We start from the raw sequence: 288358 nt of genomic DNA, 5'->3' as shown, positions 1-288358 counted from the left end.
CCCGAACCTAACCCTATGGGATTCGTCCCATTGTTGGAGATTGATATTTTTCCTCGTTAATCTCTAACGTACCACCGGTCTACTTATCGTAAATAGGTTTATCGGATGGTATTTTCTGCCAGAACTCGGTTTTTAAAATGGCGTCTGTGTTCGTCTCTGTGACTCCTAAACCAAAGGTCGAGCCCTTTGTTCCACTTTTGGCAGGCTCTGTACAGAGACCCTCCAAAGTGGTGCCATTCTGTCTGGGTTACCACAGGGGTGTGGGAGGGGGTTTGGGCACCCTGGACCGAGTTGCCTTGCCAACTCCGGTCGCACTCTGGAGTAATTGGCCCAAGTGGTGAGCCTCCCCGCTCACCACTTAGCATGTGTTGATTGACAGCTAGGCTGAATGAATGGGGGTTTTCTGCATAAAAGCAGGGCTTTTGGGACTGGATCTTCAGAAGTCACCACAGGACCCAAGAATCCGACGAGGGTAACGCTGAGCCGACCTGCACGACGACACCTCCGGTGCAGCCCTGCGGAGCCGACTCACCACTTCCCGACGACAGAGGAGATCTCCCTGCCGGAGAGTCTCTTCCCCTGACTGGTGGGAACAACCAGTCCCCTTTGCTTTTTATTCGCCTCAGGACGCAGTGGTCGAATTGCTCATGCAGAGCACCTCGGCAACCGGATAGCCACTACCCCTGTACCGTGACCAAAAGGTGGTGCCTTGTGACGGAGCACTCCGCGGCTGGTCTTCCCTGGTGGTGCACCGGACTTGACTTTTCTTCGACGACGAGACATCTCTACTCTTGGCAAAGACCCGACGTGCATCCACCACCAGGAAAAACTGCCCCCGCCGGAGCTGCCCTCCACAACAAGTTACTGTGTCCGCCTGGCTTCCCTGTCGATCGGTTCGAGTGAGGTGTCTTAATCCTCTCCGTTCCGTTGGGTCGCCTCCAAGCTTGTCTCATTTATTGTTCTGAACTGGTTCAATCTGCCGATAACAATTTGCTACAAAGACTTGAATGCATCTCCACTAGAGACTTTTTGGGACATCGCGCCTTGCCTCTCTCCGAGTGGGCCTGGCCTCTGAACTTTACGATCTATTGTGATTCTTGCCTTCCTGCCTTGCATTTTATCCGCAAAGGATTGAACTGTGTTGATTTCATAACCTGCCTATCTTTTTCTCTCCCGTCCTAACAAATATTAGAGTGTCATCTAGATTGAGGTACACACCTCTGTCTGAAAATAAGTGGTACCGGTAGAACCTAGACTTGTCGAAATATTGCTAGGGGGATTGATTGTTTCTTCTTCGTAGAGTAATTGTGTTTGATTTGTTTTGCCGTGAACTTGCCATAGTGTTTTTCATAGATGTTTCGTTATAAATAAATACCTTAATATCTTAACACTAAGCCTCGTTGCGTGTTTGCTTGTCTTGCTGGGAAGAATTGCCCTATCTTGTATACTCCACATACTGCTCAACTCTTCTTGAGGGAAGTCTGACTGCTCAGCCACAGCTACCAAGTGAATCCGTGTGGTACAGACTGCTACCAAGTGGGTTCACCGCCAAACACCTGTAGTCCTAAATCTTTTGCAGTGGTCCCAGAGGGAACTGCACAGGTTTCCGCCTAACAGGCGGCCTCTGGATCGTCTACCCATGACACCATATATGTTATTTGACTTTTGCTGAAGGATCGGGCATTGTGCTCGCCAATGACCCTCTCGTCTGCAATAAGCACATTGGTTCCCGTGTACAGGATCCAACAACGCATTACTTTGTGGAACAAATTGACCTTAAAACTGTGTACTCCCACCTCTAGGCCTTCTAACCATCTGTTATAATAATACTTTGGTTTTTAGATCTCTTTTCAATCCTTCAAGGGATACTGCAGGGAATCCCTTTTCAATTCAATCCTTTCTTTTTCATTATTGACTTTATTTTCATAAGACTGAGCCATGTGCAATACTTTGGACTGTTATTTAGCTTGCCAAGCACTCTCGGAAGTCATAATTTGTGACTGTCTATCAGGCAACAATCCACGCACAAACTTATCCACAATCTTTTCCCTCAGTCAGTGCTTAAATCCTGTCCGCTAAAATCTGAGAATACTTGTTGGAACCGATTAAAGAATTCGGTAGCACCTTCAGATTTTCCTTGGGTACAAGCAGTGAGTTTGTCCCAACAATCCTTCTCTCGGGAACCAAAGTTTTCAATTTAGTTACTATTCTGTTTGGCAAAGTAAGTTACACTTGCAGTCGTCTCTCACCAGCTTTACTCTCTCCGTCTATCCTCACCAGGTTAACCCACATGTCACCTAACCCTGCAGGATCATCTACAGTCCTAATCTGTTTCCATAAATCAGCAGGTAGGATCATGGTAAACAACAAATCTCTGTCACCCAAAGTGAAAACTGACAAATGCATGACAGGTTCTATTTCTTTGTAAAAACCTGTTTTATTTTTCCTAATGTCTGGAATCGACTGTCTAATAGTATTCAATTCCTATCTGGAGAACAGGACATGAACAAATTGTGATACATAGTGAGCTTCAATATTAACAGCTGCTGTACCTGCTGCAACATTAGCCGGATTCTTAACTTTAGCAACCTCTCTCATAGGCAACTGAGAAGTAGGCAACTCCGAACGTTTACTAAGCAACAGAGCCAAATTGAGCGCTAAATTGGTGGAAGCAGTATCAGATGCAAAAGCTCTCTCATAAATATTTAATAGTTCTGTGGGACAACAAATCTTTTTCTTTATACACTAATCCTGCAGGTATTCTACCATTACCTGTAACACTTTCCTCTGCATTTCTGGAGTATACTGACTATACGTATCATATACTTCTATGGAAGGTATCGACATATCTGAAATCCATCTGAGCGCAACTCTCGTGCAAATTTGCGTCTCTTCACTCGTTCACTTACAAGGAGGATGGAATTGTTTCTGCATGTAAAAAGTGTCCAAATTATCACCATCTAGTTCATCGTTCTGTAACCGTTCCAACTCCCTTCTTAGCTCAAAAACCCTCTCGACATGCTCACATAGTTTCCCTGCAGTATCCCTTGAATAGGCTAAAACATTCAAATCCCTCAACCCTTGTGGGACATCCGTGTCCGTCAAATTATTCCATTTCACAGCCAAGTGTACCCCCATTCCCTCAATAAAGACTTTCTGCTCGCGAATACTTTAGCTAAGACTCGAGATTTTTCACCTTTCTCTATACATTGCTCAGCCCATATATTCAAATCTCTCATCTTATATTTAGAAACTGTGCTCTGAGTCACAACTTTTGGTTCAGCACTCGCCGCTTCACCAGCTACAAGCAGAGCAAAACTGCTTGGGAAAGAAAGAGTGGATAGATCCTGTACAACAGGTAGTGGAGACACTACCGCTGACAACAAAGACGGATTTACTGGAACAGTAACAGTCAGAAAAGGTGGAGGTACAGGTGGAGGAACAACAACAGGAAGAGGAGCAATAACTGGCAGCGGAGGAGCAACAGGAAGAACCGGAATTGCTATGATAGGAGGCGTGACAGTGGGAAAAGGTAAGACAGCAGGAATAGGTACATAAGGAGATGGTGCAGTGGCACCAGGCCTATGTTCATTTAAGAGTTTATCAATTAGTTCATCTGTCCATGAATATCTTTAGAAAGATATATTTTCTGTATACCATGTTGAAAAGCCCTTTCCATATTCCTAACAAACTCTGACTGTTTTTGTTGATCATACAATAATGTCTTTTCTGAATTTGACATATGACAACATGCATGCTTCTCTTTACTCTTAAGTTGCTGCATAGCTTCTTTATTCCAATTTTAAATAACATCAAATGCTGCAGGTGTAGCTTTTTTCTTTAACAATATGGATTCTAAATACTCTATTCGGGCAATCTCAAAACTGCCATTGACTGGCCCCTGAAATTCGGAAGCATGTCTAGTTTGTCTGTGCCAAATATTCTTGAATACTATACTACCAATGCCATACTTACAGTACATAGTACATACTGGCGACCCCTCCTGTGGTGCAGATTGGCTAAATTCCAAATATTGTCTGTCTCTGCAGAATAATCACCTGAAACAGGCAGACAATTTCCCAGGCATGTCAGATTACTGGTGTTACCTGGCGTTGTTTGTGCTCACTAGTACAAATCTACAACCAAATATCAGGATACTTAGGAATCGGGGCACGACTCAACTGATTGAAAGGACTAAGGAGGTCTGATCAGATTACAAAGGACAAAGGACCCTCGTGTTTGGTGATTTCGGCAAAACTGCCCACCTCATCATATGGACCCTCGTCAAGATGCCGTCTCGGTCCGCATGCTCACAGTCCAGGGATCGGATTGTGTAGTACTCTTGAGATATCACGTCTCATCCAAAAAGGGGCCCCCTTTCTCACTGTCAGATCCCGGTCCGAAAGCTGCGTATACTCTTCAACGAGGTGACATCAATCTTGAGGGTCCCTATTCGGGCGCCATCTGAAAGAACAAAGAAATATCAAGGCTGAGTACCACAAATGAAATACACAATCACGGGGTGAAAAGATACAAGTATCTTTTATTACTGAACAGTTTACAAAGGAAAACCAATAGCCATCTGGCTCCCAACACCTCGCAGTGTGTACCAGCCGACACAGAGAGGAGACAGATACTGGACATCTAAACAATAGCATTGTTATACATTTCCTACAATATTGTCCAGCCTCTCTTCACGTTAATTATTTGTGGTCTAGAGTTCGTTCCTAGTTCACATACAGATTTTACAATATTATGTAAAGGATTACATAAGTTTGTACTTCCATGAAGACGCAATAGTGATGTATGTTCTCGGATCCCGCGGTAAGCCTTATTTCAAGAGTCTCTACAATGTAGTTCAGCTAAAGCATATGCTCGAGGTTTGTTCTTCATTGTCCCGATGTTCATGCAAGGATGAGTCTTGTGAGCGCAGACCATGCTTGAATAGCTGTTCATATGAAGCACAAGGTTTCTTTGCTCAGTTTAAACAGTCAGCTCTGGACAACCTAAACATTAACAGAATTCAAAGGTCGGAAGGCTTGGCTGCAAGTCGAAAACATAGTCCACCATTTTAAAATATAGAACACGAGTGAAAATCAAAAAGGCGGATGAATATTAAAATGGTGGCGATGTTAACCCAAAAATCGGAATTTTGCAATGCGGTTTTCCATGTAGCGTGAATGGGCTTAGGCCAATATAAATTATAAGGAGGAACTATATAATTACGGTTTAACAACCTATTGCCATCAAATGGCAAGTACTCACATGAGTCCAGGAGGCAAGTGATCAAGGTCATGCTTATTTCAATACATTCCTCTTCTTTAAGCACTATGAGGGATGTGCGGTTTCCCTGTGACTCCTTCACAATTCCTCTGCCCTGCACTTTTCACCTGCTTTTCTACAAAATAAGAGAGGAGTGAAGGGATCAGTGATATCCTTTGTGGTGCAACCATGCTTCTCCTCTGCACTGACGACTCATCTTGGGACATCGCTAACATACCTAGTGGCTGAACTCCGCACCTCTGGAGGCTCCCATGCCTGATGTAGCAAAACTATTAAAAGATTAGAGTCTAAGTTAGTCAATGAAGATAAAACATGTAAGCAATACTTTTCCTGGAATGCCCGACCATCTGGAACACATGCTTGAAAAGCCCCAACCTTGCTCCAATTCTGCAAAATTCAAAAAACTTGGTTCTTTCGACAATACCTGCCGGATGAATAAAGATCCCTCCCTCCACTCCCTCCACCAACAGTGTTGTACGACAGTATAAAATGCCAAGGCCAATGTTGGCACACTCCAGTTGTCAAGTGTTCAGCTGTCCTCGAGCTAGGTTTGTGCTCTAAGTAATAATATAAAAATGAAATAAAATAGAACTTAACCTGACTCATTTACAGTTGATTGAGTTATCATGCCAACAATACAGCATAGTCTCAATTTAAAAACAATTCTTACGTTTTGGCATGGTATGGAATCAAACCCTGAATGCCCATGGCCATGCAGTATCTCGTCTTTATTTGTTGAGTTTCATCTTTCAGTATAAATAGATGTACTGTAATATAGTTCTCACCAGTGAGCACTTACACATTCGCTGAAATATACAGGATACCAAAAATGGCCCAGTTGTTACTCTATTCATTTCCATTGGCTATCTAATGAGCATGTATCGTTATAGTAATTGTGCAGTCATTTATTGTGATTAATCAGTTTGTTCAAGGGCACAGAAAAAAACATAAGCATGCAAACACATTAACATACAATTCAGAATTCAGATGCCAATTGACCCAACAGTTTCACGCACCGCAACAAGCCTCCCACAGTGTCCAGGGACTGAAGACAAATTGTGCTACCAGAAATGTGTGCTGGTGAGCCATTGATCTGCTTTTGTGCCTTTGTCCCATTCCACTCAACACCTACACGTTATATGCCTGGGAAATGCTCCTGTCTCAGAAGACAATCTGGCTGCAACTGTGGTCTGGTCGCGTTGCTGCAATGTGGGCATTAGCCCCCTCTTACGGTTCCAGCTGACTTTTCTTATGAGGGATACAGTCATTCCTGCCGCAGGATATCAGCCATGTTCACGTAAAAGTCAAGGCTGAACACCCGAACAGCTTGGACTAAATTGTCAGGTGTCCCCACTACAGAAGGTGACTATCCTCCTCACCTCTAGTTGTGCTTTGGAAAAGGGGAGGTCCCCATACTCATTGACCTGAAGTGTTTGGAGGCTTTTGAAGTCTGGAGTCAAAAGGAAAAGAATGAGCGCCCATTTCTCGAATGATTAACACAATGATGTCTGTAGCCTGAAGGCTCACACACAAGTACTGTGTGGTACAGTGAATATCGGCTCCTGCTTCCCAGTGACAGGCCATATACACGCCGATTGTGAACGATGAAATAAGGGGAAGAAAGGTCATGTCCTACTGGAGAACCCTCAGCGGGAGAGCAATCGCCCTTCCAACCCTTCACTATCCCACGTTAACATTCAGCAAGTTATGTAAGAATCACATCCAACCAATCAGAGGTCTCAGAGCCCCCTGACCAGTGGGAAGTCCCCATCTTTCCCCCAGGCCACGTGACTTTCCACCATGCTGGCTGTGCATGTCCACTACCAGCTTCTCATCTCATCCCATTGCACCACCCTGTCCATCCCCTTGTAAAATGTCCACCTTGCCATTTTACAATACATTGATGGACAAAATGTTAGCTGACGCAGATGACACATGCTTGGAGTGTGAGACAAGGACTATCTAGGTCTACAAAGAAGCTCCTGCTCTCATCACTGAAGCAGCTGCGGCCCATCAGCAGATCCACAAGTGCTCCCACCAGTGCCTTACGCAGGTCTATTTCCTTGGTGTGCCAACGCCTCAGACACACATACCTCATTGCACACCAAAACATGCTGATACATCAACAGTTTACCAGCAAATGTAAAAAGCAAATGCCATTCATTACTGCTCACATGCCACCATGACTAAACTCCTATAGTGGCAGTCTTTATTCTTCATACAAATCAACTGCAGCAGGGACAGTAGCACCAATCACTTAACTGCCCTCGCCTCATCACTATTTTCATGCCCCATACAGCTGTCTGCATTCAGACCAATGAAATGGCCTGGAACTGGCAGCAGAACCTGTTCTACCCTTAAGCCCCCTCTCAGAGAAGCAGAAAGAAATAACAACCAGGATGATGGGGTTAAACATTGACAGTGTATGTACATTCACTTGTGATTGCGGTGTTTCGGGGTGTTATGTATTTTATAAACGTTTGCATTTGGACACACTTAGGGTGAGGGTTGGTTTTATAATGTTGCATAAAAATAAGTATTTCCAAATTCAGACATTTTCATAGTGCATTTCGGATGAAATTGCCTTTGCCCGTCACTACCATAACATAATAGGGGAAGCATGTGAAGAATATTGATGCCATCGTTTTCAAGGTTACTCTAGTCTTTCTCTATTGGCATGTGCAAAGAAGTCCAGTTTGCCGTTTTACAGCATGCCAACCAACATGATAATATGTCACATATTGTCATGGTTTTGCAGTGCAAAGGAACCTGTATGATCTTAGTATGAGATATTGCCATCATGTGTTCTGGGTATGTAGCAGGCGTCCACAATAGAACCAGCAGCCAAAGGAGCTGTTGTTAGCAGCGTGTACTGTGAATAGTAAGAAGGATACATATTTTTTTGCATATGCGTGTGGTCTGCATACGTGTACATTTTCCCTTGACATGCATTCTCCCCTGCACCTGAAAGTGACCTTTCATATTACTTGCAAGCCATGCATTTACCATCTCTGTGAAGTATAGGATATTGGATGTGTCAAAGTAAATTGCAATCAGTACCTATTCTATTCTGACCAGAAGCAATACAAGGGTTATCACAATTTCTATCTGCTATGCCCAAACATGTGCCACAACTTGGCTAAGAGGTGTTTGAGTCGTAAAGGTAAACAGAGAAAGGTAGATACCAAAACTCATTTGCCTTAATTTGGGTACATGGCCAAGGGCATGACATGCTCCTAAAAAGAAGCAGATCAGCAGTGGACGCCTGCAAGCAAACAAAAAAAAAACACAGAATGAACAAACACAACACCCTGTGTAGTATAACTGCAAGCATGTATAACCCATCCCTGCAATGAAAAGCACATAGAAAACAGAGGGTGAACACATATCTACTTGGAGGCAGGCTATTTAAATGGGAATTAAGCTGAAGAATGGACAAATAGGCCATTGACTTAAAAAAGGGAAACACAAAATAATATGCTCTTAAAATGTCTTGGGCATAATTAGTTCAGTTGGCCTGTCAAGAGAATGTATAAACAGAAGATTCACACACGTGACAGTGTATGATACTGTTGTATTTTTGGTCACTCCAAGGTGACAAGTGGCAAGGAAAGGGGTGGACATCAAAACGGGGAATGGGTCACTAAGCAAGGCCTAGACCCTAAACCCAAAAAGGGAGATCCATACCCAAGCAGCTACTCTGGTGATGCCTTTAGACAAGTTGGTACAGGGTTCCCCTTGAGAAGAGAAGGGTGGTTTTCAGTTTTTTATGTTCTTGCTGTCAATTTGGCTTGGCGTATATATGACATGCACTTACTCCCAGCTTCTAAAGCATTCCAGGAAGGGAATGTCTAAGGGAAAACAATAGTACCCCTAATTGCTTATGTTGAGTTTTAATTTTGACATGAGGTCCAACAAAAAACACAAGCAAAATGCAGCATTAAGATTATATTAATGAGACAATTTTACATGTGAATAAGCACAACATGTGGCATCATACGGGCCTCCTTGTATAGACGCATTAAAAATAATCCACTGTACCATTTGACCTCGTATATGGAAAATCACCAAATTCGGCAGACAATTAACCAAGCCCGATCAGAACAATCATGCCCATTTTTCCAACTAGATGTTCTCCTACTGGTATACCTGAGGGGCTCGTGTGTGAGACTCATGCTTGCATCATGTTAGTGGGAGAATGTAGCAGAGATTTGGGGAGGTGGGAGACAAGATTCAATGTCAGTGTTTTGAAATGAGTGAACACCACAATAGCCATCACGTGACACTTGGGCAGAGGATCAAGAGGAGCAAAGCATACCTCATGACAGTTTGTGTGAGACCCATGCTCACATGGTTTTGTGGGACAACGTAGAATAAGTTCTGGGAGACAGGTGGTACCATTCAGTGTCCTTCTCCTTGAAGTGAGAGAATGACACTTGTGCCATTGGGTGACACTCACAAGGGGCAGGACGAGCATTGAAACAATGAGTGGTGAGTTTGAGAGCCACATGATTTTTGTGGGGGAAAGTAGCAGATATTTAGGGTGCCAGTAGATACAAGTCATTGAATGAACAACATTTTTGGACAACACCCACATGATCCAGAGGTAGGGGGAGAAGTGCTGATCACATCTTTTCACATCCTTAGTAGGCCTAGCTTTGTACACTGTGGATGCCAGAACTGAATGTCGTCAATTGAATATATCATCACACTTTCAATCCACACTCCACCGCTACAGGTTGCTTTGATGTACATACATAAGTATTGTAACATGATGCTGAATATACACCTACACTAACAGAGACATTAGCACATTTAGTTCCAATGACTGTCTCAGGAATACAAGGGCAATGGTACAGATACGTATCTACAGAAGTTCAGGGGAAAAAGACATGGGGCCTCATTACAAATCAGGCGGCCCGGAAATAACGGTGGCGGTAAACCCGATGCCACCGTTGTTTCCGGACCGCCTGATCCCGACTCCTGCAGGCGGACGAGGAAACACCGGCAGAATTACGAGATGCTACCGGTGTTTCCATGATCCCCATTCCCATTGAGTCCGATAGGACTCAATGGGAATGGGGATTAACACCATTCCGCCTCCGTGATTCCCGGAAAACCGGGATTGTAATGCCCCGGTAATTCCGGGAATCACGGAGGCGGAATGGTAATACGAGTCCGGCGGTAACCAGGTGGTTTAACCGCCTCAGTTACCGCCGGACTCGTAATGAGGCCCATGGTGTTTTTTTAACCGAAGGAGGAAATTGAAAGGTACATGACTCTATCTCTTTCACCCAAATCCATTATAAATCAGACAATAACGATTATGATGATACAATTAAAGATTATGATTATACTGCTGTAAGGCAGTGATACTGAGGAGGGGGGAGGGGGAGAGTGATGCAGATGTTGTAATAAAAATAGAAGTGTGCCCCACCTGCGTGCATTCAATTTGAGAAACAGCCTCACTATCACCGATCAGAATGAAAAATACATTATGTAGAAACTTGAACACCACTAGCACCTGCACTATCACAATCACATAATCCCAGCCTTTATATTTTATCACACATGCAAAAACAGTTATAATTGTCACAGTACTTTACATAGAATACATAGCAACAAAATCTGGCCAATTGAAAATTTAGCTAGAAAATGGTGTGCTGAGGAAAGACAGGAACTATATTGGATAGCATTTCTATGTGGTACTATATGGCGTAGCGACATGCACAGTCATGCAAAGAAGTGAAACTCTTCCCCCTTCTCATACCCTTTAACAAGCAGCTTACTTGCCAACCAAGTTTCTGAACTTAAGGTCCTTAATCAGTAACATGTCAAGCATGGATGGGATTCAGAATAACTATTACACCAAATAATCAGACCGACTCAGGAAGTTGGCAAAAAGTCTCATCCGAGTGTGTTATTATCAATTGTCTAAAACAGGGAGTTACAATGGACATCAACGGACGTTCGCTCGAGCTCTCAATGATAAATTACACTTAGGTGCTGAAAATATGTCATAAGTGATGCATTAATACCTACAGGGTATTGTGGTTGGATTTAGGGGAACATCTAAGTATACTTTCTATATGGGAACGGGTTGTGATTGGGTCTCTACAGTCAGGTGGAAAACGTATGCCCACCCCTAGTGCTAGTCATCTTCAACACTTATTAAGTACCCAGAATTTTATTGATTCTTAAACTATAAGACCCTTTGTTATGTGGCTCTTTAGAATTGTTTGGCATGCTCGTGCCATGTCTGGAACATTTGGCTCAGCACATAAGCTCGTACCCAGGTGCCAGGAGATGGGCATGGCTTTTGCTTCACACCCAATTAGCCCCTCATCTCTCATTGCCCATGCCTTCTGACATGCAGACTGTCTTTGAACTTGGCCTTGCAGTAGATTATCTTCCCTTGGGAATAAAAGGGAGTACAGGCACATGCTTATCACAGTTCTGGTGTGCGTGCCCAACTCCTATTTTCATCTTTGGCTCACATGACAGAAGACTGTATTTTGGCCTGTTTTGCAGCATTTAATTGTCTTTAATTAATAAACTTGGCACTCGTGGTGTTCCTTCTTTGAACCTTAACAGAAGATGATTCAACATCTCAGGGTTTCTGTTTTTCATGGATAGATAACCGGTTCTTGGCTGCTTCAGCTTTGAAATCAGGCCAAACAGCTTCACCCTTCCAGTCTGCAATCTCCAGCTAATTCTTTGCTGTGACAGACACAGCTCTCGGTCGTTCTTTCTCCATGGATTTGAACTTCCTGAAATAGTGGCACCGATGTCCAGACACTATACAATGGCGGCTTTGCCTGCAGTCTATTTGCTACGTATAGCTAGATTGTATGATTTGCATGAACTACTTGCATTGCTGCATCTGTAAAATGATTAAACGGCTTGCATTTTCTGCAATACTTTTATATGTGCAATCTTCATTCTGCATACGGATGTTCACTTGATTCCTTATTTTGTCATCAGTTTCTATAAGATCCATACATTGTCTTCCTCAGCCACTCTTCTCAGTGGCACTCTCTTTTCTTGTGACATCACCAGCTGCTCTTTCTTTTGTCTTTGTATTCCTTCAGAAATCTCCTCCAAGAGATTATCATCTCTTTGAGGATACGTTAGCTATGGCTTTCTTAGTGGATACCTTTTCTTGAACACTTTACGCAGTATGGTAATTACTACTGGTGTCAAACATGGTGCAGTTTTAGCCTTCCAACATACAGGAAGTGTGGGGGGGGACTTCCTGCATAGGCATTCAGCTGCTCCTCCATATTTCCATAATAAACAATCTAATACCCCAGCAATGCATACTAATATTCCGCCATTGTTTCAGGCCAGTCTTGTGGACTTGTTTGCCATTGGACAAAAATGCCACAACTCATACGATGAACAGCACATGCTCAAAGCTCTCCTTGCAATAATGGCAGCGTTATAATGCCTGCCCTTCTCTTCTGGATAACTCAGGATTCAGGGAAATGATGAAAGTAAGCAGATCACTGCTGAGGAGTTCCCAGTTTCCACTCGGTTTCCCTTAAGGCAGTACAGGAATTGTTTAACAATGTTATGGCCAACATGGGGCAGGTATTCGAGCAGTCCATGGGCCAAAACATTCACTTTACAATGCACATACGGTACAACATTCAGAGCATTGACTTCATGACCATCACAGCGCACTGGGTGGCATTACCTTGCCTGACCTACCAAGGGGTGGTCCACTACAAAGTCAGGTGTCATCAGGTATGTTCAGTACAGCAAAGGCAACATTGTGCATGTAATGACTTCAGGCCAGATCTCACAGCAAGTGTGACCCCAGGGAGAAGGGGAAATGTTTAAATTATTTGGCATCAATGGATCATACCATACACTACAAAAAAAGGCAGGATGACAAGGCTCTTACATGTGATTAAGGACACCAAAAAAAACACAGGTTTTACAGAATATTTAACCGAAAAAGATGTTCTCCTTGGTCTGTAGATCCTTGTGATTTACTCCTGTTCAATAAGAACTATGCAAGGTATGATCAAGAAGAATTGGTATTGTCAATCCAAATTTGGGAAACGGAATACACATATTATTTTAAGTACTCAATCTGCCACCATTGGTGGTTCTCCGTTCTATACCATACTGAGTTTCTACATTTATACAGCAGACCCACAGGAACTTTTGATGCAAAATTATAGAACCATTTCTCCATGCAGACGTTCATTTTTTCTTGATGTCCTTTGTAGAGTGTCCTAGTACATCTGCCTGACATGTTTAATTTCTAAAATATCATTCAAGGAACTTCCTCCGGAGGCTTACAATTTGTTAGACTTAGGAGTAATCAGATTTGTTTTAAAAGATCAACATAGAGGTATAAACTATTCCCTACCTTAATCTCAAACATATTGGGCCTCATCACACGGTAGGCGGTAGGGGATTACCAGCACCGGTAAGGGCACCGGTGCTGGTAATCCCCTACCGCCCTACTACGAGGTCCCTCAGCGGGTCCCGTCCTTAACGTGTGGTCAGCGGTACCATTATTAGCTCTTTCCCCATTCCCATTGAGCCCTATGGGGGTTCAAATGGGAATGGGGAATGGCAATTGGCATGGGGACTTACTGGTTCCTCAAGGGTCTGAATGACCCGGTAAGTCCCCATACAGCCTACCCGGACCCAGAAGGCGGTAGGGGGTAGCCATGGCGCTAATTGCACCATGGTTACCTCCTACCGTGTAATGAGGCCCATAGACTTTGTTTATTGTTCCATATGATGAAAGCCATCAATAGTATGACACTTTTGATTGATAAGGGCAACTTTTATTATTGTGAGTGCACCTGCACCTGGAGAGCAAAAAGGGAAAATGTATACTCCTAAGTAAAATACTACCAAGGTACTCTTACTTTAGGTACTATTGTGAACTGACCTCTATTTATCGTGCTTTATATGTCATAATGTGTTCAATTGCTATGTACCTGACTCCTTGGCAAATCTTGATGGCAATTTCTGGGTGCATAATGACAATTACTCTTGCTGTATGATTCAGAATGATGCCTATGTTGCATGAGTACCGGTTTTTATTTTGTGTCTGTAATCATTATTTTAGTATTGCTGCCATGCATTGTTTTCAGTTTTCTTCATGACATCGGGCCACATTACAACCATGGTGGTCTGGGAACTACAGTACCGGTAAGCGGAGCACGTCGGGTGCACCGGCACAACCCTGAATGTGCCGGTGCACCCAACGTCCCCATCCCCATTCATCCCTATGGGGCAGAATGGGATCGGGACGCCCTTGATTCCGGCACCCGAAAATGGGCAATTACTGGGTCTGCCGAACTCGGCATGTCCCGGTTCTTGCCCATTCGCGGGTGCTGGAAAAAGTGCAACTCTGGCGGCAGCCGTGCCCTTAATAAGGGCACCGCTACCGCCAGAGTTGTAATGAGGCCCATCCTTTTCCATGCTGGCAAATGCTTTTCCTTGACAGTGTTTTATATACACTTTTTTATACTCCACAATCTTAGCATATAACTGATGTCATCACATGCAGCATGGGACATCATACACACACCATTACTATACCTGACCTTAGTTTGTAAGAATGTCACACCATAGCATTATATCCGTAAATGCCACTGAATACAGTTAGGCATGTTCGTGTTAATCCATTATGACATGTTTGTGGTATGAAGAGCTCAGAGAGTCGCATGACTTGGCCTCATCATTGGTATCCCCGGCGCTATTACTGCTGGGGCTATTAGCGCTACTGCCAAACCCCCAGCGCTATTAGCACAGGATCAGGGGTTTGGCAGAACGGTTGGTTCCCATTCCCCACCCATTGGGCCCATTTGGGAATTCCTCATTCCCCATTGTGCCCAATGGGGAATTTTCACGCTATCACCGCCGGCGGATTTCCCGTCAGCGGTAATAGCGCCGAAAATCGACAAATTTGCAGCGAATTTGCCCCCAGATCAGAGCTGGGAGCAAATCTGCCAAGCCCATGATCTGGTGGACCCTTAAATGCGGCGGCAATAGCGCTACCACAGCATTTAAGGGTTACTGCCAGACTCGTGATGACGCCCTTGATGCTTGTTTGCTGCCCCTGCTTTATGTTGGTTTGTTAATAAAGCAGGTTTTGCCTATCACTGGGACTATTTCAGTTATTGAGTGTGGGATTTCCCAGCCTCTCATTTTTGCTCTTAACAAAGCCCCACCTCCTTAAGAAGGAGAAACAACAACCTTGCATGTAGGAGATGATTCAGTCAAGGGCAGTGTCCTGCATGCCAAGAGTATTTCAGAGAAAAAGATGATTAACAGTGTCCAAGGAATCCGGGTGATCAAGGAGGGCGAACCTTAGAAGTGTATGGATTGGTAATCAGTGGTGAGGAATGAAGATGGCCCATGCTTAGAGTAATGGACAGTCATGATTCTATTAAAGACGAAGAGGCAAGCATTATGCTTATGTTTCTTTATTACTGCATACACAGCAATTTCAAATGAAAACATTTTAACACTTTTAAATTGGTCAACAAATGTTTTGTTTGCATTGCTCTCGACACTAAAAAGGGGTTGCTAGTTTCTTCAACCTTAAAATGTTTCCTAAGAACTACAAGCTCCCATAACCTCCTGCTCTCTTGTAGTTCAAACTTTCCACCTAGTGACCAATAAGTAGTCCTCTCTTTCATCAAAATCCACTTTCTTTGGAAGCCAATGTCCATTCCATTTTAACATCAACTGTCAACTTTTAACGAACGGAACTGAAACTTCTTCTAAGGATCCTTGTCCATCCAATGGCTCTTTAAATCCGTACTCTTGTCCACGCCCCCTTGCTCCTTTCAAGTCTGCTTCTGGTCTTCTCGTGCAACCAATGGAGACATAATCATGAGGGTGGGCTCTACTTAAAATATGCAACAGAATATTTCATATTAGCATTATTTTACATATCCCTAGGCGGGATATAATGCTCGCCTCTTCGTCTTTAATAGAATCAAGACTGTCCAGCACTCTCAGCATGGGCCATCTTCATTCTATGTCGAGCAGGAGGCGAGCATTATACCTGTTCAAAGCTGTTAATCACTGTACTCGCTATCTGAGAGATAGGTTTGAAATAAAAGGTTTTGAATGTGGACTCATTCGACCAATCAGCAGCCTTCATGATGTCTTGCAATGAGACACCCGCAGAAAAAGCTCTAGAGGCCATTGCGCCTCTTACTGAATGCTCCCCCCAAATCGTGATAAATCAATACCAGCCCAGTGCATCACTTCACGCACCCATCTGTCTATCGTGGCTGTCACTACTGCGTGGAAGGGCTTCCTGCACACAATTAAAAGCTGAGTGACTCCTCTAGGCCTAAGCTGTATCATTGCTGTCTCGTAGACTTTAATGCATTGCGCTACGCATAATTTGCTATTATTGTGAAAATATGGGTACAAAATGACTGTAGAGACTGACTTCGTCCTATTGGCTACATTAAAGGCAACCCCTTCAGGATAAAATATCTTCCTGTCCACTTCTAAGGCTTTCACTTCTGAGACTCTCCTGCAAGCTATGAGGCACAGAAGCATGGGCAGTTTTCCCAACATCTGATACCGGGAAAGATGTATATTCTCCAGCCTGGCTAGAAATAGCCGAAAGACCACTTGGACGTCCCAGAGAGAGGAATATTTGGGTTCCGGCGGCTTTCGTACCTTAATACCTTTCAGCAGCTGTAAAATGGCTGGATGTTCCCCTACCGGTCTATCATCCACTTTCTCGTGACCCGCTGAGATAGCGGACCTATACACCCCTATCGTCCTGTACGCGGCACCTTCTGCAAATTGTTGCACTAGGAAGTTCATTATCTGCACCACAGGGGCTGAAACGGGATCAACACTAACTCCTGTGCAGTATGTGCTCCAGTGTTTCCACGCTGCACCATAGCTCCTGATGGTAGAGGGCGCCCAGGAGTCTCTAATACACTCAGCAGCGCATTGCAAAATGCCTGGCCGCTGCCATCTTTACCTGAAACTCTGTATGCCATCAGGCATAGGGTGCCTGCCACTACTAGGGGGTGGAGTTGACAGTTCGGGCCCCGAAGCATGTTGACTGTGAGAGGAGTCACACTCGGAAAATCCGTCGAAAGTGTTCCATCACTACTGTAAACCACAGCTGCGACTTCCACATCGGAACTACTAGCACTAATTCTGCCTGCTCTCTGCAGACTTTCGCTAGAACCCTTGTCAGCATTACGAACGGGGGAAAGGCATAGTGGACCGCTCCCTTCAACTGCTGCAGAAACACATCTGTCCCTGCTTCAGCTGGGTCTATTCTCTAACTGAAAAACTTGGGGATCTGTGTATTTAGTGTGGGGGCAAACAGGTCGGTGTCCAGGGGACCCCATAACTCCTGGAACTGCTCGGAGACTCTTGAGGGGAGTCTCCAGTCACTGGAGTCTACCAAATATCGCAAATTCCAGTCCGCTATTGTATTCTGAGCCCCGGGCAAGTTTGTTTGTTTGTTTGTTTTATTTATAATGCGCACCAGATCCAGGGGCATCAGGGCGCAGGAGATAAGGATACGTCCAGCTTGGTTACATAGGTACATGAAATACAAAGACATAGATAGGTGCATGAGATACAAAGGTATGAATACAATGTGCATTGCATGAGCGGGTGGGTGTTATTGCAGTACAGCACAACATAGAGATGGTGTGCAGAGGGGACTAACACAAAGTAGGTGAGTCAATGTGCGGAAGGATATGCAGTGATGGATAATGTGGATAGTCGAGGGAGTGTTAGTCAGGAAGTTATTTATCATTTAATTTTAGCCAGTCTGTCAAGTTCTGTCTGAATTTAGGAAAGGATTGGTATTCTCTAAGGCCATAGGGTAGGGAGTTCCACAATTGTGCAGCCTTAACTAGGAAGCTGTGTCCCCCAATAGTGGAGAGTTTGAAGTGTGGCACTTGGAGGCAATTAGAGTTGGCTGTTCTGGTCGGTCTGAGAGAGGTTTTCCTACTGGTTTTGTCAGTGAGGTATGGCGGTGCTCTATTATTGAGGCACTTGTATGTGAGGGAGGCAATTTTAAGTTGGATTTTATCAAAAGTAGATAACCATTTGTATTTTCTTCTAGTGGAAGAAATGTGTTCAATTCTGTGTATCTTAAGTGCTGCTCTCAAGTATTCTGCTGACACTGATATCTGTTGCCGCAGACAGTGTCAGCAGAATCAGAATCTTTCGCATGTTCGGCCAACATCTTGGAAGAGATCCCTCCTAGCTTGTTGATATATCGGACCACCAAAATATTGTCCATTTTGAGCAGCACACAGCATTTGGCTCGGACCTTGGTGACGGCCCGCACACAAAAGACCCTGTTAGAAGTTCTAAGCAGTTAATGTGAAGAGACAATTCCTCTTCAGACCATTTCCCCCCTGTCTCCAAGGATCCGCATCGCGCACCCCAACCAGCTCTGCTCGTGTCTGACTCTATCACAATGTCTGGGGTGTCAGCCACCAGTGAAGTTCGGTGATGGCTTCTCGGTCTAAAGTCACTAATTGATGATATCCTAGACCTCCCTGAGGTGCCTTATTTTCAGCCTCTGAAGAGCTCTGTAATGGAGCGGGCCGGGAAATATGGCTTGTATGGACACTACTAGTAGCCCCACTATTCGTGCTAGACTGCAAAGCGATACTACTTTCTTCTTTACTTCCGCTCTCAGTTCTTTCTTTATGGCTTTTTTCTTTGCTGTTGGGAGCTCTAGCAACACTTTTCTGGTGTCTACCACGAATCCCAGAAATTCCATCCTCTGAGAAGGGTTGAGGTCGGACTTTACTCTGCTTATGACAAAGCCGAGAGAATAAACTAGTTTGCATACCCAAATCGCCTGTGTTGTAGGCCTGTGGCGGTCTGACCTAGGATGAGGATATCGTCCAGATACAAGATAATCCTGGTACCCCTCTCTCGAATGGCAGCCGCCAATGAATGCATGATCTTGGTAAACGCACATTGTGATGGCGCTAGCACGAAAGAGAGGCATGTAAATTTCCAAATTTCTGCCCCGCAAATATCTACAATGTTGTACTGCTATCGAGATCCAACCTTACCAGCTAGTCCCCTGTCCTGAGAAAGTCTCCCAGAAGGTGTATACCTTCCATTTTCAAATGTCGGTATACCACACACTCGTTCAGGTGCTTCAATTTGATCACCGGTCTGACCTTTTCTCCCCTGTGCATTGAAAACATGTTGCTGAGGAAACCTTCACCCTCTTGCCTCTCTCTCTCTATGACTCCCTTGTCTGCTGGACTGCACAGTTTGCTCTGTAGCAGCTGCTGCTCTTCTAGGGGTATGTGCATCACTGCTGGTTCTCACATTTGCGCGGGGTCTCCTACAAATTCTAACTGCATGCCTGAAACCGCTTGCAATAGCCATGCATCGCTGGACAATTCTCACCATGCATTCTAGAACCAGCGCATTCTGCCTCCCACTTTGCCGCCACTGCCCGCTGGGTACTCACTGCTTGGTGTATTCAGCTGCCTGTAGGTGCCTCTACCCCTGCGATTCCTGGGGAAGCAAGCTCTGGTCAGGAAGAAGTTTTCTTGTTGGTGACTCTCCCCGTATTGGGCTCTGTATCCTTGAGGTCTTCAGTAATGGCCAAAGCGACCGGACGCCCGACACAGGAATATTCGCCGAATGGAGCTTTGCGCTTTTTCATGTGCTGAATATGTTCCAACAAATTGGGACATCTCTTTAGCAAAGGTGTCTCCAAATTATAAACCCTTTGCTTCTCCGCCTGCCTCCTAAAAGGCTAGATCTCTCAATTTGTTATCTAATTTGAGCAACACTCCCCTTCTCCTTTCAGCCGAGAGGATGCAGTTAGCATAACCCAATAGACACACCGCCCGTTGGGCCAAGCTCCCTAGGGCTACCACATCTACTGGCTCGCCTGTATCCGTGCCCTTTTCAGCCAGGTCCATTATTTTTGCAAGCGGGCCTGCTGGGTCCAGTACTCTGTCCTGGCACCCTCGCCACGCTCTATCAACCCCTTTTCTGATACACTTTACTGCCTTCATGACAAACGTTACTATTTTCGGGTCAAATTCTGGGGCATCTTTCCCCGGTAGCAGAGATCAAGGACATTCTGCTTTCATCTTCGCTCCAACTTCCCTGTCTAGCGGCTTTCACAAGTGTTGTGCCATGTATTGCGCCACTCTGGGTGATGGCACCCATTCTGAGGACCTTGGATGCGCTATAATCTCAGGGTCAAACATGCCCAGCAGACTTTCCTCTTCGTCTTCCAGAGGCTTCCTTGTCTTCCTGGGTTGAGGAATATCCATATCCTCCCTGCCCTCATCATCTGGCGAGTAGTCCGCATCCTCCTACCCCTCAATATTCACCCCAGGGGCAGGGGTCGAGAGCCCAGCACTGCCACCCTCATCAAAAAGGCTTTCTTTAGCCTGCTTACCGGGTCTGCTGGCTCCTGGGGCCTCAATTCTACCCCTTCTGTCATGCTTAGGGGCGTCAAAGACAAAGACTTCTTCCTAACCTTCTCACAGCCCTGGTCAACCCCAGAATCAGGGTGTCTTGCTGATGTTCCCTCTCCTGTGCTCAGTGCCCTCTTCTTTCTTAACTTCTTACCTTCCGCCTTATGTAGCATGGCCTTCAGGTGGTCTAGCATTTGGGCTAGGGACATCATCCCCTCAGTAACCGCCTGCAACAAGGAGTCCCCTAAAACCCTCTTGAAACTGAGGGAGAGATCTTCCTCTTCTGCAGCAGGCTGGTCTTCCCATTCCTCAACACCCCATTCAGGAAAAGTGCTTTGGGAGATTGTGTGCTCTTTGTAATGTGCCATCATACCATACAGCTATCACTGGCTCCTATAGGGAACTCAGCTCAAGAGCAACACGTTATATTTCCGTTTTCTTCCTTTTTAAATTTTGTATGCTAATCCATTATATTCTTGCCACGTTACCAAGGAAGTGAAATCTGTTAGTGTGAATCCAAGCGCAAACAGAATCTCTGTCAGGAGATTCGTACCACGCTTTGTGAGTCGGGAAGGAAAACTTCTCGCACTCCGGTGTCGGCAGGGTCCTAAAGACCTCAGTGCACTGTGTCACTTCACTGCCTAAGGTGGAGGAAGGCGGGCTGGCTGCCTAACGCGGTTGCATTCGCCCACGGCTCCGGCCCCAGCTTCCCATACGTCTGGTGTGAAACATTGAGGAAAAGAAACAGAAGCTCGCTCGCTAACGCTATGCGCTTAAACCAACTTGTGAAAACTACGCTGCACGTGTAACTACCATCAGTAATGGTATTATACCTTTCCTTTTCGTACGATCACACGCTGTTTAGTCACACACATAAGCAACGTCGCTTAAATCATTCTTTGACAACTATGCTGTGCGTGTGAATCCTATCGGTAACAATATATACATTTCCTGTTCATACGCTGACACTCTGTTTAGTCACACACATGAGCAACATAGCAAGTACTTATCTCTTGCATCCAGCAACAAAGAAAGAGGAGTTGTGGTGAAAGAGAGGACTACATATAACAGGCAACAGAGCCTGATTGGTCACTAGGTGGAAAGTTTGAACTACAAGAGAGCAAGAGGTTATGGGAGCTTGTAGTTCTCAGAATACATTTTAAGGTGGAAGAAACAAGCAACCCCTATTTAGTGTCAAGTGCAAGGCGAACAAAACATGTGTTGACCAGTTTAAAACTGTTAAAATGTTTTAATTTGGAATTGGTGTGTATGCAGTAATAAAGAAAGATAAGCATAATGCTCGCCTCCTGGCTCGACATAGAATCTTAGAAACCTTGATTGGAATGGCACTTTGGTCTCCATGCAAGTAGGAATATGGATAACATAGCAATTGCAAGCATATTATTGTGGTGTGGTGTGAGAGAGAGGCAGAGAAGCTATCACGTGTAAAGGTTATAGGTATGCGCAGATATTTGAATGGGCAGTTTAGCCATATTTCATAGAATATGCAGAGGATTCCAGAGCCAAGAGAGAGAACAGTTAAGATCAAGTGAGAGACTTAAAGTCTCTGATTCTATAAGGGGCATTTAGCTGCACAGTAGCACCACAGAGGCTGTCAGCTGTAAAGATGAATAGCAGCACATTTGGTGTAGTGGGAAAGTATACTAATAGAGAGGAAAGTACAGAGAAAAGATGTGGTGGAGTCAGTAATGAGAGAATTTAGGGTATCTATTATTTTGGAAATGTTGAGAAACAATAGAGAACACGCTATTGTATTATAGAGAGGAGTGTTTCAACTCATTTACATTTTTACATTCCAAGTGTCTTTAAATACATGCATTTAAAGTATTCCTACACTTAATGACCTACCGTCTGGTCTGACTTTGGCGAGTGTTGCTTGTCCATGTGATTTCCGGATGCATGGTTGCATTCTGATTCTGTGTCTTGATTGTGCTGTCTTAGTGGGTGGCACTGGGCAAATCATTTCCACCTAAGGGTCAAGGTATAGCCTCTCAGTCTCTGATTCAACTTGATTTGTTGCTGCCCACTGGGCTTGTAGTACCAATCACCGGAACACATGTGACTTCAAGCCTTTTGGGTCTTCACACATTTTGTCAAGCCAGTAAAGGAAAGGGCACTGTGTTTGCAGTGGCCTTCGTGCCATTTGAAGAGAGACAAGACTACTGATGTGTATGTCGTGCATGAATGGAATTCTTGCAGGCTGGCCTAGGGCTCTTCTATGTGGGGACGTTTGGTTGCACTGCACTGAGTGCACATGCTGTACAACTTGCTTTCCAATTCACACATGTCCAGCCATTGTCAATAATATATGTCAAGATCTGTAGGTTCATTATGTTGATTAATTAGTCCTGCTGCATGGAGTGCTGGCATTAAATTACATGTTTCAATTTCTTAAAATGCTAAATATGGTCAAAGTGTCCATCCAACATTGAATAATTACATCTTGGCACAAGATAGAATAGGAATGCCCAAATAACAGTTGGGAGAATGGACATATGATATGAGCAAGGTGGGTCTGAAACACTGTGACATTCCACCCGGGACGTCCTGTTATCTGTGCGACCAGAGAAGTTGTGAAATGGTACAGTGCTAAGGCTTTGTGGCACGACTTAATATATCATGACAAGACATACAAGGCTATACTCCAGAAGTTTTTCGAGTGGGAGGGTAAACCAGAAATTAACATAAATAGACAAACAGTGCCCTCATCGCCAAAGTCGTCCTCTAGTAACTTGACAAAGTGCAATAGGAATGGCTCCAATCAGATAGAGTAATAATAGGAAAGTAAAGGAACCTTGCAAGAGCATAATGTTGCATTCATTCAAAAATAGAGAAATTGGGAGCATCACAGAGCGAAAAACACCTTAATCAAACATGGATGTATTAGTAAAGATGCATTACATTCATGAAAACGAAAACCATAAACAGAAAACTATACGACATCTATAATTGAAAACTAAACGTCAGGAAGTCACTCAAGGAAAGATGGGCCTCGTTACAAGTAGGGCGCAAAGGGATACCGGGCACCGGTAATGACACCGGTGCCGGTAATCCCTTTGCACCCTACTACGAGTTCCCTTTGCGGGTCCTTCCTTAACGCCTGCTTTTAGCAGACGTTAAGGATGGGACCCACAAAGGAACACCGGGGTCAATAACGGTACCATAATTTACAGTACCGTTATTGCTGCCTTCCCATTGAGCCCTATGGTGGCTCAAATGGGAATGGGGAATGGCCCTGGTGAATGGGGAATTACCGGTCCCTCCGACCTTGGAATGGACCGTTAATTACTCCATTCACCAGGCCAGAGTCGGAACGATTTGGGAGGCAGCCATGCCGCAAATAGTGGCGTGGTTACCTCCAAAGTCGGAATGAGGCCCAATTACAGCATAGTGCATAACACGATGACCCTATTATTACATACAAAATGGCCATACATGTTTCAATCCCATACTCTATTGTGGGATTTTTGTCAGGGGCAGAAACTTTTAAGTTGTTTATTAAAAAAGTTCTACAAAGGTTTTTTCAAAGCAAACCAAATAAAAGAAAGGAGAGGGACATAACCTATTAAAAAGTTCAGGTAACAAAGCTTTATTTTAAAAAGAAAAACGTTGAGAAACCAACTGGAAAAAAAGTAGAGGAATATATCCTAATACAGTTAAAGAAGCTTTAAGTGAGATTTACCCATAAGGGAACCAATTTCATTTGTAAAAATATTGTTGATCGGACGATTAGTAGAACTCAATGGTCATCTCGTAATCGAATACAGTATAGCATAGCTTTGGTGGCAAAAACGGTTGTATCAAACTTTAAAAGTGGATGAAATATATCCCTACACATGTTTTCTTTTTATACTGACTGTGAACAGAGAAAAAGAAAACAAATGTATCTTTTGTTGTAAAACACATTTTAAAAAAGAGGAGAGTTTATTACACTCACCCACACTGGCCAATGTTGTAAACTTGACCCTAAATTGGCAGTTAATTGCCTATAAATTAATGGCTTAATTGCCTCTGTAACTGCCTTACGTGGTATGTAATAAACATGTCGTAAAAGCTGTGCCTATACTCTCTTGATTTACATCTGTTTCCTGCACTAAAGTCCCGTAACTATCATTCAGTGAAAAAGCCAACAGTTTTGCCATAACAGACTAAAAGATGGGAGTGCTGCAAACTTTCTTTTTGTAGCTGGACAAGATATTACCAATTGGATTTGTTTTTTTCACTCGGCCTTTTAACATTAAATGTTTCAGAAATGTGCACTCGCCTGACAGATCTATGGTTTAACATTGTTTCTTAATGAGATAGCCACATAAGGTTTACGATATGCAGTAATCATACATTTCAATTGAAACAGGAATCAAACATGCACTGGTTTAAGGAAAAGAAATGAACAGCATAGAGACTTTGCTGATAACAACATATGGAAGTCGAAAAGTTATACTCTGTTTCAGGTCCTAAATCATATACTTTATAAGTGGGGCCCCTGTGTTCATAAAATGTGTTTCTTTTTCCAAGGGATTAATCTTCAAGCATAGCTGTTTGCACACCTAGGTAGCTTCATGTTCGACACAGTTCTTGAATTCTAGGACACATGCAAGCCTTTCAACACCAAACTGGAAACACAAACAGCTGTGTGGTAAGCATGCAGTGAACACGTTGTTTAAGTATACCAGCAGTGAAAGTTTATAAACCTGTTATCTTCATTTGCTTTTTTTTTTAAATGGGTGTAAAGAACCAAGTTTAGCTCGAGATTTGGGACAATTTTAAAAGACTTGGCTTGTGGCCTACCGTTCATGACTTTGTGTTGTGCCTGTTATAAAAGGTACTAGCGGTGCAGTGGAAAGGTATTGGTGATTCTGCTACTGCCACGTAATGTAATTTCCAACACATCTACCACACTACCACATTTCTAGTTTGGAGGTAAAGTGGGGGATTCACCTACAGTCAAAGGCTAGATGTGAATCTTCCACTTTACCTAACATAATCAGCACATGTAGCATTACTGCTGGTGGTAAATCCATCAAAAATCCTGAGGGAGTCCTATGGACTCTACCCATGAGGATTTACACTGACGTATTACTACTTGCAATTCTGTCGTGATGACACGGAAATGAGCTGTGGGTTAACAGTAAATGATTTTTTCAACTAATTGTCAGATGGACTGCCTAACTCATAATAAGGCTCAATGGGCCTCATTCCGAGTATGGCGGTAAGGGATAGCGGCCACCGGTAACGAGACCGGTGGCGGTGATCCCTTACCGCCATACTCCGAGTTCCCTTTGCGCCCTCACCCTTAACGCCTGCTTTGAGCAGATGTTAAAGTCGAGGGCGCAAGGGGGCCTCCAAGCCAATAACGGTGACCGTAATGAACGGTCATGTTGCCTAGGGATCTAGGCCCAATGAAGGACGCACACACGGAGAGATAGGAGGAACTTCTTTATTCTTTTACAACCAAGCAGGAACTGGCGCTTGCTGCGCACGTGCCCCATCACTCCCTTGCCCAGTCAAAACTCCGCCTTTCCAACGGAGGGGGCTCATGAGCGTTAACCCCTTGAGCCCCGGGTAACACTACCCCCGGACAATATGTCCAAACATCAACTTGACACTCTGTGTCCAAACAATAACTCAGCACTCTTCAACAAGTCTCATCGGCTTCTTTATGAGTCGTCTCGGCCTCTCACCTCGAGTCCCAAGATCTGGCTCCTCTTCAGTCGCTCCACTCTGGCCCATGTCCCCGGGATCTCCTTCCGGGGGAAACCACTCATCTTCCCTCTGCATCCTTGGTTCTGGTGAGAGTGCCCTCTGAGGTCCTTCTGTGTTTTCTCTTCTTGCGTATTGCCTGAACTGCTGACAGTTTCTGGTGACGGTCCTATTCTGGTCTTCAGCCGTCACCATCGTACCTTTCACTGCAACAATCCTCATGGGGCTTGGAGCAAACCGCGGGTCTGTCTTTCTATTTATCGGCTGTTGCACCAAAACTTCATCTCCTACCTGGAACTCCGGCGGCACCGCTCCTCTCCGTGCATCGGTACGGAGCCTCGCGTTTTCCTTTGCCGCCGCGTCTCTCTGGAGCAGATCATGGTCGGCCGGCTCTGCCTGCGCCGTACTTCTCGGGATGCGGGTTCGCACCTCATATCGGAACATGAGCTCGGCGGGCGTCTTATTTGTGACCTCATGAGGAGTGTTCCTGTAGTCTCTTAACAGGCGGCATAGCGCTTGGTGTGTATCGACTGCGTCAAGCCGTGCCCTCTGTATAGTCTTCTTGATCGACGCCATGAAGCGCTCCGCCATTCCGTTTGCCTGGGGGTGGCGCGGTGTGATCTTCATGTGCCTGAACCCCAGGTGCTCTGCCAGTGTCCCAAACTCGTGTCCACAGAATGGTGGTCCGTTGTCGGACTTGACCCACTTGGGGATTCCCCACTCACTAAAGACCTCTTCTATCGTCGCCGCCACTTGAGTGAACGCCGTGGAATTGACCACCTTGGCAATCGGGAACCTTGAGTGCTCATCTATGAAGAGTAAGATGTAGTCACCCGCTTCGGTCGGCCCGTAGAAATCCATGGCTACTCGTTCCCATGGGTGATCAGGTATTTGATTATGTTGGAGTGGGGGCGGACGTTCTGCAGGGGCTGTGCACTGACAGTCGTGGCAGTTCCTTACCCACTCGTCAACGGCTGCATCCAGGAGAGGGAACCACACGTGGCACCTGAGCTGCTTCTTCGTGTTCTCGGCTCCTCTGTGACCTTCGTGCGCTATGCTGACCACCTCGCTCCTGAGTGTGGCGGGGATGACGATCCTGCACCCTCTGAGCAGGATATTATTGTCCTTCACCGCAAGTTCACCATGTACACAGGCTAGCCGTTCGATTTCTTGTTTGTTCACCCCCGGGTGAGCTAGGATGGCTCTGTGGTGATCTTTCCATTTGCTGGCCGTCGTGAGGCTAATCGCCAGGGCTGTCGTCGGGTCGGCTGCCGATGCGGCCGCTACCCTTTCAAGGGACAGCGCCGGAGGCAGCGCCTGGGCTGCCACATACTGCACATATGCGACGTCACCCTTCCGTGCGAGCGGGGCCACTATGGGGTGTCGGGAGAGGTAGTCTGCGGGGTTGAGGTCGCCCCCCGGGCGGTGTACAATGTCATAATCATATTCCTGGAGGCGGATGCCCCACCTCTCAATCCTCGGTGGCATCTTGGTGTGCGGGTTCCCGAACAGTGATAGAAGTGCCTGGTGGTCGGTGATCAGCGTGAACCTTTTGCCGATTATGAAGTTGTGGAAGTGCTCACACGCCCAGACCGCTGCCAAGCTCTCCTTCTCGGCCTGAGAGTAGGCTAGTTCAGGCGTCGACAGCGCTCGGCTCGCGTATGCAACCACGTGTCTGGGGTTAACATCCGCGCCACTGGTTTGGGCCAGGATGGCACCGAGGCCTACGGGGCTGGCATCCACTACCACCTCGGTGTGCCACAGTGGGTTGAAATATGCGAGACGGTGAGCCTCCACAAGGGCTTGCTTGATGTCCGCAAAGGCCTGTTGGCAGGCCGGTGTCCATTCGAACAACGACTCCTTCTGCAGCAGTTTCCTCAGCGGGTCTGTGATGGAGGCGTAGTGGGGGATGTACCTCGCACAGTATCCTGCCATGCCGAGGAACGAGCGGACGTCCGCCACCTGCCGGGGCTCGCCGAGGTTGGTGATCGTCTCGACCTTCTCGGGGTCAGGCATCATGCCATCCTTGGAGAAGATGTGTCCAAAGAACTTGAGTTTCGTTTTACTGAACCGGCACTTCAAGATGTTAAGCGTGAGGCCGGCTCTCTGAAGGGCTTCGCAAGTGTCGTGTAGTGCCCTGTCATGGGCTTCCTTGGACGATCCAAAGACGAGAATGTCGTCGCTGTAGTTGAGAGCCCCTTTTATAGGTGGGATGATCTGGCGTATTGCTTCCTGGAAAATCTCAGCGGCCGATGAGATTCCAAAGTTCAGTCTCCGGTATCTGAAGAGCCCATTGTGTGTCGCAAACGTGGTTATGGGCCGGGAATCAGGGTGGAGCTCCAACTGATGGTATCCCTGATTTAGGTCCAGTTTGGAGAACATTTGGGCACTGTTCAGCAGCACAATCATGTCCTCGATACATGGTCCCGGGTGTCTCTCCCGTTGAATCGCCGTGTTGGCCACCCTCATGTCCACACACAACCGGATCTTTCCCCCTTCCTTGGGTACCACCACAAGGGGGGACACCCACGGCGTCGGCCCCGTCGCCGGTTCGATGATGCCGTCGCGGAGCAGTTGCCGGAGTGCCTCCGAAACTGTCTCCTGAAAATGGAAACCAACCCTTCTGGGATGTTGCGGCACTGGTCGTACGTCGGGGTCGATGTGGAGCCTGATGGGGGGTCCCCAGAGCTTTCCTAGCCCCTCGCATAGCTTGGGGAAGGCACCCACGATGTCTTCTTGTGAGACGAGCGATTGAGTCTGATGAGAAGCTATCGATCCTACAGCGTTCCCCGGGCTGGGGTTGGCCGCTGCGGCGGTGATTACGTCTCCCACATTCACGTGGATCTCGATCAGCCCCAGATGCGACGCCGTGTGGTAGCTGAGGAGGCATCGACTCCTGGCGAGAGACCGTATCACGTGAATGGTCGCATCCACTTGCCGCCCATTCAGGAGAAGGCATTGGGTGAATTGGCCCACCGTCTGTAACGGGGTGGCAGCTCCCTACTGGAAAATTCTGGAACGGGACGGATTAAGCTGTGGTGGGCACGGTATACGGTCATAGTCTTGTTCACCCATGATGTTCACTGTGGCCCCGGAGTCAATCATAAATTGAAATTGGCAGTTCCCCATCTTGAGCGGGATTTGCGGGGCCTCCCTGGCCTCTTTGTTATCGAGTATAAGGTTCACAAACTTGTTGTGGTCGTATTGGTCCTGCGGTGCGTAGTAGGCCATCACCTGGTCTTCTTGGTAGAGGGTCTCAGGCCTGTAGTCTGCAGGAGGGTTGTCATATTCGTCCGTGAAGTGTCTAGGCTGTTCAGCCTGGTCATACGGTGGGGCATATCCTGCCGCTTGGTATTCATCCATCGCTCGAACGTAGCGCCTCTGCCCGAGGCCCTGTTGGTATGGTCTTGGCTGACTGTACTGCAGGGGCTGCGGCCGGAAGAGCATTCTGGGGGCCGCCTGGGGTCGCATCGGGGGAAAAGGTACGCCCTCCCTGCAGACGGAGTGAAAGTGTCCTTCTCTCCCACAGTTGGTACATCGCTGGGACAGGGCTGGGCAGGACCCCGAATGGGGGAAGGACATCCCGCAGCGGTAGCACTGTCTTTGTAGACGTGGGGTGGACGTCGAAGAGGTTGTCGGCGGTCTGTATGGCTGAGGGCCCCTGTCGCCTTGACGGGGGGGCAGTATGGCGGCCACAAGTTCCCCCGTGTCTGCTTTAGGGTTGTTGGAGTGTCCCATGGCTGAGGCCTGTGCATCCACTCTCTCATGGATGCGGGCAAGTTCGCTGACCTCGGGCATGGTGAGCGGTTTTTTGAGTAGCTGTTTCTTGAGTGCGGGGGAGAGGCACCCTTCGATCACCCTCAGCCGAATGGCTTCCTCTAGCGAGAACGCATCAAATTGGCAGTTCGCCCCTTTCACTCGTAGACGTGTGATGAATTCGTCGACAGTCTCTTGCGGGAGTTGGGTGCACTGGTTGAACAAATATCTTTCATAGTCCCGGTTGACCTCGATGATCAGCAGTTTGTTCAAAGCACCAATCAACTTGGGGAACGTATCTTGGTCTGCGGCCGGAATAGCCTTGACAACCGTTTTGATTTCCCCCCCTACCAGGTTGAGGAAAAAGTCTCTCATGTTGGGGGAGTCCCCGTCGCCGGATCCTCTCACGAAATGACGAAAATCATCCATCCAGTCGGTCCACCTGGGGCCTTTGGTGGCTTGAGGAGTCATGGTGAACGGCGGGGGCAGACGTAGTTGTATCGACTTCGCCACCCCCGGCAGTTGAGGAGAGCCCTGGCTGGACCCAGGGTTGGAGGTGCTCATGGCGCCTGGGAGACGAGGCCCGCACGTGCGTAGGCGACGCGTGGGGCGAGGTAGTCGGGCCTAGGACGAGCCTACGTGCACCCGGCGCCCGGCAAAGGGGGTCCGCCGCTTTTGCCGATTCAGGCCTCTTCTACGGCCAGGCGTCGACGGGCAGGATACAGGATGGAGGCGCGGGCGGGATCGCTTCCGCGGAGCTTCGGTGGAGGAGGTCCGGCGAGGCGGATCCGGCGGAGTGCCGTGTTGCGCGGAGGTGGAGCAGGAGGAGGAGGTTCGCTGGGTTGCCCACCACGAGCGGACTGCTGCAGGAGGAGGACTCCAGTGTGCGGGAGAAATCCTCGTCGCCAAATGTTGCCTAGGGATTTAGGCCCAATGAAGGACGCACACACGGAGAGATAGGAGGAACATCTTTATTCTTTTACAACCAAGCAGGAACTGGCGCTTGCTGCGCACGTGCCCCATCACTCCCTTGCCCAGTCAAAACTCCGCCTTTCCAACGGAGGGGGCTCATGAGCGTTAACCCCTTGAGCCCCGGGTAACAGGTCACCGTTATTTGCATCTTCCCCATTCCCATTGAGCCCTATGGGGGCTCATTTGGGAATGGGGAAGAGCCTTGGTGAATGGGGAATTACCGCCCCGCCAACCTTGGAATGGGGCGGTAATTCCGCCATCCACCAAGGCGCTGCCGGTCCGGGTACGGCATCAACCAAGGCGTTAATAGCGCCATTGGTTAGCGCCGTACTCGGAATGAGGCCCAATGACTCTAAAGCTCAGTCGACATGTATGCTATCCACATTAAGTAACACTGCAACAGACATCACAAAATAAACACGAGAAATGCATCTTTTGTTGCTGAATTGTGTCTTTGTAAGTTCCAGCCAGCTGTAGAGTGGAATGAAACAAGGAAATAGAGTATCGTTTTGAGTTTGGTTGTGTGGTTAAAAAGTGGCAGTAATACCATTACTGCTGCTTTTTGGCAGTAATGAAATTACTAAACTAATAGAAGGTGGGCATCACTTCAAATTTCTTATCTGTTACTTATACACTATTAAGTTTTTGTATCATTTACTTGTCTCACATTCTTCGGAACACAATGGTATAAAAGCCCTTGGCCCAAGGGTATAGAATTCAAAGGAAGGTTGCAGGGTTGCCCTTGGAACAACCATGTGCTCTCGCTTGTTTCTATAATTAGCTGTAAAACTGTATATACATCATTCAAATATCAATTTGCTCCAATTGGCACTTTGCTTAAATCATATAGTCCATATCAATATGTATAGAACTGTTCTTTTTAATCCATAATATGAGGCAGTATTAGTATAGAGGTTCTGGGGCTGATTCATGGAATTTGTGCGCCGAAAAAAGGGGATTTGTGTGCCATTTTGCCCACAAATCCTCATTTGTTAAACAGGGATTTGCGGGCAGAATGGCACACAAATCCCCATTTTTCGGCGCACAAATTCCATGAATCAGCCCCTCTGTGTAGCCAATGCATTTGGGACTATGTCCGTCCTCAGGTCCAAACAATACTAAAACAACATAATAAATGAAGAACAACGGAAAGCAATGAAAACATAAATTGCAATTATTACAAAATGAAGACAAAACACAGAAATGGTATTAATGTTATACTTTTTTGTCAGCCTCTGGTTACAAACCACAGTTGCAGGCATGGGTCTGGTGTTAACTTAATGATCTTTCAAATGTGTACTCCCTTATAAGCAAATATGGGTGGTTCTCGGAATAGATGTTCAACCTTAGTATCGCAAGTAAGGGTCCTCCCATTTTTTTTTCGATATGATGGATTCCCCAGTAACCATGTAAACAAAAGGTGTGTGGCAAATACAACATCTGAAACGTCACAACGCTATTGCGGGCGTGACATCACGCCATATGTGAATTGTTAGAATCGAGGTAGGAGGAGGCTGTGCTACACGCACGGTCTCACAGCTCAGAGGATTTGCTCAGTCTTGTTCAAATTTGCAAGGTACGCGTTTATTATATCAGTGGACTTTAAAGGAAGGCATGCACTGTTACGAACTTGGTTTAAGTATAGACTCATAGAATTGAGCAGTGCGGTAAAGGTGATGGGGCCTCATTACGAGTTTGTAGGCAGCCGGCCTCCAAACTCGGGTCCGGGTTCCCTGAATGTGGAATTACCAGGCCATTCTGACCTAGGAGGGCCCGGTATTTCCCCATTCAGGGAACCCGGACCCAGACCATCCCCATTCCCATTCAAGCCCCCATATGGCTCAATGGGAATGGGGATGATGCTACCAACGGGCCCTTTAGTAACGGGCCTGTTGTTAGAATGCTGGTCCCCTCGCCGGACCCACAAAGGACGTCTGGTGTGACCAGACATCCAGAGCAGGTCCCGCGAGGGAACCTCGTAAGGAAGTGGTATGGGTTTAACGGCGCCGGAACCGTTAAACACATACCGCCAGGGTCATAATGAGGCCCATTTAAATGTAATTACTGCCACTTTTTTACAGCGCAGCTGAATTCTTAATGAGGTCCAACGACTGTTGTGTTAGAATAAAAAGAAAAAGAATCAAAAAGAAAGAAGTGAAACAAACACATTATGGTCTATGACACCTATTCTGTTAGCTGGACATGCACATCTTTGATTAAAATATGGATGAACCAATACAAAGACCTCTCACAGCTAAAAAAGTATTGGAAAAGTCAACAGACTTTTTTGTGTAGATATGGGATCTGCATTTTCCATTCATTGCCAAATGGAATTACCTGGCCATACGATGGGCAAAGGAGGGCAATTGGTGTTAGTACGTGTGCATATTATTGTGGTGTCTGGTATATCTAATGCTTACACAAAAGCCAAAACGGTTGGTTTTGCCATTGCCTGTTAAGTAATACCATGGGGTGAGTTTTGGTGTTGCTAAATCCAGCATGAAAGAATTTGTTTCATAGCTGTGGAATGTTTTAAAGAATGTTCGCTTCACTCCTGTGGTGTGTATATGCCACGTGGGAAGTTCTATGTTTGCAGCTCATTTCCGCTGAAGCATTTGCCTCTGTTAGGGAGTTATTATTTCATAGAGAAGAATTGTCAGTAAGTAGGTGGATTAGGTTGAGTTGCCCAGCTTAAAATTCATGACTTTTTGAAATATTTAAGCAGAGAACGCCCACTTCTAAAATGCTGAAGTCATATTTTGTTAAATGGGCCCCATTACAAGGTCGGCGGTAAGGGGCTAACAGCAACGGTAAGGGTGCCGTTGCCGTTAACCCCTTACCGCCGCATTACGAGGTCCCTTAGCGGGTCCCGCTAAGGGTGCCTGGTTTTTCCAGGCGCCCTTAGCTGGAGCCGGTAAGGCACCAGTGATCTAATAACGGGCCCGCTATTAGCCGACCCGTTATTAGCTCCATCCCCATTCCATTGGACCCTATGGGGGCTCGAATGGGAATCGGGAATGGTTCTCAGAATGGGGATTTACCTGGTCCTCCAAGGTTGGAATGACCCAGTAAGTCCCTAGTCCGAGAATCCGGACCTGGAATGCGGTAAGGGGGTAGTCATGGTGCCAATAGCACCAGGGCTACCTCCAACCTAGTAATGTGGCCCATGGTGTTTTATGTGCTGAAACATGTCTGGGGATGCTTGTGGTCTCGTGCAGAAGGGATGTGACCTAGCAGTTCGGGCTGGACTGCCCCTTTTGGGGTGGGACTAAGCCTGATTTGCATATGGTCTTTCCCCTTCTGTAATGGCTTGGCAGGCGAAGATCGATGGTCTGGAGGGTTGCCCAGAGCAACGTCAGTGGTTAAGATTAATTGTAAACCTTCCAGACATCACTTTTTTGTTTTTGTTTTATGTGCATGGAACATGACTTCATTGGTGCTTTTCTTGTGAATGTCGAAGGGATAATCGTAAAAAGGGATATGCATCCTCAATATACATATTTAGAGAATATTTAGATACACATCTACCAATGCTATTAGCTAGGAAATGCAAGGAAATGAAAGGGTTATTGTGGCATACATGCTCAAGCAAAGTGACACTAAGGACCTGATTCATTACATGTTTTTGCAGAGCAAAGGCAAAAATAAAACTTTCTTCTGCAACAAACCTATGTTGCTGATTCATTAATCGGACTTTGTGCTGGCCATTACCTACTTTGCAGTCGTCCTTATCTACTTTGCCCTGTGCTGAACGCTTGTGAGAAACAGCGCAAAGTGTGGGAGTGGGCCAGTGCAAAGAAACAAATGGGGGCGGAACATGCATATTCCTGATTCTTTGCACAAAATGAGGAAGAACAAGGAATAATGTGGGCGTGTTGAGGTATGCACCACCCAAGCACCAAGCACTCCTTATCAAGTGCAAAGATAACCCTATCCATGGATTTCATTGGTAATTGCCGGAGGCCAAAGGAGAAAGCACTTCTCGCAATCTTACCGTCACATGATACATGCCACAAAGTGCAAAGTGCAAATATAGCCTAAGTATAAAAGCATGCAATGAAACCCCATTCAAAACAGGACCACCACTTATGTCGGACACTGCTTTAGTGGCACTGATCATGCATCAAGGAAGAATGAGGAGGAGGATGAAGCGGAGGGCCTGAATCTTTCACATTCAAGCATCTTTATTTGGAATGCCAGATGAGGAGGTGTATGCAAGATACATATTTCCTTCAGCTGTCATCCTTGACCTGGTCAGGGAGTGTGAGAAGGTCTTTGCATCACCCACCATCTACTCTCATGCATTGACAACCCTGTAGGAGATGTTAACAGCCGTACACTTTCTGGCAACAGGCTCTTCAGCATACCACTGCTATTGTTGGGGGCATATGTAAGCCCATGCAATACTGGTGCCTACATCAGGTATTTTGTTGCATAACAGCACACGTGCATAAGCACATATACATGCCTCACACACTGCAGCGAAGGCAGAGAATGTGCCAGGAGTTTTATGACATTGCACAGTTTCCACAGGCATTGGGAGTGATTGAATGTACCCATGTAGTGCTACAGGACCCCCGTGAGAGCGAACATATGTATTGCAAATGGAAACATTGCCATTCTATCAATACACAGGTGACCTCTTATGCCAAGCGAGTCATTATGCAGATGAATGTCAATCACCTAGGAAGCATAAACTGTAGCTTCATTTACTGCTGTTCTCCTCTATACCAGGCCCTGGCATCAGGAACATTTGGCAACACCAGGGGAAAACCTATGCCCCTAGCGGCTATGTGTGCTATATTGTACCTTACATCACCTGGGGTGGCTGGATTGCTGAATGGAGTGAGCAGGAATGGTAGGAGTGAGTAGGCACTGTGCCCTCCAAAGGTTGAAATGGTTATTGTTAACATTAGTTTTCATGGCTTGTTTTTTTGTGTCATGTTACTGCTTGCATGTGCTAGATATTTGATACTGAGCGATGGGTACATTTTTTAATACATTAAGGAGTTCATGAGAGCACTCCCGATCATCCTTGATATGTTGCTACCAACATTGTAAACACAATTCCTTGTAGAGACTTTTCAGCAGAATTAATTTGATATCTGATATCATCAGTGAATTCATCAATTACATTTGTGTTGTTAGTCTTAGCAGTGCACGGTGTTGGTGTGTGTTATAGTGGCTTAGCTTACCATAACTTGCAAATTTATGTTTTTTTTCGGTTTTACAAGTAACCATAATGTCCTTTAACAATGTTTATATATTACCCAGCCCACGGTATTGGGCGTGTAGTTATGGTTAAGTTGCTGAACCCATCGGAAGAGCACTTTTTGGGTGGCTTATTACTTTGCTCACTCTGGACGAATACTCACCAAACTTTGCAAAAAAGGTATATGGCCTGCTGTGAATATTTGGTGAGGTTTCATCAAGGGGGCGCAAAGTTATAGGGGGGTCTCAATTTTTTTTTTCCATAGTCTGAATGGAGAAAAACTTTGCTCACACCTACATCCCAAACCGCTGGATGGATTTTCACCAAATTCATGACAGGAGCAGCGCCTTTTTCTCAAAAGTGTGCTTTTGTATATTTGGTGGAAATCCATCCAGTAGTTTTTTTTAAATGACCAAAAAGTAGGTGCAAAAAAATAGTGATATCTGGGTCTCATTTCCCTTTTCGCTCCGCGGACAGGACTCGGATTGGCTAGAAATGCAGCTTTATGTCCGCGGACACATAATGTGTTCGCTGATTGGTTGGAGTGAAGCATGAGGTGCGTCACATTATCCCGATGCACCCGCCATGTTGAATTTGCAGATATCCACGGACAGCGCAGCAGTGAACAGAGCCAAAATCCAATTTTGGGGAGTGTGTTGGTGTGGAAGAGTGGCTGGAGACGGTGGGGGAGTGAAAGATGGGTCAAATGCTTTATTTGTTTAGGTGGAAGAAGGCTGTGCTGTGATCGCAGTGTCCATGGTCGCTGCTGCATGCTGCAGACATAATAACCATTGGCCAGATTGTTGGGTATTTTACTATTTTATGATGCATTGCTTTTGGGTAGTTAGTAGAGTATTGTGTGAAGAGGGCATGCATTGAAGAGTTTGTGCATTGGCTGCAATTACTGTTTTATTATGTTAAGTGAAGTGAATAGGTCTTGAGGTGGTTGTGTTATGTTTTTGGGTTGTGGTCAGTGGGTAGGTGTTTACTTGCATGGATGTGTTATGCTGCGGTGGTTGTGGCCAGGTCCTAAAGTCTTGGGTGCATGGCCGGAGGCCTTAGAGGCCATGCGCCCAAGATTCTAGGCCCTGGCCACAACCACCGTAGCATAACACACCCATGAAAGCAAACCTTTTGACCGTGGTATGTGGGTTGCATAGGGGGTGTGTTCTCAAGGGTTTGTCAATTGACTGCCAGTAGTGTAATAGTATTTGTATGAAAGTGGACATGGTGTGTGGTAGTTGTTTTTTTGGACTGTGTTCAGAATGTTGGGTGCATGATATTGTATGGGTGGCACACATAAAAACCATTGGCCAGATTGTTGGGTATGTTACTATGTTATGATGTATTGCTTTTGGGTAGTTAGTAGAGTAATGGGTGAAGAGGGCATGCATTGAAGAGTGTGTGCATTGGCTGCAATTACTGTTTTAGTATGTTCAGTGAAGTGGATAGGTCTTGAGGTGGTTATGTTATGTTATTGTGTTGTGGTCAGTTGGCAGTTGTTTGCTTGCATGGGTGTGTTATGCTGCAGTGGTTGTGGCCAGGGCCTAGAGTATTGGGTGCATGGCCGGAGGCAGAACAAACTGCAGCATAACACACCAATGCAAGCAAACATTTTGACAGTGGTATGTGGGTTACATAGGGGGTATGTTCACTGGCTGCCAGTAGTGTAATAGTATTTGTAGGAAAGTGGACATGGTAGTTGGTATGTTGGACTGTGTTCAGAATGATATTGTATGGCTGGCTACACCTATCATAGTATAATACAGGTATGTACTGAATGTTGTGACTCCAATCATTGTATACTTACTGTTTGCATTGTTGAGGCTGTATGCAGTTCTTTGCATGGTATGGGAAAATGTAGCAGAAATGTTTTTTTCATTATCGATGATAAAAGAAAAGATCACATGTTAGGGTAGGTAGTTTGTAATGTGTAGTGTGTTAATTGCATTGCATAGCAGACATTTGTGTACTTTGTGGACCCTCATAGTTAGTACTTAACAAGTATGATGCTTCAAACCAGTACACTGTGCAATGTGCTCAGTTCCAGTGTTTCTTCGTATAATCATTGGGTCTGTGGGAAACAAAAATCCATGCTGTATTAAAAAAAACCCTTTCTGAGTTTATGTGTTGTAATATGATACAGTCTTTTTCAGTGGTCGATTGAAGTAGAAGGAATTGAAAAGGTGTATGGTTTTTGGTTTGGAAGTGGTGGTAAGTGGTGGTACTATTGGTGCAGTTAGATACCAGATGGTGTATTATAATTGTTTATTTCTTGTTGCATTTTAGCAGTATTCACGTATCTGTTTGGTTGTTGATCTTTTGTAAGTACTGTGTGTTATTGCTCAGTAGTGTTGCAGAATTATGGGGCTGTTAGATAGCTGTTGGCGTATTCTAACTGTTGATAGTTTTGAAGTTGTTGAGGGTATTTTTAAATGTAATAAGTGTTGCAGGGTTTCCTCATAAAAACATATATTGCAGTATTCTGGTTGTAGTTAGATACCAGTTGGCATATTCTAACTGTTTACAGTTTTTCACTTCTGCAGGGTATGTTTTCAAGCATGTTTTCTCTTGTTGATGGATGTATATTTTCACTGTTAGATAGCTGTTGCCTTATTGAAGACATTTTGTAGACGCTCATACTCAGATTAGTGAATAAATTGTGGTTTTAAGAATATTAAGTAAGCATTTACAAGATTTGCTGGTGATCTGTGTTTACAGTAATCGAAGTGTCATTACATTTGAACCACCCACATTTATTTTTAATGTATGCAGTATAGTGACCTGCATTGGTTGTGGCTGCTGCGTGATAGATTATGCCTACTGTTGTGACGGTTTTCTTGCCAAGTGATACTTGTCCATGTGTAAATCCAGTCAGCTTGCAATTGTTTTTGGTACCATCTGCATGGGAACACAAAACCTATACTATTCCGTATTCGCTATGTGACTGTATATGTAAGGTGGAACGATTATCGGAATTACAAGTAGTACATAATATGCCATGGTTTGCACTTTGTATAAGCTGCTGAAATGGAATGGATTCACAGTTAGGTATGGCTACATACACAGAGTGTTCATTAGGGACTTGTTCTTGCATTATATGGCTGCAGAGAGTGCATGCATGTTTCCACATGTATGAAATCTGGAAGATTTCATTTATAGGTATGTTTTTGTTTTCCAGTACTTGTAGTAAGTATATTAGACATTCTTGTGGATCTTCTTGTGTTTTTATAGTGAATCCCACCATTCCAGCACAGTAGTTCAATTCCTGCTGTTCCTGCTGCCATGTTGTCAGTATTGTTCATTGCATTTCTGTGAAGGACTAACAGATTTATAGGTGCAGTGTTAGCACTAGTGGTAGCTGCAGTCTTCTTAATAACTTTCTCTTTAGTTTTACGTTTTGAAAGAGGAGTCAAAGTTTCCTTCCTGCAATCTGCTTTAGTTTGCTTAGTGATTGTATTAGCTGTTTTGTTTGAACTTTTTGTATAAATTCTGCTATAGGCGGATGCCTATTTTGTACGCTTTAAGTTTGATTTGCTCTATATCTGTGTTTCTTTTTACACAAGTTGCTTTTTGGTAGGCATTCTTTGGTGTCTGTTGGAGAAAAAAGAAAGCGTGGGTTTGGAGGTTGTGCAATGTATGTGTGCACTGTGCACGAGTGTCTGAGTATGAGGGCAGGCATACATGTAGAGGTGTGTGATTGTGGAATGGGCCGTTACTTTAGGTTGGGAAGGCTTTACTCGTATCTGTGTGTTACTGTACTGATGTTCAGATGCCGATACGAAGTGTGCACCTGCTGAGGTGCAATCAGTAATACTGAATCAAATGCTGTAGGGTTTATACAATTGTTTGTTCTAAAATACAGGAACACTACACTGTTTCAGTAGCAGTCAGAACACTACAACAGTATTGCACTTACTTTGTTGGATGCAAAGAGTAGGTTTCGTCTGGGTTCTGTTCTGTACTTGAGAAGCCACTGGCTTTGAGGCTTTGAAGAGTGTGGTCTTCACTGCAATTCTGAAAGAATGAAGTTGGTACATATGTTTGTTAATGGCACAGTAATTTCACTTGAAGAATAGATCAGTTACATTTGGAGAAGGATTTCTTTCCAGGAAGAGGCACTGCATGTATTAAATTGCACAATTGTGTATATGAATGGGGATTTTGGAGCATCAGCATCATTGCTAAGGGGTTTAGTCGAGTATTTATAAGTGTGTCCTATAAGGTGTACTTTTGAAAGCGTATGTGTTGCTGTTTCACTATTTAGTGTGGAAATGGATTAGTGGAAATTGTAGTAGGGTGAGAAAAAGCTCAGAAAGATGTACAGATTGAAAATGAGAATGTTTTTGTCTGTGGAATTCCATTAATTTGTCTGCGCATAGATCCTTGCTACATGAGTGGAGGAAATAGTTCTGTTTATTCATCCACATTTCTAATGGCACTGTTCTGAATGTACACATGTATTTGTTTGGTTGTGCAAGAATGATAAATGGCAGGCACTCTGTGGAAATGGATGCAATGTATGTACTTGCAATGCTTTGGTAAGATACAAGCTGGTTTCCTGTTCTGTGTGCATTCTAGGAATTCCCCCTTAACACACTATTATTTCATAATAGTGTGTTAAGGGGGAAGTGGTTGTGAAAATGGCAGAAGGAAATAAGAGAATAGCAGTTTGCACATTACAATGAGTGATATGGGTACATTAAAACTTGGAAAGCAGACAGATTTGCAAGTGAACATGACGATAGGAGATGGGAGAAATAACTGTATGCTTTTTTCACAGGTTATGCAGGTTAAGTGGCAGGTACACTGTTCACATGCATTTATAAAAGAGTTGAAAATTTACTGTACACACAATATTCATACCTGTAGTTTGGGTTGATGCAGGTAGATGTGGATGAATCTGGAAGGAGAAATCTTGGAGAGTTTTACAGTTGTTTTTTATGTCTGTGCTTTGCTGTCACAGGAGACTTGTACTCAGACTGATGAACAGTACAGCTAAAGTGCTGAACTGTGATGACAGAGTTAGATGTAGAGTTCTTAGATGTGATATTGGATGCTTGTGTGACTGCTTAACAATAGCCAATGATTCAGTGGGGCAGAGAGTGACATGGAAAGAGAAGAAGGGCTGCCCCCATGTTACTAGGTCCACAGACACAGCGGTAGTCCGCTGACAGGGCGTGTCACATCCAGGGCTCCTTAGCATGTCTGGCATGGAAAGGGGACTGTGGGGATTAGTGAATCAGGTATTCAGGTTGTGCTTGTGCTTTTCAGGAAGAGAGGGTGTGTGTAGTGAAGATGGCTGTGGTTGGAGCTATGGAGAGATTGAGTGTGTGGATGGTGGGAGATTGTTTTATGAGAAATCTGCAGATGTATGCAGAGATATGTGGCATTTCTGCCAATCTTGAATTGGAGGGAGTGGAGGCTATGTGGTGTGATGTGCCTTGTAGAAATGTGCAAGGTGTTCTTACACTTTGTAAACATATGGCTGTTTTCAACACTCCAGATGTCTTGGTGGTCAATTGTGGAGGAACGATTTTGGGGTATGTAAGTGCAATAACTTTGCAGGGTAACCTGAAGCAGTTCATGAAAGCATTTATGCATCTTTTTTTTTCATTTTCCCAAATACCACCTAGGGCTGCATGGATGTGCCGCAGTATCTTCAATCCTCAACAAGACATAGGAAGGTGTCTTCTTAACCAAAGAATATCTTCTATTATGTGTGCTGTTGGGATGTCATCATTTCAAAATGCAAACTTTTTGGAGGATGGCGCAAATTCTTTCTTCTTTTTTTTCTTTTTGTGATGGCATTACTTTGATGGATTGTGGTAATAAAATCTTTCTTAGTAACATTCAAAATTCAATCAGAAGGTTAGTGTAAAGTTATGTAGATTGCAATTAGTAGTTGTAGGCAAACAAATTTGAAAAGGTTCACAAAAAAACAAAAAGAGGATTTTTTTTGAGCCACCACTTAAGAGGAAATGTGCTACTCTGGTTGCAATTTCTGTCCACACCCTCAAACATTGTACGATAAGTCTGCGGACACTGCGGTAGTCACATCCGCGGATTTTGAGGCTGGCAGGCATGGAAATGGGACTGTGCAGGCCAGGGGATTGGTCAATAAGGTTTATTGGTTGTGATGTGTAAGGATAGACTTTGGCAGAAGGTCTGTTTGCTGAGAGGAGAGCAGATGGCTATGGCTGTGTCTTTCAGGAGGCAGAGTGTTTGGATTTTGGGAGACTCGTGGATAAATTGGTTGGAGATGCATGCAGAGTGCTGTGGAGTGGCTGCACATCTTGGATTCTATAATGTGGATGTGCACTTATATGCAGTGCGTGGAATGAAGTGGCTGGATTTGGTTACTCTTTGTGCCACTTTGATGACACACCGTCATACGGACATTATTATTATTCATTGTGGAGGGAACAGTTTAGGACATATGACTGGAATCTCCTTGCAGTTTGCAATGAAAGAAGGACTTGGGAAAGTCATGGACATGTGTTCCAAATTCCCTTGTAATTTTTTCTCGTATTGCACAGAGACAAATGTGGCTATGTTCTTCTTCATTTGGTCCACAAACGGATAAAGTGAGGCACAAAGTCGACAAGGCTGTTTGCACTTTTTTGAGATGTTGGCATGTCCTCTTTCCACAATGAAAATATTATGTTTCGTAGCACAAACATTTTTCGCAGAGATGGAATCCATCTTACTGATGCTGGCAATCAGATTTTTCTGCAAAATATACAAAATGCATTGCAGCCCTTTTTGCAATTATACCAATCATTTTTCCAGTAGGTGTTGGCCACTTTAACTTTTCGAAACACAAAAAACACTACTAAAAGTCTCTTTTCAGAGCCATAACTTCCCAGCCGGACAAGAGTACAATATTTTTGATAGTGCACTACCTCAAAAATGTTGAAAATCTGCAGACTGATTGCTGACTTTTCAGAATGCCCAGGGCCCTGCACCATTTCTATTTTTAAACTGTGAAAGGTGGCTCTGAAAAGAGCCTTTTTGGGAGTGGGGGTTGTTGTTTTGTATTTTGTTTGGTTTTTCAGACATGACACATAAGGAAAGGAAGGGAAGAGAAGGTAGGGGAGCGGCACCAACCACAGGCATAAGAAAGGGCAAATGGAGAGAAGAAGATGGTGGGTGGGCCTCACTTGGGTAGGTGGCACTCTTTCTCATGCGCCCGGAACAAAGCCTCAAAAGCACTCCAAAATTGTTCCCCCCTGCAGAGTACACATCGCAGTAAATACACAGTACGGTGATCCTTGAAAGGTAAGGGTCTTCTGCGTCACGTAACGCCTGCAAGGCTGGTTCAGGGATGCACTGCCCCACAGGAGTGTCTCTTGTGGTGGCAGGAGCAGATTTGAAGGATGTTGTAGAGGAACACAACCTCCTACTTTGTTCAAAGTGGACAACCCTCCGAACTGCCGCCTTGTGGTACGACCTCAGGTGTCACGGCATGGAAGTGGTCCCATAGCTGTACAGACCCGTTTGCCACAACTGAGCACCATGTCGCACTCAGTGCAGCACACTTTGTCTGCATGTGCCTTGGTTACCCTTCCAGTGGTGGTAAAGATCCTCCACACCCAAGACTCATGCTGGCCAGCAGTAGTGGGGACTTCCACTAGCTCATCCTCGTCTACCTCTTCATCCCCCTCTACATCTCCATGCCCGTTCCCCTCTCCAGGCCCTGGGAAGGTGATGGTGGTGGGCGTGGTGCTGAGGCAGAAATAGCACCAGCAGCAGGAGCAGCCAGGGATGACATCTCCAAAGGTGTTAGGTTCCACCATGATGTCAGAAAACTGCAGACAGGAACGAGCAATCCAGCAATGTGGAGCAGTGTTTGTTCAGGAAAGAGCAACCCAGCAATGTGGAGCAATGTCTGTTCTGGAATTCCAAAAACAGAATGAAGAGCAGCTCTGGGGTGTGGCCTTATATAGGGGTGCTGGAGAGCGCTTCCACGCTGTCAGTCGACACTTCGAACACAAAAAAGGGCTCACAAAGTTCCAAAACGTATCCAGATCGGTAGGGGCATAGTCTGGGACCTCTTCACGGGTGAAGTTTCATAGAAAAACATCTTGGGTTGCTCAAAAAAGTGTTTTTCGGTGTCCGGGGGCCTGGACCCGGTCTGCGGTCAAGGGCCTACGCTAAGTGAACACGGACACGTTCATGAATGAGATGGCTGTCCGTAGGACATCTATTGTGTGGCATAGGTTGTACGCATGCGTATGGTGTTCTACATACAGGGTTTCAGCCCGCAAACTAATTAAAGTGTGACACACGTGCAGCAGACAGGTACGGACAGGTGCGATGTTCGTAGGACCGCGAGGTCGGGATGGGCATGCGCCTAAGTGTCCTCCGGACAATGCTAGGGTCCCCAAATTAATTAAAGTTGAGTCACAACTTTGCAGACATGCGGACAGGGCTTGTGTTCTACGGACACCTCGATTTTGATTATGGACAGACCGGACAGGTTAAGTGTCCGTAGGACACCCCCATTTTGATTAATTACCAACATTCCAGACAAACAACTTGTTGGTAGGAGCCTGAAGGTGGAATGCGCATGCGGACAGGTGTCCGCCGGACAGGACTAGGGTACCCAACTAATTAAAGGTGCGTCACAACTATGCCGACATGCGGACAGCATATGTGTTCTATGGACACCTCCATTTTAATTGCAGACAGTACGAACAGGTTAAATATCCATAGGACACCCCTATTTTGGTCAATTGCAGACATACCGGACAGTTGCGCAGTCTGTGGACTCAAAAATGGGCATTAAAAAAAAAGAACACAGATACATACAGCAACAGTATACATATAACTTCATTTATATACAAAAATATACACATTATGAAAGAGAGGGGGGAGCAGAAATGGAAACATATAAAGGGGAATTGGGTTTTCTAGAGGTAGGGTTTTAGGGGAGGAAGAGATTGATGTCTCATCGTAACTTTTTGGTGATGGGGAATTTGTGGGGAGGTTGACTCGGACAGGGAGAAGGGGTACAGGTGCACGTGGGGCAGTGATATTTAATAATCTCCATGATATGTCTTTTTACAAAGTCTTTCAATTCAAGAAATGTGATCAATGTTTTCTTCTAAGTGCATTAGAGGAATTTCTACAGTGTCAGATTGTTTTTCCATATGTTGGTGGAGTTCTACATGATGTACTGTTTTCGGGGCATTTTTGGAATTTTCTGTATGTACTGTTAAAGAAAAAAAATGTGTCAGGCACATGTGCAATAATGTGTATTAATTGGATTACTTTGGAAACTGCAGTGTGTACAAGTAGTATCACTGTCTTCACTCATTTCATCCCGGGGAACATTTTCTTCAAGCCACTCCAGGGTGCTAGCCATTCCTGTGTAAAAAAAGAGAATTTATTTTCAGTGTATCATACTAAACAAAGGGTATTGCTATAGCAATTAATGTAGTGTTTGTTTGTTTGTTTGTGTGTTTGTTTGTTATTTATAATGTGCAGACATACCCTGGGGTAACAGTGCGCAGCAAGTACAAGAATATGCAAGGCTTAGTTACACAAGTTTAAATTTACAAACAGTTATTTAGGTATATCGGGTATACATAGTAAAGTCAACATATGATATCTAACATATGTACAGTAGCACTATCATGGTACAACAAATTTACAATGGCAGAATATGCAGGTTAGAAGGGCAGTAAATGCATTTGGCATTACATTCAGTGAGCATTCGCTTTCAGCCATAGGATAGTGTTGGTTCTGAAGATTTGATAGGGAAGGTCAGTTCTTAATGTGTGGGGTAAGGAGTTCTACAGTTTGGTTGCTTTCACCGGGAAGCTGTTCCATCCTATAGTAGAGCGATTGAAATTAGGGATAGAGAGGCAATCCTTGTAGGCCATTCTGGTAGGTCTCATGTAGTGTTGTCTATGGAATTTGTTGACTAGGTAGGAAGGTGCAGCATTATTGAGGGATTTGTGGGTGAGTGACAGGGTTTTTAGGTAGATTTTATCTGAGGTTGGCAGCCAGTTATTCTGGTGGCTGCTCTCAGTGATATGGTCTCTTCTGGAGATGCCCAAGGCCGCCCTGAGGGCATTGTTTTGTAGGATTTGGAGTTTCCTGATGGTAGCTTTGGTTGCCCCCAGGTAGAGGGCGTTGCAGTAGTCTAGGTGCGAGAGGATAAGGGCTCTGGCCAGGGTGATGCAGCTAAGATCAGATAGGAAAAGTTTGGCAGTGCGGATGAGTTTGCATGTATATGCTGAAGAAGACGCCAGAGAATTAACCTGTTTTGTTAACGAGAGTTTTGAGTCAAGGTAAAAGTCCAGGGTTTTTACTTTGTGACTGACATTAATGCTGATACCATCAATTAGAAATGAAGAGTAGTCAGGTCCAAGTTTTTTTAGGCTGGAGGTAGTGCCAAGGATGATGATTTCGGTTTTATCATCATTCAGGCATAGTCCATGTGTGGCAATCCATGCCTGGATGATGATGTACACTCTATTCACCAAGGCCAAATCCTTTCCATAATCCCCAGAAAGCGGTAGGAGGATCTGGGTGTCATCTGCATAGTTAGTGTAGGTGACACCAAGAAGATCCAGATCATCGAAAAGGGGCCTGCTAAAAATGTTGTACAGCGTAGGCGAGACACAAGAGCCTTGGGGAATGCCGCAGGTGATTGGTATGGGGTCGGCAGCTGCAGTGGGAGAGAAGACCCTCATTGTTCTGCCATTTAAAAAGGATCTAATCCAGATGATAGCCTTATCAGAAAAGTGGGCAGTCGAGTTGAGGTGGTTGCATAGGATGGTATGATCAACCTAGTCGAAGGCGGCTGAAAGGTCAATGAGGAGGAGAAGGGTCCGCTTTGCCGTTATCTCCACACTCGTCAACTTGGGTCTTAAGGTCGATAAGAGCTGTCTCGGTTCCGTGTTGGGGGCGGTAGCCTGATTGTCTAGCTCCTAGTAGATGGTGTAGTTCCAGGTGTTTTTGGATTTGTACATAGGCAACCTTATCTAGAATTTTTAGGAGGAAGGCTGCGGTTGTGATCGGCCGGTAGTTGGTCGGTACAGAAGGGTCGAGAGTAGTTTTTTTTTAGCAAAGGAGGTACCCAAGATTGTTTCAGATTAGTGGGGATGGTGCCGGTGGAGAAGGACGCGTTGATAAGCTTTGTAATGAAGGGAGATAGGTCGCGAGCTGCATCCTTGATAAGTTGTGCGGGGCAGAGGTCACCCTGCCAGTTAGTAGGTTTCAGGGACAGGATGATTCTTTCTACTTCCGGGATCGAGACTTTGGAGAAGTTGACTTGGGTAGATTTGTTAGTTTTCATCTTTTCCGTAGTTACGGGATTAGATGAATTATTTAAGGATGCTTTTTTTTCCAGAGATCTTATGTTGTAGGGTGAGAATTTTGTTCCCTAATGCATTTTGAATCTCTGAGCACCATTTTTTGTCTTTGATACTTGTATCGAGAGGTTCGATGGGGGTCTCTATTTCTTTGAGGATGGAGAAAAGTTCCTTTGTATTAGATTTGGCTTGGGAAATACGTGTGTCAAACGACATGCGTTTTGCTAGACATATTTCTTTTTTGTAAAGAGAGGAAAGTTTGGTGAATTTAAGTTTATTAGCTGCTGAGGGTAGCTTTTTCCAAGCAGCCTTGCAGTTTCTTTTTTGTTGTCTAAGGTTTTTTAGAGCAGTTGTAAACCAGTTATTCAAGTGCGTCTTAGGTTGACTTGGTCTGAGTTTGGCGGGCGCAGTCAGGTCCAGCAAGGTAGTAGTTATTGTATTCTTCAATCAAAATCTTGGGATCTGTGTTATCCGGGAGTGTGTTAAGAGTAGAGAGTAGGGCAGGGATAAGCCTGTCCGTTGTAATGCATTTTTTATTTCTGGTTAGTGTAGGCAGAGCCCTGATGATTGGTTGAGGCAGGGGTCTATTAGTGGACAGCATGAATGACACAAGGTGGGGGTCAGTCCAAGCTAGTGGAGAGATAGCTAGGATATTAGCTTTACAGTTGAAGTCTGCCACCCAATCCAGCATTCTGCCTTTATTATGGGTGGGTGCATTGCTTCTTTGGGTGAATCCTAGTTCAGACAGAGTGTTGAGTGTGGTCAAGTCGAGCTGGTCTAGTGGGTCGTTGAAGCCCATGTTCAAGTCTCCAAATAGGAGTACTTGTGTAGAATTTTTAAGGTTGCTAGACAGGATGGTGTTGATGTCATCTTCAAATGTTCCCGGGGGGCCTGGAGGGCGATAGATCAAGTGGATGTTGAGGGTTTGGGCATTGGAGATTGGGACTTTCACAGAGAGCAATTTGCAGGATGGGACATCAATTGGCGGAGACAGTCTTATGGCGAGGTTACATTTGTAGATGATAGTGATGCCACCTCCTCTGGATTTAGATCTGTTATATCTCAGTATGGAATAGCAGGTCAGGACTGCGAGCATGAGCATGGGGCCTGCTGCAGGGCGTAACCATGTCTCAGTGATGGCTAGGAAATCTAGGTCCTCAATTAGGATAAGGACAGCAATTTCTGTTGCATCTGCTACTAGAGATCTAGAATTGAGTAGGGCACCCTTGATCTGAGGATTCGGGATGATTGTCGGGTGGTGGATTTGCAGTACTTTAGGTTTACTATGTTTAGTTAGGCTATCTATGGGGCTATGGTTGTCATTGGGGCTAAATTGGCAGTAGTGATGGTTTGGCAAGGCTGAAATATTAATTGTCTTGGTCCTACGGTACTAGGAATCGATTTGATGGGGGGGCTCATATATTTTGGCTAGTCTGGCTCTGAGATGCAGGTTTCTGGCCGTGGTTGAACAAGGGTGACTTAGTAACAGGAATTTAGAATCTGTCATGTCATGGAGTGGTCTGGATGTTGTGGTGTTGTGTTGATTAGAAGTATGTAGCATGGCGGGTGTGTGTAGTGACATAGTAAGAAGTATGCTACTTAGTATATAGACTGTGATGCAGACAATGTGGCTTATGACTAGAGCTGTCATACTAGAGAGGTGATGGGGCACCATACAGGTATGATGAGTAGTACAGTAGTAGGTATGGGAAGGAGTCACTGCGGTCCTGGTTAGGGTAGGCGGGGAGTGATTGACTTTTGTAAAGTTGGCTCCAGAGAGGTAGGCAGGCATTCAGTGGAGATAGAACTAGTAGGTCAGTGAGTAGGGAAACGCTGACTTCTTGCTAAGGCAAGATTCAGAGCCAATGGTAGGCAGATAGGTGTGGGCACTATCAAGCAGGGGGTGCCGTTCAGGGCGTTGCTAGTTTGGTTTGTGGTAGACAAACAGCGATGGGGTCTAGGCACTAACTATATAAAGGCAGAGCAGGCAGAGATGCATGAGCTGGCAAGAGATGGTGCACGCTGCATGTGGCGATGCAGGCATTGAGGGCACAGGCTGCAGGCACACTGTAAGCGGAAAAGCATGCTATCTGGCAGTATCTAAGTCAAGGCAGGGCAGACAAATAATACATGATTCAGCAATGCTACTGCAAGCTATTGGTGGCGGGCAGGCATTGAGGGTACAGACTGCAGGCACACAGTAACCAGAAAAATGTGCTATCTGGCAGTATCTAAGTCAAGGCAGGGCAGACAAATAATAGATGATTCGGCAATGCTAGTGCAAGCTATTGGTGGCGGGCAGACATTGAGGGCACAGGCTTCAGGCACACAGTAAGCAGAAAAAAGTGCTATCTGGCAGTATCTAAATCAAGGCTGGGCAGACGAATAATACATGGTTCAGCAATGCTAGTGCAAGCTATTGGTGGCGGGCAGGCATTTAGGGAACAGGCTGCAGGCACACAGTAAGCAGGGTGCGTACTATAGGCAATTATGATATTAGCATGAGGAGCAGGTAGTTAGATCAGGGTGCTAACACAAACAGCACATAGTTATGGCAGGTGATAAGGAGCGCTGATCATGTGGCTGAATAGAGCAAGGTCCTATGGATCCGGGTACAAGTTAAACCTAACTAGCAGTGAACAGTCGCATTCGCTAGAGGGGGTTCAATGGAGCAAGCAAATATATTATAAAACTAGGACTGCTCATATATGAGATATCATATGCGCAAAGATATAAGCAAGGAATGTGAGGAGCGTTCATCTGACGAGTGGCCGTTGGAGGGGCTCTTGTACGCAGGCTTCTGGCTGCGGAGGACAAGAGGCAGCAAAATGTGATTGCGATAGTTCATAATCCAGCAGGCTTTTGCGGCGTGCAGAGTTTGGGCGTATGGGCAGTTTGCCGGGAGGCAGATGATCAATTTAGGCGGCGAGACAGGAGGGGGACATGAAAGCAAACAGTCAGATGTCTCATATGGCAATATGGGCTTAGGGGTTGGATCTCACATTATAATGGTTGGAGTGCGAACTTCGGGTTGCGCAGAGCACTCGAGCACATCCAGGCTCAGTCAGGAGGCAGCCTTTGTCGGTTGCCTTCGTCGGGGCTGGCTTCACCTGCCGGTGCTCCCCGATAGGCTAAGGGGATGCGTGCAGCCAATCACAGGGTAAGGCAGGCTTCTGGCCTTTGAAGCAGTGTAAGTTCAATCGGAATAAGCGGCGGCGGCCATCTTTGAGTGGCAAAAACCTTGTTTTTGCAGTTTCGATTTTAGGTGGTATAGACTTCGTTTTTGTTTCCAGTCAGCACAGATGGGCTACAATAGATTTTAAGGCAACATTTAGACATTACCTTAATTAAGAAATAAAAATACAAGTTTGAAGAATGATGTTGAGACAATGCCTAATAGCAAAGGGTGTAGCCTCCAGACTTACCTTTTGACCAGGCAGTGCTTGTGGATGCATGGTGCTGCTCCTGCAGCTCGAGGGAGAGGGAGCTCCTGCTCCAACCTCAGCAAGCCAAAAGAGGACATCAGGCTTAGTCGGGAGGCAGACTTTGTCGGTTGCCTTCGTCGGTGGCCGGCTTCGCCTGCTGGTGCTCCCCGATAGGCTAAGGGGATGCGGGCAGCCAATCACAGGGCAAGTCATGCTTCAGGCCTTTGAAGCAGTCTACCTTCAATCTGAATAAGCGGTGGCAGCCATCGTTGAGTGGCAAAAAACATGTGTTTTTGCAGTTTCGATTTTAGGTGGTATAGACTTCGTTTTTGTTTCCAGGCAGCACAGATGGGCTACAATAGATTTAAAGCAACGCTTAGACAGTGCCTTAATTAAGAAATAAAAATACAAGTTTGGAGATGACGTTGAGGCATTGCCTAATAGCAAAGGGTGTAGCCTCCAGGCTTACCTTTGACCAGGCAGTGTTTGTGGCTGCATGGGGCTACTCCTGCAGCTCGAGGGAGAGGGAGCTCCTGCTCCAACCTCAGCAAGCCAGTTTGTTTTTCAGTTTTGCTGTTAGTGCTTTGTAGGTGTGCTGTTGATATTTGGTGTGCAGTTTCTGTATAAAACATCAGTGAGGTAATTCTGCTGGAGGCTTAGGTTATTTTTGTTTTTGATATGCTCCATTATGCTGTACATCCTATAGAACTGTATTGCTGTTTTCATAGGTATACACTTTGCACTTCTAGTTTATTTGTGTTTGTAATTCATCTATGTGCTGCTCTTTGAACATGTTTAGTGTGTTTGTTGTATACTACAAGAAGATAAGATAGCCCCTGATATTTTGGACAGTGTGGCTGTGCCAGGTCCACGGAAAGTCTCATAGTCCACGGACCCTATGGCTAATAGCATGGGCTATGGGGTTCAGTATGTGGTATGGTATATCTACATAAAGTAAGTGTATACTTGTAAAAACCTATGAAATTCAGTGAAAAACATTATTAAAGGGATGTTATGGTTAAAAGTGAAACCAAAAAAACCCTGAAATTCACCAGTTATGGTAAGCTAAGCAACCATAACTCGCACCACCACCGTGCACTGCTAAGAATAACACCCATGACATCAAATATGACATCACAAATATGATTGATGACATCACTGATGACATCACATGTCTAGCCCCTTATATTTTTGTTCACTGACATATATATGCCAGGTGAGTTTATTCACGGACAGTCAAAAACTAATTCTAACAGGGTAATTCATAGAATTTCGCAGAAAAGTGTCGCAAGCGGCTGGCGCAGAGTGTCCGCGTGCGATTGTCTGCGCCAGGCATGTGCGCTAAAACCGATTTCCGCGCACAGCGAATTCATGGATTTTAGGCTCCCAAACCAGCCGTGGCGCAGAGTATCGCAGCGACCCTGCAGCAGCGCCAGTAACGCCCCCAAGAACGCCCTCGCGCAAGGAAAAGCCATCAAAATCGCTAAATTATCGCAAAGGGCTGCGCTAACCCTGGACCAGTTTACAGGGCTGCCAAACAAGGAACACAAAGCGGGTAACGTGCATATCAGGGGTACGCGTGAAGTTATACACGCGATTAGCCAGGGTACGTGTATTTCAGGGGTGCGCGGGAAGTTCCACACGTGAATAGCCGGGGCGCGTGTATTTCAGGGGTGCGCGGGAAGTTCCACACGCGAATAGCCTGGGCGCGTGTATTTCAGGGGTGCGCGGGAAGTTTTACACGCGATTTCATCAGGGTACGTGTATTTCAGAGGTGCGCGGGAAGTTCCACACGCGAATAGCCTGGGCGCGTGTATTTCAGGGGTGCGCGGGAAGTTTTACACGCAATTTCAGCAGGGTACGTGTATTTCAGGGGTGCGCGGGAAGTTCCACACGCGATTAGGCTGGGGGGGTCCTCACAGGTGTTCCCTGTACACCCTCGATGGCCCCTGCAGGCAGCCCACAAAACAGGGGACTACCCTGCACACCTGCTCATGTCCCCCTGCACCCCCACCCCCCAGCAGTGCAGGGGCAGCCTCCACCAGGCCCCCACCCATGTCTCCCACCACCCCCACCCCCCAGCAGTGCAGGGGCACCCTCCACCAGGCCCCCACTCATGTCTCCCACCACCCCTACCCCCCAGCAGTGCAGGGGCACCCTCCACCAGGCCCCCACTCATGTCTCCAACCACCCCCACCCCCCAGCATCCAGGGGCACCCTCCACCAGGCCCCCACTCATGTCTCCCACCACCCCCACCCCCCACCATCCAGGGGCACCCTCCACCAGGCCCCCACTCATGTCTCCCAGCGTGCTACGTGTATTTCAGGGGTGCGCGGGAAGTTCCACACGCGAATAGCCTGGGCGCGTGTATTTCAGGGGTGCGCGGGAAGTTCCACACGCGAATAGCCTGGGCGCGTGTATTTCAGGGGTGCGCGGGAAGTTCCACACGCGAATAGCCTGGCGCGTGTATTTCAGGGGTGCGCGGGAAGTTCCACACGCGAATAGCCTGGGCGCGTGTATTTCAGGGGTGCGCGGGAAATTCCACATGCGAATAGCCTGGGCGCGTGTATTTCAGGGGTGCGCGGGAAGTTCCACACGCGAATAGCCTGGGCGCGTGTATTTCAGGGGTGCGCGGGAAGTTTTACACGCGATTTCAGCAGGGTACGTGTATTTCAGGGGTGCGCGGGAAGTTCCACACGCGAATAGCCTGGGCGCGTGTATTTCAGGGGTGCGCGGGAAGTTTTACACGCGATTTCAGCAGGGTACGTGTATTTCTGGGGTGCGCGGGAAGTTCCACACGTGATTAGGCTGGGTGGGTCCTCACAGGTGTTCCCTGTACACCCTCGACGGCCCCTGCAGGCAGCCCACAAAACAGGGGACTACCCTGCACACCTGCTCATGTCCCCCTGCACCTCCACCCCCCAGCAGTGCAGGGGCAGCCTCCACCAGGCCCCCACCCATGTCTCCCACCACCCCCACCCCCCAGCAGTGCAGGGGCACCCTCCACCAGGCCCCCACTCATGTCTCCCACCACCCCCACCCCCCAGCAGTGCAGGGGCACCCTCAACCAGGCCCCCACTCATGTCTCCCACCACCCCCACCCCCCAGCACTGTGGGGCACCTGCCAGCAGGCCCTCGCCCATGTCCCATCCATGCCCCCCTGCACCTGGGTCCCAACAATCCCCAATCATGTCCGTAATGGCCATCCTCCCCCGGCAAAAGGGCCAACCAACTATCACATCCACCCACATATCAAAGGCAATTACATGTTACACACCCAATGTAAATAATGCAAATGAACACATGTCTGTCACACACAATGGCTGCAAGTGAATGTTAAAACACCCAACATGACATGCATGAAAGCAATGAGATGATACGACACATTGAAGGATGAAAATAAAAATGTATTGAAAATCAACTTGAATGGAAATGAAATTAGAAAAACCACAAAGCAAAACAACAAAAAGAAGATGAATGTCCATGAAAAAAATCCAAGAAATCAAAAAATCCATAGAATAACTATTTACAAGACAATCCCGGGTCCATGAGCCCAACCAAATGAAACCTAACTATGTCAACTAACTAAAAACTGAACTATATACAAAAAAGTGGCGCATTGTCCAATCGCAACCAAATAAAAAAAAAAAATTTAAAGGAAACCTACCACTAACTATATAACTATATACAATGGCAGCAGGCAAGTCCTGCGGCTCACTCTGTGATGTTACCGGCCAGGGCATCATCGAACTCCATGTCGATGTCCTGGAGGCGGGACTCTGTCCTGGCCCCGAGGTCTCGCAGGGATAACCCCATGTTCACCTCAAACTCCCTGCGAGCTTCCTCGAGGCACTCAGCCCGCCTCAACGCCCGACGCATGGAGAACTCCGCCCTGACCATGGTGAGCCACTCCTCTTCCGCCCACTGCCGCTCCGCACCTATCCGCTGGACCAACTGCTCCCACACGGAAGACACTACCATCCCAGGGTTCTCCTGCCCTCCGGCCGATGCCTGCCCCTCTGATCTTGATGGCCCCGTGCCATGATGCCTCCCACGTCGAGCCTGCTGCTGCCTCCGACGCCACTGCCTCTGCCAGCACGACGGCATCCAGGATGATGGAAACCACCGACGCCGTCGTGCACGTGCCCTGCCCGATGATGCCGTCACATCCTCTATCTGCTGGGGTCCAGTTGCTGTGTTGTCCACCCCTGCTGGACCTCTGACTCCCGACTGTGGCAGGGATGGGATCCCCACCGAGCTGGCTGCATTGGTCAGGGCAGGTCCACAGGGGGCCCTGGTGGCATCTGGGCCGGAAGACGGCAAGGAGAACGACTGGCGTATAGTCTCCACAGAGGACGGGAGGGCCGCCAGATTGGCCGACACATGCAGGAAACCCCCGAACATGGACGATCCCAATTGGGCCACGTCGGCACGGTGCTCTTCGTGATGACGTGCGTGCTCCTCCTGGGAAGCACGCACGGCATCACGAATCACAGCCGTGCGCATCGCGACCCCAATCAGGACCTTCTCCACATGGCCAGGGGTCCCCTCGTCCGCAGGTGGAGGGGAGTCAGATGACATGGACATCCCCTCTACCTGCGGACGGGCCTGGGACGGGGCATCCCTGCTGGTGCAAGGTGGTGCACCCACAGGTTCAGGGACAGCGACATGCACAGGCCCCTCCACGGTGACCTGTGCTGCCTCCTGCCCCTGCCCCTGGACTGCACCACTTGCACCAGCAGGGATGCCCCCACCAGGCCCCATGTGCGCCTCAGTGGCGGCCTCCTCCTCCTCTGTGGAAACCACCAACCTGGATGGCTCCTCGCCGTCTACCACCGTAGCAGGCCCCTGTGGGGGCTCACCCACCCCTTCCGCTGCAGCCGTGGGGGCATCCCCGCTGCCTTGCTCCACAGCGGCGTCTCCGCCCTCTCCTTCACTAGCCGCTGCGTAGAGGGAGACATAGAACACAAGCATCAGGGTACTGTACAATGGTCCCCTAGACAGGAAGCAATAGCAGATGAGTGCCACTGTCAAAGTACACTTCCATCATGTCACACCACAACACATGTGTCAGTCCAGGCAAAACACACACAGTGACAGTCATCGTGCGTGCCATGGACATTTCAATGCATGTCCAATGGACTCTCGAATCATACAATGTAATGGGACTCACATGCATCATGGGTCATGCCTATCATATGCACACACTTCACCTCAGTCACATCCATCTGGCCCCGTACACCCCAATCACAGTGCATACAAGGATGACTAGGCTGCATCAGTGAATCTGTACATTGTCACAGACATGTTTCATGCATCCATGGCACTCACAAGTCACAGACACGCAGGTCAGGCACACAGTCATGGATACCACATATGTATCTGGGATCAGCACCCATCCCTCGCCCCCACCCATGTCCAGGAACAGAGACTGCCATGCTCTCATGTGTGCAATCTGCACAGGGCTCCCCATGTCGCATTCAAACACATGCAACAACCGTGCGGTTCACACATTACAGATCGCACATGCATTCCAATGATGTCCCTGCACACATACATGCATACATGGCCTATGTCACACATGCAGGCAAGTATCAGACAACCAGCACACTGCAACATGCCCTGTCTCACACAGCAATGCTTGGCCACTTACCCCTCAACTCCAGACGGGTCGCCCTCTCAAGGACCTGGGCGTGGAGCACTGGGTGTGCGCGTTCCAGGACCCTCAACTGGATGGAACTCATGCGGCCCCGGCCCCCCTCCACGAGGCGCCGGGCCTTCATGAGGGTCCTGGACCTCAAGTCTTCCCAGCGCTTCTTGACCTTCTGGATGGTGCGGGTTGCCACCCCCTCCGCGTTGATGGCAACCACACAGTCGGCCCAGATCCTGTCCCGTCCTTCCTTGTTGGCGCGGGACGATCCGAAGAGGCAATCATACTGCCCCAGGACTTGCTCCACCAGGACACCAACTTTGGTGGCAGTGAAGCTGGTGCCCCTCTGCCCCTCTGGCTGGGGGTTGCCACTGGTGCCAGATGTTGATGTGCCCGTCATGGCAACCCCAGGGGCCGGAGTGGGTGGGCAACTGGGTCCTGGGGCTGGGCTGTGGAGCGATGTTATCCGAGTCGGGAGTCTTCTGTTCCAGCAGGGGTGGACACAGCAACTGGACACCTGCAGATGGCTGATGTGCACGCACCAAATGGCAGGGCACGGTGGCAGCAGGCAGGCAGGCAGGCAGGCAGCAGCAGATGGCACGTGGGAGGCTGCTCGGGGCACTGGGGGGCAGTAATTCGGCCTTCTGGGCAGGACCGTGGTCTTCCGTGTGTTTTCGCGTGGCCAGCTTGATACGGAGTGATTTGGCACGTGAAAATCCTGCACGTCAGCGTGAAAATCGAAGAAAGGCCCTTAGCGCGTAAGCGCGTCAGCACGCGTACGCGATTTCATTGGACCAAAGGCCCTTACAGCGTAAGCGCGTCTGTGACGTTTTGCGCACAGGCATTGCCCGTATGCGATTTCATTGGACCAAAGGCCCTTACAGCGTAAGCGCGTCCGTGACGTTTTGCGCACAGGCGTTGCCCTAGCAGGGTTTGGTGATCCCGCGTGCCTTTATGTTCTGTACGTGCTTTTCGTGCGGTGCATGTGTTTTCCATCCGTTGGGATTCACACGCTATTACTTCACAGCGGGTGTTGGCTACGCGTTCTTCTACACGCAAGGCAGACGGTGAGTGGTACCCCGCTCCCCCAGGCCCAATCGCGTGAATAACTTCACGCGAACCCCTGAAATACACGTGCCCAGGCTATTCGCGTGTGGAACTTCCCACGCACCCCTGAAATACACGCGCCCAGGCTATTCGCGTGTGGAACTTCCCGCGCACCCCTGAAATATACGCGCCCAGGCTATTCGCGTGTGGAACTTCCCACGCACCCCTGAAATACACGCGCCCAGGCTATTCGTGTGTGGAACTTCCCACGCACCCTGAAATACACGCACCCAGGCTATTCGCGTGTGGAACTTCCTGCACACCCCTGAAATACACGCGCCCAGGCTATTCGCGTGTGGAACTTCCCGCGCACCCCTGAAATACACATACCCTGGCTAATCGCGTGAAAAACTTCACGCGAACCCCTGTAATACACGTAGCCTGCTCCCCCAGGCCCGATCGCGTGAAAAACTTCACGCGAACCCCTGAAATACACGTAGGCCGCTTCCCCAGGCCCGATCGCGTGAAAAACTTCACGCGAACCCCTGTAATACACGTAGCCCGCTCCCCCAGGCCCGATGTAGCCTGCTCCCCCAGGCCCGATCGCGTGAGGAACTTCACGCGAACCCCTGTAATACACGTAGCCTGCTCCCCAGGCCCGATCGCGTGAAAAACTTCACGCGAACCCCTGTAATACACGTAGCCCGCTCCCCCAGGCCCGATCGCGTGAGGAACTTCACGCGAACCAGTGTAATACACGTAGCCCGCTCCCCCAGGCCCGATTGCGTGAAAAACTTCACGCAAACCCCTGTAATACATGTACCCTGCTGAAATCGCGTGTGAGACTTCCCGCGCACCCCGGTATACACGCACACGTATTTTTTGTCATCGGGTGTCCGTGTTTGTGGGTACCCCTTTGCACGTCATTTGTCCTGGAGGGCCACAGTATAGGACATTCATCATGGCAGTATATAGGTGCTATTTGTTGGCGCACCTTTTGGCGCACATTTCTTACAGCCGCAGAGACGCTACCGCCTGCTTTCTTGTGGCGGTCGTGTTTGTGCCTGTGCGCTGGTTTGAGCGTGTGCTTTTTTGCCCTATTCTATTCCATGAATACGTGTTGTAGGCGAGCGTGTGGGCATTCCGCGCACTTGTGCCCTGTACTTCCCCCGTGACGCCCACGTTTTTGCAAGTTGTTCCCCATTCCGAGTGTTACGCCCGTGTTCCGCCTACTTTTGTTGCGTGCAACGCGCTATGTGCGAATTTCGCTGTGGCCTGTGCGATTTTCGCTGTGACCTGGCGCACGCTGTTAGATGGCCTGTGCGCCAACGTGCGCGGTGCACTTTTTTATCGCACATCCTCTGGTTTTCTCGCGCACGGACTTCCATGAATCGACGTGCGCTGCTTTTCGCTATTCCACTGCGATTCGCACGTTTTTGCCCACTTGCGCCGCGCTAATTATTCCATGAATCGGCCTGTGAATATATTACATTATATTACATTTATAAACATTGCTATTCTCACATGTTCTTACAGTACTTTCCTTAGAATTCAATCACATCTTATGATACATAGGTGAAGAAGAAAGCCTGAAGCACAGTAATCATAAGATAATCATGTTGGTTATACACAGTGGATCATGATACTGCCTCTTGTTTACTAACTTTACTCTTCCTGTATAAGCCCCATTTGTGTATACATTGTGGTTTTTCCACACACTGAGAATATAAGAGATGCGCCAGACTGATTTGTGCATTATCCAATGATTTTTTAATATTTTCCCTTATTGATGACTCGTGTTTCGGCTGTAAAAGCCTTTTTCAAATCAGGGCTAGTGATACATTTGTTAATTTTGTTATTTCATGGTACAGCAATATCTGTAACGTTGTTGATCAGTTAACAAAATAGTATCACAAAATCACATACACAGAGATTAGGGGTTGGAGAAAGGGAGGATTATAAGGTAATTGAGTGAAGACAAACACAGGAAAAAGAACAAATATAATAAAATAAAATATATTTAACATAGTTTTAAAGAAATTGCATATTCAAATCATGTAAATAGACTTACATCATCTATTTTGCATTACCTTTATAGCGTGGTTGCTTTATCAATCTTGTTAGATGGTTATTGCATTTGAAGGGTTCAATCTCTGTGGATAGATGTCATAATATTCCATTTAAATTACATTTCAAGTTCCATTATGAACCTTACTAACATTATTATACATCTTTTGCAAAATATTCTACAAGGCCAGTTTTCTATGTCCGAACACCAATGTTCAGAGTTATTGGTGTTACAGATGGCTAAATTGTCATCATTTGTCTTTATAATGGTATTCCGCTCTATTTGATTACTGCCACAGCCATTTTGTATGTTTACATTATTAATCTCAGTTGTAATGTTGGCAGAGATGCAGCCTGGGCACAATGTTAATTTTTAAGCAAGCTTGGGGTTTTATCTGGTTTAAAGCATTTGGTTGTACCATGTTTGTATAGTAAACAATACTATCATTTGTTACGCTAACGTATTGTTCCTTGTAAAATAACTGTGTCGCGCATACATTCCGCTTTACGCCAAGAGAATGGAAATGCTGATTATTATGTAAGTTTTACTGTGGACAAATTTGTAAACAAAGGAGTCGAGGTTTTGTTTTATGACCGGTATGGATGGCTGACTAACATTGCAATGGCTGGTTGGTTTTGCCAATTGGTGAGGAGACTCAGAAACGACCGGTGTGTGAAATGAAATGTTACTTTGTCCAGTTTTCGAATGCTGACCTTTATCATGTGTGACGTTTTAACATACCTCACCCCATTCCTTTCCTTTCCTTACGAAACCTTGTTTTATTTCCAAGGACAAAAAAAATAGGGGCTTATGCCTAGCTTGCTTTTGGTAAATGGAAGCACCAAATTAGCTCGGCAGGGTGCAAGGGAGTAGGCAGCTCAAGGCATTGACCCTGAGGCCCACGGCATCGAGTCCCACGTGCACCACTGTAGCATTAGGAATATTTATGCAAACTAAACAAATTGTTTGCTTGCATACACCAATGCCATGCAAAATTTCCAGAGATTTACTAATTTTATGAAAACACTCGGAATTCATAATCCACCTGTCAGCATTTTGTATTTTGGGGACTTTGCGCATTCAGACCCTACCCCCGCACCACCTCAAAATTATCTCCCATAAACCTAATATGGAGTGCTCAAACGGGCACCCCTTGCAAAAGAAATTGACAAACAGGGTACATCTGGAAATACATTTTTTGTATGCTTTATTTGGACAATTTATACTTTTGATAGCTTTGAAATTCAAGTTACATATCATTTCCATTGGTGATATAAAATTTATCAAAATTGTTGAACATACAAACAGCTGAAAATCATTTGTATCGGGATGCGACCTGTTCCACGAGTTCTGCTTTCGGTGGACAGAGCACGTTTGCAATATTTTGTGGCAATGTATGTGTCCTAGGAACCAAACCACGAACGATTCTATGAGTGCGCATGTCCAACACAGTCAAAATCAGATCTTTTACAAAATCGAATTCCATTTCCTGGTACATTAATAATAATAATAATAATAATAATAATAATAATAATAATAATAATAATATTGGCTTGACCACCCACTTTTTGGTTCTTTTTCCAAAGGCCATTTCGTATTGAAGCATCCCAAATTTGCCAGCAGTTCTATAATGTTGTCTGCCTATGTTCTCATTATGCTCTAATAATGCAAGTAGTGTGTGAGATTCCATACCCTGTATACTGAAAGGCAAACTCTTGGGCTGGTACTTTAGGCACATATAGTGGAACATCTCCAAATCTCCTGTGTGCCAGAATTCTGTGAGTCTCTTCAGATCTCTTGATAGAGCTTTATTTAACACAATCTTCTCAAGAGCTTTGTGTGCAGGTGAAGATGGAACCAACCACTTCTTCTTGCGTTCCTGCTCCTCCGTTAAAGGTCCATGTTCACATTTGTGAAAATGTTGGTTTTCTGTCCATGAGTGAACATTGGAGCAGTGGTGCATGAATGAGTGCCATTTTTCAGTTAGAATTGTAATGGTGAGGTGTCTGTGAACTTCTCCGGACTGTTAGCACACTTTCGCGGTGAAAAACACTCTTTTTTTTTTCTTCTTGCAGCCATATCACATCCCATCCTCATCACCTCTCACCTCCTCAGAGATTATTTGATAAGTTTGAGAAGTGCAATGTTGTGTTTTTTAATTAGTTTTACCACAATGTCCGTGGACACAGGTCGCTGTCCGCGGATCCAAGATGGCAGATGTTTCCGAAAATCTGACGCACTTCACGCTTTTCACCATCCAATCAATGAGCACGTCTGATGTTCACGGACACCACGTTGCCTTCTAAGCCAATTGGTGTCCTGTCTGCGTAGCGAACAGGGAAGCGTGTCTGCTGAGCGGACATAGATATCACTAATTTTTTTAGACCCACTTTTTGGTTGTTTAAAAAAAAAATACTGGACAGGTTTTCACCAAATTTACAAAAGCCCGCTTCAGGACCAAGCCGCTACTCCTGCTGCAAATTTGGTGAAAATCCGTCCAGCAGTTTGGGCTGTAGGTATGAGCAACATTTTTTCTCCATTCAGTCTATAAGAAAAAAAATAATTTTCGGACCCCCCTGTATAACTTTCCCCCCCTTGACCAAACCTCAGCAAACTTCGATAAAACTTCAGAGTGGGTCATATACTATTTTTGCAAAGTTTGGTGAGGATTCCTCCAGGGGAGTGAAGTTATAAGTCACCCAAAAGTGCTCTTCCTATGGGTTTAGTGACTTAACCATTACTACATGGCAGCTACCGCAGTAACCGGTAGGAGGAGAACACCAGTGGCTGAGTAGGTTAACTGTGCAGGGAACTGGAGTGAGCCCCTCTCCTCTTTTTCATCGTATTTCCTGGATTTTTGAAGGGTGGAATATTCAAAATCTAAAAGGGGCTGCACCGGGGTGACACATGCCCTGCTATACAGTGCCTCACTGTGGGCTACTCCCCCCCTTTCCCCACTGTAGGATTGGGTGTGAGCTTGTTCCTTTCAAACCTAATGACTACAGCTACCAGAAGTCCTTGCAGCAGAATCATCATTGATTGTTAACACCTGCACTTGCTGTGAGCTGCCAGCTAAGACTGCCTCCCTGACAATGTGAAGAGCACAGAAACCAGTAGGAGGAGAACACAAGTGCCTGAGTAGGTTAACTGTGAAGGGAACTTTAGTGTGCCCATCTCCTCTTTTTCATCATATTTCCTGGATTTTTGAAGGGTGGAATCTTCAAAATCTAAAAGGGCTACACCGGGGTGACACATGGCGTGCTTTGGAATTCCTCACTGTGGGATACTCCCCTCCTTTCCCCCCTCCCCACTCTGGGATTGAGTGTGAGCTTGTTCCTTAAAAACCTGATGACTACAGCTACCAGAAGTCCTTGCAGCAGAATCATAATTGTTTGTTAACACCTGCCCTTGCTGTGAGCTGTAAGCTAAGACTGCCTCCTAGACGATGTGAAGAGCACAGAAACCGGTTGGAGGAGAACACCAGTGGCTGAGTAGGTTAACTGTGCAGAGAACTGGAGTGAGCCCCTCTTCCCTTTTTCATCATATTTCCTGGATTTTTGAAGGGTGGAATCTTCAAAATCTAAAAGGGGATGCACAGGGGTGACACATGCCCTGCGTTGGAGTGCCTCACTGTGGACTACTCCCCCCCTTTCCCCACTGTGGGATTGGGTGTGAGCTTGTTCCTTGCAAACCTAATGACTACAGCTACCAGGAAGTCCTTGCAGCAGAATCATCAGTGATTGTTAGCACTTGCTGTGAGCTGCAAGCTAAGACTGCCTCCCTGATGATGTGAAGAGCACAGAAACCGGAAGGAGGAGAACACCAGTGGCTGAGTAGGTTAACTGTGCAGGGAACTGGAGAGCGCTCCTCTCCTCTTTTTCATCATATATATATATATATATATTACATGGCCACGGTAGTGGCCATGTAGTTATGGTTAAGTTGCTGTTTCCATAGGAAGAGCACTTTTTGGGCGGCTTATAACTTCGCTCACCCTGGACAGATCCTCACCAAACTTTGCAAAAAAAGTATTTGGGTCACTCTGAATTTTTTGGTGAGGATTCGTCCAGGGGGGGGGAAGATATAGGGGGGGTCCTAAAACTTTTTTTTTCCCATAGACTGAATGGGAAAAACTTTGCGCACGGCTACAGCCCGAACCGCTGGACGGATTTACACCAAATTTGCGGCAGGAGCGGCGGCCTGGTCCCAAAAGCGTGCTTTTGTAAATTTGGTGTAAATCTGTCCAGTAGTTTTTTTAAAAATGACCAAAATGTAAGGCAAAAAAATTAGTGATATCTGTGTTCGCTTCGCAGACGAACTTCCCTGTTCGCTCCGCGGACAGCACCCCGATTGGCCCATAGCCTTGCGTCATGTCTGCAGACATGCGACGTGTTCGCTGATTGGACGGCGAGGGGCGTGGAGCGCGTCAGATTTTCTGTGACGCCCGCCATCTTGTATTCGCAGTCGACCGCGTACAGCGCAGTGAAACGTGGATAAAAAATTGTATTCAGTGCCGTGTGTTGGTGTGTAAGAGTGTTTGGGGAGGGTGGGGGAGTATGAGATAGGTTCAATGTTTTGTTTTTTTATGTGCTAGACGTTTTTGTTGCGTTCGATTTGTCCGCGGAGAACACGGCTGTTCTGACATTTTGTAAATAAACTAAATGGTGGGGTGTTTAGAGGACGGAGTATGTGTCATTTTTGTTCGCAAGGAAGGTAAAAATGAGCTATGAACACTCGCGGTGTACTTAATTGTTCGTAAATACACACACTGGGGCTGTCCTCAGGACGCTGTCCGTATTGTAATCTGTCTAGTTGAATGTGTTCTAAGAACACTTGCAGTGTCCCGAAATGGTTGCAATTACACAAAATGGGGGTGTTCTGAGAACGTTTTTTGTATTGTTCGTTGTCAGGGTGAAAGTGTTTTAAGACCACTCCTTTTGTCCGCTAATAGTACAATTTTCTAGGGGCGTCAACCGACTTTTTGTCCACTAAAGAAACGATAAATCCGGCTGGTGTGCGCCGACATTATGTGATAATCCTATGACTGGCGCTATTGACCTGGCTGACTTGCTTTTGCGACACTAAATCATATCTCCCACACCTAAGCCTGATATTATCAAAGCATTCATATTCCCCGCCTCTCTCCGTGACGTTACAGGGTGCGTAATCAAACACGCCCAGTTCTCTGCAGTCCTAAGTGACTTTACACAGAACCCGGAAGACAACACATATTATGTCACAACACAGCGCGCCACAATTCGGAATATGAAACAGTGATTTAAAAGCAAACAGCAAGATTGTAAATGTTGTAAAGTACATTTATTTGACATCAAATGTTTAGAGAATATTCAGCAATTTGCATTTGTCTTTGTTGTCGATCCACAAAAGTTCATGTTGAGGCACGCGATGTTCCTTTGCGGTACAGAGGGTGTTAGATCAGCTTACAACTCAGTGCGCCACAATTCGGAATATGAAACTGTGGTTTAAAAGTAAACAGCAGGATTGTACATTTGGTAAAGTACATTTATTTCACATGAAATGTTTAGTGAATATTCAGCGATTTGCTATTGTCTCTGCTGTCGATCAGCAAAAGTTTATTTGGAGCCATGCATTGTTCCTTTGCAGTAGATAGGCTGTTGGTTTATGATAAAAGCAGTGAATGGTCACTCTGATAATCGGAAGGTTGCTCCAACAACGAGCCATTAGACCACCCTATTGGTTGATATGTTGTTTGTAGCCGCTAGTACTGCGTAAGGGCATATTGGTCCTTGGCGATTGTCCCATAAAATGGTGAGGGTCATGAAGTTGCATATTTGGACCTGCACCTGGCAGTTGAAGACCCCATCCCCTGGAGTCTGTAAATTGTGAAATAGGCAAAATTGAGCCACATACCTGTTTTAAAAAACATAAATTAGTCTCACCAGCCGATCTTCATTAAAAATCATCATTTTATTTATTAGGGCGTGAAACTATTTGCTATTGAAGATAGTGCAACAGAGTATGTTAATAATAAAATATTAATATTTTCCCATTCATATAGCGCTAAGAACCGTGAGGTATCTAAGCGGTGCTTATTATTAACCACGGTGTGTGGTGCTCATTTATCGACCACGGAATGATGAAAGGCTGAGTTTGGCCTTGCCGGGATTCAAACTTGCGTTAGCAAGCTGTGCACGGATGTCAAAGCGAGCGCTGTACTCGCTCTGCCAATTGACAGGCTACAGTGAAGTGGCACAGCGAGTAGAGCGCTTGACCGCCTATAGACCGGTTAAATTATTTCTATTAACCCACCCTGTGTCGTCTGCCTTTTTCAGGGCCCTCTAAACAACAGGGGATCAATTCGGCGGTGATAGTGTGCGGTAGAAAACATTATGCCACTTTCAACGAACAAGTTCAACTTGAGCGGTCTTTAATGCTACGCTATTGTAATTATATTTGGTATAAAATAATCTAAAGGGTTACTTACAGTACAATTGCAATTTCCATTGTCTACGAGTGGTGCAGTCCCAAAATACGACTCCGCGTGTGCCAACGATCTTTCGCATAGTAATATAATATATAAAAGTGGTTTCGTTTCAGAAATTTCATCTTTATCTTCTCTTACGTTTTAGCAACACTCCTTCAAGAGAAGTCTTTCATCACAATCTCTGTCTGTCAAGGTCAAAACACAATACAACCTTATAGTCCGCTTTGTGAGCCTCTCCGGGGCCTGAGAAAAAAATGGAAGCAGCTGACCTTCACTGTGAACGAGCATAAATTCTTATTTTGCAACATTCTGTTTAAAGCCATCTGTAGAAGTTGTGGAAGCAGCTGACCTTCACTGTGAACGAGCATAAATTCTTACTTTGCAACATTCTGTGTAAAGACATCCGTAGAAGTTGGTTTTTGCACGCCATGTTTGTATATTGTTTGCGTGATATTAAAAAAAGTTTGTTTAAAGGACGTAATGGTTCTAAGTACAGCCGAAAGACCCCTGAAAATTGCAAGTTATGGTAAGCTATGAAAAATAACTGGTGCCACCACCGTGCACTGCTAAGACTAACACCCAGGACATCAAAGATGACATCACAAATGTCATTGATGAAATCACTGATGACATCACATCTGTATGTACTTTTCATGGAATTTGTGTACTAGGGATTTTTATCATAATGTTGCGAAAAAAGTGTCAAGGATATTGCAATAAATATCATACCGTTATTAGTGCTTTGAACGATGCATTGATATAAATAACATTGTATTATGGGATTCTATCTAGTATACTGAGCTACTAATGGAGAAACATAGCATTGTGTGCAGAGTACAAGATGAAAGTATAATATTTGTAATGTTAATATGTTGAATAATGAAATAATAATTGTCCTGAAATGTTCGAAAATTCACAAAATGGGGTTGTTCTGAGGACGTTATTCGTATTGTGTGATTGCTTAGCTGTATGCAATGAGGGAATGGCACAGAGAGTAAAGTGCACGCCGGCCGCGGACACCGCGGCTGTTCGTGGACAGGGCATGCTACATCCGGGTTTTTCCAGGAAATCCAACATGGAAAGAAGACTGTACGGATCAGCCAATAAGATGTCGAGGTTGTGGATTTGTGTTGAAAGAGACTGTGTGTGGTGAAGATGGCAGAAGTGGAGAAAGTCAGGGTGTTGGTGCTCGGAGATATGTTTGTGCATGGTTTACAGCAGTACGCTGAATGCAGGCATGTTGCAAATAACTTTGATATGAAAGGAGTGGAGGTGGTGTGGAGCAGTGTGCCTGATTGCAATGTACACGGAATTGTACAAGTTTGTGAGGATATGGCCACGATGAACAGTCCGCATGTGGTAGTTTTGCACTATGGTGCTTTCCATTTGGGCAACTTCAGTGCCCCTACTTTGTTGACTGATTTGGAACGCTTGGTTCAAGCAGTAATGAAGATCCTTCCAAATGCAAAAGTAATTTTTTCTGGATTACTACCTAGGGCAATATGGGACAATAGTTCAGTTTTTTGTCCTCAGCAAAATATTGCTAGGTGTGTCATCAACAGAGGCATGTGTGCCTTCATGCTTAGAGCTGGTATGTTCTTCTGTAACAATGAGAATATTGATGCCAGTAATGCTGTTCATTTTAAAGAAGATGGCATTTCTTTATCTTTTACGGGAAATGCCTTTCTATTTTGGAATGTAAGGGTTGCTTTGGAGAAGGTTACGTGAAGATTTTAGGAGTAAAGTAAGAAAAAAAACAAGAAAAAAAATACAAAATAACAGGTGTCTGTCAAGCATCTGTAAAAAAAAAAAAACGGCTCTTTTCAGAGCCAACTTCAAAGGGGAAATGGGGCACACTATTTAAATTTACATTCACCACGCTCGGATTTTCGATGTGTCCGCGGACATGGCGGTAGTCCGCGGACATGAAAATCACTACGAGGGGGTAAGTATGATCTATGTTACATGTATATGAAGTCAGGGATATTATGGTTAAGTTGTGCCACTAAAAACCTATGAAATTCAGTGACAAAACTTTGTTAAAGGGACGTTATGGTTAAGTTGCGCTACTAAAAACCTATGAAATTCAGTAAAAAAAACTTTGTTAAAGGGACGTTATGGTTAAGTTGCGCTACTAAAAACCTATGAAATTCAGTGAAAATACTTTGTTAAAGGGACGTTATGGCTCAAAGTAAAACCGAAAAACCCCTGAAATTCGGCAGTTGTGGTAACATAAGCAACCATAACTCACGCCACCGTGCACTGCTAACACTAACACCCAGGACATCAAAGATGACATCACAAATGTCATTGATGACATCACTGATGACATCACATGGCTGGCTCTCCCTTTTTATCCTTTACTGACATATCGAAGCCACATAGTTTTCTTCAGTAACAGTCAGGAAGTAAAAATTGAAAAGGTACTATATTTGTAGATTTAGGGTCCAGTCACATCATATGAAACATATACATAGCGGAAGATACAGGCTTGAAAGAGAGCAATCCTTTCTGTGCATGAAGATAATCATTATGGTTATAAGCACTTTCTCATAGTTTTATTTTTATTACTCTACGTTCCCTCTATATGCTCATATTTGTATATATTATACTCACTCTCCATAGAGTGAATGGGAAAAAAGTTTTGCTGGCACCTACAGCCCAAACCGCTGGATGGATTTCCACCAAATTTGGACCAGGAGCAGCGGCTTGGTCCCGAAAGTGTGCTTTTGCAAATTTGGTGAAAATCCGTCCAGTAGTTTTTTTTTAAATGACCAAAAAGTAGGTAAAAAAAAATAGTGATATCTGTGTTCGGTCCGCGGACACAGTTCCCTGTTCGCTCCGCGGACAGTGTCCTGATTGGCCAATCGTCTTGTGTGTGTTCCCGAACATGCAACGTGTTCGCTGATTGGACGGCGTGGAGCGTGAAGTGCGTCAGATTTTTCGGTAGCGCCCGCCATCTTGTATTTGCGGACGTCCCCGGACTGCGCGTTGAAACTTTGTTCAAAATGTGTATTTTGTAGAGTGTGTTGGTGTGTAGGAGTGTTTGGGGAGGGTGGGAGTGTATGAGATAGGATGAAAGTTGTGTTTTTTATGTGTTAGACATTCTTTTTGTGTTCAATTTGTTTGCGGACATCACGGGTGTTCTGAAATGTTCTAAATAAACTGTCTAGGGGGTGCTCTAAGGAGTCAATATGTGTCCGTTTTGTACGCAAGCAAAGTGAAACTGTTCTAAGAACACTTGTGGTGTCCGGGGAGTGTTCGTAGGGGGTGTCCTGAGGACGCTGTCCGTATTGTTCTCTGTCAAGTTGAATGTGTTCTAAGAACACGCGCGGTGTCCTGAAATGTTCGCAAATAAACAAAATGGGGGTGTTCTGAAGATGCTTCTAAGAACACTTGCGGTGTCCGGGGAGTGTTCGTAGGGGGTGTCCTGAGGACGCTGTCCGTATTGTTCTCTGTCAAGTTGAATGTGTCCTAAGAACACTCGCGGTGTCCTGAAATGTTCGCAAATAAACAAAATGGGGGTGTTCTGAAGACGCTTCTAAGAACACTCGCGGTGTCCGGGGAGTGTTCGTAGGGGGTGTCCTGAGGACGCTGTCCGTATTGTTCTCTGTCAAGTTGAATGTGTCCTAAGAACACTTGCGGTGTCCTGAAATGTTCACAAATAAACAAAATGGGGGTGTTCTGAAGACGCTTCTAAGAACACTCGCGGTGTCCAGGGAGTGTTCGTAGGGGGTGTCCTGAGGATGCTGTCCGTATTGTTCTCTCTCAAGTTGAATGTGTCCTAAGAACACTCGCGGTGTGCTGAAATGTTCGCAAATAAACAAGATAGTGGTGTTCTGAAGACGCTTCTAAGAACACTCGCGGTGTCCGGGGAGTGTTCGTAGAGGGTGTCCTGAGGACGCTGTCCGTTTTGTTCTTTGTCAAGTTGAATGTGTCCTAAGAAGACTCGCAGTGTCCTGAAATGTTCGCAAATAAACAAGATGTGGTGGTGTTCTGAAGGCGCTTCTAAGAACACTGCCGGTGTCCTGGAATGTTCGTAGGGGGTGTCCTGAGGACGCTGTCCATATTGTTCTCTGCCAAGTTGAATGTGTTCTAAGAACACCCGTGGTGTCCTGAAATGTTCGCAAATAAACAAAATGGGGGTGTTCTGAAGACGCTTCTAAGAACACTCGCGGTGTCCGGGGAGTGTTCGTAGGGGGTGTCCTGAGGACGCTGTCTGTATTGTTCTCTGTCAAGTTGAATGTGTCCTAAGAACACTCGCGGTGTCTTGAAATGTTCACAAATAAACAAAATGGGGGTGTTCTGAAGACGCTTCTAAGAACACTTGCGGTGTCCAGGGAGTGTTCGTAGGGGGTGTCCTGAGGAGGCTGTCCGTATTGTTCTCTGTCAAGTTGAATGTGTCCAAAGAACACTCGCGGTGTACTGAAATGTTCGCAAATAAACAAGGTGGTGGTGTTCTGAAGACGCTTCTAAGAACACTTGCGGTGTCCGGGGAGTGTTCGTAGGGGGTGTCCTGAGGACGCTGGCGGTATTGTTCTTTGTCAAGTTGAATGTGTCCTAAGAACACTCGCAGTGTCCTGAAATGTTCGCAAATAAACAAGATGGTGGTGTTCTGAAGACGCTTCTAAGAACACTCGCAGTGTCTGGGGAGTGTTCGTAGGGGGTGTCCTGAGGACGCTGTCCATATTGTTCTTTGTCAAGTTGAATGTGTCCTAAGAAGACTCGCAGTGTCCTGAAATGTTCGCAAATAAACAAGATGTGGTGGTGTTCTGAAGGCGCTTCTAAGAACACTGCCGGTGTCCTGGAATGTTCGTAGGGGGTGTCCTGAGGACGCTGTCCGTATTGTTCTCTGTCAAGTTGAATGTGTACTAAGAACACCCGTGGTGTCCTGAAATGTTCGCAAATAAACAAAATGCGGGTGTTCTGAAGACGCTTCTAAGAACACTCGCGGTGTTCGGGGAGTGTTCGTAGAGGGTGTCCTGAATACGCTGTCCGTATTGTTCTCTGTCAAGTTGAATGTGTCCTAAGAACACTCGCGGTGTTCTGAAATGTTCGCAAATAAACAAGATTGTGGTGTTCTGAAGACGCTTCTAAGAACACTCGCGGTGTCTGGGGAGTGTTCGTAGGGGGTGTCCTAAGGACGCTGTCCGTATTGTTCTCTGTCAAGTTGAATGTGTCCTAAGAACACTCGCGGTGTCCTGAAATGTTCGCAAATAAACAAAATGGGGGTGTTCTGAAGACGCTTCTAAGAACACTCGCGGTGTCCGGGGAGTGTTCGTAGGGGGTGTCCTGAGGACGCTGTCCGTATTGTTCTCTGTCAAGTTGAATGTGTCCTAAGAACACTCGCGGTGTCCTGAAATGTTCACAAATAAACAAAATGGGTGTGTTCTGAAGATGCTTCTAAGAACACTCGCGGTGTCCAGGGAGTGTTCGTAGGGGGTGTCCTGAGGATGCTGTCCGTATTGTTCTCTGTCAAGTTGAATGTGTCCTAAGAACACTCGCGGTGTACTGAAATGTTCGCAAATAAACAAGATAGTGGTGTTCTGAAGACGCTTCTAAGAACACTCGCGGTGTCCGGGGAGTGTTCGTAGGAGGTGTCCTGAGGACGCTGGCGGTATTGTTCTTTGTCAAGTTGAATGTGTCCTAAGAACACTTGCAGTGTCCTGAAATGTTCGCAAATAAACAAGATGGTGGTGTTCTGAAGACGCTTCTAAGAACACTGCCGGTGTCCTGGAATGTTCGTAGGGGGTGTCCTGAGGACGCTGTCCGTATTGTTCTCTGTCAAGTTGAACCTGTTCTAAGAACACCCGTGGTGTCCTGAAATGTTCACAAATAAACAAAATGGGGGTGTTCTGAAGACGCTTCTAAGAACACTCGCGGTGTCTGGGGAGTGTTCCTAGGGGGTGTCCTGAGGACGCTGTCCGTATTGTTCTCTGTCAAGTTGAAAGTGTCCTAAGAACACTCGCGGTGTCCTGAAATGTTCGCAAATAAACAAGATGGTGGTGTTCTGAAGACGCTTCTAAGAACACTCCCGGTGTCCTGGAATGTTCGTAGGGGGTGTCCTGAGGACGCTGTCCGTATTGTTCTCTGTCAAGTTGAATGTGTCCTAAGAACACTCGCGGTGTCCTGAAATGTTCGCAAATAAACAAGATGGGGGTGTTCTGAAGACGTTTTTGAGAACACACCCGGTGTCCTGGAATGTTCGTAGGGGGTGTCCTTAGGATGCTGTCCGTATTGTTCGTTGTTGAGTTGAATGTGTTCTAAGAACTATCGCGTTGTTCTGAAATGTTCGTAAGGGGTGTCCTGAAAACGGTGTCCGTATTGTTCGCTGGCAAGTTCAAAGTGTTCTTAGAACACTCACATTGTTCGCGGACATTAAAATTTTCCCATAGATCATAGTTGAAATGTTTGACTCTATGGATGTGATATGCTGCGGTGGTTGTTGCCAGGGCATAGAGTCTTGGGTGCATGGCCATTTGGCCATGCACCCAAGACTCTATGCCCTGGCAACAACCACCGCAGCATATCACATTCATATTTATTATAACTTTGGGTGAAAAACAAATGTATAAGGAACAAAGGTATTAGATACTATGGATGTGATATGCGGCTATGGTTGTCCTTATTATTGTATACTTACTGTTTGGTCTAGTAATGGGAGTCCATGTTTTTTTTCTTCATTTCTGTGATTAAAGAAAATAGCATGTTAGTATTAGTATTTTGTAATGACTTATTACATTGTATAAGCAATATACTTTTATTTTTTTTCGACCCTCATATTTAGTAGAGTACAAATCAGAGTACTGTGCAATTTGCTCAGTTTCTGTATTTGTTGCTAAAATCATTGGGTCTGTGGGAGAAAAAAAATCCATGTTGGATTAAAAAAAAACCCTTTTTCTGTTATGCTACAGTTTATTTGTTTGTTTGTTTTCAGTGTTCACTTGTTGTTTCTGGCTAATGCTTTATACTTTGCTTTGTTGTATTTTTTTGGAGCAGTAACAGATTCTTCATTTGTTTTGATATTATAACATTTTGGAGCAGTTAGATACCAATTGGCGTATTTTAACTGTCTATTTTTTTAATATATTTTAGTGATTTTGATTTATCTATTTGGATATTGTTAAATTTTGGGACAGTTAGATACCAATTGGCGTATTCTAACTGTGTATTTTTTGGCCTAATTTAGTGGTATTCATTTATCTGATTAGTTGTTGTAGAATCTTTGAGCTGTTAGATAGCTTTTGGAGTATTCTAACAGTTTATATTTTTTTAACACAAATTTATTTAAAGGTTTAAATACAGTTTATTTATCAAATTTTGGTTTTGAGAACATCAAATAAGCGTTTGTAAGATTTGTTGGTAATCTCTGCTTTAGAGTAATGGTACTATCATTACATTCAAACCATCCACATTTCTTTTTTATATATGCAGTGTAGTGCCCTGAATTGGTTGTGGCTCCTGCATGGTAGATTATACCTATTGTTGTGAAGGTTTTCTTACCAAGTGATATTTAACCATGTGTGAATCCAGTCAGCTTGCAGTTGTTTTTGGTACCATCTGCATTGTAACGTAGTAGCATTAGTATTACGTATTTACTATGTGTTTGTATTACTAACGTGGAGCGATTATCTGAATTGCAGGTAGAGCATAATCTACCATGGTTTGCATTTTGTACAAGTTGCTGAAATGGAATGGATTCACAATTTGGTATTGATATATATATGAAGCGTTCATTGGGGATTTCTTCTTGTGTCACATTGTTGCAGAGAGTGCATGTATGTTTCCACATGTATGAAATCTGAAAGATTTCATTTATAGGTATGTTTTTGTTTTCCAGTACTTGTAGTAAGTACATTAGAAATTCTTGTGGATCTTCCTGTGAGTTTATAGTGAATTTCAGCATTCCAGCACAGTAGTCCAATTGTCGTCTTATTCCAAAAACACTATGGGCCTCATTACCCGGTAGGCGGTGAGCCATGGTGCTATTAGCGCCATGGCTCATGCTGGTAAAATACAGGCACCGCCTTGGCGGAAAGGGGATTTACCGCCCCGTTCCAAGGTTGGAGGGGCGGTAAATCCCCCTTCCGCCATTGCCCTTCCCCATTCCCATTTCTGCCCCATAGGGCTCTATGGGAATGGGGAAGGCGCTAATTACGGCACCGCAATTTTGCGGTGCCGTAATTAGCTCCGAGGTCCCTTAGCGGGTTGGTTTTTAACGCCTGCAAAAAGCAGGCATTAAATCCCCCAACCCGCAAAGGGACCTCGTAGTAAGGCGGTAGGGATTTACCGGTACCGGTATTTTACCGGTACCAGTAAATCCCTACCGCCATCTGTGTAATGAGGCCCTATATGTGTTGTCAGGATTGTTTGCTGCATTTCTGTGAAGTACTAACATTTGCAAACACAATGGGTCTGTACTGTGTAAGTAAATGTTGTCAACAATTGGTGGTAATTGAAATAGAATATTCATTGCTACATTTGCATAGCAACTTACACCAACTATATTTGAGAATTTAAATGGTCCAGGTAGTTCTGTATCTAACTGCTTTTTTTGGAGTTTGTCTTCCTTCTTTAAAGAAGTACCTGGTTTACTTTCTCTAATTGATTCTTTTTTGATTGTGGTACTTGAAGTATTAGTTTCTTTTACTCTCTTTGGAGGATTTGCAGTGACGTCCTGTTGCATTTCTGTTTGATTTAGTTTTCTTTTACAACGTTTTAGTTTTTGTGGAACAGAATATGTGTTTAGATAGGGAGTGTATAGTGAGCAAAGTCTATTATATTCTAAAATGCAAGAAATATCAGCGTTTACTTTACTTGCATCAAAGTTGATTAGAAATAGACCGTCAAGTGTACGTAAGCGTGATAGTGCTAAGTAGCTCATGCCTTCTTTAAAGACTGAGTTACCAATATCTATCATTGCTTTGTCTAGGGTAAGACCTTGTGATTTATCAATCGTGACTGCGTATGCAAGAGTTAGAGAAAATTGTTCTCTGCGTACATACATATCTTTGAAGAGAAGGAATCTAGCTGTTGAGCGTCCTATCCGTTTTACTTCTGAAAGTTTGTCAAAGAGTATATTGACAAACTGAATTTTGTTGTCACGTGGGTATGTTTGAAAGCCAACAACTGTACCCAGTGCTCCATTAACTAGTCCTTGGTCCACGTCAAGGTTACGTTTAAGCATTACTCTGCAATTTAAGGATAATTTTAACATCTTTTCTAAGCCTGCTGTGTTTGAGATTGATTTTTCTAAATGATTTAGTCTTGTTGTGGCTTGGTCACACATGGGTAGTGTCATACCATGTACATCTAGTTTGTCTGTGGCGCTAATTTCCATTATTGGTTGCATTTCTTTACTTAACATTATTTCATTGAATTTGAGACAGCTTGCAAGAGTTGGCATTAAGGCCATGCAATTGACATTTTTGTGGGCTAATTGTTCCATAACATCTGTAGCACATGCATTATCGCCATAAAGTGCATTAATGTGCCGGGTTTTCAATGTTGCTTCTGCTTCTTTAGAAAGTATACCAACTCTCAAACTTTTTAAAATGTTGGCATAAGTGAGATCTGCAGATTGGCGCATGTTTTCTGTTAATTCTCTGTATTGGAAATGTTGCCAAAGGTTGACATTTCCAATGCTGCCAACAGTTTTACGGCAGAGTTTGTGCCCTAATGTTTTAAAAATAGGTTCACCTTTTACTGGTGTTAATTGAAGCAGATCTCCAAAAACAATAATGACGTACAGTAGTATAGGTTTATAATTATGGCAGGAACATTCTTTATTTTCATATTTTACACCATGTGTAATTTGTTTTGTTACTTCTTGAAAAATGCTACTTTGCTCATTGTTTAGTTTTGATTGTAGTATAGTTAAGTCTTCCTTATCTTCATACTGACACATGGTGTTTTCCACTTCTATCATAGCTAATTCTGCCTCATTTGTTATTAGTGGTTCTCCCAGTGGTTCTTGGCTTCTTGTTACAGAAGGTTGACTACTGTCAGGAGTATCCTTATCTAGTTGGGCTTGGAGTTCTTCTTCATGCTGCTGTTCATTGTGCAACATTGTTTTGTACTGTGTAAAGTTTACATCAGGTATAGTGCTTTCATTTGCATTGAAAGCATCCTCATATGAGTCATAGTTATCTAGTAATTGTTCTTCTTTTTTCCATGGTTTGAAGAGTTGTAGCAGGGACATGTAACATACTTCTTTATGTTGAGGAGTCTTCAATGACAATTTGATATGATTAATTAAATTTGGTTTAGTGAGTTTAACTAAGCTGCCTTCACAGTCACTGTGAAGTCACCCTATATTTACCTTTTTTTCATCAGGTTTCATATTATTTTTGTATGTGTAGTTTTGGGCTATTTGGTATAGACACATGTTTTCCAAAGTATTACTTCTGTTTGGGTAGTATGCGTCCAATAAATTGTTTTTTAAAATGTCTTGGCTGTTGGGATCATGTTTGGCTATTGTTTCTATATCTTCATATGATTTTAGAACTCTTTTTCTAGATTTAGCTAGACCAAGACTTAGCCATACTATATTTTCAGATTTACCATACAATGAAGTAACAGTTAAACGATCAGCTGCTTCATAAAATCCACATTCTCTATGGGTGAGCATTTTTATGCCCAAGCTGTATAATTTCTGAGATACTGTTTTATCTGACGACAGGTCATTCCAGAGGTCTTGGAGCTCTGTCTTTTCGGCTTTAGTTAAGTATGCTGTGACATATTGTGCAATTGCAGTAGAATTGTCTGCAATGTACTGCACATCTATGTTTGCCTTCCATAAGTGGGCAATGATTGCATTATAATCATTGATATATTTTTCTTCTTCTTTTCATTTTATGTAATATGTATTTTTAGGTGACTTACCTTTAACACTATGTCTAACTGAAGACATGAGGTTGTTTACTTGACCTGCATTTGTAACTGGTCTAGGGAAACCAAATCGGCATTTGGTGTAGTATTTGCCTTTGTTTTTGTATTTGCGACGACAATATTTTCCACATTTGTGTCCTTGAAATTGTAAAATTTGTGCACAAAGATCACTATTTGTGGCTTCTGATGGAATTTCACAAGTGACATATTTTTCAATAAACTGTAAAACAGTGGCATCACTGTCTTGACCAAATTTAGGAGCATCTTTAATCCATAAAAGCATGTGGCTATGTGGTGCTCCTCTGGCTTGGTATTCTTTTCTCCAAAAGAAGTGTTGCACTTCTCCAAGGGGAGGAACAGTTTTATTACAAATAAAATATAGCATAGCAATGAAGCGATGGTGAAAATATCTTGAAATATTAACAGGATCCAAAGAACAAAGTTCTCCAGGTGTTAGAATATCTATGTTTGTTTTGTTTTTATTTGATATGCGTAGGAAATCATGTAAATCTTCCCATGCATATTCTGCACAACTTAATGTAACAAACCAAGTGGGTGGGCCAAGGTTTCTGATCATACAACGTACATCTCCATGACGTTGAAACCAGTACTCTTTAGTAACACGCATATTTGCTAATAGATTTGTAATATTTGATTGTAAAACCTCATCCTTTTGTTGCACTTTCTCTAATAATTGTGTAGCTGTCATATTTTGAAAGTGTGATCCTGATTTTAATATGTGTGCAACTCCGTAACATAAAGTTGCTAGTTCACTTTCAAAGAGTAGGTGGAATATGTATTCCACATTTTGTCTAAATCTGGGATCTTCAGAATACATCCGTAATGAGAGGTATTCTGAAGCTGATATTTGAATAGGTCTATCATCATACCTTCCTCCTTTGCCAGTAGGAAAGAGTAGAGGAAAAGCACGTGCTTCTATACTTTTTTCCCATATACTGATTGGCGATCCTTTTGTTTGACGCATTTGGTAAGTTTCTAGTACATCTTGTACGGTGTCATTACAGTGCAAAGGATGAATTGCATAATGGTCTAATGTATTTGATATTGTAGCAGGATCTAGTAGCTCAAATTGACCAGCTTCTTGTGTTTCTTGAATTATTTCAGTTGTATCTTTCAAGTTTTCTTCAATATTAATGTCTTTGTAATATTCATTATTCTCTTTAAGATATTGGAAGGCTTGTCTAACTTTATATAAATCTACCAGCTGTTGCCATATTGTTTTGTCTTTTGTAGGTACTCCATTTACTAATATAATTAAAGATTGCTGCATTGGACGTTGCACTCCTAGAGTATGCACATTTTCTTTTAGATTTAATGGTAAATAAACTACTTTTCCACAAATGCCTTTTACCAATTCAGAGGGAGGTAATTTTGCTGTTTTGGTTGAAGGCGTATTATTGCTTGAAATGGGTGTTCTGTTTGAATTATGATGCTCTCATATAAATTAAGTTGTTGTAGAGGTTTTGGTACTGGGTATAATTCCAAATTATTTGTGATAGAACATGAAGGAGTTTGGTTGTTGTCATGTTTTGTAGTGCAATAACTACAAAGTATTAAGGGCTCAGTTATTTCATATTTGTTTTCTGCTAGAAGGTAGAGAGCTAATTCAAACCATTTAGAATCTTCATTGTCTTCTATTTTGTATGATAGGTCCACAGTTTTTGTGTTACTTTTATAAAACATTCTACGGCAACATACACATACATGGTTTGGTACTTCAGCTGATGTACTTTTAAATTTTAGTATTTCTTTTTTGTATGTGTTTAGCAAAAGGTTGCCATGTGTAGAATTGTTGCTTAATTGGTTTAAAGCTATTTCATTCTGTAAATGGCTTTCACTTCCAAAATATTTTTTCTGGATATAGTGAATTTCTTCAAGTAGGTCTTTTGCTGTACCATGTAGAAGGATGTTATTTAACTTTGCTAGTGCTAAAGCAGGACTTTTAGCATAGTACAGTTTATAGACTAGATGTCTTATAGTTGACTGATGTGTTGATATCCTTTTGATATCATGGAAAGTGGTTTTACAAGTAGGTCCTGTAATGCAGGCCAATGAATGTCCTTGTAGTCCTGTGTACTTGCGCACTGGGCAGGTATCTATATTTTGCAGTAATTTAATTTTGATTTTGTCTTTGCTTTTTACATATTTATTGAGGAATTGGTGTAAAGATTTGAAACATTGTTTGGGAATGTTACACATTGACGTGCATGGACATTTGTACACTAGACGTTCTGATTCAGTTGAATGGAGGGGTAATTCTAAGTTTTCAGGGCATATTTTTGTAAGGAGTACTTCTTGTTCCATTATGGTATTATTCACTTTTTCATAACCTCGACCACTGCTATTTATGGCAATTGTATTTGTTTGCTTTTGTTTGTACGCTTCTTCATTAAAATATGGTTCTGTGCTCATAGTGTGATTCCATTCACCTCCGCAGATACTTAAGAAGTTCTTTCTGTTGACATTTCGCTTATTGAGAAGTCTTTTTTGTAATTTAGTTATTAGTTTTGTTAGTGGTTTCATTTTGTTTAACAGTAAAATAAATACATTTCTTTTGAGAAGAATTGCACTTTCCATCAATGCTTCTAAGATTAATTTCCTATGATAGGTTTTAAGCTTTGCACCTGATTTCTCTCCTGTTTTTATAAGATTTTGAAGGACTTTGTGACGGTATATTTGGCTAAAATACTTTTCTTGGTATGCTTACTTTGCACTATATTAAAATTTGAAGAAGTAGTTTTATCTGTACTGACAGCTGATTTTCTGTTAATTGTTTTTTGGTTTGTTTTACATTTTGATAGAGGAAGCGAAGTTGTTGTACTTGAAACTTCTTGTGTTTCACTAAATGATTGTATTAGCTGTTTTGTTTCAACTTTTTTTACAAATTCTGCTAGAGGTGGATGCTTATGTTGGACACCTTTATTTTCATTTGCTCTACTTTTGCGTTGCTTTCTACGGACTTGTCTTTTGGTAGGCATTCTTTAGGGTCTGTTGAAAAAAATAAAGAAGATATGGGTTGGGGTGTTCTGGAATGTATGTGTGCTGTGTGCATGAGTGTTTGAGTAAGATGATAAAGATGTATGTAATGGTGTGTGATTGTGCATTGGGAACTAAAACTAGTAGGGATAGGTATTCTTGAATTTATGTGTTACTAAACTGGGGTTCAGATGGTGTGGAAAAGTACAAATAGTAAATCTAATGTATACAATTAAAACAGCTGTTTGTTCTATAATATGAAAATTGTAGTGGTTCAGTTGGTTCAGTTGGCTAATTTGTGTGTCCTGTAAATCGCTGTTTAAGACATGGAAATTTTTGGCCAAAATAGTACAAAATCTCTATTTTAAGAAACCAAAATAGCTCGTATTAATGTTATAGTATATTTGATTAATAATACAAATATTATGGTGATATTTTACTTACTTTTTTTTTAAATTAACTTCTTAGTTTTTCTTTCGTCTTCGAATTCGGCTGCTTCTTTTCAGGAAACTGGTCTTCACTGCAATTGTAAAAGCTTCAAATTAGTAACTTTGTTTGTATATAGCACTGTTTTTAATTTAGATATTGATTTTTTTAATTGAAATCCTCAGTGCCTTCTGTAAAACCATTAAACTAATTTATCTACATAAGATACATTGCATCAGTTCAGTACATATGATATGTTCTTAATGAACAAATTGTATTGAATGACTAACTGTAGGAAAAAAAAATATCTTTACTATGTCTTGTGAAATTTATAATATATTAGTGAATACCACTATTTCTGTAAGTAAACTGTTCTAGGTAATAGCGCCTCAATGTCATGTCTAATTTAAAGTAATTAAGTAAATAAATAAATAAAAACAAAAAATATGAAATTGTATAAGTATTTTTATAAAGGTTTAAACATAGATTGTGTTTGCATGCAATTTTGTTTGAATATATGTAGTTTATATATTTCATTTAAAAAATGTTAGTTTAACATGATTTGAGTGTGTGTGTATAAAGAAAGTAAAAAGTATAAAGGTTTATAAGTGATAGTCAATGACATTTGTGATGTCATCTTTGATGTCCTGGGTGTTAGTCTTAGCAGTGCACGGTGGTGGCGCGAGTTATGGTTGCTTAGCTTACCATAACTGGCGAATTTCAAGGGTTTTTCGGTTTTACTTGGAACCATAACGTCCCTTTAACAAAGTTTTTTCACTGAATTTCATAGGTTTTTAGTAGCGCAACTTAACCATAACGTCCCTTTAACAACATTTTTTTCACTGAATATATATATACACATATATATATATATATATATAGATATATATATATATATATATCTATATATATCTATATATATATATATATATATATATAGATATAGATATATCTATATAGATATATATATATAGATATAGATATAGATATATATATATAGATATATATATATATATATATACACTATAGGGCAGCGGTCACCACCCTATAGTTACGGTGAGTCTGAGACACATAGGGGGCCTCATAACACGGAAGGCGGTAATGGTTAACGGCCACCATTAATGGTAACAGTGACCGTTAACCATTACCGCCTTACTACGAGATCCCTCAGCGCGTTGGTGCTTTAGCGCCTGCTTTTTGCAGGTGTTAAAAACCAACCCACTAAGGGACCTTGGTGCTAATTACGGCACCACAAAATTGCGGTGCCGTAATTAGCTCCTTCCCCATTCCCATTATGCCCTATGGGGCAAAAATGGGAATGGGGAAGGGCAATGGTGGAAGGGGGAATTACCGCCCCTCCAACCTTGGAATAGGGCGCTAATTCCCCTTTCCACCAAGGCAGTGCCGGTAATTTACCGCCATGGTCCAGAGTGCTAATAGCACCCTGGATTACCGCCTTCCGTGTAATGAGGCCCAGGAACTCAAAATTCCATTGTTAATAATTATTGGTTTGAGTAACGGTTTTGGACGAAATTACACAAGTGATTAAAGACCCGTGGCCCCACCCGAATGCACAGTTTTGTAAATATTAGGTAAAAAATAAAAAAAGGAATTAAGCAGCAAAAGAAAGTGCTGCCTACTTCCCATCCTTTTTCCCATAGACAAACAAGGTCATGTTTTGACAAAGCGCACAGCCCAATCCAAGGGACGGATTTGGACCTGGTCCAAAACAAGTTGGGCACGAAGCATTGACTCGCGATCCATGCATGGTTTGGGGTTATTCCGTGCAGTAGTTAATTTAAATGTTTGATGAAGAAGAGGGTGCCCCTTGCCAAAAATAGATAGTGATGTTTAGGGGATTTACCTGAAACTGATTGTTTTTAGAAATAAAACATCCATCTTGTTTTTCTATTAATGCAAGCGATATCCACAACTACAGCCGAGGATATGGGAAAATCAAAGGCAGGAAAAACGCTATTTGCAAGTCAAAAAAATGCAAATGCCATCATGCTAGGGGTGGGGGGGGTACAGTGCACCAAGTGAAATTTTGGAGTTAAAGGAGGTCTCGGGACTGAGTTTGTAACACAAAGCTTTCCGTAGCCTCGGCTATAGTTGCAAATAGTCGACATCCAAAAGCAAACTGTGTTACAAAAACAGCATGTGTTATGAGGAAAAGGAGACGGCAGGGGAGGTGAATAGGCCATTTGCGGAGTGGGGGTAGATGGCACAGATGAGGGCGACACTTGGTTAGTTGCTGGGGCGCTGGAAAGCATATTTTTTGGGCTGTCTTGCTGACATTCGCGGCTATATCCGAGGCTACAAAAGACTACAGATATCTGCAGGTACAAATAGTTCTGTTCCCACAGCGATATATTTTGGGATGTCAGTGTTTCATTTCTTTTTTAAAGTTTTTTTGTATAGATATAGTGATGTCGGAGGTGAACATTCACTGGGCATAACCAAAGGCCATGGAGAGTGACCTGGTAGGTATTTGGGACTCTTTTTTTTATTTTGGCTTTGTGTTTTCAGGCTTTTGTATATGTGAGACTTTGGAGAAAAAGAGAAGAAATGTGTTTTATAAAATGAATATAAAAAGGATCAATCGTATTCTATTTTTAGATGCTGCGTACAATGTGTTTTAGTTTGTGTGCTCTTACCTATGGTATTATGTTGTGTGGCTGTGGAATGATTGTTTACCCAGTTTACTGCTATGTGTTATTTGCTGCTTGCTTTAATTTCAGGTACTTTCTATAAGTGCATGATTAGTGTGGTACTGTATTGATCTTGTAAATTCTATTATAGTATGAAACATGAAGTGAGGCCTGGCTTTTAACTAATTTCTGTAACCGCGGCTATGATAAAAGTCAATGAAATGTTGCACGCGTATAACATTGGAACTTTTTTAATTTTAGTTTTACTTGTGTATTTGCATGTCATAAGTAGTCCTTAAAAGGACACTGAGTGTAGTATTTTAGCACATCTGAGCTATTGTTTTGGAGGAAGACCGCATTTCTTTCATCAGCTAGGTGTACTCGGTCAGGTCTATAGAAATTGGTCATGTAGTACTACTGTATGTTGTTGCTAGAAATCCATAATTGGTTGTGGTCTCTCATGAATGCTGAAACTGCTTCATTACCATTTCTCCAGGATTTCTCAATGTTACCATTAAATCTGGTGGTTCATTGCCATTTTTGCCTCTGAGTCAGATTGGAAAATATTAAGCTGGTGTGAGGAAATAGTTCCATTTGTTTTGCCATGTCTTGTTTGATCATTAAAAGTAAGGGACACACCTTGTGCATCCACCACATCATTGCCTTTACAATTAATTAGTATGATATCTGGGTGTACTATACGTTTCAGACGAAAAGGTTTTGGGAAAACATGGAACCAACTCATTCCCTGCAATATAGGTCCATGTTAATGTTTAGTTTCTCACAAAACGCCAGTAACCAAAACAGTCAACTGTCTCCAATCAGCCACACAGTTTTCAAACCAGACATGATAACTGCAATCTTTCTATGATTCTAGGAAAATGATTCCTAGTTTGAATTTCTAGTAGTTTGTATGAGCAGGGTTTGTATGATGTGTGTGTTTTGTAGTTTCTAATTGGTTGATGGTACTGTAGTAATTATCTGCACTATCCAGGAGCCACACAATGCGCGTTGTTGCTATCCACGGATAGATAGCCTTCCCACCCCCGTCCAGCCTTGGCTATATGAGGACAAATGGCATGTTATGTGTTTATGGACTTGTGGTAGCTGCGGCTATCCAAAATGTTGGGCAAAGTCGCATCTTATATGCATTGGTTGTTTTAGGGGATTGTAAGAGTCTAGGGGAGTGGAGGAGGCCTATGCGAAGTGGAGGGGGCGCTGGAAAGCATTTTGGGGACACTTCTTTGGAGTTTGGTGGAGTGCAAATACAATTTTAAATCATAGTTTTTGCTAATAGCTGCAACTGTCAGAAAATGGCCATGAAGGGCTAACCACATCTATAAATAGCATGTGCGTAGGTGCATAAATGCTTTTTGTCATTTAATTGGTTTTACCATAAACGGTGTTACATTTATAGCTGTGTCTACAAACATACAATTTCTGTCTAATAATCATATTGTTATATGGGTGATACAGTACAGAATTTTATTTGTGTCTGTTATATGATCTGGTTAGGTATTGCTTTGATTTTGAGTTTGCAAAAAATGTATGTGCAGCTGCGGATACAAAGCAAGATCTGCAGTCAGGTCTAATAGTCACAACTATGAAAGATGCTGGATGGGGGAAAATAGATTTCTGTGAGTATCATTGTTATTGGTTGTTGGTACTTTTCTATTTGTGTAGATGTCTGTGATAGGTTGTGGGGAAAATGGGTCATCTGTTTTAGTAGTTTTATTAGTATATAGTCCTCTTTTTTTGGTAGTGAAAAAAGGACGGGCTCCTGGCTGAGGCCCTAATCTGCCCAGGAGGGCTTTATAGTAAGTAACACAAGTGAAAAGGGTTGGTCTTGCTTAGATGAATATACCCATAGACTCATTAACATAACATAGTAGTCATATCTGTTTCTTTAACAATTGTTTTATATTTAAAGAAATACCTTTTGGTCTATTGGCACACAAAAAACTTTGAACAAGTTACTTCTGGCTGGACATGGACATAATACATGGTGATTGTAAATAATACATGTTCGACAAGATTTATTTCGAATTTGTGAATGCAAAATGACATTCAATGCATAACCACCTACTGTTATAAAGAACAGGGGTTGACACAATTCATACAATTACAAAACACAAGAATAGGAGAACAAATAAAAGAGTGTGTATACATAGCACACAGGGGGTACAAAAGTCTACACAGGTGTGTTTCGGCCCAGGTGGGCTACTGAATTAGCCTGTCTTGTACAGGCCTTCATCAGGACGACAAGGGAGTTGTGCGGGGAGCCTGTTCGGTAAGTGTGCTAAGGAGACAAGGGGCTAGTTTAGGACTTCAAAATATATTAGGGAGGCAAGACAATACTTATTATTGCTGAATTAAGGTTGATTAGTGTCTAATTGCAAAATATCTCATCGTGCTGTGACGTGAAGCTCTGCACGGTTCAAATTTTAAGTTGTAGATGGTGGTCTAAGCCTTGTTAGAGGTGCTCCTAGATGGACTTCATTTTATTACTGCTTGAAGTAAAATCTATGAATAAGAGACTAGTATCACTATACGTCTCTTATAAACAAAAATGTGAACAGTATGTGCCGCGAGGCACCCACTTAGTGGGAGAGCTTACCTGTGCTCAACAAAGTCTGTAGTTCACGCGGTAGAGGTAGCACATGGAATCGCCGTAGTTTAACGGCTTTTGATGTCTGTGCAGGCGGAAATGCCTGTCTGTGTGAACAAACACAATGGGGAGTCTTTACAGCTCAGTAGTGCGACATAAATTGTGGTTAAAAACAGTCTATAATCATCTAGATGGCAGCAGATTGGGACGATGATTTCTAAAATGAGATTGTGGCTAGGCAAAGCAATGTAATTACCTATCGTGTTGCTTGGATACTGTGGAGCAGCATTTTTCTGCACACTCAGCGCATTATCAGGAGACTATTGAAGTCGGCACGTAATCCGTCTAGACAGTGTCTGCAAAAAAGGGGACAATCCCTCATCAGATACAGGAGTCACATGTTCATGTGCTGATCCTGTTTGTTATCAGCTAGTCAAACGCTTACCTAGTTACTCGCGAAATGATGCAGCAGCCGTGCAGCGGTCTGTATTCTGCAAACGGAAGAAAGGTCGTCATGGCTACCAATTGTTTATATACTGGTGGCCATTTTGCGGAACGTCCTGATTGTTATGCCAGTGTCTCTACCGTGTTCACTGTGATGGAGCACCAGGCACATAGCGATCTAATTTAGATCGATTCGTATAAAAAGTGACATCAGAATTTTTAATGATAAATGCCCCTTGTTGTTATGAAATCGGTTTCCATGGTAACCGTTCATGGATCTAACAGGTTGTGGGAAGCTGTGCATTTGGTTTGACTCAAAGGCGAAAGCTGGTCTCCTGCACCGAGTTTGGTAATATTCACTGTGTGGTGATGTCTTAAATGCCATGCCCTGTTTTAATTGATCGCAAAAACGGGTTCATGCCATGGGCAGAGGTAGCATATGCCATATGTTGTGCTAAAAAATGCCAATATATGATACTTACACTCAGCAGTGACAGAAGGATACTTTTCTGTGTAATCTGTACACAATAGTTACATTTGATGCATAACATTTGAAACGAATTCGAAACAAATCTTGCTGAACATGTATTATTTACAATCACCATGTATTATTTCCATTTCCAGCCAGAAGTAACTTGTTCAATGTTTTTGCGTGCCAATAGACCAAGAGGTCTTTCTTTAAATATAAAATAATTGTTAAAGAAACAGATATGACTACTATGTTAGTCTATGGGGATATTCATCTAGGAAAGACTGACCCTTTTCACTTGTGTTACTTACTCTTTTTTTGGTATACATTATGGAAAGTATAAAAGCCATCATTTTCTGCAATGTTATCCTTTTGATTCCAGGACTGTCACTGTGCACATGGCAGGAGTGTGGCTGATGTGAAGGTAAGTGTTAAAGCATTTTTTTTAATTTGGGATGGTTTAGTTGCAGTTTTGTGTGTGCTAGTTACATATACCACTGGTATCAGTTGGTCATTATTATTGATTTTCATTTGCTTCGACTGTGTGACAAGTATTTAATATATTTGTAGTTTTAGAAATATGGATTTATATATTAGATGTGTGAATTAATGACATTTACATGCAGGGATTTAGTTTTTATATTAATGTTAGTGAAGTTGAAGGTTTATTTAATTTTTCTGTAATTTTAGGTATGTACTACTCTAAGATCTTTTGAGTGTTTTTTTTGAGTGGTAGTTGAATTGATCGTGATTTGCAATATAAATTTAGATATTTATTTTATTTTGTATTTGTTGCTGTATCAATCTCATCATCGCAGTGGACTCTCACTAGTTGTTGCACAGTGAAAAGTCAACCTATATTCCAAACATAGTGGTACTGTTGGAGATGGGAGCACAACATCTGCAGGTTGTTCATGAAAAGCCTCTGTTGTGACCTTTCTAGCATTTCAGATGATTATTTAAAAAAGTGCTGCAGGTGATTTAAGGCTCTGGCTGTTGGCAGCATCACATTCAATGTGTGGCGTTTGATTTTGTGCAACCACCGCTCCAGTGATGATGGAAGATGATATGTAAGTCAACGATGGTGATGTTGTTGCACTGGTGGACGGAGGTGCAACAGACGGAATATTGGAATGTGCATGGTCTAGAGTTTTGTTGCAGAATATGCAAAGTATTCAATGCCTGGGGCTCTGTGCATGCGCGTTGGGGGTGCCGCACACTTCCCGGTCCCTGATTCGCCCGAATTGGCCCAAAGCATGCTGGGAATTGTAGTCACTCGGCGCCGGCTGCTGGGCAATGTAGTTTTTAGCGACTTGTTCCTGCACATAGGGCAAAGCAGCCTTTTATATGGTTGCAGCTTCCCACACAGAGCCTGTTCTGCCACAATAGTCCCCACAACACCCTTGTGAGTAGCCTGCCTATGTCTCTGCCTGCCTGTATCCCTGACACTTGCAGTGCATATTAGCTTTGTGGCAAGATCGCATCATGGTGCTAGTCCTAAAGAAGGGCAAGCACAATGATCAGAAGAACTATAGAATGCTGGCTATACTGAATGCTCCAGCTAAAATGTTTGCAAAAATCCTCTTGGAAGAATTAGAGATCTGGGAAGAAACATCTGAAATCAATCCTGTACTCTAGATGGGGTTTCGCAAGAAATCCAGCATTAATATCGTAGCCTTAACCACCATGATCCAACAAGCATGGATGGTGAGAAAATCCTCGGTGTACGTGGCGTTTATTGACCTAAACGTAGCGTTTGATACCGTTGACCGCAACAGGCTATGGAGCAAGTTGCAGGGGTTAAATGTTCCCCTTGGACTACTTAGGATGATTGTCCTATTGTACTCTGAGACTAGGGTCGAGGTGAGGGTTGATCAGCATGGGGGATTTTCTACATGCATACTCACTTCAAAGGGTTTAAAACACGGTTGCACCTTGACCCAATGTTGATCAACCTTTACTTGGCCGATTTGGAGGTGGCTCTGCAACATCCAGCTGCCATTCCTCCGAAGACCCTCCAGTGGTTAGGTTATGCGGATGATTTGGCCATTCTGGACCTGACCATTGGAAGGTTAAAAACTACCCTGAAAAAACTAAAAAAATATGCAGATGCAACTTCTTGACCATTAACATTTTCTAAAACTAAGATAATGGTCTTTAATCCCCCAGTTAGTTTTTGTGGGAACACCACACAGATTGAAAAATGTAGACATACAATATAAATGTCTTGTGATAAATGAGAATACTATCCCAGTATCTGACTCTTGGAGTCTTTTTTGTTTCTCATCTCTCCTTTAAAAAACATGTTTCCTATCTGAAATCTTCATGTTCGTATTATATGCACTTGCTGTGGCAGATTCATCCTTATTTATCGGAAGCTAATAGGGTTCTGATTGCAGCAGCTATAGTGAATTCACAGATGGACTATTGTAATGGACTCTTGATGGATACATCCCAAGCCAATATCAAGAAGTTCCAGTTGTCTCAGAACGGAGCAGTGAGTGCTGTTTGTGGACTTGAGGTTTCTGAATCCTGCAGGAAACTGCACTGGCTTCCAGTTGAACAGCATATTCGTTTTAAAAGTTTGATTCCAGTGTGTAAATGTTTGGTGGGCGAAGGCCAGCACTATTTTTCCCCTAGAGTGAAAAGAACCCCTGTGTAACGCTCACCTGTTGATCTGCGGGAACGCCAGAAGAACTCCCTGGAACTTCAGTAAATCACAATCCCTGTAGAAAGGATAAGATAATAACCTTCCTTAATAATGTTCCTACCCTATTCTGAGAACACTCTACAGTACTGAAAATAGAATAATAACCAACATCAGGAAAACTCACCTAAAGTTCTTTTTTAGTGAGCCCTCCATCCTGCATTCATACAGGGGCCCATGTCCTGAAGAAACGGTGTAGTCTAGATGCCAGTAGTATTCTTATATAATGAAAAATGCGACTAGTGACAAGGAGAAGATAATGCCTATTTAGTCATATATGAGTGTAGCTGTGAAAGGCCTTAGTACAATCAAAACTGGAGGGCAAAAGTGGAATTTTAGATGACACTCTGTTCCGTATACGTGGTGTAGCGCTGTCCTATAGGGAACTGACTAAACAACTACCAGCAGAGTGTAATGCGGAATGAGATGGAACCCTTTCTTGCAAAATGAATGTGAGCTAGCTACACAGCTTGGCAAAATTTTCGGGCAGTGTGACAACAACCTGGCACAGCAAATGAGTTTCAAACATTGGCACACGGAACAACTGCATATAGCATTAACCAAAAAATGCGAAAATGCACAGTAACTAATTTGTTGCTAAAACACTCGCAACAAAAAACAACTTAACACTGGTAACCCACGGGAAACCTTGAAACAGGTACTTGCGTGTGTGTAAGGTCTACTCCTCACGAAACTCTGACAGGAAAACTTCGGACTGAACTGAGGACACGGTAACTAGGGGACAACAAATAATAAAGAAAACTACTGACTGTCAGCAGGGAAGGAGACTATTGGACAGGACGAAAGAATTCTGACTGAAAATTTGAAGGGCAGGGAAACTCTGACTGGAATTCTACGGAGACCGCGGTGAGCGTCCGTACTGCAAGGCAGTCAGCAACGCAAAGCGCGAGTCTCCTCAGAAATTGAGTACTTGTAACAGAGGTCGCAAAAGACTAGACCTACAGATTAGTTCCTGGTTGACACCACTAGGCGGCCATTTTGGAATCCCAAATTCCCATGACTTACTATATGGATCTGAATGGGAACAATACCTTCTCTCAAATGACAGAGCAATAATAACCTACGGAAACATGGGTTTAATCAGGGAACTCGTTGGGAAATCATGACAGTACCCCCCCTCAAAGATTTCCTTCCCAGCTTGGTTGGGTGGTTACGATGAAATCTTTTTACCAATCTTGGGGCATGAATGTTCTCCAAAGGTTCCCAAGATCTCTCAAGGGGACCATAACCCTTCCAATCTACCAGGTAAAATAATTTATGACGCATTATCTTGGAGTCCGAAATCTCCCTGACTTCATATTCTGGTTGATCGTCTTCAACCTCCACTGGGGGTGGGGCTGATGGCAAACGTGTCTCTGCTTCTACCGGTTTCAATAGAGAAACATGAAAAACTGGATGTATTCTCATTTTCTTCGGGAGTGTCAACCTCATAGCCACTGGATTAATAACAGCTTCAATGACAAATGGTCCTAAATATCTGGGAAGAAACTTCTTAGAACCCTTTAAGGCCAGGTTTCTGGAGGACAACCAGACAGAGTCACCAACTTGGAAACTGGGAGGAGTACTTCTATGTCGATCAGCGAACTTCTTTTGGGATTCCTTAGCCGTCACTAAGCTAGTTTGGGCCTCCCTGGTTGCGGTTACAATCTTGTCATGAAGGTTCCTAACTGCCGGCATTTCTAGTGGATCTGGAGGGTCAAATGCAGATGTTCGAGGATGTCGACCATGCAAGGTATAGAACGGTGTGAGACCAGTAGAAGAGTGGATAGAATTGTTGTAAGAGTATTCTGCCACCCACAAAATGTCTAACCAGGAATCATTAGTTTGATGAAGCATGCAGCGTAAGTACTGTTCCAGGGTCTGGTTAGTGCGCTCTGTGTGACCATCCGTTTGAGGGTGGTAACTAGTGGATAGTCTAACATCAATCTGGGCCAGGTCACAACACTTTCTCCAGAATCTGGAAACAAATCGACTACCCCGGTCAGAAACGACTATGGAAGGAAACCCATGTAGTTTGACAATATTTTCTAAAAAACTCCTTGCCAGGCCAGCAGTGGTGGGAATCCCTTGTAGGGGCACAAAATGAGCCATCTTCGAAAATAAATCTACCACCACCAGGATGGTATTGTAACCTTCACATGACGGCAGATCCGTGATAAAGTCCATAGATATGGTATGCCATGGATTGGGTGGAACATTTAAAGGTTGCAGAAGACCGGCTGGTTTCGTTTTTGAATTCTTGTTTTGTGCACAAATTCCGCAAGTCTGAATGAAATGAGTCACATCTTTACGCCAAGTTGGCCACCAGTAGTACCTCTTGATCTTCTCCAAGGTCTTGGTCACTCCGGGATGACCCTCAATGAGGGAGCCATGGTAGTTGGAAATTACTTGGTTTCTCATTGTCTCAGTAGGGAGATACATTCGAACTTGATAGTAAGGTAATTCATCTTGGACCTTGAATAGATTTCCTTGATTAACCCATGTTAGCAGCTCTTCTCGAGTAACGATTTCTTTAACTTCCTTCTTCAGGTTCTCGAAATATGGTTCTTCATTGTGCAATAAACCCAGGACTCTTTCTCCGGCGATGCCGTTCATGGGAGCAGAAGAGACAAACGCTTCCTCTCCATTGCCAATTTGAGATAACGCGTCAGCCTTTCCATTCCGTACTCCAGGTCTAAACGTGATGATGAAATCATATTCTGCGAAGAACAAGGCCCATCGCAGTTGGCAGGCAGATTGGGCCTTAACGGAACGTAAATACTGGAGGTTTCTATGATCAGTGAGGATGGTAATCGTGTGCTGAACTCCCAAGAGATAATGGGCCTCATTACGACCCTGGCGCTAAGCGTAAAACGATGGCGGTAAACGATTACCGCCATCGTTTTCCGCTAGGGCCGATTACGACCCCTGACCGTTAACTACGATGCCATTAGCGGCATCGTAGTCAACGCTGCCGCTAACTGCGCCAAGGGCGCGTGCACGCGACCTCCCACACTGTAACTAGCGCCATGGCGGTAAGGTACGCGAATGCCGACCCAAGCGGACATGCACCTTACGCCATCACCCAGCCCGTAAAGTACCTTACCGCCATGGCGCTAACAACGCCATTGCGAATCAACCGCAAAGGGACATGTTAAGTGAATGCAGCTGCCACAGGTGCACAGAAACAGCACAGGTGAAGGCAATACAGACACAGGAAGCACAAAAAGAGCACACCCCACCCCTGCCCACACTCAGCCACACACCACAATGCTACCGATAGGACTAGCAATGTTGGGGCTGGAGGACCTGATAACAATGCGAGTGCTACAACAGCAACTACAACAACAACAACAACAACTACAACAACAACAACAACAACAACTACAACAACAACAACAGGCTGCACAGAGGAGACGCAGGAGGAGAAGGAGGGCAAGGCAGGCCCAGCATGCCCCACCAGCACAGCCAGTGCTACCACGCAGGCAGCCCCCAATCCCACGCGTCAGACCCAACCCATTCAACCTCACCGCTGAGCAGATCCACACCCTGTATCGACTGGACCGGGACACCATCACCACCATCGTGGACATGATACACAATGACATCGCCAGCATGATTGAAACACCCACCGCCACCCCCCCCCCCTACTGAAGGTAGTGTCCGTGCTCCACTTCCTGGCCACAGGCACCTACCAGCACACAGTAGGGCACTTGCATGGCATATCACAACCATCGTTTTCGCGTACACTGACGCAAGTGCTGGATGCACTCCTCAAGCACACAGATGACCACATCTCACTACCACGGACTGCCCAGGAGATTGCCAACACCAAAGTGGGTTTCCATGCACTAGCTGGCATACCTGGTTGCATCGGTGCCATCGACTGCACCCATGTGGAAATGACGGTCCCACGTGCCCAGGAGGTACCGTACCGGAACCGCAAACAATTTCACTCAATCAACGTGCAAATGGTCTGTGACTCCAACAGTATCTTCACACATTGTTGTGCCCGATTCCCCGGATCAACCCATGATTCAATGGTCCTGAGGAACTCAACATTACCACGCTACATGGAGCAACAGGCAGGGCCCAGAACCTGGCTACTTGGTGAGTCCAATGTCATGGGCATTGAAATGTGAAGTGGGTGGGTAATTGACATACCAATGCAGGGGGGGAATGATGCATACTCCAACTGGCGGGAAGGGGGGGGGGAATGATGCATGCTCCATCAGGCTGCGACTAGCATTAGCCACAACACACCCTGAGGCAGCACTCACGTCACCTGACACCTGCATACATGAGGCCTGACCTAAGAAGGCCTGACATGTCAATGAAGGTGTCACCCAACCCTGACACAACCACCTACAAGTGCATTGACCATACCGTGACCACATACACTCCAAAGAAATGTACGTCCATGCACGTCACCAACAGCTCCTACTGAAAGGCCTGTTCCCCATGACTGTGCCCAAAGGAGGCACATGATGGACTGGAACAACAATGCACCAAAACACAGACAGCAAGGCCCACAGACTGTCCCCATGGGCAACAGTCTTGTTCACTGGGGTAATGATGAGCCAGACTGCATTCCCGCTATCATGTGAATGCAACCCTCACGGGACACGTGCCAGGTCACCTACAGAAACAGCCTGAACGGACACAGTGGATCGGCACTCACAAGGCACATGTCACCCCTGCATACCTCGTGCCTTGGAATTCAAAAGCGGCACATGTGAGACATGTGGCACACTCTGTGAAAGTCGATTATAGAGGTATATCCAATAGACGCTCCATGAAGTTGCACCTAGAAATGTACCCAATAGCCTCTAGATAACTGAATTTAGAAATGCTCCCAATAGCCTTTCTGGAATATTGATATTACAAGTGCGACCAGTTGCCTCTCTGTGGAAAACTCAATTTAGAAGTGTGCCCAATAGCCTCTCCATGGAAAATAGTATTTAGAAAACCGCCCATTAGCCTCTCGTGGGAAAATGAATTTTGTAGTTTGCCCGGTACCCTCTCTGGGAAAAGTTGCATTTATAAATGTGCACATTGAAAGAGCATATAACCCATCAAATCACACCACCACGCTTACTCTCTCCTTTACATCACCACTCAACTAGAACACAGAGATACTATGACACCATTCGGTATAACTGTTCCCATACTAACACCGCTTACTCCACATCAATCTATGTAAACACTGCTGGTTTCACACCCCCAGCCAGGCGTTTTCCTCAGGCCTAACGCAGCCACATCCGTCCTGGATAAATCCTGCCAGAACGAACACATTATCCTGATCTCTCAACCAACACATCGACCGCTAAGAAGCAGCTATTACACAAGTACCGCACGAGCTGCACACATACCCGGTGCTCACACGCACCTTTTGACTCTCCCTACTCTCTCTACTGATCTGAACTTCGGTTCCCAAGGACGTTCAACCTACCAGCGCCTTCAGACCAAACCAATGGTATATAAGGCGCTATATAAGTGCAAAATAACAATAACAATAACAATATAGCGGTTGCACGGTGTGAAACCAGTAGCACAGAAGAAACTGGTGCAAAATCAATGTTCAATGCAATTCATGGTGGCATTTCATGTACATCACTCAAGCTCATCCCTGACGCATACATTCTTGCCCACATACAGGTGATGCAGGCTATCCCCTGAAGAGGTGGCTCCTTACACCAGTCCGAAACCCACAGAACCAGCATGAGGAGGACTTCAACCGTGCCCATTCCCGTACGCGTGTAGTGATCGAGCAAGCTTTTGGCCTACTGAAGGCACGTTTCCGCTGCATCAGCAGGTCTGGCGGGGCACTCCTGTACCGGCATGCGAAGGTTGCAAAGGTCGTCATGGCATGTGTCATGCTACACAATATGTGCGTCAGAAGAAATGTGCCGCTGCCCCCTGACGTAGAATTGCTACCACCTGACGATGAGGATGATGAGGGTGGGGATGGGGCACCACCTCAAGGAGGCAGAGATGCACAGGAGGGGCGTGTCATGCGTCAGACTCTCATTGACCAATGCTTCTAGCACACACAGCGTATGCGTGTCACATGGAGACGGCACTCGGCGCACTGTGTGTGTGTGGGACATGCACACTGTGGACTCTACAACAATGTAGCACATGGACGCAATAAAGATGTCAACACATTTGGTTTGTGGTAATGATAAATGTGTATTGCAACAGTGAAATCTTGTGACACACCCCCTCCCCCCTCCCACCTCCCCCCTGGACACCCCAACACACCCCCAACCCCCTCCCACCTCCCCCCTGAACACCCCAACACACCCCCAACCCCCTCCCACCTCCCCCCTGAACACCCCAACAATGGTGCAGTAGTGTCCGTGCTACAAGGTGCGGAGTAGTCCTGCTGAACAGGCAAGTCAAGGATGTGTATCCCCTCCCATGGCCCCTGGGGCACCCCTGGCCGTGCTGCGGAGAGTGCGCCCAGATCTACGGACGGGGCTGTTCTGTGCTGAGCTGGTGGTTGATGAGGCTCCACGCCCCACATCCGGTCGCATGTCCCTGATGGTGTGCACAAGTTCACTGAGTTCATTGCGCACAGCCGCTAGCTCAGTGCATATACTCCTTGTGGAGTTCTCTATGGCAGCTGTGACACGGTCAGCTGACCGCTCCATGGCATCCCTTGGCCCACCACACTGTGCCACATGTGCATTGAGGAGGTCAGTTAGTTGTTGCTGCCGTGTTGCAATGTCCTGTAGTGCCTGCTGGTTCTGCTGGCCTATGGCCAGTGCCATTTGCATCTCCGGTGCGATGCCCACCTCAGGCTGGGGGGATGGGGTGGCTGGCCATTCGTCGGAGTCGGACTGCCCCTGTGTGGCATCCGCCTGCAGGGGGCTTAGGGAAATTGCGGGGGAATGTGGATGGGCAGTGGGCCCTTCAACATCAATGTCCTCAATGCTGCCTGGCCCGCTGTCAGAGTCTGCCGCTATGGCTGCACTCTCCCCAAGGGTGCTGCTTGCGGCAGAGACTGTCCCCTCAGTGGCCACAACTAGTGGCATGTCTGCTGCTGCTGCTGTGTCTGTGTCAGCAGTAGTGGGGGCTGGCACTTGCCTGTCCTCTACCCCAGGCAGGGTTGGTGGCTGCCGGTGGGTTCCCTTCCGGACGGCTGGGGTGGATGCCTGCGGCCTGGCCATTCTGGAGGAACAGGATGCGGTGTTGCCCTCTTCCTGGGGCTCTGTGTCGGAATCTGTGGTGGAGCAAAGGAGGGATGTGTTATTGATGGGTCCGCGGACATTGGACATGCATTAGGGGATGACATCTATACAGTCGGTGCATGCAGCGCATTTCATACAGGTTTGGTGGCTTTTGTGTGGAGGTAGCATGGTGCTATGTGTGTTCCAGCAGTTAGGGTGTGCATGCTGCTTGTTTGCAGGGTGGTGTTGGGATGTGTCTGTGCACGTTCACCTGTCGATGTGTTGCATGAGCACTATGGGGCGACTGGGTACTTCGCACAGTGGGGCTTTGTTGAGTGTGGCATGCATAGCTCTGGCCACCTACCTGCGTCTCCTGGGGTCGGCACTCCTCTCTCCATGGCTCCGACACCTTCAATGCTCTCCATCCCTATGGTGGATGCGCATATTTCCTCCCACGCCTGGAGCTTGATAGGTGATTCTGAGCCTCCGCCAGTTGACATGGCTAGGTTGCGGTTAGCCGAAATGATGCTACGGACACGGAGCCTCAGATCGTCCCAGCGCTTCCGGCACTGCTGGCCTGTGCGGGGTGCGGCCCCCATTGCACTCACTCGCTGTGCCACTAGGGCCCATATCGCCTTCTTCTTCATGATAGCCGCCCTTGTCATCTGTGTCGAGAATACGACTTCCGCATTCTCTTGCAGGGTCTCTGCCAGCATGTTAAGTTCCTCCTTGGTGAAGCGGTCTTGGCATGCCTGTCACATGCCTTTTTTACAACTTTGGGCATGTTGGATGTGGTTTTGGGGTGGGTGATGGGTGTGGATGGTTATGGGGGCCGGATGAGGTATGGTAGTGGAGGATGGCGATGGATTGTGTTTTTAAAGATGGCCGCCATGCCATTTCCCGTTCCTGCGCGATGGCGCTATTTCCGCTTCCGCCTATTTACGGTGACCGCTAACTGCGGTGACCGCTAAGTACGGTGACCGCTATGGTGTGCGTGGCGGTAGTGCTCCATGGACGGTGTGCGATGGCGGTAAGGGCCGTTTTTGGCCCATTAGCGCCATGGCGTACTTTACATTACCGCCATGGCGTAAAGCACGTGCCCGATGGGTCGGAATTAGGTGCTATTTACGTCTTCGCTACTCGGGGTTAACGTAATTTACGCCATGGCGGTAATTTACGGAACTTAACGCAAGGGTCGTAATGAGGCCCAATGTCTCCACTCCTTCAGGGCACTCTTGATGGCTAACAACTCCTTGTCAGTAATGGTCTAATTGCGCTCAGCTGGAGAGAGTTTCTTCGACCAGAATGCCACTGGGTGCAAGACCTGAGTTTCTGGATTGCGCTGCGACAGGACGGCACCCATAGCAACATTTGAGGCATCAGTTTCCACAACAAATGGTAAGTCAGCTTGAGGATGTTGCAGTACTGGAGCCTCAGTAAATTTGGTCTTCAATTTCTGAAAGGCTTCCTCAGCCTCCTTGGTCCATTCAAATCTTTTTATTTTTTCTAAGCAAGGACGTAATGGGGTGTACCAATTGGGAGAAATTATCCACAAAGCGACGATAGAAATTAGAAAAACCCAAAAAACTTTGGACTCCTTTCACAAACGTTGGAGCCGGCCAGGTGAGTATAGCCTCCACCTTTCTCATGTCCATCTTGACACATTGAGAAGATAGTACAAAACCCAAAAATTCGACTTCGGAAACATGGAAAGAACATTTTTCTAGCTTCACAAAAAGAGAATTCTCTTGTAGTTTTTGAAGCACAGCTGTAACATGTTTCACATGTTCTTGGTGGTTTCTGGAGAAAATCAGGATATCGTCAATATAGACCACTGCACATACATCCAGCAGATCCCTTAAGACATCGTTCATAAAACATTGAAATGCTGCCGGAGCATTGCACAATCCGAAGGGCATCACTTGGTACTCAAACAGGCCATATTTGGTGCGAAAAGCGGTCTTCCATTCGTCACCCTCCTTTATTCGAATGAGATGGTATGCACCTCGAAGATCTAATTTGGTAAAGATCTGGGCGCCCTTGATTTGATCTAACAAATTTGAAATGAGGGGAATGGGGTACCGGTTCTTGACTGTAATCTGGTTTAAGGCACGATAATCAATACAAGTCCTGAGATCTCCTTCCTTTTTCGGTACAAAAAAAAGAGGAGAGGCAGCAGGGGACTTAGAAGGCCTAATGAACCCATTCGCTAAATACTGGTCTAGATACCTCTTCAGATGGGCATCCTCCTTCTCTGTTAATGAATATATTCGATTACAAGGAAGTTGAACTCCTGGAAGTAAGTCAATCTGACAATCGTAGGGACGATGAGGAGGCAATACCTCAGCCAATTTCTCTTCAAAAACTTCTTGAAAGTTCCTATAATCCGAGGGTAAACTTCCAATCAATCCAAGCGTTGAGTCAGTAGATGCTCTCTCGGGAACAAAATTCTTTAGGTTACCAACCATAGAACAGGAATCTTCACATTCAGCAGCAAAGGTGAGGGATCTGGAGCGCCAATCTATAGTGGGATTGTGTTTCTCGAGCCAAGGCATACCTAGAATGATTTGAAATTGCGGAGCACTTATAAGGTCGAATGTTATCCTCTCTTTATGACTTTCCTGGCAAAGCATGATAAGGTCACTCGTACATTGTGTGACTGGCCCAGAAGCTAAAGGAGTACCATCTACTGTAGATACATTGTCTGCTTCTGATTTGTCCACAAGGAAGAGATCTAACTTGCATGCCAGTTTAGAATCCATGTAGTTCCCTATGGCACCACAATCTATGTAGGCTTGTAAAGCATGCATCTTAGTGGGCTGTTCTGGACTAAATAAGATAATTGGAAAGACAAAGTGAGAGGTCATTACTCCCTGTTTCATGCTCGACAAGCTGACCTCTATACTTGCCGGGCACTGGAGTTTTCCGAAATTTGATTCGTTGTTTCCTGGTTGATGCCTCCAATAGGTTTTCTTGGAGGTTTCACTGGGCAATCTTTTAGGAAATGTCCAGGTTTGCCACAGTAAAGGCACAATTGTTGTTGACGCCTCTTGTCCCTCTCAGCATGCGAAATGGGCCCCCTAACAACTCCTAACTGCATCGGTTCTGGGCGAGTATCTGGGCCAGCTCTTACTGGGTTTTCCTTTGGGCGCACAAAATAAGTCCGACTTTCGGAACGAGAAAAATCCACTCTTCTATCTTGCAATCGCTGGTCTAACTGGATAGTAAGGTCAATAAAGTCGGCAATACCATCTGGCGGATTGACTACTTGAGCCAAGACATCCTTTAATTCACTTCACAATCCTCTGTGAAACAAGGTTGTTCTTTTTTCATTGGGCCAATTGGATTCTGCTACTAGTCTATTGAAGGTTGCCACATAAGCCAACAATTCTTGGTTTCCCTGTCTGAGAGAGAGCAGCTCATTATCTAGGGCCTGACCCTGGGTATGTCGTGCAAATAATTCTTCCATTTCTTTCTGGAACTCTGATAGATTCCTCAAGATTGGGTCGTCTCTACTGACTAGGGGAATTGACCAATCCGCAGCATAACCACCCAGGTAAGATAAAATAAAGGCCACCTTGGCCTGATCAGTGGGAAATACTCCTGGACGACAGAGGAAATGTAACCTACACTGATTCATAAACACAGCAAATTTCTTGGAATCCCCCAGAAAACGCTCAGGAGGAGCTAAGGGAATGTTTCCAGGAACAATTACTTGGACTGGAGCTTGGGGTGTAGCGGGAATAGGGGCTGATGTTTAGCTGCGGGTAAGGGAACTTGACCAGCCTGTGTTTGTAAAAGATGGCGTGCCAATTCGTCTGTACGGTCCCTATTAACCACTAGCTCCCTACGCAATGCACACGTTTCAGAACGTGCGGCATGTACCTCCGCCGTCAATTCCCCCAATAACTGAGCCAGCTGATCCACCTCAGGAGTCTCCATGGCGCTCAGGCAGATATTTTCAAAAGGAGGCTTCGCGTTCTGTAACGCTCACCTGTTGATCTGAGGGAACGCCAGAAGAACTCCCTACAACTTCAGTAAATCACAATCCCTTTAGAAAGGATGACAAGATAATAACCTTCCTTAGTAATGTTCCTACCCTATTCTGAGAAAACTCTCCAGTACTGAAAATAGAATAATAACCAACATCAGGAAAACTCACCTAAAGTTCTTTTTTAGTGAGCCCTCCATCCTGCATTCATACAGGGGCGCATGTCCTGAAGAAACGGTGTAGTCTAGATGCCAATAGTATTCTTATATAATGGAAAAAGGCGACTAGTGACAAGGAGAAGATAATGCCTATTTAGTCATATATGAGTGTAGCTGTGAAAGGCCTTAGTACAATCAAAACTGGAGGGCAAAAGTGGAATTTTAGATGACACTCTGTTCCGTATAAGTGGTGTAGCGCTGTCCTATAGGGAACTGACTAAACAACTACCAGCAGAGTGTAATGCGGAATGAGATGGAACCCTTTCTTGCAAAATGAATGTGAGCTAGCTACACAGCTTGGCAAAATTTTCGGGCAGTGTGACAACAACCTGGCACAGCAAATGAGTTTCAAACATTGGCACACGGAACAACTGCGTATAGCATTAACCAAAAAATGTGAAAATGCACAGTAACTAATCCGTTGCTAAAACACTCGCAACAAAAAACAACTAAACACTGGTAACCCACGGGAAACCTTGAAACTGGTACTTGCGTGTGTGTAAGGTGTACTCCTCAGGAAACTCTGACAGGAAAACTTCGGACTGAACTGAGGACACGGTAACTAGGGGACAACAAATAATAAAGAAAACTACTGACTGTGAGCAGGGAAGGAGACTATTGGACAGGACGAAAGAATTCTGACTGAAAATTTGAAGGGCAGGGAAACTCTGACTGGAATTCTACGGGGACCGCGGTGAGCGTCCGTACTGCAAGGCAGTCAGCAACGCGAAGCGCGAGTCTCCTCAGAAACTGAGTTCTTGTAACAGAGGTCGCAAAAGACTAGACCTACAGATTCGTTCCTGGTTGACACCACTAGGCGGCCATTTTGGAATCCCAAATTCCCATGACTTACTATATGGATCTGAATGGGAACAATACCTTCTCTCAAATGACAGAGAAATAATAACCTACGGAAATATGGGTTTAATGAGGGAACTCGTTGGGAAATCATGACACCCTGTTGGACGAACTCTGTGCTCTAACAACAGGTTAACTTTAGATCAACCACGCATAATTTTAAAAAAGATTTGTGGGGCCAGCTTTAATGCCTGTGCTCCTTTTTTGTGGAACTCGCTTCTGCCAAACTTTAGAGGCTGGGTATCCATATCGCATTTCAGAAAAAATCTAAAAACTTGTCTTTTCGATAAGAAATCTGACTCCAATAATCATATGATCGTACGCTTCTGGTGGAGGCGTTCCCCTCCCTTTTTCTGCGTGTGTTAACTCACACACTATCCTTTTTATGTTTTATGTCTGTGAGTCCTGTGAGCACCCTGAGGCCTTCGGTAGGTGGTGTAAAATACATTTTTGTAGATAGATAGATAGATAGATAGATAGATAGATAGATAGATAGATAGATAGATAGATAGATAGATAGATAGATAGATAGATAGATAGATGGTAAAATTATACAAATACCTGGGTATTCATTTACACACCAGGTGAAGAGGCATGGTCCTTTAGGACTACAACAGTATGAAAGCCACTGCTCTACTTGCAGGAATGTGGGCCTTTGTGTTAAGGGGCAGAGGATACTCGGTTGGTGCAGTGTTACAGCTATATCAAGCTATAGTGGTACCTATAATGATCTATGGTATAGAAGCGTGGGCATTAGCCAGAACTGAAAAATTGGCTAAATTAGAAAGAAGAATGATCAAGAGTCTGTTGTGACTTACAACTTGTACAGCATTCAAGATGATCTTGCTGGAGTTTAATCTCCTATTTATATATTTCTTCGTAAAATGGGTCTGTGAGTCCTGTGAGCACCCTGAGGCCTTCGGGTAGGTGGTGTAAAATACATTTTTGTAGATAGATAGATAGATAGATAGATAGATAGATAGATAGATAGATAGATAGATAGATAGATGGTAAAATTATACAAATACCTGGGTATTCATTTACACACCAGGTGAAGAGGCATGGTCCTTTAGGACTACAACAGTATGAAAGCCACTGCTCTACTTGCAGGAATGTGGGCCTTTGTGTTAAGGGGCAGAGGATACTCGGTTGGTGCAGTGTTACAGCTATATCAAGCTATAGTGGTACCTATAATGATCTATGGTATAGAAGCGTGGGCATTAGCCAGAACTGAAAAATTGGCTAAATTGGAAAGAAGAATGATCAAGAGTCTGTTGTGACTTACAACTTGTACAGCATTCAAGATGATCTTGCTGGAGTTTAATCTCCTATTTATATATTTCTTCGTAAAATGGGTCTTGAATGTCTAAACATATTCTGGAAGCTGAGTAATGCTCCAGAGGAATCCCTATTAAATTTCATCTTTGAGGTTCTTAGGTCAATTGCCTTATGCCTTATTAATGCCATGTAGTAACCTTTCCAAAGTATGTCAAGTGGCTGAGAAATAATTAAGGTTTGCACTGGCGAACATTGTGCATTTTCCCCTGAGGCACTACAAACAAGCTTTGAAGCATATCAGTGTGGACCAATGCCGGGAGCAGTCACTGGTCAACTTAGTCATGAGTAACCAGGCCATGGATTTTGGGGGTTACAGTCAGCAAATAATTAGTCCCCCAACATAGATAGGGCTATTTCTTGGCAACTACCTAGTTTGGGACTACATAATGCTGAAGTGCAATGTGGTGAAAACATGGTAACTTGAGGGGGCCTGGCATCAGGTCCCCAGGGCTAATAGAGTCTGCTGCCTCTGTGGGAGGGAGTATTGGAATCTATAAAAGATCTCTTGTGCAAGTTTGTAGCATTTTTTTTTATTTCATTTAGTTTTTACAAACTTTTTGAAAAATAAAAAAAATAAACTCACCACATTTCCTCAACATCTTACAAGTACTAAAATGTCATCGGTTTCCGATTTGTTTAACTAACTCTAAGAACATCCAACATTTTTACCCTATACAATCATGATGGTTGTCATAAATTCTTTGTGTCATCAGCAACCATCATTTCTAAAATAAAGTCCTCGCTCTCGGAGTATGCAGACGTCGCATCTAGATTAATTTGTAATTGCTCCAGGAATCTCATCATTGCAATCATCAGTGTTTTGCTTTCACCAATGTGTAGATGTTTCCACCAATCCTCGGCTTGGAGTTGTAGGACTGAAATTGGCTCATCCCCTTCCCTAAACATTTTTCACATTGATCATTTAATTCGTCACAAAACAAGACAAGATGCTTTAGATTTTCTTCTTCTTTTGCGCACATCCTACATTTGGAATTTCTTGTTGAAACCATCCTTCGATGTTTTAAAATTTCTTTTGTTTCGTAGATGTTCAAATGAAATTTTAAATACAATCTTCTTAATCGTTTACAAGATGATAGAATCATATAATTCGGGAGCGTTTTACGTCTTTTGGCTTCTGCCGGTATATTTTGCATGGATTTTTGGGATGATCTTTTCTCACTTATCTCTATCCAATCCAAATCCAGTAGTTTCCTTTTCACCAGCTCTGGGTTATACCATAAAGTTCTTTCGTCTGACCCCAATTGACTCAAAATCTCTTTGCACTGTCACTTCCAATCACTCAGTGCTGATTGCCTTTGTAAGTTCTTTTCTATCATACTTTTAACCGACGGCAAGTTTGCATCTTTGTAGGTCTTTCTGAACAGTGCCAACTTGTTCCAGGTAATTCTTGCATTAATTGAGGAGATCCCCATTTCATACAAGACGCAGGCGGTCGGTGTGCTTTGCGGAATCTGCAGAATTCTCTTCCCGAAAAGACCTTCACATCGTGACTATACTTTGTGGTCACACCCAAACATGTTCTCTGTGCCATATGTGAGGATCGGAGTGACGTTGCCTTGATAACATTTTCTTACAGATACGTAGGAACATTTCCCATATTTTTTCTGTATGATGATGCCTTGTAAAATTAATTGTTTACAGTTATTTATGAGCTTTTTTTTTATCATTGGATCGTCATTTATACTGGAGTTAATTATTGTTCCTAAATATCTTGTATGTGGCACCTTGTTTAATTTTTTTGAACCTATAGACCAACTTGATCTTAATTTATTGGTCTTCTTTCCTCTTTGGCTTTCCAGTACTAGGATTTCCGATTTCGCAACATTGATCTCGAGCCCCAGATTTTCAATAAAGCTTCTTAAAGCTATCAGTTTTCTTTGGAGACCAATGGGCGTACGGCCAAGGATTACCATGTCGTCTGCATACAAGATATGATTTATCTGAACTCCATTTATAAGCGGAGGAAATGACACCACAGATTCCAATGCCATACCTACTTCCGATATATAAAAATTGAAAAGGGTAGCTCTTAATGGACACCCTTGTTTCACTCATCTCTCCGTTGGTATGGGATTTGTTAAATTTCCCTCACAATCCAACCGTACTTGGATATAGGTCTCAGAGTATAGTCCTTTAATAGCTTGGATGAGGCTCTTGTTACACCCTCTTTCCTTAAGTTTGTTCCAAAGCGTTTCTCTGTCTACTCCGTCAAAGGCGTTCGTCATATCAATAAATGCCAGGTATATTTTTGGGCCTGATCTAAAGGCGTCAATTTTTAGAATATTCAGGATGAGTATGTTTACGCTACACCCTATGCCTTTGACGAACCCAGACTGGCATTTGTCATAGATCTCTTGTTGTCGAATCCAAGTAGTCAGTTGTGCTAGTAGCTTTGACGTGAACACTTTCCCTACTACATCAAGTAGGGCTATTGGCCGATAGTTTGCAGGGTTTGTTCTAAAGCGTTTCTCTGTCTACTCCGTCAAAGGCGTTCGTCATATCAATAAATGCCAGGTATATTTTTGGGCCTGATCTAAAGGCGTCAATTTTTAGAATATTCAGGATGAGTATGTTTACGCTACACCCTATGCCTTTGACGAACCCAGACTGGCATTTGTCATAGATCTCTTGTTGTCGAATCCAAGTAGTCAGTTGTGCTAGTAGCTTTGACGTGAACACTTTCCCTACTACATCAAGTAGGGCTATTGGCCGATAGTTTGCAGGGTCAGTGCAAATTCCCTTCTTGAAGATTGAAACGATGATCCGAGATTTCCATGACGCTGGTATTCGGCCTTCTCTTATTATTGAACGGAACACAGTGTTACAGAAATCGGACACTCTTCAATGTTCTCTTTAAGGTCTGCGTTCGACAGGCCGTCAGGACCTGCTGCACGGGAGGCATTACTTTTTTGGATGGTTGCTTGGATGTCCTCTCTCTCAATTTCTAATTCCCACGGTTGTCTTTGCCACACTTTTGTGGGACTTGGGTTTTTTCTTTTTTTAAATAAGTTTGTGTAATGACTTTCCCACTCCTTTCTTGTACCATGTTTGATATTACCGCCTTTTCCGAGTTCATTGGGCCTCATTAGGACTCCGGCACTAAACCGTGGTGCTATTAGCACCATGGTCCATGCCGGAATCCGCCATGGCGGAATGGGGAATTACCACCCCTTTCCGAGGTTGGTGGGGCGGTAATTCCCCATGCCGCCATGGCCCTTCCCCATTCCCATTTTTGCCCCATAGGGCTCAATGGGAATGGGGAAGGCACTAAATACGGTACCGCAAATTGCGGTACCGTAATTAGCACCAAGGTCCCTTTGTGGGTCCCTACTTTAACAGCTGCTAAAACCAGCCGTTAAGGTCGGGTCCCGCAAAGGGACCTCGTAATTAGGCGCTAGGTGTTTAACGGCGCCGCAGCCTTTTACGGCGCCGTTCAACACTTAGCGCCTTGGTCATAATGAGGCCCATTGAATTGTTTATTATGGCCCAAAATCCTCTAGAGTTCTTTTGATTTAGGGCCTTCAACATTAGTTCGGCATCTCTTTGTTCCATCGATGCTCTATGCTGTTTGCACCAGTTGTTATAATGATTTTTCACTTTTTTTAGCTGACTTTTCTCATCCGTTAGTTTTAAGGCGAGGATTCTTCTTAACGACTTCCTTAGTTCTCTCTTTCTTCTTGCCACCTCCCGATAGTAATGATGCTTTTGGTACCCAAGATTGATCAGAGAGGTTCTCTTTTTGATTTTATGTATCTCTAAGAACAGCTGATATTCCATTGACTCAGTTGAGCTCATTTCTTGGGTCTTTTTCAGCAGTTCTGTTACTGCCACAATGTCAGTCTTTTTCATACGCAGTCTGTTCCGGCCCGGCATGACCGAGATTTCTTGCCTCCATTGGGAACGCTCCGCCATTTTGGGCATGTTCCATTCTGCTAACACAGTGTTATGATCGCTTTGATTGGTCTTATTCACTTTAAGTGCAATATGTTGGCCGAAATAAAAATATAGTCTAGTATTGATTTTTGGCAGCCTCTTTCCCATGTTGGTTTCGCTGGTGTGTCACCTCTTGATGCTCCATTCAGCATTACCATATTTCTCTGGGACATTTCCTCTAACCAACATTCGCATTTTTCTCTCTCTTTGTGGTTCACCGGGACCTTATTTTCAGTGATCTCAATTAGTTTCATGTTAAAGTCTCCACACATTATCACCTACGCCTTTGGATTGTCTAATAGTATATTATCCAGGAGGTCATCTTCAAATTTTTGGTATGTTTTAGGTGTTGTATTCCAGTACACATTTAAGAGATAGATAATTTGATTAGATAATTTGATTATTCTGCAGTGTTTGAATCGATGGTTCAATACAAATCTTTCGGAGATAAGGCGATAAATTCTGAGCTGACTTAATTCTCAAACCACATTTTCTTTTAATGAGGGTTAGTTGACCCGACATTGGTCGACCTTTTTTTTTGCTAATAGCTGGGTTAAATACCACTTCAAATCCCTCAACACATGGTGTGCTCGTTAACCACGTTTCCTGCAGACAGATAAGGTCAGCTTTTACTAAAGATTTGGATGCTGAGTTCAGTAGGTGGGAAAAACCTCTCGTGTTCCAGGAGGTTATCACCAGCTTTGACATTTGTACTTGGAATTAACTCTTCATTGTTCCATTTAGGGCCTTTGCTAACCATCCCCAGTTTTGGCACTCATCTTCATGGGGCATCGATTCTTCATTCCTTGGTCCCTTTCCCTTTTGAACTTTGGCGATTTCTACAGTTACTTTGATTTTCTTGTGCCTTATCTCATCTTTTAAGCAAATTACTTCCGCTTCTTCTTCCTCCTGGTATCTTTTGCCACTTAGCCCAACATCACTTTTCACACTCAATTTTGGAGTGAGATTCAACAGAGGTTCCTTGTCTTTTACCATTTGTGATTTTTTGACATCAGAGTTTTCGCTTTCGGTTCCCATCAACACGTTGTCTACCTCATAAACTTGATAGCCTGTGTCCAACAACTGTCTCTCGCACATCATAACCAGTTCCACATCCTTCTTCTCTATGATGTGTAGCAGGACAAATTTCTGATATGAGTCTTGTATGATTTCTACAAGATCAATTTGGGCACTCTTTAATGTTCTTAGCACAGGAATTTTTTGAAACAACTGCAGTATGGTGTATCTATTTAGAGGAGCATCACTTTTCCTATTTTCAATTTTTTCTACCAACACCCTGTAATATTGTGATTTTGCAGCGGAATCAAGGTTATTATTGGAGGGAATCGCCTTTGATGCATTTCCTGATTTTTTCACAGTGCACGTATTCTCTTTCCGCACCCCTGCATTCGAATTGCATTTCGGTGACTCTTCTCTGGGTTTACACCTGAACCCAGCCGGCTGATGTCATCATTTTTGGATTTTTGCATCACTCTCGCACGTTTCTCCTCTAAAGTATAGAAGGTTTGTGCTTCTTCAACTTTTGCACATTTGCTATTTTTTTCTTGGTGTTTGAGGCCAAGAAAAACTCTTTTTCCTGTTAGTTTAACATCTCTCACTTTCTCAGATTGAATTGTGGGCTGACGCGGGGGAGTTGAATCGTCATCCTGCTCGCTTTGGCGCTTCTTCTCATAACTTTCATGGTGTGCCTCTGCCCCATTTTCTTCCTCCTGTTCATCTTCCGCGGGTGCACTGTAGGTTGACATGTTTATTAGTTCCTCCACTCCAGCATCATCGTCCTCGATCACTAGGGGAGTACATATCCTCTTTGACATTATGCTTGTCTCGGGGTGAGGATCCTTCATCTTAAGACATGGTTCCAGAGTTGCCTTGACTACCCCCTCACTGATATCCTCACTACTTTTTTTACTTTTTATTGCTGTGTGCTCGGAGTTATTTACTGTTATGTTCAGTGCTTTAATGTTTCGGAAAAGGTTTGCTGAACTTCGCGGGTTTTGTTCTTTTGGACTTCCTGATTTTTAGATTTTTTTTACATTTGCACTGTTTCGAGTTATCTGTCTTGACTTGAGTAGTTTACCCGCTACCCCCTTTCGATTTTGGATTCTCAAACTACTCCGCTTCATTCTTCTTAGCCTCTGTAGAGGTGGGTTTATCTCCTGATATCATCGGACTGACCACAATGGCTTTTTCTCTAGAAGTCAAGTCGATTGGTGGATCATTCTCACCACTTCCATCCACATTTTCTTTTTTGGTAGGTCTTTGTGAGCTCCACTTCTACAGTTGTCGTCTGTTTTATTGGAGATTTGAGGATGTTAGCTGTTCTGGACTTATCATTTTCGCTAAGCGCTTTGGAGCTATCCTTTTCACTGAGGTCTTTCTCTGGACTCTCGCTGATCACAGTAGAAATTTCAAGATCTTTTTCAAAGCAACAATTCTGATTCCTCTTGGTTTTTTGATTTGTTGGTATTATTTTCGGGATTTTATTGTTTCTTACAGGCCCCTCTGTGTTTTTAGGTGGGCTCCCGTCACTCACTATATCCAAGGGCGACTGTGTTTTTGGCAGAGGGCATTTTTCCATCAAAGCCATTCTTCCTTCGCGATCTGCTTGTAAAAGCAGCAGTGCTTGCTTCATCACTTCTGCCAGGAGTCTCTTATCATCAGCCGTGGTCTTTAATGACTCTCTTAGCACTATTAAGGAGATGTCGTTACCTCTTCTTGTCGTCACAACCTGAGACGTCATTTCGGTCAGGTCAAGGTCGAGTTTTACAATTTTCGAGCTCAGTAGTGTGATCAGAGTGGTTTGATCTCGGAAGCTCTCATTTAGATTCTCATAGAGTTTCATTAGAGGGGCCACGGCTATCGTTGTAGCTGACATCAGAACGGGGCTTAATTTTGAAATTATCGTCTCTAAGAGTGCAGACAATTCCTGAGGGTTCCTTCGATCCATCGGGTCTGTAGGATTTCTCAACTGCTGCCTCTCTTTTGGTGTGGTTAATGACTTTTCTTCGTCATCAGTCTCAGATGAAATGGGTCTCACTGAGTACTCTCTAGCACTCTTAGGCTTTGGAGACTCTACCCATCTTTTTTTTCCTTTTGAATCGCTTATTCGTGCCTTCAAATTCAGTGTCAGAGCTTATCTTTTTCCTGCTCCTCTTTTGTGAGACCACAATTTCTTAATTTCTTGACTCGAAGGATGGAGTGTTCAATTCTAGACTCAACACTTCTTGAATTCCCCTTTTCTTAATCACTTGCCACTCGGCCTGTGGAATAGTTCTTCCACAGGCGTTTGTTAGCGAGATTCTTCGTGATTGTTATAATTTGGGGTTCATCTCAGCCAGATCTTTCAAGACGTGGTTGGCAATACCCAAGGAGTCTCTTCTGCATGATGGATTGAGAGTTCTTTCGGCTGTAATTCTTTCTTTCCACATCTCGGCACGGATCCAATCCTCTGATGGTTCTTCTGTATCTTCTGGGCTAACGTTCTCATTCGTGGTTACAGGGGAGCTACCTGCATCCACTATCCGGTCCGCGTTAGCTGAATGAACATCATCCTTTCCATTTAGCATCAATGGTTTTGTTATTTTATGTTCAGTCTTATGCATTGCTGCAACTCTGAACCATGCTAATTGCTTTAAAGAGGAGCCAGATTTTAATGATTTGTCTGCGTTCGAGGTCGCCATTTCCGCTTGATCCTTGCTTACACGGCTCTCTCTCCTTAGATTTGCATCTTTTGCTGTTGGCACCACTCTCAATGGATCAACCTCATCTGTAGAATTTTCTGTACAGTTCGTCATTTCCAACTGCTGGTTAAACCATGAAGCATCTCTTGTTAGATCCACTTCATCAGCTAGTGAATCCCCTTTATTCATTGTGGATGTTTTTTCCATTTGGATGTTGTTCATGTTGTTGTGGATGTTGGGTCCTGTCAGAGCGCAAAGATGATCAGAATCTCGCTTGCCATTCTACGCCACGCTCGTGGAATTCTTAAGAGTTTTCTTTCTGTCCTCTGGCCGTAGGGGTGACTTTACCGCAATAATTGTGCTCATTCCCTGGGCGCCGTGTATTATTACTGCGCATACATTCTGCCCCGACTCGTCAGATACTCCCAGGTTCACTTTCAGGCACGTAGTCTCAGCTTCGTCACTTGGCATAGCTGCACTCATTTGAGTTTGCCTTTGTGTTTGCCTTTGCGTATGTTTTTGTTGTTCAAGCGGGGACTCCATATTCTCCCCACACATCACCTCTTTCTCCACACTCTCAACCACTTGCACATCGGCTTCTGCTTCCTCTGACTCCTCCTCATTTTCATTCTCCCTCTCCCTCTCGCTCCATGTTTTCCGTGTGGCCGTCTTTTGCCATTAGTCTTGTTTCCCCGCAATCCTTACTTGCATTCCACGTTCCATGGGAAACTGGACCGTAGGCTAAGCACGCAGGGCGGGGATGATGAGAGGCAGAAGGCATCGCATTTTGTGGTTCTGTTTGCAGCTCGATTCCCACTTCTGCATGTACGTATCTTCTCAATGTAGCGACCCTGCCGTGCTTGAGAGTTGGGGTAGGGGTTGGGGTTGTATAGTCCATGGTCCCCCCTCGCTTTACTTGAGCTTGGGTATTGGCTGGAGCTCCAGTCCTACGAGATTCGCTCAATGTTCTGTAGGCGTACCAGGGCTGCGGGGCAGCGGGGGAGTGGGGCAGGACAGCTTATATGTGCCAACACTTACCGGCTCTTCACGTGTAGAAAAATCCTCCCAGTGAACCAGCGCATGATATTCCTCCCCTCCACGGACCACCAGGGAACACAGGAAACACTCTGCTCCACGTAGCAGGGTGTTTTAAGCAAAAGCTCCTCCTCTTCCTCTTCCACAGTAGCCAACAGAGTTCCCAGGCACAGGAAACACTCAACACACTCCGCTACTGGAGTGTATAATCCTATGGATTAAGCCCAAAGGAGCTTAATCCATAGGAAAGTGGATTCGACCCTGTACTTCCTTCTAAAGAGACGAAGCAGAGAAAACAGGAGAATAAGCCTGCTGGGCGCTCTGGTTGTTTGTCTTTTCTGCCTATACTCCCTTAGGGGGTAGTAATTGAGTGTAAAAAAGAATAGGACACTAGCATCTACTTGCCCATTTACTTTCAGATTCCAGCAAGGAATACCTCCAGTTGAGCCCAAGATCTGCACACTAAAAGAAAGAAATCAGAATATTCCGTATAGAGCACAGGTAACTTGTTATCTACCTCTAGACTTTACGGATAAAAACTCTATCATAGAAGCACTTGAAGACTGATGATAGCTCCACCTTGTCTTTCTTGTCTTACCTTTTAGGTCTTAGGGATTGAATCATCAAGCCCATTGGATACCCGAAAATATCCTTATAACCTGATAAGATTTGAAGACTGCATAGAGAATACCATAGTTACAAGTATTAGTCCTGAAGAAAGCGGCCACTAATGAATCCCGCTGAAACCGGTTGACCTCTAACTAGTAGTACTGGTTTGATAATCCAGACTCCAATACCCTACATACATAGATTAAAGGGCTCGTATAAAGAAAATTATCATAGCTACTTACCTCTATCTCCCCCTGAGGCGAATAGAAAGATAGCTTTTTAATAATTCCTTGACCTATGGTTTTAGAATCTTTTTGTGATAAGACACACATATTGGAGGCGGCAATATTAAACATACATGCCGACCCCCAACAGGTGTGCACTTACTTTTAGAAACTAGGAAAGTAGTGAGAGAGGAAAGGGTCAGGACCTCTACACCCCATTTGCAGTCGGCACACCAGCACCAGCTAGGGCTGGTATCGGCACTGTAGGAGATTCCTCAACACAGGGCTAAAAGATTTACTTGAGTCAAACCATATGCTTTTGAGAAAACAAGTTTGAATAGGCAATAGTTTTGCTTCCACTAGCAAGTTAACGACTCCTAGATGCGTGAGCATTGTGGATTTGCTCAGGGCACCCCCTATTTTCAGAAGGGCATCATGCAGCCACTAGAGCCCAGATTAGTTTACATCTCTTTGGTAATTTATGATAATAGAAGGAGAAATCCTGCTGTTTGACATATGGTCTTTCCCATTTTGTAATGGCTTGGTAGGCGAAGTGCAATGGTCTGGAGGGTTGCCCAGAGAAATGCCAGAGGTTAAGATGATTTCTAAACCTTCCAGCCATCACCTGTTTGTTTTGCTTAGTTATTCTGAGTGGGACGGGTTTACCCAGATGTGGGTCCTGTGCCTACTGGGCCTAGAGAGCCATGCTACTCCTCACTGATGAGGACCAACAAGGCCTAAACATGTCTGGGGATGCTTAGGGTCTCGTGAAGAAGGGATGTGAACAAGGTGTTTGGGCTGCACTGTCCATTACTGATGTTCGACCCAGCCTGATTTGCATATGGTCTTTCTCCTTTTGCAATGTCTTGGCAGGTAAATAACGATGGTCTGGAGGGTTGCCCAGAGCGATTCCAGGTGTTAAGATTAATTCTAAACCTTCAAACCATCACCTCTTTTCTTTTGCATAGTCGCTCCCTGCTCCACAGAAAACCGCCTAGTGCTTGCACCAGCCCTGACAAGCAGCCTAAGTACAAGATAGAATAGCCATTGTTTCCACCAAAGAATAGCCAAGATCGAGCACCTGACCATTTGCATGATCTTTCATACTTCATAGAACTCTTTGTTATGATTTGGCAAAACCTTCATCTCCAGACGTGCTGGAAGTGGCTATCTTCCACTAGTAGACACGGTTACTCTAGAGGCGGGTGATGGGCGCATGTTGGTTTTAAGGGTCACAATATTCCACTGATAACGTTTGTGTGCATTGCAGTAGTGCTCCTTATATCGTGTTCAGTATTTATGGCCACTAGACTCTCCTTTTACAATGCCCTCCTTTTGCAGTGCTTGCATACAAATGTTGGTGAACATAATATGAGCTGGGGAAAGTATTTCCACACACATAGGTCACTTGTGGAAAGTGTTGGGCAGTATCCTGTTTGTCTCTTCCTGCGACCTAACGTGCCCCATCCACAGAAAGGGAGAGCCCAGCATCAGCTTGGTCAGCCCCCTTCTACTCTTACGGTCACTCCTCATTCTTCCCTCTCACTCCTGCCCTATGCCAATGTCCTCAGATTTCTTCTGCTGCCCAGCATTCACCTCGGATTCCACCTCAAGCTGCTTCTCATCCTATCCTTCATGCTCATCATCATGTTCCAGCTCCCCCTCATTTTACAGTTTCTAACTCACATACAACCCTATGGGGCTAATTTTCGAAGTCCCTGTAAAAGCAGGCGGGATCTGTAACATCTAGCTTCACTTCAGCACAGAGGCGTAGGCAGGGTAGGGCCTGAGGGGCAAGGCCCACCCAAAATCTGCAAATGCCCACTCAGCAGCGCTGCATGGGAATTTACAGATATTTTTGTTAGTGCAGTGGGCCCAAATACATTAGCATCAGGCCTCATCTGCTAGACAATCCTGGCTACGCCTCTGCTTCAGCGTAGACTGGCCCCTGGCGTGTCATTTTCCTCATTTGCATAGCGGAATTAAAAAGGGGAGGTAAACAGGTGACCTACGCACTTGTATGCCACCCTTTTATATTCTGCCTGGCAAATGAAGTAAACACTGCCTGCCAAGTACGCAGGGCAGGCAGTGTTTACAATATTTTCCAATGGAAGCCACCAGTTTTGCTGGTGTAAAAAGCTGCCAGACTTCATAGGAAGCCTCAGTATTCGCACCAGCATGAAAATCAATGCCAGCACAAATGCTGTAGTATTTGTATGGAGGAGGGGAAGAGAGTAGTGGAAACGTAATTTAACTTCCGACCCTCCTCTCTGTCATATAAATAATGAAAATGAGCCATGACAAGAATTAATGGCATAAGAACATTAAAAGTCTCACATTACAGGCTCATAGAAAAGAAGCTCCTTTGTGTTCTCATTTTCCACCTGTGTTGGGAACACTAATTTAGAGGTAGGTGAAATTCTCAGTTTTGGGATTCATCGAACGCACAAAATCATGGGATATTCAGAAGCTGGCTGAAGACTTGTCCAAACTCATGTGCTGTTTTGGGAAGTTTCATTGAGTTCTACTAGCCAATTAGAACCACCATTAACCCCTGAGATATTTGGCAGGTCAATCATAGCTTTATAATCTGTACGGTGGTTGAATGGCAATATACATTCTTATTTCACTTCTTAGTCTTCTGTGGGTTGTTTGGCTTTTGACGGTAGGAGCAGGGCTGTTCCACACTATGAGAGAGAAGGAGAGCTTGTGCTGTCGCCATTCAGGTAATGGTTTGTCTTCTTTTTCACATTCCATTCCTCTGTGGAATTTCACTTTTATTTATTTTTGCATCTATTTGCTGCTAGTATTTTGTCTTATCTCAAAAACAGCACCGTCTGTTCAGCCACTGGCTGTCTTCTCCTGCCTTCAATCAACTTTATGAGGTACTCTTTGATACTGGTATTGCTTTTGTCACAAAAAGATGGCCCACACAGTTTCTGTAACTAAGTGTAATCTCCTGCCTCAAGTCAATGCTGGGATTTACTCTTTGCTACTAGCAATTTGTGTCATCACAAAAGATGGTATACTGTGTTACAGCCAAAGAGTATATATGCCTGCCTCCAAAAAACTGTATGATGTTCGCTTTGCTGCTTGTATTTACTGTTGACACAAAATGATGACACGACACACAGAGGGCCTGATTCACAGAGCATTTTCCAATGGGCGTGCACCTTTTATACAATGCTCTGTGAATTAGGCACATATGTACAACTCATTAATGCATTAACATGCCTCCAAACAAGAGCAATGCATTTATATTCCCTACTAGTATTTGTCCCATTCCAAAAAATACACATTGGTTTACAACACCTACAGTCTACTGCTTCCAACAAGTGTTTGAATTTCTCTTCACTACATGAATAGAGCACTCTCCTTTGCAGCCACTAAATGCAATGTCCTGCCACCAAGCAATTCAATGATTTTATCCTTGCTAATAGTATTTTGTTTGTCAAAAAGATTTGAAATGCTGCATCATAGCCATGTTATATAATCTAACATTGTGAACTTTCTTTACTTCTATCATTTTGACTCTTGGTACACTTAGGTACTGATCCAGATTGAAATCTCCTGTCTGCATGAACACTGTTCTGGGATCTTCCCCTTACTTCACACTCACTAACAATACATGTTCTATGTTTGTATGTAATGTGAGGTGGCCACTGGGGTTCTCCCCTTCACTATTATCCAAAGAAAAGGTCTATCCTATTTCATGTTTCCACTTCTCACTCAACTAAATCACATTGTCGGCCAAAGATACTTTATTTTGGCTGCACGCCATAAAAGTCAAACATAGACAACAAGTAGTATTCGCAGTACTACACATCATGATAAAGTTACAAAACAGTAAAATAAGCAATTTCATTCGCTAACCAAGACACAAGAGGAACATAATGGCCTAAGCATATACTGTGCAAGTGCATTGTACATTATAAAATGCATGTAAGTTTAAGATTTTGACTATGAATGCTAAAAGCACAATTGATCACGTAATGCCCCCAAAAAATCATCAATTAATTATGATGTAAAACTTAATTAGCTTAACCATTAAGCCTCTCATTAGGTGAGCTTCAACTGTACAGATCTTTTCAGCCAGGATCTGTATACATACTTGGCTACTGCAAACACATTAGCAGCAGCACTCGTCCTTCTACAAAGTGCAACGACTTTGCCTTTTATATTCATTCTAAATAGAAGAAATCATGGCCTCAAATTGATTCTTCTAAAATACAGATATATTGGACATGCTAGGAGAAATTTCTCTATAGTTTTGATCCGATTTAAGCAATAAGGACATTTATTTGACTCAGCAGTGTCCCACTTGTTCCTTATCTCTGCCACTGGCAAGATCCTGAATCTCAACATAAGATATAGAGAGCGTAGGAGCCTTGACTTCATAACGTCTAAATACGGTTTGTAGCCCCTATTAGGGAGAATTCTCATTTATGTGCTAATTCCCTTCAACCCTAGAGACCTTCAGAAATTTTGCTGGACTTTAGGACTTTTCAATTTTAACCCTGGAGGGAGTGAGCCTTTTTTCTCACTCTCTCATGTGTTTTGATCTGATTTGGATTATGTGTTTCCTTTGTTTTTGGAGTCTGACAAACTGCATAGGCATCTACTTTTTGTATTGTGACACACAGCACCTTCAGTGCAGTGTCATAGAGAATTCCTTTAGATTTCTCTTAAGGTTTAAATACCTTTTCTTGTGAGAATTACTGTTCCCAAGAATAGTAAAGTGAAATTGACTGTACTTACCTTTTCTCTTTGTAGGTCCAGAACACCCCATCTTACTTACTTAGTAGCCTCTTTCCTTACTTACTCATGTAACATTTTTATGTTACCGTCACTACTTTAAATGGCTGGTGGCTTGGTTTCATTTTCCTACCATTGTGCTTTTCTACCACAGGCTGAATCTTCAGCTGCAGTATAGCTTCCTTGGGTGACCATTGTGTCAATATGGCTGGGTCTCTTTTTTCACCATTTTCTGTTTGTGAGGACTTTCTTGGGTTTTTCTCTGAGCACCAAACCAGGTTGGACCCCTTTGTTCATTTTGCTTTCGGCGGGCTTCAATACTGAAATCCGCCTCTGGCTCCAAGTGTCTGCACGGGCAGGAAGTGAGGGAGGGCCCGGAACTCTGCTGTCCTTTGGCTCCAGGGTAACCTGAATGCACCCAGTCCTGATTGGCTGGCTGTGTCACAGCTCGGCTGTGCATGAATGGGAGAAACCTGCTTGAAAGGCAAGGGTTTTTGGGACGGATGACAGAGTCGACCGCTGGGAAGAACAACCCAACGAAGAAACCGTGAACGAAGCTTGATGCATCCTCCTGGACCGTGGAACTGCCCGGTGAAGCCCTGCTGCTGTGCTGAAACTCCTTTTTCTAATCAACAAGAGAAGCTCCAGGAAGGGATAACTTCTTCCCTTGGGTTAGTGGGACCAACTAACCCTGAGACAAACTCTGCTGGAGCACCTTCCCCAACTGGCTGTACTTTTTTGCTGCTGCATTAACCGAGTGCCAGGGGTCGAGAAATCTGTAGTAGTGGCAACGTCTGTAAGCTGGCCAAAAGCTCCAGGAGTCTCCCCAGGACTACCCAGAAGCAGGACGACCAGAACTCGAGTCACCTCATTAGAGTGGAGGATTCACAGAGCGAAGGAAGCCTAACCAGTGTCCAAGATCCATGGTGGTGCTGTTTACCAAGCGCTGAAACCGCAAAGTGCTGCTAATCCAAAAAGAGCACATAGCTGCCGCTGACCATTGAATTGCTGCCGAAGGAGTCCCCAGACATCCTACCTCTTCTCCCCATGACTGAGGCCTAGGAACACAGGATCTGCATCACTTCAACCAGACAGGAGCAAGCTGGATCCTCTACTTCTAACCAAAGGTGCTGTTCTGACTTGGGGTACTTACCTCTGTGTCTCTAGCTTGCTCTTCTCAGTTGAGACTTGCAGTAGCTGCTTATTTTAGAGTTGAGTTCAGCTCTAACTTTCCGAAGAGTAACAGCTTGTGACCCTACATTGATTTATCTTCAACAAACTCTCTAACTTTGTACAAGACTTTTGCTATCTAAGAAGTGCCTCAGCTCCATAGAATTTGCTCCAATTGACTTTGGCTGTCCTGGCTCCCTGCACACTATTCTATTCCATTTGGCTTTGATTCTTACTCTCCCTCATAGGTGATATATTGGTGTTAAACTAATATTGCTGGGAAATGTTTCTATCTAGACTTTATTAGAAGATTTAAAGTGCTCACATGTTTTGAGAACCTGCTTAACCTTTTTCTTTCCTTTAACCTTTCCTGTCTACCAACTTCAGAATGTACAAAGTGTACTAGTGATGTATAAATGCCATTACTGTCCTAGTTAGTGAAATCACCTCAGGCAGTATGAAGTGTATATGAAGCATCTCTAACGTCTATGCACTAGCTTTGTGTGAATTCTGAACAAGTATTTTGAAGTGTATTTGATGGCTGCATATATTCCCTTTTTAAAGAATGCATATTTAATAACTATTGTTAAATAAATAAATAATTGTTTTAACTACAAACCTTGAGTATAAGGGTTACTTGGCTACCTGTATTGTTGGATGTCATTGCCACAGCTCTAAAGCTCACATTTACCCCTTTTGAATTAAGTCTGGCTGCTCAGTCACACTACCAACTTGTGTAGTACAGACCTATACCAATAGGTGGGTTAATACCAAGAGGACAAGGGTTGTGTAGTCTCCCACAGGCTTACTACATCGATCCTTGCCTAACAGCTCCTGTTAGTCTTATTTTTCCAGTGTGAAGTTAAGGTGCAAAGCCTGATTAGACCTCATAAAATCCTGTTCACTTTTTTGCCAGTAGTCTACCTTGATAACTTCTTTTACACTACCCACTATTTGTCCAGGGGGCACCCAGAGCTCACTCTGTCCTATTTCATACAAAGTTATTTTTATGTGTGAAACCCACAACAGGGACATCCCACCTGCCTGTGCTAGCATTTCCATGGCTGCCTCTCTATACTTTTGGAGTTTGGGTCTGCTCCATAACCTTATCCAATAGATGATTGGCGTGAGGGCCACTATGTCCCCTACAAGAGGCAATGTAGTTTCCTTCCAGAATCCTGATTGTTGATCTACCAGTTGTGACACTGACGTTTTTGCTCAAGAAACCATTCTCAATTGTGCCAACTTTATTACAGTTGGTGTGCCCCCAGAGCTCAACCTCATAATGAGCAGCCTGTCTGGCTTAGATTGTGTACTCCTGCAAATGTGGACCCATTACTCTGTCCCAACAATTGTATTAGAATTTGGTAATGGCCTTCAAAATCATATTTTAATTTTAAATCTTTCCCTCAGCTAAAGCCTCATGTAATTGTATTTTTCTTCCCCACATATATCAATGTTCTCCCTCACCCGGAAGTGGCCTAGCACCCTCCGGCATTTGTCTCTGTTCCCAGGAGTGTTAATTAATGTGTGCCTCATTTATATGCTTGAACTGCTGCCAACACTTTTCCCAAACCCAGCATAAAGTTCGGGAATATTTCTTAACCCAGTGACTTAGTATTTTGCTGAATACGTTCACCCAGGCTTAGTGATCACAGGATTCAATAATAATTACAAATGTCTTCCACACAATCCAAACATACCGCTTCGTACGTAAATAAAATAACACCAGAGCTCTGACTATAGTTCCAGTGTACACTAACCTCAGGACCAAAACATTGTATACTTTTAATGCATGTGTGCATTTTACATTCACAATAGATTATCATGAGGACTCGTCACATTGCAACTTCTAGAATGTAGGGAAACACACATTACCATGTTCTCGTCTTCTAGAGCATTTACTTCGAATGCTGGCAGTGTTTGATGTCTTCATAACTATTCATTGTGTTTCAGCTAAACTATTTTAAAAACAAAACTAAAAAAATTAGTACAGCAAAATATTTTAAGAAATGAAAATGGAAAAGAAATTACATTTCTCATATCATGTCTCCTTATCTTGCAAAATCTTGAAAATGGCAGAGAACATGTCCTTAAAAAAGCTGTACAACGAAAAAGGCCTGTTCGCCGTCCCACTTAACAGCACTATCAGATGTCACTTTAACTAAGGGGCCACATTTGGATGTTGCTTTAAACAACTGCATTAGCACAACTTCTGTTAGATACCTCTCAAGGAGGCTGACGCGCTGTAACGTGTTCATCTTTGGAATGGTAATAACATAGGCTTTCTCTGAAAATGTCAGCTAAAGGAACGAAACAAATAAGTGTGTACTTGAAATAGTTTCCTATATTTATTTGCAACTGTAATTTAAATGTTCAATGCATATGTAAAAATAGTTTTTCTTGCACTGGCACAGCTCGAGTGAGCACATGGTTTGCTTAGTTATACAAAGCGCCCTCTTGAATATCTAAGCGAATACATGTGTGTTTATTGTTACATAGCAGGATAGTGTGTGGTCTAAGAGTGTCATTGAGATCGGGCTTGTTCATAATTGTGTGGGTTTACATTCAAATGCACTTCTTTAATTAGATACTTGCTGGGTGAAATGTGTGTGCTCAGAGCTCTGACTGAAACTGTGCGCCTGCAGATGTTGATGGATTTATTCCACGTTCTACAAAACAAAATTCGAAATTCTTTATTTGCCTGTCCCTGACATTGGCCTAATGATTGGCTTGGAACACCGAAGCACACCTGAATGTCCAATCCCAACAGTCAAAATACATTGCGTAGAATTTGTACCCTATAAACAAGGCAACACTCTCTCCCATACTTTTCTTGATCCTTTTGTGAAGATAAGCAGACATCTTGATTTGTGAATTCAACACGTGACATGTACGATTGGCTGTAAGCATCACTACAGCCTTTTTTTGATCTTATCAAAGCATGTTTTCCACATGTGGAATTTTGATAACTATATGTTAAATATTGTATTTTTCTGGCCAATCTTCAGGTGTTTCTTAAAATGTGTTTGAAACGTGATGGAATTACGCCTGTAATTGAATAAATAGTGATGTGTTTCAAATCACCAGTGAACGCAGCTATTGGTACAGCTGTCCCTCAAGCAAATGCTGTTTTCAACCCTTGGCATGTTAGTCCTGTGTAAACACTCATTCAACTTTCCTTACTCCAAATACAATTCGAATGCAAAATTGTTTAATGGTAAGGTCTTTCCACATAAAATAATGTATTTTTCATCTCTGTGTTCGTAACTACACATACCATGACTGACTTCTTTAACATTCAACAGTAAATGGCTCACAACACGCATTGTCTGAGCTGCATTGCTGCTTCTCAAAGAGGGAAAATAAATTATCCTGGTGTCAAACAATGAAGTGGGAAGTCCACATTCTACCCACAGTACATGTTGAAAATAACCCCAAAGTGATATTAAAGTGGTATAGGGGATTGGAACATTACTGTGACAGTAAAAGTACTAGACCTATAGTGGAACACCCAGTTCAATTTTCCCAGGCAAATTAGAGATTTTGGTAAGCGTGGCGTAGCTGTGTGTTCTGGATTGACAATGTTTTTTGGTTGGAGTTCTTTTTTGTGGTGGTCTAGTATTATCATTGAAGGGGAAAAACATTTTCAACATATCAAGGAACATGTATGCCTCGCTTAACTTATTTTGTATATTGTTTACTTATTTGGAGGTTAAAGATTTAATTATGTTGGGTAATTCCCATTTCCTGAGCGAGCATACCTCGTCATCCTACTCACATATGAGTTTCCTCCTCTTGGCTAGAACCTTATTAGACCAATTGCCCTATTAGCACCCTCCAATCCCCTAAGGTCCAGCCGTAATACCCCTCTCCTTCTGGTGCCACGAAGGGACCCCCTTTATTCTATGTACCATATTTCCTTTGATAGCCCCCTTCAAATCCAATGACCTGTTAAATAGCCAAGGTGGGTGAGAAGAGTTGCAAGGTGATGCAGTATGGTAGCTGAGTTAATGCAAATTACACAATGTAATTAATGCATCATCCCCAGTTCACCGCCCTCGTCACCTTCCTCACATATGAGAATATACCATAAGACCTTAATTCAACAGCTACATAAAGGAAAACACTCCACCCCAACATGCCACAGCTATACCACTGTATTTTGTGAAATCTTTGTTAGATTTTCATAGACTCTAAATTCGATATACCCACATTGGACTCCTCAGCCCATTGCATCCAAATGTTACAATGTGTCAAGAATGTGGACGGGGAGGCCCATCCATCCACTCTGCAGATATACATTGGCAGCCACAAAGCATCCTTCCCAGATGCCCCAGTGGATCTACCTTCAACAATAGGAGGAATGGATCTGCCCACCTCCTTGTAGGCTTTAAGAATATCCATCATAATCCCTCTACAAAGAGAAGAGACTGCATGCTTGATGCCTCATTTCTTTACACCAAATATCACAAACTCATTGTTGCATGTTCAAAATCCAGCGGTCTGTTCCAGATATACCTAGGTTACTCTTCTCATATCCAGCAGAGTCAGTGTCCTCTCCTGCTCTGAAACCTCCAGAGATCCACACATTGTAAGGGCTATGTCTTAGTCTAGATGAAGCATCATCAACTGTCGGTTCATACTAATACCTCTTGCTCCTTTATATCAGGGTAAACACCATTAAGATTTGCAGTACTGTGTACAGGTCCTTCCAAATGGATGACTGTTTGCCCCAATGCTAGTTCCATCTTCCTTCAGCCGGCTGAGAGCCTGGAGTTGCTCTCCACCTAATATCAATTGCATTTGTAGTGATCACTACTGGTTGAACTAGGACCACAGGAACAACTTTCTAAAGCTTCCCACCCTACAGCAAACACTGCTAACGATCCAACAGTTGATACATTGGAAAAGGACACTGGAGAGCTCAAAAGTCACAATGAACATGTGAAGCATAGGAGAAAATACATTAAAAAAAATGTGTACTGGGATAGTGAAGAAAGCATAAATCCCCAATGCAGTTTCAAACTTATCAATGTTTGTGAATAATTTGATCTGAATTAAGCTGATTTTAAGACTGAATATATCACTGAGCACCACATGGCATGATTCACAGCACAAACAAAAACCATACGTTGCCATGTGGTGACCCCCATATGCAATCTTAAGGGCTCATCCAAACCCCAATCAGGTAAGATGGTCTGTCAACAAGTACCCAGCAAGAAATACTGGTTTCCTTGGGACAGACTCCAACATAAATTCAGTGTGCAACACTCGTAAATAAATCGTTTAAATGTGGGCCATATCCATGTACAAAATCACAACATGAACATCTCAGGTCAAAGGTCAAAAGGAATTGTTTTCACAAAACAGAATGTTATCAACATCTTAATTATAACATAGATAAGCACTAAAATCTCATGTACAAACAATCATAATCAAAGCAACATAACACCATTAAATCTCAAGAGAATACACGTTATTCCTGTGTTCAGTTTCCACAGAGTTCACAGAAATCTCCCAATGGGTTTGTGATACCCTTGGACGGATACCCAACAGTTAATCACAATTGTCCAAAATAGCTCCAAAAACTAGCGTAAGGGCAGGCAGGGGAGAAGTGCAGAAAATGATTCTACTCTAGCTCCCCTGCCGGCCAGTCATATACCATTTGTGTCACCTAAAGCCCAATACAGCATTAGGTATGTCTTTAGATGCACAGATAGGTTTATGTTAGATTCTTCAGCATATTGCATAGTTTGCGATGGAACACATTTTATTATCAGTAAAGTACAACACTTTTATTTTGCACTAACATATTTTGGAAAGTAATAACATGGAGTGGGAAATTATGATCCTTACGTTTCTTCAGATGAAGAGGAAAAGGGTGATCCTTTGCTGTTTCTCATACTATAGTACACCTGTGTAAATTAGATTGGATTTTTCACCCATCAAAAACCAAGCTGTTCTGATTTAGCCTACTTTGTTTCTTTCTTTGGTTGTGTTTGGTGCATACCAGAGATTAACAGGAAACTGAATTTTAGGTTCAGGATATGTTCCCTATCAATATAAACATTTTAAAACTGAATTTATATAGAATCAGCCACCCATGTAAGGGACAGCCATTTTTGACCACTTTAAAGCATTAGAGGTATTGATAGTCATTTTGCATGAGACAACTTGATGCACTGGAATATGTGAAGATAAAACATCTCCATAAACATCAAGGATCAATATGGTCCTTCTCTTTGCAATTTGAATTTTGGTGAGAGCTTTAAAAGGTACTAATGTCACACATATATGCCAATGGAGATACATCTAACCAACCAAAAGACGTTTTGGTGGCTTGACAGACAGCAGCAAAAATGGCTCTGATGTGGATGCACAATGCATGTGCCTCATGTCTGGAAGAGAACGTGCTAGGAGAATCACAGAGGATGATACACACAAATAAGAGAAAATCTATGTTGTTCCAAATGCACAAAATGCTAACACCAATAGATTGCACCTTTCATGCCAACTGTGTTCTGGTTTTAAATATATCTCTTGGTCATCTTGTTTGGGTCACATTGTTAATTGATGTATTCGAGGTGATATGACTGACTTTTTTTAAAATAAGGTATAGCTACGTTTGTAGATGGGCTCATTTATTTTATACTCTCTAACCTTATATATTTCTTAAAAGATATGATGAAATATTTGTATATTTGTTGTTAAATAAATGTGATTAGTATGATATGGTAGATTTATTTGTTTACAAATGTAATGAATTGAAACTATTTATGAATGTATGATTTGAAATGTGTTTTTTAGAATGTGTTCAATGTGTTAAAAGTTTATTTATAAACTGTTACACACAATAAATAATTTAACAAAAAAAATAGAATGGTGTTGCCACGAAGAAGGTAGGACATACAATGCATTTGTAATTCCCAAAACAGGTTTGATGTCACGGGTGATTTCTGTATCTGAAAATGCTGACTGCTAGGATATTACACATTAATTTATATGCAAGCCACATGTTTTAATGCTGCACGCATGGCAAGCTTTCAGTGACCATGTTTTACCTCAAGAAGATGGTGGATTATTGGTATTTTGAAATAATTCAAGCGATGTGCCCACGTGGTTATTGTTTTTTTTTATCATTAAGACTATAAATATAATCTAACGTGCTGATTGGCTTAGTCAATCTCTCCATAATACTAAATACACTACATTGTATACCAGAGCAAAATATTGGTGTGTTAATCTTTCAATGTACTTGCAAAGGGCATTCAAAAGAGTTGTATGTTTCTATGCGTTGATGGACACCACAAATATAACTTTAAAAAAAACTACACATGCATATATTCTCAGGTACTGCTAACCGACATCACGTTTTTCCTTGTCTGACAAATGAGCAATAGTGAGTTAAAGTTTGAAGAGTCCTTCAAGTATCCTTTACTCTGGAAGATAATACATATTTCCCTGCAGCAGCTTTCTGGAAACGTCCCAACATTTCTGACAAGCCGCCAAATCGTTCGTATGATATCAATGTTTTTCTCGCACACATCCTCTGCGAGCTTCACACATATTTCATGCTCCCTTAAACTGCATTGCTTGCTCTGCTGCACGAGGCAAACGCCTGCCTGATCAATGTAAACCTGCAGTTCACAGGTTCACATCTTGCCCGAATTACAAAGGCACAGGCTGTTTGCATCGTTAGCGATATAACTTGAGTACAGATTGAAAATGGACAGCAGTAATGATACATGTGTCTGCGAAACCCATCAAGGTCAAGAATGGTCAAAGGTGCCCTTATATCTTGGCCATGCTAACCATATTATGAGATGGGTACATTTCATATTTCTGGTCACATTTTTAAACTCTAGTTTCAGATAAATGAACTTGTGAATATTAATGTTTGCATTAGGCTCAAGGCTAATGATCTTGTGAATCCAGTCCCTAGTTCTTCATTGTGGTGAATCGATCTGATCCTTTTGGTTCAGAATGGAGTCTTGCTGAGCCATAGAAGTTGACGTGAGGGTCACGAGAAATATATAGATGTTGATTTGTTTTTATATGTACCATAATATATGTCATTGTTCTTCTTTTTCTCGTCAAACGGGACCTTCAGAGTTCTAGTGAGGAGGCAGGTTTGCTGGAGTAACCTGTTGCAATCTTGAGGTGTTCTGACACGTCACTTTATTTATTTTTCTTCAAGTTTTAGCTCTGCACACATAGTCACTTTGACCTCTTAGTCCTTACACAGTTGCGGGATTTGTATTTGCCTTGGCGCTGTTACGAAGGCTTACTTAGTTACATAGGTAAGAGATAGTACAGTGAGAAAAGATACATGAAAGAATACAATTCGTTGGACTAATATGTATATCATCCAGTTATATTGGACTGATATCTGCCTTACATATCAATATGTTGGTGTCCGGCAACGTATAACATTGCCTTCCTTATTACATTTTAGGCTGTATTGATTGAACAAATAAGAGAATAGGGGGCAGAGGTGGACTGAAAACCTCATGATATCATATGATAGGTTATTTAGATGATAGGTTATTTATAACGCGCTTAATACGCAGAGGTTTCTAAGTGCGTGTGTTGCTCTGTGTCATCTTGCTTCCAACGCGAGTACGTTGCCCCTGAGCTATCCTCCCGATACTCCTGAAAACCTCATGAGAGTCCTGGGGCTATGTGACAAATGGAGACTTCAGCACAGTCAACTAGGGATTACACTTTCAAATCACTAATGCACAAGGTCTTCAGAATGATTGTCATTTTGAGCCCCTGCAGGTTGCATCAAAGGGTAGCGTATTGATGGGGATTGGGAGGCGTCTTTTCTGACCGGGCACACGTGGGCATAATGGTGGATTTGTAGATCAATGTACAGAGCAGGGGATCCTGACGCATTACACCCTTTGTGTTCCAGGACAAAGGTTTCGGGAACTTTGACATGAACATCTTTGAAATATTAACGGTATTTTGGTAGGCAGCCCGAATACAGTCTGGCAGAGCCTAAAACATTTTTTGAGAGAGATTATCATTTCACATTGCACTGAAGGATACAACAGATTTATAAAGGTTTTAGAGGTCACTCTGAGATCTAGAGTGAAAATATACAATGGAAACAAAAGATGAATTAGGTTTGCGGCGATGTGGTACATCCTACAATAGCATATTGTGTCCTTTGTAACCCGAAGCATATGAACTATAGTCAACACAGACCAAACTTCCGAACCACCAACAAAAGTAAAGCACAAGCATAAACTGATGCATGGTTTGAGGGCCAGTTTGGGCAATGCTATTGTACTCATTGGTGCCATTCATTCAATGTTCCCAGTGTGCAGCACCTGCATAGTGAAGTCAGGTTTGAAGAAGGATTCATGCTCCAGTTCTTTACGCTATATCAATGGCCTGCCTTGCTGCCAAACAGACAAAGGTTTCTACAATATGAAATCACCTACACAGATGTGATTACGAGCAAATCAGTAGCCAATGTTAATGCCTCAGGGCCTGACATCTTCAACAGCACATTCTTTTAAACTTTTACCCCATGCATAGCCCTGCTACTAGCCAGGTTATACACTATGGACATTAAAAATGATCAGTTCTCTGCACCAATAATAATGGTTTCCGAAAAGACAGACACGCCCAGTGGAAATCTTGGCTGCTGCTTATTATACAATGCACACAAATAAAGCAAGTGAACCAAAGACTAGTGGGAGATGGAGTTCACGAGGGAGGGTGAAGAAAATCATTTGAATTACATTAGCGATAACTTGGAGAAGGAATTGGTTTTGCATGATGAGCCAGCTGCGGTGATGGCTGTCGGATGTATGGGCGAGAATTAAGGGAGATTGTTCAGGCTGTGGAAACACATTTTAGGATATTCACACGGAGGGAAGGAATAGATGGGGAGGCCTGGAAGGAAGCTCAATCAGTTTTGAATGTGACTTAGGGCCCAATTCATTGAAATGTGTACAGAAATCCCACAGGGTCAGCGCGCTGAGAAGGACACTGCGTGAGCCTGTGCACAGAATAAAAAATGCGCGCGCCGCATATTCATGCATCCAAATGTGCATTTCTAGCAGACACTAAAAAGGAATTGAGCTGTGTGAGGAACGCCCACAACAACCCCCATGCAAAAAAGCAAGCAAGATCCCAACCTAAGCGCAAACCTCAGCTCTCAGCCCTGATCCGCGATCCTGCACCCCTGCAAATCCACGAGAGCTTTCTTGTAAATCGAGCCTGCACCACTGCAAAAGCGTGTGGCCTTTCTCTCAAGTCAATGTGTAACTCCTGCAAAAAATGTGAACGCTCCCTCTTAAATCAAGCCTCCTCCAGTGCGAAAACGCACGGCCTTCTACGTAAGTCGAGGCAGCATCCCTGAGAAAATGCAAGAGCTGCCTCGTAAATGCAATTGTGTTGAAAAAAACAAAGGCTCTGTTTCATTCAATTATGCCATGACCAGTATAAAATTGAAGCTGCTTCAGCAATAGCACATATGGTATTTGAACATTTCTGTGCAACTGAGCCAATCCAGCAATATAAGATGGATTTGCTTTTTGGCCTCCAACTGTTGGCTAAATATGAGGAGGCTGTCCAAGTCATTAACAATGCTATATTCCCAATGTTGGAAGGAATAGAAGACAGGCTACTAGATTGGGATATCTGCAAACATTTGGCTATGATAAACTGATTAGCAATAAGAAAAAGGCCATGGGCAGGGAGCTGCACCATCTGTCCACACATAAGACCAAGCATGATGAATATGCACTTGACTGGAAAACAATCGGGGCATATTTTACCAAGTGGCTCCGACAACACCGACAGTTTAGAGAGCATGAAAAGTGGAAGAACCTGGTTATTAGTGCCCAAACCAATGATTCCAAAAGATTTTGGCAGATCATTAATGAACAGAATAAGAGTGGTACTGCCATGATCAATGGTGTGGTTGAATCTGCCTGGGTATCCTATATAAATTATACACTTGGGGAAATCAATCCTGAGCTACCGGTAATTCCTCCATAGTCTGTTGAGTGGCAATTTCGAATAACCAAACACAAAGTTGCTAGACTCATCTATAATAGCCGGTCATCTCAGGCTCCTGGTCCTGACGGGCTGTGCAACCTCCTGATAAAATCAGACATTGGCCTGTGTACCAATGTTCTATACCATCGTTTTACAACCATTTCTGCTACTCAATTGCTCCCGCAATAACGGCATGAATAGCATTCCGCTCCCAGTATACAAGAAAGGTTCCCATGCAGATCCTCAAAACTATCGCCCTCTTGCGATGTTAGATGTTCCCTTCAAAGTTTTTGCAAAAATCGTACTAGATGAACTAACAATTTGGTCTGAAACTGTCGCTATCATTCCATGGAATCAAACTGGGTTTCGCAAGGGATGTTCCACTTCTCTTGATGTGCTAGCATTACAACTATAATCCAACAGTCATGGCAGATCCGCCCTATCTAGGTAGCATTTGTGGATTATAGCACGGCATTTGACATAGTGGATTGTGGAAGGTTGTGGGTAAAATTGTCTGGTTGGGGGTTTCCATCTGGTTTGTTGAAATTGATAATGAAACTGCAGTAGGAAACACAAGTAAAAGTGAGATTGGAGGGTAATAGTGGAACCTCACGATGGACTGATACAAAGTTGGGACTGAAACAGGGCTGCACTTTGGCAGCTCAGCTGTTTAATGTGTATTTATCTGACATGGGAAGGGAATTGGTGGATCCAGGACGTACCCCGTCCAAACTGGGTAACCAGGTTGTACAGTGGTTCGGCTATGCTGATGACATAGCAATTCTAGATCTCACCACTGGTGGTCTGCAAATTGCCCAAGATAACCTTCTCTCCTTTTCCGAAATAAATTCACTCAAAGTGAACACGATGAAAACTAAAATCATGGTGTTCAAACCTCCTCACAAAAAAGTGACACAAGTTGTTTGGAACTTTAAGGGGGTCCCTATTGAAGTAGTAAATAAATACACCTACTTAGGGAATTGTCTTTGATGCAAACCTTCTGTGCTCCTCACATCTGATAAAACTCGAAATTCGTTGTGCACAAATATGAGGAGTCATATGTTATTTTGCTTATATTGGAGGAGGATATTCAGAGGGATCTGTGGTCAAATTGTACAACATGATGATTGCCCTGATTATATGCTATGCTGAAGAGGCATGGGAACTTGGTTCACTTGAGGCTATCTCTTAAATAGAACTGAGGTCCCTCAAGCAGATTTTAAGATTACCACATGTGTCCTCTGAAATGCTCTTCTTAGAATTCAATCTGATGCCTATTCGCAAACACATCATGCTGTCCTGTCTAACTTTGTACTGGAAGCTAGCCCACGCTGCAAGTGATAATCTCATGGGCTTGCTGTATGAAGTGTTTCATACTAAATTAGCCAACATGAAGTCCTCCACCCTGGGAGCCCTCAAACATTTAGCTGATGTATGGATTGGGAAACTCAGTGTGGATCCTCTTGTAATAAACATCAACCAATATAACTGAGTTATGAGGACACTCTAGGCGCTCAATTCCATGAACAGATGGCAGTCAACCTGGCCACGAAATCAAAAGCTGAGTGTTTGTTTTCCCTACATTCCGGAAAGACAATTGATTCCATCGTATGTTAGGAACATTTTGGAAATCATCTGGTATGAGACTATTTGAGCATTACGTTTAACGCTGTTAAAACGTTTGATATAAGTGGGTGTTGGAATAAGGTTCCAATGAACCATAGACTTTGTCGGTTCTGTGGCAAACAGCTCATGGAAACAGTTCTCCACCTCTTGCTTCTCTGTAATGCAATGACGGCTCTCTGGCTAAAAGTGAGTAAAGCCTCAGGTGTTGAGATGACAACAAATCCTAATGAGCTGTGGACCATATTTATGTCTGGGAACCATGAAGGATGTATAATATTCTTCACTAGGTTATGGAAAGAAAACCATGTGATAATAGCTGTAATTGAAGCATGAATACATGTCCAAATTGTGATATATTGATCTCAATGAAACAATACACCTGACCTTTTATGATGTGATATGTCTTGTATATGATGTTATGTATGTGTTGATGCATTAAAAAGTTATTAATTTAACTATACAATGCAAACACATGTAAAACGCCCAGCATTCCACGTAAGTCGAGGCAGCACCCCTTAGAAAATGCAAGAGCTTCCTCGTAAATCGAGGCTGCACCCCTGGAAAAGCGCATAGCCTTCCTAGTAAGTCCAAGCAGCACCCCTGCGAAAACATGCAGTCTTCCATGTAAGTAAACGCAGAATCCCCAACAAAAATGCAAAGAGCTTCCTTGTATGTCTAGGCTGCACCCCCGATGAAAACGTGCAGGCTCCCTCGTGACTCAAAGCAACACCCCTGCAAAAAGCAAGTCCATGCCGCTACACCCGAGGCACCTAATCTGCCATCATATACCCTTACTGCACATCAATTCACTCAAGTACAGACACCACCCACCAGCCCCCCTCACCTCTGACACTACCCACAGGCAGCCTCCTGACAGTACACTCCCCTCCCCACACTGCCCTCACCTCCAACACTAACCCCAGGCAGCTCCCTCAAGTCCAGACACCACCAATCAGCCCCCCGCACCTCTGACACTCCCCCCAGGACGCCCCTTCAAATCCAGACACCACCCTTCAACCCCCCTCACCTCTGACATTCCCACCAGGCAGCCCCCTGACAGTACACTCCTCTAATTCCACTGCCCTCGCCTCTGAAATGAACCCCAGGTAGCCCCCTCAAGTCCTGACACTACTGATTAGCCGCACTCACCTCTGGCACTACCCCCAGACAGCCCCCTGACAGTACACTCCCCTCCTCACACTGCCCTGACCTCCAACACTACCCCCAGGCAGCCCACTCAAGTCAAGACACCACCGACCAACCTCCATCACCTCTGACACTACACCCATGTAGCCCCCTGGCAGTACAGTCCCCTCCTCACACTGCCCTCACTTCTGACACTATCCCAGCCAGTGCCCTGAGAGTACACTCCCCTTCCCACATTGCAATCACATCTGACACTAACCCCAGACAGCCCTCTCAAGTCCAGACACCTCCCGCTAGTTCCCTCAAGTACAGACACCACCCACCAGCCCCTCTCACCTGTGACACCCTCCTAGGCAGGCCCATGCCAGTACACTTCCCTTGCCAAACTGCCCTCAAATCTGAAACCCCCCAGGCAGTCCCTCCACATCCAGACATCACCCATAAGACCCCCTCACTTCTGATACTACCCCCAGGCAGCCACCTCAAGGCCAGACACCATCCACTAGCCCCCCTCACTGCAGACACTATCCCAGCCTGCCCCCTTAAGTCTAAAAACCACCCACCAGCCCCCCAAATCTCTGACACTAACCCGAGGTAGCTCCCACAAGTCCAGACACCACCCGCCAGCCCCCCATTCCTCCAACACTTCCCCAAGGGTGTCCCATTAAGTCCAGACACTACCCACCAGCCCCCCTCGCCTCTGACGCTTCCCCAGCCTGCCCCCTTAAGTCTAAAAACCACCCACCAGCCCCCCGAATCTCTGATACTAACCCGAGGTGGCCCCCACAAGTCCAGACACCACCCACCAGCCCACCTCACCTCAGACACACCCCCAGGCAGCACCCTGATAGTCTCCAGCACAACCAGTCAAATTCATGGATGCAACTCACCTGAACTTCTGTGGTCTGGCACTAGCATGGAGCAACCCTCCAACACGTCCCCCACCAACACGATCACCTCAAAGAAATGCAGATCAATCTTGGACTGGAGCATCTGCTGTCATTCCCTGGTACACATGAGTCTGCAGCACCACAAACATACAACACTATATTGCACAAACCATACTGTGGCCACCCCATTCCGATGTGACAAATTAATGCAATGGAAAGTGGCATGTGCATATTGGGCACAGGTTGTTGCAAAGGCATCAAAGCACAACCACTGCATGTGTGCTGACTACAGAAGTAAACAAAATCAAACATTGGCCTGATCCAATAATGACCAGGCAGTGCACAGCTTAAGCATAATAGTCCCAGGTGGAAGGGTTGCAAACTCACTGTCAGGGACAACAACATGATAGACCTGTGCATGGGTGATGGGAGGGCAGTCAGCGAGTGCATGACTCACTGATAAAGGAAATGTGGCTGGCACACAGAAAGAGCAAATATCGTGCACAACTGAATTACAGTGGCAGAGGGTGAGCAAGACATGAGAGCAGGCTTTGGGTGACTGCACATGTTGTTTGGTGTTTGAGCATGACATGGGAGTGACACATTAATGAAAAATGGAACTGCAAGGATGTGACCAGGCCACCCGTAAGAAGTGAGCCCACCACCCACCACAGCACCCATAATGCCAAATACACAAAAGAGCCAATAGAGGATGTGCACATACACAATCACATGCATGTGCAAAGGGGACACATGACCAATATTGGACCTTCAATCCAAACAATGTGAACGTCTGCAAACATTCATGGACAAATAGCATCACATCCACCATCATAGTCGAACAAATAATGTCAAACATATCCACACATCACTGCGACCTGACACGGATGTACAGCATCTCACACACAGCAGAACCCTCATCACCAACTACACTGATACACTGATGCTAAACACACCGTGATGAGGCACATGTAAATACAAATGGAAAAATCTAGTGCAGCCTCCAGTCATCTAATGTACCCACCCCCACATGTCAGGCACATCTGCATCCATCCACTCGCAAACATCACAGTAACAACTTCACACACACACAGGCATGCCACAATACAATTGGCATGCAATGAAGAGATGCACTGTGTGAAATGTCAACAAAGGTGCAGACACACAAATTACCTGCATAAAGTGTGGAATGAAAACATATAAAATCTGTATTTTATGAAACTACATACACAAAGTATTAGGAATGTACGTCCAAGTAGTCTGAGGGAAATGAGAAATGAAATGAAACCTATAAATAAATAACTATATACATGAAAAAACAGGGAAGGAAAGTCATCAAAGTCTGGGGCAACATAAAAAAATAATTAAAACAAAGCTATACCTAAAGAACTATTTACAAAGGCAGCGGGCTAGACCTCATCACGGATGACTCCCAACCTTTTGACCACGGCTGAGTCACACACCACATCCTCCACCAGCAGCGCAGACTGAATTGATTCCTGAAGGGGTTGCATTGTGAAAAGTATATGCAGTTCAATGTCCCGCACCGCCCTGCAAGTGGCCTTCAGGATAGCACCTCTCCTCCTGGCTTGATGAAGCACAATCTCAGCCCTTACTACCATCACCTATCCCTCCCTTTCCCGCTGCAACTCTGCCAACACCTGAATCTCGTACTCACGGAACACGGGAGATATTGCAGTTAACAGCGCCATATGGTCCTCCTGACTCGAATTTGCCACCTGCCTCCTTGTGGTGGACTGCCATGTAACACTCAGGCTCCTCCTCGTTGCCACCTGCTGCCACTGAGCCCTGTGCATGCTGCATTGGTACGCCATCTGACATGGTGATTTTTGTCGGAGCGCACAGCACCTGCACCGTGTTGCATTGCCTTCTGTCCCTCCACTGCCTGTGCCCCTGTTGGTGCCTGATGAAAGGACTGCTTTTCTATACTCTGGCCTGGTGGACAGATGTATTGAAGGCCAACCTATATTGTGACAGGAACAACTCTGGGAAGTTGTAGCCAAACCTGTTTAGATAGCAGTGACCGGCGGTCTAGGCTAAGTTCTTCAGAAGGGGTGAGCTTGTAAAGGGTCCACAATGAGGTCACACAATGGGAATCACATATTACACCTAGACACGATGTATAAAAATACAGTTACTTAATTAGGACCAAAACACACTATAGACAAATGACTACAGGTAGGTAGGCATATCAAACAACACTATCAAACTAAATACATATATACATTCACTTGGTTGTAAGGCATAATGCAAATCAGATATTCCAAAAAAGGAAGGGTTAGACAAGTATTATGCACAAAAAGGTCCACAGAGATGATCCCTAGTTACAATTGTCCAGCCCTAAGTTGCCTGGGGCCTTGTGCCCAATAGTTCAGGATACAGTTCCGCAGAACTTAGGATGCAGGAAAAAATGCAGGGAGGGTCTCTGAGGTCCAGTGAAAGGATATTAGAGTTAAGTTTCAAGTTAGACTAATGCCAAAAGGTAGCCCCAACAGCCAGGTGCCTTGCATAGGCAAGTTATGGCAAAGCCAAAAGTGTTAGAATTAAGCTTTATTATAAGTCCTTTGACTTATAATGGGAGTATAGGGGTAGGTTAGAAACTCTGTAACTTACCCCCCTTACTCAAAATCTTCCACAGACTTGGCAGAACAAAGGAAGGTGGTCCGATGTTGCTTTCCCACTGAAATCCACGGTCCTCGATTCCCAGGGGTTGCAGGTTCGAGCTGAACTTTGGTTGGTGTCTTTTTCTGGTGCAATGACTCTCGGTCGAGGAATGCAGAAATACTCGATACAGCACCCCTATGAGGACTGGACTCGGGTCAGGTGAGCAGTTTTCGGATGGTGCACACTGCACACTGCGATGCCAACAGATTCAGTAGCCGTGGTTGGACTTTCCCTTCTATCTCGGGTCCCCTTTGTGCTAGATTGACGAAATTTCACAGGAGGTAGTCTTGGAGGGCCAGCTGAGGATTCCAGCCAAAACTCGATACGATGATGCCATCAGCACGGTTGCCCAAAAACAAAGCTGGACATCCACAGCATGGGTCCAGGGCACTTCCGAAGGCTTTCTTTTGCAGGGAACCGAGCAGACATTGGAATTGGATGGTCCCTGCACTCCAAGAGTCATAGCACCTTTGCAGGACTACTAAAGAACAAGAGCAAGACAGGGCTCATCCAGGACAGCAGCAGAAGTTGGTTGCCGGGCCTCCTTCAGTCGGGTCTCAGGTCTCTTTGCATGTCTCACAGCTGGATAGGAAACTTGGCTCCTTCAGGTTTCTCCAGGATCTCAGAAGAATTGGTGCAGGGGTCCTCTTCTTATCCTAAAAGCCGGGTAAGAGCTGAAACTCCCACTAACCAATAGCAGGACTACCCCACACATATACCCAGCAGTGGGCCAATCAGGACCACTGGTGGGAACATTCATGCATATCACTCAGACAAACTGAAACCAGTATGTGGATTGGAGTCAGACTGACCCAGCCCACATCCTGCCTGCAAACACACACAGCCCTTCAGTAGGCCGCCAAAAGCTTCTGCTTTCACGGCACTGGAAGTCCTTATAGGGATTTTCCTGGCCTCGGAATTCAGGAAGAAGGCTAAAGAACAAGATGGCAAAAGAACAGGTGAAAAATCTTGTGGCACGGCCATGTTTGACCAGGAGCCACAGTTAGTAGCCAAACACAGTAAACGTGTTAAAGCTAAAAGAAAATTCCACAAAAAGTGGGGAAAAGTCACTGCGACCACCGGCTTATCCTTTTAGAACACCTAGAGTAAATTATATGAGTGTTAGTCTAGGGCAAAACAAAAATGCACCCCATTGTACTGCATTGTAAGCTTCTTTTCACAATGATGAAATTGACCACAAGTGATACAAAAGTAACCATAAATAGTAACACAGTAACACCACTACGGGAAACAATGCTTCCCAGTACTGAAAGCCTGAAGGACATATCAGTTTCTCCATAACATATTAGCAAAGGCCAGTGCGGTGAAGCTTAATACACACACCCCCATGTCTAAGGGACAGGGGGAACTAATCCTCCCTATGATGGGTCCTCTGTTCCAGTCGATTATCCCTGTTGGATAGTGCATCAAACGTTCTACATTTGGGATCTGGCCTATGCCCAATAGTGAAGTTCAAGGCATGCAGACTCATGAACCACCTGAGCCACATGAGCCACTTTGTATTTTCTCCCTTAACATTTATCAACCACTTCAAAGGTTTAGGGGGAGCATACACAGTGAAGTGAGGACCATGGAAGTAGGACCTCAACTTCCTAAGGCACCATACAATGGAAAAACAACTCTTCTCAACCTGGAGCAAACTGACTTCTCTACTCCTAAACTGGTAGCTGACTAGACATGAATGGTGTTCCTCACCTTTGTCATTTATCTGTGAAAGTCATCCAACTATCCCAGTGTCATAGGCATCTATCTGCACTAAGACAGGTCTCTTCCAATCAGGTGCCCTTAAACCAGGAGCCTGACCTAGGGATTCTTTCAGGCCAGTGAAGGCCTTCACACACTCAAGAGTCCATAAGAACTCTTTAGGTCCCCTATGAGTAGTGAGGGCAGTCAGAGGGAAAACTATATTTCTAGAGGCTGCTAATTTGCTCCTGTATTTCCCAGTGAGACTAGGAAGGTCCTCACTTGGGCTTGGGCAGTGGGGGTTTCCCAGTTCTGTACATGAGTACTTCACTGACAAGAGGTTGCATCTTGTCCCCACATGCACCAACTTCATGCACGAGGAAGGCCAATGGTTCCTGTTCAGTTTGACACTTGGCTGTCTTCCTGAACAAGTTGGCCTGATGAAGGTCCTGACACTCAGGGCCTCATTCTGAGATTGGAGGTAGTCATGGCGCTATTTGAGCCATGACTGCCTCCAATAATGGTACTGGCACCGGTCTCGTTCAATGGGGACTTACCGGTGTAGTCCGACCTTTGCGGGACCGGTAAGTTCTCATTGAAAATACCATTCCCCATTCCCATTTGAGTCCCGATAGGGCTCAATGGGAATGAGGAAGTAGCTAATAACGGTACCACAATTTGCGGTACCGTTATTAGCTCTGAAGTCTCTTAGCGGGTCCCATCCAGAACGCCGGGTAAAACCAGGCATTGAAGGATGGACCCGCTAAGGGAACTCCTAGTAGGGCAGTAAGGGATTACCGGCACCGGTCTTCTTAGCTGTGTCCGGTATCCCTTACCGCCCTACTCGTAATGAGGCCCTCAGTCTCCCAGTTCCTTCCAAGTGGGGGTTGAATCTGCCATGTCATCCAGACATGTATTAGTTATGTTCCACTACCGGCGCTGGTCTTTGTGGTGCCATGGTAGGTCTTGTTATGCTTTGGCCCTAAAATGCCTGCCGGGGAATCCCATTCTAGTGAAGCAAGACTGACATGTCCTGCCAATGCAGTGTTTCCGCATTCATGCGGTCACGTGACGGCATATAGACACCTGATTTCTGCATCTGCATGCGTCGCTACTCTCCAGCAAGACGCTATGTAGGTTTGTATCCTAGGATCTCTACTTGCTTCCTCTACATGCTCCTTGATTCTAACTAACTTTGTTCTATTAAGTCTTTTTCAATCACAAATACTTCCGTGCAGCCTTCCATAGTATGGAACCTGCGTGGCACTGCAAGAAATTTCTTCCGCCGTTATGCGGATTCTAAGATCCGAGCCGTAAGCTTGTTAGTCTTACCCTCCACGAACTCCAGGTAGGAACCTTGTTTATCAGACATAGTATTTACGTTATATTCCCCCGATAGTCAATATATATCATTGGCATCAGGAATCACAGATCCCGAATCCTGTCTCTTTCAGATACTTACAGCTTACGGTTTGGATACACAGACCGCCGGATCCTTTCCCGCAACTATATTGTACAATACGTAGGTTATCCCAGATACTTACCAATTCAACTCCATAGCAACTCTGCTAAAATCCTAAACGTCTTACATACTACCTTTCCTTTTTGGTATAAAAGGTATCAACAAATCCAAGACCCCTCATAAGGACTGACTGTTCTTCCTGTTAGATGTGAAATATTTTTCTTTGCTCTATTCATCTATAATTCTTCTGTTTTTGTATACTTACCAATCTATTTTCATCTATCAGGCTTTCCTTGAGGGAATCCTCTGTCAAAACTACAAGTTCTGAGACCAGTTCTAAAGATCCGAAGATAGAGGAGCCACAGTGGAACATTGCACTCTGTTCCTGAGAAGGGTTTTATTCCCCACAGGGTTTCCTTGGGTTTATTGCCTCTCTCTGTCCTTATAACATTTAGGCAGAGGACTATAAGGCTCTCAGGGGGATTTTCCTAGTAACTAAGACACTGCCATCTGACCAGGTTAGTGCTTTCTGCTTCATTGTACTGTGGCATGACAGTATTGCTGAGATCCATTTTCCCATTCAGCACATGGGCTAAGCTCATTTGCCACCACTCCAGAAGTCCATACACTGAAGTAGGGCTCTGAAAGGGCTGAAACTGCTGTCTTCTCATCATCATAGACTGCCAGGGATATGTTGGCATACCCTGCAGAGAGATCATAACAGCAGCTGTACTTTTCAATACAGAGCTGATCCACTAAGGTGTTACTTCTTAATGAAGAGTGTGCTTCTGTTTTGGGGACATAACACAGGGCTCTAGTGTTCATACAGAATCCAAAACTGGCTTTACCCGTATATCCCTCCAGTTCCTCAGAACTGACAGCTAGAATGCTCAAACACTCTTTGTTCCAACACAGGGTGGCTCTCTCACCAACTGTCAGAACTTTCTCTTGGTTTTGAGCCACCACAATACCCAATCTTGGTGGGTTCACTTACTCCCAGAATACAGTCTGGTTCACACCATCCTGTTATAAAAGATGTCAGTGACACCAAGGGGGGAGATTTCCTCAGCAAACTCTCCAGTTCACCTTGCTGATATGATATATGATATGATAGGTTATTTATAACATGCTTAATACCCAGAGGATTCTAAGCACGGGCCCATGGATCAAACTCTGGTGCCCCATGTTGTTTTGCTTCCAAGGCGAGTACGTTGCCCCTGAGCTATCCTCCTGAGACCTCCCTGATGTGGGGTCAGGTGAGGAGACACTAGGCCATCCTCAATGGAGCCATCATCTATTGGCTCCTGACTGAAGCCATTAGAAGGGCTCATTTGACACAGGATAGGGAGACACACAGATTTCTCTGGCCCCCACTCCAAAGCCATAAGCAGGGCTCCAATGTCATCCTTCAAGATACAATCCTCCATACTATTCACAGGAAACTGTATGGTAACCTGTCCAGGTTCACCAATCCCTTGATAATAGTTTACCTTGCCAAGCTGTGAAACATGGCAATGCCCAGACCACTGACAGGTAGTCTGGAATTTAATCAACAGGTTTGACAGAAGGTCCCTCCTCCTTCCCTGGGGCTCGCTGAGAGCTCCAATCAAACTCCCGAGAGATCTGACAGATCTCTCTCTCAGACCATCCTGTGGATGCCAGCTCAGTGACACTTGACAGGTCACTTCAGCATCCCTCCACTGGGTCTGACCACTCTGAGCACAGCAGAGGAGCTACCACTGGAGCTGTCATTCAGTAGAGTGTCAGTGACTAACTTGACAGTCATTCCATGTGGGTTGGCATCAGGGCACATGGGATTGTGAACAGCAATCACCACTTGCAACCTATTGCCTGAGGTCTCCAGAGTCAAAGGTCTAATAACATTAGGCCTTGCCTCTGGTAGCAAGGAGTTCACTCCTAAAAGATAACTCTGGAGTAATGGAATTTCTGTCTCACTACCGTCAACCTGGTGACAGAGAGTGAGACCCCTACATTGGTTTTCCTCTGGAACCCCCATTATGGGCCAGCAGTAATGTGTGTTAGATCACACAGGTGATATAATGGCACTAGGATGCATCACCAGGGGAATTTCACATACCAATTGTAGGAGGAAGACCCTCACAGCCTGAGCAACCTCCAACCTCTCAAGTTTGCTCTGGTGGGCTCTGTGGGCTTACTTTGCAGTAACCCACCTTTCTGTTGAACTCTTTGCTTCACTGGAGGAAAATTCTCGAATTGGAAGCATGCCTTTCTCCATAGGCCTAACCATGATGGTTTCCTTTTTTGCTGGCCCATACTTCCTGGTCTCCTAGGACTCTCCTCTACCTGCATAGAAGGCAGCTGAGGATGCCCATGGGATTCAAGATTTTCTGGGGGTCCCTCTTCCAAGCTAGGAATGGGGACACTTCCAACTACCTCAACATCAGTTGTAGGTAAGGCAGGAGAATATTCTCCTTCCCTCTACCTCTGTTTCTGGCTCCACTGACCATAGGTTTCTCCTTAGGCCTAGGCTTTCGCTTAGGCTTGATTAAGACAGCCTCATTTTGAGACCCAGTGCTTGAAGGGTCTGGTGAGGGCCTATCAGGACCTGAGTATCCCCCCACAGGAACTCTGGCAAGAACATTTGGGTTTACATTAAGGAAGCTACTTATGTAGGACTGGGCCCAGTGTTCCTAACAGTAGAGGTATTTAGACCTCCTACATGAACACTGTCCTCAACAGAATCATTACTATGCAATAAGACTGATATCAGAGACAATGCTCCAGCATTGCTTGTTTCCAAGGAATCTAGACTAACTTCAGACACTCCCTCTGAGGGAATGCAGTCTAAAGGAAGGACACCGCTGGCAGCTCTTCTTTCTCATACTGAAAGAATGCCAGACTGGCAGAGTGGACCCCCAAGCTCTTACATTTGTGATACCCCTTCCTGTGGTCACTTGCTCCACAATTGTAAGAAGTCCCACTGGCACTTGCCACATAGGGAGACTTAGAGTAACCACCAACCTCCTTGAGAGGATTAGTCCCACTACCCTGACATGATTCTGATGACTTCCCCTTATTAAACTTTGTTTGGGTCTTCTTGGGCATAGGTTTATCAATACCCCAAACCTCTTTCTCTTTCTCTCCTCTTGCTTACCTGATGCAGGTTTGTCCTTATGGGGCACTCTATGTGAAACCCATAAGTCAGCAGCAATGGCTCGCCTCGTTGGATTTAACTCCTTTGAGTCAGCCAATTGCTGCTTCAGCTCTGGGGAACAAGATGAAAACATATGTTCAAACATGAACAAATTGATCATGCCCTCAAAGGTGGTTACCTGATAGCCTTCTGTCCAGCCACACAAGTTATACAAATACTCAGCAACAAAACGTAGGTCATGTATTCTTTTCTTTTGAAATCTCTAAAAATCCACAAGTATTGGGCAGGAGTCTTCCCAAACTTGAGGATCAGAGATTGCTTCAGTTTTACAAAGTCTAATCTATCAGCCTTTGACATTTCCATAATGGCACTGCAGTCAGAATGGGGCAGTCTTCTCATCAACCATGCAATCCTGTCACCATCACTCACTCCTTGTACCTCACATGCATATTCAGAAGTTACAAGCCAGTCATTTATATCATTCTTCTATTCATACATACTCAAGTGATCTTTAGAAAACCTTGGATGTGAAGAGGGCCCAGAACCATCTCGAGATCCTCTGGAAGAAACTTGTGAAGACTGAATCTTGGCAATCTCCAGCTGGTGATCCCTATCTTTCTGCCTCTCAACCCTCTCAATTTCCAATTTGGCCATTTCAAACTCAAGCTCTTTCTCTTTGAGCCTGAGGGTATTTCTTTTCAAATTGAACAATGTCTCAGCATTTGAGGAGGTCACAGCCAGAAGACCATAGGATGCACTTTCTCCTTCCTCATTCTAAACAGTAGCTATAGTAGTGGCAACAATTACATTACTGGTGCTGTGTCTAGCCCCAGCTCCACTATCAGGACCATTTGTCAAGTTAGGCACAATCTTGCCTCTCTCAAAGTAGAGAATGTTGACAATTAAGTAAGCTTTTGTACCAGAGACTGTCAAGATGCTCTCAACACACAACATTCTCAATTGATCCACATTTGAAGCACTCAAAGTGATGAAAGTGAATGTTTCCATGATTTGCAGTATAGTAAGTGACTTCTATCTGCAAGGAAAACAAATATTATAGTGCCTTGTGCAAGTTTTATCTGGACACACCACCAGTTATCTGCACTGTGGTACCCAATAGAGATCCTTTTTACAAAACATCCAGATGTTATGTGGAGAGGGTCATCCCACTGCTATACACCAATTTATTAGGACTGATTTTCTATACACTGATGGACAGATGTATGGAAGGCCAACCTATACTGTGACAGGAACAACTCTGGGAAGCTGTACCCAAACCAGTTTAGGTAGCTGTGACAGACGGTCTAGGGTAAGTTCTTCAGAGAGGGTGAGCTTTTAAAGCATTTTAAAGCATTCACAATGAAGTCACAATGGGTATCACAGATTACACCTAGACACAGTGTATACAAATACAGTCATTTAATTATGGCCAAAACACACTATAGAAAAATGACTACATGTAGATAGATGTTTCACACAGCACTATCAAACTAAATGCATATATACATTCACTTGGTTGTAAGGAATAATACTGATCAAATAATCCTGCAAAGGAAAGGTTAGACCAGTATTATGCCCAAACAGGTCCACAGAGATGATCCCTAGCTAAAATCATGCAGCCCTAAGTTGCCTGGGGCCTTGTGCCCAATAGTTCAGGATACAGTTCTACAGAATTTAGGATGCAGGAACAAAATTCAGATAGGGTCTCTGAGATCCAGTGAAGGGTTCTTATGGTTGGGGTTCTAGTTAGACCAATTCCCACAAGTAGCCACAACGGTCAGATGTCTTCCATAGGCAAGTTATGGCACTGCCAAAAGTGTTAGAATTAAGTTTAATTATAAACCCATTGACTAATAATGGGAGTACAGGGTTAGGTTAGAAACTCTGTAACTTACCCCGCTTACTCCAAATTTTCCCCAGACTTGGCAGAACAAAAAAAGGTTGTCTGACATTGTTTTTCCCACCGAAATCCGTGTTCTTCGATTCCCAGGGGTTGCAGGTTTGAGCTGAACTCCGGTTGGTGTCTCTTGCTGGTGCAAGGACTCAAGCTAGAGTAATGCAGAAAAACCTGATGCATCACCCCTCTCAGGACTGGACTTCGGTCAAGTAGACAGTTTTCGAACGTGCACACCACTCACTGGGATGCAAACATATTCAGTAGCTGTGGTCAGACTTTCCCTTCTATCTTGGGTCCCCTTTGTGCTAGGATGCCGAGGAAGGACATAGTCTTGCAGGACCAGCTGAGGGTCCATGAGTTTCAGCCCGAAACTTGGTATGGTATCACAGCAAGACGGTATCCCAAAAACAATGCTGGCCAACCACAGGATGGTTCCAGGGCACTTCTGAAGGCTTCCTTTGGCAGGGCATCGAGCAGACATTGGGAATGGATGGTCCCTCCACTCCAAGTGTCGTAACATCTTCACAGGACTACGAAAGATCAAGAGCAATACAGTGCTCATCCAGGACAGAAGCAGAAGTTGGTTGCCTGGCCTCCTTCTGTCGGGTCTCAGGTCTCTTCGCAGGTCTCACAGCTGGATAGGATACTTGGCTCTTGAATGTTTATCCGGGATCTCTGATGAATGGGTGCAGGGGTCCTCTTCTTATCCTAAAAGTCAGGTAAGAGCTGGAACGCCCAATAGCCAATAGCAGGACCAGCCCACACACACACCCCATTAGTTGTCCAATCAGGACCACCGGTGGGAACATTCATGCATACCACTTAGACACACTGAAACCAGTATGTGGATTGGAGTCAGACTATCCCATCCCACATCCTGCTTGCAAACAAACACAGCCCTCCAGTAGCCCGCCAAAAGCTTCTTCTTTCCTGGACACAGGAAGTCCTTATAAGGATTTTCCTGGCCTCTGACGCCAGGAAGAAGGCTAAAGAACAAGATGGCAAAAGAACAGGCGAAAAATCTCGTGGCACAGCCATGTTTGACAAGTAGCCACAGTTAGTAGCCAAACACATTAAGCGCGGTAAAGCTAAAACGAAATTCACCAAAAAGTGGGGGAAAGTCACTGCTGCCAACAGCCTATCCTTTTAGCACACCTAGAGTAACCAAAAATCCTCGGCGTGTTTGTCTAGGGCAAAACAAAAATACGCTCCATTGTACTGCAGTGCAAGCTGAATTTCACAATGATAAAAAGTTACCACAATTGATACAAAAGTAACCAAAAGTAGTAACACAGTAACAGGACTAACGGAAACAATGTTTCCCAGTACTGACAGCATGAAGGACGTATCAGTTTCCCCATAACATATGAGCAAAGGTCAGTACAGTGAAGCTTAATGCTTCACTGTGCAGCAAAACGTATAGGTCAAATTCAAAAAGTAACAAGTTTAGGGGTTCCATAAAGGTGGAAGGAACAGTGCAGTAAAGAAAATCTTTCCAAACACCTGTGTAGGCATGTTGACCACCTCAGCTGCCGTAACATTGACTCCCAACATGGGAGGGGATACAAAGTGCACCAGATGGGGCGTTGTGGGTAAGACTGGTGCACAGGGGCTGAGCTGGTATGTGGACCAGAAGTCACAATGGAGTATGACTGGCATACAAGGAGATAGCCGAGGAGAAGGTTGCAGTAGTGAACAGCCAACAGAGTCCACCAGGATTCAGGCCTGCTACCAGCAAGGCAATGACATGGTACAGCTCATTGTGATGATGGAAAAGCAGGTTATGAGTAGCCTGTCCAACATCAAGCAGGCCCCTGGTCCGCCTTGTCAGGCCCACCAGCAAGGCTAGCACATGTTCCGTGATGGACACAACATCCGGTAATGGCATGTTGGTCTGGGTGTAGGCATCCGGGAAGGCATGCAGTGCTGCATCGAATTGTCCAGGGACAGGATTTTGCACAGGCACCGCCACAGTGACCTGCACAGCCTCATGCCACTGGGAAAGGGTTGCAGCATGCACTACCTCCTCAACACCCACACCTGATCCCATGGGTTGTTCTTCCACGTCCACCTCCTTCGCCCCCCACCCCCTCCGTCTACCTGGATGCTGACAGGGTGTCTTCTGCTGTGGATAGCCATTGTGTGCCATGACGCTGTCCCACCACTGCCGAGGAGTCCCCTGCCACCTTCTCCTAATTGGACTTACCCCAAGCAGCCATGTCCAATGGTACAGTCGGTACCTCAGCCGCATCGCTCCCAAAGATGAACTCTCATAGGGGAGTGGCAGGGTCCTATGCCTTTGTCTGGTGAAGACTCCCTGCATACATGCTCCACAGCACCACTTCCACCTTCTTCAGTCAGCTGTAGCAACTGTAATAAAGGAGTCACAGAACAGCAACATTAGTGTACTGGGTTGAAGCTGGTGCAGTAGCAACAAAATTCAAAGGAACATGATTTGTCAAAGGCAGAACCAAGAACATCCACAAACCCACACAAGAACATGCAATCGACATCCAAACAGACACAACAACCCAGGCACGATGCAAACCACAGTCATGACAAATACACATGTAAATACCTCAAAAAGTGACCATTGCAGAGACGCAAACCAAGATGAATTACATGCACCAATGGGAAAGTGAACATGACACAACTGCAACCTGATGCACATTCATGGGAGACTTGCCACAGGGGCACAGGGGTGGGCAGGGAGTAAAGTGGTATGATGCACACACACCAAATGCATGGAAGCACTGTTATGCCAGAATACTGCCGTGGACACATTGCAGACAAGACACATGTTGGAATCCTGACCCCCAGTAAACAACCATGATTGCACGGCAACCAGCATGGCCATGCAAACATCTGTATGGGCACCTCTACACACAATCACAACAAACAACATGCTACCCTCACAACCCGTCTGGCGTGCATGCAACACATACATGCCTCAATAGCACAACCACACGTTGGCCTGCCATAGACTCAGGGACATACACATGGCATGCTCACACATTAACCATGAGTGCACAAGCAGCGCCATGACCAATCACATCAGAGTCCCATCAAAAAACATGCTTTTATGTAACACAGCCAAACATACAAATTAATGTGTCACCTCCACACATGCAGTGCATTGTCCAGGGACTGCATGGTGCTTTTGAACAATGATTTATACATGCAGCCAACACAAGTGTTACAAACCAAACATGCATGCATGTGCACAAAACACATTCACCAACGGGCATATCACAACATGACTACAAACCAGCAGACTACAGACGTTCTTGCCACTCGCAGACCTCGGCATGCAGCACTGGGTAGAACCTGGCCAGGACCAATGTTCCCTCTAAACTGTGCGCATGTGCGCTTGCCCAGCTTCCTTCTGGGTGCCTCTCAGAAGAATTTTAACAGCGCACACAGGCAATTCTCACCTATGCAAAAAAATGTAATGAGGCTCAAGCCACAGCAATTACCTGACATTTGCTTTCTCTTAAAATAGATATCTAGTCATGGTATTCTGGTGTAGCTTGTTTACATTACCCTACTATGCAAGCGTGACCTTAAAAACCTAGAAATAAAATGCAGCCACAAGAGGTAAACACTAATATGAAAAAGTGGCTCCGAGAACAAAAGAAATCTAACAAAGCTATGCATGTACACATTAAACAACTACTGTTCTCTCCCCGTCCAAGACTTCTATGCTTTAGTTTACCACACGCTTACTCTAACCTCTTCCCCAACCCTGACTCTTCCTCTCTTGGCTCTGCGAAAGGATACCAGACCAATGTTCCCTCTAATTATTTTTCTCTAAGTGCGGAACTGGTTGCCTTTTGTGCGCACATTTTTTTCTATGTGCGCAACTGACTCAGAAGGTAAGACATTTTGTGAGCATGCGTAGTTAGTAAGCTTCCATCTCCAAAGAGAGTTTGGAAAGGAATTGCTACTTCAAAACCACTGCAATTCTTTACTAATCTGCATAAAAGGTGCATCTTACAACAATTTTTCCAAAAACAAAAATAAATATTTTATATGTGATTATAAAGAGAACACATCAACCAGTTCAAGACCTCAAGATATGCCACAGTAGCTAGCAAAAGTACTCCCATGCAGAGAATAAAGTGTGCTTTATGCCACTGGAAAAACACTAATGTGTATTACAAAAAACAAATATTGCTTTTCATAACTGATGTGGCTATAAAAAATCAGACTGGATCCAATATTTGCAGACAATTGTGCCTGAGCCTTAGGAGGACATGGCTTGCCCCAGTCCAAATGTGGTCCGTCACCTGGATGCCAACGTGGTTTAGCCAGACAGTGATAGCTCCAACTCCCTTGCTAGTCATGGCAGGAAGGGACGCCCTGCACAACAGGAAGAGGCTCAACCCCAAAACATGACACAGGACACTGTCCCACACAGGAAGAAGAACTTCTCTGATGAGGAGCTCCAGATCCTCATTGACTACGTGATCGATCACCATCATGGCATGTGCCTGTATGCATGGAGCACACATAAAGTCGCACAACATATGGTGCATTGGCAGCATGCCATGGAACAGATAAACGCCTTAGGGTTGGAGATGCGCACAGCGGAACAGGTCATGAATACCCTGAAATGATCTCACCCATTGCACCAAGCACAAGCTGAGTGTCAACCTGGCCTCTGCAATGGCAACTGGAGGGGGTCAAGCAGAGGAGGAGCAGCTGAAACCACTGAAGAGGCCACAAGCCAATTCTCATTGAGCAGGTGCAAGGCATGGGAGGCCTGGAGAATTTTGAGAACACATCAGGTGAATGTCTGTCATTGCACCTCCTGTGTTTTGCCTGTCATGCATCATTCACATCAATTGTGTATTGGCACATGTGGCTGCATTTGTATGACAGCCCTGGGTAAAGCATGTCCTGTGACATACAGACTCATGTCACTTGGCCATCATATTGGGTGTATCCCGTGTGGCAGCTATTTGTGGTGCATGTCTGTGTGACAAGACTTATCCCCTGCATGGTACTCCCTTGGCATGTGTCTTGTTCCCAGAGTGTAGTTGCATGACTGTCCACAGACCACACACATTGACTCAATTCCAGTGCCACAGAGGGCCGACTCATTGTGACACCGCAAATGTCAAAAAATCACTGCTTCAAAAGAAACCCTAGCTCTAAGGGCATGTCAATTTCAGTGGACCTGTGTCTTAAACAGAGTACTTTATAAATGAAACTGACTAGGGCTGCAAAACAATGTTGGGAAGTCAAAAAGAAGAGAAAACCTTGTGAAATTGTCAGCCTAGCAGACTTCACCATGTGTTAAAATGTGCTATTTCAAACAAGGAAAAATGCCTGTTTTACTGTTTTAAAAGTGTAATGTTGAAAGAAGGCCCTGTTTTGGCCTAGCAGTGTAAAGAAGGGTTTGCTGGGAAACATGTATGGGATGTTTTATTTCATCAGGCTGATTCAGAACACAATAAAATAAAATAAAGATATAAAGGCATTGGCTATACTAAAAAATTATCCAAACAGGGTTCTACTATGGCTCAAGGGACAGTTGGGGGCTGGGGGCTTCCCCCAACAGGAGCTACAAGGGATTTCCGGGACACCTACATGTTAACTGTTGCCTTTTGAAACTTTGAATGACCAAGAGAAAGAAATACCACACGCTCGTCAGACTTCTGCCTGGGTTTCAGCTTGAGACAATAGATCTGGGACACCTACGTGCAACCTTTGGAAGTAACAACCACCAGTCAATCAAGCTGGGCAAACTCCAGGGCAGCCATGGGCTAAACTGACATTTGGTGGTAGTCTGAAGAAAAAAAAAATGGTCCCAATTGGAGGACAAAGGCTGCCCGTTTTGGCTCCATAGACTAGTTTATTAACAAAACTTTTAAGACTTTTATCTCTGCAACAGGACTTCGCAGGAATGTAAAATGTTTACAACTAAAATGGCTTTTAAACAAGATGTGGTAGCCTTCAATGGCATATTGTGGATAGAAATGGCAGAGAATTGGATATTCTGAGGAAAGTGTATATGATGCCACTTTGAAATTCAATATTCACATGCCATATGATAATATATACACATGAATAAAGTTATAGAATTTTCGGTAAAATAATTTCATTGAAAATGAGGAAAAATTATTAGACAGACGAAACAAAGTCCTAGGAACGTGGGAATTGGACTGCCATCCTCTGTGTGAAATATGTAACCTGTCTATGTAATTTTCCAAAAGGCCACGACTGTACAATTGTGTGATTTATGTTAAGATTTTTGACAAAAAGGTGTGGGATTGCTTTTCACCCCATAAAATACAAACTCATAAAACTGAGTCTCCTCCTTGAGGAGGCGATTAACTTAGGCTCACCTATCCGATTCTTGGTGGTAGGTCTAGCTTAGATCTGCCCATCAATATTTATAAAAGGTGTGGGAGCTCACAGGGACAGGACACTCTCTCCTGAATGTCCAACGCCTGTGTATCCAGACATTCCAGATCCATCTTTGCAAGATTCCAGACTCTACTGCAAGGCCAAAGCATAGCTGACCCTATCCCAGCAAGGCCAAAGCATAGCTGGCCCTATCCCAGCAAGGTCCTTGATCCAGAAACCCCACTAAAATCCCAATAATAAGAAAGCTGTGGACCCTTTTGAGGGCATCATGTGACCAGACCAGCTTTTTGCCTACCACCTGCATGCCCGCTGTATCCTTGCCATCCAATGACCAGACTTGTCAAGCTGTTTGCTGTGAGGGTTCCCATCGTGTGGTGACCAGAGATTTGAGTCCAGAACTCGGTTGACTGTCCCAAATCCCAACTCAAGAGCGGATTTTGAGTATTTCCCCATTACATAGAAACACATAGCCTATCCCATCTTGACCCTTTTTCTTTGTCCTACTCTCTAAGTAATTCTATCCATACCCTGATAACTTGTTTAAAACTGTTAGAATTCTCTGTGCACCCTGTCCTTCATCTCCAAGCCTTAGCACCACTTTTCTCTTCATTTCTGTCTTGCATAGATCATAAGTCCATAGCCATATTTTGATTAAATAAATTAATTTTCCATAAAGAAAAGGGGTACACTGCGTGAAGGGTTACAACTGCACAATAACTTTTATATTCACGGGTGGCGTTCCTCTTTTCTAGCCATTAAATCTAGTATAAGTGAAATTTTGTCTTTTCTTTAAAACTAATTTTCTCTCCTTAATTGCTTTATTTTACCAAAACCAGACCTTCTTTCACCTTGAAAATCTCATCCAATTATCCAGCTATAGTTACTTGTTCACTTCTATATTGTCCCTGTGATGTGCATCTCTCACCCACCCTAAAAACCGCATTCTGATTCTAGTTAATTCACCCGTTTTTTTTTAAAAAAAACGTTTTGACATTTAAAACTGCAAATGTGTAAATTGCAACTTTTCAACATGTGAATTTGGCTGCACTGTGTTTTTATTTCAAGTTTTTTTTTTAACTGTATGCCTTTTGTGATACCTTACCTTATAGTTGCTAGTGATATAACATCCCTGATAATGTGATAAAACATATGTACATCATTATTTAAACACACATATAATTAATTATTTGTCAACATTTGAGTGTCATTTATGCCATTGCAAAGGGTTTAATTTTTGCCTCTTATTTTATGAGGGAAGGTCGGATTAATTGGGTTTTGAGGGAACATTGCAGGAGGAAATCTTAACTCAGGTGCTATCTATACTAATTGAAATAATGCTCCTATTCATTTGTGCTTTGGATATGTTCTTGTAGATGGTTAACCAAGTGTATTTCAGTAGTTTTCATTGTAATTATCAACCCATTGGTGATTGCTGCCCAATATATAAATTGTGTTAAAATAAATAAATATTGTATTCCCACCAACCAGCCTGGTTCATGATCCATTGTGACCCGGGGTATTTGTAAAAGGGGATGTGAGATGGGTTGGGTGCCAGCGCAATTTGAATTCGTAGAAAATAAACATAAGGCATTCTATTCGAGCACTACATCCTAGGCTAAGGGCAAGAGTCCTTATCCGGTGTGTGATGCCAGGTTAGAATGCTTCACAGAATCAAACATCATATCAAGTTGAGAATCTAATATTGGCGGCCCAAAAAAGTGTAACACAGAGCTGAGAGGTAAAGCTCGACCGAGAGTCTGTGACATTTTCAATAAACATTGGAACATCGAAGGACCAAAATGAAGGTCCAGTAAAAGTGATACAGAATTCAGGGAAATTGAAGGAAAATCCCTCAAAAGGTGCCCTATTTGAAAAAGACCTCGAGAAGACCTATAAAAATAGAGGGAACTTACAAAAGCAGAAATTGAATGGAAGCTGGACCTTTATCAGGAACCTAACCACACCACAGAATAAGGCTCTTACTAAAACTCCCACTGGGACCAAACCAAAGACTCAGGAAACAGATTACACCCAACAAGAGAGATCGGAACAACTGGATGAGGAGGATGACACATATTTGATGGACCTGATGGCTCTCTCAAAATACACAGTATCGGCAGGCAACTCATTCTGAGACACCAGCAGACGAGAGAACGAGCTGGGTAATAGCGATTTGGTAAACTACCGGCACCGTTGTTAACGGACCGGCACACTATGAGTTCTGTGAGTGGGTGCCATTCCGTCCGCCACATCTGACCTGGGGAGCAGAAAGGCACCCGCTTGCAGACTTTGATGGATAAACCGGCACTGTTGCACACACAACCGGTGCATCCGTCCTCCCCATTCTGTTTGAGTCCTATGGGACTCGAATGGGAATGGGGAGTAATTTTTGCCGGCGCCTGGCTATGGGGAATTACCAGGACCGCTGGGGCTGTAATGTCCTGGTAATTCCCCATTGACAGGCTCCGGAAAAACACCGACCACGGGGGCAGCCAGGCCGTTTTTACTGGCACGGCTATCGCCAGTGTCGTAATGAGGCCCAATCTAGTAAAAGACTCAAACGAAATGCTAAAACATCTGACTCTGATTTTCCAAGCCTTGAAAGAAGTGAGAACCAACATCCTAGGAGAGGAGATCAACAAATATGGCTCTATGACGGCGGGTGACTGGTGGGTGCTTACTGCAGGATAAAATAGCCCCACTACTTTAGCACTGGTCTGGCTATTGATGGCTATCTTTGGGAAAATTGAAGCTAGAAAAGCTCACCTAGCAGACTTGGAAAGGACTTAGAGGGAGGGCTGGAGCTCCTTGAACATACTGGCAAGCAACATACACTTGAAAAAGTCAGTACATGGTTCAGATGCGAAGGACCGATAAGACTTTTTTTAGAATGTTGTATTTTTAAATTGATGATGGGGCAAAAGGTTTTCTATGTTGTAAAACCATACAAAAGCCTAATAAAAAAAATATGGCCATCATCAACAAGAAGGTGATAGGAGAACCCAAAGGAAGAGATTAGTTTGTGGGGTGAGAAGTTGCTCCCTACTAGAGAAGTCCTGAGACCAAAAAGATCAAGTGGAAGGGATGTCACAAGCAGACTATGGGCCTCATTATGAGTATGCTGGTCCGGTAACAACAGGCCGGTAAGTGCAACATTGTTACCGGACCGGCACACTACGAACCTTCGTTTTTTTCCTGGATTCCAGCTTCACATTGGCAAAACAAGTGAATGCAATGGCATTTTCCACAGCCTTCACATGTAAGTTGATCAGGTCGGCCAAACCCTTCCTCTCATCAAGCAGCTGTACCACACTGGCAAGAGCACTTGTGCTGTCCATACTGGTCTATTTCAATGCCCTATCCCTCGGCTCCATCAAATACATGACCAGGAAAATTCAAACACTTCAAAACAATGCCTTGAGCGCAGCGCTAGGAATAACCAAAAGAGAACATATCTCGGCACAAAGAGACAGTCTAACTGGCTCTCCACTGTTGATAAAATTAGGCTAAAAACTGCATCACTAACATTCAAGTGCCTCAACAACACAGCACCTCGCTACATGACAGACAGAATCATTAGAAAACCTACACTCCGACCCACCTCAGCGGCCTACACTAACTGCCTGACAGTCCCCACTGTCAAAATGATGAAAATTGGTGGCAACAGCTTACCTGTCAAAGCTGCCCAGCTTTGGAACTCCCTTCCCCCCTTCCTAAGGGCGGACCAAATCTACAAATCAGACTAAACATTATCAATTGGTTTAAAGAAAATGATATTTAACTTCAGTACGACCCTTCCAATCCTCATTGCCTTTGTCATATGTAGCCTGCCCCTGTATAAATGCTCTGCTAATAGCTACAACTGTATCTCACTTGTATTGCCACTTGTATTGTCGATTTGACCATGTATTTGGCAACCCACACCCTGTATCATATGTCCTGTATCATATGTACTGTTTACCTTTCTGCTTGACTGCTTGTCTTGACTATCAAATTGTAATCTACGCTGTATTTTTATTGCATTTTGTAACCCTGTAAGCTTTAAATATCCTTGACTTCACATGCTTATACCCTCGGGTTTGGTTCACGCTATAAATAAATATAATAAAGAGCAGTATATCGAGGACAAAGCCTTGGTTGACTCAAACCAGGAGAACTGTTAAATATGAGGTGCCACTGTTCCAAACTGTAGAGAAGAAATTACCAATGCAGTAGGATGCAGTACAGATGTATTACAAACCTGCGGTAGCTTCCCTGTAGTTATGGTTAAGTTGCTCAACCCATAGGAAGAGCACTTTGTGGGCGCCATATAACTTTGACCCCCCCTCGAACCAACCCTCACGAAAGTTAGCAAAAAAAATATAATGCCCCGCCAGATGAATCTTGCCAGGTCTGGCAAGTTTTTGTCAAGGGGAGGCAAAGTTATACGGGGTTCCCAAAATGTGTGGTTTTTCCCATAGACGCAATGGAAAAAGAAAATTGCTCACGCCTACAGCCCAAACCCTTAGATGAATTTTCACCAAATTTGTGGCAGGAGTGGCGTCTTGGTCCCAAAAGTGTGCTTTTGTAAATTTGAAGTAAATCCGTCCAGTAGTTTTTTTTTAAAATGACCAAAATGTAGGTCAAAAATAAATAGTGATATCTGGGCTCGGTCTGCAGACTTACTTTCCTGTTCGGTCCGCGGACGGGTATCGGAATGGTCTAGAGGGCAACGTGATGTCCACAGCCTTCGGACGCACCCGCTGATTGGTCCAAAAAAAATGTGAGGTGCGTCAGATTTTTGTGAATGCCTGCCATGTTGGTTTCGCGGACAGGCTCTGGTGTCCACAAACATTGCAGAAAAAACATATAAAACACACAACATTGCACTTGTCAAACTAATGAAACTATCTCTGGGGAGGTGGGGGTGATAAGGATGGGGTGGGATATGGCCTTAAAAAGGCAAAAAGCAGGCGTTTTTCTTCTCCGATGTCTGCAAACAGCCCAGGGCAGTCCTGTGATGTCTGGGAACTTCTAAGATGTTCGGAGGCATCTATGCTTCTTTGTGCATTGCAGGGTTGGTGAAAAGCATTTTTTGGATGGCTTATCACTTTGGCTCCACTCAATGAAACTGCATGCAATTTTGGAATTTCATTCTAGACCTGAGTCTAAATGGTTCTAAAAGGTTGATGTTGTTTTGTCAAGTGGGAACAAAATTAGAAGGGGGTCCCAAAATATTGTAAAGGATTATAAATGTGGAGCCATTTTACGAATCTTCACACAAGTTAGAAAACCGATTTTACATCTAGATAAAAATCTTTTTGCAATGTTTGGTGGGATTGTGTCAAGTGGGGGCTAAGTTATATGACTATTGTATGTACATACATTTTGAAAGATCGAAGAAATAAAACATGGGCGGATTTCCAGCAAACATGTGTAAGGAGAATTGGCAAGGACCTGAAAGCATGGTTTTGCAAATGTGCCTGTTTTTTGCTTTTTGACAGGTGTCAGTAGGTACAACACAATAGTGATATACCTTTGGTGACTATGGGCAGAGGCCGGATTGTCTGGGGCATAGCATAAAGTCATGACCCAGATTATCTGGGTACTGGCCATGACAACGAGGGACGACCAGAGGGGATAAATTGACCATGTCCACCAGGGACTGGCTACGTGGTAAAGTTATTCAAAATTTGAAAGGGAAACAAAAATGTGCTTGTGTTAATATGGTCATAGTGGTCTCTCCTCGTCTGCTGCAGGCTGCCATGGAAAGGTAAGTGGTACTCTATATGGAGCCCCGCTTTCCATTTCCATGGTGGCCATCTTGGCCTTCTTACACAGGGATACTGTGCCCATCCCAGTGTAGGAAGTAAAATAGTAAAATCCTTTTATTTTTAGCACCTCGGGTTAACGTTTTGGCAACCCTGGGTGCTAATGGCCTTCATCCCTCATTGCAGGGGCTGGAACGGGGGATAAGGGTCCAGAGCCCTTGTTATCCGCCCTCGCTTCTCTTGGGCTGATGACTGACCATATTATTCCCATTTGCATAACACAAAATGCTAATGGAATTTGGAAAATCTTATTGAGTCTATGTACTTTACTGAGAAATGTAAAGTAGATGGAGTCTATAAGATGTTTTCTTTTTAGGTCTATTTTTTTACTGTGAAAGGTGGTTCCAAAAGGAACCGTTTTTTTATTCTTTTTATTTGCAGGAGAGATTATAATGTAAGGTGGGGAGGGAAATGGGGTAAGCAGCACTAATATGGAGGGGCAGGTGGACAGGGGAAGATGTTGCACGTGTGTTACTCTAAGGTAGGGGGCAGTGTTCCTCATGCTATTTGATTACTGCTTCAAAAGCACTTTCAAATTGCTCCCCACTGCAGAGTAGTGTGTTGAAGTATATACAGAGGACTGTTGTCTTCAAAAGATATGGATCAACTGCCTCTTTTATTGCCTCCAAGGTAGCTGGTGGGATTTTGTGTCCTACAGAAGTAGGCTGTGTGGGTACAATACTGGTTGAGGAGGATGAGGTGGTGGAAGAAGGCCTACTACTTGCTAAGAAAGGAACACTGTTCTGAGAGCATTGTGGTAGTTGTATTGGGTGTGGGGGCGCATGGGGGTGATCCCATAGCAGAACTGTCCAGGTAGTCCACGACTGAGTACAGCATTGCACTCAGTGTGTTTCACTTTGGTAGCTTTAGCCTTTGGTACAATCCCAACAGTGGTAAAGAACAGCGAAACCCATGATTCTCTCTGGGTGCTAGAGGAAGGCACTTCCTCTACCTCATGTTCTTGGTCCTCTTCATTGTCTTTGGAAATACTGCACATTTTTTTGTTGTGTAGGTCCTCCAGCTGTTGGTGGTGGTGGTGTAGGTGGCTCTTTTGGAGGAGGGATGGCAATGGCTCATGACATTTTTAAGATAAATAGCAGTTTTGCTAATATTCCCATAGGTATGTGCTGTGTAGGAGATTGTTGATGGATAATGAGTAAGAACAGGTGAAGGAGCTGTGCAAGTTGAACATGTTTAGCTTTAAATGTTCCTAGATCAGTAGAAATGTCTGTGAAGCAAAGTCCCGATCATGAAGTGCGGACGCGTTCGCGGACACGTCATCATGCCTCCCGTGAGCGCAATGTCATGTGACACTGTCTGGAAGGTCTGTGTTGATGTCAGACGTTCACGAACATCAACGGATGCAAAAACAGTGGAAAAAGTTGCAAAAAGTGTATAGAAGTGTTAAAAATGATTCTAGAAAGTGGGCAATGGCAGAGTTTTACGGTGAAACTTTTTGTGAAACTTTTTAAATTGGACAAAAATGTTGCTTTATTGGGGTAAGTATGATATTAGTAAGTTGTATAGGAAATTAGCATGTACTGCTAAAAACCCATGAAATTGACTGAAAAATCTTGGTTAAAGGGATATTTGTGATGTCATCTTTGATGTCCTGGGTGGCAGTCTTAGCATTGCACGGTGGTGGGGCAAGTTATGGTTGCTTAGGTTACCATGACTGGCGAATTTCAGGGGTTTTTCGGTTTTACTTGGAACCATAACGTCCCTTTAACAACGTTTTTTTCACTGAATTTCATTGGTTTTTAGTAGCGCAACTAAAGGGCATGTTAGTGTATGTATTCTATAAAGACTTATTACATTGCATAAGAGATATTTCAGCTTTTTTTGGACCCTCATATTTGGTTTACAAACCAGTGTACTGTGCATTTTGCTCAGTTTCTGTATTTGTTTTTCAAATCATTGGGTCTGTGGGAAAAAAAAATCCTTGTTGAATTAAAAAAAAAACTTTTTTTGTTATGCTACAGTCTGTTTGTTTCCTTGGAGTGTTCACTTGTTGTTTATGGTTAATGTTCTATCTGTTGGATTGTTGCAGCTTTCTGAAGCAGTTAAATACCTGTTGGCGTATTCTAACTGTCCATTTTTTGTTACAATTTAGTGATATTCATTTATCTGTTTGGTTGTTATAGAATCTTGGGCCAGTTAGATACCTGTTGGCGTATTCTAACTGTTTATAGTTTTTTATTTGAATTTTTGTTAATGTTGAAGTACAGATTAGTTATAAAATGTTGGTTTTAAGAAGATTAAATACGCATTTTTAAGATTTGCAGCTAATCTCTGCTTTAGAGTAATGGTACTATCATTACATTCGAACCATCCACATTTTTGTTGCAGATTTCTGAAGCAGTTAGATACCTGTTGGCGTATTCTAACTGTCTATTTTTTGTTACAGTTTAGTGATATTCATTTATCTGTTTGGTTGTTATAGAATCTTGAGCCAGTTAGATACCTGTTGGCGTATTCTAACTGTTTATAGTTTTTTTTTATTTTAATTTTTGCTAATGTTGAAGTACAGATTAGTTATTACATTTTGGTTTTAAGAAGATTAAATAAGCGTTTGTAAGATTTGCTGCTAATCTCTGATTTCGAGTTAATAGTACTATCATTACATTTGAACCATCCACATTTCTTTTTAATATATGCAGTGTAGTGACCTGCATGGTGTGGCTCCTACGTGGTAGATTATAGCTATTGTTGTGAAGGTTTTCTTACTCAGTGATACTTGATCATGTGTGAATCCAGTCAGCTTGCAGTTGTTTTTGTTACCATCTGCATTGTAACATAGAAGCAATAGTATTACGTAGTTACTATGTGTTTGTATTAGTAAGGTGGAGCGACTATGTGAATTGCAGGTAGTACATAATCTGCCATGGTTTGCATTTTGTACAAGTTGCTGAAATGGAATAGATTCACAATTAGGTATGGATACATACACAAAGCGCTCATTAGGGATTTGTTCTTGTGTCACATTGTTGCAGAGAGGGCATGTATGTTTCCACATGTATGAAGTCTGGAAGATTTCATTTATAGGTATGTTTTTGTTTTCCAGTACTTGTAGTAAGTACATTAGAAATTCTTGTGGATCTTCTTGTGAGTTTATAGTGAATTTCAACATTCCAGCACAGTAGTCCAATTCTTGTCTTATTCTGTGAACACTATACGTGTTGGCAGGATTGTTTATTGCGTTTCCATGAAGGACTAACATTTGCAAACACAATTGGTCTATACTGTGTAAGTAAATGTTGTCAACAATTGGTGGTAATTGAAATAGAATATTCATTGCTACATTTGCGTAACAATTTACACCAGTTACATTTGAAAATTTGAATGGACCAGATAGTTTTGTGTCCAAGTTATTTTTTCGGAGTGTATGTTGCTTCTTTGAAGAACTACCTGAGTGTCTTTGTCTAATAGGTTCTTCTTTGGTTATGCTAATTGATGAAGTATTAGCTTCTTTTAATCTCTTTGGGGGATTAGCAGTCAGATTCTGTTGCATTTCAGTTTTAATTAGTTTTCTTTTACAACATTTACCTTTTTGTGGAACAGGATATGCTTTTAGGTGGGGGTGTATAGTGAAGATAGTCTATTGCATTCTAGAATGCAAGGAATATCAGCATTGACTTTACTTGCATCAAAGTTGATTAGAAATAGACCGTCAAGTGAACGTAAGTGTGATAGTGCTACGTAGGTCATGCCTTCTTTAAAGACTGTGTTACCAATATCTATCAATGCTTTGTCTAGGGTAAGACCTTGGGATTTATGAATGGTGACTGCATATGCAAGAGTTAGAGAAAATTGTTCTCGGCGTACATACATGTCTTTGAAGAGAAGGAATCGAGCTGTTGAGTGCCCATCTTTTTTACTTCTGAAAGTTTGTTGAAGAGAATATTGACAAACTGAATGTTGTTGTCACATGGGTATGTTTGAAAGCCAACAACTGTACCCAGTGCTCCATTAACTAGTCCTTGCTCCACGTCAAGGTTATTTTTAAGCATTACTCTACAGTTTAAGGATAATTTTAATATTTTCTCCAACCCAGCTGTGTTGGAGATAGAATTTTCTAAGGTATTTAGGGCCTCATTACAACCCGGGCGGTAAGGGATTACCGGTAAGGGCACCGGTACCGGTAATCCCTTACCGCCCTATTACGAGTTCCCTTTGCGGGTCCTCCCTTAATGGCTGGTAAAACCAGCCATTAAGGACGGGACCCGCAAAGGGACTTTAGAGGTAATAACGATACCGCAATTTGCGGTACCGTTATTACCGCCTTCCCCATTCCCATTGAGCCCTATGGGGGCTAAAATGGGAATGGGGAAGGTCCATGGTGGATGAGGAATTACCGCCCCCGCCAACCTTGGAATGGGGCGGTAATTGCTCCATTCACCATGGCGGTATCTGTAAGGTTTTGGAGGCAACCATGGCGCTAATAGCGCCATGGTTATCTCCAGGGTAATAATGAGGCCCTTAGTCGTGTTGTGGCTTGTTGACACATTGGTAGTGTCATACCATGTACGTCCAGTTTGTCTGTGGAGCAAATTTAAATTATTGGTTGCATTTCTTTTTTTAACATTGTTTCATTGAATTTGGAACAGCTTGCAAAAGTTGGCATTAAGGCCATACAATTGACATTTTTGTGCGCTAATTGTTCCATAACATTAGTAGCACATGAGTTATCGCCATAAAGTGCATGGATGTGCCAGGTTTTTAATATTGTTGTGCTTCTTGAGATAGTACACCAACTCTAATACTTTAAAAAATGTTGGTGTAGGTGAGGTCTGCAGGTTGGCGCATGTTTTCTGTTAATTCTTTGTATTGTAAATGTTGCCAAAGGTTGACATTTCCTATGCTGCCAACAGTTTTACGGCAGAGTTTGTGTCCTAAGTTTTTAAAAATAGGTTCACCTTTCACTGGTGTCAATTGAAGTAGATCTCCGAAAACAATGTGTTTTCCTTCAAAGAGTTCTTCATAGTTTGTTTTAAGTACTTCTTGCAATCTGAGGTGAATCAAAGCCAACATTAGGTTGGAGACCATGCTCACTTCATCTATTAGTAGCATTTTCATTTGTTTTAATACTCTGCGTAGTTCCATTGCAGCTATTGTAGAAAGTTTGTAATAGTCAAATTTGTTTTGGTGTTCTACTGGAAGGAGTAGTAATCGGTGTAAAGTGACACCGCCTATGTTGTAGGCAGCTAAACCTGTATGGGCAGTTACAACTGCTGACAGTTTGTTGTTTGTCACTTGTTGAAGGAACTTGCTGATGATTTTGATTAATAATGTTTTGCCCGAACCAGCTTCACCACTGACGTATAGCAGTATAGGTTTGTAATTTTGGTAGGTATATTCTTTATTTTCGTGTTGTACACCATGTGCAATTTCTTTTGCTACTTCTTCAAAAATGGTGCGCTGGTCATTGCTAAGTTTTGATTGTAGTACAGTTAAGTCTTCTGTATCTTCGTCATAGTGAGATATGGTGTTTTCTATTTCTATTTATGTCAGAGCTAATTCTACCTCATTTGCTATTAGGGCTGTCCAAGTGGTTTTTGGCTTCCTGTTACAGAAGGTTGACTACTGTCAGGAGTGTCCACATCTACATGGGCCTGGAGTTCTTCTTCCTGTTGATGTTCATTGTGCAACATTGTTTGGTACTGTGTAAAGTTTACGTCTGTTATAGTGCTTTTATACATATTCAGTAACTCTTCTTCCTTTCTCCATGGTTTAAAAAAGTCGTAGCAGGGAAATGTCATATAGTTCTTTCTGTTGAGGAGATTTTAATGACAATTTGATATGATTAATTAAGCTTTGTTTGGTAAGTTTCACTAAGCTGCCTCACAATCTGTCACTCTATATCAGAGGTCGCCAAACAGTCGATCGCGGGCGACTAGTAGCTCGCCTGAGCCTTTTCAGTCACCCGCGCTGAAGATACCGAAAAATAAACATTTTCCTAAGTTATATTATTTAATGGTGCGCTTTGCAGTTATTTTCCATGTTCAGGATCTGAACCCTGGTCGTCCCATTGCGGGCGGAGAGCTTTGCTGCTGTGCCACTTGGAGCTGCTTGTTAATCCACTGACAGATGTCAGTATCACGTTCGGCTTCTGCAGACCGCCTGTAGTACCACAGTGGGCCTTGTGCACCCCCACGACACTGTCTTGCTTAAGCAAGCTGCTCTTGTTTGCCAGAGATGTTGGAGGGGCTGGGGCAGTATCATTGGGACCACGTAATGAAAATATCACAGCAGCACTGCCGCTCGCCTGGAAATGTTCAAAATAATATTTATAAAATGGTGCAATTTCTTTCATGTGGCTTCTTTCCAAATTCCACACTGTACATTTCCACTTTAAATCACTTCCATGACACAGGTACACCCACTTTTAGTACATTAAGCGATCCATAGACACGCTGTACAGTAGAAGCCTACCAGGGTAGCTCAGCAGGTTGACAGACCGATGCTGAGATGTTATATATTCAAAACTACAGGTTGTTAATCGTATGACTTTTTGCAATGCCTTATAAAAAAAAGTGCTATACAATGTGTTTGGCCAGGGTATGGGTTGGGCTGGTTGCTTGCTTATATTCAGGGCTGAGGTGGGGATATTTTTGCCCCTGTAGTGAAAATCAAAAGTTGGCACACATGAACCCACAGTTTAATTTCCTAAAAACTGCTGTCAGCATAACAGAAGCATTTATTTGTGATTAACCAGTTTGACAAGCATATAACATCTTTATAAATATAACTTGTGCTAACACACAGAGGGGCACACAAATAATGATAATGATGTGTTATTTATATAGCGCCTTAATCCAAAGCGCTTTACAGAGCACATATTTACATGCAATATCACCCAACCGAAATTGGTACTCTTATCGACCTCAGAAGGATGAAAGGCTGAGTTGACCTTGCTGGGATTCGAACCTGCAACCTGCAGATCACGCGCAGATTGCAGCAGCGAGTGCTCAACCCGCTGAGCTATCTTACCGGCAAATAACGGAGTATGTGTGGTGTCTGACAAAAAAAAAATGTCAAAGAAAACTTGTGAATGCAAGCAGCATTTTTTAATTAGGAAATTACTTTATTTTTATTTTTTATTTTTTTGGAAGTGTGAAATGCACATTTGGAAAACAATAGTGTGCCTAGCATGTAGAAAGCTTGCATAAAATGCAAAGGAAGGGGCACAAAAATTACAAGATATTTGTGTGGTAGTCCAACAAATATCTGTCTTTTTGAGACAGCTACTAATAAATAATAATGCAACAAAGAGGTTTTTGAAGTTCTTAATATATTCGTGAAGGCATATGTTAGTCCATCTGTTTATAGAGGGGAAATAATCGAGCCAAAAAAATATTGGTAAAAATTCTGAGGTTTATAAATATCCACACCCCGATATCGCCCGCAAGTAGCTCCCCACTGTTGGCCTCTGCTACAAGTAGCTCTAGCTAACTTAAAGGTTGGAGAGCCCTGCTCTATATCTACCTTTGTTTTCATCGGGTTTTATATTATTTTTGTATGCAAAGTTTGCGCTATGTGGTATAGAAACATGTTTTCCAAAGTGGTACTCCTGTTCGGGTCGTATGTGTCCAGTAGATTGTTTTTCAAAATGTCTTGGCTGTTGGGATCATTTTTGGCTATTGTTTCTATGTTGTCATATGATTTGAGAACTCTTTTTCAAGATTTAGCAAGACCAAGACTTAGCCATACTATATTTTCAGATGTTCCATACAAAGCAGTACCGGTTAAACAATCTGCAGCTTCGTAGGCGCCACATTCTCTTTGAGAGAGCATTTTTATGCCTAAACTGTACAATTTCTGAGATAGTGTTTTGTCTGATGATAGGTCATTACAGAGGTCTTGAAGCTCTGTTTTTTCTGCTTTTGTTAAGTAAGCTGTAACATACTGTGCAACTAAAGTGGAATTGTCTGCAATGTACTGCACATCTATGTTTGCATTCCATAAGAGGGCAATGATTGCATTGTAATCATTGATATATTTTGATTCTTCTGTTCTTTTTATGTAATACGTGTTCTTAGGCGATTTACCTTTAACACTATGGGCCTCATTACACGGTAGGCGGTAATGGTTTAGCGGTACCAGTATTTTACTGGTACTGGTAAACCCTTACCGCCTTACTACGAGGTACCTTTGCGGGTTGGAGAATTTAACGCCTGCTTTTTGCAGACGTTAAAAACCAACCCGCAAAGGGACCAGGGAGCTAATTACGGTACCGCAATTTGCGGTGCCGTAATTAGCACCTTCCCCATTCCCATTATGCCCTATGGGGCAACAATGGGAATGGGGAAGGGCAATGGGGTAAGGGGGAATTACCGCCCCACCAACCTTGGAATAGGACGGTAATTCCCCTTTCCACCAAGGCGCTGCCGGTATTTTACCGGCATGGACCAAGGTGCTAATAGCACATTGGTCCACCGCCGTCCGTGTAATGAGGCCCTATGTCTAACTGAAGACATGAAGTTGTTCACTTCACCTGTTTCTGTAACTGGTTTAGGGAAACCAAAGCGGCATTTGGTGTAGTATTTCCCTTTGTTTTTGTATTTGCAATGACAATATTTGCCACATTTGTGTCTTTGAAATTGTACAATTTGTGCATGAAGGTCACTATTTCTCGTTTGTGAAGGGATTATACAAGTGACATATTTTTGGATGAACTGCAAAACAGTGGCATCACTGTCCTGACCAAATTTAGGAGCATCTTTAATCCATAAAAGCATATGGATGTGTGGTGCTCCTCTGGCTTGGTATTCTTTTCTCCAAAAGAAGTGTTGCACTTCTCCGAGGGGAGGAACAGTTTTATTACCATTAAAGTGTAGCATAGTATTGAAACGATGGTGGAAATATCTTAAAACATTAACAGGATCTAGAGAGCAAAGTTCTCCAGGTGTTAGTATATCTATGTTTGTTTTGTTTTTGTTTGATATGCGTAGGAAATCATGGAAATCTTCCCATGCATATTCTGCACAACTTAATGTAACAAACCAAGTGGGTGGTCGAAGGTTTCTGATCATGCAACGTACATCTCTGTGACGTCGGAACCAGTATTCTTTTGTACCACGCATGTTTGCAAACAGATTTGTAATGCTTGATTGTAAAACCTCATCTATTTCTTGCACTTTTTGTATTAATTGCGTAGCTGACATATTTTGAAAGTGGGTTCCCAATTTCAATATGTGTGCAACTCTGTAACATAGAGTTGCTAGTTCACTTTCAAAGAGTAGGTGGAATATGTATTCCACATTTTGTCTAAATCTGGGATCTTCAGAATACATTCGTAATGAGCGGTATTCTGATGCTGTTATCTGATTGGGTCTATCATCGTACCTTCCTCCTTTGCCAGTAGGAAATAGTAGAGGAAAGGCACGTGCTTCTATAGTTTTTTCCCATATGCTCCTTGATGATCCTTTGGTTTGTCGCATTTGGTACGTTTCTAATGCATCATCTATGCTGTCTTTAGAGTGCAATGGATGAATTGTATAATGGTCTAAAATATTGGATACTGCAGCAGGATCCAGAATTTCAAATTGACCAGTCTCTGGTGACTCTTGAATTATTTCAGTTGTTCCACTTAAGTTTTCTTCAATATTTATTTCTTTGTAGTACTCATTATTGTCTTTTAGATATTGCAAGACTTGTCTAACTTTATGTAAGTCCACGAGTTGTTGCCAAATTCTTTTGTCTTTTTTGGTACACCATTTACTAAGACAATTAAAGATTGCTCTATTGGACGTTGCACTCCTAGAGTGTGCACATTTTCTGTCAGATCTAATGGTAAATAAACTAAATTGCCACAAATGCCTTTTACCAATTCAGAGGGAGGTAATTTTGCTGTTTTCGGTTGAAGGCGTATTATTGCTTGAAATGGGTGTACTGTTTCAATTATGATGCTCTCATATAAATTGAGTTGTTGCAAGTGTGTTGGTAGTGGGAATAATTTGAAGTTATTTGTGATAGCACATGAAGGAGTTTGGTTGTTGTCAAGTTTTGTAGTGCAGTAACTGCAAAGTATTAAGGGGTCATTTATTTTGTATTTGTTTTCTGCTAAAAGGTAGAGAGCTAATTCAAACCATTTGGAATCTTCATTGTCTTCTTTTTTGTATGTTACGTCTATAGTGTTTGTGTTACTTTTGTAAAAAGTTCTGCAGCAACACACACACACACATGGTTTGGTACTTCAGTGGATGTACTTTTAAATTTTAGTATTCTTTTTTGTATGTGTGTAGTAGAAGGTTGCAATGTGCAGACTTGTTGCTAGTCTGTTCTAAAGCTATTGCATTTTGTAAGTGGCTTTCAATATTTTCTCTGGATACAGTCGATTTCTTCTTGTAGGTCTTTGGGTGACCCATGTAGAAGAGTGTTATTTAAATTGGCTAGTTCAAAAGCAGGACTTTTAGCATAGCACAGTTTATAGAACAGATTTCGTACAGTTGAGTGATGTGTTGATATCATTTTGATATAATGGAAGGTGCTTTTTCAAATAGGTCCTGATATGCAGGCTAATGAATTTCCTTGTAGTCCTGTGTATTTGCGCACTGGACAGGTATCCATATTTTGCAGCACTTTCATTTTGATTTTGTCTTTACCTTTCACATACTGATTGAGGAACTGGCATAAAGATTTTAAAGATTTGTTGGTAATGATGCACATTGACGTGCACAGGCATTTGTATACTGGATGTTCTGGTTCAGTCGCATAGAGAGGTAATTCTGAGTTTTCTGGGGATATTTTTTTAAGCCGTGTTTCTTGTTCCATGATGGTATTATTAATTTCTTCATAACCTTGTCCACTGCTATGGATGGCAATTTTGTTTGTTTGGTTTTGTTTGTATGCTTCTTCATTAAAATATGGTTCTGTGCTTGTGGTGTGACTCCATCCATCTCCACAGATATTTAAGAAGTTATTTTTGTTGACATTGCGTTTATTGAGAAGTTTTTTTGTAGTTTAGTACTTAGTTTTGTTAGTGGTTTCATCCCGTTTAAAACTAAAATAAATAACTTCCTTTTGAGAAGGATTGCACTGCCTACGAGAGTTTTTAGAATTAATTTTCTACGGTAGGTTTTAAGGGTTGTGCATGATTTTGCTCCTGTTTTTATCAGATTCTGAAGGACTCTGTGGCGGACCATTTTTGCTAAAATACTTTTTTTGGTATAGTTACTTGCCACTACATCAAGATTTATAGGAGCTGTGTTAGCAGTTGTGGTAGCTGAATTCTTGTTAATCACTTTCTGTTTCATTGTACATTTTGATAGAGGAGGCAAAGTTTCTGTACTAGAAGCTTCTTTTGTTCGCTAAATGACTGCATTATCTGTTTTGTTTGAACGTTTTGTACAAATTCTGGTAGAAGTGGATGCTTATTTTGGACACTTTTATTTTCATTTGCTCTATTACTGCGTTGCTTTCTATGGACTTGCTTTTTGGTAGGCATTCTTTGGGGTCTGTTAAAAAAAAAGTAGGTATGGGTTGGTTTGTTTTGCAATGTATGTGTGCTGTGTGCATGCGTGTATGAGTTTGATGGGAAAGATGTATGTGGTGGTGTATGAATGTGCATTGGGCAGTTATAATGAGTTAGGAAGTCTATTCTTCTGTTTGTATGTTACTACACTGCGGTTCAGATGAGAGTAGAAAGTGAGCTAGTGGTGAGGAGAGGGATTAATAGTAAACGTAATGGTATAAAATTAAAACAATTCTTTGTTTTGTAGTACTAATATTCTAAGGGTTGGGTATGTTATTTGTGTTCCAAAAAAACTGGGATTTCTGTGCCATTCTGCCTGCTAATCTCTGTTTAATAAATGCAGATTTGTGGGGAGAAAGGTTCTGAAATTGATGTTTCTTTTGGTGCGCAAATTACATGAATGAACCACACAGTGTCTTTGAGGAACAGTAAGAATATAAAGGTAGTATTGTACGTACTATTTTTTGTGGAATGAGCAGGTCTCTTCGGATTTGTTGCTTGTAGTTTAGATGCTGCTGATTTTCAGGAGAGTGGTCTTCACTGCAATTGTAAAAGAAAGAAGTTAGTCATTTTGTGTGTTTATAGAACTGATGTTAATGTACACGTTGATTTTTATGTTTTTGTGGTAGTATTCTTGTTTGATATTTGAACATAGTGTATGCATGCATTTCTTTCGACTATGTGCAGTCTTTATATGTTATTTACAGTATATTAGTTGAACATGCTTCGCAAATGAGTAGAATTTTAAGTTCATGAAATTCACTTGATTTTTTACAGCTGTGTTCTAGATAGCAGAGAGGTTTGGAAGTGATAGGTCATTATAGTAGATGGGAAACATTTGAATCATTTCATATTATAACTAGACATGCAAGCAATCGGGAGCACCTGAGAGTGAGATTTCACCAGAGCAATCAGGAACATTTATTTTTCTCATACGATTGCATTGGGATTAGCATTAATTTAGGCGGGAGACAGTAAACAAATCGTGACATTTTTAAATGAAAAAACGAGTCTTGCGCATAAATCGGCAGGGTTGGCATGTATGTATAGGCTATATGAGAGACAGTAAAAAATAGTGTGATTTTTCAATGAAAAATAGGGAGTCTCGCACTTAAATCAGGAACGTTGGCATGTATGTATTGGCTATGCAGATTTAGTGCCATTACTATGTTTATATGGAATCATAAGAGTTGTACATGATAAAATATGCATACCTGTACTTTATAATCATGCATGTGGATATGTATGGAGCTGTAAGTAGAAATCTTCGAGAATGGTACAATAGTTTTTGTAGTAGGTGCTTTCCAATGATATGAGACTTGTATTCAGAGTGATCAACAGTACATTTGAAGTGCAGAACTCTGATGATGGAGTTAGATGTAGAGGTCTTGGATGTGATTGGTGGATGGTTGTGTGACTGCTTAGCTGTATCCAGTGAGGGAATGGAATGGGACCGAGAGTGATGTGGAAAGGGTACAAGGGCTGGCTAAGAGTTAGGTGCCGCGCAGACACCGTGGCTGTCCGCGGGTACGGTGTGCCACATACAGGGTTTTCCAGCAAATCCATCATGGAAAGGGGACTATTGGGATCCGCCAATCAGATGTTGACGTTGTTGATTTGTCTAGAAAGAGAGTGTGTCTAGTGAAGATGACAGAGGTGGAGAAAGTCAGGGTGTTGGTGCTCGGAGATATGTTTGTCTATGGTTTACAGGAGTATTCTCAATGCAGGCATGCAGCAAATAATTTCGATGTTAGAGGAGTGGAGGTGGTGTGGAGTGCTGTGCCTGACTGCAATGTAGAGGCAATTCTCCAAGTTTGTAGAGATATGCGTAGGATGAACAATCCCCATGTTGTAGTTTTGCACTATGGTGCTTTCCATTTGGGCTACGTGAGTTCCCTACTTTGTTGGAAGATTTGGAACAGTTGGTTCAAGCAGTAATCAACATCATTCCAAATGCTAAGAGCTGGTATGTTTTTTTGTAACAACGAGAATAGTGTTTCGAGTAATGCTGCTTATTTTGAAGCAGATAGTGTTTCTCTATCTTTTTTGGGAAATGCCATGTTCTTTTGGAATGTAAGGGTTGCTTTGGAACAGGTTATGTAAAGATTTTAGGAGTGAAGGAAGAAGAAAAAAACGCCAAAAAAATACAAAATAACAGGTGTCTGTCAGGCATCTACAAAAAAACAAAAAAAACGGCTCCTTTCAGAGCCCACCTTAAAGGGGAAATAGGGAACACTATTTGCATGTACATTCACCATGCTCATATCGTCTACATGTCCACGGACATGGTGGTAGTCTTCGGACAGCGTGTATTACTTACAGGCATTCTGGAGTGGGGTGGAGAGGCATGCAAATGAGAATGAGCGGAGCTAGGTATTGGTCAGTTAAGTTTAGTTGGTTCGTTGTGTAAGGAGAGATTTTTTCCTGAAAGAAGAGAGATAGCTATGGCTGTGTGCTTTTGAAAACAGATTATCTGGATTTTAGGAGACTCATGGATACATTGGTTGGAGGTGCATGCATAACCTTGTGGTTTATCTGCAGATCTTGGATTCCCTCATGTGGAAGTGCACTGTCCTGGAGTGCGTGGAATGAAGTGGCTGGACTTGGTATCTCTCTGTGCTACTTTACAGACAGAGCATCATCCTGACATAATTATAATTCATTGTGGAGGGAACAGTTTAGGACATGTGTCTGGAATTTCTTTGCAATTTGCAATGAAAGAAGGACTTGAGAAGGTCATGGACATGTTTCCAAATTCTCAAGTAATTTTTTCTCGTATTGCGCAAAGACAAATGTGGCTGCGTTCCTCCTCATTTGGTCCACAAATGGAGAAAGCGAGGTGCAATGTCAATAAGGCTGTTTGTGCCTTTCTAAGAGATGTTGGCATGTCCTCTTTTCACAATGAAAATATTATGTTTCGTAGCACATTCATTTTTCGCAGAGATGGGGTCCATCTTACATATGCTGGCAATCAGATTTGTCTGAGAAATGTACAAAATGCATTGCAAACTTTTTTGGAAATATAGTCATCTATTTTGAAGTAGATGTTGACGATTCCAAGTTTTTCAAACACACAAAAACACCACCAAAAGGCTCTTTTCAGAGCCATGACTTACTCCCAGAGAAAAGTGCATTGGTTTTGCTAGGGCAGCACCCCAAAAAATGTTCTATACTAAGACTGTGCGCTGACTTTTAAAAAATGCGCAGGGACCTGCACTGTTTATTTGAAAGTTCTATTTTTAAACTGAAAAAGGCATCTCTGAAAAGAGCCTTTTTTGGGGGGTATTTTTGTTGTTTTATATTTTTTTGGCTTTTTTACACACAACACACTAGGAGAGGAGGGCAAAGGAGGGTAAGGAAGGGACACCAACCACAGGGATAAGAAAGGGCAGGTGGAGAGAGGAAGATGTAGTGTGGGCCTTATTTAGGTAGGTTGCAGGTCTTCTGGTGGTGTGTGACCGTAGTTTCAAAAGCACTTTGAAGACTCTCCCCCCTGCAGAGTACTGCATCACAGTACATACACAATATTGTGACCCTCGAAACGTAAGGGTCAACATCATCGTGAATGGCCTGTGAAGCAGCTGGAGGGATGGACTCTCCCACAGGAGTGTCTCTTGTGGTGAGAGGATCGGAAACAGAGGATGCTGTGGAGGAACTCAACCTACTACCTTCATCACAAGGTACAACCTTGCGAATGTCTGCTTCGTGGAATGAAGTTAGGTGTTGCTTCATGGATGTAGTACCAAAGCTGTATGAACCACGTCTCCCATGACTCAGCACTAATTTGCACTGGTTACAGGTGACCTTGTCCGCACATGCTTTTGGTACGTTACCATAAATGGTAAACAACTGCCACACCCAAGACTCCCAGCGAGTGCTGGTAATAGGGCATTCCCATACCTCATTCTCTCCATCCTCTTCATCCTCGTTCTCTACATCCTCACATGTGTTCCCCTCTGCAGGCCCTTGGGGAGGTGGTGGTGGTGGAGGGTTTTGGGTGGTGGTGAGGCTGATGTAGCAACAGCAGCCATGGATGCCATTAGGGTTGATGAGGTAATCTCAACTAGAGCCCTAAAGACAGCAAAAGTCAATCTGCAATAGCGAGAAGCACAATGAAGATCATCTCTGAGGTGTGGCTTTTTATAGGGGTGAAGGGGTGCGCCTCGAGAAAATATTGAACACTCAAAAGCTTTCAAAGAGTTACAAAACATATGTGGAAAGTCAGGGCCATTGTCTAGAACATGTGAAATGGTGATTTTTTACTGTAAAATAATTTGGATTGTCTAAATAAGTTATTTTAAAATGTTGGGCATCCGGACAGAGTCCGCAAATTAGGACACATGCTCAGCGTGGGTGCGGTCACATGATGAAATTGGGAACACGTCCGCAAAGCGAACGGGTGTCTGCAGGACAGCAAATGCGCAGGAGCGGTCGTGCGCATGCGCGCGGGTGTTCTACGAACAGTGTTCGGGTGCTGAAACTAATTAAAAGTGCGACATAAGTGAGACAGACAGTTACGGACAGGTGCAATGTTTGCAGGACGTATGGGTATGGTGCAAATGTGCGTAGATATTCTGCAGACTGTACGGCGAGGTATAGTGTCCTTAGGACACCTCCATTTTCTTTGTATATGGACATCCCAGACACCGCGCCTGTTCTACGGACAGTTCCATCTTAGTTGCGAACGGTACGGACAGATATAGTGTCCCTAGAACACTTCCATTTTGTTAATTTACGGACATCCCGGACAGCTGGTGTGTTCTAAGAACAGTTCCATCTTGGTTGCGAATGGTACGGAGAGGTGTAGTGTTCTTAGGACATCCACATTTTATTAATTACGGACAGGCCAGCAAGGCGCGCTGTCTGCCGACATTTTAACTGCTTTAAAAAAATAGTAAGATACAAATATTTTCATTACAAGAAATATAACATTTTTTTATTTATATACATATACACAAATTATGAAAGAGAGGGGGAAGCAGAAACTGACACAAAAATAGGGGAATTAGGGGTTTGGAGAGGATGGATGGGAGGGGATGAAGGGATGGAAATCTCATCAAAACATTTTATTTTGTTGTTCACGGTTTGGGGATAGTTCACTGGGACATGGAGAGGGGACACAGGTACAGGTGGGACAATTGTACTTAATTATTTCTTTGATGTGGTCCTCCACTAACTGTTTCAAACTATTGACATTTTCCTTAAGAATGTCTACTTTCTCTTCAATGCGTTCGAGAGTCTTTTCCATTGTGTCTTTTGGAGTCACATTTTCAATCTTGGTATGGTCTCTAAAAAATAGACATATATATGTTAAGTACACATTAGGTAATGATTATTAATTTCCTTGTATTGACAAGTGTCTTCCATTATTATCACTATCTTCAGACATTTCTTCATGTGGAAAATGTTGTTCCAGCCACTCCAAAGTACTGCCCATTTCTGTGTGAAGAACAAAAATATATTAATTATACTGTACCTCACACACAAAGTACAGCAATATATACAAAAAATGAAGTTTACTTATTAGTTTCTGGAAAGTTGTATTCGTTGTGTTGTGTAGGTCTACTGTTGCTTCTAGCTCTGCAGTTTCTGTGAGGTAATTATGTTGGAGGTATATCTTTTTGTTATGGTATACTCAATTTTATTACATATTGTATTTCAATGGCTGGTTGATGTGTTAAATATGTAGGTTCCACTGCTTACTTATTAATATACATAATGTGTATGTGCTGCTTTTTCAACTTGCATAGTGTTTATACGGTATTATAGAACATTTTCAAATACCCCCTGCTTGTTTGGGTAGTGTTGATTTTGTCTGTGACCGTCTGCGAACATCAAAATCATTAGCGGGGTGTTCGGTATGCTCTAAGTTAATTGTATATAAATTAAGGGAACCCTAGTACACATCTATCAAATTTACACTATGAAAATGTATATTGAGTAAAAAAACTTTGTTAAAGAGATGTTATGGTTAATTTGCGCTACTAAAACCCTATGAAATTCAGTAAAAAAACTTTAAGGGACGTTATGGTTCCAAGTAAAACCGAAAAACCCCTGAAATTCACCAGTTATGGTAAGCTAAGCAACCATAACTTGCACCACCACTGTGCACTGCTGCTACTAACAGCCAGGACATCAAAGATGACATCACAAATGTCATTGATGACATCACTGATGCCATCACATGTGCATTTATTTTCATAAGAAATCGGTACAAGGGATTCTTATAGTAATGTTCACCAAAAAGTGTGAAGGGTTATAGTAAGAAATTTCATGAGGTACATAGTGCATTAATTAATGTATTGATACGAATACCATTATATTATCAGGTTCTTTCCAGTATACTAAGCTACTCATGTAGAAAGATAGCCATTGTGTGCAACATATATGATGGATGTGCAATATTATTAATCTTACCATGTTGAATAGTAAAATGATACATGCTTCTTATTACAGTTCTGTCTACTGAGCTACATTTAATAACTAGCTAATAAAACCCACTTACTTCATAATTGCATTATTCAAAACAAAAAACAAATAACAACACATACAAATATGAGCATATACAGAGAAAATTAAGTAAACAATAGTACTAACAGCCAATCCTCATACCCCAACTGATTAACTTTATACACAGAAGTGATCGCTGTGCCTCAAACCTACTAATTGGCTATGTATACATTTCATATAATGTGACTGGACCCTAAGGAGAGTAGTGTGCATTCAATGTATACATATATGAGCATACCCAGGAAAGTAAAGTAATTAAAAAAAGGCAGAACTATAAGAAAGTGTTGAGAACCTTACTGATTATCTTTATACACATAAACCAACGCTGGTTTCCAAATCTGTGTTTTCCCCTATGTATATGTTTCATATGCTCTCAGTGAAACCCAAGTGAATTACTGCAAGAACATATTTGAAAAATAACTCTACAAATATAGTACTTGAATATATAAAATGAGTTTATGATTTCTTAGTTCCTGACTCTTACTGACCTAGATATGTCAGTAAAGGAAAAAAGAGGGAGCCAGACATGTGATGTCATCAGTGATGCCATCCATGACATATGTGATGTCATCTTTGCTGTCCCGGGTGTTAGTCTTAGCAGTGCACAGTGGTGGCGCGAGTTATGGTTGCTTAGCTTACCATAACTGGCGAATTTCAGGTGTTTTTTGGTTTTACTTGGAACCATAACGTCCCTTAAACAACGTTTTTTTACTGAATTTCATAGGTTTTTAGTAGCGCAACTTAACCATAACGTCCCTTTAACAAAGTTGTTTTTACTGAATATAGATATAGATAATATAAATTGGATAAATGTTTACTAGGATTCCCTTAGTTTATATACATATAAAATAGAACATACTGAACCGCCTACCTGCGCTAGTGGTTCTGATGTCTGCGGACCATGCGCATGTTCACTGACGGACTCAGTCAACATCAGCACTATCCAAAAACTCAGGGTGTATCTTACATTGTTGTATCATGCAATAAAAACACTGAACATGTTCAAAAAGCAGCACATAAATACATTACATTCAATAACAAATAAGAAGTGCAAACTGTATATGTAATACACTAACCGTCCAATTACATAGGATATGCAACATAATGGAACATATCAAAACAAAATAAATATGCCTCCAACAGAATTACCTCACAGAAACTGCACAGCAAAAATCAACAGCACAACTACGCAGAAGTAACAACAAAACTTAGCAAGGAACTAGTGAGTATACTACATTTATTGTATATATTTATAAACTTACTGTATCAGGTACACTAAAAGTAATATTTGTTTTTTTTCTCACAGAAATGTCTAGTATTTAGGAATGACTGGAAGAAAATGTTCCTGTGATGCAATGAGTGAAAACAGTGATATTATTGGTAGCCACTAGACTTCTCTATATAAACCAATTAATAACCATTAGTGTATGTGTACTTAACATTTTTTTTAACAGACCATACAGACATTAAAAATAATAAAGAAACAGAGACCTTAGCAAATCATCTGCAGCGAATGGAGCAGAAAATTGACCTATTAGAGGAATAGTGAGCTCAGAAATATTATTGTCCCGAGGGTTTGGGCATGTGTTTTGAAGTATATGTTGATCAATCGTACAAACATTTCCTATGCACCTTACAGTACTTTTCCTCTTTTTTACACAAGCAAAATCAGGCAGCAGGGCACGGCCATCTTGTGATAATCTTATCTGTTGCTGCATCGCCCAAGGTAGACTGACCTGGTGACACTAATTCATATGCCCCACCCCTGAGGCTGACATCACCAAACCTAGTGATATTCTCCATCTATCTCCAGGACGTTACTGGGCAGCATAGCCAAACGCGCCGAGTCATCACCTACGTGTTGAACCTGGAATATCAACACACATCATCTCACAGCACAGCACATCCCAATTTTGAATATAAAACTATACTTTTAAAGGAAATACCAAAACTGTACAATTTGTAAAGTACTTTTATTTCACAATAAATGCTCTGAGAACATCTGGCAATTGCCATATACAAGCAAATGAGTAATTTTTGTCTTTGTTCTCTATCCACAAATGTTTATCGTAAGTCACGCAGTGTTCCTTTTCGGTATAAGAAGCGCATTGGACACACTGTCAGTCACAAGGCTTTGCCATCAGCTTGCCGCAAGGCCACCTTAAAGGATGTCAGGTTGCTCCTTATGGCTGGTGCCGCGTAAGGGCATATCGGCCCGTGGCGATCGTCCCAAAAAAGAGTAACTGCGATCCAGCCTTTCACGTGTATCTGCAGCTGCCGGTTAAAAAACCTGTCAGTTGGTATCTAGAATCTATGACAATCACAGAAAAGCAAGATGTAGCTGTTTTGAAAACATAACAGAAATGTGTCGCAGTAGCCAATCTTTATTGCAATTTATCATTTTACCTATGAATTCAGCTCTATGTTAAAACTAATGGTGAACACACACATGAAACAATGGGAACACAGAAAAAACAACGTGGGAACTAGTCCACAATTTGCTTCAGAGATTAGTACTATGGAGTATGTTCAGCTCGAAATGAGATGCGGAGGCCGACGCTACAATCAGGGAGCAAGCTAAGTGCAAGAAGAACACAAAGACGGAATTTTTATTAAATATTAGTGTTGAATTTGGCATTTGAGGAACCTGCACAAACCCTGTGGTGGACTGCATGCATCTCGATACTTGACTGCCCATGTACCTGGTACAAAGAGAAGTACACACACAGGGTGCATATGCGTATCGGTGCAATATGCCACAAAGAACAACCGAGTACAATGTAAGCCAGCAATAACGGTCGGCGAATGATAACTTGACTCATTGGTCGATAAAATCGTCAAAAGTAACAGCCCAAACCGCTGGACAGATTTTCACCAAATGTGCGGCCAGATCGGCTGCTTAGTCCCAAAAGCATGCTTTTGTAAATTTTGTGAAAATCCGTCCAGTAGTTTTTTTTTAAAACAATCAAAAAGTAGGTCTAAAAAAATTTGTGATATCTATGTTTGTTCCACGGACACACTTCACTGTTCGCTCCGCGGATAGGACACTGATTGGATAATCAGCTTGCATCATATCTGTGGACATGCAACGTGTTCTCTGATTGGCTGGGATGCGGCGTGAGGTGAGTCAAATTGCTTTGATGCACCCACCATATTGGATACACGGACATGTGCTGGAAGTGAGCATAAATCCAATTTTGGGGAGTGTGTTGGTGTGTAGGAGTGCTTGAAGAGGGTGGGGGAGTAAGAGATGCGTCAAATGCTGTATTTGTTTAGTTGGGAGAAGGCTGTGATGTGTTTGCGGTGTCCGCAGTCACCACGGTTGTCCGCAGGCATACTGGACACTTGGCTCACTACTGGCTATTTTAGTTTAGAATGATGTTGGTTTTGGGTCCTTAGAAGAGCATTCGGTGAAGAGGGTACGTATTGAAGAGTTTGTGCATTGGTTGTAATGATTTTTTAGAATGTTAATTGAAGTGCACAGTTTTGAGGTGGATGTATTATGTTTTTAGGTTGTGGTCATTTGGTAGGTGTTTGTTTCTATGGGAGTGTTATGCTGCACTGCTTGTGGCCAGAGCATAGAGTCTTGGGTGCATGGCCAAAGGCTGAAGGCCGTAGGCCATGCACCCAAGACTCTAGGCCCTGGCCACAACCACCGCGGCATAAGTCTACAATGCTACCGAACATTTTGATTGTGGTATGTGTGCTGCTTAGGGGATATGTTTTCAAAAATGTGAGTAATGATTGGTAGTAGTGTAATAGTGTTTATAGGATAGTGAGATGATGTGTGTTAGTTTGTTTGTTGGATTGTGTGGGCGCACTACTGGCTATTTTAGTTTAGTATGATGTTGGTTTTGGGTCTTTAGAAGAGCATTGGGTGAAAAGGGTATATATTGAAGAGTCTGTTTGTTGTTTGTAATCATTATTTAGAATGTTAACTGAAGTGCATAGTTTTGAGGTGGATGTATTATGTTTTTGGGTTGTGGTCATTTGTTAGGTGTTTGTTCCTATGGGTGTGTTATGCTGCAGTGGTTGTGGCCAGGGCCTAGAGTCTTGGGTGCATGGCCGAAGACCGAAGGCCATGCACCCAAGATTCTAGGCCCTGGCCACAACCACTGCAGCATAACTCTTCAATGCTACCAAACATTTTGATTGTGGTATGTGGGTTGCTTTGGGGATATATTTTCAAACATGTGAGTACTGATTGGTAGTAGTGTAATAGTGTTTATAGGATAGTGATATGATGTGTGTTTGTTTTTTTGTTGGATTGTGTTCAGATTGTTGGTATTGAAGACTCTAGGCATTTTGGGTTGTACCCATTGGTAAGGTGTTTGTTTGCATGGCTGTGTTATGTTGCAGTGTTTGTGGGTTTAATTATTATATACTTACTGTTTCCTTTGTTGTGTCTGTATGAAGAGTTTTGGCCAGGCCATGCAGTCAAGGTTGTAGTGTTTGACAACAAGTGCTGCAGCATAAGATATTCATGGAAGAAAACATTTTGGATTTTGGTTTATGGTCAGGTGTTTGCTTGAATGGGTGTGTTATGCTGTGGTGATTGTGAGTCCAATCCTTAAATACTTACTGTTTGACTTTTTGTGGTGGTATGCAGTTTTTGTATGACATGGGTAGTTGGAGCACACATTTCTTTTCAATCACTGTAATAAAAGAAAAAATCACATGTTAGTGTAGGTAGTTTATAATGAGTATTGCATTGCATAGTAGACATTTCTGTATTTTGTCGACCTTCATAGTTAGTACTTTAGAAGTACTATAGTTCAAACCAGTGTACTGTGCAATTTGCTTAGTTCCTGTGTTTGTTGATTAAAACATTGAGTCTGTGGGAAAAAAATCCATGCTGGGTAAAAAAGAAAACGTTCTACATTGTGGTACAATATACTTCTTTCATTGATTTCAATGAGAGGAATTGAATAGGTGTAAGTTTTTTTATTTGGAAGTGTTGGTAGTATTGTTGCAATTAGATAGCAGTTTGTGTATTCTATTTGTTTATTTCTTTTTACATTTTAGTGGTATTCATCTATCTGTTGGCTTGTTGCAGATTCTTGTGGCAGTTAGATACCTGTTGGCGTATTCTAACTGGTCATAGTTTTGAAGTTCAAGTTTTGTTTTGTTCAGACACATATTAATTATTAAATTTTGGTTTTAAGAATAGTAAGTACGCGTTTACAAGATTTGCTGGTAATCCCTGCTTTAGAGTAATGGTACTATCATTACATTCGAACCATCCACAATTCTTTTTTAAATATGCAGTGTAGTGACCTGTATTGGTTGTGGCTCCTGTGTGGTAGATTATACCTATTGTTGTGAAGCTTTTCTTACCAAGTGATACTTGACCATGTGTGAATCCAGTCAGCTTGCAGTTGTTTTTGGTACCATGTGCATTATAATGTAAATGCATTACTATTACATATTTACTATGTGTCTGTATTTGTAAGGTGGGACAATTATTCGAATTGCAGCTAGTACATAATCCGACATAGTTTGCATTTTGTACAAGTTGCTAAAATGGAACAGATGAACAGTTAGGTATTGATACATACACAAAGCGTTCATTAGGAACTTCTTCTTGTACTACATGCCTGCAAAGAGTGCATGTATGTTTCCACATGTTTGAAATCTGGAATATTTCATTTATAGGTATGTTTTTGTTTTGTAGTACTTGTAGAAAGTACATTAGAAATTATTGTGGATCTTCTTGTGAGCTTATAGTGAATGTGACAATTCCAGCACAGTAGTACAATTCCTCCCTTATTCCAGAAACACTGTAAATGTTGTCGGGATTGTTGGTTGCATTTCTGTGAAGGACTAACATTTGCAAACAAAATTGGTCTGTACCGTGTAAGTAAATGTTGTCAATAATTGGTGGCAATTGTAATACAATATTTATTGCTACATTTGCGTAGCAATTAACACCAGTTGTATTTGAAAATTTGAATGGACCTGACAGCTCTGTGTCCAAGTCATTTGTTGGGAGTGTGTGTTGCTTCTTTTAAGAGGTAGTTGAGTTACTTTGAGCAGTAGATTCTTCTTTGGTTGTGGTCTTTGATGAAGTATTACCTTCTTTTACTTTCTTTGGAGGAATTGCTGTGAGATCCTGCATAGATTAAGTCTAAAGTAGTTTTCTTTTACAACGTTTTGTTTTTGCGGAACAGGATAGGAGTTCCAATGGGGGATAGAGTGAGTCTATTGTATTCTAGAATGCAAGAAATATCAGAATTTACTTTATTTGCATCAAAGTTGATTAGACATAGTCTGTCAAGTTTACATAAGCATGATAGTGCTAAATAGCTCATGCCTTCTTTAAAGACTGTGTTACCAATATCTATCAATGCTTTATCTAGGGTAAGACCTTGTCATTTGTGAATGGTGACCGCATATGCTAGAGTTAGAGAATATTGTTCTCTGCGTACATACATGTCTTTGAAAGGAAGGAAGCGGACAGTTGAGCATCCTACCTTTTAACTTCAGATAGTTTGTCAAAGAGAATATTGACAAATTGAATATTGTCACGTGGGTATGTTTGAAAGCCAACAACAGTACCAAGTGCTCCATTATCTAGTCCTTGGTCAACGTCAAGAGTACGTTTAAGCATTGCTCAACAGTTTAAAGATAATTTAAATATTTTCTCCAAACCAGATGTGTTCGAGATTTCCAAGGTATTTAGCCTTGTAGTGGCTTGTTGACACATGGATAGTGTCATACCATGTACGTACAGTTTGTCTGTGGAGGCAATTTGACATATTGGTTGCATTTCATTTTTTAACATTGTTTCATTAAATTTTGAACAGCTTGCAAGAGTTGGCATCAAGGACATACAAATGACATTCTTGTGTGCTAATTGTTCCATGACATCAGTATCACATGAGTTATGGCCATAGAGTGCATGGATGTGCCTAGTTTTTAATATAGTTTGTGCTTCTTGAGATAGTAAACCAACTCTAATACTTTTTTAAAATGTTGGCGTATGTCAGGTCTGCAGACTGTCGCATATTTTCAGTTAATTCTCTACATTGGAAATGTTGCCAAATTTGACATTTCCTATGCTGCTAATAGTTTAATGGCACAGTTTGTGCCCTAAGGTTTCAAAAATAGGTTCAGCTTTCACTGGTGTTAATTGAAGAAGATCTCCAAAAACAATAATGTGTTTTCCTTCAAAGACCTCTCCGTAGTCTGTTTTGAGGACCTCTTGTAGTCTGAGGTGAATTCAAGCCAACATTAGGTTAATGACCATGCTCCCTCATCTATTAGCAACATTTTCATTTGTTTGAAAACTCTGCATAGTTCCGATGAAGCTTCTGTAGAAAGTTTGTAATAGTCTAATTTGTTTTGGTGTTCTACTGAAGGAGTAGTAATCGTTGTAAAGTGACACCACCTATGTTGTAGGCAGCTAAACCTGTGGGGGCAGTTACAACAGCTGACAATTTGTTGTTTGTCAATTGTTTAACTTGCTGATGACTTTGATTAAGAATATTTTGACTGAACCAGCTTGATCACTCACATATACCAGTATAGGTTTGTAATCTTGGAAGGTACAGTTTTTATTTTCATATTGCACACCATGTTCAATTTGTTTTGTTACTTCTTGGAAAATGCTACGCTGCTCAGTGTTTATTTGTGATTCCAGTACTGCAAAGTCTTCTGTAGATTTCTCATACTGACACATGGTATTTTCTACTTCTGTCATGGCTAAATCTGCCTCATTTGCTATTAGTGGCTGTCCAAGTGGTTCTTGGCTTCCTGTTACAGAAAGTTGACTACTGTCAGGAGTGTCCACATCTACTTGTGCCTGAAGCTCTCTTTTCTCTGCTTTGGTTAGGTAGGCTGTGACATATCATGCAACTGCAGTGGAATTGTCTGCAATGTACTGCACATCTATGTTTGCATTCCATAGGAGTGCAATGATTGCATTGTAATCATTGATGTATTTTGATTCTTCTGTTCTTTTTATGTAATATGTGTTCTTAGGTGATTTACCTTTGACACTATGTCTAACTGAAGACATGAAGTTATTTACTTGACCTGTTGTTGAAACTGGTCTAGGGAAACCAAAGCAACATTTGGTGTAGTATTTCCCTTTGTTTTAATGTTTGCGACAACAATATTCCCCACCTTTGTGTCTTTGAAATTGTAAAATTTGTGAATGAAGGTCACTATGTGTTGTTTGTGAAGGGATTTCACAAGTGACATATTTTTGGATGAACTGCAAAACAGTGGCATCACTAGCTTGACAAAATGTAGGAGCATCTTTAATCCACAAAAGCCAGTGGACGTGTGGTGTTCCTCTGGCTTGGTATTCTTTTCTCTAAAAGAAGTGTTGCACTTCTCTGAGGAGAGGAACAGTTTTATTACCATTAAAGTGTAGCATAGTATTGAAACGATGGTGGAAATATCTTAAAACATTAACAGGATCTATTTTTGTTTTGTTTTTGTTTGCTATGCGTAGGAAATCGTGTAAATCTTCCTATGATATGATATGATAGGTTATTTATAACGCGCTTAATACCCAGAGGTTTCTAAGCGCGGACGCGGGGATCGAACGTGTGTTGCTTCTTGTCGTCTTGCTTCCAAGATAAGCACGTTGCCACTGAGCTATCCTCTCGTGCATATTCTGCTTCTGCACAACATTGGGGCCGATTCATGGAACAAACGTGCGCCGAAAAAAGTGGCGCAAGCTGGCGCAAGCAGGCGCTAGCGTGAAAAATGAAGCACACGCGTGCGATTCATGGAAGTCCCTGCGCGTGTTTTACCTGAAATGTGCGCCAAACCCGTGCGAACACGGGCGCACACGTCATTGCAACATCCTGAACGCTGTGCACAACGCACACAGGGAAAGTGCACAACGTCTGTGCACACACCAAAAAGGGGGCTGGACACTGGGTGTAACACGCGGAATGGGGAACAACGTGTGGAAAAGAAGGCATAACTGGGGAAGTACTGCAGGGAACTACACGGAATGCCCACACGCACGCGAACCACCCGTATTTATGGATTTGAATACGGGAAACCCGCGCACGGCAAAAGACGTGCATAGGCGTCAACGCATCTGCCACACTAAGGCAGGCGGAAGCGTCCCCGCACACAGTATAAAAGTACGCGCAAACAACAAACACGTATATACAGCTACGATGAATGCCCCATTTGTCGCAGCACTGATCGTGGGACACCGAAGGAGGAGGAGAATAGCCAGGGCCCGCATTTTTTCACCCCGGACAAGCCTTTTTGGGATGCCTGACAACCAGGTTTACGGCAGGTATAGGTTTCCACCTCGTATCATCCTAGACCTGGTCAGGGAGTGGGAAGATGACCTTACATCCCCCACCCTCTGCTCCCAAGCATTGAGCCCCTTGGAGAAAGTGCTCAATGACCTGCATTTTTTGGCCACTGGGTCATTTCAGCGGACAACTGCCATAGTGGGGGGGTCTCACAGGCCACGCAGTCACGCTGCCTACAACAGGTCTTGGCAATCATGACAGCGCGCCCCTCAGTCAGCAGGCACATACACATGCCCAGAACACCTGCAGAAAGGCAGGCCGTTGTCCAGGACTTTTACAGGGTGGAACACTTCCCCAAAGTGCTTGGTGCCATAGTGGCCCTACGTCCACCTAAGGCCACTGAGCACCTCTACTAAAACCGCAAGCACTGGCATTCCATCAACGTACAGGTGGTATGCAATGCAAAGGGAATCATCACCTCTGTCTATGCAAACTACCCTGGCTCCACCCATGACAGTTTCATATACAGAATGTCCACCCTGAGCCGGGCCCTGGAAGCTGGGCAGCATGGTGACACATGGCTCCTAGGTGAGTACAAATGCCCGTGCACATGCATGCATGTCACACACAAACAAATACACAAACCCCAATAATCACAGCCATTATCACCTCTCCAGGGGACAGTGCCTACCCTCTGAGCAACCACATGATGATGCCAATCCGGAACCCCACCACACCACCCCAGGTAAGATACAACACGGCCCATATTGCAACCAGGGCCATAGTGGAGCGCACATTCGGAGTGCTCAAGTCACACTTCCGCTCCCTTGACCACTCTGGCGGGCAGCTACTTTATGCAACCCTAGTAGTGTGCAGGATCATTGTGGCAGCATGTGTCCTGCAGAATGTTGCAACACGGCAGGGCGTACCAGTGGACATGGTGGTGCCCCCACATTCCCAACCACAGGCACAGGCGCTGCCCATGGGAGGAGATAGGGCACTTGGTGAGGCAGCCCGGACCCAGCTTGTGGCCACATTTTTCACCTAAGCTCCCACCCCTGCGGAGTGCACACAGGCCTGGCACATACCAGGTGACAATTGATGATGACAAAGAGACAGTCAGCTGTCACAACCTTACCACCCTGAGAATGTTGCCATGGAAATGCCACATTCTGTGCATCCCTAGCGACTTAAACATAAGCAATCCTGTGTGACCAAAAGCCACACATGCAAGGTGTAAATCACACAGACCTGCAAAACAGGCCATGACTATCACTGGTATGTCACCCAAACCCTCCCAAACCACAACATGACATGGCAAGCAATAACAAAACACCAACACAGTACCAATAAGGTACACATTGACATGAGAAAAATTTAAAGTGGCATCAGACAATGATGCCTGACATGGAATCAGATGAAATGACTGACCAACAACCTCCCACCCGAAATAAGTCATACCCAAATGCATTCCAACAGTTGTAGTTGTAACATAACAATGAATGCCTGTTTACATGCACCTTGTGCATTGCAAACTCAACACTGCAGATTTTGTGTGCTGTGTCCATTTCCTGCAACACACTGCTCAGCACACAGCATAGTGACCAGTCATTGTGTATGACGCACACCCTGGGCATCACATCAAAACGACAAACTACATCAAAAAGCAAATTACGCATGTACGGGATCCACAAGTGGTCATAGATCATGTGCTGCAAGGACACAGTGGGCCCCAGAAGGCAAACTGAGTGTACATGTGGACATGCAAGGGTGGTTGTACATGTTGTGGATCAGAGTGCGAGTGTGTGTGTCAGTAGGGATATGCACTCAATACATGCATGTGCAATCAAGTGACCATCAGTGTCCTCTACACATCACATGTGAACATTGACCGTGTGTACACCCTACCATGTCAAACCACAACTATCCCCTCACACCTGAAAGCTAAACACAACACATGAACAGGCATTGATCAGCAGAATACATCATGTACATAGGATACCACAATTACAATGTCAGGGTGCCCATCACACTGTAGGGCAAGGCAACTGTCAACAACAAAATACCCCCCCCCTACAAATCACCATGACCCACTGAACAACTGCGCCTGGGTTATGTAGCCTTTATCCTTGAAGTTCACCTGGCCACAGGATCACCCTTCCCCTTTGTCACCATCTTCCACCTTGTGTGTAAAAAGTGTCCAGCACCCTCGGAGGCCACCTTGACTTGCAAAAACACCAAATCAAAGAGAACTCAAAGCAGGCCAACACAGAAGCGAAGCAAAAAGCCTGCAGGCAGCAAAACAAACCAGAGGAGCCTCCAGTAGATGACTTGAAGTAGCAGTGCGTCACAAAGCCCAAGTACTACCACAATGATGTAACAACCAAGGTAGCACAGTAAAACAATGTTACAACAGGATGTGTACCATGTGTGGTACATAAGATAGAATGATGCACCACGAACTGATGTGTACTGTCACAGCTCACATGTACAGGCGCAGGAGTGGCACGAACCAACCACCCCCACCGTGGTCTGGGTGACTGCAAGGTCAAACTCACACAGGCCTCTGGGAGCCTGGTGGGGAAGGAGGGTCAGGGAAATGCAGTCGGCACAGGCATTGGTATACTGGATAACCGGAATGAGGGGCAGGAGAGGGGAGTAGGACTGACACGGGAAAGTAGGGAATGCACAAAACTGTACTACTCACATTAACACATACACAATTAGACCAAACTTGTTCATCATGCACATAGTACCAAATTACTGAAATGGAAGTCAAAGAGAACTTATCTCTGGGGTGAGTGCTGGCCTCCTGCCTGCACACTCTCCGGTCCGGTAACAGGAGCAGTTCAATGCTGCAAAGAGAGCCACAGTTACTAATCTGTGCAAGCCCATAACACACAAACACACCACCATATATGCCCCAAAGTAAGAAACTACTCTACAAACAAACAATCTGGTGTGGTGCTTCGTACCCATATGTAACATTCCCCCTGCGATGGTTCATACACAGTCAATGCAGTAAGTCAGGCGCCGGTGGGTGCGTGGCAAATGGAAGACCAATGTGTCACGATTCACACAACATGCAATGTTCCCTGGGTAAGCAGTCAGACGCATATATCAAGGTACGACTTCAGAACAAGTTGTGTTCCACTATAACCGAAATAAAGTAGGTAGTGCATGTGTCATATTCTGCATGGAAAAGAAATGCACTGCACACGAGTCTGTCCCTCGCTGTCTATCCTGGTGAGCTGCTTCTTTCCATGTCTTGGAACGCTACATGGCTAATACAACTGCCTCAATGGACCATGGTCGACTGGAGGGTATGTGCCACTGACCCTGCAGGTGCCCCAGACAACTTTCCCATCAACTAGCCATTAGTCCACCAACGCATCATAGCTGTATTGTGCGCTTCAACACCAACATTTGTCCAAGCTCACCGTCAGTGCTGCTACTAAGCATGCATGTGCAACTGGCCTGGTGGAAGGTTGGCTGTGGTGTGGCCCCCCTGTGCTGCTCACTTTGCCTGGACACACGTCAGCTTTTTTTGGATGTATGAGCGCAATCCCTGTGCCTCTGCTTGCGCACACATGTGCATGTCGGCACCACCAAACGTGTCCAGCTTCCAGACGTCCAATGGGCCATGTCTGCTGGCAAAGGTGGTCTGGAGACTCATCCCACTGCAGAAAGGGCATTAAACACATGATTAATGCTTTAAAATCACCTGTGTGTGTATCTTCAGGCATTTCATGACTGGACCATGTCATAAACGTTCATCAGAAATCACACCATCAGTGCGTCTTTCACAGGCAAAGTGTGGTACACACTATCTACAGCATGAATTGCAACAAGCACATGTACATTAAAGATAAGAAACATACTACACAATGTATAGCAAATAATGTACACATGAATCATGAAACCCCCCATCTAGCAAAAGAAGAACAGTGGTCAATAACACCCCTATTATCCCCACTAGGGGTGTTAACACAAGTAGGACAGCAGCAGACATGCCACAGATATGACAGTCCAAAGCCCTTGTGTAATAGGCTGTTACACCGAACCATACTTGCGAGCCCATGGATAAGGGAAGCAGGAGTGGCATATGTGAGTCAGGACCCCAAGCTGCAAACACATACACAAGACAAGCTTGAAGGGCCCAGCTGGAACAGACAGTGGATGCTTTCAAAAGCCACAAAGCACCACACTGTCACATGAAAGCACAATTTTAAACTATATTAACTAATTACATTAACTATGAAAAACCTACATTACCTAATTAAACTAACTATCAAATTGAAACTTAACTAACTAAACTAAAAGTAAAATCAAAAATGGCAACATACGACCCGGGGGGGAGGCACCCAGGAGGGGGAAGGTACAAGGTGCTGCTCAACACCCACATGCGATGATGTTGAGGAAAAAAAAAACCTCCATGGGCTCAACGCCTGCACAGCCCGACCAATGTGGGAGATACATTGTCGTCTGAGTCTGGCTCTTCCTGGAAAGGAGGACGTGACACAGGAGCGTGACCACGTCTAGCTGCAGCTTGCCCCTTGTCGGCAGCAAGTCTGCCGGACGGGTGAGCCTGGTTCTGTGTGGCAATGACACGTACGTCTGCATGCAGAACCTCCCGTGATACACGTGCTTCCTCTTGCAAGGTAGCACGTGTAACACAGAGTTCCTTCCTTCAAGGCCTGGCTGGACAACTGATGCACCTCCCGGCAAGCATGTAGCTCAGCCGAGATGGTACGCTCAAGCTGCACAAACCTCTCCTCTGACCGCTCCCTCTGGGACATCAGAAGGACACCCAGAGTGGATCTGAGGGAAGCATACTCCTGCCTAAGGGCCTCCATGTGTGCCTCTGCGTGAGCAGCAATTGCTTGACGCAGAGACAACATTTCAGCCTGGCGTGCCCTGTCTGAGGCCGCCATGCCCAGCCTGAGCGAGCGGGCCGTGGACCGTGCCGCCTGTTGCTGGAGAAGCACCTGCCCAGCAGGGGGGAGCACGGATTGGGCCACACGCTCCATGCTCACAGCGATGTTCTCCATTGCTGCCCCCTGATATTGCTGGGCTTGACCCCTGTGGGACCCAAGGACCGGGTGTCCTTGTTGTGTTGGCACCGCCCGCAGCTGCAAGACTACATGCCCCCGTCGACGTGATGTCCCAGGCACATCAGTGACTGGTGTGGAGGGTGACCCTGTGTCCCGATCCACCGCAGGCGAAGGTTCCAACACTGACTGACCCCTCAGTGCAGGTGTCGCGGACAGAGGAGTGCCCACATCAGAATCACTCACCCCTGACATATGGACCTGATGCACATCCAACTCGACATGAAAGTCAGAGTGTTCATCAGGGCTGGACTCATTGCCAGCCGGAGACAAGATGGACTGTAGCAAATGTGCGTTTTTGTGGTCTACCACCCCACGACCCCCACTTGTGCTGGGTTGCTGTAGTGATAACAATCCTGTGCCTGGCATGACAACACCATCCTCTGGCTCCTTTGCACCATCATCTGAAAAGTAGAGAAAAAAGGTCACTACACATGTTAGAAGCACACAACACACACACACACAGACATCACACAGACACCAAACACATCAAGCAGACATGTCACACACAAAAGAGAACCTGCCATGTATGCTGGGTCATCTTGACATAGCTTCTGTGATTAGGCATGTAGAATGGTGTCATATTGCTCAGAAGTGGGTCGATGCAGTGCAGCAAATTTGTACATTACTCACTATCTACGTGTACAAGTACTTCATGATGTGTATCTAAAAATGTGAAGGCAGTGCAAGGTCAACTTCAGGCATCACGTGCAATGTGCATTGAATGGGTAGCATGGCTACAAGCAAACCACCCCTCCCCCCAAGTGCAAATGCAGGGATGCCTTGCATGGTATCAAAAGGATGACCATAGACCTGTGTATTGACAGACAGTGTTGACTAGCATCAATAGCATCATGTGAGTCAAGTGACAACACAGCAAATGATGATGGGACATTAAGCAAGACACATGATGCAACCTTCGGAGTATATCCACGTGTGAAGAAGACACTACACCAGTTGGACAGAGTCATTGGCCATTAAACAGGCTGAGGCCTGTGACCCACACAGACTGTCACACCCTAAACATGTGTGCGACGCAGGACTGAGCCACAGTGGCCATGGAGAGGCTGATTAAATGCCATGCAATGTAGGTCACCCTGGACTCGTACTACAATGATCATCCAGTCAAGGACACATAGGGGCATGCGTGGAATACACATGGAGCATGAATGGGCACTCATGTCCCTGCAGGGCATTTGACCTCTGCACAGTCCAAGTGAGACACCCTGCATCAAGTACAGAGGATGTACCACACAGCATATGTCTGGCAGATTGGCCGGTGGAAGTTAGCATTTACACAGGATGCATGAACAGGCAAGTACTCAATGGCAAAATTGAAGCAGACCAGTTCAAAGGTGGAATTGGGGTGCATAGGGGGTTAGAGGGGCAAGGGAGCATGCCTACATGGAGTACCCGCATGCATGCAGAGGACACATGCACGTCAGTCATGCTATGACATAGTCCCTGGGCTGAGAGGAAGGTCACACCAGGCTACATGCAGAAGGGCCAGTGAGCTGGAACATGGACCGGAGGGGCATCCTGGTGACCAGCATGTGAGTAGAGTGCAATAGTGGTGATGCGGACAGCCCCGTCCACTCCACATATCCACCATCCAACAGAGCAGCCATGCATCAGTGAAGCATTTCATTACTTGCACATCAGAACCATGTACACGTGACATGTAGTGGCAGTCATGCACAGCACATCACACAAGTAAAACACACATGTCCTCAACAAACACGCAGCAAAACTCACTGGACTGGGCATCAAAGTCCGGCATCTCTCCCACTCCTTCGACCGATTCAGGTGGTATAAACTCCGCAACGAGTGACTCATGTGGAGTGAGGTCTTCCTCCTCAGGTGCAGGCCCACTGCTAGTCACCATAGTCAAGTTGTAATTTGAGGCACGCTTAGCCTTAGCGCAGCGTTTGAGGTCATTCCAACGCTTTTTGCACTCTTGCGCCGTGCGCACCACATGGCCGAATGAACTCACATGTTCCGAAACTAGCTTCCAGTGGGTATCACGGTGGGCAGCCATAGTCTGACAATTAGGCCCCACTAGCATGTCACGGCTGTGGTCCCGGACGTAGTCCATGAGGTAATCCAGTTCCTGGTTGCAGAAAGGCTTCTTCCTCGACATGCAGGAGGTCGTGGCTGTGTGTGGGGTCCCAGCCTGTGCTGCAGGTGCAACCTTCCTCCTCTTGGATTGTGGCACAGACACTGGCTGGCAAATGCCGCCCTGATCAGTATGGCCAGTGGCACCGGTGGATTGAGCCAAGGGAGTGGCAGGTGGAGGGATGACCAAAGGCCTGACTTGCGTCAGTGGCAGCTGGGTGCCCTCTAATGGACCCTGTGCAGCAACATCCGCTGGTGCAGGGTCATTGACCGCGACTGTCCTGGTTGGCAGACTCACAACCGGGGTGTTGTTGGCTGCATCTGCCCCTGCACTTGCCAACACCTGGCTGTTCGGGGCAGCAGATGACATTACTGCCCCAGGGAGACGTATCTTGGTCAGGGCAGCCCTGCGTGCACCTACGGTTTCACTCCTGCCCTCTTGGAAATCTCCCAAGGACTCTTCAAGTGCCAACGCAGCCTGCGCTGGCAGACCCTGAGCCTGGGTGGTGGTGTCCACAGCTACACCTGCAGCTACCACTACCCTTGGACCTGTGGCAGTCGATGAAACAGACTGCCGGGTCACACGGGCGCCAGTGCCAGATGCAGAAGCTGCATCTCCCGGAACCACAGGGGGTGGTAGCATGACTGCACCGACACATGGCACAACATCGTGCTCAAGTGGCGGACCCCTGCCTCTTCCCCTCGGCGGCCACCCTGGACACCCTGGAGTCCCCCGAATCCCTGGTTACCCCGGCCACGTCCCTGACCATTCCAACCACCGGGAGGACGCCCAGCTGAGGTGCCCCTCACCTTTGGTGGCCTCCCAAACATGGCACAGATGGAGTAGTGCCGGCACAGATGGAGAAGTGCCAATGGGAGGTGTACACCACAATTGTCCTGGGCAATTGGGTGAAGGGGGTGGGATGCAAGATGTTAACAGCCCCCCTGCACCTGCAAGGCTGTATGTGACCCCAGTGATGTAGTGATGGGTCACGCAATGGTCAGGCACCCCAAAACTGCAGTAAAACCGTGCACGCAACCCTGCAGCCTACGTGCGTGGAATAAACATCCTGCAGTACGCGGTGGCACCCAGTAACACGAAAAATGCATACGCGTGGGACACGCAGGCTACTATGACCTCGAAAACGGGTGCGATGCACAGGGGCACCCGCAGTGGGAAAAATAGCATGCGCGACTCACCGTCAGACTAGCGTGATGGTGAAAAGCACGCTTAGCCAATACCCCCGCCAAAAGAAGAGATACGTCCTTGATCCGCTGTGAAGTTGTGATGGCACGCGAAACAACACGACGTAGCAACACACGTCGGTCTCCACGAAAGGCACGTACAGCGAACTGCTGGCCCCGCTCACCTTTAACCGTGCTGAGGGACACGCTCACGCGCGTCTCGTCACTTACGTGCGTAGGCCCTTTCCTCGGATTACAATCTTTCACACATGGACGTGTATTTTTTTCACATGTTGAACCACTATGCCCACGTCATGAGGGAAACGCCCGCACACATAACGTCACAGACGTGCTTACGCGCTAAGGGCCTTTCCTCGAATTACACGTTGACGTGCAATTTTTTCACGTGCCAAATCACTCCGTATCAAACTGGCCACGCAACAACACACGGAAGACCACGCTCCTGCCCAGAATGCCATATTCCTGCCCCCCAGAGCCCAGAGCATGCTCCCACCTGCCATCTGCTGCTGCCTGCCTGCTGCCCACGTGCCCTGCTATTTGGTGCCTGCATGTAGCTAGGGGTGCAGTTGCTGTGACCACCCCTGCTGGAACTGAAGACTCCCGACTGGGATACCATCGCTCCACAGCCCAGCCCCAGCACCCAATTGCCCACCCACACCTGCCTCTGGGGTTGCCATGTCTACACCCTCTGGCACCACTGGCAACCCCCAGCCAGAGAGGCAGAGGGCCACCAGCTTCAGTGGCAGTGAAGTTGGTGTCCTGGTGGAGCATGTCCTGGGGCAGTATGATGCCCTTTTTGGAAGTTTGCGCGCTGACAATGAAGGACGGAAGAGGATCTGGATGGACATCGTGACTGCCATCAACGCGGAGGAGGTGGCAGTCTGCGACATTCAACACGTCCGGAAGCGCTGGGAGGACTTCAGGACCAGGACCCTTGACAAGGCCTGGCGCCTTATGAAGGCAGCGGATGCCAAGGGGTGCCGGGGCCACCTGTCCGACCACCAAATGAGGGTCCTGGAACGCATACGCCCAGCGCTCCACGTCCAGGTCCTTGGGAGGCAGACCTGTCTGGAGTTGAGCGGTAAGTGTACATGCCTACTGATTGGATGCTGTGCGTGTTGTGGTGTGCCAGGAGTGTGCAGGTTCAACATATGTCTTTGTAGGGCCATGTATGGATGCATATGTACAGGGACGTGAACCAGCCACATGTGATTCCTCTCATGTGTGAGACACATCAATGGTGTATGTGTTGGCAAGCATGCTGGCCAAATGCATGTGTAGGTGCGCACATGTGAAAATTATGTGTATGTACTGTGGCATGGTTGTGGTGTCATACATGGATGGGGGTTCCTGCTGCATGTATCTGCACTGTGTACATGTGCATGTGCATGTGTGTGTATGTGACAAGTGTGCAATTGTGATGCAACATGGATGCATGCGACACTGACGTGTAGGAGGCTGATGCCAGATGTGACACGGATGGTGACATTATCACTGTAGTGGTGGAGATGTACAGATGCATGTCAGTCTGGTGGCATGTGTGCATGTGTTGTGCACTCCCTGTGTTTCATGTGACGTCAGGCTCACCTTCGGCTGCTTGTGCTGTTGTTTGTGTATGGACGATGCTGCCTGGTGCAAGATTCCTGTTGATTTGCTCATGTGTTTGAGTTGAAATGACATGTGTGTTGGGGAGTGTGATGCCATGTCTGTAGTTTTACACTGCCACTCATGTGCAACTGTCAGGTGTGTATCAGTCCATTGTACAGTGCCCTGATGCCTGTGTCCTCCCTGTCTGCAGCGTCAACTGATGAAGAGGGCGGAGAGGGTGCTGTGGAGCAAAGCAGCAGGGATCGCACCACCAGCCGGAGACGCAAGGCCCGGCTCCCCTAACAGGTTGTCATCTCATCGTGGAGTGAGGAGTCTGGTGCCGCATCCTAGGCCGCAGCTGCCGAGGGTATGTCCAAGAGGCGGAGGTCGGAGGTGGACTCATCGGCAGCAGAAGGGACAGCTGTGACCCCACAGGGTCCGACAGAGGAAGATGGTATGGAGTCATCCAGGTTGGTGGGGAGTTTGTGGAGGAGGAGGCCATGGAAGGGACACACACGGGGTCTGGAGGTGGGGATTCCACTGATGCTAGTGGTGCAGTGCAGGGGCAGGGACAGGAGGCAACACAGGCCGCCGCGGAGGTGCCTGTGTGTAATCCTGTCCCCGATCCTGTGACTGCATCCTCCTGCACCAGCAGGGATGCCTATGCCCAGACCGGTTTTCAGGTAGGGGATGAGCGCACAACAACTGGCCTTCCTCTCCCTGCGGACGTGGCAATCCGGGACCGGGTTGAGCTGTCCTGTCTGGGATGGCGTTGCGTCAACGGGGCATGCAAGGTGACCTGCAGTGTTTTCGTGAAGACACTGCACATCATCTCGGATGCCTCGTTGACCGCGTTGACCTACTGGGATGGGTCACCAGGGCTGGATGCCTCCGTATGCTGGACCTTACTCCGACCCCCTCCTCACCTGAAGCATCTATGCGCCAGTCGTCCTCATGCCATCTTCCCACCCATGTATCACCTGGGTACCCTGTGGAGCTGCCTCTGACCCTGCAGCCAGGCTGGTGGAGGACACATCCCGGCCGCAGTCTGGAGTCGGACGTGCAGCAGGCGTGGCCACCTCAACAACTGCACCCCAGCTGGAGGAGGACGTGCAGGCAGCAAGAGCCAGGGCACAGGCACAGCAGCTGCAGCAACAAGGTGGGAGCCATGATGGCTCGGGGCCTTCAACACCTGAGGGGCAGGTATCGGCCAGAGGGCAGGAGAACCCAGGATTGGAAGTGTCTTCCGTGTGGCAGCGGTTGGGCCAGGCTATAGATGCGGAGCGGCGGCGGGCGGAAGAGGCACGGCTCAAAATGGTCAGGGCAGAGAACTCCATGCGGAGGGTACTGAGGCGGGCCGAGTGCCTCGAGGCAATTCGCAGGGAGTTGGAGGTCAACATGGCATTCTTCCTGCGAACCCTCGGGGCCATGGAAGAGGACCGCCTCCAGGACATTGAGCAGGAGTTCGAAGATGCCCTGGCTCGGGAAATCGGAAATTGAGCCGTCGGACTAGCCCGCCGCCATTGTATATAGTTTTTAGTGTTAGGTTTCATTTTCGTTTTCCTTTATTTTGGGGTGTTTGGACTTTGCCCCACACATTTGTATATAGTTTTTTTCATAGGTTTCTGCTCATTGAGTTCATGCATGTGAAAATGTGGGTTTACACAATCAATGCCAACCAGTGTGACGGACATGTGTTGATGTACATAGTTGACTTTTGGTTTGTGTCTTGAGATAGGAATGTCAGTGTGGGGTGGATTGGGAAATCATTGCGTCTCAAGACTGGGGTGGCATGCTGTGGTATTTTGGTGGAGATGTGGGCCATGATTGTGCATCTTTATGTCATGTAGGGGGGGGACATGAGTCGGGGCCTGCTGGCAGGTGCCCATCAATGCTGGGTGGGTGGGGGTGCTGGGGGACATGAGTCGGTGCCTGCTGGCAGGTGCCCATCAATGCTGGGTGGGTGGGAGTTCTGGGGGACATGAATCGGGGCCTGCTGGCAGGTGCCCATCAATGTTGGATGGGTGGGGGTGCTGGGGGACATGAGTTGGGGCCTGCTGGCAGGTGCCCATCAATGCTGGGTGGGTGGGGGTGCTGGGGGACCTGAGTCGGGGCCTGCTGGCAGGTGCCCCTCACTACTGGGGGGTGGGAGTGCTGGGGGACATGAGTCAGGGCCTGCTGGCAGGTGCCCATCAATGCTGGCTGGCTGGGGGTGCTGGGGGACATGAGTCGGTGCCTGCTGGCAGGTGCCCATCAATGCTGGGTGGGTGGGAGTTCTGGGGGACATGAATCGGGGCCTGCTGGCAGGTGCCCATCAATGTTGGGTGGGTGGGGTGCTGGGGGACATGAGTTGGGGCCTGCTGGCAGGTGCCCATCAATGCTGGGTGGGTGGGTTGCTGAGGGTCATGAGTCGGGGCCTGCTGGCAGGTGCTCATCAATGTTGGGTGGGTGGGGGTGCTGGGGGACATGATTTGGGGCCTGCTGGCAGGTGCCCATCAATACTGGGTGGGTGGGGGTGCTGGGGGACCTGAGTCGGGGCCTGCTGGTAGGTGCCCCTCACTGCTGGGGGGTGGGGGTGGAGGGGGACATGAGTTGGTGATCACTAGTGCAAGGTGACATGTGGGCTGGCTGGGGGGCATGCCCATGGTGGATGGGCTGCCTGTGGGACATGGCCATGGGTGCTGGGTAGTCCCCTGTGGTGTGGGCTGCCTGCAGGGCTGTGTGGGGGTAGAGGGCACACCTGGGAGGACCCACACTGCCAATTCACATGTGGGACTCCCCGCGCACCCCACTGGATACACGTACCCCGCTCTGACAGCGAAATTGCGTGTGAAACTGCCCACGAACCCCAGTAATACACATACCCCGCTCACATAGGGCCAATCGTGTGTGGAACTTCCCACGCACCCCCGAAATACATGTACCCCACTTGCACAGGGCCAATCGCGTTTGAAACTTCCCGCAAACCCCAGTAATACACGTCCCCCGCTCGCAGAGGGCCAATCGCGTGTGAAACTTCCCACGCACCGCCGAAATACACGTACCCCGCTCGCACAGGGCCAATCGCATGTGAAACTGCCCGCGAACACCAGTAATACACGTACCCCGCTCGCACAGGGCCAATTGCGTGTGAAACTCCCTGTGCACCCCCGAAATACACGTACCCCGCTCGCACAGGGCCAATCGCGTGTGAAACTTCCCGCGAACCCCAGTAATACACATACCCCACTCGCACAGGACCAATCGCATGTGAAACTCCCTGCAAACCCCCGAAATACACTTACCCCGCTCGCACTGGGGCAATCGCATGTGAAACTGCCTGCGAACGCCAGTAATACACGTACCCCGCTCGCACAGGGCCAATCGCATGTGAAACTCCCGGTGCATCCCCGAAATACACGTACCCCGCTCGCACAGGGCCAATCGCGTGTGAAACTTCCTGCAAACCCCAGTAATACACGTACCCCGCTCGCACAGGGCCAATCGCATGTGAAACTCCCCGCGAACCCCAGTAATACACGTACCCCGCTCGCACAGGGCCAATCGCGTGTGAAACTCCCCGCGAACCCCAGTAATACACTTACCCCGCTCGCACAAGGCCAATCGCGTGTGAAACTCCCCGCGAACCCCCGAAATACACGTACCCCGCTCACACAGGGCCAATCGCGTGTGATTCTCCCCACGCAGCGTGGTACGTGTATTCGGAGGGGTGCGTGGGGAGTTTTACAGGCGTTTTCGTGGTTGGGGGCCTGTATGCTGGTCCACTGGCCTGTGCGCCATGTACGGGATTTGTGCGCTGTACATGGCGCACGGGGAGGGGTTGGGGGAGTAACTGGCACTGCTGCACGGTCGCTGCGCCACTCTGTGCCATGGCTGGTAATGGATGTTAAAATCCATGAATACGCTGTGTGCGGAAATGGATTTTGGCGCACGTGGCTGGTGCAGACTGTCGCACGCGCACACTGTGCACCAGCCGCGTGCGCCACTTGTGCACTGAATTCTCTGAATTACCCCCTTAATATCACAAACCAAGTGGGTGGGCCAAGATTTCTTATCATACAGCATACATCTCCGTGGCATCGGAACCAGTATTCTTTTGTACCACGCATGTTTGCTAAAAGATTTGTAATTCTTGACTGTAAAATCTCATCTTTTTCTTGCACTTTTTGTAGTAATTCCATAGCTGACATATTTTGAAAGTGGGTAACTGATTTCAACGTGTATGGAACTCCATAGCATAGAGTTGCTAGTTCACTTTCAAAAAGAAGGCTGAATATGTATTCCACGTTTTGTTGGAATCTGGGGTCTTCAGAATACATTCGTAAAGAGTGGTATTCTGATGCTGTTATTTGTGTAGGTGTATCATTGTACCTTCCTCCTTTTCCAGTAGGGAAGAGTAGAGGAAAGGCACATGCTTCTATACTTTTTTCCCATATGCTGATTGGAGATCCTTTGGCTTGTCGCATTTGGTTTGTTTCCAGTGCATCATCTATGGTGTCTTTAGAGTGCAATGGGTGAATTGTATAATGGTCAAAAATATGTGATTCTGTAGCAGGATCTAGAAGTTGAAATTGACGAGTTTCTGATGACTCTTGAATTCTTTCAGTTGGTTCCCTCAGGTTTTCTTCAATATTAATGTCTCTTTAGTATTCATTGTTGTCTTTTAGGTATTTCAGGGTTTGTCTAACTTTATGTAAATCCACAAGTTGTTGCCAAATTTTTTTGTCTTTTATAGGTACACCATTTACTAAGATAATTAAAGATTGCTCTATTGGACGTGGCACTCCCAGAGTGTGTACATTTTCTTTGGGATCTAATGGCAAATAAACTACTTTGCCACAAATGCCTTTAACAAATACAGAGGGAGGTAGTTTTGCTGTTTTTGGCTGAAGGCGTATTTGTGCTTGAAATGGTTGCGCTGTTGGAATTATGATGTTCTCATATAAGTTGATTTGTTGCAGGGGTTTTGGTAATGGGTATAATTCCAAGTTATTTCTGATAGCACGTGAAGGTGCTTGGTTGTTGTCAAGATTTGCAGTGCAGTAACTGCAAAGTATTAAGGGGGCAGTAATTTCGTATTTGTTTTCTGCTATAAGATAGAGAGCTCATTGGAACCATTTGGAATCTTCATTGTCTTCTATTATGTACATTATGTCTTCAGTTTTTGTGCTATTTTTATAAAAAGTCCTGCGGCAACATACACACAAATGGTTGGGTATTTCAGCAGATGTACTTTTAAACCTTAGTATTTCTTTTTTGTCAATGTCAAACTCTGATGTTAATCAGGCCAGGCGAGCGGCACTCTCCATGATCAATGGACGAAAGAAATCCATCCGGATACTGTGTCTTTATTTGCAAAAATACAATCTTTATTTTCGTTTATACAAACGGCACAGCTAAAAAAGCTCTTTAGCAAATGTAAGTCATAAAGGGTAAGGCTCTCCCAAAGTGTGAAAAACGTTAATGCGTTTTGCGGCAAAACTCGCTGCTTGTTCACAACCTAAAATCCCTGTTGCACAAGTGTGTTTCTTAAAACCTTCAAACAGAAAGCAAGCTGCCAATGATTGGCCATAGTGAGGTAGACACAAAAAAGAGACTGTTTAGGTGATGTATTTCATTACTGCCTAGCAAGTCCCTCCCTTCATCATGGAATGGTTTTGCCGTCATCTCCATGCACCATGTACTGGTATATGTAAACAGGAGTTTCAACAAGAACCCGCCTTTTTTTGTGTACATCCTGTTGATTACAATGCAAAATGTAAAATGTAACATACCACATCTCATGTTTAATTGGGAAGATTAATTCAATTTCTTCTTCTCTTTCCCATCTCTATATAGAAGAGTAATATGGGACTATTTATCATGACCCGAGAGAGGCGAATCATTGCGCAATATGCAATGCCTTCAGCTAAGTAATTGCAACCCGTTTAAAGTGCAAGGTGCAGGATCGTATACCATTATTCATTCCACCCAGTGCGGAAGACGGCTCGAGGGTAATTGTAAAAAGTGCCTAAATTGGTTCTCATTGTGTTAGCTACAAATGGATTAGAGTGCAATGTTGGCCTCAATAATAAAAAGAACCTTCAGGCTGGAACTGCATTCAATATCTAAAGTGCAAAGCATTTTTGTTCCAACCATGCAAGGTTGCTATGCCCACATTAAGTCCTTAAAGGTGTTCAGTGCTTGGTCCATGTTTTTGCTAAAGTGCATCGTGCCAGAGCAGTTGTTATAACTTAATCAACACTCAGTGTTAGTGTTACAGAATATCAAATTCATAAAACAACATTAAAATCCTAAAGTGCAAAGTGTTAATAGCAGCATAATTCTTCTAAAAGTGCAAAGTGCAAAAAACAATCATTACATAAGCACTACTGATGCAACATGATTCTATGATGCAACATGCCAAATGACAGCGTCTCAAGTTGATCATCTGCATAGGCATCCCTATTAGTGTAGGAGGTTGTCAATCACTTATGTAAAAATGCATAGTGCCACCTGTCATCTGCTTTTTTTTAGAAAAAGAAAGGAAATCTTTTCTGAAAACCAATATCTGCTCCATATTCATTACCACTCTATCGTAGTCCATCAATAGTCATCTCACCATTAAAACAGGCCAAAGAGCTTTCCACACTTGTCAACCTAAAACTAAAGTGTAATGTCCAGAGAAACAACTACCAAGTTAAAATGTGAATACAAAAAGAGAATAAAAACACTATATTTCAAACAATCCCCATGCAAACCACTGCTGCTGGCAACAAATTGTTCTGGTAGAAATGTAGTCCTGGTGTTTCTATCTAGTTCTACATAGCCTCGGTTGCTGAGCATGGATTTACTTCAAATACTATTCATATTATGAGCTTTAAATCCTCCTACATGGTCCCATATAGGGTGATGATGTTACTTATTGGCCCAAAAATGTGTAAAGTTCCTCATCGATATTGTGATCGTTGGGAAATTTACTTTCAAAATCCAAAATGCACCGTTTTTTTTTTTTTGGTACAACAATTTTTCTTTGTAGCCTCCTCTTGGTCCTGTGTGTATTTTCTGAAAGCCAAATAAACCAAAACTACCCATGTTCTTGTTGTGATGTTCAGCAAAATGTTTGGCCATCGGGTAATTCACATCGCTGTTTATAATGGCACATGCATGTTGTTGAATGCGTATTTTCAATTTGCACTTAGTGCTGCCTATGTACCATTTCTGGCAAGAACAGGTGAGTACATAAACTACATATTCTGTTTCACATGTGATGGCCTCTGGTATTTCGACCACTTGTCTTGTAACAGGATGTTTGAAAGAATTGCAGTTGTTGGCATATTTACACATATTGCAACGTGTACATTTGTGAAAGCCCTTCTTTTTGTTTCTTAGCCAATTCTTTTTGCTGCTTTCTTCTACTTTAGCCATATAGCTTTGAACCAGGGTGTCCTTGATAGACCGATTTCTTCTGTACGTTATTTCGGGCCGATTCTTCAGACTGGTGCACAGATCCCTGTCCACCATCAGGATTTGCCAATGCTTATGTAGAATTCGTCTAATGGATGGCGCTTAAGTAGGTGTAGGTGAGAATGAGGTGTGTACTCTCTTTTTCTGTACCTGCGTTTTCTTGCTTACTAGATCCTGATAGGAGGCTATGTCTCTCTTTTGATCTTGCTTTAAGATATGCCCTCTCTATCACTTTCTTAGGATACATTTGTCGTCTGAAGCCTTGAGCTGTGATTTTGCTTTCTGAATCAAAAACTTCTAATGTGCTGTTGTTTCTTCTGAGTCAAATGAACTCCCCATACGGGACACTCCAGACAGGATTTTTGGGGTGTCCGCTTTCTGCATGTAATGAGGTGTTGCATCCAGTATTCTTTCTGTGTAGCTCGCAGGTTACTTTATTATTTACAATTCTCACATTTACATCTAAAAAAGTGATTAACGTGCATCTATGCGTTTCCGTAAATCTCACGTTGTTAGAGTTCAGATTTCACAAAGTCCAACCATTTCCTTTCTGTGCCTTTCAAAATTATGAACAAATCTTCTATAAATCTTAACCACAGTACCACATTGTCCGTGTACTTGTGGTTGCAATCTGCCCATACCTCAAGTTCCTCCCATAGTCCCATTGTCAAGTTCGCATATGAAGGCGCAAAGGTTGTCCCCTGCATTTGCTTGAAATATTCATTGTTAAACAGAAAAACAATGTTCGTGAGGCAAAGATCTATCATTGCAAGGAGCATTTCCATATGTTCCAAATAATTCAGAGATTTGGTGTTCATAAAATGTCGGCACGCCTTTTTGCTGTATTCGTGGCCAATGGACGTATACAGTGATACCACATCCATGGTCACCATCAAATAGTCTGTTTCCCATGGTATGTCCTCAACACGCAACAAAAAGTCTGTGGTATCTTTAAGGTATGATGGGAGCACAGATACAAAGGGAAAAAGGGCCTTGTCGATGTGTTTGGACATGTTTTCGAGAGCCGAGCCGATCAAACAGACAATGGGCTTTCCTAGTGGTTTGTTTAGATCTTTATGTAACTTTGGAAGAAAGTAGATGATAGGTACAATCGAATTGCTGGTTGACAAAAACTTTTGAGTCTCCTCTGTAAGGATGCCTTGTTGTTCCCATCGCAAAAGGAGTGCGTTTATTTTAGTCTCCAATTCCTTAATTGGATTAGTGCAGATTCTTGTATAGCATGTTTTGTTGTTCAGCTGTTTATATGCTTCTTTAATATAGTCTGTTCTGTTTTGTAGGACTATATTATGCCCCTTATCTGACGGTTTGATAATGCAGTTTTGCAGCTCCTGTAGCTCTGTTAAGGCTTGTCTGTCGAGGGCTGACATATTGTCATTGAATTTCCGTTTGTATTCTTTCCTTCGCAGGGTTTTAAGATCTTCAATAACCAAACTCTGAAATGCCTCAATGTTACTTCTGGTGTTCGTCATGGGATTGAACCTGGACTTTTGTTTCAGAATGCTTTTGGCTGTCCAGTCTGTTCTGATATCTAGTTCTTCGAAGTCAATGGGCTCATCTTCAGCACCCATATCTAGGCCCTTTTCTAAGCCTATCAGATCTGATAATGTGTTCATTTCATTTATGTTGACCTGTTTTTCCCATTATTTTCTGTGTTGGGCGTTGCTTTATTTCATTTGTTGCAAAACATTTCTTAAGACGTATTTTGCATACATAATGGTTGAAATCAATCCTAGTTTGTACATAGTCATTTTTTGCATTGGGGCAAAAATTCAAACCCAGACTGAGTACTTTGGTCTCGCGGGGGGTAAGAATGTGTTCAGATAAGTTGATTATTTACAACTTATTGTGGTCTTCTTGCTCTGTATCACTTATTTTCCAGAGCGCAGAGATCTGGCCAGGGTAATGCTCTTTGTATTTCCTGCTCCTCTGCTCCCTCCTCGTTGTTTTTGGCCGCCTCTGCCTCTCCCCTGATTTTGATTTCCACCTCTTATTGACTTGTTTTTTCTGCCATCCTGGCGCAGTATACGCATCTCGTCTAAAAAATGTAAACAAATATTAGGTTCATCTGTCTCACTGCTGGTTAAATCTGACTCAGATGCCGAGGAGGGCTCACTGGTATTGATTTCAGTTTCTTCAATTGGCTTCGTAAGTTTGCTCAAAGACAGTCAGTTGATCAAATCTTCTAGCGAAGGTGTACACCCTTCCCCTTTCATAATCCTCCTTGTTTCTAAGGAACTTCCTTTGTTTCCTTTGTTCTATCTCCTCCTCATACTCAACCAAGTTTTTCTCCATATTGATTTTCAGTTTTTTTCCATTTTCAGTTATTTTCTTTAGTTGGTTTTCCACTTCACCTATTTTTTCCAACGTCTTAATGCAGTCCACACCAGCATATTTCACCAATAGTTGTAAAAATGTTCGTGAACAACCATTGGTTGCATCACACCATTCTTGTAGCATCCTGGGTTATTGTTCCTCAAACGAGGGGATGGTGAGGATCCTTAGACCATGTGGGATTCTGCCCACCACTATGTAGTTTTAGAACGAATGTTCTACCCACCATTTGCTTACTTCTTTTTTTGTAGCTTTTCTAATTCCTTCAGCAAACCAATTTCACTGTCATCTTTGGGTGATGGTGCAGTCGTTGTAGTGGTGTTGCTAGTTTGCAGTGTTTCGTTAAACAGGGATATGGCTTATGCCTTCCTTAATGCTTTTCTGTTGGTGTGGGAGTTAGCCATGTTGTATGTTTGTTGAATTGTATCAAAACGGTATCCCAGCACTTTATTTTGACAGTTAAAATTGTCAATAAATGCTTCCTAATGGTAACAGAAATATATGTGTGCTGTCCAATGGAGCTAACAGGCACAGTAAAAATAAATCTGTGCTAGCCATGAGTGGATTCAGGGTGGTTATATGTTAACACAGGGGTGAAATCGAGGACTGGCGTGCCAGTAAACAGCATTTGCAGTGCAATGTGAGTACTTACCCCATTCTCCAACGTTCAGCTACACTCGCTATGGGTTTTCCTTAAAACGCTGCACCGCTCCTGCAAATCCACTTGACCTCCGTAGTCACCACCCGAGCTGCAACGGGACAGAATGTCATTCCAAGGCGTGCTTTTGCCGTGCGCTCTTTGTCCACAATCTTCACTGGTGCTCTGCTCCACACTCCCACGATGAAGCATGTAAATCTCAATGTCAAACCCTGATGTTGATCAGGCCAGGCGAGCAGCACTCTCCATGATCAAACGACGAAAGAAATCCATCCGGATACCGTGTCTTTATTTGCAAAAAGACAATCTTTATTTTCGTTTATACAAACAACACAGCTAAAAAAGCTCTTTAGCAAATATAAGCCACAAAGAGTAAAGCTCTCCCAAAATGTGAAAAACTTTGACGCGTTTTGCTGCAAAACGCGCCGCTTGTTCACAACCTAAAATCCCTGTTGCACAAGTGTTTTTTTTTTTTAAACCTTCAAACAGAAAGCAAGCTGCCAGTGATTGGCCATAGTGAGGTAGACACAAAAAAGAGACTGTTTAGGTGATGTATTTCATTACTGCCTAACAAGTCCCTCCCTCCATCATGGAATGGTTTTGCCGTCATCTCCATGCACCATGTACTGGTATATGTAAACAGGAGTTTCAAAAATAACCCACCTTTTTTGTGTGTGTGTAATAGAAGGTTGCCATCTGTACAGTTGTTGGCAGTCTGTTGTAAATCTATTGCATTTTGTAAATTGCTTTCAATTTCAAAATATTTTCTCTGGATATGCTCTATTTCTTCGAGTAGTTGTTTGGCTGTACCATGTAGAAGATTGTTATTTAAGTTGGTTAGTGCTAAAGCAGGACTTTTGGCATAGTACAGTTTATGACCATATTTCTTATAGTTGATTGATGTGTTGATATCATTTTGATATGATGGAAGGTGCTTTTGCAAATAGGTCCAGAAATGCTGTCATGTTCTTTTGCAACAATGAAAACATTGACTCTGGTAATGTTGATTACTTTAAAGAAGATGGCATGTCTTTATCTTTTATGGGAAATTCCATGCTGTTTTGGAACCTAAGGGTTGCTTTGGAGAAGCTAATGTGAAGTTCTTTGGAGGAAAATAAGAAAAAAGAATACAAAACAAGAGGTGTTTCTGATGCAGCTGCAAAGAAAAGGTGCTTTTCAGAGCCAACCTCAAAGGGGAAATGGGGCATACTATTTAAATCTTAATTCCCCACTCTCAGATTTTCGATGTGTCCACGGACACCGCGGTAGTCCGTGGACAGCACGTATTACATACAGGATTTTTGAGGTTGAGAGGGATGAAACTGAGACATAGCAGAGCAAGGGATTGGTCAATAGGGTTTACTGAGTGTGATGTGTGAGAGTTTGTTAGAAAGTATTTTTCCTGAGAGGAAAGGAGATAGCTATGGCTGTGTGTTTCAGAAAGCAGATTTTCTGGATTTGTGAGATTCGTGGATAAATTGGTTGGAGGTGCATGCAGATGGCAGTAGAGTGGCTGTACATCTTGGATTCCCTCATGTGGATCCCTCATGTGGAAGTGCACTGGCATGGAGTGTGTGGAATGAAGTGCCTAGATTTGGTACCTTTTTCTGCTACTTTGGTGACACAGTGTCATCCAGACATTATTATTATTCATTGTTGACAGAACAGTTTGGGACATGTGTCTGGAATCTGTTTGTAATTTACAATGAATGAAGGACTTGGGAAAGTCATGGACATTTATCCAAACTCCAAATTAATTTTTTCCCGTATTGCGCATAGACAAATGCGGCTGCGATCTTCTTCATTTGGTCCACAAATGGAGAAAGCAAGGTGCAATGTTAACAAGGCTGTCTGTGCCTTTTTGAGAGATGTTGGTATGTCCTCTTTTCACAATGAAAACATTATGTTTTGTAATACACACATGTTTCACAGAGATGGAGTACATCTTACTTATGCCGGCAATCAGATTTGTCTGTGAAATATTCAAAATGCATTGCGACCTTTTGGGGAATTACAGCAATCCATTTTGCAATAGGTGTTGACCATTTGAAGTTTTCGAAACACAAAAAAAAACACAAAAAGGCTCTTTTCAGAGACACCACTTCCTCCCAGAGAAAAGTGCAATGGTTGTGACAGGGCAGCACTGCACAGATTTTAGGTGTCTGCAGACCTCTAAAAATGCACAGGGCCCTGTGCATTTCATTGACACTTCTCTTTTGCATTTTTTGAACTGTGAAAGGGGGCCCTGAACAGAGCCTTTTTTTTTTTTTGGTTTTTGTTCTTTTACATGTTTTGTTTTTTTTAAACATGACACACAAGGAAAGGAAGGGAAAGGAGGGTAAGAAAGGGACAGCAACCATGAGGATAAGAAAGGGCAGGTGGAGAGAGGAAGATGTAGGGTGGGCCTTATTCAGGTAGGTAGCAGTTCTTCTCATGCTCCTTGACCACAGTCTCAAAAGCACTTCAAAGGTTCTCCCCCCTGTTGCAGTACATGCACAATACTGTGACCCTCGAAAGGTAAGGATCAACAGCATCATGTATGACCTGTGAGGCAGCTGGAGGGATGCACTGCCCCACTGTAGTGTCTCTTGTGGTGGCAGGAGTAGAAACGGAGGATGCTGCAGGGGAACTCGACCTATTACGTTTATCGCAAGGAACAACCTTACGAATAGCCCCATCGTGGAAAGATTTTAGGTGTCGCTTCATTGAGGTAGTACCATAGCTGTTCAAACCCAGTTTCTCACAACTCAGCACCATCTTGCACTGATTGCAGGTCACCTTGTGTGCATGTGCTTTTGGTACTCCATCAACAGTGGTAAATAACCTTCACACCCAAGATTCACAGTGAGAACTAGCCACTTCCACTACCTCATTCTCTCATCCTCTTCACCACTCTCCTCTGTTTCCTGATGCCTGTTCCCCTCTGCAGGCCCTCGGGGAGTTATTCGTGGTGGAGGGGGTGGGGGTGCTGCTGAGACACAGTAGCACCAGCAGCAGCCATGGATGCCATCTGGACAGCTGTTTCAAAGCGTAAGAGCAATCCAATACAACAAGGAGCAGTCTCTGTCCTGGAATCCCAAAAACAGAATAAGGAGCAGCTCTGGGGTGTGGCCTTTGATTGGGGTGCTGGGGAGCACTTTGTGGACACCCGCGCTGTCCCGAACATTTTGAAAATCAAGAAAGGGCTAAAAAAAATCCAAAAAGTATGCAGATCGCCAGGGACATAGTGTGGGACATGTGCAAGGGAGAACTTTCACAGGACAATACCTTGGATTGCTGAACAAACACTTTTTAGGTGTCCAGAGGCCCGGACAATGTTTTTTACGCTTAGCGCGGGTACATTCACATGATGACATTGAGGGCACGTTGGCGAATGGGACGGCTGTCCGTAGGACACCAAATGCGTGGGGTCAGGTCTACGCATCCGTGCGGGTGTTCTACGGACAGTGTTCCAGTTCCTGAACTAATTAAAAGTGCGACACAAGTGCAGCAGACAGTTGCAGACAGGCACAATGTTTGTAGGGGCAAGGGTGTGCTATGCATGCTCGTGGGTGTTCTACGGACAGTGTTCAGGTCCCCGAACAAAACAAATGTGTGTCACAACTTTGCGGACAGGCCGACGGGCTATGTGTTCTACGGAAATATCCATTCTGGTTACGGACAATGCAAACAGGGGGAATGTTCTTATGACACTTTATTTTGCATAGCTACAAACATGCAGACGTCTTTAGTGTTCTGTGGACAACCCCATTTTGACTACGGCCAATTCAAATAGGTATAGTGTCCTTAGACACCCCCATTTTGGTTAATTGCGGACAGGCGGACATCTTGTGTGTCCTAAGGACAGTTCCATCTTGATTGAGGACAGTGCGAACAGGTATAGTGTCCTTCGGACACCCCCATTTTGGTTAACTGCAGACAGGCGGACATCTTGTGTGTCCTAAGGACACCTCCATTTTGATTCCCAACAATCCGAACAGGTATAGTGTACTTAGGACATCCCCATTTTGGTTAGTTGAGGACATCCCGGACAGCTGCGCTGTCTGTGGACACCCTAATTGCCTTTTTATAAAAATGTAAGACAGAGGAATATTAAAAATGTGTTAAGTACACATAAAGTAATGGTTATTAATTGGCTTATATAGAGAAGTGTAGTGTCTACCATTAGTATCACTATATTCACTCATGTCATCCAGAGGAAAATTTTCTTCCAGCCATTCCAAAGTACTGGTCATTTCTGTGTAAAAAAAAAAAGATTACTTTTAGTGTACCTAATACAGAAAGTTTATGAATATATACAATAAATGTAGTGTACTCACTAGTTTCTTGCTACGTTTTGCTGTTACTGCTGCGTAGGTGTCCTGTTGATTTTTGCTGTGCAATTTCTGTGAGGTAATTCTGTTGGAGGCATATTTATTGTGTTTTGGTATATTCCACTATGTTGCATATGCTATGTAATGGGACTGTTAGTGTCTTACATACATAGTATTACTTCTCATTTATTATTGAATGTAATTAATTTATTTGCTGCTTTTGAACATATTTAGTGTTTTTTTTGGATAATATAGCAATGTAAGATACCCCCTGTGTTTTTGGATAGTGTGGATGTTGTCCGAGTCTGTCCGAGAACAGGCGCATGGTCCGCGGATATCAGACCCACTAGCACAGGTAGGGGGTTCAGTATGTTCTATGTTATATGTATATAAACTAAGGGCATCCTAGTAAACATTTATCAAATGTACATTATCTATATATCTATATTCAGTGAAAAAACGTTGTTACAGGAACGTTATGGTTAAGTTGCACTACTAAAAACCTAGGAAATTCAGTAAAAAAACATTGTTAAAGGTACGTTATGGTTCCAAGTAAAACCGTAAAACCCCTGAAATTCGCCAGTTATGGTAAGCTAGGCAACCATAACTCGCGTCACCACCGTGCACTGCTAAGACTAACACCCAGGACATCAAAGATGACATCACAAATGTCAATGTAAATATCAAGAGGTATGTAGTGCATTAAGCAATGCAGTGAAACAAATAGCATTATATTATGAAGTTCTTTCAGTATACTAAGATACTCATGTAGAAACATTGGCATTGTGTGGAGCATACATGATGGAGGTGCAATATTAAAATTCTTGCCATGTTGAATAGTAAAATGATAAATGGTTTCTTATTAGAGCTTTGCATATTGTGAAACAGTTAATAAGTAGCTAATAAAACCCAGTTACTACATAATTGCAGTATTGCAAACAAAACAGAAACAGACAACAATACATACAAATATGAGCATATACAGGGAAAATGAAGTAAACAAAAAAAACAGCAGTATTACCAGACAATCTTCATAACCTAACTGATTATCATCATCCACAGAAATTATTGCTCTGCTTCAAAGCTACTACTTCCCTTTGAACAAGTATCACATAATGTGACTGGACCCTAAGGAAAGTAGTGTGAATACAATGTATGGAAATATGACAATATTCAGGGAAAGTACAGTAATAAAAAAAACAGCAGAACTATAAAAAAAGTGATGATAACCTTATTGATCATCTTCATACATACAAAGCATTGCTGTCTTCCAAGTCTGTGTTTTCCCCTATGTATATGTTTCATATGCTGTGAGTGAACCCCAAGTGAATTACTGTAAGAACATATTTGAAGTATAAGTCTACAAATATAGTACTTTTTGATTTTTTTGTTCCTGACTGTTAGTGGCCTAGATATGTCAGTAAAGGAAAAAAGAGGGAGCCATGCATGTGATGTGATCAGTAATCTCATCACTGTCATTGGTGATGTCATCTCAATGTCCTGGGTGTTAGTCTTAGCAGTGCATGGTTGCTTATCTTACCATAAATGGTGAATTTCAGGTTTTTTTTGGTTTTGCTTGGAACCATAACGTCCCTTTAACAAAGATTTGTTCACTGAATTTCATAGGTTTTTAGTGGCACAACATAACCATAACGTCCCTTTAACAAATTTTTTTACTGAATATATATTTTTTTTTTTCACTGAAAATACTTGTTACAGGGAGATTATGATTAAGTTAAGCAACGATAACTTGTGCCACCACTATGCACTGCTTAACACCCAGGACATCAAAGATGGATGCAATTTCTTTATCCAAATTGAGGCCAGTCACAGTTGTGTTCAAATGGCAAATTATTCTGGCCTCAGCTTGTCTGAGTAATTTAATTCTGTCTCCTCCTCTTGTTCCAAGATCTACTTGTTGTAGTCCTATGAATCTGATATGCGTTTTGTCCTCCATTTGATGCTGTGCATGCCAATGGTGTGCCAATGGGAACTTAGGGTCCTGGTTGCCAATCTTAGCCAAATGTTCCCTGATCCTGATACTTAGTTCTATCTGCATACTTCTAATGTACACTTTATGACATTTGCAAATTATGCCATAAATCACAAATTTGATTCTGCAATTGATGCCTTGTCTGATCTTGATCATTTTGCCATCGATATTTTGGAATTCATTAGTTCTTTCGTGTGCATATCTACACATAGTGCATGTTCCACATTTTCTAAATCCCGCATTGACAGATCCGAGCCATATTCTATGCCTCGTACTCTGAATACTCGGTAGTAGTGATGGGATCACAATGGCCTTCAGTGTGTCAGCTCGTTTGAAGATCATGGTTGGTTTATCTCCTATGTATCTTTTGATGTGCTCATCTAATCTCAGTAGATACCAATGTTTCTTTAAGACCCTGTGAATGATATCATGATTCATCCTGTACTTGGTAATACAACCTACATCCGTGGGTTGAGATAGTTCCTGCTTAGTCTTGGTTTGGAGTGTTTGATCTTGATTCTACTTGCTTGTTTTATTATGTGCTCCTTTCACACTGTTGACTGAGTATCCCCCTAGCTGAAAAGCCCTTTCAAATTTGATTTGTTTTTCTTCTGGAAATTCCATCTTGCCATGGTATATTCACCCAATGGAATATTGTTAATTGTAGCTATGATGTCTGACCTACTTGTTCAACACACAATGATGTATGATTTGTTTTTAAATTGGTCACCATGCACACCATTGCATTGGTATTAATGTTGATGTAATGCTGTAATTATTCCATAAATACAACTTCGTAACAATGTACACATGTCACATTCTAAACCAACATGACACTCATCACTGTTGGTTTCTGCAAAACACTTATTTTGGGCTTCACTACTCAGGTGTTTTCAAAAAATATGCATACAATTGAACAATATATATTTACAAATGCCACAGCTGTGAAAAAGACCCATGTTGGTCGAAACACTTGTCAACTGAACTGTGTAATAAAATCACCATGATACTAAGATCAAGACTCCAGTGAAATTATTTTCGAAACGGATGACACTATCCATCATCTATCCATCATCTATCTTCACAGACCAAGCTCCTGTCGGACCAAGGTTCTTGCCCAATTCTATACTGCAATACTTAACTTGTATGAGAGCATCATAATTCAACGAATACACCCATTGCAAGCTATAATTCACCTACAACCCAAAACTGCTAAATTTCTTTTATCCGAATTACTAAAAGGCATTTGTGACAAAGTAATAGTTAATTGTGTACCAACAAAAGACAAAACAAATTTGCAAGAATTAGTCGACTCGAACAAAGTTAGACATGCCCTACAATATCTTAAAGAAAACAATGAATATTACAGAGATACAAACATAAAAGAAAACTTAAGAGAAACCACCCAAATAATTGAAGCTTCACCAAATACTGCCCATTTTGAATGTGTGGGTCATGTTACTGCAGGCAACATTTTAGACCATTATACAATTCACCCACTACATCCCAAAGACATCACAGAAGATGCATTAAAACATATCAAATGTGTCAAGCCAAAGGATCTCTAAAGAGCATTTGGGAGAAAAGTGGAAAAGGATGAAGATTTGATGAAAGAGCCACTCAACTTTTGTGCATCAGAATATCGCTCATTATGAATGTATTCTGAATACCGAAGATTCAGACACAATGTGGAATACATTTTCCACCTCGTGTTTGAAAACGAACTAGCAACTCTATGTTATGGAGTTGAACACACATTAAAACAGGCTCTCATTTCTCAAACAAGTCAGCTACCCAACTGCTTCAAAAGATAAAAGACAGAGATGAAGTTTTGCAGTCAAGTATCACAAATCTCTTGTCAAACATGTGTGGTACAAATAAATACTGGATCCGACGTCACACTGATGCATGTTGTATGCTATGGAATCTAGGTCAACCCACATGGTTTGTTACTTTAAGTTGTACAGAATTGAGATGCCTTGCACAACTTCTTACATGGAGCAACCTCAAATAAAGAGGGAATAGACATAATAACATCAGGAGAACTCTGTTCTCTTGACTCTGTCAATGTTTCAAGACTCTTTCAGCATTTCTTCATTTCCATGATGCACTTCATCTGCAATACAACTACCCCTCCCCTCTGAGAAGTAGAACACTTTTTTTTGGAGAAAAAAAACATCTATCCAGAGGGAGCACCACACATCCAAATGCTTTTGTTGATAAAAGATACTCTCAAATTTGCTCATGACATTGATACCACTGTTTTACAATTCATTCAAAAATACATTACCTGTGACATTCCTTCAGAAACCACACAGTCACCTACGTACAGAAAATTGTATGCTTCCAAAAACATAAGTGCACCAAATACTGAGGATGTCAATATTAAAACAAAGGTAAATACTATACCAAATGTTGCTTTGGGTTCCCTAGACCAGTTTCCACCAAAGGACAAGTAAATAGATTAATGTATTCTGTTAAACACAGTGTAAAAGGGAAATCCCCTAAAAACACATACAACATTAAATGAGATTAGGCATCCAAATACATCACTGATTGAAATGTGATCATTGCCCTCTTGTGCAATGCATATGTAGACATTCAATATATTTAAAAAACAATTTAATTGACACATACTATCCAAACAGAAGTACTGCTTTGGAAAACATGTGCCTGTACGACATAGCCTAAAACTACTCCCACAAATCAATGTTATATGTTATGCCAGATGAGACATGGGAAATATTCTGTCTCAACTTGTGAAAGAAGCCTAGTAAAACTTACCAAACCCAGTCTATTTAATCATGCAAAGTTATTGTTTAAATCTTCACAACATAGAGAACTTTATTACATAGCTCTACTGCAACTTTTCAAAAGAAGAAAAATTATTAGGGGAACAGGACACATTGGAAGCTGCAATAAAGGCAATTGAATGCAGTATACCAAATAGTAATTTTAAACAATACAAACAAATGTTGGACAATGAATGTCAACAAGAGGAAGACATTGGAACTCTACTAGTTCAATCTCCTTCAACAGAAAGCCAAGAAACACTTGGAGAACAACTCATTCAAAATGAAGTAGAAATAGCCATGACGGAGGTAGAATACACTATGTATCAATCTAAACAATCTGAAGAAGACTTGTCAGTGCCCAAATCACAGTTAAATGATGAGCAACTCATATTTACCCAGATGTGACTGAATACATTGAACATGGAATTAAACATGAAACTAAAACGTGTAGCTGTAAAAGGTATACACGTCTATTCTTGTATGTAAGTAGAGAAGCTAGTTCTGGCAAAACATTCTTAACTAAAATAATAATCTGGCAAAGTCTACAAAAGTTCATAAATAACATTCCAGCTGTTGTAACAGCCCCCACAGATATAGATTCCTACAACATAGGAGGTGTAACTTTTCACCGACTACTTCTCCTCCCAGTAGAACAATAAAGCAAATTAGAATACTACTTATTGTCAGCAGAAGCTTCTACTGAAGTACGCACAATTCTGCAACAAATGAAAGTCTTCCTGGTTTTTTAAATAAGCATGGTTTCCAACCTCATGCTTGCTTTGATTCATCTCAGAGTGCAGGAATTCCTAAAAACGGACTACGAACAACTTTTTGGAGGAAAACACGGTATTGTTTTCAGAGACCTCCTACAATTAACACCAGTAAAATGTCAACTAATTTTCAAAACATTAGGGTCTTCATCAGGGCCATGACGATATACCGGCAGTAATTGCGCTGGGATACTGCCAATGTTGTTATCGTTACTGCAACTCAGTCCGGAGTTACGGTGGTGCTGTAATTCCCCATTTCTTTTAGAGTCCATAGGACTCTATGGGGTGTTGTGGCACTATTACCGCTGGTAATATTGCTGAAAATGGGCAGAAAGCAGAATGAATGAGATTTACATGCAGGTTAGAGCTGGAGTTAAATCTCCAGCTTTCCAATCAAAATCAGGTTTGGGCTGCTCTGCCCAACCCCTGATGAGGCTCTAGGACACAAACAATGCTGTAATACAGTTGGCGGCATTGTAAAATGTAAATCTCTGGCAACATTTTTGCTACACAGAACTAGCTCTAAACATGTGTCTGTCTGCATTTTTAACCTAAGCTAACATTTTAAAAAGCATTAGAACTGTTCTGCTTACTAAAGATCCAAAATCCATCCTAGAAATTTGAGTAATTCATGATCTATATGGACAAAAGACATCTTCCCCTGATGTCAAGGAATAATTAACTCGCAAAATATAAAATGCAAATTCTTAATGCTAATGCATGCAAACTCTACCCAATACACTGACACAATGTTGAAAAAAGAAATGCAACCCATAGTGAGTATCAGCTGCACAGACAACTTAGAAGTGTACGGCTGACACATTATATGTGTCATCAAGCAACAGCATGACTAAATAGCTTGTTTAACTCTGAGTCTAAACTGCAGAGTCATTCTAAAGAGTTACCTTGAAATAGAACAAGTTTAGTCAATGGAGCAATTGGTACATTTGTTGGCTTTCAAACATATCCACATGACAACAACATTCCGTTTGTCAATATCCACTTTGACAAATTTGTAGAAGTTAAAAGAATAGGACAAACACTACCAGGTTCCATTAATTTTAAAGCCATGTCGGTAAGCAGAGAACAATTCTCTCTACCTCTTACATATGCTGTCATTCTTCACAAATTGCATGGTCTAACTCTAGACCATGTACTAATCAACATTGGAAGCACAGTCTTCAAAGAAGGTAAGAGTTACATAGCACATTCACATCTCTATACTTTATTATCTATTTCTATTGAACTTTGATGCAAACAAAGTAAACACTTTCTTTCCTTGCATTCTAGAATACCACAGGCTATGTGCACTGTATACCCCAGTCGAATATGTACCAAGTACCTCAAAAGCAAAACATTTAAAAAGAAAAATAATAAAAACAGAAACTATACCAGATCACCCTTCAATACCACTAAAAAAGCAAAGAATATTTGCACTTCCATCAAAAGACACAAAGACAAATGACTCTTGTCCAAAAACAACTGCAGTCCCATCAAAGGATACCGAGGCAAAACTCTCTGGTCCATTCACATTCAGTAACACAACTGGAGTAAATTGCTGTGCAAATGTAGCAATCATTCTTCTCTTTCAATTGCCACCAATTGTTCACAACATTTACTTAAACGGCTCAGACCAGTAGAGTTCACAAATGCTTGTACTTCATACAAATGCCACAAATAATCTTGACAGCAACTGCAGTCTCTCAGGTATGAGGCAAGACCAGGGCCTCATTCTGAGTTGGGCGGTAAAGGTTAACAGTCACCGGTAAGGAGACAGGTGCTGTTAAAACCTTACTGCCCAATTATGAGGTCCCTTAGCGGGAGCCACAAAGGACGTGTGGTCTGACCACACATCGTTTGCGGGTCCCGCTGAGGGACCAGGGCACTAATAACAGGCCTGCTCATTGCCCGTAATTAGCGCCTTCCCCATTCCCATTGTGCCCTATGGGGGCTCAAATGGGAATGGGGAATGGTTGGTTGAATGGGGACTTACCGGGTCCGCACAGGTCGGAATGTCCCGGTAAGTCCCCATTCAACCACACCAGACCCGGACCCGGTTTTGGAAGCATTCCTAATAGCGCCATGGCTAACTCCAAACTTGGCATGAGGCCCATGGACTTATGTGCAGGAATGGTCAAATTCAGCATAAACACACAGGAAAATCCACGCAAATTCCTTATGTACTTACTACAAGTACTAGAAACTTAAAACATCCCTATTAATGAAATCTTCTAGATCTGATACACGTGGAAACATACATGCACTCTCTGAAACCATGTTTCACAAGAGCACATCCCAAAGGAACATTCTGTGTATGTACCCATACCAAATTCTCAATGCATTCCATTTCACTAGCTTCTGCATAATGCAAATCATGGCATATTATACTCTTTTTGAAATTCAGACAATCGCTGCAGCATGCAAATAAATTCACATGGCCAGTATGTGATACTAATGCTTCTAAATTACAATGCAAATGGTACCAAAAATAACTGTAAGTTCACTAGCTTTACAAACGGCCAAGTATCTCTTGGCAAGAAAACCTTCACAACAGTATGCATAATCTACCACACTGTTGCCACAACCACTCTGGGGCACTATACTGCGAATCAATACTATAAAAGTGTCCCTGGCATTAAATCAAAGTTTGACCTATCATTTATGGTCAAAATAGTTTAAGCATGTCTACATTCCTATTTGTAAGGCAGCATTTCCACACAGACAAATACATTTTTTTAAATGCATGATTTATTCTGAACAAATATTTTCATTTCATTTAATGAATGAGACAAAATGGACATAAGTATGAAAAAATAAACATAGCCCAGCCAGTGTGGCCTATTATGGAGTTTGCTATAGTGAGTTCCTAGTTTGAAAGCCAATGTTTGTGTTCCCAAATGTATGATGATTAGTGCTAAAATGCCTCAAAGAAGAAAGAGAAAAAAAAAAAGAGGGAAAACAAAGTGAAAGATTTCAATGTGTACTGGGAAATGGAGAATTCATTGCTGTACTGATACTTATTTGTACCCTACTGGGCATTAATCCGAAATAAGTAACATGATACATCAAAATGAGTTAGAAACAGGGAATGTGAGCTCATTGTCACATTTGTACTACTGAACATATCGAATATCTGAATAGCCTGGGTACATGTCCAAATGAGCTATTGAAAAAAAAGAAATGGTTGCTTTGAATGTAACAGCATTTCCATTTCTCCAAAACATAGGTTACCAGCAAATTTAACAAATGCCTACACAATATTCTTGCAAACCAGATGTACTCACTGAAGTACACTACAATACACAGTTAGAATATGCCAACGGGTATCTAACTGATTTAAACATCCAATTAATTATAACACATTTCAAACATGCCATCATACTTATGCTTAAATAATACATCCACATTGCTGCAATAGTACTCCCCCCCTTTTTTACATGTACTTTATAAATCCAACACAGTTAGAATACACCAACGTGTATCTAACGACTTTAAACATACACTTCATTACAACACACTTCATAAATACCATCACACGTATACTTACATCATACATCCATAGTACAACCTACCTGCAATGCTGCCTACCTAAATACTGTCCCTCACGAGCCCTTCCACTCAACTACCTCCAACCGTCTGCAAGTGAGCCGGTTCTCAAAGCAGAGATTTGGAGGGAGATCCGTATCCTCAGCAGGTGCCTCTCTCTGGAACAGCCTCACTGCTGCCCCCCATCTTGAGCCTGATCTTCAGAAGTTCCGGAAACTCCTCAAGACCTTCCTCTTCTCCTCTTCCTTCTCTCTCCCTCTATCCTGCTAACCTAGCTCCCTGCTCTCTCCCTCTCTCCCCCTCTTCCTTACAACTTTTCGACTGGCCACCTAGTGTACCTCAGAGTCTCACAGGTCCTTAGCACCCCCGCCAGTACTCCTTCGCACTTGCCTCAGGGCCCTACACGCCACCCACACTCACTGCACTTGATAATTAACCGTAGAGAGTGGCTCTCTGTACTTACCCCAATCTTCACTGACCGGGTGCACTTAGACCCCCGTCCGTGTGACTGTGTGCACTTGCCCGATCCTTTTGCATCATGCCAGGAGATCGTATGTCTGTTCTCCATTGTCTTCACCTCTTAATTGCACTGGTAAAACTGCAGAATCGCAGTCAGGCCTATGTGCCTCCCCCAAACTGTTAAATGTATTTTACGCTCTTACTCTGACTGTGCAGACAATTATCACTCAGAAATTCAAGGGCTCTGAGCAACTGTTGTTATTTTGCCCTGTTCCACCCTCCTTGGCTGCTTTGAAACACTTGCCTGTGTATAGGCGCTACATAAATAAAACATTACCATACCTAAAAATACCATAACAATAGTACTTTTAAAATCCAATAGTTAGAATATGCCACCTGGTATCTAACTACTTTAAACATATCCTGCATTGCAATACACTTCAAGTAAGCTATCACAAAACCCTGTAAATGCCACAAACCGTATCTCTAAACAGTAGATTTGTTTAATCCACCATGGATTTTTTTCACAATAACTCAATGATTACTATGTGTTAATACAACAACAGTTTACAATGCACACATGTTGTACCAAACATAGTACATACAGTGAACTTTTTATGAGGTTCAAAAAGTACAACTATATGTACAACTGTATGTAATTTAATGTTTCAAAGTATGTTGTTTAAAATATTATGAAATATTTTCTTTACAGAGAAACAACCAAAGCTTGCATCCTTATCATATTCAAGTAATTATCCACAACCAGTTACAATATTGAAGTAGGTATCCATCCCACTATCCATTTTTATCAAGATACTACTATAGCCAAAATCACTAAGGGCACAATATTGTAACCATATGTGCAATGTACACAATTGTGGTAGAATTATAAATACCTTATACTCTTAACTAGAGTAGGTATAATTACTATACACATAATGCTGTGGCTGTGGAAAGTGTCCAGATTGATACTCCCCCTAAACTACCTATAATTACTATACACATATTACTAAGGCCATGACCAGTGTCCAGATGGATACCGCCCCCTAGAGAATCTATAATTACCATACAGATTTTACTATGGCCATGGCCACAGCAATTGAATTCAACGATATGATACATATGCACAATGCATTTTCAAATAACATGACTCACCCATTTGCTTTAACTATTGTCTGCCAAAGCTGTACAACCATACTAGCCATTGCCACAACTTTACAACCATGTCCCCAAAAATATACACATTAACCACTGTCACAGCAACCAGAATTCCCTGAGGCCATCACTGGTAGTAACCATCAACACCTGAACAACACCTGAACAGACTGCCTCCCTGATGATTGCAAGAGGCAAGAAAGCGCTAGGATGAGAAGATCAACTGGACTGTGGAAAGGTACACCTAGCTGGGAACCAGAGTGTGCTCCTCACCCCCTTTTCTGTCAAATATTTATTGGGAGTCCCGGGCTCCAGAGGTGGCGGCACCGGGGTGACACATGCCCCTACTAAGGAGAGCCACACTGTTGGTTTTTCCCCACTCACCCCAACTGGGGTTTTACACTTTGTAATTGGAGGGTGAGTTGGTTCCTGGCTACTTGAATGACTACAGCAACCAGAATTCCCTAAGGCCATCACTGGTAGTAACCATCAACACCTGAACAAACACCTGAACAGACTGCCTCCCTGATGATTGCAAGAGGCAAGAAAGCGCTAGGAGGAGAAGATCAACTGGACTCTGGAAAGGTACACCTAGCTGGGAACCAGAATGTGCCCCCACCCCCTTTTCTACCTATAATTACTATACACATATTACTAAGGCCATGACCAGTGTCCAGATGGATACTGCCCCCTGGAGAATCTATAATTACCATACACATTTTACTATGGCCATGGCCACAGCAATTGAATTCAACAATATGATAAATATGCACAATGCATCTTCAAATAACATGACTCACCCATTTGCTTTAACTATTGTCTGCCAAAGCTGTACAACCATACTATCCATTGCCACAACTTTACAACCATTTCCCCAAAAATATACACATTAACCACTGTCACAACTATACCCACAACTGACCTAAAGAAATGTGGGCCCCCCTCTAGTGTTACTTGAACTCTGCTACCCACACCTCTGAAAAAGCAGAGTAATCAGAGCTACCCGAGTCAACCCACAATCCTCTACGTGTTCTTGTAACTACTGCCTGTCTTGCTATCACACGTAATGTTCTGTAATGCTTAATTGCTATTGTTAATGCAATGTACTTGTCAGCCGAAAAAATAAAGTACAAAAAAACAACTAAACTGTTCAATCATGTTATAATCTAGCCACACACAACTATTTACTTTAGCTATTGTATAACCACTTCAGGAACATCTAACTAGATTTGTATTCCAAACACACACATATTACTCACACTCACTACTTTAATAACATTTGTGTAAATTAAATCCCCTTGCATTCCCAATGGTGTCCATGGTCACATGTTCAGCCATGTCTGCAGCCAGCATATGACCGCAGAGAGTAAAAATGAACACCGACTGTCAGGCTGATTCATTGAATTAATGTGCACCGAAAATTGCTGCGCACGCGTGCGAAAGCATGCGAATCGAAGCGCAAGCGCGAAAATCGCAGCGCAAGCGCGTGAAAGCTGTGCACATCGATTCATGGAAGTCCGTGCGCGTGTAGATCCTGGGATGCGCGCTAAAATTGTGCGTGGCGCACGCGGGCGCACACGTCATCAAACGCTTCGCTCTATGCACACAGCGAAAGCGCACATAGCGCGGCGCACACAACAAAAGTGGGCGGAACACAGGGCGTAACACGCGGAATGGGGAACAACATGTGAAAATGTGGGCGTTACGGGGGAAGTACAGAAGGTAAATCCACGGAACGCCGACACGCGCGCCTACAGCACGTATTCATGAAATCGAACAGGGGAAACGCATGCACCAAAAAAGACGCTTAATCTGGAAACACGTACACCAGCAGGAAGCAGGCGTACACGGCCCCGCGCAGCATAAAAGTGCGTGCAAACAACAAACAAGCTCAGACACTACGATGAATATACCGTTCCTCGCAGCAGTGGTCGTGGGACACCGCAGGAGGAGGAGGATAGCCAGGCCCCGCATTTTTACACCCAGGACCTGCCTTTTTGGGATGCCTGATGACCAGGTGTATGGGAGGTACAGGTTTCCACCACACATAATACTCGACCTGGTGAGTGAGTGAGTGGGAGGATGACCTCACATCACCCAACCTGTGCTCCCAAGCACTGAGCCCCTCGGTAAAGGTGCTCAATGTACTGCACTTCTTGGCCACTGGTTCATTTCAGCGAACAAGTGACATAGTGGGGGGTCTCACAGGCCACGCAGTCACGCTGCCTACACCAGGTGTTGGCCATCTTGACTGCATGCCCCCCTGTCTACAGGCACATATACATGCCCAGAACACCTGCAGAAAGGCAGGCTGCCGTCCAGGACTTTTATGGGGTGGCACACTTCCCCAAAGTGCTAGGTGCCATTGATTGCACCCATGTGGCTCTACGTCCACCCAGGGCAACTAAGCACATCTATAGAAACCACAAGCACTGGCATTCCATCAACGTGCAGGTAGTATGTGATGCCAAGGGAATCATCACCTCAGTATACGCCAACTATCCAGGCTCCACCCATGATAGTTTAATTTTCAGAATGTCACCCCTAAACTGGGACCTAGAAGCTGGGCGGCATGGCGATACATGGCTCCTTGGTGAGTATAATTGCCTCTGCACATGCATGCATGTCAGATACTGGGTAATGTCACAACCCCACTAATGATACCCATCATCACCTCCCCAGGGGACAGTGCCTACCCTCTGAGCACCCACATGATGATGCCAATTTGGAACCCCACCACAGCACCTGAGGTAAGATACAACACAGCCCATATTGCAACCCGGGGCATAGTGGAGCACACATTCGGAGTGCTCAAGTCACGCTTTCGCTCCCTTGACCGCTCTGGTGGGCAGCTGATAAACACGCCTCCAGTAGTGTGCAAGATCATAGTGGCAGCATGTGTCCTGCACAACGTTGCAACCCGCTGGGGCCTGCGGGTGGACATGGTGGTGCCCCCACATCCCCAACCACATGCACGGCCGCTGCGCATGGGAGGTGAAATGGCACGTGGTGAGGCAGCCCGTACACAGCTGGTGGCTAATTACTTCACCTAAAATACTACCCCTGTGGAGTGCACAAAGCCCTGGCACATACCAGCTGACAATCAATGATGATGACATAAGGTACAGTCAACTGTCACAACCATACCAGCCTGAGATTGGTCACCTAGAAGTGTTACATTGTGTCCATCCCTACCTACTTAAATACAACCAATGCCGTGTTAAAAAAAGACACACATTCATGCTGCATGAATTACTACCCCCCTTGAAAAATACACCATGAAAATAGTGCCATGTCACCCAACCCCTCCCCATCTCAGCTACCCAACACACCATGGCATGTCATTCAATGTGAAAGCTACAAAATGAATGCACAACACATGACACAAGTGTCACAAAGTGCACTGTTCCAAATGCAAACAGGCCACAGACAATATGCTCCCAGTAATCAATAAGAAACAGCACACAACAAATACTTACCAGCAACACAGAACAGCAACACAGGATGAAACAGTGTCAAAATACGGCAGTACAAAATCAAAGTAGTGCAAGTCTCACAACCTGACTAAGCCAGCACATCGACCTCTTCCAACTGCAGAGTGTTGATGTCCGGCAAATGTGTCAGTGTACTGCATACAACATGAACTGCATCTGCAAAGGAGACGGCCTTGTGAAGACATGAAGAAGGTACATGTGAATAAGGAGAAAGACATGGATGCACAAGCACATATCAATACACCATGCAGTGTTCAATCCAACAACAATCCCCACTAGGGATGTACACACAGTTTTGACTACAGACTGCCCACACAGCTCATGGGAGCCCAATGTCACTGAGTAGGTTACTGTCACTTGATCACACCCTTTGTAAGCCCATGGAAAGGGGAAGCAGGAGGGGTGTGTGTGTCAGGAACCAAAGCATCTAACCCAAAGACAGGACAAGCCTGCATGTGCCCAGATGGAATACACAGTGGATGCCCACGGAAGCCACACAAGGCAACACACTGAAAAAAAAAATGGCCATGTGTGGACCGGGGGGGGGGGGCACCCAGGAGGTTCAAGGACAGGGTGCACCCCAACACCCAGCTGCGTGGATGTTGCGAGAAAAAAAAAATACCTCCATGGGCTCATGGCCTGCACGGCTACGCTAATGTGGGAGAACTGCTGTTGCTCTCTTCACCCTCTGCTGCTACATCAGGAGGTGCCGGTGCTATGGGAGGCAGCCCACGAAAAGCCCTGGTATGCTCCTCCATGGCAGCAAGCATGCGGCTGTGGAGGGTCTGGTTCTGGAGGATGATAGTACGGAGATCCCCATGCAGCATCTCACGGGTTGCCTGCATTTCTGCATGCATGGCCTTGCATGATGCCCGGATCTCCTCACGTGTTGCCTGGAGCTCAGCTGAGAGCGAACGTGTGAGCTGCTCCAGCTGCTGTTCTGCCCTAAAATTTTGGGAAGCCTCAAGTTCAACCAGATACTCCCTGAGGAAATGGGGTTCTAACCTCAGGGCTTCCCTGTGGCCCTGGGACTCTACCGAAATGGCTTCACGCAGAGTCTCCAGTGCCGCCCGTCGGTCCCTGTTGGATGCCAACATGTCCACCCTGTGTGATTGGCAAATGGACTCTGTTGCCTGCTGTTGGAGCTCCATCTGCCTTTCAGGGGGGAGAATGGAAGTGTCCACCCTATCCGTTGCCTGAGCCATCATTTCAACCGATGCTCCCTGTTGTGCAGCTATACTGTAAATGGAGTTTTCCCATTCAGTATTGCCTGGTTGTGCACGGCCACAGCGTCCGTGGGCACCACACCTGTTTGGGGCAAGGCGATCTGCACCTTGCTGTGCTGGCACTGCCTGAGGCTTCAGGACTGCATTCCCCCTCTGATCTGCTGGCCCAGGAACAGGATCAGATGTTGTGGAGTGTGACCCTGCACCCGTAACCGCCAAAGGCGGAGTTACCAACACTGACATCCCCATAGAGGGGTCTACCCCCGGTGCAGGTGGGTTGGACAGAACAGCATGCCTGCCAGAAACACTCACCTGCGACAGCACATAAGTCTCATCGTCCGATTCAGCACCTGAATCATAGAGGCCTGGGGAGGTGCACCCAGAGACACCCCTGGACAGTAAGGTCTGCAGGAGGATTGGATTTTCACCCACCACCACCCCACATCCTCCACTGTTGCCCGGTCGTGGCTGAGATTCCTCCTGGGTCTGCACCATCTCCTCCACCTCAACAGCATCAAGTGCGTCATCACCTGCAAAAACATGAAAGACAACAAATGGAAGCAGGCATGTGTACCATAGCACACACATAGGCCTGACAAGCCAGAGATGCAGTACATGAATTACACATGTCCCACATGACTATAACCCTGGCATGCATGCACTGTCAATGAGTTGGAAGGGGAGGCAAAATGCAGACACTGAGGACTCCAAGATGGAAAAGCAACACATGTGCTGCATGCTGGATAGCACTGGCAGCACACATTAGCCTGTGAGTGGCATGGGCAATCCACATACATGACACATGCCAGCACACAGATGGCACGTAGCATAGCCATGGTACATTTGACAAGTACAGCCATCTGTACTGAATGAGTACTGTCACCCAGCCATGTGAGATGGACATGATGAGATGAAAAAAGCAAAATTGTGTGACAAAATACGCATGTGCCACACACGGCAACACATCCAGTGTACAATTATACAGTGACGGCAGGCAGATGGATACATCAATGGCTGGTCACTTCAACATGACAGGAAACGACAATCATGTTCCACATTCAAACAGGCCCCAAAATTTTATGTGAGCAGGCCCTTACTCAATCAGCCTGAATGGTCAAATCATTCCCATAACAAGGTAAAAAATGTCGCCCATTGTGGGGTGTAATATATGACAGAAGCATGTCACATATGTGGCATTAGGGCTGAAAAATGTGTTGCAAAAATGGGAGGATTGAAACAATCAGGCTGAATGAACAATGAAAATTGTGAACAATGTTGTTGCAAGATCACAGTTCAAGGGCAACTGCAGTAATGTGGTGCTAATTGGCTACTGTGGTCAGAAGGGATACTGTCATACCCAAATCCAAGGGTGGTGAATGGTTTGGAGGAAGCACATGGGTGACCCATACCACTCAGGACTACACACCCGCACCTGGCACTCAATCATAACACGTCACCCAAGCAACATACACATGGATTACACACATGCATGGGCACTCACCGGACAATGCTTCGTAATCTGGTAGATCTCCCACACCTTGGATCTGTTCCTCCGTGACAAAGGTTCCAGCAACAGACTCATGTTCAGTGAGTTGGTCGTCCTCTGGTGGAGACCCACCACCAGTCACCAGAGTAGAGGCATGATTTGAAGCCAGCTTGTTCTTTGCTCTGCGTTTCAGGTCATTCCACTGCTTGTAGCAATCATCAGCTGTGCGCCTCACAAATCCAAGGGCACTAATGTGGTCTGCTATCGTCTGCCAGTGGGCCCTACGTTGACCAGGCGTAGTCTTGCACCCTGCAGTCATCACCATTTCACGGCTATGTGCCGACACATAGGCCACAAGTGCATCAAGTTCGGCGTCATTAAAGCTAGGCTTCCTGGCGTGCCGGAGTGTGTAGCCGTGTATGGGTTCTCAGCCTGTAGTGCTAGAGCACCCTTCTTCTTCTTCTTGGAAGGTGGTGCGGATCCTGAGTGGCTTACGCCGCTCTGGACAGTAGGGGCAGAAGCGGAGGTGGACTGGGTACTTGAAGAATGTAAAGGCACAATGACCATAGGTCTTGATGCAGGCATTGGCTGCAGGGTGATGTTGGCAGGGCCAACGTTGGTGTGATGGACCTGGACTGACACTGTCCCGGCTGGGAGACTCGGAGCTGGGGTGGATTGAGCTGCAGCTGCCCCTGCAGCCTCCCCACCCCGGCTACTTGGGGCAGCAGATGACATTGCTGCCCCAGATCCACGTGGCCTGGTGACAGCAACTTTCACCGCCACACGTGGATTAGACTTGCTGACCTGGAAGTCAGCCTGGGAGTCATCCTGTGCTGGTTCAGGTGACAAAATGGGCCGGTCCAACAAGGGCTGAGCTGGGATGGTGTCAGCTACGTTTCCCACAACCATTGGTGGGGGGCATAGGTGGCCCCGATTGGTCCTCCACACACTGGGCTCTAGGGGCACCCTGCAAATCCTGGCCATGTCCCCTACCACGCCCACCACGCACACCTTTTGGAGGTCAGCCACCTTTGCCTCCCTTACTGCTTGGTTGCCTCCCAACCATGGCACTGATGTTGTTGTGCATATGGGAGTTGCAGTAAACAATTGTCCTGGGCAATTGGGGTGAAAGGGGTAGGGTACTAGATGGAATTCGTACCCTAGTGCTCTAGCAAGGCTGTATATGACCCCTGGGGGAAGATGACGGGTCACGCAATGCACAGGCACCCCAAACACAAAGGTACACGTGCACGCAACCACTGGTAGACCAGGTGCATGGAGAAATGAAACCGCACTACGCTGTGGCACCCAGAAACACAAAAATAAGCGTACGCGTGTTACACGCAGCCTACAATGACCTCTGAAGGGGTACGCGACACACAGGGGCAACCACAATTGGAAAATACGTGTGTGACTCACTGTCTGCCTTGAAAAAGAACATGAAAAAGATGCACGTGTGCATGTTGGCAACACCGCCACCAAAAGAAGAAAAGAACGCAGTCTGAGGAAACAGGGAGTACGAACTGGAAACGTTGTGAAGTAATCGCGTGTGAACCAACAAGAAGTACAAGTAACACGCGCTCGCTCTCCACAAAAAGCACGTACAAGAAAATAGCGTGATATTCGTACCCTTTAAGCCAGCCCACACGTGCAACGTCACATACGTGCTTACGCGCTAAGGCCCTTTCCTCCAATAGCACGGTGACATGCCGTTTTCTCACGTGCTGATTCACAATGCACCCGTGTTGTGGGGAACGCCCGCGTGCGTAACGTCAATTACACGCTTATGCGCTAAGGGCCTTTCCTCAGATTTCACGCTGACGTGCACTTTTCTCACGTGCCAAATCACTCTGTATCAAGCTGGCCACACGAAAACACACGGAAGACCACGCTCCTGCCCAAAAGGCCATTTTCCTGCCTCCAAGAGCCCCGAGCACGCTCCCACCAGCCATCTGCTGCTGCTTGCCTGCTGCCCACGTGCCCTGCTATTTGGTGCCTGCACGTCAGCCATCTGCAGGGGTCCAGTTGCTGTGTCCACCCCTGCTGGAACAGAAGACTCCCGACTGGGATACCATCACTCCACAGCCCAGCCCCAGGACCCAGTTGCCCACCGACGCCTGCCTCAGGGGTCGACATGTCGGGGCAAACACCATCTGAGACCACTGGCGACCCCCAGCCAGAGAGGCAGAGGGCCACCAGCTTCAGTGAGAAGGAAGTTGGTGTCCTGGTGGAGCATGTCCTGGGGCATTATGATGCCCTCTTCGGAACATCACGCGCCAACAAGGAAGGACGTGAGAGGATCTGGGAGGACGCAGTGGTTGCCATCAACGCAGAGGGGGTGGCAACCCGTGACATCAAGCACGTCCGGAAGCGCTGGGAGGACTTCAAAGCCCGGGGCCTTGCGAAGGCAGAGGATGCAGAGGGGTGCCGGGTCAGCATGAGCAACATCCAGATGAGGGTCATGGAACATGTAGGCCCAGTGCTCCACGCCCAGATCCTTTGGAGGCAGACCTGTTTGGAGTTGAGCGGTAAGTGGCCAAGCATTGCTGTGTGAGACAGGGCATGTTGCAATGTGCTGGTAGTCTGATACTTGCCTGTATGTGTGACATAGGCCATGTATGGATGTGTGTGTGCAGGGACATCATGGTCATGCATGTGAGACCAGTAATGTGTGAACCACATGGATGGTGCATGTGTTCCAATGCAACATGGGGAGCTGTATGCGGAATGCACACATGAATGCATGCCAGTCTCTGTTCTTGGACATGGAGGGGGGGTGAGGGATGGGTGCTGCTCTCATGTACATGTATGGTGCACATGTGTGTGTGTCTGAGAAGTGTGTGTGTGACTTTGAAACGCCATGGATGCATGACACATGTCCATGATGATGTGTAGATTCACTAATGCAGTGCGGTCACCGTTGTATCCACTGTGTCTATCCACTGTGTCTGTGGTGTACAAGCCATGATGCATGACCCTCCGGTGATGTGTGTGCATGGGATCAGTGTGAGCCATGATGCATGTGAGTTTGAAGGCAACATTTTGGTTAAAAGAGGCCCTTGTACATGGATGCTGATGTTGATTGCAGGCGCTGTGCCTGTTTCTGTATGTGTGTTGCGTGCATTCACCCATGAATTGTGGAGGGAGAGGATGGAAGTGACATTTGACAGTGCCACTCATGTGTTATTGCTTCCTGTCTAGGGGAATATTGTACTGTACCCTGACGCTTGTGTTCTATGTCTCCCTCTACGCAGCATCAAGTGAAGAAGAGGGCGGAGACGGCGCTGTGGAGCCAAGCGGCGGGGATGCCTCCACCGGGCGGCGACGCAAGGCCCAGCCACCCTCCCAGGAATTGCCATCATCCGGGAGCGAGGGGACTGGCGCTGCGTCTGCCACTACGGCTGTAGCAGAAGGGCCAGGTGAGCCCCCACAGGGGCTTGCAATGGCGGAAGATGGTGTGGAGACATCCAGGTTGGTGGTCTCCACAGAGGAGGAGGAGCCCGCTACTGAGCCGCACATGGGGCCTGGTGGGGGTAGTACCACTGGTGCAAGTGGTGCAGTCCAGGACCAGGGTCAGGAGGCAGCACAGGTCACCGCAGATGGGCCTTTGCATGTCGCTGTCCTTGATCCTGTGACTGCACCACCATGCACCAGCAGGGATGCCCCGTCCCAGGCCCGTCCGCAGGTAGGGGGGAGTGCCACGTCATCTACATCTCCACTACCTGGGGACGTGGGGTCCCATGAACGTATGGGCTCCGTCCTGATTGGTGTCATGTTACGCACGTGTGACATTCGTAATGACATGCTTGCTTCCTGGGTGGAGTACGCACGCCATCACAAACAGCAGCGTCGCAATGTGGCGCTGTTGGGAGGGGCCCTGGTCGGTGGGTTCCTACATGTGTCGCGCACTCTGGCTGACCTCTCCTCCTCTGTGGAGACTATGCGCCAGTCATTCTCCCTGCTGTCTTCCGGCCCAGATTCCACCAGGGCCCCCTGTGGACCTGGCCTGACCAACACAGCCAGCTTGGTGGAGATCCCATCCCTGCCACAGTCGGGAGTCGGCGGTCCAGCAGAGGTGGACACCACAACAACTGGAGACCAGCTGATGGAGGATGTGCAGGCATCATCTGACAGGGCACATGGACAGCAGCAGCAGGCTCTAGGCAAGAGCAATGATGGCTCGGGGCCATCGACATCAGAGGGGCAGGCATCGGCCAGAGGGCAGGAGGACCCTGGAATGGGTGTGTCTTCCATGTGGCTGCGGTTGGGCCGGAGTATAGATGCGGAGCGGCGGCGGGCAGAAGAGGCACGGCTCACAATGGTCAGGGCGGAGAACTCCATGCAGAGGGCACTGAGGCGGTCCGAGTGCCTCGAGGCTATTCGCAGGGAGTTGGAGTCCAACATGGCATCGTCCCTGCGAACCCTCGGGGCCATGGAAGAGGACTGCCTCCAGGACATTGAGCAAGAGTTCGATGATGCCCTGGCCCGGGAAATCGGAAAGTTAGCTGTCGGACTAGCCCGCCGCCATTGTATATAGTTTTTAGTGTTAGGTTTCATTTTCATTTTCCTTTATTTTGGGGTGTTTGGACTTTGCCCCAGACATTTGTATATAGTTTTTTTATTAGGTAGTTTTTTTCATAGGTTTCTGTTCTTTCGTTGGGCTCATGGACCTTTGACAATTGATTGTACATAGTTGGACAATGGATTTATTGGAACTTTTTCTTTGGATTTCACCATGTATTAATGGATTTTACTTTTTACGTTTCATTTGGATTTTCTTTGGTGGAGGGAGAGTTTGGACTATTTTTCTTTTAGATTTCTTTGGATTGCTTGTACTTTTCATGTACTCATCTTTTGGACATGCTTTTCATTTCATGTTTGCAATTTTTTTATGCTTTCATTTCATTGCTTTATTTTTGTCCATAATACATTTTGATATTTTACTTCCATGTGTGTCATTCGCTCTTTGAGTTCATGCATGTGAAAATGTGGGTTTACACAATCAATGCCAACCAGTGTGTGTGTGTGACGGACATGTGCTGATGTACATAGTTGACTTTTGGTTTGTGTCTTCAGATAGGCATGTCAGTGTGGGGTGGATTGGGAATCATTGCGTCTCAAGACTGGGGTGGTGTGCTGTTGTATTTTGGTGGAGATGTGGGCCATGATTGTGCATCTTTATGTCATGTATTGGGGGACATGATTCGGGGCCTGCTGGCACGTGCCCGTCAATGCTTGGGGTGTGGGGGTGCTGGGGGACATGAGTCGGGGCCTGCTGGCACGTGCCTGTCAATGCTGGGTGGGTGGGGGTGCTGGGGGACATGACTCAGGGCCTTAGGCTCACTGCTGGGTGGGTGGGGGTGCTGGGGGACATGAGTCGGGGCCTGGCAGGTGCCCCTCACTGCTGGGTCGGTGGGGGTGCTGGGGGACATGAGTCAGGGCCTGAGGCTCACTGCTGGGTGGGTGGCGGTGCTGGGGACATAAGGTGGGGCCTGCTGGCAGGTGCCCGTCAATGCTGGGTGGGTGGGGGTGCTGGGGGACATGAGTCAGGGCCTGAGGCTCACTGCTGGGTGGGTGGGGGTGCTGGGGGACATGAGTCGGGGCCTGCTGGCAAGTGCCCCTCACTGCTGGGTGGGTGGGGGTGCTGGGGGACATGAGTCAGGGCCTGAGGCTCACTGCTGGGTGGGTGGGGGTGCTGGGGGACATGAATTGGGGCCTGCTGGCAGGTGCCCATCAATGCTGGGTGGGTGGGGGTGCATGAGTCAGGGCCTGAGGCTCACTGCTGGGTGGGTGGGGGTGCTGGGGGACATGCGTTGGGGCCTGCTGGCAGTTGCCCCTCACTGCTGGGTGGGTGGGGGTGCTGGGGACATGAGTTGGTGATCACTAGTGCAAGGTGACATGTGGGCTGCCTGGGGGGCATGCCCATGTTGGATGGGCTGCCTGCGAGACATGACCAGGGGTGCTGGGTAGTCCCCTGTGGTGTGGGCTGCCTGCAGGGGCCATCAAGGGGGTAGAGGGCACACCTGGGAGGACCCACACTGCCAATTCAGGTGTGGGACTCCCCACGCACCCCACTGGATAAACGTACCCCGCTCGCACAGGGCCCATCGCGTGTGAAACTTCCTGCACACCCCACTGGATTCACGTACCCTGCTCGCACAGGGCCAATCGCGTGTGAAACTTTCTGCGCACCCCCGAAATACACGTAGCCCACTCGCACAGGGCCAATCACGTGTGAAACTTCCCATGCACCCCTGAAATACACGTACCCCGCTCGCACAGGGCCAATCCCGTGTGAAACTTCCCGCGCACCCCCGAAATACACGTACCCCGCTCGCACAGGGCCAATCGCGTTTGAAACTTCCTGCGCACCCCCGAAATACATGTACCCCACTCGCACAGGGCCAATCGCGTGTGAAACTTCCCGCGCACCCCCGAAATACACATACCCCGCTCACACAGGGCCAATCGCGTGTGAAACTCCCCGCGAACCCCAGAATACACATACCCCGCTCACACAGGGCCAATCGCATGTGATTCTCCCTGCGCAGTGGGGTACGTGTATTCGGAGAGGTGCGTGGGGAGTTTTACAGGTGTTTTTGTGGTTGGGGGCCTGTATGCTGGTCCACTGGCCTGTGCGCCATGTACGGGATTTGTGCGCTGTACATGGCGCACGGGGAGGGTTTGGGGGCATAACTGGCACTGCTGCAGGGTCGCTGTGCCACTCTGTGTCACGGCTGGTAATGGATGTTAAAATCCATGAATACGCTGTGCGCGGAAATGGATTTGGCGCACGCGGCTGACGCAGACTGTCGCACGCGCACACTGTGCGCCAGCCGCGTGCACCACTCGTGCGCTGAATTCTATGAATTACCCCCTTAGTGTCACCTGTACATCCTTTTTCACCTCTAAGACTGTCTCTCCATCTTAACTTTTTCCCACTCCCTCACCCTTCCCAGACACTTTTTCAGCCACAAAATAACTCCAAACATATTGTCATTAGTTTTTTCTCACTGTGCTGTCTAAGGGCATTGGTCCATGGATCCAATATGTCAACCTTTTCAAAATGTTTGATGCAACTATATCAGCGTGCTCGGTTGATGTTAATGAACACCATGCCACCCCTTGATTAATCCAGAGGTGTCTGCGGACAGCGAACTAGGAAAAGAATCCACAGACCAGATGTAGATAACACTCATTTTTATCATCTACAGTTGGCCATTTTAGAAAAAAATGACTGGACGGATTTACACTAAATTTGCAAAAGCACATTACAGGACCCAGCCATTGTTCCTTGTGCAAGTTTGGTCCAAATCTGTTCAGCAGTTTGAGCTGTAGGCATGAGCACATTTTTTTCCATTATGTCTATGAGGTTTTCAAAACTTTTGGGATCCCCTATATTATGGTTAAGTAGCTCAACTCAGAAAGAACTCTTTGGGCATCTTATAACTTTGACCCTCCAGGATAAATCCTCACCAAATTCTGCAAACAAATTATTTGGCCCCCTTGGAATGATTTTGTGAAGTTTGGTGTGGTTTGGTCCAGAGGGGGGGGGGAGTCAGAGGAGGGGTCCCTACATTTTGAAATCCTCTTAGATACAATGGAAAATACATTTCAATCACAGCATACAGCTCAAAAGCTGAATGGATTTTCACCAAATCTGTGCGAGGAGCGGCGGCTTGGTCCCGAAAGTGGGCTTTTGCACATTTGGTGTAATCCGCCCAGTAGTTTTATATAAAATTGCCAAAAAGTAGGTACAAAAATACAGGTGATAACTGGGTCCAGTCCGCGGACTCATTTCCTGAATCGGAGTCCGCAGACACTTCTGGACCATTCCAGGGGTTGTTTGGTGTTTCGGACATCAAAGACGCACATTGATTGGATGTTGAAAGATGTGAGCTGCGTCATATTTTTTTAAACAGTCGCCATATTGAAAAAAGTCTGGAAAATGTATTTGGGTTTATTTTGTGGCCAAAAGAGGATATGGAAAGGGTTGGGGGGTGAAAACAATTGATAGGGAGCTGGTTTTATATGTGAATAAAAGTCTTGCAGGTGCCGCTGAGTCCGCTGTCACTTTTACTGTTTGCCACATCGTGGTAGTCTGTGGATGTGCACATGCCATTGCGGTCTTTGAAGGATTCCTGGCATGGAAAGAGGACATTGGGCGACTATCTAATCAGGTTTGAGGGTCTGGAGAAGTAGTTGAAGTGTACAGGAGTACAGGGTAGGTTGCTGTGTTTAGTGAAGGTGGAAATGGCTAAAACCATGAAGAAGCAGAATGTGTGGATGGTAGGAGATTCTTGCATCAATTCATTAACGCATTATACTGAATCTTGTGGCATCTATGCTACTATTGCATTGGGCAAGAGTATGGCACACTTTAAATGTCCAGATATTCTTATTGTGCATTGTGGAGGCAAGAGTTTGGGCTATGTGACTGCAGTATTTTTGCAATTTTCCCTGAATTATTTGTTCAGAAGCCTAATGGAACGGTTTCCAGCTGTGAAGATTTGCTTTTCTAAAATCAATCAAAGACAAATATGAGACACATGTCAATAAAGGTCTATGTGCTTTTTTATATGCTATAGGAATGTCATCTTTTAACAATGAAAATATCAAATTGGATGGCGTTCATATTTTTCAAGGAGATGGAGTGCATTTGACTGATGGCGGAAATCAGATTATTCTTTCAAATATCCAAAATGCACTGAAACAATTTTTGTGAATTCGTGAAATATGTCGTGAAGTATTCTTTTAGCAGTTGTAGTAAATAAAATAGAAAAACGGAAAAAAAAATTAGATGAAGTTTTTGTGAAAGTTTGAAAAATAAAGTAGAACATTTGTTCAGTATATAAAACCCCAAAATATTTTTTAAAAAGCTTCTTTTAAGAATCTCCTTTTTTTAACAAAAACAAGTTAATTGATTTTAATTCCCACACCCCCCTGGAATTTTCCAGGTGTCCACAGACTTTTGTATTGTCTGTGGACTATGCAACTGCAAAAGGTCCTGTGATTTTTATGCTTAGCTCTATTTTTTGCTCTGTGAAAGGTGGCTACTAAAGGACCCTTTTTTGTCTTTCTGGCTTTTATAATTTTTGCAGATTTAGATTTTTAAAGTTTTTTTTTCACATTTTAGAAGAGAGGTCAAGAGGTAAGGTGGGGGAGGGAAGTGAGGGAAGGGAGAGAAGGGGAACGGACCACAGTTATGGAGGGGCAGGTGGACAGTGGAAGATGTTGGGCATGCCTTAAATCTCGGGTCGGTGGCAGTGTTTCTCGTGCTCCTTGACCACAGCTTCGAAACCACTCTGAAACTGCTCGCCCCCGGAGAGCGGTGTGTTGCGGTACAAACAGAGTATTGTGACCCTCGAAAGGTAAGGGTCAACAGCATTCTGCATGGCCTGCGAATCAGCCGGTGGGATACTCTGCCCTACAGGAGTAGCCTACATGGTGGCAGGAGCTGTTGAGGAATATGCGGTAGAGGAACATAACCTAATTCTCCCTGAGAAAGGAACAGCCTTTCTCAGAGCACCCGGGTGGTTGGAGCGAGTGTGGTGTTGCATGGAGGTGGTCCCAAAAGAGTACTTCCCAGCTTATCCGTGACCGAGTAGGACCACGCACTCAATGCATTCAACCGTGGCAGCCCAAGCTTTTGGTGCACTCCCAACGGTCTTAAAGACCCTCAACACCCATGACTCTCTCTGGGTGCTGGAGGTAGGAACTTCCTCTACATCATCCTCCAGTTCCTCGTCATCCTTCTCTGCATCATTGCACCTGTTCCCCTGTCCAGGCCCTCCATGTGGTGATGGTGGTGGTGGTTCCTGGGAAGGTGGGATGGCCATGACATATACCATTCTTAAACTTCTGGAAGTCTCCTGAAAGTAACTGTCAAAAGATGCTCTCTCCTGGTGTACCAGATTGAGAATGACTAAAAGTAATGGGTGGGTCCCTTCAGAGGAACTGCCCGCAGAATGTGCGACTGTCCGTGGACTGCCGAGTAAAAAATAAGCTTTGTAAAGGGGTCTAGGAGCTCTGTAAAAGTAAACTTCCAACTTGAAACACCCTATATTGTCCAGAAATGTAGTTTAAAACTGTCCTTGGTGACGGACACCATCTGCAGACACGCTGTCATGCAGCACTGGTGCGGTCACATGATGATGTCTGGGGCATCCACGGTGGCAGCACATTTCCACGGACCCCATCGAGTGGGAGATGCAGAGCGCATGCAAATGGATTTCCGCAGTCAGGCACAATGACCGCGGATGCCCCTTCTTGTAGCTGGACACCCGGAAAAGTCATATATTCCACAGACTATTAATTGGGGTTTAAAAGAAAACATTTTTTATCACAGAATAATATATAAAATATTTATAGTATAAAAAATAAACGTATTTATGAAAGGGGTGGGGTATCAGAATGGGAAACATAAGTGGGAGAGTTTGGAATTTGAACAAAGTCATCATTGGTGGAGAGAGAGATGTTTCATCAAACCATTTTTAATTTATGCTTTGTGAATTTGTTTGGGGTGATAGCTGGTTCAAGGGGGACAGGTACAAGTAGGACGGTGACAATCAACATTTCTAATAACGATTATTAACATAATTTAAAAGTTCTTTAAAGTCATTGTTAAGTTCATCCAATTTTCAAGACAAGATCAGTATTTTATTCTGTACAATTGTATTTCTGATTGTTGGGATTCTGCATAATTAATCTGCGGTGCAGTGTCTTCATGTAAACTATGTAAAATAAGTAAAGACTTATTATTTCAATGAGCTCTCCATAAAATAAAAATGTTTATGTTGAAAGATGTATTCTTTACCATTAGAAATGTTATCTTCACTCATTTCTTCTTTGGGAAGGATTTCTTCTAGCCTCTCAAGTGCGTTGCCATTTCTGTCAAAATAAGAAATGTTGATATTTGTTTATGAGAAATGTTGATATAATAAATGGTAATAATATCATTGGTTAAGTTGCTTAAGTTATAGAAAGAGTACTTTTTGTGCAGCTTATAACTTTGGCGCCATTTGACGAATGGTCAACAAACTTTGCAGAGTGGCGCATGCTGATTGGATGTTTGAAAACGATAGGTGCATCATAATTTTATAAACAGCCACCACATTGGATGGACGTATCACAGCCTTTGTCCCTGGACCGCGAAGTGAGTAAAAGAAATCTGGAAAATATATTTGGGGTTATTTTGTGGATGAAAGAGGGCTTGGAAAGGGTTGGGAGTGGAAAAAAGTTGATATAGAGATATTTTTTTAGGCGAAAAAATGCTGCATAGGTGCTGCTGTGTCTGCCGTAAGTTTTTCTGTCCGTGGACGTTATTAGGATTGGGGTGGGGGATTTGGGTGACTCACGGGTTGGGGCACAAGACTGGCTGTCCTGTTTCCTCACTAACCACCCTCCCCAGCTGCAACTGGGCCATTTCTGCTCTACCATCTCACTCTCTACCTGGAGCGTCGACCTGGGTTCTATTCTATTGCTGTGGCTCTTCAATATCTATCTCCTCCCTCTAGCTCAACTGATCTCCTCCTTCTTTCTTCTTTTCTAGTGTTATGCCAATGTCTACAGCAGTACCCCCCTCAACTTCTGCACTGCCTTTTAGGGATGTGCACTGCACCCTTGGAACTCCATCGCCACAGCACTTGGCCAGTGACACGTACGTTTTTGTGGAAACACACCTTTGTGCTGGGAGTGCGCACACCTGAGATAAATTGGTTAGGAGGTAAACTGAGAGAGGCTGCTGGCGTGAGGTAAGTTAGGTGATCTTCCACTATCACCTATAAGACAAACATTTCTTGGGAGGTACTGACCTCATAGACTGCGCCAAACCATTTTATACAAGCGTACAATAAATTGTAAAAAGAGATAAGGAGATCATAGGAATATAATTCATGAGGTGTTTAATCCTATAACACAAAACATTAGTTGACAAATTGATTTTTTTGGGATCACATATGATTCAAAAAACTTAGAAGCACACCTGGTGTAAGGGCCCATCAAATAAACATTATTACAAGCCAATATTTAACAAAAAACACGCCTGGTGTAAGGGCACAAAGTATTTACTATAAGAAAATAAGAAACTGTTATTTGAATGAGCTGTACATAAATTACATTGTTTGTATATATTGAACGATGTATTTTTTACCATTAGATATGTCACCCTCACTCATTTCTTCTTCAGGAAAGTTTTCTTCTAGCCACTCAAGTGTATTTACCATCTATGTCAAAATAAAAAATGGTGATATTTGATTATGAGAAAATGTTTATATAATGATGGTAATAATAAAGAAATAAATACACTGTACTTACTATTTGGTGAGAGGTTGTTTTGCAATGAGCGGCTGGCGTATCTCAGTCTATATGAAGAGTTGTAATGAACAGATAATTTGAGGTGTACAGTGATGGTTTGTGCTTGGTGCATTCCATAATATTGTGTACTAAATGAAAAAAATAGTTTTTAAATTTTTAAATGTTCAATTGTACAAAAAGATATATTTTGGTGTAGTAAATATAAGTCGTGTTGTGTTATGTATATGTTTTTGTTGGTTGAATGGTACTACATTTTCTGTTGTCCCCTGTGCTTCAGGGTTTTGTTGTTGCTACCTGCTGTCTGTGGACTTTCGTACTGTCAGCAGACTTCACAGCAGGTACATTGGGGGTGAGTATGAGATAAGGAAATTGTAGCAAATTAAGGGGGGTCTGGTAAAAACCTATGAAATTCAGTGAAACATTGTTGTTAAAGGAACATTATGGTTAAGGTGCACAAATAACATGAAATTCAGTGAAAAAAACTCTGTTTAAGGGATGTTATGGTTAAGTTGCACTAATAAGAACATTTGAACATAAGAACATTTGAAATTCAGTTAAAGGGGTGTTATGGTAAAATTGAAAAACCCAAGAAAAACCCAAGAAATTCACTAGCTGTGGTAAGCTAAAAAACCATACCTCGCACAACCGCCATGCACTGCTAAGACTAACACTGAGGACATCTTGTTTTTGTTTACTAACATTTTGTTCATTGGCAGTGACAATTTTAAAATTCATAAGGTGTATTTATCTATGTATCTAGATTTTAACCTTCCCGTATGTTCTTAACATACTTTCCCTAGGGTTTGCTCTCAGCTCATGGTGCACACATATGGGGCAATAAGCAGACCTCAAACATACAATTCATTTGTATACATGATGATGAACTTTAATGATATCAACATTTTCTGGTGATGTTGTTTCTTTCTTCCTTACTTTAGTTTGCCTGTATGTGCCTCTGTTTGTTATGCATTGTGGGTATTAATATGTACTGTTGTACTAACACCAGTATGTAGCAAATCTTGTTAGCTATTTATTCAATGCTGAACAATATTGAAAACTGTCATAGGGTAGCATTCATTATTTTGCTAGCCAAGATTATCAGATCAAACATATTGCACTTCTATGGTGCATTCTGCAGCCATTACTATGTGTATGTATGATTAGGTTCCTGTATTAACAACACTCCAATATAATGATTTGTTTAGATGAGTACATGTTTTAATACATTAAGTATTTCTTGATAGGTCTCCTGAGCACCCCTTACATCTTGTTACGAACATTGTAAACATAACCCATTGTAGGGAGTTATCATGAAAATTCATTTAATTTGTGATGTCAACAGTGATGTCATCAAAGACATGTGTGATGTCATTTTTTATGTCCTGGGTGTTAGAGTTATGGTTGCTTAGCTTACATAACTGGTGACTTTGTTGGGGTTTTCGATTTTACTTTTAATCATTTTGTCCCTTTAACAATGTTATTTCACTGAATTTCAGAGGTTTTTATAAGTGCAACTTAACCATAACATCCCTTTAACAAAGTTTGTTAACATAATTTTATAGATTTCTACAAGTGACACTAACCATATTGTTGCTTCCTAATATCATACTGAACCCCAATATAGCAGCATTTTCGGCTGATCTAGCAAGTTTCAACTAAAAACAGTCACATTCCTCACCTCCTAACAACATTCTTAACACTTCTATCAACTTTCTGAAATTTCTTACACAATTTTGTTTTTCTGAGGGTTTCGAAAACCTCTGACATCATCACGGACTTTCCGAACAGCGATATGTGACTGTATGGATGCATGCCGTGATGAAGTGTTCGAGAACGGGTCCGGGCTTCGCAGACATTTCAAAACTGCATTTTCAGCTGATCTAGGAAGTTTCAAGCTGAACGTGTACCCTTCCACAGCTACTAAACATATTCTTAATCATTTTCCATCTGCAATCCAGGAGAGAGCAGGTGCTTGGAAGAGCATTAGCACACCTGCTATTTAACTTAAAAAATGGCATCAGCCATGCCCATCCCTCCTCCACCATCAACATCACCACCTGCAGGGCCTGGATAAGGGAAACGGTGCAATGAAGCAGGGGAGGATCAAGAGGACCAGGAAGATGAGATGGAGGAAATGCATACTCCTAGCAACCACAGTGAACCAAGGGTGTGGTGGTTCTGTGAAACCGTACAAGGGGTACCAAAGGCTCAGGCTACTCATGTTGAATGCATTGATTGTGGAATCAGTCAAGGACAACATGGGCAGTACTCTTTGGTACCACCTCCATGTACCACCACACCACACCTGCTCACACCATGCAGGTGCTCTGAGAAAGGCTGTTCCTTTCTCAGGAAGTAATAGGCTGTCTTCCTCTACCTCATCTTCCTCAACTTCTACTGCCACCAGAGAGGCTACTCCTGTCGTGCAGAAGATCCCACTGGCTACCTTGCAAGCCATAAAAGGGGCTGTTGATCCATATCTTTCCAAGACAACAGTATTCTGTATATCTTGAAACCCACCACTATGCATGGGGGAGCAGTTTCGAAGTGCTTCTGAGGCTGTAATCAAACAGCATGAGAAACACTGCCCCTAACTTGAATTTAAAGCATGCCCAACATCTTCTCCTGTCCACCTGCTCCTTCGTATTTGTGGTTGGCGCCCCCTCCCTCATTTCCCTCCCCCACCTTATGTCCTTGCCTCTTCTACAAAAAATAAAATAAAATACAAAATTCATTTTACTTTGATGTTTGTAAAACACCCTCATTGCCTGCTTTCAAACAGTCACACATAGAGTTTAAAAAGAAAAGCAGTTACAGCGCGTCCCCACTCATGTCACATCACGTGCAAAAACGGTCATGTGACCGCTACAAGAAAACAATAGTGAAATCTGTCACATACAGTGACCTCCATATTGGAATGGTCAAAGTCCTATAAATAAGGTATATGTGATGGCAAATTGCGTAAGAGTTACGCGCAAGGAAATCACTTAACACCTTTGTTAGCTGCCGCAATGTGAACTACACCATGGAGACGCTCTAAACTGCTTGTTTAAAATATTATTGTCAAATTACAATTGATGTGTAACAAATGAGCACAAGTGTGCCTGTTCATAATTAGATGACTGAAACCAGCTCAGATGTGCGCTCTCAGACATACCCCCCCACGGCTTGCAAACACTGGCCCTATGTGGCCCTATGTGGCCGTTTTTGCACGTGATGTGACACGAGTGGGGACGCGCTGTAACTGCTTTTCTTTTTAAACTCTATGATGTGCATGCCGCATTTGGATTTTATAGGTCTGAGGAAGCCTGAGCATTCAGGCGGAACGCGTGACCATCTTCCACCCGTGGGGTGAGTGTTTTGTTCAACCTTACGGCTGTCACAGGGGTGAATGATCTCACCTCTGTTTTTTGTAATGTGCTGTATTTAGCAACAATAAATATAATATTTTAAATAGCTAGGTCTTGTGTGCTGGAGTACTTTCTACGCATGCCCACTGGGTGGTTTTTTGCAGTGTTACAACCGCGCAGGGGCTTGTGTGTTTTTCTCATATTTACGAATTTGGCTAAATTCGTCACTCCAGCACCAGCCACTTAAGGAGGGAGAGCGCCATCTTTTAGCTAAATTGATTTACTCATATATATATATATATATATATATATATATATATATATATATATATATATATATGTGAAAATTAGTGCCACAGACATATCTCCTGATACTGTCCCTGTATTTAAAATGAGAGATATTTCATTGCATATATTAGTATATATAAATGATACCGGCTTACCATTTAGAATTCTTATTGTGTAAATATCTAGTTCACGGGATAATCCCTGAAAACAAAAAAGGTGAGGATTATCTAAAAAGGTCGCACTCCACGTCTTTTATGGCGTTCCGAACTTAGTTATGCATGTAAATAGTTCGCATTTGCTAATGCCAAAACACTGATAAATCCACAATTACAGTCGGAGAGCTTGTTGCTTTATAATAGCTTTCAGCCTACATCCAATTAGAGGAACAAGCGTATCTTAATTCATTACGTTTAAATTTGGGTTTGCTGGCATGAAATAATGTCGCCCTGACATCTTACCTTGCTCAGCTTCAAGCATCCTCCCTCGCGTCTGCTTCGTTAGTGAGATCGCTGCCGCGTGGGATGGCGTATGTTTATCTCGTTTCCATAGCAGCTGTTCGATTCCCTCATCTATGTCCTGTTCGTTTTTAAGGAGCGCCATTTTGGAATGGAGTCTTTAATGTTAATTTGAATGCATCCGAGGGATAACACTTGGTTCAATAATGTTATTAAATAGGGCCTTTATGTTAATTTACTCCTAAAGTCCTCCAATAGGAATGCCATACCCTGCATTAGTTATTTCCTGATCGTGATTGCAATATTTTCATGTACAAAAGTTACGGTCCGCCATACTCCGTGGATCGAAAATGTTTTGTTTATTTTACAATTACAATGAAATTGTCCCACAGAACGTACAGCCAATTTAAGGCAAGATTTATACATTAGTGCTGTTCATTGTGATAGCCCGTTCTACAAACGCATGTAATAGTGTTCCATTGCTTAACAGAGGTCTGATTTCGTTAAATATATGGTGCGAATAAAAAAATATATATACCAGCTGCCACGTGTTCACGATAAAGAGTTTGTATACCCCTGTTCCGCATGTCATGCTTCATTACCATTTTAAGTGACCCTGCATGCCAATTATATGTGACCCTATATAGAAGGATCCGCAAAAAGGTGGCCCTGATTTACATTACCAATCAATGCAGTGAAATCCTTTCACTGTAGACCAACTCTGAGTCCAGCAAACCTTTCGTTCCATATTGGTTATTCCTGTATATTTGCATTATCCACATATATTCATTTTGAAAGAAGAATATATATATATATATATATATATATATATATATATATATATATATATATATATATATATATATATATATATGTATATATATATAGCAAATGTATACACAAACAATGTATTCACACATTTCATGCTTTTTCAAATATCTACAATACATTAGTCAATGCTTAATTTAATTTTCTAACCAAAGTTACATTGTTCTTGAAGGCCGAAACACGTGTTAACAATTAAAGGGCATAGTACACTAATTGCTGTTTTGTTGGAACTTTATTTATTTTTTCAAAAAAGGAAACAGAAAAATCTCTTTTTTCAACTAAGTTGAATCCCTTGGGGCGCAGTCACTGTGTGGTTCATTCTTAAGTTATTACACTAACCAAGGAGGTAGTGGCATTGGTTCCTCCTAACAAGTACCTCACCGACACAACCTTTTCTCATTTGAGGTTGAGCCTGGTCGCAATCAGAAGAAGTTGTACCCTGAACAAACCCCGAATCTAAAGTTGAACAAACTTACTAGGCCTCAGGTCAACCAGATCGCTCAAGTGCAGGGAAGTGGAAGGGGAGAAGTGCCGCAGAGGGGAGGGAGAAGTGCAGGTCACTCAAAAAGTGTGTCCAACAGGTGGCTCATAAGTGCAGAGAGATGGGACTGTAGGGTCACAGATACAGACCACAAGTGCTGGGGGAGCCGGGAGGCAGTGCAACGTGCAACTCAACATGCAGCAGCCTGGGCCCAAGTTAAGAGGGTAGCCAGGTGACCAGTGCGTGGAATAGTCTGGACATCAGCAGGGGAGAGGAACAGAGAAAGCAGAAGCGAAGAGGAAGGTCTAGAGTTGCTTCCAGAACCAGAGCTGGTTCTGCTCAAGTAAGAATAGTAACAATAGTAAACAGCGCAGAAGCTCACAAACATATCAAGCTGCATACGAACACTCCCCGGACATGAACCGGCTCCGACGCGCCGGCGTTGCCATGTATATCACTGGATAAAAAGCAGGGTGAGAACTACAATACTGCTGGGAGATTTTGTTTCAAAACTAGAAAAGTGCAATGGGGCAAGTTAAATGGCCCCTAACAATGTGGAGGCAACACACTTTGCAATAATATGGTATAAGAGAGAGGCAAGGATTAAAATGATGCATATAGTTAAAAAAACTAATTTAGGCAATTTCAATGAACAATCCTAAAATGTAAAAAAAAATATCAGCAAGGCAGTAACTAGCTGTTCCAAATCCTGCATTTTGGTCAAGAGCATATTGAAAAAGGTTGTGTCATCAAGGTTTGGGCCTTATACGTTGATCCAGGACACTGATCTCCCCTCAAGACTACCTGCCACTATTACATATCTGCCGTTCAGTTCTACGGTAGTTGAATGTGGAGCAAATCTTATTGATGTCAACATTAAAATGATAAGACCCCTAGATTGTGTAACCCAAAATCCGAACTGTAAGAAAGGCCAAATAATCACAGCACCTCTTGTAAGGGAAAGCAAGGTTTATTAAATGCAAAAACAAAGTCTCAGACAGCCCCGTAGAACTGCACTGACATGGATCTCTCCAAGCAACAAGAGGTTACAGGTTATATAGCAGAGAATTATGAATCTGCATACACAGTTTACAATGTTATCACATCAACCTCATTGGCTACCACCTATAGAACATGCTAATACCACCTATAGAGCCTCATTACGAGTCCGGCGGTAACCGTACCAGAAATTCTGGCAGGTTACCGCCAGACTCGTATTACCATTCCGCCTCTGTGATTGCCGCAATCACCGGGGCATTACAACCCCGGTGACCCGGTAATTCCGGAGGCAGAATTCTGTTAATCCCCATTCCCACAGAGTCCCATAGGAATGGGAATGGGGAAGTGGAGACACCGGCATCATGCTGTAATGGTGCCGGTGTTTCCATGTCCGCCTGCAGGCGGGTGGTGTTAAACCCGCAAGGTCAGACATGGCGGGAATGACACCTCCCACCTGCAGGTCTCTTAATCAGCCGGTCCGGAAAGAACGGTGATGGCTGATTTACCACCACCGTACTTTCCGGACCGGCAGGGTCATAATGAGGCCCAGAGTCTCTGGACCAATTGGTCACAGCATAGCTAAACCCATTCCCCTAGACACATTGTTCGCTACACCATCACTAGCAAATCCAGGTACAGGATTGGTCACTACAACATATTGACACACTAATAAATCAAGACCGTCACGTGATGTGCACCTCTTTGATCCAGACACGTTCAAAGGAAACTGGCAAAGCCAACTCTGCTTCGATAAGACAACAGGCCTTCTCATTATACCAGATGCTGTGGTGCACACAAGTTGCATCCCTGACCTTGTACTAAATGTATTGGCATCACCTCTGCTCCTCCTAGCCAAATCATGTAACATTCCAGACACGGCTCCCCCTTATCTCCTTCAATCCCCATGTGCCTAGGAATGATGTGACCAAGGCACCACTCTTGATTCTGGAATTCAGGGATTCATTAATTCAGTTATGCGTGTTTTTGTAGTTCAAATCAGATGAATGCTATTCACCTGGCCCATTGGAATCACATAACCTCATGCCCTATTCTCATTAATTAGTCATTTATAGGGCAAATCCTTTCCTACTCCACCCACAGTTAACATTCCATTCCCACCACATTCAGACCCTTCTGCTGGATACAGTTAGCGTCTGTTTTTGCACCACAGGTGCCTCTGACCTCAGCCTCTCACCTGGAGAACCGAAAAGGGAATATGTTTTGGGACTGAGCTATAAGGAGCTGCAGCTCCACATCAGGCCATGCATTCTATTCTGTTCATTATGTACTAGGCCTAAGCATCCAATATGATGACACTTCTGTCATGTTAACATGCTGACCTCGCTTCTACCACGGTACTTTTCTGACTCCATCTTGCACCCATTTCAGCTCTCGTCTAATACCTAACTGGAAATATAATTTTGAGTGCTGCTTCTAAACAAAGGGCCTATACCACACTGCCCTATTAATAATCTCTGCAACTGCAAAATTAATGCATGTTTAGCTCCCCCTGTGTTGCTATATGTAGACATCTAATATGTGCCAACCCTCATTAAAACAATATGTGTGCCTTCTTCTGCACAAAATGAATTCTCCTCACACGATGGTAAGTGCTAATGGATTTTTCTGAACCAAAAACGTTTTGCCTAGCTGAGACGCTTTACATGCATCCAAATAATTGTGTTGAATATGAAGAGAACCATTTTGTACAACATCTCCAAGAAAGAAAAACTGTCTTCACGAGCATTGACCGATAATGAGCAAATAATGATAAAACCGGCCGACAAAGGTGGAGCCACAGTGCTCCTAGACATTCAGGATTACGAACAAATGGTATAAACCCTCTTAGAGGAATGAAGAAGTTACAGACAATTGGGAAAAGACCCAACGGAAGACATCAGACAACTGATAGTACCGATCCTTTAAGAAGCTCTAATAGAGGGTCATATCAGCACAAAAGAGTATGACTATCTGAACCCAAAAACACTGAGGAGACCAGCTTTCTATGCTCTCCCCAAAGTTCACAAAGGTATCACCCCAATTCCCGTGAGACCCATAGTGTCAGGCATAGGTTCCATTTTGGAGCCATTGTCAGAATTTGTTGACTTTTTTATGAGACCCAAAGTGAGTAAAATGAGATCATATTTGAAGGATTCCACTGCTGTCCTCCGGCTACTCAAAGATCTACCGTTCGACACAGAAGGCCAATTACTTATCACGCTGGACATTGAATAACTATACACTAAAATTCCACAAATGGCAACCCTGCAAGTGATCGAGAAAATTCTGAGAGACACGATCCCCCCCCTTGAGACGCCTATTAATCTCATCATACAGTTAGCCAAGATCGCCTTGACCAAAAATTATTTCATGTACGAAACTTCATTTTTCAAACAAACATCTGGCACAGCGATGGGCGCTACTTTTGCGTCGAGCCTGGCGAACCTGTATGTGGCGGATTTCGAAGAGAAGTCCATCTACCCCATTACCAACCCGTGGGGCACCCACATAAAACTGTGGAAGAGATATATCGATGAAGTTCTGATGATTTTTCAAGGCAATGAACAAGAACTCATCACTTTCATGACCTTTCCTCACTTTCTCTGAAACACACAGCAAGACGTCAGTGCATTTCCTTGACCTAAACCTGGAGATAAGAAACAACCAAATTAACACCAAGGTATATAACAAAACCACAGATAGAAATTCTCTTCTGAAATATACAAGCTACCATCCATCCTGCTTGAGAAACAACTTACCCTTTGGACAATTCCTGAGGTACCGCAGAAATTGCTCGACTCTGCAAGCATATGAACAACAATCAGGCCAACTCTATTGCAAATTACAGGATCGTGGTTACCCAAAACGCATGATAAAGAGAGCTAGAAAAAGAGCAAAAAATATTCCACGAGACACCACCTTGGAACAACACATGAGAAAAAAAGATCAAGAAGAGAAAATTACCGCGATCTTCAGCTTCTCACCATTAACTAATAAAATTAAAAAAGAAGTGATGAAATTGTGGCCACTCCTGAATGTGGGTGAGTCAAATCTTGAAAAACCCAGATTTGCAATTAAGCGAGGGAAAAACCGTCGAGACTCTCTGATCCACACCTATAGAGAACCAAGGGAACCCATCGTGAACACCTTATGGAATCAGGTAAAACCCACAGGACATGCACCATGTGGGTCCTGCAGTGCATGCACAGGAACTACCAGAACTACATCTATTAATATTGGTTGGCATTATCCATGGCTGCAGAATTTTTTTTACAAACTGTAATAGTAAGAACGTCATCTATCTAATCACCTGCCCTTGTAATAAGCGATATGTGGGTATGACCACCCGGTCTATCAGAATCAAACTGGCGGAACATCGGTCGTGTATCCGCACGAAGAAACTTACTGCCCCTATGGTCACCCATTTTGTTCAAAATCAACCTGATGTGATGGACCTAAAATGGACAATTATTGAAAAAGTCAACATCCCAAAACGAGGGGGAAACGTCCACGATTTACTTTTCAAAAGAGAACAGCTGTGGATCTTTCGTTTACAAACAGACAAGTCCGGCCTAAATGAACCAACTAGCTGGCAGACTCTGGCTACCTTATAAGAAAAGACCATCTCGGCCGTATCTGGCCGTTCCTATGCACGTCTGAAATTTATGCTCTTGTGAATGTTGTTTTGTACTTGCATGTATTTGAGCTCATGCCATTGGTAATTTTGTGTTTTGCTTTGTCAGCTATGAAATAAGCCCTGATGAACCAATTTGTATCATCCATAGTTACAAACATACATTATGATATAGGCAATTTTGGGACCAAACACACATAATTCACCAGCATTTAGGAAGTTTTCCGGTAGTCTCTATTTTTACCGGTTCCCTGTGTGTGTTTTGACAATGGTAGCAACTATCTGGGTTGAATAACGTCTATTTACCACGTGTCCCTGAGGCACCGGAGCACCATATTCAGATATAACAAACTTAGAGAACCTGTGTAAAACATAGCTAGCTATAATCTAGCGGACCCGCCTAGATTTATATTTAGTTTGGTTACCTGGATGCGTACAAACACTCATACAAGATGGCGCAGCCCAGGTACCAGTCCTTTTTTGATGTCGCTGCCGCTTCCCAGGAATTTTCGGTCGCAGTAACAGATACATCACTTAAACGCGACCGGACTTGCACACAGCCACACAACACACGGCCCGGCATCACTCATGGAGAGCCGACCTCCTATTTTGGAATTTCGATCGAAATGAAGTAAACAGAGCAGGTAAGCCCGAGTTACGAGCACCATTAGAAATAGATTCAAAACGGATCAGACACACATGCAGTGCCTTCCCAGCACACCTTGTGTTTAATCATCACCTACCTATTGATTATGGTTTTCGGGTGTCAGCAGTTTCACGAGGAATTTTCTCGGTCCCTTAGTGGATGTGGTTGTGAACTGCCCCCCGCTCCTTTTCCGCATTACCCTGTTTGGTAATCTCACCCCAGGGGAGTTTGGCACACAATGAGGAGCAAGCACGCATGCCCCATGACCTATACATTTTTAGTACAGTATACTATATGGCATGTCTTTTTCAGTTTTGCCCTAAAAAAAGTTAGGAAGGAAACTCTGGAGCCTTTTGTAAGAAATTTGCCGGGGGTCATTCTTATATGACCTTTATACTTTGAGCACTCATTTTTTACTTCTGGTAACAACCAATGTTACTTTGTTCATCCTTGCTGGCTAAGAGTCTAAAAAATATGCCTCTTCTTTCCAGATTCTAGAGCATGTCAAGTATTTCATGCCTTTTGGGAAGTACACTACCTATTTTCCAACCACACGGACACCCATGGGGACCCCTCTAACTAGGTAAGACCTAGTCTTTCACTTTGCACATGATAGCACCGCTGTAATACACCTCTGAGATCATAATGGTGCTATTTTTTCTGTCCCCTCCCTCTTTCTTTCTTTCTTTTTCCTCCCCCTTCATTTACAGGTGGGATCCCCTGGTACCATCCGACCAGCATTCTAGACGTACACAAATCAACCTCTTAAAACGTCTGCCCAGCCCTGATGAATGTGGCGTTCTTGCCACCGAAACCGGTAGGCTTTTTGTGGCCTCGAATAACAGGAATAGTCTTAGACGAATAATCAATCAGTCTACAACTCGCCGGACTCCCTAATATATGATCTCCCATAAATCAGATGGAAACTCTTAAACATTTCCAAACTGAATTCTGAAGAAACAATGATAAAGATTAGAACAGAAGAGGAAAATGGGAAAGTTTAATCCCGAAGCAAAACCAAAAAAAACTGGACGCTATCTCTAAGATAAATGAAAATAAGTACATAATAGAAAGACGTCTATTTGTACTGTCCTTTTTAATATCCTGTGGATAGAGAAATCCAATGAAATCACTTCTCTCATCTATGAAGCAGTTTTTTAAGAAACCTTAAGTACCTCATTCGAGGGTGAACCTAAAAAATAAAAAAATAAAAAATTAAAGATTTTTATTAAAATATCCCCACAGAATCAATCAACCTGAGCTTTCTATTGTGTTAACGAGAACCATTTTGTGACATATCTATTGTGGCAGAATTTGATGTGAGCAGCATTGAAGAGATGTGTCTTTTGTAGCAGTATCAAAATAACACAGGGCCTCATTACAAGTGTGGCAGTCCAGAAATAAGGGTACCAGTCACACCGTACTGGCCCCCATTTTGGACTACCACCCTACAACTCTGCGGGCGGGTGCCATTGCGCCTGACACCCACCCGTAGAATTTTCACGGAAGCAAGGCAACTGTTAGCAATGGTGCAAGTGCTTCTTTGTCCCATTCCCATGGGCACGGGGACTAACATTTTCTGGCGCCTTACTACCCGATCCGCCGGGACTTGTAATGTCGCAGTAGTACCGGGAAGTCAGGCATCAGAAAAGTGTTACAAGTCTGGCCGCAGCCCGCCGGTCGCACCGGTGGGTTACCGCCAGACTCATAATGAGGCCCACTGCTGCTTAAGATGGGCAATAACCTTGCACACCTTTATCATATTATTTAGTCCCCTAACATTTCATGTAACAGCCCTGAGAGGGCAGCTGGAGATTCTTCCCCTGTTGACATGTTTATTCCAAGGTGCATGTGTTTGCGGCAGATGAACCCTGCAGTAGATGTGTTGCAATACTGGGCATGCTACATCTTACCTGACAGAAACAAATTGATCATACTATAAATGTAACAACCAAATATTCCCCCCACCCCCACTAGTGCACCCATCGGCAACTACACAATGCAAGCAAGGAAACTAAAATGAACAACAAGAAAGAAAAACTATAAGGGATTAACATCTAACATACCACTCTGTGTTACACCCAAGGGAGGGTAGCTAGCTAAGATCACCCACAGCCAAACGCCTGGAGCAATACTAGCCTAGGATAATTACTATTAGCCTCTATTAAAGTGAAAGATAAAAATTCACCACATAGATGACTACTTTGCCTCTACTCACCTGTGTTTCTCAAACATTGACCTTGTAGCCTACAAGTTTAGCACACCTAATTCAATAACGTCTTAGAATGAGGAGGCCTCATCCGCAGTGTTGCCAAAATGTGCTCTATCCCACAGCATGATTTTCAAGCAGGAATTGAATAACATCTGATATTTAACATTTCTGTCATGCAGTTTACATGTAACCTCAAAGATCAATTCCCTGGCTGCCTGGACTGCCGGGCCAAAGCCTTAAAAAGCATTGTTTTTGATGATCCCACCCTGATACCTCCTTGGCTCATGCTGCTTTCAAAATGAGGTCTCTGCCCCTGTAATTAAAATATACTCTGGCTAAGACTGGTCTAGGTGGCATGCCAGGAGTAGCTTTAGGACCCATGGACTGATGAGCACACTCAATCTGAAAGTGAATGAAAAATACTGGGTTACCTAAGATCTCGCCCCGAGAGGAAATCATTTTGAGCTCGGTGGAAAATATTTTTATTTTTAACATACATCTCTGGAAACAATACTTAGATGATTTTTTGGTCATCTACATTGGTTCCCTTCCGGATGCGAAGCTATTTATAGACTGGCTAAACACTAGAAAAATCTCATTAAACAGTTGGTTCCTTCCTGTTTTGCTGCTCTTTTTCCCTACTTAAGCAGCCCTCCAGCCTCTTTTACTTTGCAGTTGGTGAGCGGGTGCAAGTAAATCTAGGTCATGTGGCCTAAGCCTTGCCCACCTTTCAATCACTTTAAACTTTTATTACCTTCCTGTTTTTCAACCTTTTTTCCCTACTTAAGCAGCCCCCCAGCCACTTCTCCTTTGCAGTTGGTTAGCAGGTGCAAGTGGATCCAGTTCAGGTGCTCTAAACCCCACCCTCCTTATTAGCCCTGCCTCTTCCCTTCTGTTTTTAACTGTTAGAGCAAGGGTGTCTCTTGTCTGGGCATATGAAGTAAAGGGAAGAAAAAAGAAAAGGGCAATTCCTGTTTGGACCTGTTCGACCGGGAAGACCCAGGGGCCCGAACCCCTGCTCAGATAACAGGTAAGCACACGCCAATATGTGTTTTCTCCCTCCATCCCCACCGGTATCTCTACACAATATCCCCAACAAAAATATTGATGTAGATAGGGCCGTTTGGTTTGCCATAGGCGATATTTTCGTTGGGCATATTATGTGGGAGCGGGGTTTGCGGGGGTGTCCCCCACACCTTCAAAAATGATGAGGGGTTGTTTGGGTGTCCACCGTAGAGTCCATGTGTGAATTTCGCAGCAAACATTTGGTGATATTTTTGCATCGCAATATTTTTGCGGCAGAATTAACACATGGAACCATCCCCACCATCACCAGGCAACGCCCACTTCAACATCATCGCCCATCCTCTAAGGCATGGACTCTGCAATGCAGCAACCTCACCCACATCAGCCCCAAGCCCCTCAGCACCCCCTCAACGTCTACACCACAGAAGTTGATGCTCGCCAACATCCACTCAGCTATCACACATGCTGGGACATCGCCAACCTCATCACTACACAAGACTTTGATGCAATCTTCATCACTGAGACCTGGCTGACACCCACTTCCACCCACATCCTTGATGCCCTTGTACCTGGCGGCTACAGCTTCCAATACAGAGTCCAGACAAACAAGACAGGCAGAGGCCTTGCAGTCATCCACAAGACCTTGTGGCCCTGTACCAGACATGACATTGACAACATTGGCTCCTTGAAAGTCCTCTCCTGCCACTTCCCACTATCCCTGACGGGCACAGTTACCTTCCTTCTCATCTACAGACCACCCACACCGACCACTACCTTCATCAGAGACTTCACTGACCTAGTCACCACCATGTCTCTCAGGCACGCCAACAACATCTTCCTGGATGACTTAAACCTCCCAGGCAACAAGGCCACCAAACTGATGAAGGAAGCTCTCCTCAGCCTTCTCGACACCATCAACCTCACACAGCACATAAAAGACCCAATACACGAGAAAGGTAACATCCTCAACTTAATCATTGCTGCACAGTCTTCCCTCCACTACAGCTGTCGTCTCCCGCCTGACTGGTCTGACCACCTAGCAATGCCTTTCAACATCCTGCACACCACCAAAGTCAAGCATTCCCAGCAGAAACCCATCAGACAAACTTTCAGGTCCTTCAAGAACTTCCCGATGGAAGCCCTCACAGAGGACCTCACCAATCTCCACCTTACATGTACTGGACACCCACAATCGAACTGTGACTCACTCATTGACACACTCTCAGCCTCCATCGACCAACACATGCCTCTGGACCAACGCATCTGCAAACCGAAAATGTCAGCACCCTGGTACATGCAAGAACTCAGCCTCAGCTGTAGCATCATCAGGAAATAAGAGAAAACTTGGCGCTGCTCGAGGACCGCATCCAACCTGGCGCTCCTCAAGGAACTATGAGCAACTCGGGAGGATAGCTCAGGGGGCAACAAGCTCGCCTTGGAAGCAAGATGACCCAGAGCCACACAGGTTCCATCCCCAGATTCGCGCATAGAAACCTCTGTGTATTAAGTGTGTTATAAATAACCAATTACAATCATAACTCGCTGGCAACTAATCAACACAGCCAAGGCCTACTACTATCAGAATACCATAGCAGAAGATTACAACAAAAGCAGAGCTCTCCTCAAAGCGGTGAAGCACTGTGTCAACCTACTACCTGACCCTGCAATACCACACTCCATCGAAAATCCTCTGCCATCCACCCTTCTTCATTGACAAAATCAGCATGGTTCGCCTGCACATAGACACCAGCTCTCCCTCCTCAGACCCACCTCACGTCCCTCCCCGCAAACATTTTCCATACTCTGGACAACATTCAAGACATTCTTGACAGACGACCTGGAAGAAATCCTGGCTGTCCTCAAAGCCACATCATCTACAGTAAACATCCTCCCAGCATCCATCCTCAAGACCCACCCGGAGAAGCTCTCTTTCCCTACCTAGAGATCATCAACAGCTCCCTAACTCAAGGCACATTCACATCAACCCTAAAAACAGTATAAATCCTCCCTCTACCAAAGAAACCCACTCTGAATTCCAAAAACCTAGGTAACTATCGCTCCATCCCCCATTTTCCCTTCCTAGGTAAGATCATCGAGAAAGCGATAGCCACACAACTGCAGCAACACTTCAACACCAGCAATCTCTTTCAAACCTACCGATCTGGGTTCAAACCATGATGCAGCATGCAGACACCAAAAAAGAAGGTGGTCGACGATGCCTGCAACATCCTTGACAGAGGCCAGCCCTGCCTCCGGGTTCTACTTGACAAATCGGCCACTTTTGACACAGAAGAAAACAAGGCACGTACAGACACACTACATTGGCACATGGGTATCAACCAACTTGTCCTATACTGGTTCATGTCCTTCCTCGCCAACCGCCAGCAGTTTGTTCATATGGGCTCCACTAGACTGCCAGTGCTACCCTTCACATGTGGAGTCCCACAGAGTTCCATCCTCTCCCAGTGAACTGCAATCTATACATGGAGCCACTGGGATCCCTCCTAGCCACACACCACATCCACCAATATGCTGACTACACACATCTATGACTCAAGATCGACTCCATCAAAACAGCCATAGACTCCAGACCTGTCTTTCACTGATAAAGTCGTGGTGTCCAGTGCATACTTGAATCTCAACCACTCCAAGAGCAAATTCCTACTCCTCACAAACAACATCGAACACCCACACTTACAGACCGGGCTATCAACCTTGAACTCTGTGGGCTAGACACCCAAGCTCACCTGCAGAGTCAAGTGCCTTGGGTTCCACATCAACAAACGCCTCTCCTTCAAGATACACACAGCTGATAAAACTGAGACAGCTTCGTATCAGCTCTCCCTCCTGCGGAAAGTCAAGCATTGCCCCCATCTAGGTGGGATTGGACCAGTGCTTGGACAGATTTAGATACACTCTTCAAGCACTGGTCCAATCCCACCTGGATGGGGGCAATTCACTCCTTGAAGGCCTCACGTCATCCTCCCTTTTGTACCTGAGATGTGTCCTGAACATGGCCACAGGCCTCATTATGGGTCTACGCATATATGACCATATTACCCCGGCCGCCATCGAACATCACTGGCTCCGATTGCATGCACAAATCACCTTCAAGTTTTGCTGCATCATCTATAAAACAGTCGCCCTCAAGTCACCCAGCAACCTCACAGAGAAATGCAGCCTCTCTGCCAGAAGCCAGGACATCTGCAGACTTGAAATCCACTGCTGCAAACAAGAAAGGACTAAAAAACAAGCCTTCTCTGCCTATGCCCTAAGACTCTGAAACCTTCACCACATCAGCATCAGATTCACCTCCTCAGTCCTACAATTCAGAAAATAACTCAAGACCCACCTCTTCAAGGAGTCTCTCCTCCTCAATACCTAGGCCACTTGACTCTCTAGATGCCACCTGCCTCTCTCTTCCCCATCACCCGGTACAGCTGCACCCTTCCTCTGTTCCCCTCTGTATCTTACCCCTGCTATATATCTGTTCTAGTGTTACCTCTAAAAAATACTCTGTTATGCATCTGTACTGTTGTATATCTCTGTAAAGTGTGCCGTTATGTATCTGTATTGTTGTATACATCTGTAAAGCGCTCTGTTGCTTCTCAAAGCTAGGTCCACACTCAATAAATAGAATAATAATAATAATAATAATAATAATAATAATAATAATAATAATAATAATAATAAATATGATTAAAGTTAGCAGATCGAATGGGTACCCAATCAGTCACATATTTATATATTGTTATCTATTCGGAAATCACCTTTCACTAAATCTACAGCAAAGAACTGTGTGGAATCCAAGGGAGCCACTCTCTTAGGGATAAAGGAGGTGAGCACGCTATGCCTAACACCCCCTAGGAGACAGGGCCGGGCAAGTGGGATTCCACTCCAGGAGACCCCTCCCTTCGAGGACAGGAAACCTCTAAAAATGGATATGTATTTTCCTCCATTATACAAGGAATCTAATAGCATGTTTGATTATATGGGAGTTAACTTGTAAAAATGACCTACCATTTCCCACACCTATGGGACGTGTACTTCAAAGTGCAAGCAGCATTACAAATGCGGCACACTGTGGCAATTAGGGAAGTGCCCAAAGATAGTGTAGTAGCAGAATCGAATCTATGTGGATCCTACATTTAAAAACAATATTTCCTCACAATTCTAAAAGTTAAGTTAAAAATAAGAACGATCAACTCAACAGTAATAAAAATACACAAATACTAAAAACAATGAGGCAGAGCTTGAGTGAGCTAACAAGGAAGTTAATCTAGATATATAGTAGGACTATTATGTCTGCATTTTCAACCACTCGTATTTATTGTTTATACAGTTTCTTCACTGATTTAAACCGGAGTTATCTCTCTCTGTAAGTTGAGTCCTCACTATCAGACATGTTTTTTGTCTTTTTCAAAAGGTCCTGCAGTGGTTTCACACCAATGAGTTAAACCTATGGATGTGAGGTCCGTGTCTACTAAGAAAGATTAAGGGGCCGATTCATGGAACAAACGTGCGCCGAAAATCTTCGCGCAAGCAGGCGCAAGCAGGCGCAAGCGCAAAAAAACAGGCGCACGCGCACGCGTGCAATTCATGGAAGTCCCTGCGCGTGTTCTCCTCGGGATGTGCGCCAAACCCGTGCATGGCGCACACGTCCTTCTGTAATGGCTTGGCAGGCGAAGAATGGTGGTCTGGAGGGTTGCCCAGAGCGTTGCCAGTGGTTAAGATTAATTCTAAACCTTCCAGCCATCACCTCTTTGTTTTTGCTATGTCACCCCGAGTGGGACGGGTATGCCCAGACGTGGGTCCCGTGCCTGCTGGGCCTAGAGACCCAAGCTACTCCTCACTGATGAGCCCCAACAAGGGCGAAACATGTTTGGGGATGCTTGTGGTCTCGTGCAGAGGGGGTGTGGCCTAGCAGTTCGGGCTGGACTGCCCCTTTTGGGGTGGGGCCAAGCCTGATTTGCATATGGTCTTTCCCTTCTGTAATGGCTTGGCAGGCGAAGAATGGTGGTCTGGAGGGTTGCCCAGAGCGTTGCCAGTGGTTAAGATTAATTCTAAACCTTCCAGCCATCACCTCTTTGTTTTTGCTATGTCACCCCGAGTGGGACGGGTATGCCCAGACGTGGGTCCCGTGCCTGCTGGGCCTAGAGACCCAAGCTACTCCTCACTGATGAGCCCCAACAAGGGCGAAACATGTTTGGGGATGCTTGTGGTCTCGTGCAGAGGGGATGTGGCCTAGCAGTTCGGGCTGGACTGCCCCTTTTGGGGTGGGGCCAAGCCTGATTTGCATATGGTCTTTCCCTTCTGTAATGGCTTGGCAGGCGAAGAATGGTGGTCTGGAGGGTTGCCCAGAGCGTTGCCAGTGGTTAAGATTAATTCTAAACCTTCCAGCCATCACCTCTTTTTGCACACGTCACTGCAACATCCGAAAGACGTGCACGACGCGCACAGTGAAAGCGCACAACCTCGGCGCATACACTAGAAAGTGGGCGGAACACGGGGCGTAACGCGCGGAATGGGGAACAACTCGCGAAAACAAGGGCGTAACTGGGGATGTACTGCAGGGAAGCAGACGGAACGCCCACACGCACCCGAACCACACGTATTCATGGAATCGAATAGGGCAAAGCCACGCACAGCGAAAGACACGCACAAGCCGAAACACGTCCGCCACACGAAGGCAGGCGGTAGCGTCCCTGCGCATTACAAAAGTGGCAACATACAGCAATTGGGCCTATGCGAGCGGGGCACGTGTATATCGGGGGTGCGCGGGAAGTTACACACGCGATTGAGCGGGGCAGGTGTATATCGGGGGTGCACGGGAAGTAACACACGCGATTGAGCGGGGTACGTGTATTTCGGGGGTGCGCGTGAACTCTTTCACGCGATCGGGCCTGGGGGAGCGGGCTACGTGTATTTCAGGGGTTCGCGTGAACTTCCGCACGCGATCGGGCCTGGGGGAGCGGGCTACGTGTATTTCAGGGGTTCGCGTGAAGTTTTTCACGCGATCGTGCCTGGGGGAGCGAGCTACGTGTATTTCAGGGGTTCGCGTGAACTTTTTCACGCGATCGGGCCTGGGGGAGCGGGCTACGTGTATATCAGGGGTTCGCATTAACTTTTTCACGCGATCGGGCCTGGGGGAGCGGGCTACGTGTATTTCAGGGGTTCGCGTGAACTTCCTCACGCGATCGGGCCTGGAGGAGCGGGCTACGTGTATTTCAGGGGTTCGCGTGAACTTTTTCACGCGATCGGGCCTGGGGGAGCGGGCTACGTGTATATCAGGGGTTCGCGTGAACTTTTTCACACGATCGGGCCTGGGGGAGCGGGCGATCGGGCCTGGGGGAGCGGGCTACGTGTATTTCAGGGGTTCGCGTGAAGTTTTTCACGCGATCGGGCCTGGGGGAGTGGGCTACGTGTATTTCAGGGGTTCGCGTGAACTTCCTCACGCGATCGGGCCTGGGGGAGCGGGCTACGTGTATTTCAGGGGTTCGCGTGAAGTTTTCCACGCGATCGGGCCTGGGGGAGCGGGCTATGTGTATTTCAGGGGTTCGCGTGAAGTTTTCCACGCGATCGGGCCTGGGGGAGCGGGCTACGTGTATTTCAGGGGTTCGCGTGAAGTTTTTCACGCGATCGGGCCTGGGGGAGCGGGCTACGTGTATTTCAGGGGTTCGTGTGAAGTTTTCCACGCGATCGGGCCTGGGGGAGCAGGCTACGTGTATTTCAGGGGTTCGCGTGAACTTTTTCACGCGATCCGGCCTGGGGGAGCGGGGTACCACTCACCGTCTGCCTTGCGTGTAGAAGAACACGTAGCCAACACCCGCTGTGAAGTAATAGCGTGTGAACCCCAACTGATGGAAAACACACGCACCGCACGAAAAGCACGTACAGAACATAAAGGCACGCGGGATCTCCAAGCCCTGCCAGGGCAACGCCCGTGCGCAAAACGTCACAGACGCGCTTACGCTGTAAGGGCCTCTGGTCCAATGAAATTCGCGTACGCGTGCTGACGCGCTTACGCGCTAAGGGCCTTTCCTCGATTCTCACGCTGACGTGCAGGATTTTCACGTGCCAAATCACTCCGTATCAAGCTGGCCACGCGAAAACACACGGAAGACCACGCTCCTGCCCAGAAGGCCGAATTACTGCCCCCAGTGCCCCGAGCAGCCTCCCACGTGCCATCTGCTGCTGCCTGCCTGCCTGCCTGCCTGCTGCCACCGTGCCCTGCCATTTGGTGCCTGCACATCAGCCATCTGCAGGGGTCCAGTTGCTGTGTCCACCCCTGCTGGAACAGAAGACTCCCGACTCGGATAACATCTCTCCACAGCCCAGCCCCAGGACCCAGTTGCCCACCCACTCCTGCCCCTGGGGTTGCCATGTCGGGCACATCCACATCTGGCACCAGTGGCAACCCCCGGCCAGAGGGGCACCAGCTTCACTGCCACCGAAGTTGGTGTCCTGGTGGAGCAAGTCCTGGGGCAGTATGATGCCCTCTTCGGATCGTGCTGCGCCAACAAGGAAGGACGGGAGAGGATCTGGGCCGACTGTGTGGTTGCCATCAACGCGGAGGGGGTGGCAACCCGCACCATCCAGAAGGTCAAGAAGCGCTGGGAAGACTTGAGGTCCAGGACCCTCATAAAGGCCCGGCGCCTCGTGGAGGGGTGCCGGGGCCGCATCCAGATGAGGGTCCTGGAACGCGTACACCCAGCGCTCCACGCCCAGGTCCTTGAGAGGGAGACCCGTCTGGAGTTGAGCGGTAAGTGGCCAAGCATTGCTGTGTGAGACAGGGCATGTTGCAGTGTGCTGGTTGTCTGATACTTGCCTGTATGTATGACATAGGCCATGTACGCATGTATGTGTGCAGGGACATCATGGTAATGCATGTGCGACCAGTAATGTGTGAACCGCACGGTCGTTGCATGTGTTTAAATGCGACATGGGGAGCCCTATGCAGATTGTACACATGAGAGCATGGCAGTCTCTGTTCCTGGACATGGGTGGAGGTGAGGGATGGGTGCTGATGCCAGGTACATATATGGTATCCATGTCTGTGTGCCTGACCTGCGTGTCTGTGACTTGTGAATGCCATGGATGCATGACACATGTCTGTGACAATGTACAGATTCACTGATGCAGCCTAGTCATCCTTGTATCCACTGTGATTGGGGTGTACGGGGCCAGATGGATGTGACTGAGGTGAAGTGTGTGCATGTGATAGGCATGACCCATGATGCATGTGAGTACCATTACATTGTATGTTTCGAGAGTCCATTGGACATGTATGGAAATGTCCATGGCATGCACCATGACTGTCACTGTGTGTGTTTTGCCTGGACTGACACATGTGTTGTGGAGGGACATGATGGAAGTGTACTTTGACAGTGGCACTCATCTGCTATTGCTTCCTGTCTAGGGGACCATTGTACAGTACCCTGATGTTTGTGTTCTATGTCTCCCTCTACGCAGCGGCTAGTGAAGAAGAGGGCGGAGACGGCGCTGTGGAGCTAGGCGGCGGGGATGCCCCCACGGCTGCAGCGGAAGGGGTGGGTGAGCCCCCACAGGGGCCTGCTACGGCGGAAGACGGTGAGGATCCATCCAGGTTGGTGGTTTCCACAGAGGAGGAGGAGGCCGCCACTGAGGCGCACATGGGGCCTGGTGGGGGCATCCCTGCTGGTGCAAGTGGTGCAGTCCAGGGGCAGGGGCCGGAGGCACCACAGGTCACCGTGGAGGGGCCTGTGCATGTCGCTGTCCCTGACCCTGTGGGTGCACCACCATGCACCAGCAGGGATGCCCCGTCCCAGGCCCGTCCGCAGGTAGAGGGGATGTCCATGTCATCTGACTCCCCTCCACCTGCGGACGAGGGGACCCCTGGCCGTATGGAGAAGGTCCTGATTGGGGTCGCGATGCGCACGGCTGTGATTCGTGATGCCGTGCGTGCTTCCCAGGAGGAGCACGCACGTCATCATGAAGAGCACCGTGCCGACGTGGCCCAATTGGGATCGTCCATGTTCGGGGGTTTCCTGCATGTTTCGGCCAGCCTGGCGGCCCTCTCCTCCTCTGTGGAGACTATACGCCAGTCGTTCTCCTTGCCGTCTTCCAGGCCAGATGCCACCAGTGCCCCCTGTGGACCTGCCCTGACCAATGCAGCCAGCTAGGTGGGGATCCCATCCCTGCCACAGTCGGGAGTCAGAGGTCCAGCAGGGGTGGACACACCAGCAACTGGACCCCAGCAGATGGAGGATGTGACGGCATCATCGGGCAGGGCACGTGCACGACGGCGTCGGTGGTTTCCATCAGCCTGGATGCCGTCGTGCTGGCACAGGCAGTTGCGTCGGAGGCAGCAGCAGGCTCAACGTGGGAGGCATCATGGCTCGGGGCCATCAACATCAGGGGTGCAGGCATCGGCCGGAGGGCAGGAGAACCCTGGAATGGGAGTGGCTTCCGTGTGGGAGCGGTTGTGCCAGCAGATAGGTGCGGAGCGGCAGCGGGCAGAGGAGGAACGGCTCACAATGGTCAGGGCGGAGGACTCCATGCGGAGAGCGCTGAGGCGGGCTGAGTGCCTCGAGGGTCTTCGCAGGGAGTTGGAGCTGGACACTGCATTATCCCTGCGGGACCTCGGGGCCAGGGAACATGCCCGCCTCCAAGCCATTGAACGGGAGTTCGATGATGCCCTGGCCCATGACAACAACCAGTGAGCCGTCGGACTAGCCCGCTGCCTTTGTATATAGTTATATAGTTAGTGGTAGGTTTCCTTTAAATTAATTTTTTTTATTTGGTTGCGATTGGACAATGCGCCACATTTTTGTATATAGTTCAGTTTTTAGTTAGTTGACATAGTTAGGTTTCATTTGGTTGGGCTCATGGACCCGGGATTATCTTGTAAATAGTTCTTCAATGGATTTTTTGATTTTTTGGATTTTTTTCATGGACATTCATCTTCTTTTTGTTGTTTTGCTTTGTGGTTTTTCTCATTTCATTTCCATTCAAGTTGATTTTCAATACATTTTTATTTTCATCCTTCAATGTGTCGTATCATCTCATTATTTTCATGCATGTCATATTGGGTGTTTTAACATTCACTTGCAGCCATTGTGTGTGACAGACATGTGTTCATTTGCATTATTTACATTGGGTGTGTAACATGTAATTGCCTTTGATATGTGGGTGGATGTGATAGTTGGTTGGGCCTTTTGGCAGGGGAGGATGGCCATTACGGACATGATTGGGGATTGTTGGGACCCAGGTGCAGGGGGGCATGGATGGGACATGGGCGAGGGCCTGGTGGAGGGTGCCCCTGCACTGCTGGGGGGTAGGGGGGTGGGGAACATGAGTTGGACATGGGTGGGGGCCTGCTGGCAGGTGCCCCACAGTGCTGGGGGGTGGGGGTGGTGGGGGACATGAGTTGGACATGGGTGGGGGCCTGCTGGCAGGTGCCCCGCAATGCTGGGGGTGGGGGTGCAAGGGGACATGAGTTGGACATGGGTGGGGGCCTGCTGGCAGGTGCCCCACAGTGCTGGGGGGTGGGGGTGGTGGGGGACATGAGTTGGACATGGGTGGGGGCCTGCTGGCAGGTGCCCCACAGTGCTGGGGGGTGGGGGTGGTGGGGGACATGAGTTGGACATGGGTGGGGGCCTGCTGGCAGGTGCCCCACAGTGCTGGGGGGTGGGGGTGGTGGGGGACATGAGTTGGACATGGGTGGGGGCCTGCTGGCAGGTGCCCCACAATGCTGGGGGTGGGGGTGCAAGGGGACATGAGTTGGACATGGGTGGGGGCCTGCTGGCAGGTGCCCCACAGTGCTGGGGGGTGGGGGTGGTGGGGGACATAAGTTGGACATGGGTGGGGGCCTGCTGGCAGGTGCCCCGCATTGCTGGGGGTGGGGGTGCAAGGGGACATGAGTTGGACATGGGTGGGGGCCTGCTGGCAGGTGCCCCACAGTGCTGGGGGGTGGGGGTGGTGGGGGACATGAGTTGGACATGGGTGGGGGCCTGCTGGCAGGTGCCCCGCAATGCTGGGGGTGGGGGTGCAAGGGGACATGAGTTGGACATGGGTGGGGGCCTGCTGGCAGGTGCCCCACAGTGCTGGGGGGTGGGGGTGGTGGGGGACATGAGTTGGACATGGGTGGGGGCCTGCTGGCAGGTGCCCCACAATGCTGGGGGTGGGGGTGCAAGGGGACATGAGTTGGACATGGGTGGGGGCCTGCTGGCAGGTGCCCCACAGTGCTGGGGGGTGGGGGTGGTGGGGGACATGAGTTGGACATGGGTGGGGGCTTGCTGGCAGGTGCCCCACAGTGCTGGGGGGTGGGGGTGGTGGGGAACATGAGTTGGACATGGGTGGGGGCCTGCTGGCAGGTGCCCCGCAATTCTGAGGGTGGGGGTGCAAGGGGACATGAGTTGGTGATCATTAGTGCAAGGAGACATGTGCCTTTGCTGGGGGGCATGCCCATGTTGGGTGGGCTGCCTGCGGGACATGACCAGGGATGCAGGGTAGTCCCCTGTGGTGTGGGCTGCCTGCAGGGGCCGTGGAGGGTGTACAGGGAACACCTGGGAGGACCCACACTGTCAAATCACATGTAGGACTCCCCGGCACCCCTGAAATACACGTACCCTGCTGAAATCGCGTGTAAAACTTTCCGCGCACCCCTGGTATACACGCGCCCAGGCAATCGCGTGTGGAACTTCCCGCGCACCCCTGAAATACATGCGCCCAGGCCAATCGCGTGTGGAACTTCCCGCGCACCCCTGAAATAGCCCAGGCCAATCGCGTGTGGAACTTCCCGCGCACCCCTGAAATACACGCGCCCAGGCCAATCGCGTGTGGAACTTCCCGCGCACCCTTGAAATACACGCGCCCAGGCCAATCGCGTGTGGAACTTCCCACGCACCCCTGAAATACACGTACCCTGCTGATAGCACCCCGAAATACACGTACCCTGATGGAATCGCGGGAGGTACTTCCCGCGCACCCCAGTGATACACGTAGCCCGCTTGCTGTGCTGGTACAGGGTTAGCGCAGCCCTTTGCGCTGGATTGGGTATATTGATGGCTTTTCCCTGCGCGAGAGGCGTTTTTGGGGGCGTAACTGGCGCTGCTGCAGGGTCTCTGCGCCACTGTGCGCCACGGCTGGTTTTGGTGGCTGGAATCCATGAATACGCTGTGCGCGGAAATGGATTTTAGCGCATGCGGCTGGCGCAGGGATTCGCACGCGCACACTGTGCGCCAGCCGCGTGCGCCACTTGTGCGCTGAATTCTATGAATTACCCCCCTAAGTTGGAATGCAAAACATGTAAACTATAATGATAATATACAGCGTGGGCTGAGGTAAGTCAGAGAACGTGTGTTTTCTTTCACCCTAGACATATTATTGAGTTCATGGCTTTTTGTTTTTTTCTAATAAATGTTAATTGTGTCATTTATTCTTTGTCTCTGGTCTTCTATTTTTCGCAGGTAGCAACCATTGCACATGTATAATTGAACTTTTGACCCTGAGAAAGGTGGCACACTAATGAAGGGATTCAAACATGTCGTGCTAGTTCATTAGGGATTTTTGTGAATAATGCATTGTGTACAAACACTTTCAATATGAGGTGTCTGTTATTTTTTGTATATGTGTTGTTTGGAGCATAGGTCAATTTATTTGACACCAAGTTAACGACAAAGAGCGCATTGGTTTGCTTTTTGTACCATTTCATGAATCTACATGCATGCACTCTACTGATACGGTGGTTTGTTGTTTAAAAGGATACATTAGTAAAATAGCCAAGTGGATCAGAAATGCAGAGTGGTCCGCAGATTGGTGTCTGGTGTAAGAGGCAATGTTTATGGTCATTATCTGTCAAATGTGTAACTTCGAAATGAAGGTAATTATTGCTTATATTAAACGTGCAGATTCAGTGCTGAAAACCATTAACCTAGTTTGTAAAAGCATAACGTCCTCCAAAGGGTAACCTGATGCTAATATTTGCAAATATAATGTATACCATCTGTATATTATAACAATTTATTTTGATGAAAAGGTTCGGCCGCAATAGCATATTCCATGTGTTTGCATTAGCTAAATATATCTGACATTTGCAGACTACTCTTTTCACCAATCAAGACATGCCATTTCCACCTCAACTTTCCACGAGCAGCATAATTACCTCTGTGAACCATTCAAGGCCTATCTTCAATATTGAACAATCGTGTGCCTAGGGAAAAAATACCCATTAAATGGAAGCTATAGCTTGCTAATAAAACTTTAGAGAAGAAAGTATTCAGATACAGCTAATGCATTTGAAAGTTCGCACTCGGAAATTGAGTAACTGAGATGACATGCCTGAGCAAAAGAGCTGTGAAAAACCCCAGCTTTGTTATTCTGCAAGTATACATTATTCCAGCAATACTTGGAAAAAACTAACTATTTTTAATCATGACTGTCTCATAAAAACTAGGAACACTATGCTTACCACCCATGGCTTCAAGCCCCTCATGTAGTTTGAATGCGTGTAACATGGCAGAAGAAAGGGAAACGTGTGATGCATTGTTCATCTACGAAATATATTATTTCAAAGTAAAGCTATTGAAATATACTTTAAAGATTATTCCTTTTTAGTCATTCACATCACCAAGTAGAAATCACCAGTATTTGGGAGACTGCCACTTGGGAAGTTTTAGACAGAAACCAATCCATCAAAGAAGTAGGTAACAATAACAATGGTTTGGACATCCCAAGAACATAAATCCACATTTCGATTACACTTGATTGTCCATGAATTAAAATGCACTCGTTTAGATGTTTTACATTGATAAAGAAATGCATGGAGAGCACAATGAGTCTTGGCATAGGCAGTGGCAGTATGCCCGATCTGGCTGGCAGATGGTTGCCTTGCCACCTATTATCGAGTAGCAGCAAGCCAAGTCCAGTAAATGTGAGCTCCTTGGACAGCTGGTGTTTCAGGATATGTGTTGTGCAATGACCTTGCTAATGATTGCGTAACAGACCATGCTGGGCTAGGGGTGTTCTGCTTTCACATCACATGCATAGCAACTTCAATTTCTTTCTGGCATACTACAGACAGCTTTTCATTTAGGGCTGCTCCTGAACATCACTGATGTAGGAGCCCCGGGGAGTGCGAGCCTTTATGCCCCCAAGGATGTGCTGGAAGCATGAATTAAGGAGACCCCATCCCTGATACCTGCTTCCTACCTTCAGCATCATGAGGGAACCTGGAAGAGATATGGAATGGCATATGTTTGTTGTAAAAAAATAACTGTGCGGGTGGGAGGATGAGAGAGGGTGCAGTGTTGGGTGGTGCTAGCCAGGAAAACTGAAAGAAGGATGTTATTGTGGCAATCCTGGCATATACTGTTGGGCACAGGCAGCCATATAGAAATACATTTCAGAGGACAATACTGGTATATATGAAACATGTTTTCTATTGGCATTTGTGGCATGCACATATTTAACAGTGAGAATGTTGTTGTTTAGTAGGCACAGGTAGTATGTGTCCTTATATTGGCACACTATATTATATTTATTGATTTATTTATTGAATGTATATTGCGCTGACGCCTAAGTGTTGTACATCATTTTAACATAGTGGAACAATAAATTACATGATTACCCATGGCAAATTCAAGATAAGATTTAGGTGAAGACTAGAAGGAAACAAGTAGGATCTGAGCAAAATAATTCAGACAGAGAATTAATGAGCTAATGGGCCAGGAGAGTACAACTATGCAAACAGTACAGCATGCAGGGAAGAAAAGAAAGAGTGAACAGGAAAGAGCATAGAAGTGAAAGGGTCCCAGAAGGGCAGTAAATGGAAATCAGGAAATAAATATAAGTGATAGGAAGGTCATCAATACATTAAACAAATACAAAGAGCATGGAACTGAAGACGGGTAGGAAACGAAAACCATCATTTGAGTCAAGGGAAGGGACAATAAGGAAATGGGTAGTAAGACACAATAGAAGACGAAAGGTGAAAATCAAAATAGATTTCAATAAAAATTTCAAAATTGATTTAAATGGGAAAAGAGCACAGGTAAGAAGGGCACGGAGAAGTGAGAAATAGTAGTAGAGATGGGAACACATTAAAGAAAAAAGAGGAACTTGTTAGCCGAAAAAAGTAAGAAAAGGACACATCCCGCAAATGTGGCATAGTTGAAAATGTCAAGAACAATTGCAAAGAGAGATTGGAGAAGACAACTCAAGGTGAACCCTCAAAAATGACACCAAAGTTATGCACAAAAGAAGAGAAACAAAAGAATCAGGAGGAAAGTGAATGCAAGAAGGGTGAGTATAGCCAACAGGAGATAAGACAGGAACGAAAGGAATTGTGGACTTAAATTGGTCAAGATACAGAGAATGAGCAATCATCCAAGAAAATATTGCAGAAAGGCATTCAAAAATAGGATAATTATGTTGATCACTAAAGGAACAAATATAAACACAAACCTAAGTATCAGCAGCACAGGAATGGCAATGTAGTGCATAGAGTGAAAAATAGAAGAAATAGGTATGGTCAAAAGTGAAAATGTTAACATCCCAGAACTTAACTGTGAGGAACACCAAAAGGAAGAGGGGAAGTTGAAGAAAGATCACCAATGTGTCAGGAAAAGAGCAAATTCTGCTATTTGTTGATACCTCAAAGACTGTTGTAGTACAGTGTTTGCAAAATATCAACCTGTGGGTTTGGATAACACCAAATCCCAATCTAGACAAGTATTATGCGCCAATAAACCACCACGACACAGCTTACAAATATAGAAAATTATTATTGTGCTACATAAAAAAAATTGTAAACTTAAAACAAGGGAGCACAAAATGCAAAATGATCCATACAGAAAAAACAAACAAAAACTTGATCAATCTCAATTTTAAAAAGAGAAAATAAGGAGAAACACAGAGCCATTTATCATACTTGCGAGGTATAAATCTCTATAGACAAAGAAAACCACACTTGAGCGGAAAAAGTGTAGGTTCATAAATAGACAAGACCCAGTGTGGAGATGGTGTGGGTGACCCCAGAATGGTCACATAAAGTACAGAAAGGGACGGGGACAGGTTGCATAAGCCTTACTTAATCTGAAAATTGTTTGCGATTAAATCAAAGCAAAACAATTAAACAATTGTAGCACCAAAGTTCTACTCTTGACATCTTCCGTATAGAAAAGTACAATTTTCATTTTACAGTGCAATATTTGAAACCAATTTTTCTATCTTTTAAGAATAAAGAAAGCTCAAAAAGCAGTAGAGTTCCTTGTGTGCTGCTGGGGCCCAATTCATAGAATGGAGCGCAGAAGTAACACAAGCAGCGCACGCAGGAAGGAGGAGCGCCACGCGTGCGCCAGCCGTGGCGCAAAGCAGCAATTGCGCGGCACCCGTATTCATGGATTTTCCGAGGCATCATTAGCCGTGGCATTTTCAGTGCATCTCTGTTTCAAACAAATTGATGCCTACATGACACTAACTGTGGATACAGAACAATGTGGGAAATTCATATGGAACCTTTTTGAAAGGAAAATGCCAGCAGGCCTCACACTGTGTTTAAATGAACTTTTGCAAATAAAGGAAAATACCTGTTTTAAAAGGGTATATTGGATAGGGCCCTGCCCTTATCTATCAATGTGAAGGGGTTTTGTGTTGGGGTGTTTTATTCAACAGGCTTGTTTTGATTCAGGACAAAATGAAGAAATTAAAGGAATTAAACTGCATTGGCTGGATTTTGCAAGATCCAAAACAGGTTTTTCCTGCTGGCTAAGCTAAGGAATCCCCCAAAAGGAAACACCATAAACTTCCAGGACACTTGGCTGATAATTAGTAGCTTTGAAAACTTTGACTGAGCAAGACAAAGAAAGTTCACATACTCATCAGACTTTCTTCTGGGCAGAGGCCTCTTACAATAGAGGGACACAAAGATTTTAAAAAGGAAATCACACCTCCCCGTAATGTCTACAAGAAGCATCAAGGAAAAACTGCAGGACAACCCTGGACATAGGGGGTAGCCAGGAAAGGCATGACCATATTTGGAGGACAATGCTGACCATTTGGTTTAAACAGCTATTTTATTTAGAAACTTTTCAGATTCTTATCTTTGCAACCGGACTTTACAGGAATGTAAAAAGTTAACAGCTTTAATGTAATTTTGTTGGTTTTAATTTAAGACATTGGGCCTCATTAGGAGTTTGGACGTATCCATGGCGCTAATAGTGCCATGGCTGCCACCAAACCCTTACCGACTCCGCCCTGGTGAATGGAGCTATTACCGCCCCATTCCAAGGTTGGCGGGGGCGGTAATTCCCTATTCACCAGGGCCCTCCCCATTCCCATTTGAGCCCCCGTAGGGCTCAATGGGAATGGGGAAGGCGCTAATAACGGTACCGCAAATTGCGGTACCGTTATTATCTCCAAAATCCCTTTGCGGGTCCCGTCCTTAATGCCTGGAAAAAACAGGCGTTAAGGGAGGACCTGCGAAGGGAACTCGTAGTAGGGTGGTAAGGGATTACCGGCACCGGTGCCCTTACCGGTGCCGGTAATCCCTTACCGCCCACCTCATAATAAGGCCCATTGTAGCTTTCTCTGCCATATTGGAAACAGAAAAGGCAGAGAAAGTATACCTGGTGCCACTGCAAATTTCAATGCTGAAATGCCTTATGATAATCCACACACATGTGTAAAATTATAGTATTTTAGGCTGAATATTTCACGCTAAAAATGAATAAAAATTATTAGAAGGGTGAAAACAATGTCTTACAGACTGCAGAGTTGGACTGGCATATGCCGCATAAAATATGTAATCTGCTCCTGTAATTTGTTAAATTGCTACCGCTGTACAAAGGTGCCATTTATGTCAAAACTGGATTTTAGCAAACGTAAATGTGGGAGGGTCTGGACATTGTAAAACTCACATCATAAATCTAGCATCATGTCCTTTAAACCCAACCAGCAGAGACAAATGCTTTAACTATCTCTACTGACCAATCCAGTTGTTGAGAGGCGTGCTTAGCTAAGCCTATCCTACCGTATAATTCTATGATGTTACCATGCTCTAGAAAAAGGGCAGCTGACAGAAATCTGACACACTCGTTCCTGAATTTCCTGCGCCTGCGTTCCTGATCTTCCACATTCATCTTGCCTGATTCCAGATCCCAATGCAAAGCAAAAGCATAACTGATTCCACTGCAAGGCCAAAGCAATGCTGATCCTTCCACAGCAAAGCCACAACCCAAAAATCCCACTAACAAAAGGGCAAAGCTGTGGTATTCTTTTGGGAAGTATCCTGAGACCAACCTGGCTTTTTGCCCACTAACTGCATGCCCGCTGCAAACCTGCCATCCAGCTGTCCTTGTTATCCGGTGACCAGAGAGTCTGCTATCCGGTGACCAGAATCTTTTGTGACAAAAACCCTGACTGTTCCAAAATCTCAAAACTCAAGCATGGACTGTGAGTATTTCCCCAACCCAGAGAAAACACATAGTCTCCCCATCTTGAACCTTTTGTCTTTATTCCACTCTTTAAGCAATCCTACCCTTACCATGGCAACTTGTTAAAACTGTGAGAATTCTCTGTGCACCCTGTCCTTGACTTTCTAAGTGCTAGCGCCATCTCTCCATTAATTCTGTCTTGTGTAGATCATAAGCCCTTAGTCATATTTTGAGTAATCAAACTAATTTCCACATAAAGTTGAACGCTTGGGTGACAAGGTTTGACATCGCAAATCAACCTTGGATCTTACTGTGTCCCTCTTTAAAAATATAGTCTTAATAGTCTAGATTAAGTAAAACCTGTCCTGTTTCTAAGCTGATTCTCTCTCTTCCACAGCTTTATTTTACCAAAAGCAAACCTTATTCTTTCTCTCATATCTCATCCAGTTCTGTAGCTAGAGATCTCCTTTCACCTCTATATTTTCCCTGTGATACACATCTATCCCGCAGCCCAAAAACTGCATTCCAATTCAGTGTTTTTCACCCGTTTTTTTGAAAAGAATGTTTCTGCATTTAATACTGAAAACCAGAAAAAAATCAACTTTTCCATGTGTGAATCCGGCTGCACTGGGTTTTCAATGTCAATCTGTTTTGTGAACTGTATGCTTTTGTAATACCTTGCCTGATGGTTGCTAGTGAGATAACATCCCTAATACTGTGATAAAACATATGTATATCATTCTTTAAACAGACCTATAAGTCATTATTTTCAAAATCTGTGTGTCTTTTTAGGCCTTTGCAAAGGGTTTAAAATCTGTTTTTGCCTTCTTATTTTGTGAGGGAAGGTTGGATTTTGATTCTCTTTGCTGCCTCTTATTCCTGACTACCTGCTGCTTCGTTCTATCCACTATTTGTTGGTTGAGGGAATATTGCAGGCGGAAACCTTAACTTGGGTGCTATCTATCCTAATTCAAAAAGTGCTCCTATTCAATTGTTCTTTGGATATGTCCTTGTAGAAGGTTAACAAAGTTCATTGCTTCCATTTCCATTGTCATTATCACCCCATTGGTGATTGCTGCCCCATATTAAAATGTGTGTGATTTTTGTGAATTTTAAAAATAAATAAGTATTGTATTTTCACCAACCGGCCTGGTTTATGGTTCATTATGAGCCAGGGTATTTGTAAAAGGGGGTGTGAAACGGGTCGAGTATCGGCTGATTTAGAATTTCTTGAAATTTAAGAAAAAGCATTCCTATTGAGCACCACATCCCAGGATGAGACCAAGTGTCCTGGAACGGTGTGTGATGCCCGTCTGGAATCCTTAACAGTACGACAGAAAAAGCCATTGAAATGGCTAACATGGTGCAAGGCCCCACGTCATCCCTGGGACAGCCCACAGCCCCATCGTAAATGTGTGAAAAATCATTGTGTACCCTGCTTGCACTAGCCAAATCGCGTGGAAAGGCCTGCGCGTACCCGGTCCGCACCCCAATGAAATCGCATACCCCGCTAGCACCCGCCAAATCATGTGGACAGGCCCGTGAGAAACCCTATCCACACCCCAGCGAAATTGCGCACCATGCTCGCAACAGACAGATCGCATGGAAAGGCCCGCACGTACCCCTCGATACACAAACAACTCCCCCTGGAAGCAGATGCCTCCTCACAGGCCAGCCAGACCCCAGTAGTGGACCAGACCCCACAGGCAGCCCACACCATATGGAACCGCCATCACCCGTGACCATACCCCGCAGGCAGCCCACACCACATGGGACTGTTAGGTGGAAACCTGTGCAGTTCCCTCTGGGACCACTGCAAAAGATTTAGAACTACAGGTGTTTGGTAGTAAACCCACTTGGTAGCAGTCTGTACCACACAGATTCACTTGGTAGCTGTGGCTGAGCAGTCAGACTTCCCTCAAGAAGAGTTAGGCAGTATGTGGAGTATAAAATAAATTTTTCACCACAACCATGCCACCGTAGAGTTTGAAACATAAAATTCCAGTCGACGCGATCGAAAGCTTTTTCCGCATCTAATGCAATGGCCGCATAGCCTTGTGTGTCTTACTCCAGATGCCCTTAGACTAATGCACCTTACCACAGGTAGTGAAGTTCGAGCCTCTAAAATGTACAATATGCTCACCTCAAATTTTAAGATTTGCCCTATACGTCTGAAATGGGAACTTGATTTGGGCTTCATGTTTGAAGATGAAATATGGCATCGTCTGTTTGCTAAAATCAAACAAATATCGGTATCAGCAAATATATCACAACACTATTATTTCTTCATGCACAGAGCATTTATTACTCCAGCCAAATTGGCTAAGTCTAATCCGAATTATAATGCTAAATGTTGGTCATGTGGCATATCTCCCGCCACGTATATGCATATGTTTTTTGAATGTTCATTTACTGTTAAATTTTGGCAGGAAATCTGGAAGCTTCTTAAATGTATCTTCTGTGTTGATGTGCCCTTTTCCTTTGTTAACATATTTTTAGGAAGTATAGCCATTACAACTTATTTCCCATCTGACTCTGCAAGACTTTATGACTTATTCATCTGTATAGCTTTAAAATGTATTACGGCTAACTGGAAAGACGCTAGTTTACTTTCCACCAAAATCTGGTGGAACACCATTTGTAACACTCATAAACTAGAGATGTGCATGGCCAATAATCACAACACAATTCCTAAATATAATGCTAAATGGTATTTTTTCACCAGGTATCTTAACTGTTTTAATGCAACTGCTCATGGTACATAAATTTACACCCTTATATTAGCATCATTATTCATATTTCCATACATATTCAAAAATGCTAGAACTTGATAATGTTTGAAATGATTAGATTATTTTGATGAAATAATCCAATATACCCATTCCCCCCCTATCCTCTTCCCTCCTTATCCTTATATGTCTCTAGTCTGTCTCCCTGTACGTCTCCCCCCAAATCTCTATTTTCACTACATATAAATCACTCGTTGCAGACCTGTGATATAATTAATTCTAAACTACATGTTATATTAATGCGGTTTATATCTATTATAGTTCATATTACATTCGCAAGTGAATTTAACAAATGACTTAGCCTTATAGAAATACTATTACAAAGGATCAAAATCATTTACTATGTCATTTCTCTGTGGTTCTTGTTTTATTCAAAGTCTGTAACCTGTTGATATCTGTATCAAAATCAATATTTTAACAATAAAAATCATTAAAATAAAAAAATAAAAATAAATAAAAAAAAAAATAAAAAATAAAAAAAAAAAGTAGGGATAAGCATGCACGCCGTCATAAAACAAATGCCGAAAAGGTGTTGTTATATGATAAGGAAAAACATTCGGAGTCAGTCAAAAATATGGATAGGACTTTCTCACTCAGTATCCAGAAAATGTATCCCTCTAAAGATTTCCATGCTTCTGAAGAATTTATTGAAAAATTGTTAAACGAACGCAGGCTTGGTGCCTCTGCGCCACCTCCGTATGATCCTCTCCCTGGTGCTCTGCCCATTCCTGTTGTTATTCCTGCTGTTATTCCTGTTCCCCCTGTACAACCTACTGTTCCTATTCCTCCAGTTGTTGTTCCTCCACCTATCCTATCACCCCTTCCTCTTGCGCCGATAGTTGCACCCTCATTGAATTTGCCCACACCTCCGCTCCCGAGTGGTTCTGTATTGACTGAAGTTGATCGGGGTTCGGGGTCAAAGATTGTCACTCGAAATACTGTTTCTGCAGACAAGAAATGGGAATTATTTGCATGGGCTAAGCACTGTATGGAGAGAGGTGATCAAGTTAACGTTTTTTCCACATTATCAAATATGGGCAATTTTCCCGATAAAAATGTTTTTATCGAAGGTTTGGGGACTCATTTATGTGTAATGTGGGGTAGATTACATAATACGGATCTCCCACAAGGGGTGAGGGATCTAAATACTTTAGCACTTTCGAGGGACACAAAGGAGAAAGTACATGGTCATGTTGAGAGATTGTTTGAGTATAGGAGGGACTTTGAAAAATTACGGGATGAGGATGGTGAAGACGACAGTATGTATGTACAGAAACGGTTCCTTCCGAGTCGTAGATCGGCATCTGAGGAAGTACGAATTTGTACCAAAGATGCGATTCGATGGATCTCGGATTCATCGATACCGCCGGATGAAGTATATGACACGTATAGTCAGTATACAGTAGAAATGCAGAGGAAGGTGATTCAGGTAATGGTACAGTACCTGCAGGATGAATGTGTAAGGAAGAAGGTTAGTTGTCCTATAGAGTTATTGGGTATTTGTAAGAGGGCTTTTTCGCCCAACACTTCTTCAGCTGCCTTAGCGCTCGACCTGGCTCTGTTGCTTAGTAAGCGGTCAGAGTTACCTATATCTCAGTTGCCTATGAGAGAGGTTCCTCCGACATTTGTCCCAAAGGTTGAGATTCCCGCTAACGCTGGGACTGGTGCACCCACTGTGGACATCCCTGCACATTATGTATCGCAATTTGTTCACGTCCCGTTTTCACGACAGGAAGTGAACACTATTAGACAATCAATTCCCGATATTAGGAAAAACCCGACAGGATTCTACAAAGAGATAGAGTCCGTTTTGCAATCCTCTGTGTTCACCTTAAGTGATATTGACTTGCTATTCCCTGTACTCCTGCCCGTAGATTTATGGAAGCAGGTTCGAACAATAGACGATGTGCCAGGGTTGGGAGATACGTGGGCTAACATGACTAGGTTAGATGGGGAAAGACCAGCTGGTGAGAAACCACCTCAGGTAATACTTACTTTGCCTGATAGAATTGTCGCAAAATTGAAAACCATAATTCCTGAGAAAAGAATTATTTGGGACAAGCTTACGGCCTGTGTTCAAGGAAAAACTGAAGGTGCCACCGAGTTCTTTAATAGATTCAAACAGGTATTCTCTGACTTCAGTGGACAGGACTTGGGCACAGAGTCTGGGAAAAAGGTTGTTTGTGGACAAATTTGTACGTGGATTGTTGCCCGACATCCAGTCACAGATTATGTCCTCTGAGAGCGCTTGGCAGGCGAAATCCCAATCTGAAGTTTTGCATATGGCTCAGTATTATGAGAACCGTGTTAATAATGAAAAAGAGAAAATAGAGAAGAGGAAAGGAGATTTGAAGACTAAAGTATTGTTACAACAAATTGTTAGAAATCCCAGAGGAGGTACTTCACAGACCAGAGGTCAGTATGTCCCAAAAGGAAACGCTCCTTTGGGTCCTGTGAATGTTAATCAATGTGCCTATTGCCGCCAGGAAGGTCATTGGCGAGCACAGTGCCCCGTCCTTTGCCAAAGGTCAAACAATGCATTTGGGAGTATGGGTAGATGACCTAGAGGTCGCCCCGGAGCGGGGGGCCCTGATAGAGGTCAGTTCTCGCAAGATCCTCAGCAACCTTTTTCATGGGAAAATCAGACTTCGAGTGTGGACACGAGAAACATATTTGATCACCCTTCTGCTGCCTACCTTTCTGAAGAGCTTCCTTCCGACGACATTTTATTTCGTTAGGACTGCCCGAAGCAGGGTTTGGAACCTTCACCTATTACCGTTAATCAGAAAGGTCCCTACGTTGAATTGTTAGTGGGGAATAGGAAACATCAGTTTTTGATAGACACTGGAGCACAGAAGTGCTCCATTGATCATTCCCGGATTCAAAACATTCCACTGTCAGGGCAAACAAATGTTTCTGTAGGGTTTTCTGGCATACCAATTGTTTGCCCGGTTTCTTCGCCGGTGTCTGTTTCTTTGGGTCCCTTCACGGACCATTGTCCCTTCCTCCTGACTTCGAACTGTGGAGAGAATTTGCTGGGGTTAAATTTGTTGAAGAAACTGAATGCAGTAATTCATTGTTCCTCTGACGGAGTGCAACTGACGGTTTCACCACAGCAACTTCCCAATTCTCAGTTTCTGACTCGACCATTGCCTCCTGAGTTTAGCGTTGTTCCGGAATGTTTGTGGGCAGTTGACGACAATGATGTCGGGGTGCTACAGATCGAACCCGTTAAAATAGTTTTGAATCATGGAGTTAAACTACCACGCATTCCGCAATATAAAATATCAGTTGAGGGCGAGCGTGCTTTGAAGTGCATTGTCTCCGATTTTGTGCATCGAGGAGTGATTGAAGAGATTGCAGGTAGTTTATGTAACAGCCCGATTTTGCCTGTATACAAGAAAGGCGACAATGCAATCCCATACCGTTTCATAATTGATCTACGTGCTATTAACAAAGTTGTCGCCCCACAATTTCCAATTGTGCCTGATGTAACAACGATACTAACAATGATCCCTGCTACAGCTACGCACTTTAGTGTTGTGGATCTAAAGAATGCTTTCTTTAGTATTCCTATACACAAGGAGAGTAGATATTTGTTCGCGTTCACCTTGGGGGGACGTTCGTTCACATTTACTCGTGCACCTCAAGGGTATACTGAAAGTCGAAGCATTTATAGTAGGGCTTTGAAAGAGCAGCTTGATACCCTCGAATTGCCACCTACTTGTACATTGCTTCAGTATGTCGATGACTTACTTTTAGCTGCAGATTCTGAAAGTGCTTGTAAAGAAGGCACTGTATTGTTGCTTATTCATCTGGCTGAAAACGGTCATAAAGCTTCACTCAAAAAATGTCAATATTGTTGTCAGGAGGTCGCCTATTTAGGCTACCTCCTGTCAAAGGAGGGGAGAAGATTGACACCTGAAAGAATAAAACACATTTCTGGCATGTCTGTTCCAAATACACAGAAGGAAGTCAGAGCCTTAATAGGTATGGCTTCTTACTGTAGGTTGTGGATCCCGAACTTCTCACTAGTGATAAAACCGATGTTGGCTTTGACAAAGAAGGGCATTTCTTTGCCGCTGCCATGGAAATCAGAACATCAACGATCATTTGAGCTTCTCAAAACTGCGTTATGCTCTGCACCGGTTCTGGCTACTCCAAATTATGACAAGGCCTTTGTGTTGTTCGTGCATGAATGTGATGGATGTGCTTTGGCTGTGTTAACACAGGAACACGGAGGGAAGAATAGGCCGTGCGGCTACTACTCTTCCGCCCTTGATCCTGTCGCATGCGCTTTGCCAAGATGTTTGCGAGCTGTCGCTGCTGCTGCCGCGTCTGTAAAACAGAGTGAGGGAATGGTCCTAGGCCATGATTTAATTTTGATGGTACCTCACTCTGTAGATGTCCTATTGAATAAAACCCAAACTCAACACCTCACCTCTGCACGGCTGACAAGGTATGAATTAATTCTGTTTGCCCCTCACATTCAAATTAAGAGGTGTTGTGTTCTTAATTCGGCTGAACTCCTACCTTTCCCGCAAAATACTGTTTGCGGGGACGAAGAATTACATAATTGCCTGTATACTACTGAACAGGAAACGAAGGGCAGGATAGACCTTATAGATACTCCTTTGGGCAATGCGGAAGGGGAGCTGTTTTGTGATGGCTCCTGCTTCAAACTCCCCGATGGTACATCTACAGCTGCCTACGCAGTTACTAAATTGAGTACGGTTGTTGAAACTAAGAGAATTCCGCATAACTCCGCACAGGCCGCAGAGATTATAGCGTTGACCCGAGCTTGTGAACTCTCCGAAGGGCATACAGTAAACATATATACTGATAGCCAGTACGCCTTTGGGGTGGCTCACAACTTTGGGAGGCTCTGGTCGGAAAGAGGGTTCCTAACCTCACATGGGACCAAGGTTCAGCATGGTCCCCTGATAGTGCAATTGCTCTCTGGACTCTCGCTCCCTAGTCAGTTAGCGATCATGAAATGTGCAGCACATCGTAAGGTCATAGATGATGTGGGAAAGGGGAACGCTTTTGCTGACCAGATAGCCAGGCAAACGGCCACAGACCTTAGCGCAGACATGTATGCTCTAAGGGAAACAAAAGATGCCTATGTAATGGATGAGGGTATCGGGTCTGTGCGAGATATCCAAACTGATGCCACAATAGAAGAATCTAGAAAGTGGGCAGAAGGGATGGGGAAAATAGATGACGATGGGTGTTGGGTGGATACATCTGAAGGGAAATGGTTGCTCCCTGATTCATATGTACTGGCGATGGTTACGATGGCACACGGTCCTACGCATGTGTGTGCTCAGCAGATCACGAAAATGTTAGAACAAGTCTGGGTGAATGATAAAATTTTGAAGATTGCACAGCGACATGTTCAGAATTGTATGATTTGCTTACAGCACAATGTGGGGAAGGGGACAGTAACTCCAAGGGGTAGCTTTGGGCCCCCTTCTGTTCCCTTCGAGGTCATCCACTTTGATTTTATTGAGATGGAACGGTGTAACAATCTAAAATATGTTCTTGTGATTATTTGTGCCTTTAGTAAATGGGTTGAGGCTTTCCCCGTTAAGGATGCTACTGCCATGACCATTGAAAAGACTATGGTAAAGGAATTCTTTCCACGATTTGGGCTACCTAGGGTAATTTGGTCGGACAAAGGTCCCCATTTCATTGCAGTAGTAATTTTGCAGATATGCACAGCGTTACAAATTTAAAAGCGATTTCACTCGGATAGACATCCTCAAAGTGCTGGGTTGGTAGAGAGACATAACGGTATCCTAAAGAATAAGCTTGACAAAACATGTGCCGGCACCAAACTGAAATGGCCAGATGCCTTACCTATTGTATTGTTAGCCATGCGTACCACACCTCAAACTAAGACTGGGCTCTCTCCATTTGAGGTAGTGATGGGGAGACCTGCTAACATTTGGGGCCTTCTGAAGCCAAAAACCCTGAGGGGGGTCGAAAATGTATTGCTTGTAGACTACTACCAGTTCACTAAAAATCTGTATCTCATTTATCATCAGGTCCAATCAGCTTTACCTGTACGGTTAACGGGCCCAGGACATAACATTCAGCCTGGAAGTTGGGTCCCAGTGAAGGCCTACGAAAGGTCTTCCTGTCTCGCGCCTCGCTGGCGGGGACCCTATCAGGTGCTGTTGATCACCCAGACAGCAGTGCGGGTGGCTGGAAAGAAGCATTGGATCCACGTGATGCATGTCAAGAAACTTCCTCACCCGACGCCACACGTTACAGAAGAAGCAGAACCCCTCGCTGATGCTACAATCTCTGATCCTGGAGTAGCAAACAGCGCTGTGAGTGTGTCGGAGAAATTCTCTGAGCCCGTGGAGCTTGGGGAACAGTCCATTTCGTCTCCACACTCTTTGAAAAGGTCACTTCCGGAAAACACTGTTTCAAGTTCTGCGACTTCCGTCGCCTCCGATACGTTGCTTCCCTCAGGAAGTGACGTTACCCTATTTCTGGATCAAACAGTACTGGGTACCACCAGGTACGACCTTCGACAAAGAAAATAGAACTACGCATGGGTTTTTCCTGTGCATCTGGAAAGAAAAAGTTATTGAGAGTTTTTCTCTTGCAAAAGGAAGTTTTTGAAAAAAAAAAGGAAAAAAGGGATTCTGCTGGCTAGGGTTGGGGAAGGACTAAGAAGTCGTGCGACCGTAGTGTCGCCAGCAACAAACATTGGGGTCGTCGATTGAGAAACTACGATGCCTGCCACCTCCACCGCTGCTGCTCTCATTGGACTTGTAAATAAGGGGGTGACCAACTCGGACAACGAACAATGTGCCTGGGCCCCGAAAACGTATTGCTGTGTTGTGTTAATAGTAACTGGAATTTGTATAATTACTGCTGTGGGACTTTGGAACTTCGAAGAAATTTACCCTCTAAAACCTCTACTGCCAATTGAGATTGTACCTACTGCTTTGCTCCCTCTGTACACCTTCATACTTTGTCACCTAGAGACTCCCAGCATAGACGAAAGTACCATAATAACACTTTAATGATAATAATGAATTCAATGCATGCCATTTTTAATAAGAGTAATTGCTGGATTTGCACCCATTTACCGCAACATGGGAACAAGGGGCTAGGATGGTATATTCACCCTTTACCTTTAACGACTGCTTGCTATGCCTCTCTTAGAGCACTATTCTTTGGCCGTTGGAATGATAGCATCTCAGGGAACTTTGATGGAACCAATTTAAATGATTTTGAGAAACGTGAATTGACTCCCCTGGGATGCTCGCTTTTTGCAAATAGAAGTAAAACTAATGTTGCTTCTATTAGGCCATCTGATAAACTATCTCTTCTTTTTCAAATTCTAATCTCCTTTAAAATGGCTCCGATAGGCAATAAGGACGCTGTGCCTCCTTCCTACTCTATTAATCATAGCCCCGATTCAGTCCCCTTTTCTGTACAAAGAAATGGCACTCGGGCAATGGGAAACTTTGAAGGTTGCGTGAACATTGTAAATTTGACCGGGGAGAACAGGCCTCTCTATGTAGGGGGGCCTGTCTATTTCGTTTGCGGTAGTTCAGCATTTCCCTGGTTGCCCAAGGATTGGCAGGGAACCTGTTATTTAGGAATCCTGTTACCTCGGGTATTCATAGCTAGTACATTGGAAGTTTCTAAGGCTCGCCCACGGCGGGACAAGAACGGAGATACCCCTGGGCAAGTATTGGGAGATATAGCAAAATCAGTTGTGCCATTTTGGGGACAGATAGCACATTCTGAAAACATTAGGGGGCTAGCAAGGGTACTGGAGAGAACCATCAATCGGACCACGGATATACTCTACAATATGACACTAGAACAGAAAGCAATAAGATTGGTAGCACTCCAAAATCGGATGGCATTAGATGCCATCCTGGCAGAACGTGGTGGAGTATGCAAATTAGTGGGGTCCGCTTGCTATGTTTTCGTACCAGATTCCTCACCGACAATTTTCAAAGCAATACAGAACTTGCACATCCTTAGTTCAGAAGTGCATGTTCCTGTGGGAGATTGGAGTATTAGTGCTTGGTTCTGGGATTCTCTACGATCCTGGGGTTGGAAGGTGCTTTCTGTTATACTGGTTATTTTGGGAATCCTGCTATTCCTTTGTTGCTGTTTCCAATGTCTACCTAGTATATGTGCAATGCTAGGGGGATGTTGTACTCAGGCAGTGAGCACGATAGGGCACAAAATGTATGCCCCAGATACAGCATCTAAAGAGTTTGTGTTACAAGAGGTTACAAGAGGTTCTGATGAACGACCTAATGGCTATAGATATTACAGATAATGATTCAGGATGTATGGACGACAATGCATGGAGTTATTTACAAAGATATTAGAAATGATATTAGCACTTGGCATAGGCCAAAAGGAGGGTTTGTCGGAATTGAATATTATGCCTCCTATCGTAACAATTGTATGTGTATTGGCCTACGCCAAGTTGTCTAAACATCATATGCGAACAAACTCCACGGCAAGGTCTTGACCTTAGAGAAAGCAATGTAAGTCGCCATCTTGGATTAAGCCGCCATTTTAGGTTCTCTTGTTATATGGAAGTCACCCTGAATATCAAAATGGAGGCCGAATGACATTCTGAGTAAGATTCTGGCCGTTGTGACCTCCGTACACATGAATAATTAATATGCCTGCAGGCCACTTGTCGGGGTCGCGAACTGAGACTTTGTCCTACCGTTGACCTATATGTAAATGTACAACTATATCAGTGAAATCAATCGAAATGCATATATTACAGGATTGACCTGGCAAGGAACCCATAGGCCCGGCTCATAGAATGGTTAACCCGCAAGAGGGTTGGCCAAGGGCTGGACAAACTGTATAAAAGGCCCAGGTATTCCAATGTACGGTCTCTCTCACTAACACATCACCAGTGACCATACCCCGCAGGCAGCCCACACCACATGGGACCCCCATCACCTGTGACTATAACCCGCAGTCAGCAGACACCACATCGGACCTCCCCATCAACCATGACCATACCCCCAGACATGCCCCGCCTCATGTCCCCCACCACCACCAGTGACGGCAACCTGCAGGCAGGCCCCGCCTCATGTCCCCCATCACCACCAGTGACGGCAACCTGCAGGCAGGCCCCGCCTCATGTCCCCTACCACCACCAGTGATGGAATCCTGCAGGCAGGCCCCACCTCATGTCCCCCACAACCACCTTTGACAGCAACCTGCAGGCAGGCCCGGCTCTTGTACCCTGCCACCACCAGTGATGGCAACCTGCAGGCATACCCCGCCTCATGTCCCCCACCACCACCAGTGATGGCAACCTGCAGCGCCTCATATACCCCACCACCACCAGTGACGGAAACCTGCAGTCAGGCCCCACCTCATGTCCCCCACCACCAGTGATGGCAACCTGCAGGCAGGCCCTGCCTCATGTACCCCACCACCACCAGTGACGGCAACCTGCAGGCAGGCCCCGCCTCATGTCCCCCATCACCACCAGTGACGGCAACCTGCGGGCAGGCCCCGCCTCATGTCCTCCATCACCACCAGTGACGGCAACCTGCTGGCAGGCCCCGCCTAATGTCCCCCACCACCACCAGTGACGGCAACTTGCAGGCAGGCCCCACCTCATGTCCCCCCCCACCACCAATGACAGCAACCTGCAGGCAGGCCCCACCTCATGGGACACCCCCAACACACTGTGGACTGATAGACATCAATTCTGCATATGCTAAATGAAATGCCACCACACGCTGCACACTTCAAGTGCACCTTAAACACCCATCCATTGTTCATGCACAGCACAACATGCCACATGCCATTGGAAGTGAAACATGACACATGCATGCATGTGTGCACACACATGAACAACATAGGCTAGCATCATGGACATAGAACAGAGTAAGCAAGAGTGAAACTTGCCTTAAACCATCGAGACCAGACACCACTTTGATTTTGAATTTTAAAAGAAATATATTAATAACAGTATTCAAGTCATACTCATATGAAACAAAATAAGTAGATCATCATCAAATGAGCAAATAAATAAAAGATAGTCAAAAAGAAAATATAATTCCAAGGCAAACAAATTAAGATGAAAGCAAAGATGTGGTCTATGTCCATAAAGTAACTCAAAATGAAATCACAAATAAAAATTAAACCCTTGCTCCATGGAGAAATGAAAAATATACATCAAAAAGAGAAGCATTTAGAACAATTCTGGGTCCTTTGTCCAAAACCATGTCCAAATATGAGAAGAAGGACAAAAACAAAGAACAATAAACATTACGTGGAGGAAAGTCCAAAAACTCCAAAGAAAAAAATTACAAAGGGAAACTTAAACCTGAAGAACTATGTACAATGGCAGCGGGCTAGTCTTATGACTCACTATTTCCTCCCAAAGTCTCGGCCAGGGCATCATCAAACTCTGCGTTGATTTCCCCTAGGCGGGCCTCTGCACTCCTCTCCAGGACTTGCAGGGACTCCAACGAGCTCCTCTCAAACTCCCTACAACTCTCCTTGAGGAACTCTACCCGCCTCTCTGCCCAACGCAGGGTATTCTCCGTCCTGCAGATGGTGAGTCGTGCCCCCTGTGCCCGCTGCCACTCTGCTCCGATCTGCTGGCCAATTCGCCCCAACACGGAAGACATCCTTATAGAAAGGTCCACATGTGCCTCCTGACCGATGGCTGATACCTGCCTCACCTCTATTGGAGGCCCCGAGACCTGTTGCCTCCTATGGCGAGACTGCTGCAGCCGAGAATCCAGGTGCCTGTGCCTCCGGGACAGCCACCGGGATGATGACAACCCCCGGGGCTGTTGTGCATGTGCCCTGCTACTAGTTGCCTGCTCATCCACCATTGCCACATGTCCTGTCGCCGGATGGATCTCTGTGGTGAACACCTCTGCTGATCCTCCGTCGACTCCGATCCTGGCAGGGATGTGTGACTGAACAACACTCTGTGACTGGCGGCTGTGGTTAGGAGGGGTGCACAGGGGGCCCTGGTGGTATCTGGGCCGGAAGACGGAAGGGAGGATGACTGGCGCACAGAGGAGGCAGACAAGGAGGGGTTCACATAAGTGGCCAGCCCATGCACCCACTGCAATACCAGGAAATGTGCCAGCCAGTTCACAAGACAGCAGACCTCCTCGTGATGACGTGCAAGCACCTGATTGGAAGACTGCACATCATCACGAACGGAGTCTGCCCGCCTCATGATACTGGTTAGCTAAGGTTCCACCCTGTAGCAAATTGCGACATCCACAGGCATTGGTCTTTTCATCTTGGTGGAAACGACCGCCACCTGCGGATGGTTCCAGCCTGGGGCATGCCTGCAGGTGCATAATGCTGCAGTAGCAGTACAAGGGACAGGATTATGCACAGGCCCCTCCATGGTGACCTGCACTGCCTCGGACCCCTGACCCTGGACTACAGCAGTCACACCTACATCATCGCCCTCCCGGTCCCCATGGGCTGGGCTGATGTGGCCTCCTCCTCCTCTCCCTCCCCCGTCAACCTGGATGCCTCCTCACTTTCTTCCGCAGTGTCTTGCCCCTGTGCAGGCTGACCTGTCCCTCCCACCACCTTCACCCTCTTGGACCTGCCTTAAGCAGCTGAAGCCGTTGACTCGGCCGCATCACCAGTCTTGTTGCTCCTGGAAGATGACAGTCCCTGGGAAGATGACTGGGCCTTGCGTCTATGCGTGGTGGAGGCATCCCTGCTGCCGTGCTCCACAGTGCCTTCTCCGCCCTCTTCTTCCATCGTCACTGTGGATAGGGAAACATAGAACACATACATCAGGATACTGGACATATGTGTGTTTGTCACAATGCAAATGTACATCAGTGGCACTGTCAAAGGTCAAAACCATCATCACTGTCCACAACACACGGGGAAGTTCCATTTACACACATGCACAATCATGTCTGTCATTCACAACAGACATTCACATCCAGACAAGGCACTGTCAGCTAATCAATATTTTTCATTAAGCTCACACGCATCTTGGGAAATACACATCTCATTCACACACATCACCTGACAGTCATGAGGCAGGCCATGGAACTATCACGTCAGAGTGCACTTGAGGTCAAATTGGCAGCATGAGGTAATCACACAATCCAAAGACCTAGTAACATACATCTAAGAGTGCTGTTCAATCACACACTCACTACTCAGACACATGCTCATGTACACCATGCATGTCCATGATGTCGCCCAAAGCACTCATGTGTCACACCTATGGCATGCCCCAGTCCAGACTCAGGGATGCAAACATGTGTACTTTGTTACATGCTGGCGCACATCACACATTGCAACACTGACAGCATTGATGTTGCACATGCTTCAATGAACTCACATGCAGCTGTGACTGGGACATGCACACAGAACAGGAGGCATGCCAGACATGAGGCCGAGGTGCACACTCCAACCACATGTCAACATACACATGCAGTATAGTGGACAAGAACACATGGATACTTACCAGTCGACTCCAGGTGGTGCACTAACTCCAAGACCTGGGCGTGCAGCGCTGGGTAGATACGCTCCAGGACCCGCATCTTTGTTGGTGGTCAACCGGCCCCGGCTCCCCCTTTGGTCATCATCAGGCTTGACGAGGCACTGGGCCTTTTTGAGGGTCCTGGACTTGTAGTCTTCCCATCGCTTATGGACATGTTGGTATCACGGGGTGCCACCACCTCTGCGTTGATGTCATCCACAATGTCCACCCAGATCTTCTTCCGTCCTTCATTGCCGACTTGCAATGGTCCGGCGAAGAGGGCATCATGATGCCCCAGGACTTGCTCCACCAGGATGCCAACTTCCCTGGGTGAGAAGCAGACAGCCCTCTGCCTCTCTGCCGGGGGGGTCACCACTTGCCTCAGATGGTATTGAGTCTGACATGGCAACCCCCGAGGCAGGTGTGGGTGGGCAAGGTGGTTCTGGGGCTGGGCTGTGGAGCAGTGGTATGGCAGTCAGGAGTCTTCAGGATCAGCAGAGGTGGTCACAATGACAGGATAACTGACAATGGCTGATGAGCAGGCACAAAAATGCAGGGCACATGGGCAGCAGGCACACAGAGTGGGCTGGCAGCAGCAGATGGCTCGTAGGAGGCAGCTCGGGGCAGTAGGAGGCAGGTAAATTGGCTGGTAGGCAGGAGCGTGGGTCTTCTGTGTTCTTTGCGTGGCCAGCCGGAAACAGAGTGACTCCGCATGTGCGGAAAGAGCATGTTAACGTGTAATCACAGTAAAGGCCCTAAGCACGTAAGTTAAGTACCATGCGCTGAACGTTGGGTGTTCCCGTCTAGTATCGGGTTAAAGGTGTGCATTGGACAACATTACAATGTATGTGCATTTCATTGTGGACAGACATGTGGACTTCGGATTATTTTGAGGTCCCAAGTGAATTGTTCACTACTATTTGAGTGCATACTTCTTCTTTTGGCTGGGGAGTTGCCTACGCGCACATGCAGGTGTAATTGTTTTTCTTTCTACGAAGCAGACGGTGAGTCGCGCATGCTTCTTTTATACTGTGGTTGCCCCTGTGTGTCGCAAGCCCCATTTTCGAGCTCATAGTACCCTGCATGTTCCTCGTGTACCATTTGTTGTGTTGCTCGGTGCCACAGCGTACTGTGTGATGTTTTTTCTTCACAAGAGGGCTACCGAGGGGTCATGTACATGTTAATTTTTGTTTTTGGGGTGCCTTAGCATTACGCAACACATTATTTCTTCCCCAGGGGTTGCATATAGCCTTGCTGGAGAACAGTGGTATGTTTTCCATCACGTACCCTGCCCCCTCACTCCAATTGCCCCGGACAATTGTTAGCAGGACCTCCCATTGCGCTAGTCCTTCAGTGACATGACTGGGAGGGCAACAGGTAGGAAGGGAGGCAAAGGTGGGCGACCTGTCACAGGTGGCTAAGGTGGGCGAGGTGGCCGAGGTGGCCAAGGTGACCAAGGTGGCCAAGGTGAATGAGGTGGACGAGGTGGGTGAGGTGGGCAAGGTGTCTGAGGTGTTCAGGCTCATGCAGGGAGAGCTATGCCCCCCACCCAACATGGTCAGGGAGATGCAGCTGATGCTCATGTCCCCAGCACCAGGGTTCCCGGACCAGCAGTTTCATCTGCTGTCCAGAGCTGCCGGGGTGTGGAAGCTGCAGGGGCAGCTGCGGCTACCACCAACCAGGCTCAGGGTCACCCAGCCCGGACTGTAGTGGTCCCAGTCCAGGCCCAGAGTGACTCAGGTGCAGATGTTCCTGTCCTTACGGGCAAGGGACGTGCAGAGAAAGGTACTGGCACCAGCACCCTGGTACAGATACCTGCAAGCCAGCCTACTGTCGTTCCATCAGTGGCTGATGCCATGGCCCAGTCCACCACTACTCCAGCCCCTACTGACCCAAGTGGTCCCAGACACTCCAGGTTTGCACCACCTTGCAAGAAGCAAACGCGTGCAGTAGGGGTACAGGCTCCAACCCAAGGCACGTCACAGGAGCCCCTCATGTTGAGGAAGAAGAGCTTCAGTAATGAGGAACTCGACATCCTCGTGGACTACGTGTTGGAGCAGGGATGTGACATGCTTGTGACATGCTTGTGCGTGCAGGGAGCACACATACGCATGCTCAGGGTATGGTACACTGGCAGCACATCACGATCGAATAAATGCCATGGGTCATGAGAGGCCCACAACTCAGGAGGTGATCAAGCGTTGGAATGACCTCAAACACAGAGCCAAGGATAAGCTGGGTGCCAACTACACTTCTACTCTGGTGACTGGAGGTGGGACACATCCAGAGGAGTAGGACCTCACTCCACATGAAGAGATTGTCAGTGAGCTCATTGATGTGGCGCAGATCCAAGGCGTGGGAGACCTGAAAATTTATGAGGGATCATCCAGTGAGTGGTGAGGCATGTGTGTCCGGGACATGTATGAAGTGTCATGATTGTTTTGCAGTTATGCCTAGGTTTACATGACTGCCATGTGTCGACCGTGTCATGGTAGACTGATATGTGCTTGTTGTCATGGAGTCTGCATAAGGACAATGTGCTGCACACCGGGTCAATGCTCATCACCACTCCTGCTCACTCATTCCATGTCACTCTCTGTCCAGCCTCACTTGCCCCTCTTCCAGCTACAACCCGTTATGGCGTATTGCCTGTGATGATCTTCCTATGCACACTCGCATTGTCTCATCTCATCTCTTGAGGTCTGTGAGAGGTCACTCTGCCAGCTGTACCATCTCAGAGGTATCATACCTTTCATCTCCTTCCCCCAGGAGCTCACTGTCTCCCAGTACTGGTCATTTGTATGCTGGCCTACTGCGACAGACTATACCTATATTTCTGTGCTTCTACTCTCTTACCTCTGCAACTCACGCATGACTGGACTGTGTGAATGGTCCTTTACTTTTGGGGCCAGGTATCACCCTAGGACTGTGATGATGGCACTGGCTCCCAGACATCACCCGCACTTGGGGTGTACTTACCATATCCGTACAACCCACTGATAACTCTTCACGCTGGATTCATGCATTGCCCTTCCACTGCGTCATTCCACAATTTTGCATTTCCCGGTTATGTAGTTATATTCTATGTTGAACACGTTCACATGTACTGCAATGCCCCCTCACATGTCCAAACCCAGGT

This window comes from Ambystoma mexicanum, chromosome 7q (assembly GCF_040938575.1).
Source record: "Ambystoma mexicanum isolate Mex_15411 chromosome 7q, UKY_AmexF1_1, whole genome shotgun sequence".
Classification (NCBI taxonomy): Eukaryota; Metazoa; Chordata; class Amphibia; order Caudata; family Ambystomatidae; genus Ambystoma; species Ambystoma mexicanum.
This window is presented reverse-complemented; position numbering follows the sequence as displayed.